Source organism: Sabethes cyaneus, chromosome 1 (assembly GCF_943734655.1).
Source record: "Sabethes cyaneus chromosome 1, idSabCyanKW18_F2, whole genome shotgun sequence".
Classification (NCBI taxonomy): domain Eukaryota; kingdom Metazoa; phylum Arthropoda; class Insecta; order Diptera; family Culicidae; genus Sabethes; species Sabethes cyaneus.
This window is the reverse complement of record NC_071353.1, coordinates 130,073,815-130,308,232: the sequence shown is the minus strand read 5'-3', so window position 1 is coordinate 130,308,232 and position 234,418 is coordinate 130,073,815. Positions and strand designations below refer to the sequence as shown.

General features: G+C 39.2%; 4 protein-coding genes across 4 annotated transcripts; 3 read left to right on the top strand and 1 right to left on the bottom strand.

The window, feature by feature from the left end:
• Positions 1 to 20,888: 20,888 nt before the first annotated feature.
• LOC128746227 (cuticle protein 21.3) lies at positions 20,889 to 32,766 on the top strand. The gene is made up of 3 exons (XM_053843274.1): positions 20,889 to 20,900; positions 20,976 to 21,246; positions 32,540 to 32,766. The coding sequence occupies exons 1-3, from the start codon at positions 20,889 to 20,891 to the stop codon at positions 32,764 to 32,766; spliced, it is 510 nt and encodes a 169-aa protein (XP_053699249.1).
• A 33,054-nt stretch (positions 32,767 to 65,820) lies between these two features.
• Positions 65,821 to 76,211, top strand: LOC128746226 (UPF0746 protein DDB_G0281095). The gene is made up of 3 exons (XM_053843273.1): positions 65,821 to 66,072; positions 75,173 to 75,502; positions 75,924 to 76,211. The coding sequence occupies exons 1-3, from the start codon at positions 65,821 to 65,823 to the stop codon at positions 76,209 to 76,211; spliced, it is 870 nt and encodes a 289-aa protein (XP_053699248.1).
• Positions 76,212 to 86,368: 10,157 nt separating this feature from the next.
• Positions 86,369 to 227,932, bottom strand: LOC128744928 (G-protein coupled receptor moody). Its single transcript, XM_053842030.1, has 7 exons — positions 227,546 to 227,932; positions 198,509 to 198,688; positions 166,599 to 166,690; positions 135,103 to 135,228; positions 121,215 to 121,415; positions 95,669 to 95,803; positions 86,369 to 87,785 (listed from the first exon to the last, which is right to left on the bottom strand). The coding sequence occupies exons 1-7, from the start codon at positions 227,930 to 227,932 to the stop codon at positions 86,369 to 86,371; spliced, it is 2,538 nt and encodes an 845-aa protein (XP_053698005.1).
• Positions 199,510 to 203,103, top strand: LOC128744944 (cartilage oligomeric matrix protein-like). Its single transcript, XM_053842031.1, has 3 exons — positions 199,510 to 199,710; positions 199,783 to 199,909; positions 202,538 to 203,103. Exons 1-3 carry the CDS (start codon positions 199,521 to 199,523, stop codon positions 202,677 to 202,679), a joined length of 459 nt encoding a protein of 152 aa, XP_053698006.1. The 5' UTR covers positions 199,510 to 199,520; the 3' UTR covers positions 202,680 to 203,103.
• Positions 227,933 to 234,418: the final 6,486 nt, after the last annotated feature.

Below are 234,418 nucleotides of genomic sequence, written 5' to 3'. Positions count from 1 at the left end.
AAATGATGGGTTGTTTTCTCTTTGTACTGAACTGAGTAGTAGCAGTATGACGATGACGGCGGCGGCGTCGCTTCGCTGCTGCTGTCAAAAACGCAAAACGATACGATATCGCGGCAGCGTCGGAGAGCACTAGATTGCGAGAGTTAGCGCCGTTCTCTGCAGTTCGCAGCGATGGACTTTTCTCCCAGAATGGTCCGATGAGGGTAGGGTGAAGTCGCTAAAAGTGTCAACATTGTACGCTGCAATCCATTGCAGTCTGCAATTTGAATATTAAAATAATTGTTAAAACTAATTCGTTTTTTATTAAAATTTACCATTTCCGGCATTTAAATAATTACATATAAAAGACACCAAAATAACATTTTTATTTACTTGAAATATTTTTCTACTGATATGTTCAATATTTCCGTACATCAACAAAGCTGACTGTCTGGTGACGAATATGCAGAGTGAAAAATGTAAACACAGGGAGAGAGAGATAACGTACTAATAACTCTCACACTCTATCGACGCCGTCGGAGCGCCGGCTACTACTACACCCACCGGGTGGAACATATTGGCGATTGGGATGATTAACGTCGTGGTGTGGTGATATTAGTAGTACTTATACAGTCTGAGTCAGTCATGCAAGAGGTGTAAGTTTGGAATAAGAGAGTAAATTTGTGCAATCAAAACACACCAGGGGTCCACGGATGGTTTTTTTTGTAAGAGCAATACAATGATTTAAAATTGAAAAAAGAATTTCAAAAATTGAAGTACACCATTGAAAAATTGCTCAATATCATGACATGTCCTGTTTTTATCATTTTCAGTACATTTAATAAGGAAATTAGGTGTTCTACTAGCACAGACGTTAATTTGAACAATGCCTGTAAAGCTGCAGACAAATGTGCGTTTGATGAAGCGTACGATAGTATTTTTTCGCTTTTGAAAATTTAGTTGAAATTTTATGTTTAGTCATATTTTCCATGATTTTCCAATTTTCCTGCCACGGCTGACAAAACTTAGACGGTCTGGCTGCTTCATTATTGCCACTATTTTGTTTTCAAGATTAGAATTTTCTAGAAACTTGATAGTAGAATTCGTTTATGAAATGGAACGGAGCAAAAAGAGTGGAACTGAATTTAGCATTCCGAGATTTTGTCTCTAGTAAAGTATTCACTGAAAGTAGTACAGTGTGGCAGGTTGCGGTGGGCTGGGCACGTGGCCAGAATGCCCGGCGAAAGAGTAGCCGTTTCCAGAAGAGGCTGTAGACTTCGGGCGTCGGGGCAGCTCACGCATCTGATGGAGTATGATGCACGTTCTGCTGGTATTCGAGGGAATTAAAGAACAAAAATATGGTAAAATGTATTCTACAAATAAGAAAACTCATGATTTTACGATAAGCATGAACAATTGATAATAGTTTTAATTTCTTATCTGAGACTTTTTAGCAATAGGCTGCGTAAAGTAGTTCTACATCAACCATGCGGTCTTGTCTATAACACAACCCTGTGAATTTTATTTGTTTCGCATAGTTTATTGTGAAATTTTATTAATTTATTAAAACAGTAGATTTTTAGGCATGGTTTTATAGTTTGCAGTCTGTAGTAAGCAGTTAAAACGATGTTGACATATTCCAGCGTTACGGGACACAATTAGCACCCATTGTTATCGTGTGAATCGTCTCCTGTTTCACCAAGTTTTTGACAAATAGTTTGTAAAATAGTTGTTTAAAGAGTACTTCACTTTTCAGTAGAATGCCAGGCATTTGATTAAACAGGAATCGATCTGCATAGTTGGGATAACGTCCCGTAACACTGCACCGCGCTGGAATGTGTCTGTTTTGCTTCTATATCCCACGTTTCTGTGGTTAATTTCATCTTTTTCTAGGACAAAACCACTGAAACGTCGGATATAGAAGCAAAACATCATTTTAGTTAACTACAGACTGCATAGGCAAAAAAGCCTGTAAATTACGTATTATAGTCGAGAAACCTAAAGTCAAGTAAAATAATAGAAAAAGTATTTAATTCTAGTATTCCACTAAGACGTTAACAAATAACTATAGTTAAATTTTATAGAGAAGGCGGGACACGTCCCCAGCCTGGGCATCCCAGTGGGCTTAAAACTAGATTGGAAATTAAACCTAAAATTCGACTTGACATTAATTTAATCTAATATAACCTCATACTAACGCAGCCAATTCTTGAACGCATCCTGGAAAATGACGATTGCATGAATCCATCATTATTGTTGTTAACGGACGCAAAGAGCATTCCAAGGAATCAAGGGAAGCCAGAAATTATACCAAATTCCATTCAATTCCTCGAAATCAAGGGGAAAGAAGAAATAAAAAATATTTAAAATTAATTAAATTTAAATAAACTTTATTAAATTTTATATTTTACATTTATTTATTTTTGCTAATAAAGGTCCAAATTTTTGGAGATGGAAAGTTGGCATTTAGACCAGAAGCCAGGTTGTAATAGGCCAAGGATACAGCGCCTTATTTTTTATTTCACCAGCTAGGTATGGCCATGTGCAGGCGCTAGGTAGGAGCCAGAGCTAAGTTGGCCGCTTTTTCCAAGTTGCCTTCCTCATTTCATGCCCAGACTTAAAATTCGACTTGACATTAGATTAAAATTTGGATTTAAATTATAATTTGAGTTCGGACGTGAGCTATAGGGGAGAGTAGTCAACAGTGAGACAGCAGGAACAGTGAGACAACGAGAATAACTTCGCCATAAAGCATTCAAGATCTATGATATTTTCCTGGAAAGTGAAATTTGTAAGCCTATCTTACATAATGAAGTTTGAGAAATTTTTTTTAAATTTTCACTATATTTTACCAAAAAAGTCATTTTGGGGGGGGGGGGGCGGGTCAAAGTAAATTTTAATTCAATCATTTTCAGGTAATTTTCAACAGCAAACCACATATTAAATCCAAATTGAATTTACTACAAGGCATCACACAGTAATGAGAAATAAAAATACAAAAAAATATGACAATCGAATTGTTTGCTAACACCACTATTTCACTATTTTCATAAAACATTCACATTGCAAACAGTGAGACACACAGACAATGCTCACACCATGCGAATTTTTTTTTCAATTTTTTCTCTTAAACTGTTAATCAATACATATGAATTGACTTTAAAATAATTTGAAGCGTAAGTTATAAGTCAGATTAAGTAGGATTAGTCCTTTATATGAATATATATGTAGATGTGAAAATAGTCGGAATTTTCAATCATACCCAACAATAATGTATCCTTTATACACAGAATAAATAGAAAGGTCTTTAAACTATTCTTTATATCCAAAAAATATGGTTTGAACTAAATTCAAATATGTATTCAGCATTCAACACTCGTTGTCTCACTCTTCCCACCTATCACCACACAGTGAGACAAAAAGACACCTTCACATTTGTGGATGTAACTAATTTAACTTATAACCAAAATGACTGAAACTTGTTTTCAAACCACTAGAAGGATATACCTTTTAAATGGATAAAAAAGCTCGTTAGTAGCTATCACCAAAAACTTTCTAAAATTTTTGGAAAAACAGTGTCTCACTGTAGACGTCCCTCCCCTAATATAGATTTCAAATTAGACATGAAATTGGAATCGAAATTATACTTGACATTAGATTTGAAATTGGAATTCAAATTTAACTTGCGACTGGATCTATTTTAAATCCAATTCAAATCCAATCCAAATCCAATCCAAATCCAATCCAAATCCAAATCCAATCCAAATCCAATCCAAATCCAATCCAAATCCAATCCAAATCCAATCCAAATCCAATCCAAATCCAATCCAAATCCAATCCAAATCCAATCCAAATCCAATCCAAATCCAATCCAAATCCAATCCAAATCCAATCCAAATCCAATCCAAATCCAATCCAAATCCAATCCAAATCCAATCCAAATCCAATCCAAATCCAATCCAAATCCAATCCAAATCCAATCCAAATCCAATCCAAATCCAATCCAAATCTAATCCAAATCCAATCCCAATTCAATCCAAATCCAATCCAAATCCAATCCAAATCCAATCCAAATCCAATCCAAATCCAATCCAAATCCAATCCAATCCAAATCCAATCCAAATCCAATCCAAATCCAATTCAAATCCAATCCAAATCCAATCCAAATCCAATCCAAATCCAATCCAAATCCAATCCAAATCCAATCCCAATTCAATCCAAATCCAATCCAAATCCAATCCAAATCCAATCCAAATCCAATCCAAATCCAATCCAAATCCAATCCAAATCCAATCCAAATCCAATCCAAATCCAATCCAAATCCAATCCAAATCCAATCCAAATCCAATCCAAATCCAATCCAAATCCAATCCAAATCCAATCCAAATCCAATCCAAATCCAATCCAAATCCAATCCAAATCCAATCCAAATCCAATCCAAATCCAATCCAAATCCAATCCAAATCCAATCCAAATCCAATCCAAATCCAATCAAAATCCAATCCAAATTCAATACAAATCCAATCCAAATCCAATCCAAATCCAATCCAAATCCAATCCAAATCCAATCCAAATCCAATCCAAATCCAATCCAAATCCAATCCAAATCCAATCCAAATCCAATCCAAATCCAATCCAAATCCAATCCAAATCCAATCCAAATCCAATCCAAATCCAATCCAAATCCAATCCAAATCCAATCCAAATCCAATCCAAATCCAATCCAAATCCAATCCAAATCCAATCCAAATCCAATCCAAATCCAATCCAAATCCAATCCAAATCCAATCCAAATCCAATCCAAATCCAATCCAAATCCAATCCAAATCCAATCCAAATCCAATCCAAATCCAATCCAAATCCAATCCAAATCCAATCCAAATCCAATCCAAATCCAATCCAAATCCAATCCAAATCCAATCAAAATCCAATCCAAATTCAATACAAATCCAATCCAAATCCAATCCAAATCCAATCCAAATCCAATCCAAATCCAATCCAAATCCAATCCAAATCCAATCCAAATCCAATCCAAATCCAATCCAAATCCAATCCAAATCCAATCCAAATCCAATCCAAATCCAATCCAAATCCAATCCAAATCCAATCCAAATCCAATCCAAATCCAATCCAAATCCAATCCAAATCCAATCCAAATCCAATCCAAATCCAATCCAAATCCAATCCAAATCCAATCCAAATCCAATCCAGATCCAATCCAAATCCAAATCTAAATCCAAATCCAATCCAAATCCAATCCAAATCCAATCCAAATTCAATCCAAATCCAATCCAAATCCAATCCAAATCCAATCCAAATTCAATCCAAATTCAATCCAAATCCAATCCAAATCCAATCCAAATCCAATCCAAATCCAATCCAAATCCAATCCAAATCCAATCCAAATCCAATCCAAATCCAATCCAAATCCAATCCAAATCCAATCCAAATCCAATCCAAATCCAATCCAAATCCAATCCAAATCCAATCCAAATCCAATCCAAATCCAATCCAAATTTAATCCAAATCCAATCCAAATCCAATCCAAATCCAATCCAAATCCAATCCAAATCCAATCTAAATCCAATCCAAATCCAATCCAAATTCCAATTCAATCCAATTTAATGATTTTGGTACCAAATAAAAGGTATTCTAATAAGATTTTCAGGAAAAAAGTTAGCATAAAGCTTATTTTATCCAAGTTTTTAAGAGTATCAAATCTATTCGCGTTTACTATTTTTATAGTTTAAAGATCCTAGATACCCCCATTGTTCATATGTTTTCTAGAAAGCTGAAAATTTTTCACATATAACATTTTGAAAATGCACAAATACTTAACACCTACTAAAATTGGAACGACAGTTTTAATAACCATGTTTGATGGACTAATAATTCAAAGGTATTAGAGAAGGCAGGTATATGACTTCTCATACACTTTATAGAAATCCTCAAAAGCACAGCAAGTCATTGGTCGTAAATCTTACCTTTGCACTTCTTATTGTGAAACCAAGCGAAACGGATTAAATATTGATGTGATAAAATCCTACTCAAAAATGATTTGCTTCAAGCGTAACCCGCTTTAATGCTTATTCGCAAAGTAAATAAAACAAAGTGTCTCTCGATCAGGTCGTGGAGGTCTTTCGGTATGCACAAGTGTCTATAAAATTTTTCCAGATGAAACGAGATAATGTCAAACAAAGAACGATACGTACACATCACATCCCACTACCACGAGACTCCGCCTGAAAATGCTCCGGTGCGGTGTGTGGGAGGCTGGTTGGTAGATTATGTTTCGGTAGAGGTTTCTTTTTCCGTAAAAAATATGAGCATGTTTTAAAACTTTCGGTTGGTTCGGCGCGCCAGTTATGCAGCAGTGAGTGAAGGATTGAGCTGCAGGCCGGGGTAAATCGCGATAACTGAAGCGTTTGTTGGAGTGAAGTGTAGGTACCTACCGTCATAAAATCTCAGTAATATGATGGAGCGAAATCACGCAATTTGGTTGATGAACTTTATTTTTTTATTGGAAAAGTTTTCAAACCATGCTAAAGTATAGTGTAAGTACAACATGATGATTGCGGGAACAAGTTAGTATAAACTTAGGGCTTCTAACAAATTGTTTCGTGTAGAATAGAAAGGTGAAACTTTTTTAATGTTTTTCATGATCTTAACTTGCGCGCTCGCGCGCTAGCAGATGTATCCTATTTAAAATGCTCCGATGCAATTATTGCGTCCTTACCTTTCAAGTTTTTCCAATCCACAGGGGCTTGGCCCGGGGGAGGGCGTGGAAAACAAAGAAGCAGTAGGCTCAAAACAGCTCCCTTGGTTCTCACTGCTTCACTGCTAGTTTGTGGCTGCTGATGGCAGTGCTCAAACAGGTGATTATTGATAAATTGATGCATAAATGTGAGCGCGAAATGTTCGGCTCATTAAGGGCGAGGCGATAGAGTGTTCACATAGCGCACCGGTAGAATGGTTCATGATTGACATTTAGTTAATATGTTCCTTTTTGCTCTATTTGACATAAGAGAGTCGAAGGAATTAAAGCTTACACGATTACTTATTTTTATGTTTTGGTTCGTACTCATGCACCAGCCTAAAGATTGGACCTACCCTTGCTTGCACTGGTGAACGAAAAAAAGGTGGTCGCAAAAATGGTTTCGCTATCGGCATTTATGGAATCATAATTTTAGACCACCTACTAGTGCCGCCTGGTGATCTACAAGGTGTATTAAAATCTAATTGTAATTAGTTGACTGCCTGTCGCAGTGTCACTCTGTCTAGGTTGGTTGGGTAAGTGTCGAATGATAATTGCATGTTTTGTAATGTACATGTAGAACATGCAAATTGCGGGCTTTGCGTTCTTCCTTATGGTTCTGAACGGTCTGTGAAACCTCAATACAAATAATTATAATTTTATTATTTTGTTAAATTTTCACAATTTCACGGTAAATTTAAACCGATTGAGATAGCATCTCAACAGAACTCGTTCAAAAAGCGTTTTCCCGGTCGCCGTATTTAAGTGATTCCATTTATAACGGTCAGTGTTTGTTTGAGGTTGAGGGCATAAAACTCACCGCATCGTAGCGTACCTAAACCGTACTAAAACGAAGCTGTACCAAAGCTAACGAACATTGTTGATGACTGTAGTTTTCAAGCATCAATGGCAGTACATAATAACTTTGTTGGCCCGCCAATATTTGGTCGCCAGCGCCATGTATTATAAATTGTAGCTGTAACCGAAACCCACAAACTATGATAACGGCGTTGAAAAAGAGACAAAATATGCAGGCTATGGGAGTCTGTTGAAGTGTGTTGCATAACAGCAGACAAAACGATAGCGTGCAGAATACTTTTGGGGGAAACCCGTTTTTGTGGTAGGATGATATGTGAAAATCATATTGTACTACACAGTGATAAACCATAACGGAACGTGGTTTAAAAATAATGTTAATTGTCAGTTTGACGACGGGGTTGTCCTTTTTATTATTATTGTGGAGCTTCAGAATTCAGAATACATATTTTTGATCCACCGAAATTCGATATTTTCTCTTTCATTTACATGTCATGTCCTACAAAAAATTAATTTAATAAACGTGAATCCCAAGCTCTAGTCTAAGTCCAAGTCTAAGTCCAAGTCCAAGTCCAAGTCCAAGTCCAAGTCCAAGTCCAAGTCCAAGTCCAAGTCCAAGTCCAAGTCCAAGTCCAAGTCCAAGTCCAAGTCCAAGTCCAAGTCCAAGTCCAAGTCCAAGTCCAAGTCCAAGTCCAAGTCCAAGTCCAAGTCCAAGTCCAAGTCCAAGTCCAAGTCCAAGTCCAAGTCCAAGTCCAAGTCCAAGTCCAAGTCCAAGTCCAAGTCCAAGTCCAAGTCCAAGTCCAAGTCCAAGTCCAAGTCCAAGTCCAAGTCCAAGTCCAAGTCCAAGTCCAAGTCCAAGTCCAAGTCCAAGTCCAAGTCCAAGTCCAAGTCCAAGTCCAAGTCCAAGTCCAAGTCCAAGTCCAAGTCCAAGTCCAAGTCCAAGTCCAAGTCCAAGTCCAAGTCCAAGTCCAAGTCCAAGTCCAAGTCCAAGTCCAAGTCCAAGTCCAAGTCCAAGTCCAAGTCCAAGTCCAAGTCCAAGTCCAAGTCCAAGTCCAAGTCCAAGTCCAAGTCCAAGTCCAAGTCCAAGTCCAAGTCCAAGTCCAAGTCCAAGTCCAAGTCCAAGTCCAAGTCCAAGTCCAAGTCCAAGTCCAAGTCCAAGTCCAAGTCCAAGTCCAAGTCCAAGTCCAAGTCCAAGTCCAAGTCCAAGTCCAAGTCCAAGTCCAAGTCCAAGTCCAAGTCCAAACCGGATTTGCCGGTTATAATCTCTGATTACAGCTTGGTTCGACCCATGCACCTTCCAGCATTGGACAAAAGATAGGAGTCACAACGACAACTTGTTAAGCATAGCTACCTATTACCCCCCCCCTTCCTTTCCGCCCTTCCCCTTCATTCCCGAAAAAATCCTTCTTCATTACTTTCCCTTACCGTCCCTTCATCAATTGTAGAATCATCGTTTCAAAAAAATATTAATATATGCCTGACCGCATTTCAAGGTCATGACTAAAGTCACGAGTTTGGTCAACCATTCTTAGTGAAAGTGGGAAAATTTCACGTGTCTCACGATGCGAGGTGTTTATCTCGTGGTTACTTTCAGCTTGTAGACGGTATTTCCTGCGTACGACGATTTATCGGACGTCGAGGTTGGCCGAGTGAAATATTTAGTGACAATGGCACCAACTTTCAAGGGGCAGAACGCATTTTACGAGGCATATTGGCAAAGGACACTCCGAAACGTGGACAAGCAGTTTACAAAGCGGAATTTCATTCCGTCTGGACTGCACATAGGGAGGGTGCTTGGGAAAAGTTGGTACGGTCTGTCAAGTCGGCTATGAAGGACGCTTATAACGCGGGAAAATTTAGCGATGAAGAACTGTTGACGCTGGTTGTAAAGGCTGAGAACATTATCAACTCGAGGCCTTGGACATATTTACCATTGGACTCCGAAGACTGTGCTACTCTGACTTCTAACCACTTTATTTTGGGACATTTTAGGGGAGCTAAGCAAGAGAGTGTTGATAGCGATGAATTTCAGACGAACCTGCGGGATACCTGGGGAAGTATTCGACGTCAACTGGACAAATTTTGGCAACGTGTTTGTTGGAGTATCTCCCAGTCATTAAGAAGCAACCGAAATGGTTGAGTGAAACCAAACCATTAGAGGTCGGTGACCTGGTTCTGGTGACGGACGGTGAATCTAGATTTTTCCGGGCGTTGTTGGAACGGTTCGACAAGCTTCCGTGCAGACACGACAGGGCATCTTTATGAGACCGACAACTAGACTTCTAGTGGTCGACTCGACTCGGTGCTTTGGGAAGCACCGAGGGGAGGGTTTTCAATTCGGTCCCTCCGAGATGGTCACCCTAGTACAACCGGTTCAATCACTTGATTGAAAAGTGCTACCAGAATGGAAAAACTATCTCGAGTGGACTGATGAAGAAGCTATATCGACCCAACGCGTCTTACATGTTAGAAGAGTTGTGAAACAAAACCAATAGAACATTTATTAAAGCAGCACATTTATTGAAACTAATTATAGTTAAAATCTAGTGATTTGATTAGAAGATGGTTATTAGATTACAAACAGGTAAAAATTAAATTACTTACTAGCAACTAAAACTAGAAGCTATACATAGAACTAATGCTGTTCTACTATTCTACGAACTACAACTTAGGGACTAACGCTAACCTAAAAGTTATTATTGCTAAAAAGGATTACTGACATGTGAATGTTTAATCCTAAACTAAAATTAAAACTGCAGTTTGAAACTGTCGAATAAAATTTTGCTGCCAAAAACAATTTCGTTTGCTGTTGCAACACCCCTATTTGCACATTTTTCACCAACCACTTTACTCGACAATCCGGCTTGTTCTGCATTCACGACTGCAGACGACACTCGCAGTTTGTTTGCTTCATCTCGGATGGAGAGGATGCATGGTCCCCCTGGAAAGCGCTGGCTACTCTTTTTGTTGGCGCTGCGACTCTCCGATCCAGGCTTCCTGTCTGTTGACAAACATTCCCCGAACATTTTTATCACAGTTGATGACAGTTGATTCGGCCACTTTTAATGATTTCGCCAATATGTTGATGCTTGGAGGACGTATTTTAATTACTGAAGGGCTATTGTCAAAATCAAAATAAAGTCGTCATTCCGCAATGCAGTCCTTACCTTAAGGATACAATAGAATCATGTATGGACCTTACCTCAACTATTCTCAAAATTTCAATTTATTTACAGAGTCATTAGTAATAACTGTTAGTGTTTATTATTACACATTATTATTACATATTACACCGATAATGTTTTGAAGAGCCATTTGATTCCCCAAAAAACACTAGAAAAATGAATTATACTGCTTCCAACATGATTCTGCACCGTCTCACCAGGCGAAAGCTGCACAGGCTTGGTGTGAAGACAGTTTTCCGGATTTTATTTCTTCGAAAGTGCGACCTGCCTCTTTGCCTGATTTGAATTCTCTCGACTTCTATGCAGGGTGCTACATGCTACGCAAGCTTGGAAGCACCAAAAGGATTGATTGGTGATACTCTCAAGCAACGTTTGGGTGAAATGCCTCGTGCCAACTGTAACGCTTTTCACTAACGATTTTGATTGCTAATTAGAGCAAAAAGAAAAGATTTGGATTGAACTAATAGAAGACAAATGTTATGGATATACTTCACACGAAATATGCTCAAAATTAAAATTTATGCAAGAGTCTTATTTTTGTGACCATTTACTTTGCTGACAGTTAATACTACTCACCCTGTATATCAGAGGAATCGACCTGCATTTAACGATAATGTTTATACAAGTATGAAGAGGTATCATGAGGACGACGACGAAGAGGTATTATCAGAACTCAGTTCCATTAACCTAATATTACCATTCAATAGAGTGAAAGAAGTTGTAACATCCAGTATCATTTACTCCTTAGTTATTGTTATCACTATCTCAGGTAGAGTGCTACTACGGGCGCTCGGGGATAGAAGAAAAATGTTTTCTTTTCTGCTCGTAGTAAAAACCTGAGGTTTAATGTTTTTCTTCGCTGCACATAGTCTTCTCAGCTCAATCATTCAGTAATAAAATTTGAATAGATGTACCTATCACGGTATGGTCGTTTACATATCCTATGATTTAATTTAGTTGAGGTATTGAACAAGGACTTGAGGCAGCCAGAGCTGTGTTTTCAACCGAAACCGAACTACCGGCTAGGTAAGATGACTGAATCATTATCCTCCTGAATAGTAGTACCTGGAAATAACCCAATACCTTAATCAAATAAAGAAGAAAGTAATTAGCCTTTCAAATTTCTATAGTACATAGATATCAGATGTTTTGAGAAGGAAATGGAAAGTATCCACTGTTTAAGGATAGGAACTTGCACGACGTTAAGAAAAAACATGTGCAAATCTGCAGGAAATATATAGCTATTTTAGTAAGATGACCGGTAACATCATTGAAAATCGCCATACGTAGTATTCGAATAGATTTAACATCTGTCATACTGAGTTTTATGAATTTTTCCACTGTGTAAGTGTACAGTTAGTACAGTGCTTAAAACTCAGGCGATCGTCACGTTCATCGACAGTTTGAGTTTGCATCAATCTCCTAACTCTCACATGGAGAATTTGCCGCTGCCGTTCGAACCACAATATTGGCATTTAGTGTTCGGATTCGATGGTGTTATTTGGTCATATTCCGATTCTAGATGTTTGCGTCATGGAACGTTATTGCACATGGCCGACGTTATATGGCATATTGTACATGAGAGAGGTTTCCTCCCATGGCCTTTTTTATGGCAGATGATGGCAGTGGTGCAGTTGAATTTATTCGTTTTGTTTTTTTTATGATGTTGGTCAAAATATGGTTTTGGGAATATGCACAACAGGTTTGCTTTTACTGGTTCGTCCTATCTCGTGTCCGTATTTGTAAGCCTCATTATGGTTTGAGGCAAAGATTCCATTTTTTAGTTGACCGGCCTTTTGTAAAATAGAGTACTGATATTACATACAAACGGCGTATTATTGGGTAGTGGCTTATGGAGAGCATGTATTGAATGTCCACAGCTAGGAACATTTTAATTTAGCTATTTGGCTTTACCGGATCTGGGGTGCCGGATGCAATACGTAAGTTTTTAAATGAAACTTATACTTACCCGCAATTTCAATTTGAGCCAACAATTCAAACTGGTTGTTTATTATTTCGTTTTATATTTTCAGATAAAGGTTACAGCATCACACCAACCTTTACGCTCCTTGCAATGCTGAAATAGTCTTTCCGAAACCGTTTATCACGATCAAGTTCGACTAGCTAGCCAGCTGTTCGAAACGATCAGTAACATTAAGCAAAAAGAATAAAACTATTGAACTTCGGCCGCACAGCTTCAATAGCCTGCACAGGATTCAATCCGCACTGCGACATGCTGGCTGACCATCGAAAGGGAAAGGCAAACTTGCGTTTCGAACTAGGTACCTGCATAGCTTATGCTGCATAGCAGTGCAATTGCAGCTGACCTATGGTTGGTTGCTGATAAATACTTGTAATTCGACACTGCCACTTCTAGTAGTACGCTGTTCACTAATCAACTTATTGCCGCCGACGCTTGGTGTGGTTGCATTTTATTTTTTTGGGCTTGCACTTGACGTTTTCCCTCTTTCATTAGGGCGTATGCGACATGCGTAAGTCTGTGATCAATATTCCTACAGTAAAGTTGCATATGTTGCTCTCTTGTTTAGGCCGTTCTACAGCAGCTTGGTTTTGGAGTATTTTTTTTATCTTATTCGGGTGCAGCATACGATCAGTACACTGTTCTCAAGTTGCAGTTTTCATGCAAGAAAAATTTTAAGTATTACCAAAACCAGTATTTGTGCCTTAAAAAGCATGCTGTTCCAATTGAAATATGCGGGTAAACTCGACCCAGCCCATTGGAATAATGTAACACAAGTACACGATAATAATTGATGCAGGCGAATAGAGAGCGGTGTCAATGACTACTCGTGTTGTTTCCTATCATGGTAAGCGTAATTAAGTTATTTCTGAATACTTTCATTTAAGTAAATGGAAATCAGGCAAACATGGACTTCAATGAAAGTATTATTTTTAAAATTCGAGGTATTCTTTTTTCCTCGAAAAAATTTCAAAGCATTTTGATTTAGTTATTTATTTATGATTTATTTACTATACTTCTATCTTCTATCTTCTATCTTCTATCTTCTATCTTCTATCTTCTATCTTCTATCTTCTATCTTCTATCTTCTATCTTCTATCTTCTATCTTCTATCTTCTATCTTCTATCTTCTATCTTCTATCTTCTATCTTCTATCTTCTATCTTCTATCTTCTATCTTCTATCTTCTATCTTCTATCTTCTATCTTCTATCTTCTATCTTCTATCTTCTATCTTCTATCTTCTATCTTCTATCTTCTATCTTCTATCTTCTATTTGTTCTCCACCAATCTTGGCATACGTATTGTTTGGCATGAAGAGATGGCCTTAAGCAGGTTGATAGAGGAACGGCCCCTGTCAAGAGAGAGAGAAAGAGATATGGTTGCTCTTGCATTCGAGCCGATAATAGCCGTGCAAGTGCCTGGGAGAGTGACAAGAGGTGGCCAAAAGAAACTAAATAAGATTTGTTTCACATTCGTAATAGGGATTTCCGATCAGACAACACATTTGAGTAATTTTCGTTGAAATGGGACCAGTACTGACACGAGGTCTTCAGATATTTGAACTTCTGTACTTGATTGGTTGAAAATGGTTAAAAATGAGAATTACACTTTTAATACCTCGAAAAAGTGGATCTCTGGTTCGCCAAGGGTCTCGACAGTTTGAAAAATGTGGATTTTTGAGCAAACCGTGAGATCTATATTACGTGATCTATATATATAAAAGTGAGCGTGAGTATGTTTGTATGTATGTATGTTCCACCATAACTCCAGAACGCCTTGACCGGTCTCCAAAAAAGTTGGCACACATATTCCTTGATATAAGAGAATCAGCACTGGGGGGTTGATAAGAGGGGAAAGGTCGTAACAAGGGGAGGAGGGCATAACTCCGAAATGCCTAGACGGTTTTTCACCAAACTTGGCATACATGTTCCTTGACATAAGGGAATCAGCACTGAAGGGTTGACAAGAAGAGAAAGGGGAGGGGATTCATAACAGGGAGAGGCCATAACTGCGAAATACCTGGACGGTTCTTCATTAAACTTGGCATAAGGGAATCAGAACTTAGGGTGTTGACAAAAGAGGGGAAGGGCATTACAGGGCAGAGGCCATAACTCCGAAATGCTTGGACAATTCTTCCTCAAACTTGGCAAAAATGTTCCTTGACAGAGCAATTCCAGCTCAACTAGCAAAACGATTTGACTCGACTATTTTAGATTGGAATGAAATTTTACTAACGTGTTGGATACCAAGCAAGAACTGAGTTTAGTGGAAAATGAGTTCTTGCGTGGTACCCAACACATCAGGAAAATTTCATTCCAATCAAAAATAGTCGAGTCAAAAATGGCCTGTTTTCAGCGTTTTGCGCTGGAATTACTCATTAGGGAATCAGCAGTGGGAAGTTGACAAAAGGGAGGGATTCCTAATAAGGGGGGAGAGATTTAAATAAGTAAAAGGGGCGTTGTGCAACTGACTTTAAGAAAAGAGGGGAGTTCCACCGAGGTGGAATATATAGTAAATAAACCTCTGTTTCGTTTCCATTATAGCGATTTTCATTGAGCAACCCGATGCATAATTAACTACGTGACAGAAGGGGGAGCTGACTGGAAAGGAACCGACATGTAGGGGGACGAGGAACGTGAGTATGAATGCATATTCCGTAATAACTCTGGAACTTCTGGACTGTTCGTCATCAAACGGAGTTTGTCAAACACATTTTTTGGCATGATTCTTTAATGCCGGGGGGTTCGGTCTCTTACAAGGGGAGAGAAAGGTTCAAATGGGTAAAGGTGTGCGTTTCTCTTGCATTTGGAGCGATAGCAGTTGTACAAGTTGTTTTATTTCTGGAAGGGGGAAACAGTGGCCATTACAAAGGGGGAGATTCGAAAACGTAAAAAAGGCTTTGAGTCGATTTATTGGATTACCGAGAACACAGATTTACAAGTGGTTGGGGGACAACATGAGAGGAACTGACAAAGGGAGTAGACATATTCAAACGAAAAAAAATGTGCACCGTTTCCCCTACCAACCCTTCATCAATTGTAGACCCATCGTTTCAAAAAAAAATATTAATATTAATGCCTGACCGCATTTCAAGGTCAAAGACTAAAAACACGAGTTTGGTCAATTCCATAGGAACGGAGCCTTTCTCCGAAAAACGGCGCTGAGATTCACGGCCTAACACGCTTACAGACGAACAACGTCACACGCAGTACCTTGCAAGTCGTAAGGGCCTGCATAGTGTCGTCGTCCTGAACGGACGGAGGAAGAAGCACAATTTGTGTCTAAAAATAGCCCAACCCAGATACGTCGCTACATTAATAAAGGGGGTTGCGTAGTCTCCTATTGTCCTTTTGAAATCGAATTTGTGAAAATTACCCATAGGGTTTTTTGCTCTTGAAAATTTGAGTAGAAGTAGTTGAAAGTGTATTGTTTACACTCTATTTTTGTCGCGGTCAGTTTTTCGAAAATTGGAAAAAATGGCGTCATCCGAAAAGCAACGTCGCGAATTTATGTTGCACAAGCACCTTGAAAATCCTCAACTCTCTCATTACGAATGATGAGACTTACGCCCAGGCGGACTTCCGGCAGCTTCCGGGGCTACTGTACTTCACCGCCCAGCACAAGTTTGATGTTTCGGAGGAAGTAAGGATGCAGAAACTTTCATAGTTTGCCAAAAAATACATGATTTGGCCAATAAATACATCATGTGGCAAACGGAGTGCGCCATTCGTGACTACTGGGACTGTAAATGGGCAGAACTACCTCAAGGAGTGTCCACAGAAGCATTTGCTTCCTCTGTCGAAGCAACACGAGGGCCCTATGATCTTCTGGCCGGATCTACCTTCGTGCCAATATTCAAAGGATGTATTGGAGTGGTACGAAACCAACGGAGTTACTTTCGTATTCAAGGACATGAACGCCTCCAACGCACCGGAACTACGGCCCATTGTAAATACTAGGCTATTATGAAGCAGGCACTACGGAAGCATCCCAAGGAGGTCAAGTATGAGGAAGACATGAAAAAGTGGGTTTCCGTCCAGATGAAGCTGCAGCCAGGTTGTACAAAACTTTTTGAGTGCAGTTAGGCATAAGATGCGAGCATACGGTTTTGGAATTGAACTAGAATGAAACAAATATGCCAAAAGCTTACTAATGGGTTATATTTTGTTGTCTGAAAGTTTGAAAAGGATCGGTCAATGGAAAATAAAAAATAGAAAGAAAAAATACTATAAGAAACATCCATAAAATTAGGTGTGCATTGACATTAACTAAATAAAATAACCAGTTACCTGTAACAACGTTCGCTGTTTTCATATAATCATTGTAATATTTCCAAAATTTGCTATGAAATAATCTAGAAACGACATAATTTTGTAAAGAAGAAGGACAGGACTTTCCAATGAAGTTGTTTCATTGCAAATTTAGAAAATACCACATGATATACAGATGTAGATCTGAAGGTTTGCTAAGAATTTCACATTTTCGACGTGCAAAAGCCGCTTATCCGTACCATTTTGGAGGTACTGAGGAATAATTTTGAGCGATGCACTTATATAAGTATTAACTGTAACCCGCGTGCGTCGCCTCGCGCCTAATTGAGAGCAAATCGGAGGTACGCTACGTAATGCTAACGCTATGTAACTCAATGAGGTGCAACCACGATGCTTTTGCTCGTCTTGAATGCAATCTGATGGTATGATTGGTTTGAGTCTTTGCTTAATGTGGGCGATTGTTACCACGAAAATATATTGCGCCCCTCGTTTTGGCTACAGACAAGGCCCTTATATATATATATATAGATTTCAATACGATAAGATCCGATTAAGCGCGACTAGCTACAAACCAAATGTTTTATGAAGGGGCAGTAGAGGTAGAGCTTTACCTAAAGGTGGACAAAATGACTCATTTGTATGAGCGGCTCTGAACCGTTCATTTGCTGTTGCGATCCGATTCAAATGAGCGGCTCATGGTTCACGATTCATTTGTTCGGCGGGTTGACAGTTCGGTAAATTATGATTCACGAACCAAACTTCGTGTCATCTTCGGGTACGTTTGAAGAACCGTGGTTCTTTTTCAAGAGCCGTTCGTTTGCACGCTCTTTTTGTGAACCGGTTTATTTGAACGGCTCGTGAGTTGTTCGCCCATTCCTGCCTTAGGCAAGGAGCGAACGAAGCTACACGTAGATGCAAGACATGCTGGAGATGGTGACTTTCTTGTTGGCGACACGGTATTAATGCAAAGCTTAGAGCTGAGATCAACACAACCAAGCTTTCAAGCGGAAAAGTTGGAAGTTGCCAGTGTGCAGGAAATGGAGATTGCTGCCAACTCAATAAAAACTAGGAGGGAGTATGCATGGAACGGAACACACACCAAGAGGTTTGTGCCGAACATGCTACATGGTACTGATGTTCGACTCTAAGGCAGCTGACAAATTACAGTTGACCTTCCAGCGCCAACAGCCGCGGATCGAAAGGGGACAGATTTGGAGCCAGAGTACGCTCAGGTTCAAGGAGTTTCTGCAGGAAACGAGAATCACCCGAAGACGGCGGAACACTCCGGTAAAATGTAAAAACTTTGAACTGTATCTGTGTAACTGTGGTATAACAATACTATAGGGAATGGTCTTTAAGTATATAGTATCGAATAACATGTTATCGAAGACCGAGCACAGTTCTTGATTTGGGGAGGGATGTACTGGAGTTACCTGAAAGAGCGCCGTCTGATAGAATAACTACATTGGATTAGGAGCGATGTATCTGGGGTATCTCTTATGTGGTGGTTATCGAGAGATAGAGAGAGAGGGCAATATCTGGCGGGCTTTATAGAGGCCCGTGCTACTATGGATCAAATTTTTACTCTTCGACAAATCCTCCAGAAATGTCGAGAGTCAACGTGCCCACGCATCATATTTTCGTAGATTTCAGAGCAGCAGACGATACACTTGAACGCGAACAGCTATGGCAGATAATGCACGAATACGGTGTTTCGTACAAACTGACGCGGCTGATCAAAGCTACCCTGGAGCGAGTGATGTGCTGCGTGCACGTTTCGGAGATACTCTCAAGTCCTTTCCAATCGCGCAGGGGGTTGCGGCAAGAGGATGGACTATCCTGTATGAAGGTGTGATCCGGCGAGCGAGCATCGAAACGAGAGGTACGATCTTCAGCAAGAGTAGCCAACCCCTAGCCTTCGCAGACGACCTCGACATCATTACTAGAAACCGTGGGACGGCGGAGGTAGTCTACGCTAGACTGAAAACGAAGCCTAGGAGGATAGGGTTACAAATCAATGCGTCGAAAACCAAAAATAGAGTAGGAAGAGGTTCCAGAGAATGCAATGTTTGCCTTCCACGGACAGTGACTATTGATGGCGATGAACTGGAAGTGGTTGATGTATTCGTATATTTGGGGTCTCTGGTCACCGCCGACAATAATACGAATGAGGAGATTCAACGACGAGAAGATTCAATCAGACCGGTAGTCCTCTACGGACTTGAGACAATAACTTTGCTTACGGATGACATACGTGCACTTGTCGTGTTTGAATGAAAGGTGTTATTTTTGGTGGAGTACAAACAGAAAGTGGAGAGTGGCAAAGGCATATGAACCACGAGTTGCAGGCACTACTTGCATAGATTCCCATCGCACTCGTGGCGAAAGTTGGGAGACTATGGTGGGCCGGCCTCGTCGCAAGGATGCCGGATGACTGTGCAGTGAAATCCGTTCTCTTCAAGAACCCCACCGGCACCAGGAATAGAGGGGCGCAACGAGCTAGATGTCTCGACTAGGTTGAAGCCGACTAGCGTGTGTCGAGACGCGCAACGAATTGACGGCGAATAACCCAGGACCCAGTTCAATGGAGAGGAATTCTTGATACGGCAAAGCGATGCTGGTAAACCGCGCGAATTATTTGTTTGTTATCTGCCGACCTTTGAGATTAGTTTCTTTTTGAACTTAAACCGTGCGCTCGTTCCTTGGCCTTTTGCATGAACTGTTTGGATCAATCCATATTCCATATTCGGAATCGCATAGCGTTTTATATAACAACTTTATTTGCTTCACCCTGGACTTTCTAAACCCCTTCATTTTACTAGGGAGAAATCCTTACAAATCTTCAAAAATCCTTGATTTACCTCTTTTTTACGTGTACATGCCCTCTTAATCTCTGATTACGGTCTAATTTTTCTATTCAGAATAATAGTTTGAAGTTTTACAATTATTTGAAATCTTCACGCAAAATTTGATAAATTTATACAGATGGAGATAAATTTTGTGCACTAGACGGTTAAACATCATTGCAAAAAAAATGATTAGGTTTTCCCTCTGACGAAACGTTCTGTTGGAAACAGGATTAGTACTTTATTTTACGTGTTGCTGCAGTACAACCGAACTCGCTACATATTTTGCTTTCAACATCGGAATAATTGCATTTACGCGACACGTCAAAATCGGCTGCAAGTATTGTTTGCCATTTCCGCTCGTAAAACGTTAAAGTCTATTGAATAATCGTAGCATGCTATCGCTAAATTAATTCTTAAAACTCAATAGATCGTTTGTTCGAATTTACGGGGAAATTCAGGCTCGCTGAGCGATCGACAAATAAAGTTGATAAAAGTGCACTTCGAGGTCGCACACCCCGACGCTGTTATGTAACACCCAGCACCATTGAAAGCTCTACCAGTTTATGAATAATAATAAATTCATTCGTTCTAAATATATTTATATACCGATCTAAAGCAACGACACCCGTTCATCAACGAAAGAACGTTTGTCGCGTGGCCTACGGTGCGATGGGTGTAACGCATAAAACTGTTGTAGGCCTACAACAACAAATCACACTCACCGGTTCTCGGGCAGGCAGAACCTTGCGGCTCAGGTATAGGTATATCGCAGGGGCCGCATTATACTTTTTTTTGGAAATCAGCAGGCGTAAGCGAGACAACGCAGTCAGTCTCCCTGCTAGAGAATGCCTTGGACCGACAACACCGTGCCGCGCCGCCGTGGACGGGCGCGCGCGGCCAATCACTCGGAGTGCTTCAGGCTTTCTGGGACTGCTGCAGCAGCACACCCTTTACGTATAAAAGCTTGTTGCGTTGGTTAATTTAGGAACAGTTCTAAGCGGTGAGTTTCTCGGTGAAAACGTGATTCTAATTCTACGAAATCTATTCAAATAATGGCATTCAAGGTAGTTCTGCTGTGGGCAGTGTAACCAATGTGATAAGATTTTTCATGTGAAAAATGTGTGTTTTATCTACTGCAGTACATCATCCCGGCCGTGGCATTGCTGGTCAGTTGCGTGAGCGCCGGAGGCCCGGCTGCCTACTCGATTGCGGCGCCCAGTCTGGATTACCATTCGGTCGGTTCCAGCCATGAGCACACCGTCAAGGGACTGTACGGACAGAATGTCCTGTCGCAGTATGCTAAAGCCGTCGATTCGGCACACTCGTCGGTTCGCGTGCAAAGCTCTCGGCTTAGCAATGACGGAATTGCCTATGCACCGCATTATGCTGCTGCCGCTTATCCAGCCGCCGGTGAGTGCATCATCCCCATCCCTTTATGTTGGGGATTTCCGTAGATGTATTAAGGGAAAATGGATGTGAAATATGATTACGCCTGGAAAACAAGCGGTTCGGTATGATTGGTTTTAGCCACTTGATGCGTAACAACGAAATGTGAATTTTCCGCGAGCAGTGTTGATACAATGATGGGGGAAAAAATGATCAATAGTGATGAATGTTTGCCTCGGTTTGGTATTTACGGGCGTTTTGGGAACTCAAATGGAATGGATTGAACAGTTGCTACAATCCAACTATCAGATTGTACTTAGTAGTACAATCCGGAAATCATTATTGAGTGCTATTGCTAAAATATTTTCTCAGAAATTCAAGCACGAATGTAACCCGGAAAGGTTTCACGCATAAGAGTAGAAGCGGTCAAAACATTGCAGTTTATTTTTTTCTGTATAATATTTTGTTGTATAATGACCAGCACCACTTTTGTGGATAAACTTATCTGCATTTATTCGTTGACTGTTACTGTAACAATATGCATTTTGCTGTTGTTGTTTGCCGTAGATGAAAACTGTTCTGTTCTTGGAATATTATATTATTATTTACTGTTCGGTTATTTTTTGCCGAAAACGTTGTTTCTATGCGAAGCTACTTTTGATTGAAGTGGAAAAATATTCATTAAATTCTGTGACCCATCGGCATATTTGGTGTAATAATGTAAAGCATTAACATGAGACAAACAAGAGGATAAAAGAGGAAGTTTTTGTCCTATCAAGCGCAAATTCGGTTGAGTTTTTAAAATTTTATTTTTTTTCATCGTACTCTAGAGGAGCATCAAAATATTTATTATTTTATTTTCTTTTCGCTTCCAAGTACAATCGTGTAATCAAATTTTTTAAACCACCGTAGAATCCTGTTTAAAACGTTACGTAAATGTGGTTAAAAGTTGAAATTGATAATGCTTGTAAAATTGACTCACTTATAAGCAGAGCGAAGTCATCATTCATTGCACAGCAGCTTGAAAGTCGTTCATAGAATGGAGTAGACAGTGGATTAGATTTGCCCTTCTTTCTTTCATTGCATTTGAATTATTTCCCACCATGGCACAGTGGACCAGTAAAGATAAATCAATTGGTTAATATTGAGGAATTATTTATATCTTTGGGTACCTTAGTGGCAAAAGTTATAGAAAAGAAATTAAAATAAAATAAAATTTTGTCTTGGCCTTTTTACGAGGTAAGGCATATAATTAATTTTTTATAAGGGTAATTTTTACAATCAAGAGAGGGGACGATAGAAGAAAGTTTTTTTTGGATTATTTTAATGTGGTTTTAACCATTTGATGGAAGAAAGTAATGAAACTAAGATATTGATAGGATCCAAACAAAGAGGACAAGCAGTGAAGGGGAAAGAGTGCAAAATGCGGTAAGGGAGAGTCATTGAAGCAATGCTTAAAATATTGTGTATCGTTCCTTTTTATTCAAGATGGGGGATCCACGGATCGTACCACGCTACAATCGGAGCCAATTATAACTGGATTCGAACCCACTTCTCCTCCCAGGTCCTGTGGATCGCAGGCAGTGATGTACCATTGAACCACAGTGGACTGGACAAAAGGAAGATTCCACCACTTTCTTAACCTCCAAGCTCCAACCCGAGGAATGGAGCTTCTCCTCAATGAGAATCGCGGCTAACATACTAACGAACGAACAACGTCATGTGCAGTAAAGCTGGGCGAGATTTCACGAAATTTCGTGTTTTCCAAAATTTAACAAAATCGTGCGAAATATACCTTAGATCTTATGGTAGATCACCATTAAATTACAGTTGAATTTATGGTAAATTTCGATTGCTTTCGTCCGATTTCGGTAAAGAAGAAATTTCGCGAGATCTCGCACAGCCTTAACGTGTAGCGCCTTGTAGTAGCAAGTGCCAGTACAGTTTCGCCGTATAAACCATACAGACCGTACAGACTGCCGTCGCATAGTTTCTAGTAATTATGTATGGTCGTCTGCGAAGAGTATTGGTTGACTACTTTTGTTGACGATCGCTCTTCTCGTTTTGATGACCGCTCGCTGGATTACACCTTCAATAGCGATAACAAACAGAACAGTCCATCCCTTGTTTCCTAGGACCCTAGGTTTCCTGGTCCTTATAAGAAACATTTAAGTACTTGGGCTTGTACGAACAGTTAAAGAATTTGGGTCTAACCTACTCATTTCTTTGCTGTTCTATGGGTATTAATGGAGCCGTGTATTGTATCTAGCTGAACCGACCTCAGTTCAGTGCAGGGATAGTCATTATAGATCCCAACTCTGATGTAATCTACGGCCGCCCTGTAGGAGACACCAGTAGTGGAGTCCATTGGAAGCTTGGAGGCTTCATCCGTATCCTTCACTCTAGTCCCTCCTCCACGAACTTTCGCATGCCCTGTCCCACTTGCTCTCGGGGCCATTCACTCTTACTTACTTATTTCTACAGGCCGAGAGTCGGGGTGGCGCTTGCCGTATCAAGAATTCCTCTCCACTGTAGTCGGTCCTGGGCTACACGTCGCCAATTTGTTGAGCGTCTCGGCACACGCAAGTCGGCTTCAACTTGGTCGAGCCATCTAGCACGTTGGGCCCCTCTATTCCGGGTGCCGGTGGGCTTCTTGACATGAACGTATTTCACTGCACAGTCGTCCGTCATCTTTGCGACATGACCGGCCCACCGTAGTATCCCAACGCTCGCCAGGTGTACGATGGGAATCGCTCCAAATAATGCCTGCAACCCTCCACTATCCGTTTGTACTCCGCCAAAAATAGTCCGCAACACGTTTCTTTCAAATACGGCAAGTGCACGTATGTTTTCCGTAAGTAAAGTTACTGTGCCAAGTCCGTAGAAGACTACCGGTATGATTAGCGTTTTGTGTATCGTCAGTTTTGTACGGCGATGTATACTCCTTGACAGAAGCTTCTGGCGGAGGGAAAGGTAGGCTCGACTTCCAGCTTGGATGCGTCGTTGAATAGTCGTTGAAACTAGAGATCCTAAGTATACAAACTCCACTTCAACCACGCCAGTTCATAGCCGTCAATAATCATTGTCCGTGGGAGCCAAACGTTGTTTTCTGTGGAGCGCCTTCCTACCATATAGTTAGTTTTCTACGCATTGATTTGTAACCTAATCCTCATTGAATCCGTTTTTAGTCTGGCGTTGATTGCCTCCACCAACTCAAGGTTTCTAGTAATGATGTTGAGCTCGTTTGTGAAGGCTACAGCTATTACAACCATCCTCCTTATAGTGCCCATCATATGGATCTCAAGGCATCATACGATACAGTTGAAGGCGAACTGCTATGGCAGATAATGCACGAGTACGGTTTTCGGACAAACTAAAGCTACCCAGTGCGCGTTTCTTAGGACCTTTTGCTCTGATTCTCGGTAGTATCAGGTTTTTTTTCCATGTGTGGGATCATCACGGCGACCAGTATAGTTGATCTATTGTGTTATCGCCCGGGTGTTTGCTAAATGACCTGCACTGCATTTCTTTTTGCTATAATCGCTATTGAGTGAGCGATATGCTTATTTTAATTTTTATGCGTGCTTGTGTGTTTTTGGGGTTCACCCTTCCTTCAAAGCTTGATCTACTTTACCCACTTATTCCACGCTGCTAGTACTATCCCATATTATAGCCGTCCCTGGCGAGGACTCATTCGTTCCTCTCACCAGTAAAGTTAACTATAGGAGGGACTTTTTGCACTGTCAAGAGGCTTTAGTGGGTAAATATAGAATTCAGCATGAAGGAAGGGTAAATGAGGGGCCTGGGAATAAACCCATGCTAAAGTCACTTGACTTCGAATGGCTTGATTCTACTAAAATTTCTACACTCGCTTGTCAGAGCAGACTCGGTAACCTTGCGGCTACGGAGCCCCCTAGTATCAGGTTCATTCGTATATCTACTACGGAGGTCTGTCATTTGCAGGGGAAGTGTTAATCCTTAGCATTCGCATGAATGCCTCCTCTTTTGTCCGCATACAACCTTCGTCTCAAATGGTTACCCGATTTCCACTAAGGTACGTACCCGGCTGGTACCATGAGGAGGTAGCGATCGGAGATGTTGGATAAGAGGCTGTGGACCTAGAGGTATAAAATAGACCGCGAGGTTCTGACGATATCCAGTCATTTACCAGCCAATGATATTAAGCATTTACGAAAGGTTACCGAACCGTTTTTAAGCAGTTCATCGCAAGTGGATTTCGACTGGAACTTATTTCACTCCTTCGCACGAATTTGTAATGACATCATCATAACCTTAAATACTTTTCAAAGACATTTTTTATAGATACTTTGACTAATTTGGCATTTGGTTCTGTTTCAAGGACATTAAGAATAATTGTACCGCCCAAACGAAAAGTGATTGGTCGATTACAGCCGATAGCATAAAAAAATGTCATTACGATTTTAAGAAACAGATGAGCAACGAGAAGCAAGGCAGGAAACCGAAAGCAATAGTAAAGTTCTTTAAGGTTAGGCAGGATAGGTTAGGTACCCGTAACTCCCGTGATCCGATGGTCGTAAAAACTTGTATTTTACTTTTAAAGTTTTCTTACTGAAAATTGGTCTTAAACTCTTACTTCATGAGATTTATTAACTTTTTAGAACCAAAAAGCTTTGAAATAAGTAATTCTCAAGGCGTTTATCTATTTTCTCCTAAAAAGATGTGATCAGTTTTGCTTTTGTTCACCAATTTGAAGCTCTGGTACCGTCCTCTAATTCGTTTTTTACGTAAAACACCTATCTTCTTTAGTTTCGTTGAAATTTAGTTTTAAACGTATCGTATTTGGTGTTGAAATAGTATCTGAAAACTGCTAGAATTCATGCATCGCGCATAGCATACTAGATTACCGCGTGCGACGAACAAAACAATAACAGCAATAACAATGTTTTTCATAAATTGACAGTTCGCCTCTACTTTTGCTTTCATAGTCTTGTAAAACTCAAGCCGCTTAGGTTATTTGCCTTGTCTTGAGATCATTGCCCCTGATCTGCAAAATTTTAGCCGATGATGCTCCCCTCGAATCCTCGTTGAAAGCAACGTTCCTTCTCGGAAGTGGCGGTGCATTGTCGTAGACGTCCCTGAATTAAAATCATTGTGTAACAAAACGAACACTTCTGGATTTGTGTTCACTTAGGGTAAAGTGGTGCAGAATGCACCGCTTAAGCAAAACATCATTTTGCAGAGCAACGGCGTGTTTGTTCCACGTTTTTCAACTTCTAGAAGACTTTGGGATCTTTTTTACACTTACTCCTGGTGAAATTTCCTAACAAACAAAAACCAGTATTTTTTGTTATTTTTGACGATTTTTGCCAAGAGTCAAAGTCATTATGTGGGGCAAAACGCCAAAGCCCGTGGACAAAACGCACCAAGTTTGCCCAGCTAGGCGTTAAACGCAACCAGCAAATTTACATATTATCACGTGTTGTATAAACTCGTAAAACTAGGCTGCCGAAATGGCGGAAGCGTTCGTTATAGCGTTTGTTACATACGTTTTTTTGCTGGGATATAATGGGTTCATATCTCAACATAATTGGCAATAAAATTTATTTATCTACTTTTCTCCAACTGATGTGTGATGAAATATTGTAAGTTAAACAATGTACAATTAGGTTTAAGGCAAATTCTAAGCCCTATACAATACATAATATTGCTACATTTTTAATAAATAATCCGAAACGAAAGATGCCTGCAAATTTAATATTTGGGACTGTTCGATCCCGCTGTGATGCATTCTACCCCTGTTTTGTATTTTGAAGTTTTTTGCAATATATGTGGAAAACATGCCTTGTTAATGTCGTTTTTGTGATGAATCATCGAGTATGACAGTATATCAATTAGATAGACTGTATTTATTATGAAATTTGCATACCGACTAGTGGTAAAAGCTTAAGAGAAAACCGTGATTTCTTACATGTGGAATGAGATCGCGGATAATCGCTTGATTTTATTGGATGTGGCTGTGTTTGATGCTTTTACATTCTACACAATTATGAATTAGCTTGTTTTACACCAAAATAAAATGCGCATTCATAATTTTACCAAATAGTTTCCGCGTTTTTAAACAATTAATAGCATGGGCCATTCTACCCCACGGTGCGTTCTGGACAGTCTTGCCCTACTTGCATTAGGTAGCCGACGATCAGAAAATCTATAACCATACCCTTGCTGGGCTGCTTTGCTATATAATTAGCTAAGCCATAACAAAGGTGAATGTCCGCGAGTTCTTTCGAAAAATACATTTTAATACTGCAATTGTTTTCAGAAACGTCTGTTTCTGAAACGAGAAATCTGTTTCTTCATTGTTTTCCATATGCATCAGACCGTGTTCGTCGCACGCGGTGATCTAGTATGATATGCGTGATGTATGCCTTATTTCAAAGATTTGTGTTTCTTAAAAGGTACTAAATTTCATAAAGTTGGGGGCTTAAGAGCAATTTTCAATACAACATTTTCTCAGCTGTCGAATGAAATTAACAGAATTGAGCTATCTACATGGTGGCATGTGTAGCGACCCTGCCCGCTACTCTCCCGTATACTAATCCTGCCTGGATCCGAAGGACGAAATCCTGGATCAAATCATATTATTATTAACTTTAACATTTTATTCGATTACCCGCGCCGGTCAGTGACTCGATCGAGCGACGGCGCCGGTAGGGCAAAATACTTCGATGAAAAACAACGCGTTCGGCACCATTCTAGGTTAATGAACGCGCAAGTTTCTTAACCTGCCGTCACGAACAGTTCCCAAAACAAATGCGGGGTTGCGCGAAGTTGCAGTTTTGCCGACTAAGGTAAACAACGAAGCGCGGAACTGTTCGAGTTGACAAAAAACAAAGTTCCCGCGCGAGGGCTAAAATGTATGCGCGAGAGGGAAGCTCAACGGACAGCGTGAGGTCTGCCGCTAGGGAGAATAGGACGGAACTACCTCGCGAAGGAGGAGTTTCCTTAGGGTAAACAGTTTTTAGCAAGTAAGAATTAACTTTGTGTAAAAAGTTTAGGAAAATAAATGAGAGTCCAATTTGGCACGCCGACCCGTCCGGTCGGTAGTGCGATTAAAAACGGTTTTTTTATTTCTTTTTTTGATTTGGTCCTTCCGCGCGTGGTTTTAGGATCGAGGGGGCCCTTAAGGCCCCTTTACATGGTTTATTTTTCCTGAATGGACTCATCAATTACTGCGACCAGTATCGTTGATCTACTGTGATATCGCTCGGGTGTTTTCTGTATGACCCGCACTGCATTTTTGTTGTTGTAATCGCTATTGAATGATCGATATACTTATTAAATTTAATGCGTACTTATGTGTAATTAGGTTTTGCCCTTCCTTCAATGTTTTTCTAATTTACCCACCTCGTTCCACATGACAGCATCGTCCCCAATTATAGTCACCCTTGCGCAGCTAACCAGTGCATTTAATTATAAGAGTCCTTTTTGCATTGTCTATAGGCCTTAACGGGATAATATAGAATCCATCATGAAGGAAGGGCGATGGGGGGCCTGAGAATAAACCCACGCTAAAGTCACTCTGACATCGAATGGCCTGATTCTACTAAGATTCGAACCCACGACCATTTGCTTGTCAAAGCAGACTCGGTAACCTTGCGGTTACAGGGCCCCCCTAGTTTTTGTACTAGAGCAACTTAAAGCAAATAGAACTGAAAACTAAAACTGTTTAATAACTCTGTAATGATTGAGATTTGGCCATAAGGTTAGAAAGATTTTTTTTCGTCAGATGTGGTCCTGTATCACCCCCAGAACTATTTACTTATACTAAGCTACCTAACACCCTGTATATAACTTGTAAGCTGCTTCTTTTTCTTCTTCAGCATAGAACCGGGGTGGCTCGCACTGTTTCAAGTACTCATCTCAATTCAACTCGGTCTTGGGCCACTCGTCACCAATTTCCTAGTCGTCTCAAAAGTCACAAATCGCTTTCGACCTAGTCGAGCCATCGTGCACGTTGGGCCCCTCTGTTCCTGGTGCCGGTGGGGTTGTTGAAGAGGACTATTTTCGTCGCACTGTCGTCCGGCATCCTTACGACGTGTCCGGCCCACCGTAGCCTGCTAACTTTCGCTAGATGTACGATGAGAGTCTCCCCAAGCAGTGCCTGTAGCTCGTGATTTATACGTCTCCGCCACTCTCCGCTTTCAGTTTGTACTCCGCCAAATATCGTCCGCAGCACTTTCCGCTCGAACACGGCTAGGGTGCGTATATCCTCCGTGAGCAGCATCACGGTTTCAAGTCCATAAAGAACTACCGTTTTTGTATATTGTTAGCTTCTTGCAGCGGCGTATGCTTCCTGATCGTAGCGTTTTACGAAGGGCAAAGTAGGCCCGATTTCCCGCTTGGATGCGCCGCTAGATCTCCTTACTAGTGTTGTTGTCCGCGGTCACCAGCGATCCCAAATACACGAGCTCCTCTACCACTTCATCGCCGTCAACGCTTACCGTCCGTGAGAGACGCGCGTTTGTTTCCTTTGAGCCTCTTCCTTTCATGTATTTGGTCTTCGACGCATTTATTTTTAGCCCAATTCTTCTAGACTCCGCTTTCAGTCTGGCGTAGATTGCCTCCGCCGTCGCAAAGTTCCTCGAGAGTGTCCCAGAGATGCGTATGAAACACATCACTCGATCCAATGTAGCTGTGATCAGTCGCGTCAGTTTGTCTAGAAAACCGTGTTCGTGCATTATCTGCCATAGCTTGTCTCGATCGACTGTATCGTATGCTGCATTGAAATCAATAAAGATGTAATGCGTGGGCACGTTGTACTCCCGACATTTCTGCAAGATCTGTTGGATAGTAAAAATTTGGTCCGAAGTTTCGCGAGCCCTCTTGAAACCCGCCTGATAATTCCCTGCGAAACCTTGTGTTATCGGTGACAACCGGCGTAACAGGATCTGGAAGAGTACCTTGTAGGCGGCGTTTACCAGCGTAATACCGCGATAGTTGCAGCAGTCTAGCCGATCACCCTTTTTGTAGATGGGGCAAACCACTCCTTCCATCCATTCCTCCGGTAGCTTTTCCTCCTCCCAATTCCTCGAAAGAACCCAGTGTAGAGCCTTTGCTAGCGTTTCTCCGCCACGTTTATAAAGCTCTGCCGGTAGGCGGTCCTTCCCAGCGGCTTTATTGGTCTTCAGCAGCCCGATCTCTCGTTTGACTTCTTGGAGATCAGGTGCTAAGACATTACTATCTTCCATGAGCGCTCCTAGGTTGAATTCCGTTCCGCCTCCTTCTGCGACTTCGCCATTGAGGTGTTCAACGAAGAACTGCTTCCGTCTGTCGACCACCTTTTTTTTTGTATGGGCTTATCACTTTGACCACAACATTATTGATCTATTGTAATGTTGCCCGGGTGTATGCTGTATTCTGCACTGCATTTCTGTGCTTTATCGTTATTGAGTAAACGATAAGCTTATATTTTTTTATGCGTGCTTATGTGTTGAGGGTTTTACCCATGCTTCGATGCATGTCCTACTATACCAAACCTGTTTCATCTCGTTATAGTTAGCACTGGTGAGTCCTCCTGAGGTTCAAAACCATTACCTCATTAGGTCCTCATACCAGTATACTAACCATAAGAAGCGTCTTCGGGATAATGTAGAACTCAGCATGAAGGAAGTGTGATGAGGGGCCAGAGAATAAACCCATGCTAAAAGTCACTTTGACATCAAAAGGCCTGATTCTACTAAGATTCGAACCCACGACCATTCGCTTGTCATAGCAGACTCGGTAACCTTGCGGCTACAGAGCCCCCCCTGTAGCCGACCACCTTGCGCTCGTTTGTGATTGGATTCCCTCCCTCGTCCCAACACATGTCAATAGTCTGTAAGCCTTCTTTCTATTTTCCCAAAAATCCTGCGAGTTGTTTGAGTTTTACAAAAAAAAAGAAATAAAATTTGGATATTTTTGAAAAATTTGTCGAACTTCAAAATTAAAAAAAAATCGAAAGAGGATCCTTCGATAGCTCTTCACGAGATTTTGGACCATAATTTAAGCTATCTTTAAAAAAATAGTTGAATCGGAGGGGAGGGTTATGAATTGACATTTGAAAATTGAAAATTGACATTTTATGATTTTTATTATGGTTTTGAAAAATTTTTTTTTAGTGTAATTTTTTCCTGAAAATACACTTAATTTCTTACAACTTTTCTTTTGACGTCATTTTGATTAAATGAGTAGTTTTCAAAATATGATTTTTGGAATAAAAGTTTGGAATAATCTCATTTCTAAAAACGCCCTTTTGATAAGTTACTCTTGACGAAGAAAATCAAGTTTAGTGGAAAATAGATTCATGCATGGTATCCAACACATCCGGGAAATTTCATTCCGATCAAAAAAAAAATCGAGTCAAAAATAGCCTTTTTTCAGTGTTTTGAGCTGGAATTGCTCAAACGCATGTTTGTATGATTCACATAAATTTATTAAAAGCAATATCGGCATACCTAGAGATGTCAATGATTCTGTCGACATGATCAATCCAACTTAGTAAGTTTAGCAACAAGGAACTACACTCCGATTTTGGGCAGCATTTGTTGCATGTGTTCCACCGTTCCCCGTAAGCCGTTCCACTACAATTAAATCACCCGCAAAGCAGTTGGCTGCCATCACGCGGTAACCCAGTTCCATCATTTTACGCAGCAACGGAACTAGGGTAAATGTATCTAGTTTACACCACCCCGCCAGCCCCAGTGCTGGTATGTAGTGGTTGTTTTCGAAAGCAGGATGTACTATTGTATCTTCCAGAAAAGCTTTATTTCTCGGAAGCTGAATCTATACAGGCGGTGGAGAAAAAAGCACTTATCACGTTTTTGCCATTAATATCTTGTGCAGCGCTTCGCTAGCTCCAAGCAGTCACGAGTCAGGACAGGACAGCTAGGACTTTAATTTTCTCTTTCGGGTGAAATGTATCCGGCGGGGTTCCGGGAAAAGTTGAAAGCAGGACTCATCTTTGAAGGGCTTTGTGCGGACACCCGTTACAGATTGGGTGTAAGAGAAATTGCGTTTTTCTCTTTTTTCCCAATTCAGTGCTTATCACACAATGCATCCCGCTCTGGGTGTTCTAGTTTTACATTCTAAGCCTTTCTGTAGAGGTAACTTTTCACTTTTTTATCTCTATTTCTAGCTCACTATGCAGCTCCCGCCGTAGGTACGTAACGATTCCAGTCAACAATTTATGTTTAACTGCAGGTTAAATAAGGATTTGTGAGTCCTAAAAAAACCGAGTCCTTTCTTCCCACGTATAAGTTACTTTTGAGTGATACGGAATGTTTGTTTATTTGCACAGCCGCTGCTTATCCTGCCTACGGACACGCGCTGGCCGCACCGGTCGTTAAAGCTGCCTACCCGGCCTATGGCCACGCTTTGGCCCCAGCTTATGGACACGGTTTGGCTCCAGCTTATGGACACGCTTTGGCTCCCGCCTATGGACACGCTCTGGCCGCTCCGCTAGCGTACAAGTATGAAATCGACCGTCACCGGCTGGAGGCGGTGGCACCAACAGACAATGTATAAATTAAAACTTCGTCCGATCCTCTTTCAGAGCTCCAATCGCTGCCGCCCCGTTGGCCCATCCCGGCGCTGTGGTATCGTTTGCCGGCCTTGGTGCCCATTATGCCTGGTAATCAAGTGCCATCGGCTATTGGACTTGGTCAGTTCGTACCAAAAATCGATATTTACGATGAACCGCCCGCTTCACCGGCCTAGCTCAACCGAATATACGAATCTACACCGAAATCGATTTACTAGAAGTTAAGGTCATGGCAGTCAAGGAAATATGTATCCGTTTGTGTCTTAGTGTATAGCAAGCGTAGCTTTAACATTGCAGCTCACTGGAATAACTGCAAGAACTGAGATTTTATCGTTATAAATATGTAGCTTTCCTCTACTTTAATAAGCCTCCGGAATGATTTGCTTCCACCAGTATCGACGGCAAGACAAAGTCGAGTGGGTTTTTACTTATACACTTCAACTCTTCTATCTCTCTCTTTCTGTAAAAAGTCCACCCTTCCGAGAAGAGAATCAAATGAAAGGGTCCTTCGGAAAGAACAAGCCAATAAAAATGTGAAAAAGAAAATCCACTAGAAAGGAGCTAATAAATTTTGTTCCATTCCTATCGGACGCGTTGTACTGTTTATGTTTCAACATCCTTAAGCGTTGGGCGTTCGGCAACGGAAGTCGATGTGGAGGACTCTCTGACTATGAAGTGCGTCTTGGAACGTAATTCTATCATCACTGGCGTGCTCGGGCTGGGGCACACAGAGACACGAGCCCTACCTTCTTTGCAAAATGTAATGTACAATAAAATATTTTCTGTAGTCAGTGTGTGTAGTGAGTGCAGAAGTTTGCAGTTTTTAATTTAATCGGCCACTATTTTTGCGATAAGTTAATTTATCGCACAAAAATAGTTATTGTTTCAAGGGCAATTACAACGCCAGTTAAAAAATTAATTTTAAGTTTAGATTAATGCCTAATCAAAGCTCAATTTCAAGTTCAAATTTAATTCTAATTTCATGGCGAATTTCAAGACTTATTTCAAATCCAATTTTAATTCTAGTTTCAAGTCCATTTCCAAACACAACTCCAGGTATTTCAAATCCAATTTTAATTCCTACTCTAAGTTCATTTTCAAGTTAGATTTCCAACGTCTAATGTCCATCGTTGTCTAATTTCAACTTCGACGAGAAGCGTGCAGAAGAAAGGAAAAACTAAAGGGAAAAGAAGGGAAAACGAGAGAAGCAAACGAATACGTAACCGAAAATAAGAGGAAAATAAAGGTAAAAGTAGACGAAACGAAAGAGGAAAAAGAAAACAGTCAGAGGAAACGAGAAAAACGGGAAATAGAACTGAAACTGTATACAGGAGAAGAATGAAACAAAAAAGGATACAAAATGAGATAGAAAAGAAGAAAAAGAAAAGGTAAGAAATACATGAGCAGGGAATTGGATAAACGAGCACAGAAAAAGAAGAAAAATCGGATAAAAAATGAAACCTGAAAACAGAAAACGGAAAAGAAAAACAGAACATGAAAGAAAAGGAGGGGAGCAGAACATAAAAAGAGAAAGCACGGAACAGACGAATGTCGAATGGACGAAAAAGGGTGAGTAAAAAGTAAAAAATACGAAAATGGGGACTGAAATAAATTTAAACTAAACGGAACAAGAAATGACAAAAAAAAACGGGACCGGAAAAATGGAAAAAGAAAAACAAAAAACGGAACAGAGGATGCTCAGAATTTGGGGTTCAGGTAAAAGGCGAAAAACCTGACAGGAAGACAAGAGAAAAGGAATAAAGAAAGTGGTGCGGACAGAAAAAGAAGAAACGGAAGAAAAAAGGAGTAAAAGGAGATAAAAAAAGGGAATTTGGTCAAGAAAACAAGGGAAACCAAAAGGGAAAAGAATAATAACGAAAGAATGAAAAAGAAAGTCGTTAGAGGAAACGACAAAAACGGGAAAAAGAGGTAAAACGGGAGATTAACGAGGAATATAGAACAAAAAACGGGAAAATGGGTTACAAAAAAGAAAAAGAAAAACGGACTAAAGAATAACGAAAGCAGTAGGGAAAGGACGAAACCACGGGAGATAGATCAGGAAAACCGGGGAGAAAGGGAGAAAAAGAGCCAAAAACGGAATAAAGAGCGACTGTAAAATGGGGCATCAAAACGGAACAGGTGAAGACGAGAGAAACGAGAAAGCAAGGAGATAAATAGAGTAAGAAAAATTCGAAAGACGGAAAGACGACAGGAATGCACTAACAAATGTAAAGTGTCGTTAATATAATAACAACAACTGAAAATGCGAAAGAAAATACGGGAAAGAGAACTAGAAATAAGAATGGAACAGGAAACGAACAAAAATGGAACAATGAAACAGAAAACAAAACTGAAAAGAAAGCGAGAGCAAAAAGCAAGAAAACGGTGCAGAAAACTAAAGAAATAAATTGGGAAAAGTAGAATAACGTAAGACAAAATAGAAAACGAGAAAACAGGGAAAAGAATCGAAACGAGATATAGAAGGATGGGAAATATGGGACAAAATAGGGGGAAAACGGGAGCCGAGAATGGAGAAACGAGAACAGAAAAAGAAGAAAAACGAGAAAGGGACGATTCAATTATGACGTCCACCAAATTTCTGTTTTTTAGACCGACCCCTCCTCCCTCTGTCCGATTGTTTCGCAAAACCCAACCCCCCCCCCCCCCAAATGAAACAAGTCGCTTTTTGAGTGAAGCAAAGCTAGGAGAGAATCAGTTTCATTTTCAAATTTTGATGAAAATAAAATTTTCTTCGACGGTAGTCACATTTGCCTAGACCCCTCCCCCCCTTTGTCACTACCTGTCACAAAATTGCGGAGGAAAGAAGAAATAAAAAGGAAAAGAAACAACAGAACGAGTCAGAAAAGGAGGAAAGCAGGGCATAAAACGAGAAAGAACGGAACAGACGACGAATAGACGAAAGGGGGTTAAAAAGTGAAAAAAAAACTAAAACCGGGACTAAAAAGAAATAAAAAACATCTAAACCGGACAAAAAATAACCAAAACCGAGACAAGAAAAGAGGAGAAACGGGTAAAACGTAGAAAAACAAAAGAAGAACGACGAAAAACGGAATATTCAGGACTCAGGCCTGAACCATAGGCAAAAAACGAGACCGGAAAGAAGAGAAAAGGAACAGAGAAAGAGGTCCGCACAGAAAAAGGAAACAAGGAAGAGAAACGAGATAAGAAAGGGAATATGAACATGAAAATAAAGAACAAGGGAAAATGAAAATAAATAATGAAAGAAAGAAAAACGAAAAAGATAGAGCAAAGGATGGCGAAGTGGTGATGAGGTAAAACGGAATATAAAAGGAGAAATAGGAGGCAAAAAACGGGAAAACAGGTAAAAAACTGAACAACGGACTAAAGAAAAACGAAAACAGAAAAGAAAAGAACGAAAAAACGGGAGATAAAAAAGGAAAATCGGACAGGAAATCAAAACAGAATAAAAAGAGAGAAAAGACAGAAAAACGGGGCATGAAAAGAAGGAAACGGAACAAGCGAAGACGAAAAACGGGAAAGCAACGAAAAAATACAGTTAGAAAAAAAAAATGCAAGCTGCAAACGAAAAAAAACAGAAGAGAAAACATTGAAAGAAAGTAACAAAAATCTAATGAAAAATATAAGGAAAAAGATAACTAGAAATAAGAAAAATGGAACAGAAAACGGCGAAAAATGGAATAATGAGACAGGAAACACGGCACAGAAAAAGAAGGAAAGTTCCGAACACAAAATAAGAGTAAAAAGCAACAAATCGGTGTAGAAAACAAGAGCAATCAATAGGAAAATAATATATTATATGAAAGAAAATTGAGAGAGGTAATAAGAAAAACGGGGAAAAGAGATGAAACGGGATATAGAACAGATAAAATACAGACGAAAACCGTGACCGGGAAAAAGTTGAAACGGAACAGGAAATGACAAAAAACAAGCTTGAAAATGGAAGATAAAAGACAAAAAACGGAATAGAGGAAAATCGGGACTCAGAAAAAGGGTAAAAATTGGGACAAGAATAGAAATAGAGAAAGAAGAAACAGCGAAATAAAAAAAGGAAAAACGAGACAGAGAATGGAAAACACGAGATCCAAATGAGAGAAAAAGAATAGTACGAGAATAAGGATAAATAAGGAAAGACACAAAGAAAAACGGAATAATGGAAACACGTGACAGAACAAAGTAAACGAGAAGAATGTGAGAGCAAAAACCAACAAAATGGCATAGAAAAAGAGAAAACGAAAAAAAAAAGAAAAACGGGACTGAATACTTCAAGCTCAAATTAGTCCAAATTCAGGTAAGGGCGAAAAACGGGACAGAAGAAGAAGAAGAGAAAAAGAACAGACAAACAAGAACCAGCGGACAGAAAAAGAAAAAAACAAAAAACAAAAAGCAGTTAAACGAGCTAAGAACGGGAATATGAGCCAAGAAAGGGAAAAGAAAACAAAGAAACCAAATGGGAAAAGAATAATGAGAGAGAGAGAGAAAAAAGAAAACTGATAGAGGAAACGATCAAAACTGAAAACGATTTTATTTTCAACTAAAACATCGTGTCCAATTTCGTGTTCGGGTAAAAGTAAAATTTCAAGCTCAAACTTAGGTCTAATTAAATGTTCAATTTCTTGATTGATTTTAAATCAAATTTAAACTCTGACGTTAAAAAAACTGTGACGTAAAAAGCAAATTTTGCATGTGCTTATGAAACTTCCACCGAGGCTGAACGTTTAATTGGTTTTCACAGAGATAATCATTTAATTTTTGTGCCACCCCGACTCCAGCTCCGGTCATGTATTTCGGTTTTCTCATTATAAATAGTTCTTAACAGCAGAAGGTATCTTTGCTTCTCGGCATAGATCAGCGTTTTTCCCGGCACTGGAAATCATAAATCTTTTACGACGACGACAACGCAACAATCTCACGGAACCGGAAGCAAACACTCACTGTCTGGGGATAGGGAGGGCGGCTAGCTAATCGACCGTGGGACATCGTCTGGCTCGTGCCATGCCAGCGCAGCGGGATTCAAGCAACAGGAAGATGGTCGATAAATTTTCACCCGATAGCGATAGCGACTGGCGACTGGACCCTTTGGCTGTATTTCGTGCGAAAGTTAATGTCGCGGTAGGGTTAATGGCTTGGAAGATGATGTTTCTCGACAGTTTTAATCAAATTAGAGACGCGAATGATTTAAGTTAGAAAGGTTCAATTCTGAGTCACGTACTTTTGAGATGAATTGCGAGAATTTTGTTAAATGCGTTTAATTTGCTCGAAACGTACGAATTGCGAGGTTCTGGCGTTACCATCATGTATAAAAACCACGTTCAAATGTGATGTGTTGGATACCTACCACAAATCATCTCAATCATAACACTTCTACTGATTTATTCGGATCAAAAGTGGGTTGCCAGACAGGTTTCGTTTCAGTCAGTAATGTGTGTTCCATTTGTTTGTTCGGTGTACTTTGCGGGGCGCCATAAAAGACTATCTGGAAGGATAATTCGGCATAATATTGCCAACTTTTTGCAGGTATTTTTTTCTCACAGCTTTTACAGCTCATAAATCAAGGTGTGCTAAAAATGTGTGTAGGCTGACTGACAGCCCACATACATCATATTGGCTCATGTAGAGTGTGGCAAAAGGCAGATGTAAATAAATGAAGCAATTTTTGTTCATTCAGGCTACCCCTGGAACATATTTTTCCTGGATCTAAATATGAAAATACTTTGACGCCCTGCCGCCCTGTGCAGGCTCCGCACGTGGTATTTTTAATTACGTGTGCTTCGCATACGCATAGAACATGAAACCGTTCATGTGAACAACTAAAGTGGAGCAAAAGTTCATGTGAGAATGATTTATTCGTATTTGTTTCAATTAATGCGCTGGTAATGGCTTCTGGAATTAGTTTTAAAAATTCATATCTGACTGATGATATCTAATTATTATGTTACGTACAAGTTATTTTGCTGTGATTGATTATGAAAAATTGACGAAAGACATCCATAACAGCAGAGTTTTCTAATCCTCATCAGTTTCCCACGTCGCAAAATGACAGGCGTCTAATGAGACAAAAGAATGATTAACCTGCGAGCCCAACTTAAGGTGGAATATGATTCATACAGAGATGTTACTCGATATTGTTGTGTATTCGAAGTTATTAATTACTAACAATCATTTGAGTAAAATCATGCCATAACAATATTTGAGTAAAAATTGGAGCTCAAATCTATGAAAAAGGTATAGCAAGAACCAAAACAAAAACGATTTATCATTACATCCAGAATTAATTACCATGCGGTATCGAATTCCGTACAGCTTCGAAATCCGTACACCTAATAGAATTTGCTTGATTATATGTATTAAAACAGTCTAAATGCAAAATATTAATAACAGGTACAGACCCATTTTTTATTAGCATTATATCGATGTCAAAATTTAGACAAAAGGTTATGAAATACAATTAATATAAATCAAACTGCAAATGTCTGTCAGATTTCCTTGCCCATTTGCAGTGTCGTTAGCAATTTGCTAAGAAAATCACTTTCAATAAAATCAAGTGTAAAGCGTACTTGAAGTGATTTTCCTGTTTCAAATCCCGAAAATAGATTTGAAAGATAGATTATTATCGTTGTACAGTTATATTTTATTCATTATAGCATTGAAATAATATTTATTCATCTTATTTAAGTTTAAGTGTAAGTTTTTAGTTTTCCGTATAATTTGCAATAAAAATTAAGAAAAAATGCTATATACTGTTAATATATGTCAAGTTAATTTACTCTTATAATGTAAAAAAAAGTTTGTTTTAAAGCCCAATATTTCCTGAGGTATAAGCAAAAGAATGTAAGAGGATTTGGCACAAACGAGGTTTACAAAATAGAGGTGAGGTCTAATCGACACCAAACTTGATATTTTAACTTTTCGACCACAAATGAACAATTTGGTTTAAATAAGAAAATATTGATTACACAGTGGAGACTGTGCCTGTAAATGACTCTTAGATGAGTACCCAGGTAACCGCTAAGCACTGAATTAAACTTGAAAGCTGCTCTATATTTGCAACTTACATGCTGCCAGATATAATTCAGCATTGTCAATGCATAGCAGCTTTAAAATGGCATTCTCAATGTTGAATTAAAATTTACTTGAAGCACTATGAAAAGCTGATTAGATGCTCTAAGCAAGCTTTATTGCCGTTACCGGCATCAAAAGAGATTTTGAACACTGCTTACACTTGCAGAAATTCTGCTTGCGAACGTACGTGATGCTTCCCTCTTTTTTTTATTTTATATTAGAGAGGTTTTCAGCCTGCGGCTGGTTCGCCTCTTCTTCCCTCTCTTTTTATCTTACGCACAATCCTGCACTGCCGATAGAATAAACATCATCACGAATCTATATGGCATATGCAGACGGATTTTACAAGAAATATTTCTATGCATGTATGCCATCACATAAAAAGAAAATAAAAGGTAGGTAATTCTCCTAAAGCGCAACTTATGGAAGAAATGTAAAAAATAAAATCTTTCCCTCCATTCCACCTCGATAAGCAAATCAAACATCCGAGTTAAGAATTCCGGTAATTTAAGTAGAGCTATTGGCAGCTGACTCGCAACTACCGTTTACAGATCAACTGGTAAAGGCGTTGCCCTATACTCCTCCACTCCAAGCCACGTAATCGACAGATTGGCTGGCTGGCGGTTCAATTCTAACCGAAAAAGAAAATAACAAAAAAGCAATCTTGAAACGCCAACAAAGTACGCCATATAAGCATAACAGAGAGGGAAGATAAAAAAAGGATGTACAATATATTTTTCGCATTTTTTTATGTTTGGCGTTTTACCGTTACGCAACAGGCGTTACGTTTTATGACATTTGTAAATCTCCAAGCACTAATGTAGCCGGATATTTCGTCAAAACCGGCTTTCTAGTAGCTTTTTATAGGCATATTGAACTATGCTGCACGATATGGTGTGCACCATAGGCTAATAAAAAGCTAGATTTCCTCTTCTTTAAGTGCTCACTGGTTACTTGGGTAGCACTGAAACACAATGCATCGATTATGAAGAAAAGCATGTTTTATCAAGCAGTCAGTCAAATAAACAAAAACAACATAGCAATTAACTTTTAACTTATTAAGATCAAGCATGCACGGTTTTAGATTCATGAGTATTAGAAGCGTTAGTTAATTTTAAACGTGGTGTACGGAATTTGAATCAAATGTGATTTTGAATCAGATATGAAAATGTGTACGGATTTCGAATCAAAAGTTGTACATTTTGTCCTCGATTTTTTATAACTAGGAGTAATTTTAGCTTCCTGTGATTCCAAATAATGTTAAAATAAGTAACATACTGTCAAAAGAAAATGTGATGAATTGCATATTAAAATTCCATAATTTTATATTGACCATTCTAAATTGTCTAGTTCTTAGGTGTACGGATTTCGATACGACACGGTAGATAATTATCATCCGTAAGAAGAGTTACGGTCTTTCGTTGAGGATTAATGCCTATAGCTACAGAACCGAAGGAGATAGCGATTTAATTCCTTCAAACAAAATGTGCGTTTTCATTGGATGCGAAAGTGCTCAGAAGGCAAGATTTGTGAGTAATAAACACGAAAGGAGATATTAAGAAATACGGATTTTTTAGGTCCTCCCCGTCCAAAAAACTTTAGATTGCTCCATCCTATCAACCATAAGAGATAGGACTTTGATTTCTTTAGCAAAGTAATTCAAAATTTAATGTTCTTTAATTTCGATGAACACTTTATTCAGCTAACTTAAACCATAAAAAAGTTTATGTTTTGCAGTCGTTACTATGATGGCCACCCTAATGTCATATACACCAAAAAATGCGGAAGATGACACCTTTATACCTAGAACTAACGTTTTAAACGTAATTACTTTCGTCCACCTACATTTGGGTTTCATCCCACAGTGCGGCGTATGCTTCTTGATCGAAGCATCTTGCGTAAAGTAGGCTCGACTTCCAGCTTGAATGCGTCCTTGAATCTGCTTACTCGTATTATTGTCGATGGTCACCAGAGATACCAAATGTGCGAACTTATCAACCACTACCAGTTAATCGCCGTCAATATTCAGTGTTAGCGTCAGGCGACCGTTGTTTTCTCTGGAGCCCTTTCTTACAGTTTATTGGATTTTCGACGCATTGATTTGTAAGTCAATCTTTTTAGCCTTCGTTTTTAGTTAGGCGTAGATTGAATTCACCGTCCCGAGGTTTCTAGTCGTCTGCGAATGCTAGAAGTTGGTTATTTTTGCTGAAGATCGTTTGTCTCATTTAGCTGCTCGCTCACCGGATCATACCTTTAAAAGCGATGTTGAATAACATACAGGACAGTCCATCCCGTATCCGTAAGCCTCTGCGTGATTCGAAGTGACTTGAGATCGTCTCCAAAACACGTACGTAGTACATCACTCGCTTCAGGGTGGCTTTGATCAGTCGCGTCAGTTCATCCGGAAACCCGCTTGCGTGCATTATCTGCCATAGTTGGTAACGCTCGACTGTATCGCATGCTGCCTTAAAATCCTTGAAAATATAATGGGTGGGCACGTTGCACTCCCGTCATTTCTGGAGTATTGGTCGAAGAGTAATCCACAGCAGCACGGGCCTGATAGTGTCCTACTTATTCTCTTATACCCAATATATACCCAACAGCTGTGCGGGTTCATGGTTCATCCTCTGCCTCCATTCTCCGTTCTCCTGTTCGCCGACGAAGATCATTCTTAGCACTCGTCTTTCGAAAACTTTTGCGCTTAATTGGTCGAAAATGGTTAAAAAATAAGAATTACACTTTTGATACCTCGAAATAGTGGACCCCTTGTTCGCCAAGGGGCCTAACAGTTTCAAAAAAAGTTGAATTTTGAGCAAACCTTGAGATTTATATCATGTCATATTTCATAAATTTGCCATGAAACAACTAACAAATGGCCCGGTTCTATTAAGAAGAAGAACAGGGCTTTCGAATGGAGTAAAAAATTTTTTGGTGGCCATCTTGGATTTGGTCGCCATATTGGATTTTATAAAAAAAACGACCGTTTTCACCATGAGACCCCCAGCCGTCTTTCATTTTAAGGACAGCTGAGAAAAAATGCTATTAGAAACATTCATAAAATTGGGTGTGCAATGGCATTAACTGAATAAAACAACCAGTTATTTGTAGCAAGGTTCACAATTTTTCTATAATTATTCTGATATTTTCAAAATTTGCTATGAAATAAACTACAAACGACACGGTTTTGTAAAGAGGAGAGATAGGGTTTATAAACGAAATGAAAAAAAATCGGCGGCCATCTTGGATACAAAAGACGGCAAAAATATGACGAAAAAACACCGAAAAAAACCGCCAAAACGGTGACCGACACAAAAAAAGATTAATCCCCAGTATGAAAGAAATTTTCAATAAACTTGTTTTTTTTTCTAAAATATAACTTAAATTTAAGAAACATAAAAGTTGACCTCCAAACTTCATTTTGCTATACAATCATCAATGGTATTTATTTAAAAAACATTTGGATAAAATTTTCTCTTATTGATTAATTTTTTTAGGTATGATAGAAAAGAGATACACTTCATGTTTTTAAACATAACAATAATTAAAACAAATCAAAACAAATTATTAGTAGTCAGTATGAGCTCCTTTGGTCTTAATCACCAACTGAAGATGCTTTGGCATATTATCGACAAGGTTTCAGAGGTGTTATTGGTCTAAATCGTCCCAAGCCTGTTGCAGGGCTGTAAAATACGTTTGTTTGTTTGTCACATCTATTTTTGACCGGACCGGGAATTGACCGGAAGAATGTTCGTGTTTTTTGTATTATTCCACGGCTCACTCCATACTTTTCCGCTATTTTTCGTTGAGATTTGTTACGATTAGCACCACGCACAATAAGGTTTCGGACCTGCATTGAAGCTTTGCTTACGGTCATTTTCCCACCGCTTCTACAGCTCTAAAACCAATCCCTTTTATCACTTGAAGTTGTCTTACGAGTTTACAATAAATGTTTTAGACAAACAAAAACAATGAAGTGTCAAAATCGGGGGGTTCACCAACGTGAACTACACGGTAAAAAATTACGGTGGTGGATCGTTTTTTCTGTCATAGGGTAATTTGCCAATGATCGCACAGCTAAGCCCCTGTGTTTTTAGTTTTACTGATATTTTTTAAGCAAATAATTACATATAGACAGAAACATGAAAATCTGAATAAGATACAAAATATGTTCCCATTACATGGCCATTTTCACGAAATAAATAAGATTTTCGTGGAAAAATATGTGATTTTTTGACAACGCTTGAATGCCCAATCGTTGAACACTTCTGAAACCGTATTGTCCTATGGTTGGACACTTATTGTCCAATGGTTGGACATGCAAGATATTGCACCGACCTTAAAGTTAATTTGAAACTATTACTATTACTATTAAGAATGAATACATTTTAAAATATATCAGCACCAACTACTCAAAAGGGCCAGTCTGCAAAATGTAAACAAACCGAGTGAGGGTTTCTTTCCCTATCCTAGTCCAGCAGAAAATAACCCTCACTCGGTTTGTTTACATTTTGCAGTTTGGCCCTTTTGAAAATTTGGTGCCGATAATCACTAAAAATAATCAGCAATTAGTTAACATGTTACTAATTACAATATATTTCTTAAGGGATATTAATTTTCGCTTCTAATCTACGATGCTCTTATCTTTCATTTCTGTTGCTTTCCCGCAAATTTTTCTCTCTTTACGGTTCCCTCGAAGCATACTTATATTTCCTGCAGCCTAATGGCAAGATCTGATTTTTACAAGGGAAACTATGTTAGTTTCTCTCCTAGTTACTCGAAATAAATTTGTTAGCAATATACTGCCGTGAATCGCATATCAGTCCCATATGTATTTTTTGTGATTTTGAGTTTAATCGCTAAACAGTATTAGTTATCATTGTTCTTTAGGTTGTAACAAAAAAATAGCTAGTTTCATTTCAAAAAATATAAAAAAAATATCAGGTCAGTTTGTCCATCTTAAAAATAATCGCATATCAGTCCCACAGCGGTGGGCGCAGGAAGAAGATATAATATATCCCATACTTTAAAGCTCAAATGAATGATAACACAATTTTATCAACTCTTACGTACTTTATTTACTCATATTTACTCTTATTATAGATAAAATGTTAGCAAACATTACAGATCGTTCGTCAAATATGCGTTCACTGGTTTTGTTCTGGTAATTCAATCCAAAATTGTTTTTTAGTTTCGTCTACTAATGGAACGATGGCTTTAATCAATGATTTTTTCCTTCCATCATCAATCATCCATCAAAATTTTGGTTGATTGTCTTTTTAAATGATTTTCAATATCAAATTCATTAGACATGACTTGTTTTTCTTGCTTCGTTGTAAAAATCTTGCAATGGTTTTGGTTTAGCCCATTCACAGAGTTGCTGTAATGGAATTCGTATGATCTTTTTTTTTACAACTACGTATCTGATGTTGTCGATATAGGGTCGAGGCTTCAACTTATTTAAAACATATTGAGATACGCTAAAAACATTTATAAAAAAAACTGTCGGGAAGCATATCCATAATTTCAACGTTGTTTTTGGCGTTTCGTACCGAAAACTTAACGAGGACATTTTTCAGGAGTTATTAAAACTTTTAAATAAACAACACTTTAAGCGAAACAATCAACTTTGACAGTTACACCGTAAATAGAAACCGGTCATAGCGGGACTGATATGCAATTATTTTGCAGTATGTCATGCAAAATAATGGCATATCAGTCCCATTGTTGTTTTTTTATACAAAAATATTATAATTTTATTGTATAGTACTACCAAAGTATTAAAACATTGTAATACATATTCTTGAGTCAAGTTAATAACGATATGTCATGCGATATTTTTCTTATCTTGATAAACATGATCACAGCTTTCATCACTGTTTTCTCCGATTGATGAATTTCCATATGGGACTGATATGCGATTCACGGCAGTATAATAATCTGAAAAACTGCGAATATCCGTTTCCTTGTAGTTGAAAAAATGCACCATTCTTCGTCTCATCATAGAAATTTCATTTATAAAAGAAATCAAATTATAATATTTAGAATTTTTCACAAGTAATGATAAAAAATTATTTAGCTCTCAAAAAATGTGAAAAACTAGCTCGTTGGCGAGAATTTAGAAAACAAAATATTTTCAACGTTATATAAAAAAATTGTTTGAACCTAATATTATTCTACAATATTCGTAGAAGTATCTAACGTTTGCTGTCAGTACCACTAACACCGGAACGATTCGGTGATTCAAACTATTTAATTTTTTCCTTAGTCTTTAGACTAAAATGATGATTTTTGTGATTACCCTGATTCAGGAGCAGGCCAAATCAAATACACTATAAAAAAATTTTCAGATAAGGTGGAAATACACACAAGGTACCTAGTTTAAACAAATCTGGAGTAGCTTTAATTCGCAATTCGTGGAATTGTATTAAAATAAAAAAAAACCAAAAGCATGTATATAAAATAAAAAATTAATACTATTACATAAATTTTCAACGGAAGATTTTTGCGTACAAATGAAAACCATTTGTAAACAGTGCCATAAACATAAAAACTGTCAAATACACATGCATAATGAGAAGTAATGCGGTTTTCTCATGCTATGTCAGTTCTTGTACAAGCTTAGGACCATCGTTGCTTTATTGTCCAATGATTAAACAGTCAAATTTTAATACTTTAAAAACTATAAATAATTTTTTATTTTGCTTGAAAATGTTGACAAATAGTGCATAGATGAATAACATTAGCTATGAACAGCATGATATAGTAATATAATTATTTTAAACGTTAATTAGTGAGACATGTTTCTTATCTGAAATGCTAACAAAATTCAGGGTTATAGCCCATATTGCATATGACAATGTTCAACTTGAATTTTGGTTATTAAATCTTGCCTTATGTCAGGATATTGTTACAAGAAATTATCCACAACTGACCAAAGTGAGTAATTCGTGCACTTTGATAGGATTTGAGCGTATATGTGTTCTAGAATTAGCGTTTTATTGGACGCTGTCCAATCATTGGAATCGTTCAATGATAGGTAAAATACCCTACTTAAAAAGCTAATCAATAAGGGAAAATTTTATTCAAATGTTTTTTAAATAAAAATCATTGATGTTTCTATAGCAAAATGAAGTTTGGAGGTTAGCTTTTATGTTCCTTAAATTGAAAGCAACAGGTCATACCCAGGCTTGGCATATACTTTTCGCTTCGATTTTGCTCTTTTGATTACTGCATCTCAGCCAAGCAAAATTTGGAAAAGTGATGTATGGGGCGTTTGTAGAATTTATTATTATCTACAATATTGCTGAAGTAAGCATTACTGTGCATTTTGTATTTATGGCGCTATAAGCCTGCTACCCTCTTGGTAGCAAAAAGAGCGCTCTTTTTGCTACCAACGGCATTACTACCCTACAACACCGTAAATACTAAAGATAAAACTTCACTTTCTTCAGCAATATTATAGTTTATTACTTGTTCTACAAATGCTCCATACACCACTTTTTCAAATTCTGCTTGGCTGAGGAGCAGTAATCAAAAGAGCAAAATCAAAGCGAAAAGTGTATGCCAAGCCTGGTCATACCGTTTAGAATAAAACACAAGTTTGTTGAAAATTTCTTTCATCGTGGGGGTGGATCTTTTTTTGTGCCGGCACTGTAGATGTAGAAAAGACGATAAGGCGAAAAATGACGGTAAAACAGGCAACGCCGCAGCGCGCAGTTGGCCAGACTGGCCCCCGCCAACGGCGCTAGCACTAGGGGGCGCTGAAAACGGCCTGAATCTTAGTAAGGCCCTCTCGGGTGTAGCGAAAGTACAGGATACTGGGAGGTGTACGGAATATGTATAACAATCAAATTCTAAAAAATAATAAACTTCAAAGGAACACTGATGACTGGCAAATCGGGTCTTCGCCAAAGCCACCACAATGTCACGCTACGATGCACTGATACCAGACTAATCTGAAACCTGATAAAAAACCCGATTTAATCCACCTAGTGGTGAAAGGAACCTTTGTTATACGGTCTTACTTGCTTAGAACTTGAGATAGAAATCGACACGTCTTCGAAACATAATTCATCTATTGGTTAACGTTGCGTGTTGCGTTGGTTTTCATTAAATTTTTGGAAATTTAATATGTTTACAAAATTTGAACAAAATAGCAGCACCTATAAATTTTGATAGATCCTTTTTTTCATGAAATTACTGAGTAAGGGTAAGCTGGTTGTTTCTAATTTGAGTAAGTGCAAGTAAAAGCAAGTTATAAGAGGAAATATTATTCTTTAACATATACATTGCGTAGTAAAAGTCTAGTTCATAGGTTTTTGAACTACGCATAAATTTCTGTAACGCCATTATTTTTGATTGACATCAATAAAGTTTTCTTGAATAAATTTCATCAATTTCTATTAACCTTCGATTACTCACGCTGTTGCATTTTGTACAACACGTGTAGGTTTTTGAATGCCATATTGTTATAAAGTTACAAATCTCTGCTTAACTAACGTATGTTCTTCAATTACCTTGTTATGAGCAAAATGTCATAATTATGCATTAATACTTTAAATTGTTGGGCAAATAGATCAGCATAAACTGACATCACAGAAACGAAGCAATCAGCATGTGAGTTGTACCGCGATTGGCCCTGGAAGTTTCTCTCGTTTCTTCATATGTAAAAATGGTGTCTGTATGCAGCAACATAATTAGCAAATATAAAATGTTTAAAATGTATCTGTTGGTAGTCGAGTCATTCGGGGTCAAAATTAAGGCTTTTTTTAATCAAAGTTCTACAGCACCTAAACAAACAAACATAGAGGTATACTATATTAATCAAAGTTGTGTATTTTTACTATTTATACAATTTTGTAGTACATAAAAAGGAATGCAACAATTACAAAAAGAGCTAAAATAGAAAAAACTGATCTTACAAATTCATATACAATGAATAAGATTTTTCTCTCTTCGCTTAATAGATAGAAGGTTACTGTATTCAACAAAATTTCTTGTAATAATATGTTCTAAAACTTTGCAGAACACATCAATGTGTTATATTGAAACTGAAGAAAAATAATTTTTTTATTTCACTTTTAGGGGGATTAATCAAAATTTAAATTGCACCAGACGATAGAACTTTCAATTTCAAGAAATTCTTCCGAAGGTTCCATAAACCTAAAACCAAGTTTTCCCAGTCAAAATTTTAATGCGCATGTCTTTTTGGCTTTGGACCATTGTGCGCACGAGTAACCGAATTACAAAAGTCGGGGCGAGTATTGGAGGGTTAATATCTTTTGATCGGCAAAACCGATTCTTCTGAAATTTTGCAGATATATTTGTAGCATTAAAATCTCTAATTTGATGCCAAAATAATTCAAACTAGATAAATCATCTTAGATGAAATCGTTATAAATTATTGTAAATTTTAATGTGTTGTATTCAATTGATCATAACTCTCAAATTAAACGTCCAATCAAAAAACAAATCAATAGTGATCTATTAGGTTATGTTACCTGTCAAATGAGACTAATAGCGTATAAATCGCTTTAGTCATTTCTAAGAAACAGGCGATAATTATTACCTTGTCAAAACAGGTTTTTTAAGCATAACTTTTAAACTGATTGTTTGTTTTCAATAAAATTTATCCGAAAAATTTAGTGTTAACAAGAGCTTTCATTCGATACCAAGATCGTTGAAATCGGTCATTTGGGTTCGGAGAAAATCGTGTCACGTAATTTTTACTTTTTTACTTATAACTTTTAAACGAAATGTCGGACCTCGAAACAATTCAATAGTGATATACTAGGCAATAATACCTTTCAAACAAAAGTAATAGCGAACAAATCGGTTCAGCCATCTCCGAGAAACAGGCGATAGAAAAGTTGCGCTCCGCACATACATACACACATACACACACACACACACACACAGACATTGCTCAGTTCGTCGAACCCTGTCGATTGGTATATGTGGCTCGGCCCTCCGGGCCTCGGATCAATTTCGTGTTTTTCGACCAATTCCTAAACCTTTGTTATAGTATAACAAAGGTAAAAAGTAAACCAAAACATGGTCCACATTCTAGTCCAAATCTGTTCCAATGTTTCTGAAACAAAATTTGATAAAACATGTGGTCCACGATATATGGTCCGGGTCCAGAATCTAGTTCAAAATATGATCCGAAACCTGGTTTAAAATCTGATCAAAAATGTAGACCAAAATCTAATCAAACATGTAGTCCAAAATCTGGTTTTAAGCAGGTCCAGTTTGAGAATCTAGTCCAAAATTTGATACAAAATCTGGACCAAAATCTGATTAAAAATGTGCTGCAGAATCTGATCCAGGACCAAAATCTGGTCTTGGTCTAGTATGTGGTTCAAATTCCCACATCTGATCCAAAATCTGATTAACAATGTGGTCCTAAACATTATCCAAGACCTGGTCCAAATTTGATAAAAATCTAGTACAAAATCTAATTAAAAATCTTGACCAAACTCGTGACTTTAGTCATGACCTTGAAATGCGGTCAGGCATATATTAATATTTTTTTGAAACGATGATTCTACAATTGATGAAGGGACTGTAAGGGAAAGTAATGAAGAAGGATTTTTTTTTTCGGGAATGAAGGGGAAGGGTGGAAAGGAAGGGGGGGGTAATAGGTAGCTATGGTTAACAAGTTGTCGTTGTGACTCCTGTCTTTTGTCCAATGCTGGAAGGTGCATGGGTCGAACCAAGCTGTAATCAGAGATTATAACTGGATTTGAACCCACAACACCAGGGCGACACGCCCTGACAGGTGTTGTGGGTTCAAATCCAGTTATAATCTCTGATTACAGCTTGGTTCGACCCATGCACCTTCCAGCATTGGACAAAAGACAGGAGTCACAACGACAACTTGTTAACCATAGCTACCTATTACCCCCCCCCCCCTTCCTTTCCACCCTTCCCCTTCATTCCCGAAAAAAAAAATCCTTCTTCATTACTTTCCCTTACCGTCCCTTCATCAATTGTAGAATCATCGTTTCAAAAAAATATTAAAAATCTTGTCCAGAAGCTAGTTCAAATCTGTTCCGAAATTGTTAGTCCAGAATCCTGATCCAAAATCTGGTTGGTGGTTTAAAATCTGATCAAAAATGTGGTTAAAAATCTGATCAAACATATAGTTTTTAATCTGGCTTAGTATGAGAATCTGATCCAAAATTTGAATGAAAATCTGAACCAAAATCTGATAAAAACGTGCTATAGAATCTGGTCTTGGTCTAGTATGTGGTTCAAAATCTGGTCCCACAGCTGATCCTAAATCAAAAATGTGGTCCAAAATACGAAGCAAATTTCAAGAGAGGCTGCATCGACTTTTAGAATCCAGTAGACTAATTTGATTTTGAATTCGAGGGAATAATCCTGATAATGTAGTTAAAGTAGTATGATAGTTAATTAATTAAGTTGTAAAATTGTATGATAACTGTTGGTAACCGGAGGTAGCAAATAATTAAAAGATTTATGTCTTAATCTACTGGACAATGAATAAATGAATGAATGAATATTATCCCAAACCTGGTCCAAATTTGATAAAAATGTAGTCAAAAATCTGGCCCAGAATCTGATGGAGGTCCAGCATCTGGTTCAAGTCCAGAGTCTGATACAAAATATGGCCAAAATCTAATTGATTTAGTCTAAAATCTGGTTCAGAATCTAATTCAAATCAGTTCCAAAATTTATTACAAAATCTGAAACAAAGTTTAATAGAGTGGTCTGCAATTTAGTCCAGGTACAAAATACGGTCCAGGTTCAGAACTTGCACCAAAATTTGGGTGGTGGATTAAAATCTGATGATCAACAATGATAGTTCAAAACCTGATTTATAATTCCGTCCAGTTTCAGAGTCTGGACCCGGATTTGATTGAAGTTTCTCGAGCGACTTAGTAGAATACGAAACCTGGAAATTAAATAATTTAATTTCCGAATTTGATGCAAAATCTGGTCCAGAATCTGACGCGGGTCCAGAATATGGTTCAGAAAAGGTCTAGAATCTGGGTCGAAAATTTAATCCAAACCTGGTCAAACATCTGATAAAAAATTTGGTTTAGAATCTAGTCCAAATCTGTTTTACAATCTTAACCAAAAGTTGATCAAAAATGCGGTTCGTAATCTAGTCCTGGTCCGGAATCTGGTTCAAAACTTGATCCAAAATCTGGTTGCTGGTGTCGAAACTGATTATAAAACTGTGGTCTAAAATCTGCTTCAGGTCCACAATCTGATTCAAAATCTGATCAAAAATGTGGTCCAGAATCTAGTCCATATCTGTTTTAAAATTTGTTACAAAATTTGAAACATTATCTGATAAAAATGTGGTCCAGGATTTCGTGTAGGTTCAGAATCTGGTTGGTGGTTCAAAACCTTGTCGGAAAGAACACGGATTTAGGAAACGAAGGAGCGCTAAATCTAGTCTCCGCCAAGGGCTCCACAATGCCACGCTTTAGCTCTGAAAATAGATACAAAAAAAAAACAACACGCCACAAAATAAACTTAAAAAAAGCGACAAAACATGCAAAAAAGTTAATAAAAAGATGGCGAGTATTCGACAGAACGAAGAAAATAAGACAGTAAAACGATAGCTTTCTGTTGTCTTGACATCAAACAAGACGATGAGAAAATTGCAAAACGCCTGTCTAACAAAATTGTGATATTATACTACAAGTATAAGACGGCCTAGTGGTGTAATTGGTTGAACAACACGCTCAAGTAGAGATTGAGAGCTGTGAGTTCGACTCTCGACTTCGCAAAGTCTATATTTTTGGCCCAATATCAAGATTCTTTTTTAGTTCACATAAATCTACATTTCTCGCATTAAACATTTATTCTTCTTCAAGAGAAAAATAGTTTTCTTTATACGAGTAGATGTGTAGAAAATTCCGATCAATTGGTTCGAAAATATTGGAAATCGATCAGGAAATCGTTCCGTAATGAGCGCTTAAAACTTAACAACTTTTCGTGACACTTCTATTGCTATCTTGTTTGTGTATGAACAAGCAACCTAAACATTGTATGCATCGCTTTTTGGGACTTAATTTCCTCACACTATTCATTCGACATTGACACAAATGAGACAGGCCACGTAGAAGGGGCAGGTTTGGAGCATACACTCGTACCTGTCATTATTGAAAGGCTTTTCTGGTTCGAAGAAATGATCACATCACTCGGTTTACCTTTGGCTGCACCATGAGTTAGATAACACCAGATACAATACAATAATGTAATATCAGATGAACTGTCGAACTTCAAAATATTAATATTAGCTTAATAACATTGTTGTCATGTCAACGCTTACGAATGATTGATAAACCCGGCGCTATTACTATTTTAGACCTGAAAATATTTTTGGATTCGTAAACAAGGTACCGGTTATGCGTCCAGCAGTGCATTTAATCCATCCTCCATGCACACGTCGTCTGTATGCATCCAACTGCGCGCCTTACGGATACACGTTTTCCCATTTTTTTTCGACTAATTGATAGCGACATATTAATTCGAATGTAACAGTCACAAATGCATTTTGAAACTGGGCCGACTGAAGTTTCATATAGGTATGTATGGTCAAGTTTAACTTTTAATTCCAATCACGTTTCTACTTTACGCTGCTGGCGCTGGTTGACACACCAGATCCATCAGTAACGGCTGTGCCGCTACCTAGGCATACAATGGCAACAAGCTCGATGACGCCTTTTAACAAATGCAATGCTTTTAGCTTATTTTGTTGCCTCCTGATTACCTTTCTACGAGTATTACCGCTTTCGAGGATGTAAACAAAATCATTACTCAGTATATTTTTTGATCGAATTAGCTTTTGGGTAGATTGTTGCTTACAAATTCATTTTATTTCTACACATTGTTGTGTGAATTTGCGATGGAGCTTCGTGGTAGCACAACTGATATTCCCAGAAATGCATTTCCAACTAACTCAATTATTAGTATAGGACTCGCACTGCATGGTAAATTCCAAATGGAAATACAGCCAGACTTAGGCAGAATGGTTGCTCAGTACAGTATTGACAATTACAATAAATAAATTAGGGTGACTACAGACAGCATAACACCCAAATGCGTTACGAAATGATTAGAGCTAGCACGTGCGGTCCTACCCAGGTAGGTATTGGTTTCGCGGCCGGGCAACTGCGCTTATGAATGCATTTCGTTTTCGGGTGATGTAAATTGCCCCGGCAAGTTTGTGTGCACGGGATTGCGGTCAAAGCTGGTGAAGGCCACGTTACGCCTTCACTAAGCCATGCCGGGCCAGGCCAGACCGACCGCCAGGCTACGCGCCGGCGACTGATAGAGCTGGGAATCGGAACGGTAGCAGCTCACAAATATGATCAGCATTTTAATGAATCCGTGGTTTGTTCAGGCCAAGTGAAAGGATGGATTACGCGATAGATTGCAACCGATAAGCACCAATAATTTGTATGATGCGTTTGCTGGTGAAGGACAAGCGTTTAATAGCCGTGATTGATAGTTTGCTTTGAAGATTGCATTGCGTTGTGAAACTTGGTTCACTAGCACTTTGTGAATATTCTTTGACCTAAAAACACGTGGAATTAATTCTGCCGCACCCTTATAAACTGTGGGTTATTTTCCATTATCGCAACTCACTAATTGAATGAACTAAATCGGTCGTTTGATATCCAAAAAAAAGTTGCTAATTCCATCTGCTGTTAAATTTTTAAACCAAAAAAATACCCAGAATGCAGACCGCCGGTTTTTTCATCCTCAGGACGGGCGGTACAAAGGATTCATATTTGCCGCAATCTGGATTTTATGGTAATTACAACCGTAGCCAAACGCCACTAAGTCAACGGTGCTCTCTGTCGCCGCGGCGGAGACCTTCGAGGGGGCAAAGTCGGACGAACAAAAATAATAATTTCTACATTACTCGCTAGAAGTCATTCCGAGAAGCACCAGGTGCCGGTACCGTTGGAGAATTTGGCACCAGAAACGTGCTGGTCCTAGCCGTAGATGTGCCTGATTGAGTGTGGAATGCCCAAAATAGATTAGAAATATTATATACGTCGGTTGGTTGGTTCAATTAGCTCCACTTCAAAAGAAAGTAACATTTTCAAACTGGTAAATGACAACCAAATCTACGGATTTGTTTTATAAACAATTCCAACCACCGAAAACACGAAGTTCAAAGCGATGACTGCGAATGAAGGCATAATTAAATTCCGAAAGAGTAATGAAATTAAACGCGCAATCATTGTGTGGACTTTCTTTCAGCACTTAAAGCAATGCAGTGGGTGGATGGGCGGACGGCGCAGGGGCGGTAGGTGGTGGAGGCCAATGCTGTTGCTAACCGCATCGACGACATTCGTGCGAAATGTCACTTACCTGCAATTTAATGTCGCATAAATTTCCGTAGCCCAACCACTCACTCGGCACCTAGCGCCCGCTAGTCAGTCCTTAAATGCCATTCATCAGGTGCTTCACAGTTTATATTTCATGTTTCGACCATTTCACTTCTCCCACGCGGTGTAGTAGAGTGTAGTAAATATTCACACAAACACGCACACACACAGTTTCTCTTCCTCGGTTGACAATTTTATGGGGCACAAACGAACGATGTTAATTTTTGCCGAAATTAAATTGTCATTTCGAATTTTGCCATTTCTTATCAGTTTAGGGACTTCGCGAGAGTGCTAGTCGCAGGTGGGCGCGGGGCCGGTGGGGTACCATAATTTCCCTCTACGCTTGCGACCAATAAATTTGGCATTAAATTCGGATGGTTAGGGCACGTGCGTGAATTGGCCCGTTCCTACACCTCGGAATGGCCGCGATGAATGGTTTTTACGCCTAAGGAATGTTTTATTTATTGCTTTCTTTTCTAAAAATTTTGCGTGACGTGAGGCAGTAATAAGTGAAATGGTACTTGTTTCGAGCGAATTGCGTAATTTCACGCGCGTACAATAATTTTAGAAACGACTCCAGTGCGTTGAGTTGAGAGTATACATTCGGCAGTTATCGCGATTGCAATTAGCCATGGGCAAGCAAAGGATGGAGCAGCACGAGCCTCATCTCCGGTATAAGGTTTGGTCTATGAAATCCGGACGAAATTGATTGTACTTGGTAAACCATTTTTCCTTCTTTTAAGAACTGAACATTGCTTTTATAAAGAACTTAGGATTAGGAAATAATAGGAAATAATAAATAATACTAATAACTTTTGCCCTCAGATTCTATACATTCAGCTTGTCCACTTTATTCGCGACAGAATGCCAGTTTACCTTAAATTGCTTCTCGCTTCTAACAGTTTTTTGGATCTTCTTGAAATTACCCAATATTTATCGTTTAGACGGAGCTTGGCCAAAATGGCAAAGGATACCAAATCCGGAAACATCACGGAACAATCGTGTTGTTCAGGAAAGGCAGTAGACGTATTTCCAGACTCTCGTTCAAATAAATTTCATGGTTGACGTCTCCGGTTGCAATAAATATGTAGGTTTCGTCGTTGTCCATCACCAGTCGAACTTCGTCTATTTGTTTATTCGTCAAATTCGGAGGCGTATTATCAGCGGAAGTCGCGCTTACTGTAGGCTGCACAAGCAATTGCGGTCGAGCAAACTAAGCCCCCGTACAAAGTGGACCCTGCACAAGACATTGTCCAAGTAACAATGTAATTTTATTGCACTCTTGTTGCAGTTTTCGTGACCAACTTTGGTCATAAAGACCACTATAAACGTGTAATAAAACCAAAATTGCTACTTGGATTATTAGACAGGTTGTTCTCTACGGGCATAAAACAAGTACAATGCTCGAGGAGGAGCTGCGAGTGCTCGGAGTTTTCGAAAGACGAGTGCTAAATGAAAACGATCTTCGGCAGCCTACAGGAGAAGGGAGTATGGAGGGGGAGGATGAACTATGAACTCGTTCCATGGCGAACTTAGTATCCAAAAGGTGGCTAAAGCTGGACGGGTACGATGACAGGGCATGTTGCATAAATGCCGGACAACTACACTTAAAAAATGTTGTTTTCCTCAAATCCGGTAGGAACAAGACGACCAGGAGCGCAGCGAGCCATATGGTTAGATCAGGTGGAGCGAGATCTGGCGAAGACTACTCGGTGTCCGAGGAATTGAAGAGCGGTAGTGGTGTCGTTGCAGGCCGGTGATTGTGCTACAGGTACTGTAGTTGGTTCGCCGATGCGATGCAGAAATGGACCATTGCCTAGATTACGACTTTGAGCGCATATGTCGAACTTTGCGAGCATACATGGGTCTTCTACTCTCGAGGTCAGTATATAGATGACAGCTATTGCGCGACGAGTATTCAAGGGGTCAAGACCAATGAGCCTGCAGTGTTGTTCATAGCGGGATAGCTGGAAGGGGTCGTTCTAGGGCAATCTCCGAAGAGCGAAATGGATAAATCTGCGCTGCACTGACATGATTCCGTCAACTCTATTTTGGTAGTAAGGACCCCACACTTGAGCGCAATACTCAAGATTGGACCGGAAAAGAGCGCAGTAGAGAGCTTTGAGACAATAGATGTCGTAGAAGTTCTTAGCGATCCGTATGATAAATCCCAGGTTCCTGCAGGCCTTGTCGACAATAAATGCGATGTGCTGTTTGAAATCAAACTTAGAGTCAATCAGTATTCCCAAGTCCTTGACACAAATTTCGTGGCGTAAAGGCACGTCTGATAGCATGTAGTCGAATGCCGGTGCATACACGACGAACTCAAACAGCTGCAAACAAGAACATCCTCCTAGCGGAAAACAGACTTGTGAAAGCACGCTCCGCTCCGGTAACCATGCTAAAACATTCCCCTCCTTTCATAGCTCACACGCTCCCGGTTTCAATGTATTTCGCCTGCTCTCGTTCGAACAAATATGATACCGCACCTCAGTACCGATTTTTTTCTTTTCGGTACAGTATTATGCGTGTTCGGTGCGCTCCGGGCGGCTTCGGGCCAAAAATTCTATAATTTTTACTGAGCTGTAGCCAGACTTGTTATAAACACCGCCCGGTGCGACACGGTTGCCACCCGTCCACATACGCACGGCAATGGGTGCTTTCGATAATAGAACGCACTGGCGTTGCTACATACTGGCACGCTCGCTGACAACGCGAAAACCCGATCGAAGTGCCTTGCCTTCGGTTCGGGCACCGTTCTCTTGCCGTGCTTTTGCCGTGTTTTTGCGGTGCTCTAGCAAGTGCCGGCTGGTGTACTGGCACGCCGTTTCGCTCGCGAACTAAATAACCTATATAACTGCTTGGAGCGATACGGTAAAAACTTATGAACGTAACGTAACGATGTAACGCTTATTATGATACCTATAGGAAAACATTTAGAAACAAGTTAATTTTTCGATTCAAGGACAGTTTTTCTAACTAATTGTTAATTCGTTTATACAAAGCATCAGATTGTGTTTTGTTCCGGAATATTTAATGTGCGAACCTGCATGTCCCATGCGGGTTAAAAGCTATCGCATAATTACGCATTTCAATGGAAAACGGGGTTTCAATTGAGAGATGTGAATATAATATTCAAATAAAGTATGGTTTAAAAACTCATTAATTTAATCTTTAATCGTTTTAACTTTCATGTCCATATTATTCGTTAAACGAAATGTACCTACAGAATGTTTTCGGATAGGTAGATAAGTGCGCAGCGCAGCACGAAAGAAAGAAAAAAAAGCAGAATATGAGTGGGGTGCTCGGCTGTCGGTGTTTCGCCCGGTGCCGCTCGGTGCCCACTCAACACATATAAAACCGAACCTAACAAAAAAAATCGGCACCGATGTGCGGAGTCATATTTGTTCGTACGAGAGTCGGCGAAGTGCACTGAAACCGGGTGCGTGTGATGTATGAACGAAGGAGAATGTTTTAGCACGGCGTGCGGAGCGGCGCGTGCTTTCACATGTCTGGCTGTAGCAGCTGATATGGCAAAAACACGACATTGTGGAAGGCACCCGCTACCGTTCATAAGTTTTTACCGTATCGCATCAAGCAGTTATATAGGTTCTTTTAGTTTGCTAGCGATGCCGTGCCAGCTTTCACCAGCCGGTAACTACTAGGGCACGGCTAAAGCACGGCTAGACCACCGAGCCCGAACGTTCTGACAACTCAATAACGTACACCGAAGATGAACGAATAAGAAAGAAAGCAAAGAACGAAATCATGCAAGCCGTCGTTGGTACGGCGCTCACCGGTATTTAGCCGAAGACAAAGCACTTCGAACGGGTTTTTGCGTTTTCGGGGAGCGTGCCAACACGTAGCAACGCCAGTGCGTTCTGTTATCAAAAGTACCCGTTGCGGTGTGTATCTGGACGGGTAGCAGCCGTGCCGCACCGAACGGTTATAACTAGTCTATCGGAAAGCTTCACGGTCACCCAGATTTGTTCAACGGGCAACCAATCGACCCCTTTTGATGACGGAAGCCTGCAACTGGTGATGAACCGGAATTAAAACTCCGTCTCCTATAGCTTTGCGGTTGTTGGGCGCACTTTGGTCACAGCGAAAAACCTTGTAGTTAGGCCCAAAAATCTACCGAGAGCACGTACAGTTGTCAAGCCAGATTTCAGTCAGCACAACTATCTCGTACGGACCGTCGGCGCGTGCTAGCAGCTAGTCAGGAACACACACGTTCATACCATCAACGTTTTGTTAGTACCCAAGTAACATTTTGGGTTTTATTACACTCTTATGAAAGCATTTAAGACAAAATTAGTCATGAAGGCCGCCATAAGAGTACAATAAAACTTACATTGTTACTTGAGTAGGCATGGATGGGATGGATTTCTAGGAGGTTCGATGGCGATAAGTTGGAAGTGGAAGCGGAACGGATCAGCAATGGGACTGGGATCAGCGATATCAAACTTACCTGACAAGTGATTTTGGAAATCCCCTTCGCTGTAGACGTACGCAGGATTGGGACGGCTGCTGGTCGCTGGCTGGAGTAGCTCGACTGCAGCGGAGAAGTCGGGGGCGTCCATAATTCCATCCACTGCGCGTCCCAGTATCACATTGGGCGATGGCACATGCGGTTCCCTACTAGCACAGTTGTTAGAAAATAGTTGTAACAACCGAAATACGACTAATTTCAGTGATAAACAAGTTGCTGCAACTAAAAGTGTGCTACTTGGATTGTCTCAAGTCACGGTAGTTCTGATGGAATATCCGAAGTCGGACACTGATGGAAGCCGACATCTGTTCGACTGTCGTTAGCAAAGTTTCGTTTAGTAAGGACGGGTGACGGATCATGAAAGTACGTAGTACTAGGAACACGGTTTGTGTCAGTGGACGTATAGGTACTAACAAATGTGTACTTGCCATGAAGAGTGTTTTGGACGCCCCTTTCGCCGCACTCACTCGTACGGCCGGAACAACTGATGAACGCTAGCGGCAATGGCACGACTGCGGGGGGGGTAGAGGGCATCAATCTCTACTAGTACGGTTGTTACAAAGTAGTTGTGATAACCGAATTATGACTAATATCAACAGTCGTAATTCGGTTGCTTCATCAAAATGGACCTGAAGTGTGCTACTTGGGATGATACCAATATGGTCGATGGAAGTTTTAAAGGGACTGAAGAAGCTAACGCCTTTGGAGTGACAGATGATGAGTCAGCGCCGGAGTTACCGTGGGGTCCAACTGACGGAGTAGTGGCAGGCGCGTGGGCAATATACAGCCATACCGCTGAATTCGCTAGATCATCATAGAATTTCCTGAAAAGCTTGTGGTTAACTATCAGGATTTAACGAAGGAAACGAAGTTCAGCGATTGATGGTTGGCTCCCTTTTTCACCAGTGAAACAACACGAATGGCATCCTGGGTTTGTAGACCATCTCGAATAAGTTTCTCGACGACCTCGGAGGTCACAGAGGATGTAATCGCGATAGATACACCTAGAATAACTTAGGCGAGGAGCCGGTCAGAAGCTTTACAGGGCTCTCAACGAGTCTAATGCCTGTAGTCGGTTTATTTGAAGTTTCCAAGTCACCAGATGACGTTTAGCGGGACGATTGCGAGCTGGTATTCGTATCGTGGTTGCAGCATTGATTCTTTATCGACAGACTTAACAGCCGGCTGTTAGAGTACAGGACAGTTACGGTGCTAGTGCAAAAATCCTACTGACTCTAGCTAGCAGCACCGCCTAGCCCAGATTCGAACATACGAATACTGGTTTGTTAGACCAGCATCGTACCTCGAAGCTAACTGGGCGGTCACCGATGTAGCAGTTCCGTTCAATACACTGTTGCCAAAAAAGCAAGTGTATATAGAAATAATTTGACAGCGTTATCAGTTGATTTGCAGCAGCCGTGGCGAAACCAGTCAAGCAACTACGCTCGATGCTTTGTTCACCCTGTCTGTTCAGCCCCGGAGCGAAGAATTTGGACATCGTAAGGCACTTCGTGTTTGCCTGATATAAGCCGATCCAGCAATTACAACATTCTTCTGGAGGAAGAACAAGAGGATCGAAAGGAAGACCCACGATACTGCCTGTCCGTAAAGTGGCCAGTAGGAGCTGAAGAGGAACAGTGAAAGCAAGTTGCTCTCACCGTTCCCTTGGGCCGGAAGGACCGAGAAACCGACCAAACGGTGAAGAAGTACCTGGCCAAACCTGGACATTTTTCTGCGGAAGCGTCAGCACAAGGAAGAAGCGGCTGAATGTATTGATGAAAAACATCTTTCCGGCGAAGCGCAACGTCGACAGTCAAAATGAATAACGTGATATCCCAAGCAGCACACTTTTCGCACTTATGGTAGCAGAAACTTGTTTATGACTCAAATTAATCATAAATCGGTTGTCACAACTGGTTTATAACAACACTGTCCTAGTGGGGCTACTTGACGCGCGATGGGAACGGCTGACAGGAGTAGTGTTGCGAAGCCAACACTAGTGTGGTCCAATTTTCTCACACACGCGTACTCATCCTAACGAATGCGCCGGCGTAAGCGTCCCTTTTGGACTCTCGCTCATTGTTGTTGTTGTTTTTTATTTACTACATTTTACACTCGTTAGTGCATTCGTGTCGGGACTCTCGCTCGTACTTATTCATGCATTGCGACGATTTTTTGCGAATGTGCGTTTAGCTAATAGCTACGGTCGTCGCTCTCGTTCTCCGTTGCTGCCCGAGCTACTGATGCCGATTACTCGCGGGTGCTCGTACTCTCGCTTGTGAGTAAATTGGAGGCGAAGATGAGGAAGAAAAGAAAAAGTAATTAAAAACCGGCATCCCAGTGCGCCTCTATGTCTCACGGGCAGCTGGTTGCTCAGGAGTTATTTGAATCAGGAATAAGTTATGCAGGAAGACGATGTGAGGATGTCACGCACATCGCGAGTGTGTAGGTAGCAGAATGTCTGCACACAGCAACGGTGACTGTTTGTTTCATGCTTGCGTGTGCGGTGTAAGCGTTGAATGCGGTGTATCACATACTCACTCGAGTGTGAGCAGACAACGTTAACTTCTCGCTCGATTGGCAACATTGGGCAGGGGACCGAGTACTTCACGTCCCTTAGCAAGGAGGTAAGCAAGGGCGTCAAATATATCTTTCGTGCACTGTTCCCGCAGGTCGTACTAATATACGACCCAACGTACCTATTTTTTTGGGCAAACAGAGGATTTACTCCAATAATTTTGTTGCCAAAACGAAGAAGCAGCTTATCTGCAAAGCTAAAGAACATGCCGACATCCAGTTTTTCAGAGACCATGGATAAGGTAAGGCTGCCCGGCAGGGCGTCGAAGCGTTTTTGTAGGAGACTTACTAAACGTAGGATTAAGAATTAGGTAGTTTAAGGTGATCGCGTAATATAGCAGTGAACTTCATACAAGGATAATCAGTAGTAGAGTTCAATACCCTAGGGCACGCAGCCTACCTACCTTCTTTTGCTCAGCTAACTATCAAAAGAATCAATACGAAATGAAGGCTGGAGTTTACAGGTATTCAAAAACGAACGACACGACGATTCGCGGTGATCTCCAGATGCACAAGAGGCAGGGCAATGGGTGCTGGCTAAGGGGTTTTAAGTAAATTTTCTGATAAAAAGCCTATTAAGACAGAATACGTTTAAATAATTGCAAAATAAACTTGATAAGAAAAACAGAAGCAAAGCCGTGGGTTTAAACGCCTTCAAGACTTAACGCTTCTTCATCAACAGACTTCGCAGCCGGTTACCAGAGTACAGGACAATTAAAGGGATTGTGCAAGCAACCTACTTACCCCAAGGAGCACAGTCCAATCGAGATTTTAACATAGAACGCCTGGTTTGTTTAACCGGCATCGTTCCTCCAAGTTAACTGGAAAGGGCGAACCTAATGCGATAAAGTGCAGTTGAAAGCTAAACTTGAGAATAAGAACTGTAAACCTTCCCGTTGTCTTTTCTATTTGCGTATTCGATTTCCATTTGCGCCAGCAATTTCGCCAATCATCTAATACAGGAATAATTTCATTCGATAGCTTGTAGCACTACGTACTTTCGGAATTTGCAGAGATTTTCCGACATCGCCGCTACAGCCAATTGAAGGGCATCGCCAATGTTGCTTTATTCGTCGTGACTTCACGACGATCATTACGAACCGCATCAGTGTGCGTGGAAGAACGCTAGTTACCGCCGATTCAGTAGAGGTCACTAACAAAGTGACTTTGGAGAGAGTGTGAGAGAGCGGCAGTGAGAGAGAGGGAGAGTGGAGAAACGGAGAGTGAGAGTAAAAGGGAGAGTGTGTGTTGTGTGAGAGAGAAGGAGAGAGAGAGAGAGTGTGAGTGAGTGAGGGAAGGAGAGTGAGTAAGTGAGTGATAGAGTAAGTGAATAAGTGAGTGAGTGGATGAGTGATTAAGTGAGTGAGTGAGTGAGCGAGTCTTTCCAATAAACTTCCCAGAGGGCCTCGAGGATCGTTGCTAGTCTAACAAGCCAGTTTTGGCATGTTCAAATCTCGGCTGGAAAAAGCTGTTAGAATCAGTAGGATAGTAGCACTCGTCCTGTACTCTAACAACTGGCTTCGAAGAGAGTTGAACAAAAACAGAATATTAAGTTTCGTAAACGGAATGTAGCTTGGCTTTGGTTTGTTTTGCATATCGAACAACAGTGGGCGTTTGTTGTCAGGGTGACTTGATTTACTAGCAATATGGGTTTACCAGAACAAGCGCCTCTTGATGAGGATCCCAAACTGCTAACTTGTGAGTTGACTGTTAATTTAGAACTCGAGAGTTTCGGCGAAGCATGCACGTGACTAACACATTTCTCACCTCTCATAAATTTATCCGGAAAGATGTCCTGGTTCTCGTGCATATTTGTTATAGATGTTCTCGGTTGACTGCATCGTACGCTGTCTTGAAATTGATAAGAATGTGATGTGTTAACAGGTTGAACTCACAATATGTCTGCGAAATTTATCGTATTAGCAAGAATCGTACAGCTTCTGTCTATCCTCGTTATTCTATTCATATTTTTGAACGCGACGTTGAAGAGCAGATGCGAAGCCCCATTGGCATGCGTAACCTTTTTCAAAACTCTAAAAGACTAGTCGCCTTGATTAATTACGTCAGTTTGTACGGCAATCCGCATGGATGCTCCATTGCTACTCCCAATATACGATAAGAGAAATAAATAAGAAAGATATAAGAAACAAAACAAGTTTAGAGGTGTTAAAGCTACGACTGCAAAAATAATGTTTGATTCTGCACTGTCATTATCCAGTTACTAATGATTACTGCTAAGAAACCTGCAACCCTTAAAAAAAGTAAATAGCGTTAGAAGTACAGATTGAAAAGATTAATACGCCATATTATAAAAACAATGTAAAGGATTTATGAATAAATCAACAAGAACTGAAGCAGTTAATGTTACGAACATTATTATTAAACCCTATATTATTTACTGAAAAACAAGCCATCATGCACAAATTTCAATAGAATCATTGACAATTATTCATGCTTTTGCAGCATGTTTTCGAATTCATACTTCCACCGCATAACCGCATTCAAACGAAACGCTTATCAATAATAAATTGATATCACCAACATGAACCACCTCAAAAGTGGGCTTGTGATCAACTCATGTAATCACTTGATTCCGTATCGAACGAAACGACTCCATTACGGCTGAATACTGAACATCAAATATTCAACAACATTGGTCTCATTGATATTTTTGACATATCGCGCTATTGTCTAGGGAAAAAGAGCGGACAATAAATGCCACCGACGAAAACCGATCATCAGTATTATTCACCATTTCTCGTGCCACTCCAGCAAGTAACTAGTGCGTGCGAGTAGCCAACATAAGCTTTTGCGTTTTCAGCAGAAGGCAATGTTAACAACTTATTAGAGAACAAGATTATTACTGTTTTCTATTGAACTAATGTCACTCGAAGAAAACCCATCTATAATTCTATAGCTAAGCCGATTTGATCAAAAACCAAAAACCTAAAACAAAAGAAAGGGTAACTTGAAACAGGATTTTAACCGTGCTGTAGCCACATTCGGCAAAGGAATCAACAAATAGCCTACCCTACCCTACCCCACACAACAAAAAGTTTACTTGACTCCCCACCCAACAAGAGTGGGTCGAAATCTACGGTGCCACTTGAACTTATTTAATCATTTCAACCGACTTTGGTCCGGCTTAGTCCTGGTTTAGTGTGCGGTTCGATTCGGTTAATTGACATTGTTTTACCGCTAGTCAAACGGAGCGGAGTTCAACAAGTCGGATTAGCATATTTGTGCATTTGCTTCTCGGAGAAAGTGTGTAAGTGAAAAGCCGAAAAATAGAAAATATTTGTGTATGATTCTAGAGAGAGAGAAAAATCAGCTGTTTGGTGTGGATTGTAAAGTGCAAATTTCCACTGCTTCTGAACTGTAATCAAGCTTCCGAACAAACTAACAAACTCACCGAAAGTAAAATCCACCGTGAAACCAAAAACCGGTAACAGTTTCTCCACTTTGCAGAGTCTTTCGACCGCCACAGAACAGAAACTTTTCCCGGCCAAAAAGCAAACGGAAAAATGGCACAGCAAAAACTTTTCCCGTCCGCTAGCAACAGAGTGCTGCCAATGCTGCTCATATCAGCAGCGCTGCTGCTGGGAACGGTCGTCGACGGTCAGCTTTCGTTCCAAACTGATGCCTCGCAGAATAGTTTCCAAATCCGGACGCCGGGCTTCCAGCAGTCTTTCACCCGCTACTTTAATGGACAGCAGGGAAGTTTGCTGGCTGCCCAGCAGCAGCAGCAACCGCAACAACAGAGCCAACAATACGCAGTAAGTTGAGAATTAAATATTACACGCCAGGTTCTGACTTTGAAAAACAAAACAAAACTACAACTCAGTTTCAACGGGCTTTCCACCAACCATCTCAAAGTTTATTGACTGTACGTCTATTTTGATACTTATTTTTAGACTTTGGTCATATAAAAAGCAAACAATGGCGTTTTACAGTTTATTTGCGGTTTGTGAAATAAGAGCTTAAGTGTGTCACAACTTGCAGTAAGTGTAACGTCTTATCAGTTTTAAAACAATATATCTTTTATACAACCACTTTGCATTGCACTTGGAATTGCACTTGAACTTGAACTTGAACTTGAATATGCCTGGAGACTCATTTGGGTGGAAGGATTTCAAATTTCCACAAAATTTTGTTCGTAAGAAAAGTCTCCTGTTTTCCCAGAAAACTCCAAGAGAAATTTGCCATTTTTCTCGGACATCGTTTATTTCAAGTATCATATCTCTTAAGCCATCATAGGACAAACATTTTTTTTACGAGAATGCAAGCAAATTTGCTGAGCAATCCAGAGAAAATCTTATGAAAATTTCTTTGAGGTTTAACAAAGCTTCCTTTTCCAAATGATATGTTTTCCTAGATTTCTGAGAAAATTTACTAACATTTTCATTAATCAATTTTTGCTCTGCAACGCTTGGTGCCTGAGATATGAATTTTTAAAATAGGTTGAGAAAAATTCAGTGTATTAGCCATAACTCAAAAGCAACAAGACTCGCTATCGTATTAATTTTTATTAGAAAAAGACTATAAATTGCTAAACAGGAAAACATTTATTTTAAATATTTACCTAGAGGATTTTTTTTAACTGAAATGGCCACATCTCGGTTGTTTTTCGTCATATTTCCATCCTCTTTTCACCAATCGACTGGAAATAAAGTCTAGTTTTGGGATAAAATATTAAATTTCTTTGACAGAAAAAGATACAAGCGATAAAAAAATTAGTTTTTGACATACTCACGGACAACCCGGAATATCTTCGGTGTCCAACGTCTACTGTGAATCTTGAAGTATTTTTCTATCACTAGAAAAATTTTCGCGTTGAATGCATTATCTAAAAATTTCTTACTTTGTAGGAGTTATGGCTGTTTGAATTTCGTCAAAATTTTGCCTGGCCCGATCATTTTGTCTAACCCCTGTATATATAAAAGTGAATGTATGTTTGTATGTTCTGCAAAAACTTCAGAACGCCTTAGCGCTTTGTGTCGATTTATAGGGATTACCGAGAATACAGGTTTACAAGTGGCAGGGGGACAACAGAAGGAGAACTGACAAAGGTAGTAGACACATTCAAATTAAGATAAAGTACTGTTCTGATTCAAACTTAGAACAGTCTCAAACTTCGAACACTTCAGAATAAAATGCTACTATTATCGCTAATATGATAAAATATTATGCTTGTTGCATACCATTGGACAGAGGACAACGAACGAACACGGTGGTATATAATAAGCATAATATTTTATAATATAGGCGATGCTAAGAGCATTTTATTCTGAAGTGTTCGAAGTTTGAGACTGTTCTAAGTTTGAATGAGAACGGTATTTTACTTCTTGCATTATGGAAATTTTCGTTGTAATAACAGATGTAGGGGAACTGTGGGTAAGACGAACAGGTTAAGAAGAACATCTAATATAATACAGAGAACTTATGATTTACAAAACCTAAATACAGTTTACTTCAGTTCAATATATTGTTTTCAAAAGTAGTTAGTGAAATATTTAACAAAAAATGTTTTTCAATGTGTATTTTGAGTTTTAAAAATGGTCCGAAAAAGTGAACCTGCGGGTGAAACGGACAATGCGTGGGGGTATGGACAGGTATTGTAAATCGCCCCAACAGTGAGCATATTATTATTTTTGACCCTTAACAAATTGAATACGTAAGATATGGTGGTGTAGCGTGCAAAAAGTGAAGGGGGCAGTCCACCCCTTCCCACCAGTGTCAGCCAATCGAAAATTGTTTGGCAGCGGCAATATGAACAAGCATTCCAAAGTCTATTTCGTGCCTGGCTGCTGCTAATTTGTTTGAAGTCCATATTTGCCGGTTAAATTTTCATTTTTATGCATGAGATAATACTAAGAAGCAAAATCAACAATTTTATTATAATATGTTCACTGACCATCTTACCCACACTGGCAGCTGTCCATTTCACCCCATCATTATACATATTTTTAAAGCGTTCACAATTTTTCATATGTAAATAAAATTACCTATTTTTTCAATGCAGACGTTACTTGAAAAGGTATTAAATCGAAATACTTCATGTTATGGGTTACATTTTAGAAAAATGTCATTCAAAAAGCTTATTTTCGATGGCAAAAAAGTTACATCCAAATGCAGAATCACTTCCAATTTTCAGTTTTTCTGTACTTTATCAAAATTTGAAAGTTCTCAATGATGATGGAAACGTTCAGAAATCATGAGATAGTAAGATTTTACAAAACATTTACGAATTTCAATGCTTAACTGGTAGTATCAACCACCTGTCCGTCTTACCCACCCTGTTCGTCTTACCCACAGTTCCCCTGCAAGTGACTGACGGACAAAGGGAACACAAGTAAGATCTATTGCCCGATAGATTAGAAATGACCGTATGTTTGTATGTTCCGTCATAAATCCAGAACGCCTTAACCGTTCTCCACCAAACTTGCCACACATGTCCCTTGACATAAGGAAACAACACTGGGGGGCTGCTCCCTATGGAGGGGGAGTTCCAAATGCATAATTGGCTACGTGACAGAAGAGGGAGCTGACTGGGAGGGACTTAACAGGGGGACAAGAACGTGAGTATGAATGTGTGTTCCGCCATAACTCCGGAACGCCTGGACGGTCCTTCATGAAACTTGGCATACATGTTTTTGAAATAAAAAAATCAGCGCAGGGGGATCAATAAAAGGGGGCGGAACCTTACAAGGGGAAAAAGGTTCAAATTGATAAAGGAGTGCGTTTCTCTTGCATTTGGAACTATTGTAGTTGTACTGGCCAACAGAAGGAGATTTCTGAAAGATCAGCAGGGTGGTCTTTGACAAGGTGAGGTTCAAAAACGTAGAAAAAGCTTTCTATCGATTTATAAGGGTTACCGAAAAGAACACAGATTTACGAATAGCTGGGGGACAACAGGAGGAGGAAGCTGACAAAGGGTAGACTAAACACATTCGAATGACGTAAAAGGGTTTTGTTGCTAGCATTATGAGAATTTTCGTTGCAATAACAGTTGTACAAGTGTATGTACAACTGATAGACAAACAGCCCCGAGTAAGATCGAGCAATCAACTAGTATACAATCAAAACACAATAGTGAAATATTTAATTTTAATAAAAAATTAAAAAAACAACAACAGAAATAACACAAAAAAGTACACAATGCAAAAATTAAACGAAAATATACAAAATGACACAAAAGCTGCATGAAAGTTATATGAAATCATAAATATAAGAGGCTTATGTCCAAAACGAGGGGCGCGATATGTATTTTCGTGGTAATAATCGCCCAAAGGTTAAAATTTACCAAAGACTCCAACCAATCATACAGGTTACATTCAAGACGAGCAAAAGTAACGTAGTTGCACTTCATAGAGTTAGGTACATAGCGTACCGCCAATTTGCTCTCAATTAGACGCGAGGCGACGCGCGGGGGTTACAGCTAATTGTTATATAAAACACAAAATGATAACAAATAATAAAAAATGCAAACAAAAGCAATGAAATTATTAAAAGATAAAAAAGAATATAAGCTCTAAAATTGCACAGATACCATAAAAATTACTGCAAAATGAAATGAAAATAGCACAAAATGAAGCAAAAACTGATATTAAAATAACACTAATAGGCCAAAAGCATAAAACGACCAAAAGATATAAAAATAATACCAAGAAGTGGAACAGAAGCGACATAAAAATGAATCTAAAATAAAACTGATACGAAAAAAGCAACAAAAACATTCAGAAATCATTCAGAAATAATATCACGGAATAATATTTAAAAAAATACACTGTAATGAAACAAAAATACATTCAAAAATCCATAAACCACAGACACGATGAAAAAAAAACAATACAAAAATAAGCTAAAGATCCAAAAATTAAACGAAGATGAGCAAAATGACATAGAAATATCTCAAAGCCCACATAAAAATGATACAAAAATGGCAAACAAAGGCAATAAATTAATTTAAAATAAACAAAAAGGTGCAAAAATAACACAAAAATAGGCACAGAAATGCTATAACAACAAAGGTAGCAACATGAAACAAAAATGGCACAAAAATAACACAATAAAGTACAAAACTCAACTAAAAAAACGCAAAATCATAAAAATTTAAACAGAAATGGATCAAAATGATAAAACTGACAATGATATAAAACAATAATTATACAAAATGACAAATGACATATAATATAAAAGTAGCACACAAAAAATGCAAAAACCAATGTAAAAATAACCCAAAAGAGACAGAAATCTTTCGTAAATTTTCAAAAGGACCTAAGTAACACTAAGAGGCTCTCTCTGGTGTCCCTCTCTTTCGATTATTACGGCGGTATAAATGCATTTCAACGAAAATTTTGCTCAACGTTTCGCTAAAATGGCACTATAATAACTTACAAATAGTACAAATAATAATATAATTTGTCGAAAATTATACGAAAATAGGAGAAATGATGCACAAACTGATGTAAAAATAATACAAATTATTCGAAAAAGTAAAAATTTATTTAAAAAATTACACTATAATGAAACAGAAATAGAAACAAAAAATCCAAAAACCACATAAAGCACGAGAAAATGATACAAAAATGACACAAAAAAAGCCATTGATACAAAAATGAAACGAAAATGTGCAAAATAACACAGAAATAACTGAAAACCACACAGCAGTGATACAAAAATGTTATAAAAACACTAAATGATACCAAAATGGGCAAAAAAAATCAATAAATTAATTTAAAATTTAGACAAATAACACAAAAATGATACAAGATGCCACAAAAATATTATAAAAACTTGGTAATGGCACAACAATTATACAAAAATGATACAACCAAGAGGTACAAAAATAATACAAAACTCAATGATCTCAAACTCAAATGATAGAAAATAGACACACACACACACACACACACACACACACACACACACACACACACACACACACACACACACACACACACACACACACACGCTATGTAAAAATGATAGAAGAATTTTAAAAAAATAACACAAACGTAGCTACAAAGATAAAATAATACGGTAAAATAAGGACAAAAAATGAAATAACAAAAAACAGGAAAGTGATAACTTACATCTCGTTTTACGTCCACTCTTGGAGGGACGTAAAAAAAGAGGACGTTAATTCAAATTTTGGACGTAAAACGAGAGGACTTTATTTCAAATTGTGGACGTAAAACGAGAGGACGTTAATTCAAATTTTGGCCGTAAAACGAGAGGACGTTGATGCAATTTTCGGACGTGAAACGAGAGGACGTTAATTCAAATTTCGGACGTTAAACGAGAGGACGTTAATTCAAATTTTGGACGTAAAACGAGAGGACGTTGATGCAATTTTCGGACGTAAAACGAGAGGACGTTAATTCAAATTTTGGACGTAAAACGAGAGGACGTTACTTCAAATTTTAGACGTAAAACGAGAGGTCTGTAACTTAAATTTTGGACGTAAAACGAGAGGATGTTAATTCAAATTTCGGACGTTAGTTCAAATTTTAAACGTAAAACGAGAGGACTGTAATTTAAATTTTGGACGTGAAACGAGAGGACGTTAATTCAAATTCCGGACGTAAAAAAGTGGATGTAAAACGAAATCGCGTAAACTGAATTGACTTAAAAACAGTTTCTAGTGTACATAAAAATGATATACAAAATAATATAAAAACAAATAGCATAAATATGATATTGAATACAATAACAGACAAATAAAATTAAAACCAAACACAAAAGCAGCTTAAAATTTACTAATTCAGAAATACAAAATTAACAATAAAACTACACAGCAAAACTAAGCTAATGATAATAAAGCGATATAAAAGTGGCACAAAAATGTTCGAAATAACACAGGTAGGATAAAGACAATGCAAAATCACAGACTTACACTCAAGTCTTTTTTACACGGGGGATACGTGGTGCGTAAAAATAAACCGTTTAAAAGAACGCGTAAATTCGAAAAATGTTGTAAAGAACCGCGTTAAATCGAAAAATGTTGTAAAAAACTGCGTTAATTCAAAAAATTATGTAAAAAACCGTATTAATTCAAAAATCGTCATAAAAAACCGCGTAATTCAAAAATCATAAAAAAAACATGTAAAAAGGGACTTAAGTGTATTGAACACATACAAAAATGTAAGAAAAAAGATTTCAAAATAACAAAACAGTATAAAAATTACCCAAAATAGATTCAAAATAATACAAAAATGACATAAAAATGTATTACCGGTGTTTCACAGTTCTCTTTCTGCTCTTAGTTTGTTGTAGGGTTTTGTAATAATTTTACGCAGCGGCCTTTTAACCGTATGCTCTTCTGGCATACGACAAAACTCAGTTAATCTGTTGATATTTTTTGTCAATTTAAAAGTGAAATAACTTGGAATCGTTTTATTCTCTCAACAGCCCTATATTTGAGCATAGGTTTAGCTTAATTTTGTTCCAACTGTGCCCACCCAACTTCACGTCAGGTTTTTGGAAAATTTCATTTGGTGTTTTGTTAAACTTTTAGCCTTCTCAGAAGTAAATTTTACATGCAAGTTGTAAAGCCGAGAGATTTAAAAAAAAATAAAACATAAATCGGGGGTTTGGAATACACTCAAGTATATTTTTTACACGGTTTGTTTATTCGATTACTCGAAAACGATGCAGCTAAGGAACTATTTACAATCTACGTGAGGAATGTCGAGCCACTCCCAAATGTATTGAAAAATAAATGAATGGTCTCTAAGTTACCCCGTTCTTAATACCCAAAAAACTAAACCGTGTAAAAAAAGTACTTAAGTGTAAAACAAAACATATAAAAGAAACTAAAAATACCGAAAATTTGAAATAAACTTGACGCAAATAAACCTAACTTTTAGTTTTAAAACTAAATTAAATCACTAATACTCGAACAAGGTTAAGTAAAACAATACAAGCCTTGAAAGTTGTCCATTTCTGCAATTCGAAATGAAGTTGAGGGAACATTAGTTTTATATTCAATTAAACTTATTGTAACAAAGATTGAAAAGAATACCTAAAATAAAAAATTAAATCCAAAAAAAAGTTACATTGAAAAAATGTTACAAAAGTTTGGTTCCCTACCGTTCACCTCAGTTTGGGTGGGCACGCCAGTGAATACAACCAACTAAAACACATTTAATTTAATTTCTTCGTGAAAAAAAACAACAAGCGTAATGTACTGAAGGACAGTACCGAAATATATGGTCAAATCTAACTTGACTGAAAAAGTTTTCCTTTTAGCAAGCTAAATTTTCAACTTCCTCGAAGTAAGTAGAATTTACGAGTTTGTTTTTTACGCAAGTGCAGAAGCTGTGCTGACAATACCGCGTTAGGAAGCTACTTTTGCACCGCTGGCGCTGCTGGCTGCTTATACTTTTCCATGCCATCACCGGGACGGGACAAAATAGTTTTAGGAGCTTTGGAGAAAAATCAACGAAGGAATAAGACTGTAAGCGGTATGCAGCAATTTCGCCATAATTTCCTTTTCGAAAGAAGTTTAATTCGACGCGTCGAAAGCAGACCGGGTCGCCCGTTTGGGTGCCGTACGAAAAGACAACCGAAAGAATGTTTACACTTCTTCGGGTGAACTTTCCGACAAAGTGTGGAGTGGGCAAATAACTGGAAAATACTTTTCCAAAGTAAACAAGCTTGAGGCGAATATTGCGAGATAGATGGAAGATGGAAAGCATTCATCTATGCAATAGCTGGAAATGATTCGTGTGCATCATTGTAATATTTTACTCATTTCTTTCTGTTTGTGGCGAGAAAAAAAACAGACGGCGAAGTAAATCATAATTATTATTACTAACTTATTTAGTTGTTTTGTCATTGCTCACTAGCATAAAATGATTTAGCTAAAATTCAAGCTCTCGTGTTAGAAAGTTTGTTATAGCAAAATCTACTTTAACTTTTAATTAACAAACAAGTTTTATGTTTCGTTTTAACCTCACTTTAGACCAGGCAATCAAATATCACGAACGCACAACAGACAATGGTATTGTCCCTACTTCAAAATGTTGGGACAAAATGTGATAAAAAATTGTCACAATTGCATGAAAGTAAAGGTGTGTTTAGATTGGCAACATTTGGCATGCAACTTTTTCCTATGACAATAGCAACTACGGCAAAGTATCACAAATGTTCAGGTGGCGACAGAAGCAATATTGAGCAATAACTAGCAACATGTTGCATACCACATGTAGCATTCCTCATGGTGTCGAAAAAATTATCCAATTCAAAACGCACCTTAAGGACAACAACAAGATATCGTAGCTGTTTATCATGGATACAGATGTTTCATGACAACCAAGCTGTTGCTTGCGGAAAAGACACATCGTTGTATGAAATACGTATTGTATGCAACAAAAGCAAACCTAATCATGTCACACTGTATCGGCAGCGGCAGCGCTTGGTAGTTACCAAGGTAACGTTCTGGTAACTTACCAGTGGTAAGCATTGTACGCTAGACTTCGGGTCAAAGTAAGCTAGTCATTTTCTTAAGTTTTTTACTGTTTGTCCCTTTTGTTCAAGTTACTGATAAAGTATTGTCTTTAACCAGCCGACTTACGATAAACACATTTCTTATTGTATACCTGTAACACCAAAACAAGAAAGTTATCCTGCTCATACCCGCGAGCTGACAATCGTTGATTACTTTATTTTAGCGTCGTGATACATTCTGGTTGCTACGTATGTTTGTTTTATAGGCAGAGATCAACCAGTTTATCGCTCTTCGTTTTTGTCGTTTAATTCGGGGTATGAATAATGATATTTTGATTCCCTGCTTTGGACCATGTAATTTAAAAAAAAATCAAAGAAGATTGAGTAAACGATTTTGTTTTTTTTCGTTCGTACTCTTTTCAGCCTTTACCTCAAACTTACGCCCAGAATGATCCCGCCTACTACCAGCAGTACTACCAACAGCCCCAAGTTGCTCAACAATATCAACAGCAACAGCAGCTTCAACAACCCTACAATCGATTCGTGTCTCAATTTGCTGGCGAATCATCGGCAACAGGACAACCTCAGTACACAACCGTTCAAGAGGATTACATAAATCCCAATATTCGATTGGCAGCGCAACAGCGACGATTATTACAGCAGCAACAATTACAGCAGTCACAGCAGCAGCAGCAACAGCAACAGCAATACTACACCTCGCAGGATGTCCAGTCCTATTTGCAAAGCCAGCAGGTATGGTTAAGATCAATTTCCACTGCTTGATATCCCAAGTTATTACCTTCAATAAATATTACAAGAGAGGGTGAACAGTTGATTTTATTCTGTTCACCGCGGAAATAATTAAAGAATAAATATTCATCTTTTCCACCGAGTTAATCATCATCTACCTGCGTAACCTTCCAACGGACATCATATCCTACAGCACTTACAAACCGACCCATAGCTCGAATCATTAATAAATTCCATCCGGCGGGTTATTATCCCTCGTTTTCCGTAGATAACAACCAATGCCACGAGAGCCGGCCAGCGCGAACCACAGCCGGCCGGCCATTCCTGAACCACAAACTGAAAACTGTCCAACAAGCTATTAATTAACCTCACCTTTCTTCTTTCGTTCGGCTTTTCCACTGTTCGGAAACTGTACTCCATCCAGGCCGCCCAGTTTTACTCCGGTCAGCAACAACAACAGCAGCAGCAGCAGCAGCAGCCGCAATCTCAGTTTGAGTACGTCCAACGGCAGCAACAGCAGCGATTACAGCAACAGCAACAATTGGATGCCCAACAACAACAGCAGCAACAAGAGCAGCAACAGCAAAATCAGGACTCGACATCCGCACAAGCAGGTGCCACACCGAACAAATTGATTGGAGTAGCATTTTCGCCATCGAATGAAGTGTCGCAGGTGAAGTTTAGCAGCAACGGGCTCAAATATAACTTCTAAAGCCAACCGCCTGGCCGGCTGGCTGGCTGGCTGGCGCTCCTGTTGGCACGCTAGTCGCCAGGTTAGAGGTTAGGTGATAATAGTTTGCTTTGATGGCTGTTTGTAAACTTTTGTACGAGTAAATTACAGGTCTGTTTGTTTCGAATTTTTATGTATACCTACGAGTTGCGGACGAACCGTTTTGCCATTTAAGTTAATTTTATAGGATTGTTTTTCTGTTAACTAGACTGAGAAGTGTTATGTTTGACAATTTATCTATAATAAAGGTACGATTACTGCTCTAGGTTTTTTCGGTTTTCTTTCTTCGATTTTCTCGTCTGCTGGAGGATGCAATTTCACTTCGAGAATGAACTTTCCAAATGGGCAGGCAGCAGGCTTTGTTATATAAACTGAGACGCTCCTTGTACAGAAAGAACTTGATAAAAACTGCATTTAAATTTTGGTTACAGTCAAATTAACATAACTGAGCGCAGCAACTCTGATGATTCGGATGCAATACCATTTCTCTTTGATAAGTATACAGCAGGTACGAGAATTATCCGTACAAACTTTAACAACATGCCTCTACACAGCTCAACCCATTTAGCTGGGCATATACCTCAAGGCTACATGTTTTTTTATTTAATCGAATATGACTCTATGGTCATGATATAAACTATTTTGGAAAGAGAGGAAGTGCCTGATGATTACGTGATGATTAATTAATGATTAATAATTAGTTGGGTGAACCGGAAAATTTATGTATAGACTACAAATAAATTGGGTTGTGCAATGGCAGATGGGGCTCGCATCCACGCTCCTTCGTACCCGAATGTTTTATTCACTAAACTACTGTCGCCCGTTTAGGGAAACTCAATCAAAGTATGGCCAGTAACTCAATAACTCGCATCAATAAACCAACGACACTCATGATGGATGATGGAAATTCCAGCCAAACTGTCATTAAAGAGTGTCGCTGGTTTAATAATGACAAGTACTGGCGAGCTATTGCGTTACGTTTTACGTTGGCCATTCTCTAATTAAGTTTCTCTACGCCCATTATATAACGGGTGGAAACTAAAATTTTGGAATTTTTTCGTGGCCCCATGCACAACAACAAACGAGCTCGGAGAGAAATGAGAGTATGTATGTGTTAGTTCTCTCTCTCCCCTTTCTGCCAGTATTTTTTGGTTTTGTTTATACTTACCCAGTTTTACTCAAAATGGCATCAAACAAGAAGCATTTAGCGAGCGCGTTGTACACTTCTACGTATTGCACAAAGATCTCGGCAAAAAGCATATGGTACAATATTTTAAAAGCGATAATGTTGCGGTTTCGACTATTTAACATAGTTTCTGTGGCGCTGTGGTTTTCACTACAGACCGAATTGGGCTATTATTTTATCAGTTGTATGGAACACGCTTGTATTACCCAAGTCCAAATAATTTCCTCTCTTAGCCGTAGGATTGCAATTGCGTGGGTTAAATCTTTCAAGAGATGATAATTGGCCGTCAATCTTGGGCATTTTCAATAAAAAGTAATAACTTTCAGGATGCTTATAACACATTTATAGTTTATTTCCCGTTTTAAATTTACAATTGCATTTCTTTTGCTTCTTTCGATTTGCTAAATTCTCTTTTTCGCCTGTGGCCGGTACGTACAAAAATTTATTTTCATTGGTATTTTTTTTTTCATTTTGATTTTTCCTTTTGTTTTTGTTACTTAGTTTAACGCGTGAAAAACGCAAACGGTTGCGCGACTCTACAAAATTGCCTATGCAAAAATTTTGTTATGAAAAGACGTCATCAAATTGTGTGTTATTTTTTGTTTTTTTCTTCGTTCGTTTATTAGCGACCATTGGTCGACCAAAAGTCATTCTTCTAGTGCCTCTAGTTTCAGCACCCGGTTAGTGTATTTGTACAAGTAAACTGCTTGGAGCATCGGAACATCATAATTGTTGAACACTGATTTATAAACATGTTTCCTGTTTAACAAGGAACCTTCCATTTTTTTTCAAATATTTACATGGATTAATTAAGTTTTGCTAAACATACTTTTTTTAATGGTAACAATTAAATAGATATGTCGACAATATGCAACGATGTTCTCTGGGACTGATAATAGGATTATGATGTGTTTTAGGCTAGTGGTTCACTATGAAAACTGTTTTTTTAGTCAACAATTAATTAAAAGTTCTTTTAAGTTTCTAAAATTAAATTTTCAGTAATGAATTTTTAACCATCGTTTTGCGCTTGAGGAATTTGTGGGACAGGACAGGGTTCAAGTGATACGTACGTTCGAGTTTTGTGGTAAAACGACACACACGTTCGTTTAGTGCCTTTTTGGTAGAAACTACTTGTAGGTATTTCAATTTTTAGGTTTTCATTCTTGCTTCCACAAAAAGGATATGACGGTTCGTCTACTATAAACATGCATATAACTTGACGCTCGATAGGATTCTAACATTCAAATGGTTTATTGGAGCAACATTTAGCATAGTTAGAAAATTGAAATGGGGTCTTCAGTTCTTCGATATGAACAAAAGGGAATCTTTTCAGTATGTTTTAACTCATTTCTGGCCGGGACTAGATATTGGTTATGGTATAATTTAATTCTGTAACGGGTAGGACCGTCTGTAGACGGCTTTCGCTTTTGGAGCCACAGAGCCACATGCGGAATTTGTTTTGAATATGATAATTGTGTTCGGAACAGATTTCTTGAAGGAACAGATTCGATCCTTCCTCTTTACAAAACCGTGTCGTTTGTGGTTTGTTTTATAGCAAATTTTGTAAATATCACAATAATTATATGGAAATTGTCAACCTTGCTACAGATAACTGATTGTTTCATTCAGTTAATGGCAATGCACGTTTAATTTTATAATTGTGGGCCCTATTCTCACAGTCATTTCACCTCACCTCTCTTCTTTCACTTTCCTGTCACCTCACCTAAAGTCACCTCACCTTTTGATTTGCACAGTCACCCAGGTGACTGTAAGAATCGCAAATTGTCCCCTCATCTAAAAAATTTAGGTGAGGTGACTGTGAGAATAGGGTCCTGTTTCCTGTAACGTTTATTCGGATAGGGGTTCATGGCGAAAACGGCGATTTTTTGATAAAAGCCAATAAGGCGATGGCCACCAACAATTTTTTTTACTTCATTTGAAAGCCCTGTACTTCTTCCTTACAAAACCGTGCCATTTGTTAGTTGTTTCATTGCAAATTTAAGAAATATCACATGATTTAGATCCCAAGACATGCTAAAAATTCAACCTTTTTTAAGCTGTTGGGCCCCTTGGCAATTGAGGGGTCCACTATTTGGAGATATTAAAAGTGTAATTCTCATTATTTACCCATTTTCAACCAACATGTACTTGACACAAGTTTCAATATTTGAAGACTTCGTGTCAGTATTTGCCCGGTTTCAACGAAAATTACTCATTTATTGTTATTTCTGAATTAGGGCCGAAAAACTCGAGTTAGAGAAGAAAAGAAAAACCCAGACGAAACGAAAGGACACTCGGGATATGGGAACAACGAGGCATAAAAGAGGAGACTGGCCTGGAAAAGAGGGAGAACAGAAGAGAAAAGAAGCAAAAACAACAAAAAAATGAGGAAAACGAAAATGAAACTGAGGATAAACTGAACAGAAAACGAGACAAACTGAAAAGAAAAGAGAAAAAGACAAGATAGAAAACGTGAAAAATAAAAGGCAGGCGAGAGCAGAAAAATTGAGAAACGAGAACAAAAAAAGAGAAAAATTGGTAGAAAAAATGAAAACGGAAGACGAACGGGATAAAACTATAAATACAACGACAGAAACGGAGGTAAAGTAGGACATAATAAGAGAAAAAAAGGAACAAAAAAAGCAAAAAAACTAGAAAAGGAGTTACGTATCAAGGACAAACAGGTCTTAAATTGAAGAAAAAGAGAAGAAAAGACGAAAAACGAACCAAAAAAGATGAAAATCAGAACTAAAAAGGGAAAAAATAGACAGGAAAAGAATGGAAACAGAAAAACAAGAGAGAAAATGAGAGAAAACGGGGCAAATAGAGGGAAGGCGGAACAGAAAAGGAAAAAACGTCTCAGAAAAGGTGGCAAAGCTGGAAAGAAAATGTGAAAAGCAAGAAAGGGAAAACGGAACAGAAAACAAGAGAAACCAACAAGGGAAAAGAATAACGAGAGAGAGAGGAAACGAAAAAAGGGAAAATGAAACGGGAAATAAAATGAGAAAGACGAGATAAAATGGAAATGGGCATATGCTGGGAAAATAAAGCTAGTAAAATAAGAAACGAAATGCAGAAAAAATGAACCAAAAAAGGTAAAACATGAGAGAAAAAGACTAAAACCGGGAGATAATAAACCTGAAAACCCAGAAGTGAAAGGGAAAGAAGCGACCCTAAAGCAAAATCAACGAATTAAAAATGGGGTATTTAAAAGAGGAAAATCGGAACAGACGAAGACGAAAAACAAGAACGAAGGAAGATATAAGGAGATAGAGAAAGACGGATACTGGAAACGAAAAAAGCAAAAAGAGAAGAGGAAAGGCGGGAAATGGGAACGAAATTTACAAAAAAATGAGTTAAAAATAAGTGCTAGAACAGGATTGAAAGTAAGAAAAACGAAGGGACAGGAAACGATGAAAAACGGAACAAGGAAACAGAAAACACGGGACAGTAAAAACGAAAAAAGAGAAAAAAAGGAAAACAGAAAACGGAAGGAAAAAGGAGAAAAGTAAATGCGATCCTGGAAACATGAAAAAAAGGTACAAAAAGTAGAAAAACGATACTGGAAAAGAGAAAAAACGGAACAGAAAAGAGGTAAATCTTGTGAGGGGCTGGTACCGATTGGTCGAAACACTAATGGCCGAAAAACAAATAGCCGAAACTCATCAACGCATGGCCGAATCACGCATGGTCGAATCCCTATTTCGCTGGGTCTCGAAAGGCTTAAAATGAGTAAATTAGTCTACTCATTAGGCTTGGAATGTCTAAAAAATCATGATTTGGAAAGCAGTGTTAACTGCTGTTAAATAACTGGGTGTAAAATTGGGTTTTATGCCCAATTTTAAATCCAATTTCAAGTCTAATTCAATTCCCATTTCTAGCCCAATTTCAAATAAAAACTTCAAATTTTTTATACGTACGATTTTTTGTCTAATTCTTGCCGCTTGCAGTTCAATTTACTCCAAATTTAAGTCCCATTTTCAATTCAATTTGGAATAGAGGTTTAAGCCCAAATTTAAGTCACATTTAATGCCCTATGTCAAGTCCGATTTCTAGTCCGGCGATTGGCCGGTATTTTCTATCCATCCTGCGATTACTTGATTTCCAGGACAAAACGTTCTTTTGAAAAGTCGGGTGCTCCACCTTTTGTTTGAGTCTAGGCACGCACGCTAGTGAAAGCTAAGGAAATGGAACTTAGTTGACTTTTTACTATTTAAGAACCTAATATTGGTACTAGTTTAATCCACTATGTGCAAACAACTAAAAAGCAGATTTTCCATAGCGCATATGCGTGATATGATTTTATGAATGCGCCTCTAAAATATGTTATGTAAAATATGCAAAATTGTTGCGGCCAGAAATGAGTTCCTAGGTGATTGCTGACTGTTGCAATTATTTTCGGAAAAGTTTATCTGTACATACCTGAAAAATACTATCAACTGCTAGTTCTTCAAACCAAAAAATCCGGCGGATGGATACAACTAATTATCCTTCTAAATTATTTTGAACTTCCACAGCAATCATTGCAATTCTAGCATTTTCTTGTAGTAATTTTTCTAAGCTGAAGTTGAACATTTTTTTCTACAAATCTAATATGTAATTGTATTGTTATTTTAATTTTTCATTTGTGCAGGGGACTTCTTTACTATGTACACATAAACTGTGATTCAGACCGTATGTTTTTGTACAAGTATAAAACAGGCAATGCCAGTCAACCTATACGCGATTTTTACTTCGATCGAATTTGTTTTTCATAAATTTTATACTTTTCATATGTTTGTGTGGCGAACGGAATTGCAAAAAATATCCTTACGTACCTATTAGCACTGTGAAGCTAACGAATACCTACACATCTCGTTTTAAATTATAAAATCGGATATCGATTTCTCGTTATACTAAACTGCAGCGCACTATCATACCACCGGAATGACAATTTATTGTTCGTTAATATTCGCTAGCAGGATCTATGACAATCTTCCTTTTTTCATAGCCGGCTTCGCCGTAAACCGCATGGAACCTTTTCCACCATAACCAATTTCAAAATGACATTCATCTGCGGTGTGACATCCTACACTTTCAAATCGTTTTAGTTAGCTTATTTCGTTTTACTTTCTTTTTTCGCGTAAATTTTAGCTACGATATTTTTTTCGTACGAATCGCAGCGTATAATAGTTTTTGGCAGGCACCCCTTAATATGCGTTTACACATTTTTCTTTTTGAAACCTTCTTTTTGTTTTGACTTTTGTACTTGACTCATTGCCTTGTAGCAAAAAAATATTGTCACGACAACGCACAGTGAGGTGTCTTTCGCTAAAACAAAAAATAAGTAAGACAATTTTCGACTGTTGAAACACTATTTTTGCCTTTTTGCAGTGTCAAATAAACAAACCCAGCTAATCTAAATCGGGTGAAATTTCTAAATCACCGCCAAAGTTATGAAATACTTAATAAACACAACAGATAACAAATAAAAATAAAGAATAAAATCTAACTCGACTAGTTTACTCAGCACCAGGAAATTGGATAATGTTCGTGTGTAAATTTTCGAGATGGTCACTCCACTCTAGATTAAACCACAATTCCCAGGTTTGGTGGAACAACTTGTTTGTGCCTTTTTCTACTTTATTTATTCCGTTGCATTGCAACAATATTTTATTGTAAGACTTCCGCGTGTTGATGGCCAAGTTAGCTAGGCGCATAGACATGGAGCAGCTTCTTACGAGGACAGGGAGGAAATTGTTTGCATATACATTTCTTTTAGCGACATTGCGATATGCTAACAACGAAGGTACTAACAGAGTTGGGTGGAAACCCCACTGCAACCGAACGGTTGTGGGCTGCCCGTGTCGGCTTCCATGTTTCCTTTCCGGTGCTTTTGTATCAAAGGTGGACAGTAACTTCCTGTTCGGTATTCGGTGTCTAACAAAGCTGGGTTAGATTTTCACACAGCTTCGTTCGTTCGGAATTCGTATCTCGATTTGTAATCAGACACCGTCGGAAATTACTTTACAGTCTAATGGAACTTTAGTTAGGTAGAGATATGTTCAGTTTTAGAATGGATTGATTTCGAAAGTCACGCTCTGAACTTAGAAATCTGTTTTTTGGTTATCTTCGAATCAGTGATAATGCTGTCTACTGCTTCATTTCATTACTTTCTCATAGAACTCAACTCGAGCCTAGTGTTTCAGGAACATCAGCGCCGGAAATTATTTTAACCACTGCTTGGTTTTGCATTGTACTTACATTTGTACAGAGCATGGTGCGAGACTGAAGGGAAATTTAACAGGAATCTGATGTTTTCTCCATGATATTTACGTGTTGCTATCGCAAGATCGGTAGAAGTGCTGTGCTGCAACAAATGTTTTAAAAATTGCACTGGATAAAATCGTTTCAGAGGCACTGATTGCCTAATGTATAAACAAAAACTGCTAATCTATACACTGACAATCCATTTTCTGTTAGTAGAGCAAAACAAATTTTTTACATATGAAAATGTTATACGAATGTGTTCCTCCTGAAAAAGACGGTTTTTGCTAATTGGAATTTTGCATAACGCGGAATATAGAGTTTCGCAGAATACCATTTCGCGAAAAACCTTATAAAAGACCTTTATGAAAGAGTATAAAATTTCTCGAGTTCGATTAGTTTTTGAGCTACGCAAAAATTTCTGTTTTTTTGTATGAGAGTCCTTATCCCCCTACCACAGGGGTGAGGGGTCTCCAACCATCATAAAAAAATTCTTGTCTCCAAAACCTCCCACTTGCCATATTTGGTTCCATTTGCTTCATTAGTTCTAAAATTATGAGGATATTTGTATTTCATTTGTATGGAAGCCCCCCCCCCCTCTTAAAGGGGAGAGGGGTCATAATACCCCTCCTAAAGAGGGAAGGGTTCTAAATTCACCATAGAAAACAAATTTGCCTACAGAAACACCTACATGCTAAATTTGGTTACATTTGCTTGATTACTTCCGGAGTTATGAGGAAATTTGTATTTCGTTTGTATGGAAGCCCCCCTTCTAAAAAGGTAAGGGGTCCATTTTTTCATCATAGAAAAAATTCTTGCCTCCAAAAACACCCACATGCCAAATATGGTTCCAGTTGATTGATTAGTTCTCGAGTTGTGAGGAAATTTGTATTTCATTTGTATGGGAGCCCCCCTTCATAAAAAGGTAAGGGGTCCTAGTTCATCACAGAAAAAATTCTTGCCTGAAAAACACCAACATGCCAAATATGGTTCCATTTGATCGATTAGTTCTCGAGTTATGTGGAAATTTGTATTTTATTTGTATGGAAGCCCCCCCTCTTAAAGAGATAATTCCCCTTCTAAAGAGGGAAGGGGTCTCAATTCACCATAGAAAAAATTGTTATCTCCAGAAACACCCACAAGCCAAATTTTGTACCATTTGCTTGATTAGTTCTCGAGTTAAGCAGAAATTTGTGTTTCATTTGTATGGGAGCCCCCCCTCTTAGTGGGGAGAGCGGTCTCTAACCATCATAAGAATATAAGCTTTTCGCATTCCCATCGTACACCTGGCAAAAGTTGGGAAACTACGGTGGGCCGGCCACACCGCAAGGACCCCGGATGATTGTGCAATGCCGATTTGCATGTGTCGAGACGCTTAACGAATTGGCGACGAGTGGCCCACAACCGAGTACAGCGGAGAGTAATTTTTGATACTGCGAGAGCTCCGACCGACTCTATCGGTTACCGAATCTAGTATTACAAGCGAGTGGTCTTGGGTTCAAATCTTAGTAGACACATGCCATTCGATGTCACAGTGACTTTAGCATGGGCTTATTTTCAGGCCCCTCATTAAGCTTCCTTCATACTGAATTCTATATTATCCCGATTTAGCCTCTTTGACAGTGCGAAAGTCACTCTTGTAATTAGTGTACTGCTCAGAGCAACCTAATGAGCACTCGCAAGGGACGGTTATAATTGGAGATAGCACTGGCGTATGAGAAACCAGATGGCAAAGTAGAGCAAGCATTGAAGGAAATATGATGCCCATTACACACAAGCACGCATAAAATTAATAATAAGCATACTGCTCTCTCTCTCTAGCGGTTATATAGCAAAAAGAAATACAGTGTAGGATGCAGCAAACATCCAAGTGATATCTAGCGATTATGCTGTTGGAAGTTAATCTTCTCGCCATGTCAGGTTTCCGATTCGAATGTTCTGTTATGTCGAAGTCCAAATCGGTAATAACAATAAAAACCCCATCGGAGTCCGCTCACGTTCTGATAACAAACCAGCATCAGTGTGGATAAAAAACAACAAGTACACGAGCACTTGGCCGAAACGATAACAACGGGAAGCTATAAATTTGCAGAATAAAACAATAAATTTCGACTGAAACTGTTTTTAAACTTGCCTTTCGAATAAGTATTATATGACGAAAGCAAAAATAGGTTTCATCAGTTTTCCCAAAACCAATATTTCGAGCTTACAACAAAGAACTTGTTACAAAAATTGAGCCAATTTTGTTCATAACCATAACAGACGACTGTAAATATGATATTTTTGGTACGAGAAGAAACAAAACTTACCAGTCTAGTGGAACAATGATGCAGCCAAATTTTGGCTGGAGCTTTTAGATCCTAAGCCCGTCACTCTGCGTCGCTAAATCTTTTCTTGCTTAAATCTACACAAAAATTAACAGCCTCATAAAATCTTTCAGTGTAAAAACTCGATCTCTCCTAATCGTTTCACAGTTTTAACTTTCTTTTGTATTTTTTTTTACAAATCTTTAAGTTTTCTTTACAAAAATACCGCACATTATGCAATGTCGTACAAGACTTCCCCTATCGCTCCTACGTACGTTCCTACGTTCGAGAACGTTCTTATAGTACGTTCTCATGCAACCGCAACCGCAACCGCAACCGTATAAAGTCTTCCGTGGAGCTAATTTGGCACATAGATATGTACTGCCCTTACCTTAATCCCATTAGATATCGTCATGAAAGCTAACCCTATCGCGCGATTTGGTCGAACTTCGGCTTGAGTGTGAGCTGTGTGTTCGCATGAACCGTTGCCGTTCCAATTCCAGCGAGCGCCTTGGAACGCGATTGTTGTGATGATAGCCGGAGTCGTTGGCCGACGGCATCGGTTGCTGCTGCAGCTGCGGAGTTGGCGGTTGCGCTGGCAGGACAGCCGGTGAAGGTGGCGTTCCTGCTACCGACTGTTCGTAGCCGCTATCGCGTTTAGCGGAGGAATAGCTAAGACTGCTGCTGCGTCGATTTGAACCGTTGCGAACGATGTGCGGTGAGACGGAACGGTGTTTGGGCTGCGGTACCGCGATCGGTTGGCTAGGAGGTTCCTCCTCGAAGTAGTCGTCAAAGTTGGTGGAGAATTTCAGTTTGGAGTTCTGTCGAGCCAGATAGTGCTCGTAGTTTTTCTCCCGTTGAATCATCTCCTGAATGTCCATGCTACGTTCCCGTTCCAGCCGGTCGATTATCTCCATATCGCGGGAAAGGGTACTGAGTGAACCTTTTCGAGAGGAGTATTCACTTTCGGTAACCGAAACTATCGAGGGAGCTGGCTGCAGGACACCGGAGTCCTGCTTGGAGAGTGAACCATAACGAACCGGTTTTCGCTGGTAGAGGTCCGAATCGGAGTCGACGTCATTGATTTCGCCGTCGATTGTGGATTGGTAGTATGGCGAAGGTGGCTTGTGTTGGGAGGTTTTCCGTGGAACGCTTCGTTGTATGGGTTCGTATATCTCGGGAGCGACTACTTCACGTTCGTTGATGTTGCAGTAGGTGCTAGAGGTCACGTTGGAGCCATGACCTGCCAGAGATGAGCAACAGTCGTCTTCTTCTTCGGCAGCATTTACTAAAGGTTTCCTATTGGAAATAGAAACGATTTCGTTGTTCGAATTTGCTCTACTGTGGGTTGATCGAAGTGAGGATCGTTGAATCGTACTGCCCGACGAGCTACGGCTTCTGGTTGACGGAGTCTTGCTAAAGTTGCTGTGCTCAATTCGCAATGGTGGAGGCAGCTGTCGCTTGGGACGCCCAGTCGGAAGCGTGCTCGGCACGGTACTGCTGCTTTCCAAAGTAGATTGCTGCGTTCTGGTGCTGCTTTCTGCTGGGGATTTGGATCGATCGATCGATGGTAAAGCTTTGACACGGGCGTGTTGCACCACGGCTTGAGGCTTTCCGTCGTTAGCTACGGTAGAGATGGGCACGGAAGATGTCACCGCCGATGCCGGGTGGCTGCTGCTAATTGTTGACATTTGCGTCGATAGCGGTGTTTTGATGCCCGGCGGGGAACTGCCGTCGTCTACGGATGGCTCGGATTTTGTGGCCGTGTTTCTCCGAGAGGATAGTCGTAAGTACCCTCTGAGACGTTCTTTCGCGGGTCTGAAATTAAAAAAACATTAAATGTGGTTAAAATAAATGGTATTTGGTCAATATTTGGAAGTAAACTGGGTCAGTTGGTTGGTTGGTTTTGCAATAACCAATAAAACAAATAAAACAATCATCGTTTATTAGGTTTTTAATATTGTCGACAAAGGCACCTCAAAGGATTGTAAAACATTGATTCGTTCGAAGAAATAAATCGAAGTGTAACATCTGCGTTAGTCTCTGCCCCGAAACGAGCACCACCTGTTGGGACAGACTGGCAGTGTTTCACGCTCATTGTGCTCAATGAAATAGCGCCAAAGGATTGTTTTTCGGCATAAGTCATAAATCAAACAGCAGCGGAGCGGGGCTGTCGTGTGTATTCGACAACCAACACGACACAACCAAGCAGGGATAGGCAGCTCTCGCAGCTATTAAATGACACTGTAAGATTAATTGCTTCTGTTTCAGAGTTCGATTGTGTACCAAATACTACCCAAGCGTGGTGGTTATGTTTTATGTTTACCTATTTTTATGTCCCGTCTGGTAACGGTTACGGCCGCGGTTGTCGGCTTTGGTCTGAAATAAATTTCGTCTTCATAATTGGCCTGTCAGGTTTGCTGTTGGTTGTTGGTGTGACGGGATAACAACCCGTGTGTGGACAATAAATGAATGAACTTTTGTTGAATCTTGATTAATAAAACAAATTAAACGGTTAAATTGCCTCCTTACGAATGAATGAAAGTTATTTAATCTTGCAGAGCTATACCGAGAGCATGAACAACAAGAAAACAGTTCACATTCGCGTTCAAAAAGTTGCTGAAAGCTGTCTCAAAACGGAGTGAGTTTTTTCAAGTTTTTTTCTGACAAAATTTGACGCATTTGAAGATTTCGATATATCTTTTTTTTATGGAATTGCTGTTATTTCATGTCAAAACAGTTTTCTTAAAAAATAATTTCAATAACTTTGACATATCGAGAAGGGAACGTGATTAGCGTTCCATTTAGACCTGCATAAAATGTCAAAATTGGATAAATTCCTTCTGCATAAAATGGTAAAAAAGACAGACATTGGCACTCATTGAAAGATCATTAAGACAGATTATTAAGCTATTTAGCAGGTATATTCGAAGCGGTAAAGCGGTAAGACTTCTCGTTTGATACTAAAATTATAAAAAAAGGCATAAATAGGTCGGCTTGAATCAAATAATTGTAATTTTTAATGTGTTTTTATAAGATTTCTCATAACCAGTGCTCGAAAAAATTGACTGCGTTGCCTAAAGGCAGCTGAAGAGCTAACTTGAGTGAAGAGTTGCGAATATATGATTTCTCGTTTACGCTAACGCTAACATGTTGGCACCGAAAACATGGCTGCTTACCAGCTACTTGTATAAAATGCATTCAGGGCACACAGTTTTACCCCTGGTAGTATTCTTTCATCTGTCATCCCATGGACATGACTACTAAGCTACTGACCGAGATTACCGAGAATGAAGGAATGTAGAGAACAACATAAACGCAAGCGATTCGCTCGAATCGTTGTTTTCAGGTTGGCATTGCTGAATTCATTTCATCTGTATGAGCAGCAGAGATGCCAGAAGTGAAGACATGTCTTCATTTTGAAGACATTTTGGTTACAAAAAAGTGAAATGTCTTCGCTTGAAGACATGTGAAGACATGTCTTCACCATGCAATTTAAATGAGCGGAAACCGAAAGAAGACAAATGAAGACATTTTTCCTTGATTCGTGAAGACTTTTCAAAAAATCACCTGGCATCCCTGATGAGCAGTATGTGGAGAATGAGCAGTAGGGTACGGGAGGGTATTCTCATCACGCTACTAATTTCGGCATACATTACCTTTTTTGGCTACACTTTCCCAAATAAAAACTTTGCCGCTATATAACAATACTGAAACGAATATAGCACTCATAGGCTTTATAGTGTTATAACTATTTTCATAAAAATGTAAGTAATTTGCTAAATTTTATTCAATAAACATCAAAACCACTGTTTTTCCACTGGCACGTAACCAGGCTGAAAAAACCAGCAGTAATCGCTTACGCGTAGATGATGGTTTGGAAAACACACAATTATGATCACGTTTACTTATTCTAGAAACTAAACAGCTGTGAATATGCTATCACAGAACAATTCTACTTCTTTTTATCACGGAAGAAGACAAAAATTCCGCTCTGATATGAAAATACAAATCAATTTTCATTCACTAGCCATCAGCAGCATTTTGTTTTTAAATTCCAGTATATGGTGCGTTATTTACACTACTACCAATATGTGAGGCCTGAAACACCTGAAATGCTTCTATCGCGTTGACATAGCTAGTATTTGAGTGACAACCGGCGCTAACATATATGAACGATTCAATGATACACTAGCGCCAACCGCAAGCTGTTGTCACTGCAAAACTGGGTTGGAGTCCCAGTGCCACGACTAAACCCAATATATTTTTAGCCGCAGATCGAAACTTGTCCAGTATTCAGTCTAACATTTTTCACACCAAACGCTCCTCTGCTTTAATCAAAAAAGACTGCAAAACTAATTATCTTCAATGAATCCGGAATGTAGGCAATAGCGACAAATTATCCATCGGTCACGCTTTTGATCTGTTTTTGAAAAGCATTTAATTCCTGTGCTGGTTATTTCGGCCGGTCGGATTTAAAAAACACAGGCACCAAACACAGAAAATGGGCTCAATTTAGCCGTAGCGACTTCATCATTTCTCGCGACTATAACTCAAATTCAGTAGCGTTTTATTAAGACCAAAATATACGCCGATATTCAGTAAATACGTCCAAGTGCGGTGATGTAGGCTCAGATGATATATTCCTGACTAACGCTGATCCGATACTGACATCCCTATCCCCATGAAGGATAGGGGGAGTGTCCCTAGCCATGGCCTCCCTGCTTGCATAGATCACCAAGGGATCGTAAAGGCGACTACACAAATTCGAGCGGAAATAGCGGCCTAGAGTTGGGACCCAACAGAAATGATTAATTCAACCAACCAACACAATGAAGAAGGAGATAGCAGCACGAAGCGACCCAAGAGTATGGGTACACTCCAAAACAAAAACAAAAACAGCAACGGCTGTACGCCACAGGTGGAGACGCGAGAAGTAGAAGGCTGCAACGATCATCAGTGCCGAACAAGGATACACTGACGAGTAGAAGTAGTAGCGCCTCCAGCAGAGAAGAAAGGAGGGCACATGACCTTGATTCAGATGCTCACGCCAAAGCCTGGAGGTTTCGCCCTCCGAGATGGGATGATGGAGATCACAATGAAAATCGATGAGCTCTAAGAGTTCGTTAAGGACAGACATGATGTCCACTCGCAGATCAAGCAGTTGGTGGTGAGCATTAAATCGGCTATGACTACAATTGAGTGCGAGCATATGAAACTCGAGCCTAGAGCTTTGGCTGCTGAAAACGCGCTTAGCCAAGCCATGAAGAGAACCGCTGAAATATCAGAGACGCTGAAAAGACCTCCAGTGGTGATTTCTCGCACGGACAAAAGGAAGAGGGAAACGCCTGGTGAGAAAGAGGAGCAAAAGAAAGCTAAGAACAAAGAAGAAGACAATCCGTACCAAGGCGAATATAGTGGATGGCGTACCGTCGCAAGCCAGAAGGAGAAGACGAAGCAGAAACCAAATGTAGTGGAGAATTGCGAGCAGCAGAAGCCCAGGCCTCGGCGGGAGAGGATTAAGGGTGATGCGCTGGTTGTCGAGGCGAACGCCAACGTTTCGTACGCAGCGATCCTCCGAAAAATCAGAGAGGTCCCGGAGTTGAAGGAACTCGGAGAGAAAGTGGTAAGAACCAGGCGAACTCAAAAGGGAGAGATGTTCCAGGCGATCCGCTACAATGCAGCGTAAAAAGATGCTAGTGCAGTGCAATGGATAAAATGAGTTGGGCGCAAATAGGAGACGAAAACCTTTGATCTGACCATTGAGGCACTTAGAACAGGCGTTGAGCTTTCGGGTCAAAGCGCGGAAGGGCTCACGAACACCTAAGTGAGGTCATGCGATGCGACCATGCCAAGAAAATTAGAACCGAGAGCGGCACCGACATCGCACCGTGATGACGATAGACGTCAAAAATACCTTCATCAGCGCCAGCGATAACCTTCCATCGTATCGCGGCGTCATTATGAGGAGAGTTACTCTTAGAACTGCTGGTCTACGAGACTACCTGGGGGCAGAGACCGGCGGAAATCACGGCAGAAGTTCCCCGAGAGTCCATCCTTGATCCAGCGCTCTGAAATGGGACGTACGATGAGGTGCTTAGCGGTGTCCATGCAGGCTTCATTTTCCGTTTTTTGCTCAGTAGATGCTCATTCGATTACAGCGCTTCAACGAAACAGTATTCGAACAAGTAGTATAAAGGATAATTGTAGAGTCAATTATTATCTACAATATTGTTGAAGAAAGTATAGTTTTATAAAAGTGAGCGTGAGTATGTATGTTTGTATGCTCCACCATAACTCCAGAACGCCTTGACCGATCTTCACCAAACTTGGCACACATGTTCCTTGATATAAAAGAATCAGCACTGGAGGGTTGACAAAAGAAGGGGGGGGGGGGTTCGTAACATGGGGGGTGGAGCCTTAACTCCGAAATACCTTGACTGTTTTTCATCAAACTTGGTACACATGTTCCTTGATCTAGGAGAACCAGCACTGGGGGGGTCAAAACAAAAGAGGGGGAGGTTCCCTATTAGGTGGGGGAGAGTTCCTAATAGGGGGAGCCCTTAACTCCGAAACGCCTTGACCGTTTTTCATCAAACTTGGCACACATGTTCCATGACATAAGAGAATCAGCACTGGGGGGTCGACAAAAAGGGGAGGAGGTTCCCAAATAGGTGGGGTAGGGTCCCTAACAGGGGAGAAGGCCATAACTCCGAAACGGCTTGGCCGTTCTTCATCAAATTTGGTACACATGTTCCTTGACATAAGAGAATCAGCACTGGGGGGTCAACCAAAAGGAGGGGGGTTCCTAATTGGTGGGGGAGGGTCGCTAATAGGGGGTAAGCCATAACTCCGAAACGGCTTGACCGTTCTTCATCAAAGTTGGTACACATGTTCCTTGACACATTGACATAAGGGAATCAGAACTGGGGGGTTAACCAAAAGGGGGAGGGGAGGTTCCCTAATAGGTGGGGGAGGATCCCTAATTATGCACCGAATCAAAGTGACCTGTATAAAAAGTGTTCGATCATTAGTGCTAATTGTTGTAGGCCGACTCTGTTTGAGTTACAGGGGTAATCATTCAAACAGCGTGGAGTTCATCTGAGAACATAATGTTTTTCCCATGGTAAACTTCACGTGGCATGCTCCAGAGTGGGCTCAGCCAATAATTTGTGCATACTTGCTCCTGGTGGTGACACTAAAAACATTGTTTACCAACAAGTTTTATCTTGAAGTGAGATGAAAGGAATAACAGGTTTGTGGTATCCATGGAAGAAACACTGTTGCACCTTCTACTTTTTTATTAGGATAGCATGTAATACTAAACAAATAAATAAATAAAAAGCTGTGTTTAGAAAAGTACAATAACAAAACTATTCATTTCCTATGAGTGGGGTGGCCATTGTTAAAAGCGGAAGGTGCAAGTAGGAAAAATAACTTTGTTTTTCTTTTTTTATAGGGTTTTATAGGGATATCCGTAAAGAAAACAGATGTGCAGGTGGCCGGGTAGACAAAAGAGGGGGAGCTGACAAATGGAGAGGAACGTCCGAAAGAGGAACAAGCGTTGTATTTTTGCATTATAAGCATTTCAGTTACAATAACCGATGTACAAGTGGCTGTGAGATAAAGGCTCCCCGAGTAAGATCGGGCACTCAGCTAATCTTTTATATTTTTGGCGTTATAGGGCTGCTTTTTTGCTACCAACGGGGTAGCAGCCCCATAGCGCCGTAAATAGAAAATTTTCTTAGCATTACCTATAAATATACATGCTAAAATATAGTTTTTTTTTGTATGCCAGAAGGGCATTGGATTAAAAGGCCACTGCGACAAAATATCGTATTTTATGCGCAAAATTGGTATATCCGCACGATTTTGGAGGCGATATTGGTGATTAGAAATAATTATAAGCGTCACGACTATATATGTATTTATATACGATAATATCCGATTATGCGCGACTCGCTTCGTAATGCTATACGATTTTGTGCTAAAAATCGTATGTATGTCAATTATTATCATTATATACGATAGAAAATCAACTCGGGCCGACTTTATCAAGCTTCAATTGCGATTTCGAATTTGTTAGGAGATATTTACGATAATTTTCATACATTGATATACGAGTTGGTGGGTGGACGCACAGGCTCGTACCGGTCCTGTCGACCTGGGTGAATTGGAAACATGGGAAAATCAACTTTTACTTGACTTGAGGTATCTATCAGGGAACAACTAATTCTGGTTTTAGAAAAAAGAATAACAGAGCTTTCAAATGGACTAAAAAATTCTTTCTCAGCTTCCCAATGCAATGGTAGCTTTAAAATGAAAATCGGTTGGGAGGCTCATGGCAAAAAGGCGATTTTATGTTAAAATCCAACATGGCAGCCAAATGCAAGATGGCCGCCAAAAATTGTTTTACTCCATTTGAAAGCCCTGTTCATTTTCTTTACAGAGCTATGCCATTTGTTAGTTGTTTCATTGCAAATTTAGAAAATATCGCATGATAGGTATAAAATTAGATCTCAAGGTTTGCTAGAAATTATACGAGGAGTCCACTGTTTCGAGGTATTAAAAGTATAATTTTCATTTTTTAACCATTTTCAGCCAAAAGTTCCAATATTTGAAGACCTGATGTCAGTAGTGGTCCGGTTTCAACGAGAATTACTCAATAATAATGATTCAGAATCTACCTTTCATGATAATAAATGTCATTTCATGTAGATCACACATTCCATTGCGTACTGTCAAAATTCGAAAAGCTCTAAAACGCAGTAGAATAGGAAAAAGGATTAAAATTACCTAAAAGCTCTCTATATGTTCGGTACCAGACAAATGGGTTAAACTTGGGTTCAGTTCGAAGAAAGGTTGCGTAAATGTTCTTATAGTGTGAATTCTTCCAATTCAATTAGGACACGACTGGTGTTTTAGAAACCAATTGTGTTTAAGTGAAAACTGCCAACACACTCGCTCTTGTGGAAATTGAATGTCATTAAAAACTTTGTCTACCTATATGCCTACGACCCAACGAGCAAACATCACCAAATGTGCCAGTAAACTAAAGTTGTCACGCAGCTATTATTATTAGGCCGAAGCCCCGACAACTCCTGCTCCCGACTATTAAATATGGTTCTATGCTCCTTAGAATGACACAGCAGGGTGACGAAGATGATGATATGGTGCCGCCCGGTGATGATAGGCCACGATAACAAACCACCGAGACGCATTTGGAACTACTAGCAAAACAAAACTTAGGAAATGGAAATGCTGTGGCTGCCACTCTATATTTCCATCCCATCCATGCCATGGTAGGTACCGACATCGCACTAGTGATGGTGATGATGGTCGAAAGCAAATAACGAGCCTCATCATCAGTGATAATACGCTTAATGTCATAGTGTAGTGTTGCGGTGGGGAATGCCGAGAAAAGGAGCCGTATATTTATGACATTTCGGCAGCTTTGGCACCAGCACCAAGCTCGTTAATCGTGGTATTTTCGGGCGTTGTGAAGTGGTACCGCCGCCGTAGCAGCCGTTAGATGCGCCCCCGAGTTCGCCCGGGGAGAAGAAGTGTTTGCTGTATTTGAAAGCAGTCAGGCGTCTCCACTCGATGGGGACGCCTGGCCGTAGTTACCACCAGCCAGTGCAACCGAGAGGAGGATACTTGATATTTGAAAGGAAGGAAGAAAGATTCACATGGAAACTCACCTCGACAGCACCCAGCTGGCATAAATCCAGGGAACAATGACCGTCGGCAGGAATGCGATCCACACGAACATTAGATAGGTGATATCGAAGTGGGCCTGGTTCTCGTACGTCTCCACCAGAGTCATCCGAGCCAACCTGGAATGAATGAAATTTTTTTTTAAAAAAGCGTAAAGAAAAATAACAACGAAGTTGCTATGCAACCTCAGGCAGTTGGTCACTGAACTGAACAACAACGCATCAGTAACAGGAACTGATGTGCTTTCATTGAAAAAAAAACTGCGTCTTTCGTTGTAAGAAGTGGGAGATTTTTTTTTTCGTGGCTGACAATTTGATGTGGGTTCGCTCTTGCTGTAGACCAGCCCCAGTAGAGGGGGGCTCAACATGAGCAAAGCCAAAATACCATTATCGTACACAGCAAGATAACAATACGTCTTTAATATTTATGTTCGTTTTAGTCGTTTGAGTCATGTTGTCGTAAATTTGTTAGAAAGTCTGAACCAATATCTAGCACATGAACCATATATTTTTGCCAATCCTTCGCTGTTTTTTTTCTTGATTGAAAAACATTGCAGTCTTTTTTAATGAAGAAATACCACAATTTGCTGTTCATATCTGCTAGAATTCCGATCAATTAGGGTTCTCATTTCAAATAACCTTTCATTCATTAGAGTTCAAATGACTGTCGACTGGGCAATAAGAAAAGTTTTGCCATCTTCCAACGATGAAATACGGAGATGAGTTGCGTATTTTGATTGGACATTGAAAATTTCCCGAAGAGAGGAAACAACTTATTTCGCTTCCGCACCGTCGATTACTTTTGCCGCGATACCGGTTTGAGGCCTTCAGGCTAATCGTTGTGAACGCCATTTCGGGTGAACCATGCTGGAAAAGCAAACAGAAAATATTTCGGTTTGTGTAGATCTCAACCCTGAGTGAGATTGCAGAAGTCTAAGACATGTTATTAAACGTGTAAGCAAAATTACTGTGTGGTTGGTTTGCCTTGGGGAAGCTCACTGAGCTAGAATAAGAAGTTAGTGAAACTAAAACACTAGCACTGTGCATATACACTTTAGTCAGTTGACGACTTTGACGAAGAGTGTTACTTTTACCTTTGTTTTTTGCTTTTAGAAATTGACATTTCTAAGGAAAAAAACACCATGCGTCTCCATTGCATTATCGGCACTGAATATCTTTAAAAAATATCATGTAATAGTAGAATCAAATAAAAAATGAATGAAAAAAATATATATATATGGAACATTTGTAGAACTGGTTATTATCCACAATTATGCTGAATAAAGTTTTGCTGTATCTTTTGTATTTACGGAGCTACAATATCAGTACCTCATTAGTAACTAAATGAACATTCACTTAGTTACTAATAAGGTACTAGCATTGTAGCAACGTTTTTAGTCTTTCTTCAAATATAAAACATTCAAATATAAATTGCTTCATGATAGATTGAACATGTTTTTCCTAAAAAGCTCATTAAAATACCATGCAAAAGAAAAATAGAAAGAAAGCAGGGAATACTAAAACAGGTAAAATCGAGAATATAGAGGCAACAAGAAAGAGCGGTGAAAACAGAATAAACTATAAACATTTCAGAGTGAGAAGACAGCAAAAGAAGAAAACATTGACAAGAAAAAAGAGCAAGCAAAGAAATATGCAAGAAAAACTAGAAAACAAATCAAATCAATCAATCAATGAATATTAGCAAAGAGTGAAAGATACAAAAAATGGAAACAAAAAAACAATCGTAAACGAATATATCGAAAATTGAATAACAATTTTTTTGGGAAAAGAATGAAATGTCTGATGCGAAGAATGATTTGATTGGATGAACTCAAAAATTTCGATATAGACCAAAAATATATTGGGTTGTGGAAGGGCAGGTGAGGCCCACACCGACGCTCTTTCGGTTGATACGCAAATGTTTTACTGACTGAACTGCTGCAGCCCGTTATATTAGGTAGTCTAATACCTAGTTTAATTCTCAAATGCTACCATTTTCCATTCACACCATGCACACCTCGTGCGAAAATAATTACTATGTATGACTGTTCTTTATTTCTACCGTCGAGAAGATAGACTGTTATTTACTCTATCAGTGTGATAGAAACATGCAGTGCGTTGCCGATAGTCCCTCCGGCAAGTCTTTGTACGGTAGAAAGAAAACAGTATTCCTCTCTCTCTCTTTCTCCGATTTCAAATGATATCTCTTAGAGCGGTTCTCTGGTTTTTGGTTTTCTTGTTTTCTTAGTTTTGGTTGTTTGCTTGAGTTCTGTGCTATTTTGTTCGTTTGTTTTACTTTGTTTTAAGCTTTGTGCTAAGTTTTAACATTGTTATTTCTTTTTGTTTAGATTGTTTTTTTTTCTGTTTTTCTTGTTTGCCCTCTTTTCGCTGTTTTATAATTCAACTATTTTCACTATTTCGGAGTTCTTTGTTTACCGTTTTCTCAGTCCTGTTCATCGGTTTTCCTTTGTGATCTGTCTCATTTTTCCAACGTTTTCTACATTTTCTGTTTTCAATTTTTTGTATTCTCAATTCTTATTGTTTCTTATTGTTGTTCTTCTCTTTTTTCTGCTTTCTTTGTTCTCTCTGTTTTTACTAGTTTCTTTCATTTCTATGGTTTCTCTATGCTTCAATCCATCTTGGCAGTTTCCTTTTTAGACTAATCTCAAGTTTCCTTTTATCTTTCTTTTTTCTCATTCTAACGTTTTCTACTTTTCTTCTGCTGTTCGAAAACAGTGATAACTAAGAAAACAGTAAACAGTGAAAAAACAAAAAAATAAGTGGAAACAAATACGAGAAAAACAAAAAGAGAATAGAAGCAAGAACAGCAAGCACAAGGAAAATAGAAAAGAAAGCAAAACAAAAACTGAGGAAAGCAAAGAAAGCAGAAAACCGAAGGAGAAAAAACTGCTATAAATAAGTGAATAGCAAGCGGATTAAAGGGACAACAGAGAGAAAATCAAACGTACAGAAAAGAGAAAACAGAGATACCAGTGCCAATACAGACAGAGATAACGGATATATCGATGAAAATAGAAAACAGAGAAATATGAAAGTATATTACGAAAGTTGCGGAGAAAGCCACGGCGTGAACAGTTAGTGTATTAAGGTTTAAACTGGTTTACACAATGATAGCAGCATCGTTTTTTTTGGAAAGACAACAGATATGCATAGAAATGCTAGTGAAGACATTTACATCCTTAAAATTAAAGATTAATTACGGAAAGAAACATTTCTATACTTGATAAAGGCTAAAACAAACAGACGAAACGTCGGAGTGCATGAAAAACAGCCATACTGATTTCAGTATTTTTAGACTAGAAATTCTAGGAAAAGCACAGGTCAAATAACGAAGCTAACAGTCGAGCTACGTAATGGTGAAAAAAAAGGAGAAAGCCAGAAGATAGAGCAAACAAACAGAGTAACCATAGGATGCAACAAAGATAGAAACAAACAGAAACAGAATAAGCGAAGAACCCGTACACCGGTAAAAATGTAGAGAGAAAAAAAACAGACGGACCAAAAAATGAAGGAACCAAAAAAAAACAACACACGAAACAGTGAAAATTAAAAAAACAGCGAAATCAAAAGTGTAGAAAAGCGAGAAAAGGGGAAGTTTTAAAAAGGTAAAATTGAAAAAACAGAATGGCAGAAGGCAGAATGAGAGAATCAGACAAAATAACGGTAAAAGCGGGAATAAATGCACACAAAATTGAAAAAAGCGAAAACTAAGCTAGTGTACAGGGCAGTGGTAGAGAGTTTCGTACCTATGAACTCTTACAGTCTCTCATAGTCCCAGTTAGAACATGCGACAGTTGGCTTGTTAGACCAGCGTCCTACCTCGAAGCCAACATGCAAAGTTAGAATAAACGAAAAAACGAAAAAAAAAGACACAGAAATTGAAGGAATAAGGAAAGGTTGAAAACAAATAAAATTAGTTAAAAGGTGACAACTGATGAAACATAGCAAGCATGGAAACATAGAGAGCAATGAAACAGAAACAACAGAGAGAGCAGATGACAGTGAAAAGATAGAAAACACACAGCACGATTGATTGCGACAACAATGTTAATGGATAAAATATAGGCTACAGATAAATCAAAGGAAATATAAGAACTTGAATAAGAAAACGGAAACAAGAAACTATTAAGAGCAAAGAAAACAAAGAAAGCGGGCAATAAAAAAACGCGAAAATAAAATAATATAATTTTAAAATAGAGAAAACCCAAAACCGAACCAAAAATGTAATCATAACAGATAGAAAAGATGAAAACGGAAGAAACCAAGAGTGTAAAAATAAAGAAATAGGGTAAATAAGAAAACACAGGGGGCATAGAACATGAAAAAACCCGAGAAAACAGAAAAAAATTAAGCAGAAAAAATAGAAAACGGTGGAATGCGAGAAAATAAAGCAAAAAAAATAGATAAACAGACTGCAACAAGGAGAAAATACCAAAGGTAGAAAACTAGACAACAGTAACAGAATACCAAAACCAGAACCAGAACCAGAACCAGAACCAGAACCAGAACCAGAACCAGAACCAGAACCAGAACCAGAACCAGAACCAGAACCAGAACCAGAACCAGAACCAGAACCAGAACCAGAACCAGAACCAGAACCAGAACCAGAACCAGAACCAGAACCAGAACCAGAACCAGAACCAGAACCAGAACCAGAACCAGAACCAGAACCAGAACCAGAACCAGAACCAGAACCAGAACCAGAACCAGAACCAGAACCAGAACCAGAACCAGAACCAGAACCAGAACCAGAACCAGAACCAGAACCAGAACCAGAACCAGAACCAGAACCAGAACCAGAACCAGAACCAGAACCAGAACCAGAACCAGAACCAGAACCAGAACCAGAACCAGAACCAGAACCAGAACCAGAACCAGAACCAGAACCAGAACCAGAACCAGAACCAGAACCAGAACCAGAACCAGAACCAGAACCAGAACCAGAACCAGAACCAGAACCAGAACCAGAACCAGAACCAGAACCAGAACCAGAACCAGAACCAGAACCAGAACCAGAACCAGAACCAGAACCAGAACCAGAACCAGAACCAGAACCAGAACCAGAACCAGAACCAGAACCAGAACCAGAACCAGAACCAGAACCAGAACCAGAACCAGAACCAGAACCAGAACCAGAACCAGAACCAGAACCAGAACCAGAACCAGAACCAGAACCAGAACCAGAACCAGAACCAGAACCAGAACCAGAACCAGAACCAGAACCAGAACCAGAACCAGAACCAGAACCAGAACCAGAACCAGAACCAGAACCAGAACCAGAACCAGAACCAGAACCAGAACCAGAACCAGAACCAGAACCAGAACCAGAACCAGAACCAGAACCAGAACCAGAACCAGAACCAGAACCAGAACCAGAACCAGAACCAGAACCAGAACCAGAACCAGAACCAGAACCAGAACCAGAACCAGAACCAGAACCAGAACCAGAACCAGAACCAGAACCAGAACCAGAACCAGAACCAGAACCAGAACCAGAACCAGAACCAGAACCAGAACCAGAACCAGAACCAGAACCAGAACCAGAACCAGAACCAGAACCAGAACCAGAACCAGAACCAGAACCAGAACCAGAACCAGAACCAGAACCAGAACCAGAACCAGAACCAGAACCAGAACCAGAACCAGAACCAGAACCAGAACCAGAACCAGAACCAGAACCAGAACCAGAACCAGAACCAGAACCAGAACCAGAACCAGAACCAGAACCAGAACCAGAACCAGAACCAGAACCAGAACCAGAACCAGAACCAGAACCAGAACCAGAACCAGAACCAGAACCAGAACCAGAACCAGAACCAGAACCAGAACCAGAACCAGAACCAGAACCAGAACCAGAACCAGAACCAGAACCAGAACCAGAACCAGAACCAGAACCAGAACCAGAACCAGAACCAGAACCAGAACCAGAACCAGAACCAGAACCAGAACCAGAACCAGAACCAGAACCAGAACCAGAACCAGAACCAGAACCAGAACCAGAACCAGAACCAGAACCAGAACCAGAACCAGAACCAGAACCAGAACCAGAACCAGAACCAGAACCAGAACCAGAACCAGAACCAGAACCAGAACCAGAACCAGAACCAGAACCAGAACCAGAACCAGAACCAGAACCAGAACCAGAACCAGAACCAGAACCAGAACCAGAACCAGAACCAGAACCAGAACCAGAACCAGAACCAGAACCAGAACCAGAACCAGAACCAGAACCAGAACCAGAACCAGAACCAGAACCAGAACCACCAAAACAAAATACAAAATCACTAAAACACAAGAGCAGCAACACAGAAACAGGAACAGGAGAACCACCAAAACAAAAACACTAAAACAGAAGCACAAAAACAGAGGCACAAAAACAGAAGCACAAAAACAGAAACATGAGAGCAGAAACACAGAAACAGGAACACAAAAATGATTTGTGAATTTATTCGGTAGTCAACCACGTAGGCATAAGTGGGGGCCCGGGGGCCCAATTTTGATTTTAACTGTTTTATATGCATATTTTTTCGTTTAGAACTACAATACATTAAATGTAATGTACTGTATTATATTTATAAGCAGTATAAGATATGCACATAATGTATTAGGAGCCAAGATAGGGCTCCTGGCCCCCACCTCTGGCTACGTGGCTGTCGGTAGTAACAAGGACTAGTTTTCCTACAATGTTAACCGAATGTTTTAGCAGCGCAGTATACTCATAAGCATTAGTGTCTTCGTCGTAATTACATTCTTGCTTTGTATGTCCTGTAATCTACGAAATAGAAATCAGTGAGAATATACTGCGATTTCTGCGAGATATACATAGCCGTATAGACGTAGGTCAATCACCTACGAGAATTAGTGGAAACCTTCACTCATAGCAAGGGTCTGCTTTAATGTTTAATCTTCTACCTGTAGAGTTGAAGTAAATAACTACAGTGTGAAATGAATATGGCCGATAAAGGTAGTACAATACCAATCCACCTAGTTCATTTAATTGGCTCATCTCAAACATTTGTATGAAGTTATTGAGTAAAGGCTCAGTTAAGCTTTTAATTATCCTTTCAAACAAAGCAAATTCTAAAACAATTGGAAGCGATCTTTTGTGTTCCGTTTCGTTTATGGAAGGAAGTAGTGTGCTACCCTTCCTGCTACATTTAACCCGCTCGAGATAGATGTGGGTAGTATGTTTTATACTTATTCAAAACACAAGCTATATATTTACTGAAGTTCCTTTGTAGAGTGTCCTAATAGAATCCAAAAATAAAGAAAGGAAAAACTTGATTTCGGTTAAAGCAACGTTCGAACAGACACTGATGAAGCCTGCAACTCATAGGCACAATGCGAATCTGTCAGAATAATAAAATAACTAGTAGAAATTAATCGGAAATTTTTCTTTATTAACTGAATTAGCCATGTAAATTTTCTACGTGAAGCTTCTAGGTTTAGCGAAGGAATCTAAAGCCTCAGATCAATTTTAAATAACAATAAATATTTACCTGCCTTGAAGTTATTTCAAAAAAATTCTTTATTTTTATACTTGCTGGTACTTAGTATTACACATTCTGGGAAAATGTTGGGAGGTAAGCTAAAGTTTAGCTTTCATTCCGCTTTATCTTCCGGCACCAAAAGTTTGCAAAGAATTAATTTTCAAACCTTTAAACACCGGTAACGTACCTCAACCGGAAAAGTGAAAGAAATCTTCATATTTCATTGCTGTTCAAAGAAAAATAATTGTGAAGCAAATAAATTTTCGGATCGGATCACTTCAATTGCTCCGTAAATTCATGTCAGTTCAGACACAGCAGGAGAACGGAGTGAGCATCCTCCTACGCGTCAAGCAAAAGTCATGGAAAGCTCCACTTAATACCGTCCGATTCGCACAGAAAACGAAGCCCGCTATTAATATCCTGCTATTAGTCTCGCCTTAATCGTACAGAGCGGGGCTCCAACGGAAGATATTTTGATTGATCTTTTCACGGAATTTCGCCGCTACTGTTCGCTATTCGCCAAAGTTAATTCAACTTTTCGATGTGATTACTCACAGGTAGTTCAAGAGGTACCTGCAGAGCTTCTGCACAGCTGGAGTTGAGTAAATATCAATTTTCCGCTTCGCTAGTTTGTACGAAATTGTTACTTTTATTTGTGCCAAAAAACGTGGGAGATGAAACGGAATTAGAACAAGAGCCTTGCCTATCTTACCTATGTGAAGTTCGTCATTCAATCATATTCGGGCAGTAAAGACAGTCAAGGTGGAGGTACAAACGAAGTCTATTGTTAACTTTACCTTCAAAGCAGGTGTAAATATTCTTTAATTTAAGACTATTTTGAATGCAAATTAAAATGTTAGTTCCTGTGGGAAAAGTATTTTTAAACCTTACAACATCGGAAAGTAGGATTTTAACTTGGCAGCCTTAGAAATGAAATTGAATTATCCTGTTTCGGTATGCGGCCCTTCAATCGTATTCCTGCCTCAAAGGAATGGTGCTGATCTGCTACGGCTACGGGATTAACATTTTCCTGCTCTAGTATTTGTACCCAAATTGAAAGTATTTCATCAAATAGAGTACCTAATTAAAAACCAGCCTTCTAAATCTCCTTTCACGCTCCTCTACCAAGCTTCCATCGAAAGCCAATTATTATCCGTGCACTGACTGTTTGTTTAGTCCATTCAATCTGTTTCGAGCACCTCTCAAACTTTACCTTGCACGGCAATTTGAAGCGTTACTGCCGGCCCGGTCACCAGGTGGAAGTTATGGAATAATTATTATATCTGGCAGGGGTTTATTTATGCAATGAAGCCAAATCACTGGCGCACCAGACTAGGGCACGTGCCACAGCTTCTCTTTAAGATTTAATATAATATAAAACATTTTCTGTGGCACAGAAGTTTGCAGTTTTTAATTACTGGCAGACTGCTGCCACTAGTTTTGCGATTAGTAAATTAATTGCGTAAAAATAGGTCCAATTTCAAGTTGAATTTCGTAACCAGTGATTATTTAAATTTCAAGTTTAATTTCAAGCCTAATTTGTATTTAATTTCATGACCAAATTCAATTGCTATTTTGAGTTTAATTTCAAGTCTAACTTCAAGTTCAATTTAATTTTGATTTGAGTCCAACTTCAGGTGCAATTCTAGGTCCGATTTCATGTCCAATTTTATGACTTTCAAAAGTTCAACTTCAAGTCCGGTTTCAAATTTCGTTTCAAATTTAGTTTGAAATCAATTTATGTGTGTTTTTATTTCCGACTTCCAGTCTTACTCTAAGCTAAATGATAGTGGAAAACTCCAAAGAAAAGGTCGGAAAATTATGTTCACAGATGGATAATCGATTGATCTAGAGGTTCGACTCCTGCTGCACCTGGCAAAAAAAAACGGAAATAGCCTGATGAAAAACGCGACAACAAACGTGGTCGAAAAACACTAGAGAGAATACGAAGGGAAACTGACATGAAAAAAAAGAAAAACGAAAGAAAAAAAAACAGCGGTAAAGAAAAACAGAGGGAGAAAAAAGGGGAATCGAGCCAAAAAGGCTTCGTGCACAAATTACGTAACGGTCAGAGGGGAGGGGGAGAGGTCGAGCTTCCGTTACTTTTTGTTACGTAGGGGGGAGGGGGAGTCATAAGAAGAGTTACGTAACAAATTTATCAAATTAAACAAAAAAACGGAATTATTGTTCGCTAAATAAATCTGAGCAGCTGTGCCCAACATGCAACAAGGGGTGATGCCTTGTCGTTTAAGCTGTGAAACTCTCTCGGTTTTGATAGGAATGCAGAATCGGTTCGTTTCTTGAGTTTGTAAAAATAAAAAAATTAAACGAATTGTGCATTTTTTTTCAAACGCAGGGGGGGTGGTAGGGAGGTTACGTTACGTAATTTGTGTACCACGCCAAAAATGGAAGAGAAAAAAAAGAAAAAAGTGGAAAACGAGAAATAAAGTGAGAATAAATTGAACAGAAAGGATAACAAAACGAAAAGAGCAAAAAGTAGAGTGTCTTAGTTGCTTAAGAGATAGGACGGTACAACAAAGAAGAAAAAACGGGAGAGAAAAGGCGGAAAAGAAAATGAGTGAAAATACGGGAGCAATAAAATTGAGAAACAAGAACAAAAATAGGGGAAACTGAGAGAAAAAATGAAAAAAGAAAAGTCACACAGAATTTAACAAAAAAGGAGGAACAGCAGGACATAATGACAGACGCGAATGCACCGAAATGATGTAAAGTGTCTTTAATGAAATAAACAAACAAACAAACAGGGTATAATGATAGGAAGAACGAAACAGATGGAAAGGAAAAAAAAAGAAAAGGGCTTAACAGAACAGCAAACAAAAAACTAAAAAGAGGAAAAACGGGCCTGTAACGGGTGAGGAAAAACGGAAGAAAATAGACGAAAAATGGAACAGAAAAGAGGAAACAAGAGAAAATCAACGGGACAAGGAAAGAAGAGACAGTAGAAATAATGGGAGGAAAAAAGGTAAAACTAAGGAAAAAAAATAAAAACGATAGAAGGACAAAAATTGAAAAAAATCGTTACAGAAAAGTTGAAAATACGGGAAAGGACAAGAGGGAAAACCAGACAAGAAAAGGAAAACGGAGCAGGAAACAAGCGAAACTGAAAGGGATAAGAAGAATAGCGAGAGAAGATCGAATCAATAGAGGAGAAAAATGGGAAATAGGGGTCAAACGACATATAAAAGGATAGAGATGAGACAAAATGAAAATGGAAATGGAGAATGTAAATTGTATAGGAAAATGGAACTGAAAAAGAAGAAAACAACAGAAAAAACTAACCAATGAAAAAGATAAAACTGGAGAGAAAAAGATGTAAAAACGGGTGACGACTACAGAAAACCTGAGAGTAAAAAAATAGAAAATCTGGAAAAGGGGGAGCCAAAAACCGAATAAACGTGACAGAAAAGAAGGAAAAACGGAAATAGAAAGGCAAAAAAGACAGAAAACGAGAAGGAAAGGTGAAAAAAATGGGTTAGAAAAAGATTAAAACTGGTAAAAACACGAAAGGAAAAATAAGTAGAAAACCAAGACTGAAAAAGAAGGACAGAAAAAAACGAAAAACGTAACGATAAAATAGAAAGCACGGCACACAAAAAAAAGAAAAACCGGAAAAAATGTAAAAATGGGACTGTACAAAAGAAACAAAATTAGAAAAGAGATAAAACGTTTGAGAGAGTAAGATGAAATATGTCGATTTCATGTAAAACGTTATGCCAAATTTCAAGCCCAAGTCTAATTCAATGTCAACCATAAGTTCAGTTTTTTTCTAGTACAATTTGAACAAGTGTCATTCCAAGTCTAATTTCTAGTTCAATTTGAATCCCATTTCCGTCCGATTTCAATTCCAATTTAAATTTCAAATTCAATCTTGTCCAATTTCACTTCTATTTTAAATCACATATCTATTCCAATCCTAAGCCTAATTTATTTCCAATATCAAGTAAAATTTCAAGTCCAATTTCAAATAACAACTCCAAATTTCATATCTAATTCCAAGTAAAACTTCTAATCCAAATTAATTCCTATTTCAATTCCCAACTAGCCCAACTATTTCAATTTCCAAAGCTTAATCAAGTCCGCTCAAGTTGATTTTCAGTCGTATATAATGATAATAGCTGACATACATACAATATTCAGCATTGAATCGTATAGCAGCACGGAGCGGGTCGGGCTTAATCGGATATTATCGTATATAACTTATATCGATGAAACGCGTATGTTTCATCACGTACATCGCTTCCTAGATACCACGGATATGCCAATTTTGCGCATAAAATAGGATTTATTAGCATGTTTATATGTACGTAAGGATGAATTTTAACTTTTATCTTTACCTATAAAAATGGATTACTGTCTGTCTGTCTGTCTGTCTCTCCGTATGTTCCTTATAGAATCGAAAATTACTGAACCGATCGGCGTGAAAATTTGCATGTAGGGGTTTTTGGGGCCAGGGAAGGTTCTTATGTTGGCTAGAGACCCCTCTCACCAATAAGAAGGGGGGCTCCCATACCAATCTATACCTATAAAAAAGGATTTCTGTCTGTCTGTCTGTCTGTCTGTCCCTATGTTCCTTTTAGAATCGAAAACTACTGAACCGATCAGCGTGAAAATTTGCATGTAGGGGTTTTTGGGGTTACGGAAGGTTCTCTCGAAGGCAAAAGTCCCCTCCCCCACTAAGAGGGGGGACTTCCATACAAATCTATGCCCAAAAAAATAGATTGCTTTCTGCTTTATGTTCCTTATAGAATCGAAAACTATTGAACCGATTGGCGTGAAAATTTGCATGTAGGGGTTCTTGGTGCCAGGGAAGGTTCTTATGATGGTTAGAGATCTCTTCCACCACCAAGAGGGGGACTCCCATACAAATCTATACATATAAAAATGGATTTCTGTCTGTCTACCCGCATGTTCCTTATAGAATCGAAAACTACTGAGCCGATCTGCGTGAAAATTTGCATATAAGGGTTTTTGGGGCCAGGGAAGGTTTTTATGATGGTTTGAGACCCCTCCTCCCACTAAGAGGGGGCTCCCATACAAATGAAACACAAATTTCTGCATAACTCGAGAATTAATCGAGCAAATGGAAAAAAATTTTACATGTGGGTGTTTTTGGAGACAAGATTTTTTTCTATGATGAATTGAGACCCCTTACCTTTTTAGAAGAGGGGGCTCCCATACAAATGAAATACAAATTTCCTTATAACTCGAGAACTAATCAAGCAAATGGAATCAAATTTAGCATGTGGGTGTTTTTGGAGGCATGAATTTTTTCTATGATGAATTAGGACCCCTTACCTTTTTAGGAGGGGGGGCTCCCATACAAATGAAGTACAAATTTCCTCATAACTCGAGAACTAATCAAGCAAATGGAACAAAATTTGACATGTGGGTGTTTTTGGAGACAAGAATTTTTTCTATGGTGAATGGAAACCTCTCCCTACTTTAGGAGGGGGGGCTCCCATACAAATGAAATACAAATTTTCTCATAACTCGAAAAGTAATCAAGCAAATGGAACCAAATTTGGCAAGTGGGGGGTTTTGTTGGCAGGATTTTTTTTTAATGATGTGGTAGGGGGATAAGGACTATCATACAAATAAAACAGACATTTTTGCGTAACTCAAAAATTAATCGAGCTCTAGAAATTTTAGACTTTTTTATAAAACATTAATCAATAACAAGACCACCAAAAATTATCAATAGTAACATTAGATAATTCAGCGCGAGACGGCAACAGGCCGCGAGTTTTGCCGGCGACCTGCCGTCGGATTCGCCGGCCACTACGGGGAGACAGCCCCCCGTAGAGATCACCTCTATCTAGGTTTATATATTTTCCTAGATCTACTGAAATCTATTACTTTCCTTGAGTTACCCCGCAATGGTACTTTCTACGAAAAGATTTTCCGTGAAATGGTACATCCCGCGTAAGGTTTTTCGCGAAATGGTATTCTGCGAAACTCTATGTTCCGCGTTATGGTCAACCGAGAATTGGTATTCCGCAAAACCAGTTCAGTAGTTTTCGATTCTATAAGGAACAGACGGGCAGGCAGACAGAAATTTGTGTGGGAGCCCCGCCTCTTAGTGGGGGAGGGGTCTCTAACCATCAAAAAAACCTTCCTCGGCCCCAAAAACCCCTACATGCAAATTGAGAGTTTTCAGGAGGCAAGAATTTTTTTTTATGATGAATTCGGACCCCTCTTTTTTTAGGAAGGGAGGCTCTCATGCAAATAATCAAGCAAATGGAACCAAAGCTGGCATGTGAGGGCTTCTGGAGTCAAGAATTTTTTCTATGATGAATTCGGACCCCTTCTTTTTTTAGGAGGGGGGGGAGGGCTGCCATACAAATGAAATACAAATTTCTTCATAACTCTAGAAATAATCAAGCAAATGGAACCAAATTTGGCACGTGGGGGTTTTTGGAGCCAAATTTTTTTCCTATGGTGTACTGAGACCTCTCCCTCCTCTAAGAGGGGGGCTCCCTTATAAATGAAACACAAATTTCTGCATAACTCGAGAACTAATCAAGCAAATGGAATCGTATTTGGCATGTGGGGAGTTTTAAAGGCATGAATTTACTTTATGAAGGTTTGAGACCCCCCACTCCTGTGGTAGTGGAGGCGGGCTTCATACAAATGAAACAGAAATTTTTGCGTAACTTAAAACTAATCGAATTCGAGAAATTTTACACTTTTCCATAAAACATTAATCAATAACAAGACCACCAGAAACTACCTACAGTAACACTAGATGATTCAGGGCGAGACGGCCGCAGGCCACGAGTGTTGTCAGCGACCTGCCGTCGGAAGAGCTGGCCACTGCAGGGAGTAGCACCCAGGATTTATGTACAGTACAGTTTCATTTTTGGCAATACGAAGTTTGTTGGGTCAGCTAGTATATATATATAAATGCTAGCTGGGTTATAATTTCCAACCCAATCTCAATTGCATTCGAAAGTCCCGAATTGTCTTATCGGTCGGTATTTTTGTGATAAGCAATAATAATTTCGCCATCCTACGATTACTGGAATTTTCAGGTCATAACATTCTTCTGAGAGGTGCCCCAGGTTTCGTTTATGTCCGGGCACGCTAGTTTGCCAAATATTATGATGGTGGATGAATCTAAGAGTACATTATTTTTAAAGTCTCTGATGCCCAATATAAAATAACAATAATTCAAGTTTACCATACAAAAATGACGGTCTCTGGTTTTGTGAGAAATGCTGATCGTGGAGAACACTTAAAATTATTGCGTTATTAACGATATCGGGAAATCCCTTTTTCATCAGCTAAAGCGGTTATATTTTTTTATGGAAAATGTGATTCAATTTTTCCGCATCAGGCGAATAGATTCCATCATAATATGCACTTCTGCTTTTACTTCCTCGCCGTTCCAACAGAATTCATCCTGTTCAGTCTAGCAGACAGCGATCAACATCGCTGTGAAAGGAAAATCCTCCTCAGTTACTGAATGCATAGTACGATACTAACTAGGGGTCAAACTTTTTTTTTCAGTAACATGTTCAATTCAAATGAAACCCTCAGTCTCGCGTTTTTTTCTCGACTTAAATTGACCATTGTCATAGCCATTTTGTGCTGTGGAAAATTTTGGCCAATCCCAACAATCCCGTACCGTTGTGTGCTCAGTGTGCGCTCAAGTGACCTGTTTCGAATTGATAAGCAGACAGGATCGCGTCGCGACTCGACGCGACTACCCTGGAAGCGGATAAACATCGTTGAAATGCTGCTGTTGCCATCACTCAAATGGTACAAAGGAGGCCGTGATGCACCCAAAAAATTGTTATTTCAATTTTGCTCAAAATTGATATGGAACTTTTAAAGCTTTTTTTTAAACATTTTTGATATTTTTGATATATTTGAAAACTGATAGCCGACAAAACTTATGAATAGAGAACGTAGCTCCTGCATCAAAACCGCAAAGAAAAATTATTTCCCAGCACATGCATAACATTTTCTGAAGTGTGAAAAGTGTGTGTTGAGTCCAGATGAAGCTGTTGGCGCTTTTTTCTGCACTACCCCGGGGGGGTGACGGTAGCACAAAGTCGCGAACAGATATCTAGTGCTGCTACTTCATGCATGCAGCTGGCCATTTGCAATACTGGCTGGCTGACTGGATGAAAGCTTCCAACGTCGTCGGCGTCCACGTCGCCGTCGCCGCCACCATCGTCGGTGTTCGATGCAACTGACAACTGACAACTGATGGGTATTAATAATATTGTGGGTGCGCTCGCGAGCGCGTTTATTCAATTTAAAATGCCACCTCAATCGCCGCGGTCGACCATTTTTGCCCCTGCTGATGGCTACTTTGCCAGTCAGCAGTGTGTTTTCCCGCTATCGTTTTAATGTGGTGACAGGAATCGGAGAAAGGCTCCCCTGCCCCGGTAGAGCAAGCAAGACAGAAATTGCGGATAAAGATATGCATGGTGCTTTCATTTTATGATGAAACAGATTCTGAATACACAATTAGTGTGCTTATTTGTGACGAAGCTTTTGAATGTTTTTTCTTTCTTTCATGGATATTGCTCGTTCGTTTTCATGCTGTCCGCCAATTTCACAGGCTTAAGTTGTGCAGTGCTTTTTTGTACTCATTCTGCTGGAATACTTGGGAAATTTATATAATTCAACGATAGAAAAACTGAGCCATTTTAATTAGAGATTTGTATTATATTCGGACAAAATAGTACGTGAGAAAAATTCATCATTAATTTATTAATAGAATTTTTCAGCGCGATATCATTAAATTCATTTACTTATTTCTATGCATCAGGCAGTTTAGGCACAGCTATCTACTATATTTAGATTTCTTTTTAAATAGAGAAATGCCTCATAGCTTGTCAGCTTGCTGAACACCCTAACTGGATATATTCAAAATTGCTTTATATTAAGATCTGAAATGTAACTTTACCGTACAGTAGACCATACTATAATCAAATTTATTAATTATTACATCAAAAGACATAAAAATAGATTTTCAAATATATCTAGTCTTGTACAGTTCTAGGTGTGGATAAATATTATACCACTCACAATTATCTCGAAAAGTTGTAAAACAGCAGGGAGAGTAGTAATTTCGCAAAGCTTCTTTGAATAAACATCTCCAATGCCTAATGCAATGCCTCCAATTGAAGAATGCCTCCAATTCTGCTAGAATTTAATTTATTTAAAAGCATAATTCAATACCAGCGTAGTAGCTTTATACAAATTTTGAAATTAAGCCAATTAAATGGATGATGCGATAGTTTGGTATTGTACTATATCGACTATATTCGTTTCACACTGACGTTATTCACCTCAACTCTGCAGGTGAACGATGAAAGCCGATCCTTTCAGCTCTGAGTGAAGGCTTCTGCTAATCCTTGAACGCTGATGTCGGACTATGATTGACTTGCGTGCATGTAAACCTGGCAAAAACCACAGCATTCTCACTGATTTGTAATTGGCAGATAGAAATCGAGCAAAAACGTTCGTATTGATGATTTTACTGTGCTGGAAACACAACCGGCTGGCGTTGTTGTAGGAAAAATAATCCTTGTTAATATTGGATAATTCATTATTGCTCCACGAAGGTAAACAATGGAGAATGACTACTGAATCAGCAGTGCTGAATGCTGTGAGGAAACCTTAGAGTGAAAACGTCTTACTTGATCAGAAACTATTTTTTTCACTATATCGTATAGTTTGCGAGATATAATTGGATTTCTGTTGTGACCCTTTAAAATCAGTTTATTAACCTGTTTGCGCACAACACCTTATCTGGCTGGTTTGACACATTCTACAAACTTGTTGATATAATCGAAATACAGAACTTTTTAGAAGATATAAATATCGTAGGTTACTTTATAAACTGATTTCAGGCAAAAAATTTATCATTTTTACAAGTAACTTTTTTCGTTTATTGGTACTCACTGGTAGCTATAGTTAACACCGCTTGAACAGCTATAAAATATAGCAGAAGTATGCCAAAAAATCTCGGCCGGGTCTGCTCGGCCAAATTAGATTTTTCACTAATTATTTTGGTTATTTGAGTTATGAATTACATATTTATTTGCAGGTTGTAGTATATTATTAGCGTTTTATTATTTGAATATGTTTGAAGTTCCTACATCTAGTTCCTACAAAAAGCTAATTTTTTCAAGTGTGATATCCCCTTAATATCGAATTATAAGAAAAATGAAAAGTTTTACATCTTTAGTATTTTGAGTAACTTCTCCGAAGACACCTAAGCTCAAAAACGTCTGGAAAGGTTAGAAAATACTTTTGACCATCTTTTTTCGGGATGGTCCCACTGTGCATCGGTCTTTTGCATCCTTCGCAGGTATAAAATAAATCCCACTGATAGGATTGTATAACATTTCGCCGAATACTATTTCCCGGAAAACTAATTCACGGATGACCATAACGCGGAATATACTGTTTTCCGGAAAACCATTTCGCGGAAAACATTTTCGCGGAAAGTATCATTTCGTGGAAAACATTTTTGAGGAAAGTATCATTTCGCGGAAAACATTTTTGCAGTCCTATTTTGTGGAAAAAATTTTTGCCGAAAGTACTATTTGGCGGAGAACCGCCGCTTATTCAGTTAGAAAGCAGCAAAAAGCGGCTTCGCCGCTTTGTATCTAACAAAAGTAAAATCGATGCGAGGACTAGGGAAAACTAACTAGAGGTCAGTAGACTTAGGTAAACAAATAGACTGGGAATAGATAGGGAGGGGGGGGGGTCTGCCCCGTTTACACTGGCTGGTGCAACAAGGTGCGCTTCCAGTGTGAACTAGGAGTGCGCCGTAAATGCTAAAGATAGAGCAATACTTAGTTCAGCAATATTATGGATAATAATTTACTCTATAAATGTCCCATATACGATATTTTCGAATTTACAGGCTAGGCTGAGGTGTTACAGTTATAAAAGCAAAACAAGTTCACTGAGCGCAGGACAAGCCTGTCGACAGGGAAGGAGGCACTCTCGGGAACGCTGAGTGTACCAACGAGGAATAGCTTAGCCAACCTTGAGCGTCTGTTTCCATCTCAGGGGCGGCTCTTGATGACTTGACGATTTCTCAACCAAGTGAGCGGTCGTACTCTATGTAACGAGCGGCTTCCAACAGCGTCTGATCCGCAGCGGGCGGCTGAATTAAGATTAGAGCAGAGATGGCAGCCCTATCACGGACTCGGAAGCGTGGTCGAAGTAAGACAACCTATCTAAATCAAACTAAAACGGATCTGAGTTTTCGGCATAGAACTAGGGAAATTCGGTACTCGAAACTGTAGATCGTTGAATTTCGCCAGAACACTCTCGAGTCCCTTGGACACGCGGTGAAGATTGGGAGAAGATGGCAGCTTATCCTGCATGCTCTTGAGGAGGTGACCCGACGAGCGGGCAGCGAACGAGAGGCTCGATTTGCGTCAAAGGTAGCCAACTCCTAAGCTTTGCAGATGACTTTGCTATCATAGTCAGGAGCTGGCGCCTTACCTTATCACAAACAATTCTTTCCTGTGACGTTTGTGGATGATGCAAAGGATTCATCGGTCTCTAGTAGCAGAGGGATAGAAAAGATGTCTAACTTAGGCGACATCCGTTTGGTACGTCACGCAAATTTTGACCAAAATCAAGGCCCTTCCCACCCTTGTCACATTTTGTCACACTTTCATGACCCCCCTCTGAAAAGGTACGTCACGTTACGGAGACCCCCCCCCTCTTCACAAAAAAAAAATTATTATATATTCCAACATTTTATTTCAAGTTATCAATTCAATTCAATCACTTTATCAAATGACCAAAATCAGCTTCAACAATTAAAATAATGAAAATTTTCGAGCTAATACGTCATCGATCCACGGATTGTGAAGATGATCTCCGATTACGATACGCTTCAGTAGTTGATGTGTCGTCGATTAATATCCACGTCATTTTCATCCATCCACTCAACTACGTTTAATCCAGTTACAAGAATGAGGACTTCCTGCTGACGTCTTGTAGCAACATGTCCTGGAAGAACTTTTCTGGCGGATTTTGTCATTTTGTGTATTTTCTGCGATCATTCAACATTACCTGAGATGCGAAATATAAACCGCAAGTAGCACAAACTCTGTCGTTCAAGGAGCTTTTGAGCTATCGACTAGAAGAATAAATGATTCAACTATTTGTGTTACAATGCATCAGTACGTTTATTTTACAGAAGCCTTTAAAAGTTGTATTTTAAAATGAAACCTAAATTGTAATTTGTATCTTAAAATGAAAGCTAATTATTAATTTTTCCATGTGACGTCACACAACTTCATACGCCCCCTTCCCCGTACGTTACAAATCGTCACGATTTGGTCAACCCTTCCTCCCCTCTATAAGCGTGACGTACTTTATGGATAGCCTGGATAGTATTGACGGATTTGCCTTTTATTATATTTATTTGGGGATAAAAGCCGACTTTGTGATACATTCAATTGATATCTCCCAATCGAACCCAATTGAATGCTGAAGATGGCTCTTCCTGACCAAGCTGAAACAGCTGAAACTCTCGGTTTTGCTGTCAAATTTGGAATCCACATTACCAAATTGGAATTGATTCGATACGATACGATTCGGCTGTACAGCGCAGGTTTGTGCCCTTTGCTTTTCGACGCCTTCCATGGAGTGCACCATTCCGGTTACTCTCCAATGAAAGTCGTCGTCAACTAATCATTTTGGATACAATAGTTGTCCGACGCAATGTTGCCCGTGCTTTTCTCGCGTTTGATGTACTAAGAGCTAGAACAGAGTGCCCAGCATTAGGGGAAGGGCAGTAAAGACGGACACCTTAAGGTAAACACTCAATATGTACTCAAATATAACTGTATTGATCGCAATTTTCGCACAAACTGAACCTTTAAGTCTCTGTCTAATAAAGTTACAACGTGCGCTGGAAAATTTCTTCCAAAATTTATGTTTTTTTTAATATTATAAACATCTTGTATAAATCAGAGTTTCTGCGCAAGGGCGGGAAAGACGGACACTTGATATGGGAAAGACGGACACTCGCAAAAAGGTGTCATGCGTCGTCGAATTATCAGTATTAAGAAAGATTAACATATTTCATCATGTATTTAGGAAAGAATTGGTTTGGGAAAACCCCCTTCCCGATCCCCCCTTTGAGCGAGAAAATAAAATGGTTCGCTTCAATATTTTAATTGGTGACGAATTAATCGTTTCTAAAAGTTGGCCTATTCCAACTGCTATATGACTTCTGATTACTTTTACATTCAAAATATTTAAGTATTTGCAATGTTAAATAGTAGTTGGGCAAAATGGGTTAAAAATCTGTGTGTCCGCCTTTCCCTACCTTTGGGTGTCCGTCTTTCCCGACTTGGATACCATTTTTTCAAACTTCAATAACTTTTTACTGAATATTCAAAAATTTACCAGGTTTCCAATGAATATTCAGTGAAGGATCAAACTAACGGAATGTCGTCTGTTTAGCACGATTATGTTATTTTTTAATGATATACTAGCTATTTTCTTCACACACAAAATTACATCGGTTAGCGTATATACGTATTTTTTCTTTGTTTTGCTTATAAATTTAACAGCTGCGCTGCTAAAAATCAGCAGTTTAATTCAAAAGTGTTAATTCAGTCTATAGAAACATTTCCCATCATTGATTTGCTTCAAAAAATTATTGTTTATGAAATATGACAAGTGTCCGTCTTTCCCGCAGTGTCCGTCTTTACCGCCCTTCCCCTACTGAACAATATTCGGCTACTGGTATAACCAAGAACTCTGAGATGGCAAGGATTGCTACAACTTTCCGCACGGTGGACGAATCACGGCATGTACGATGGTATCGTTGGTTGGGCTTCTACGGTTATTTAATAGGGTGCAGGAGGTTTTGACTTCAATTTCTCCAGAGAAGTGATCAAGCGTAATTTTTAGACAATTCTAATTAATTGAAATAATAATGTAAATAATGATAATATAATGTCCATACCGATCCATACTTTTTCATTTAACTATGGTCGCATCGAACAGTACACTTCATTCAATAATAATCGCACCGAATCAATTCACTTACCAACGGTCATACCGAACCGTTTCAATAATCTACGGTCATACCGAAAGGTACACTTCATTTAACAATAATTGTATCGAATCATATAATTTATCTATGGTCGTACCGAAGCATATAGTTCATTTAACAATAAACGTACCGAATTATTTCAGCTAGAAATGGCTCTGCCGAACCACGTACTTTATTAAATAATTATGGCACTGAATCATTTTACTTATAAATGGTCATACCGAACTATAGATTTCATTTAATAATAAACGTACCGAACCATTTTAGTTATAAACGATCATACCGAACCGTTTGAATAATCTATGGTTGTGCCGAACCCTACATTTTATTCATTAATGATCATATTGAATCATTCAATTTATCGGTTATTGTACCGAACCATATACTTTACTCAACAATGATCGTACCGAATCATATAATTTATCTATGGTCGTACCGAACCATATATTTAATTACACAATAAACGTACCGAAATATTTCACTCATATTCGGTCGAGGTTTTATTTATCACAAGACCAGCTCAATGTATTGATATTTGGATAAAATAGCTGGTTAAAGTTTACTCATTCAAGTTCAAGTTCTTATCTTTTCTGGCATAATAAATCATAAAATGCTCCAAATACTCAACGAATGAGGGCAAAAGCACCCAAATTATAATGTGAATATATTATGCGCTATTATCCTCTATACCTGCAATATTTATAATATCTTACACAAAATCTCATTTGTTACATCTGCAGTCCACCTGATGAGGTCCGAAACAAGGTAAACACTCACTGGCGACAAAACAACAAAATAATTTTTTTTCTTTTGTTGTTCAGTTTTATCACCAAACTACCGTCAAGAAAAAAAAAAATTTCACTCACGTTTCCAAACTGCAGGATTTCTTGGGCGGTTCTATAATGCAGACAATAAAACGCTAGACGAACAAAGCATGAATTATATCCACAAAAAAACGGCCAAGTCTTGTTTGTTAACCAACTGCAGACGACCGTCTGTGATCAGCATTCACGTCGTTCAACGCGGTCGGAATCTAGACGATGCACGATACCGATGATTGCCGACACGATGATGTAACGAACGGTTCATACCGTTTGTCGCGACGGTAGCACAATGTAACTCTGCCGAGATGGTGTATCGCGCGAGACATGTTCTGATATTGGGATAAGCGATATTCTGTATCAGAGATATTTAGCCTCACAGTTAACGCAGAGATAGGACCTTGGAGCTGGCAAGATGTTAGAAGATGACTTATCGTTGAAGCTTGTAGAAGTTCTTCGAAGTGTTCAAACCAGTTTAAAGACTGATCAGTAGGATGGGTAACTGTTCATCCACGTCTTTTGTAAACATTCTAGGCTCAGGTATAATGAGATGAAGCAAAGGAGTCAAGCTACCCTTCACCGGTTAACTTGTCTCGTTTATAAGAGTATTTAACTCCTCTTACAGTGACGCATTCCGCTGACGGACTTCGCTCTTGGATCCTTTGATTTTCCCCTATTCTTTCGCGACTTCTGCTTCTCTACGATCCTCAAACTTTCGTCAGGTTCCTTCTATGATCCACTCCTTCCCATAAGTGTGCAGCTGACCCAGATTGTTTGCACTAGTTTTTTAAAGGTGTTTTTCGTCTTCTACCTTACTATCCTCTGGACAGCTTCTTGTTCGGATCTTGAGCTCTTTAATGAACGATCTATGAATTTGGCAATAAAGCAGCTTTAAATGTTTCAAAATACATAAGCTATGTACTCTACAACGGTACCAAGAGAAATATTGATTTTCATTCATTGAGGTTGTTTTGATCATTAAAGTTGATTAATCTTACTGAGTTGAACAACACATTGCTGATAAACTGCGCCCTGCCGCCATCCCCGGAAATGGGTGACACATTTAAAATTTACACAGGACAGAGGTTACCAGCTTTATAATTAATTAATCTGCCCAACTTTTCCCAGGAGGCGGCGTGTTTCGGTGCGATAAATCGCTCGACAGCCGACCGGCCTGTCGGTCGTTTGATTGTTTACACACTCGCTGGAAAGTTGATTGGAAGTTTGACTTTTGAACGGGCCGGACGCGGGGGTGAAAGCTGCTTAACTGGCTTAACTCTTTTAAGTTCCGAAAAGTTTTTGAATGATTGATGATCGAACTAATTACGGTGTGCCATTTAATAAAATACCGCCGGCTCTTTCGGTCGGCTCTCTCAATCGGTCGTTAGTGATAAAATGGATTTAAATCGCCCCACAAAGGGGATGATCCAATGTCCGCTGTTTACGTTGGCGATTATTACGTGAATCTCCTGCGCCGTAATATTACCTGTGATGTTACCGCGAACGGTGAGTGGAATTTATTCGACTATTTAACCGTGTCAATTGGAAAATTGAACTGAATTATTCCCTGAATATTGTTGGAAGCTGAAACAGCACGTTGAACAAAAATAACATGTCAAAAATATGTCCTGCTGATTTATTGAAATAAATTTTGTTCGAATTCCAGTTAATACGTTAAAATGGGAACGATTGCTTGACGGATCAGATTTGAAGCTATTAAATTTCGACATTCGTCAATCATTGTAGGTGCTCAGCATGATGTTCAATCTTTCTACACATTGAAGTCAGGCATCGATTCAAAATTTAGTTCCATTTGACTGACATTCGCCGCATTTTATACAAATAACCATGCGTCCCCTTTTTTGCGAATATGTGGAAACGATGAATCTTTCTTTGCCCTTGAGTTAAACCATTATTGACAAATAATATTGAATATCCAAATGAGTGGGCTCTTGAAGTTCCATTAGTTTAGCATAAGAAAAGCGATCTAAGACCTTTCTGTTCGATTCATTTTATTTTATAGACAATAAAAATATCTCTCAACCGCAATCTGCCTAGAATAATGTTGCATAAGAATGAGGGTTTCAACTGTTTAGGGTTATTCTATTTGTCAGAGCGCGTGTAGGTGAAAAAGGAAACGAACCGCACGTTTCGTGCCAGCCGAACCGATCGGAACCGTTAGCAGCAGCTCGTTTTCCGCCGAAATATGGCGTCATGTGTCGGAAACTGTTAGCAAAACGGGGGTCTATTCTATATACCTATCTAAAATGAAATCCAATTTCCAGAGGAAACAATTTCGCCATATACCTATAAACTGTCAGATCAAATTCATCAATGCTGTTTAATGGCCCGACGGCAAAAAGGGGTTCAAATTGAATGTTTCAATTTCCCTTTCATCTTTTTTCGTGCTGTGCTGTGCTGTGCGTCGACGACGGTTTGATTAGAAACCTCTACATTATCCTTACTAATTTCGTTGTCGTTCATTTTGATAGATCAGCCATTTAATGCTGAACGAGGAAAGCCTACGGCTTCAGTCAGTTGTAATTTTCAATCGTGAAGCAATTTATATTTACACGTCACCAGCTTAGCCTTTATTTAATTTACTTGAGAAATTCGACAGCAATTCATTGCTCCACTGAAAGCATTCCTCGATTGGTGTTCGTTTAAATAAATTCCCACCGCGACACGGTGAATCTCTTCGATACAAATATAATTTCGGTCCAGCTATACATCCGTGCCGGTCTAACGAAAGCCAGGTTTGGTTTCGGATGGTTTCCTCATAGCACGTGTTAGGTTAGGTGAATATCCGTGGAATGTTTCATTTATTTTCGTTTTGGTCTGCTGCGGGTGCTTTGGTTTGTTCGAATGGAATTCGTGTAAGATCGTTTTTCAGTTCCTGTCCAATATTTTACCAGAGTATTGTTTCAGTTTTATTCTTCGTTTTCCATCGTAACCATTTATGCTATGTATATCCATTCGTTTTATTCAGAATCTCAACCAAGGCACTTCGCTAAACTGTCCGGTTTTTTTCCCTCGTTAAATCAATTAAGAGCTTACCCTTAAGCCTGCATATTTAATTGCTAAAATGACGATCCCTTTTCCCGCCGATAAACACTTACCTCAGAATCATCAAAGGGCAAACGCACAGCACTTGGGCGGAGGCCATCGCTCCCAGGTGGCGCTGCGTTCGCTTTTCCCGGTTCACATCCAGCTCCGCATCGTACAGGTCGTAGGTTCGCGAGTTGCTGCTAAGATTAGCACCCGAACCGGCCCCGGCACCAGCGCCAGCGGCGCCACTCGAACTACCCCGACTGGCCCGGCTAGACGAGGGATGAGAGAAAACACACAATAAGCAAGTCTGTTAGTCGGCGTTAGCGCTGATTGAGGAATTTAAATTACTTTGGGAGCAAACAATATTTCCCATTAATTTTGCCTAGGATTTAAAATGCTATGTCACTATAGAATTTGTAATTTTGGCAATTTTCCTTGTAAATAATCTAACAGCGGAGCAGCAGCTAGGGTATCGCATTGTTACTTATAGTTGTTTATGAGTTTTGAAAAGTAATTCGAAGTCAACTGTAAGCCAGGGTGGCACGATTCCAACTGACGCCGTTTGTTGCTGCAATTGTGCCATTTAAAACACCAGGCACGTTTTTCATCTTTCAGATTTTGTTTAAATAAATGCCGGTGGTCGACCGGGTAGCATCAGGTTTTTATTTGCCAGACGAACTAACGAAATGCGGTAAAGGAACCAACTTTCGCTGCTTGAAATTTACTGCAGTTGACTTACAGTTTTGTGTACATCATCAAGTGCTTTGATGTGGCTTCTTGCCAAAGAGATTGATGCTAGAGTTTCTTAAAATATAACCAACAATGATAGATTGAATTACTGTTTCAAATATGTCAGTCGAGATTTATAGATACATAATATCTGGGACCTACGATACTTTGTAGGTGTAGTAGTTAGGAATTCACTTGCAGAACAATTCAGTCTTTAAGCGGGGATTAAATAAAAACTGGGTGCTTTTGTTTTGTTATTAGCTTCTCTTGGATTCTTTTCGCGAAAATCCAAAAAAAGAGTTCTTCTACCAAATGCTTCTTTAATGAAATAATATTGCTTTAAATATATTTTAGAAAATGTTCTTGAAATCGCAATGAAAATTTGCACCCTCGTAATGATGGTGGTAAAACCAATTCCGTTGAAATTTTTTTTTTCGTTACATTGCAGTTTTTACCGGACGCACCAAACACTCCCAACATCCACCGAAATGTTGCGCTCGAAAGGGAATAAACTTCCATTCAACATCTCTTATGGTCAACAAATTTTCAATTTCCGTTTGTTCTAATTAATTTTTCATTTTCTTTTAATTCACGTTGCAGTCTATAATACTGCAAGTAGGCCAACCTAAATTGCAGCAAGGTAAGTTAATCTAATAAATTAAATCAACCATAACTTATTCATAAATTTATAACATGTATTTTTGGTAAGTGAGCTATTTGCCATGTCAGAAATGAATATTTCTACCAGTGTGTAAATAAAAATCTCTTTCATGATTCAATTAAAAATTTTAGGTGGAAATTTTTTCAAAGTCAATTTCCAAAAAAATTTGTTATTGGCAATTTTAATAAACTAGTTGTGCCCGAATCTTACGATCCGGAAATATATGTCTGTTCAGAATTCCGAAGACTGCGGATACGTTCCATTGGCCAGTGTTTGTGAAGATGTTTAATCTTTGTATTAGTTCTTTGAGTTCTTTGAGTTATAGCTCTAAGAAGTTGTACCTAAAAGAGTCATAGCCGGAAACTGAAACAAATAGTTTTTATGGTCGTATTGGATTTTATTTAACTGAATAAAAACTTCTAGCTGTTTGCAACATTTATGTAGTCTGATTAGAGTAACATGCTGCTTAGAAAATTCTTGATCGTTTGCTATCATTAAAACTCATTTTTTTAAATTTTGCGACTTGGTTCGGTCTGATTTAACACCGACCATATGATATCGCGACAAGCAATCGAGTTGAGCAGGCGAGTCAAGCAATTGAGTCAAGCAGTTCGACCGAGCAGTCGAGTCGAACAGTCAAGTCGAGCAGTCAAATCGAGCAGTCTAGTCGAGCAGTTAAATCAAGGTATTCAGTCAAGCAGTCCGGACGAGCAGTTGAATCGAGTGGTCGAGTCGAGCAGTCAAGTCGAGCAGTTAAATCGAGCAGTTCAGTCGAGCAGTTCAATCGAGCAATTAAGTCGAGTAGTCCAGTCAAGCAGTTCAATCGAAAAGTCTAGTCGAGCACTTGAGTCGAGCAGTCGAATCGAATGATTTAGTCAAGCGGTTAAGTTGAACAGTTGAGTCGAGCGGTTCATTCGAGCAGTCGAGTCGAGTAGTCCAGTCGAACGGTTTATTCGAGCAGTTGAGTTGAGTAGTCCAGTCGAACGGTTTATTCGAGCAGTTGAGTCGAACAGTCGAGTCGTGTAGTCCAGTCGAGCAGTTAAGTCGAGTAGCCCAGTGGAGCAGTTGAGTCGAGCATTTGAATCGAGCAGTTAAGTCGAGCTGTCGAATCAAACAGAAGTCAAGCAGTTGAGTCGAGCAGTTAAATCAAGCAGTAGAGTAGAGCAGTTAAATCTAGCTGTTCAGTCAAGCAGTTCAGCCGAGCAGTTGAGTTGAGCAGTCGAGATGGCCAGTTGAATCGAGCAGTTTAATCAAGCAGTCCAGTGAAGCAGTTTAATCGAGCAGTCAAGTCGAGTATTCCCGTCGAGCAGTTGAATCGAGTAGTTCCGTCGAGCAGTTGAATCGAGTAGTCTAGTCGAGCAGTTGAGTTGAGCAGTTAAGTTGAGCAGTCTAGTCGAGCAGTTGAGTCTAGACGTTCAATCGAGCAGTTAAGTCAAACAGTTGAGTCGAGCAGTTCAGTTAAGTAGTCCAGTCATGCAGTTGAATCGAGCAGTTAAGTCGAGCTGTCGAATCAAACAGTTAAGTCAAGTAGTTGAGTCAAGCAGTGGGGTTGAGTGGCTAAGTCGAGCAGTCTAGTCGAACTGTAGAATCAAGCTGTCAGTTGAGTCGAGTAATCAAACCGAGCAATCAGGTTGAGCAGTTGAGTCGAGCAGCCGATTCGAATAGTCCAATCGAGTAGTTGAGTTGGGCAGTTCATTCGAGCAGTTGAGTCGAGTAGTCCAGTCGAGCAGTTGAATCAAACAGTTGAATCGAGCAGTCTAGTCGAGCAGATAAATCATGCTGTCCAGTCAAGCAGTCCAGTCGAGCAGCCGAATCGAACAGTCCAGTCGAGCAGTTCCATCGTGCAGTTAAGTAGAGCAGTCAACTCGAGTAGTAAGTCAAGCATATGTGACAAGCAGTCGAATCGAGTAGTCCACTCGAGCAGTTAAATCGAGCTGTTCAGTCAAGCAGTCTAGTCGATCTGTCCAATCAAGCAGTTGAGTCGAGAAGTCGAATCGAACAGTTCAGTCGAGCAGTTCAGTTGAGCAGTCCAGTCGAGCAATCAAATCGAGCAGTCTAATCGACCAGTCTAGTCGAGCGGTCTAGCCAACCAGTTGAGCATTCGAGCAGTCCAGCGGTCGACTGAGAATACAACCCATTGCTACGAAAGCATGACGTCCTGTCAGGGACCTGGTTTTAGTTACCGATAACCCTTTTATGACGTCCCGTCAGAGACCTGGTTTTCGGTACAGACATAAGCCTCTTATATAAATAGATTATATAAATAGATAGCTGTAATCCGCGCGCGTCACCTCGCGTCTAATGGATCATTGTAGGTAGCTTTTGCTCATGCTTACCGCTAGATGGACACTAAAGCCCCACGTGCCATATTTAGTAAACTTCAAGGCTGATACAGATTACACGTCATAATTTCTTGCCGTTCCGTTGCTGTTGACGGTTTATAACAGTTAATCTGAGCTGGTCTTTTAGGTAGACCAATCAGATTGCAAGGCAGTTTGACAGTCGGTCATAGACGTTCGTCGAGAGTGTTTGGCAGAACATGTCTGTGCTGGAGCCATCTGTGAAATTTTATAGCTTTTTCAATGATCCATTGAGAGTAAATAGGAGGTACGCTATGTAACGCTAATGCTATGTAACTCTATGAGGTGCAACTACATTACTTTTGCTCGTCTTGTATATAATCTGGTATGATTGGTTTGTGTCTTTGCTTGATGGGGGTGATTATTGCCACGAAAATACATGTCGCGCCCCTCGTTCTAGCGACAGACATAAGCCTCTTATATAAATAGATGTTGGTTGATCTAGCATTACTAAAATTCAATGCATTCCACAAAGATGCACTTTATTTCTATTCCGTGCCGTCTGAAGATTTTCTCTTTTGTTTGTTCCTCAGTTTTTCTGAGCCGAGGCTGTACCGGTCATGGCACGATTGCACGAAATTTGACTCAAATTTGCCAGCACGTGATAGCGTATTTCGCCTGTTTGCAATGTATTATAGGGGGAAGTCATCTATGGCCGGACAGCCTCTATGGCTGGAAACTAAGATTTCTCAAAAACAAAGATTGTTCAAAATATTCGGAAAGCATGGAACAAATGCATAGAGGACAGCTTTCGATTTGAGCTAATGTGTACTCAAAATACCATCTCCTTTCAAAATCAACCTTGCAGCGCAAATTTTGTTGCTTTGTATTTTTTTGCTTATAATATTGTTTCTCTCTACATTAAAGTGTAAATAGAAGCAATAAAGCCGGTACTTTTTGTGTTTTATTTTATAAACCTTAAGTGTCCGAGCATAGACGACTTCCCCCTAGTGAGTAAAAGCTCGATCGAGAGTGAAGCTTGTTCAATAAATTTCCAAATGACGATAGTTAAGTAGGATTACCACTGGTAGGATCCAAACTTAGATGGAAGAGGAAAGTTGAATTGAACAGCTCAGAAGTGAAGCAGCGAATGGCCGGCGATAATGATTTTGCTTTTATTTTTATGTCATTTATATGAGAATCAAAAATCACGAATGCGCAAGAGACAAAGATATTTACTTCATAATGTTGCGACAATGCACAGTGGGCAGAAACGACCGAAAAAACGGAATTTTTTGTTCCCGCTTTTTTATGGGGTAAAAAGTGAATTTTCTTATGTAAAAAATCACGAGAAATCGATTGGTGATGGTCTCAATGCGCGGAAATTACGCTAAGTAGCCCATTTTGCCCCATTTACCCCTATTTTCAAATAGTTTTGAAAGAATTGACATGTCACACTGTGTCGGCAGCGTCAGTGTTTGGTAGTTACCAAGGTAACGTTGGTAACTTTTGTACGCCAGACTTTAGGTCAAAGCAAGCTAGTCTTTTTCTTAAGGTTTTTGCTGTTGTCCCTTTTGTTCAAGTTACTGATAAAGAGTTGTCTTTAACCAGCCGACTTGTGACAAAGACATATTTTATTGTATACCTTTAGCACTAACAACGCGCGATTATGAGAGCGAGTGTGTAAGTGATGGGCAAAACGGATCACTAGACTGAACGGATCAGAGCCGGTTCATTTAGTCAAGGATCCGGACCTTCGGAACGGTTCATCGGATCTTTAGTTACACTGAATATATATTTGGGTTTTTCCCTATTTTTTAGGCAAAATTTGAGTAAAGAGTCAATGTTACTTCATGGAGAGAAAGAAAAACTAGTACAAACTACAAACGTACAAACTTGTACTTTAAAACGGGTTTTACCTCATTTTGTTAAAATGCGTTATGGCTACGGAGACATTTCCATTTCCAATCCAAATTTGAAATTATTGTTAAGGCGTACGAAGAATAAAGCCATTAGGCCGTATGAATTAAACAGTTTGCTTTACTTCTTTACTACTTTTGTATAAATCTTATGGGAGAGTTTGCTGTAACTCTTTTAATCATACGGCCTATTGTCTATGATCTCATTTTATCGTTTATCGTCATTAGTCTACCTTCATGACAAAAACCTGAAATAGAGCGAAGAGAACGAAGAGCTAGGTACTAGGTAAGACATCAAATGAAATTATAGATAGAACTGTCAGTGGCGAAATAAAACCTAATGAAATTCGCAGCAGACTAAAAGCCACACGGGGAAAGATCCGTGTCTTAAAAGAAAAGATCCACGGATCAGTCATTCTTTTTATGGATCCGGATCTTTTCAATGGATCAGGAGCGGATTGCCCATCTCTGGACTGTGTATCAAAATATACTCTCACCGAAAGTTGTCCTTCTCACTGGTGTGAAGGGACATTCATTTGTCCTATTACTTTGTTATCGTGTTGCATTCTGGTCGTTACGTATGTTTGTTGTATAGGCAGAGAATAACTGGTTTAATGCTCTTCGTTTTTGTCGGTTATTTCTGTGTATGAACAATGATATTTTTTGAATTTTTGAGTCACCGGTAAATTATGTGTGCAATTTAAAATTGATATTTTTCGGTGAATACGATGAAAAACTTTCCCTTTTCTTTACGTTTCGGCTTACTGATACTAGAGGCTTCGTTTTCCCAATACAACAATATGTTTTTATGCTAATTTATGGGTTAACAATATGCTCCCCCCTCTCCCCGTTTGTAGCTAACATCGTGATGGAGAAATAAACACACTAGCTGCACTAAAACAACAAGGCATCGAAATCGGGATGTACAAGCGTTATGTGCTTTGACGCTTACAGACCCGGAAAATCGAAAACAGCAACAAAGCATTCTTATTGCGGTAAATACATTGCGTAAGAACAACTACCCAGAACATCTAATCAAACACATACTAAAAAATAGACTAGTAATTTGGACGAAGAAAAAACAACAAAATACATTTCGCTCCCATATATTCCATGCTTGAGCGAAAAAGTTGCTAAACCGTTGCGCAAACGTGATGTTACAGTAGCACACAAACCAAACGACAAAATAAAGGATGTACTATTTGCCAAACTAAAAGATAAAAGTCGGAAAGCCGATAATCGTAAAAATGAAACAATTAGTTTGATGAAAGTTTATAAATTCCAAAAGATTGTAATTGTGTTAATCGTGAAAACTAGAGTAAAATATAGTTTTTCTTTTGTAATAAAGATTCTGAAGATGGCTGAATAGGAAATCAGTAAGCCGAAACGTAAAGAAAAGGGAAAGTTTTTTCATCGTATTCACCGAAAAAAAAACAATTTTAAATTGCACACAATGATATTTTGATTCCCTTGTCTCATTTCAGTAGTCTATACAAGTCCAGAAGGCAGCTGAGCAAGCACCGTAAATTTCTTCCTTGAATCTGCAGCAGCAGCCACACACCAGGTGTGTGTGACGGTTGTCCGTGTTGGGAAACAGGGCTATAACACGGAAATTCAATTCTTCATCATCAGTTTTTTCATTTGAATTTTTTCATGAAAACTGCAGAGCGTGTAGGGCGCTATATCTCTAAATATTTGCGTTGGTTAGAGGAAATGCTTATCAATTTAGGGGCCAATCGCTTCAAGAAATGGTTTATTGGTTTCACTGTTTCTGGTTTTTGCTGTCAAGTATTGGGAGCCAGTTAGCAATGTCTGTGACTGTTGATCTTCTCCATCCTCCACTGGATTTTATTCTTGCCTACACTGGCATGCCCCGTTGAAGTTCCAGCTGTCAGTTCACTGATTAGTGACGCGCTAATTGAATAAACTACGCAAATACCAAAAAACGGCACCATACATTTTTTTTTATATTGAAGGCGCTTTTGGCAACAAACCATTGACTTTAGTCAATACGGCTCGCCTTAAAAGAAAGGAATCGGCGGTGTTATAACGAGCTGGATTCAAATGATGCTGTCGAATAGAAAAATCACACGACGGTTCCGGGCGATACATTGGACACGCCCTCGGTGTTGAAAGGATGTTCACAACGACGAATTTTTTCCTCCTTGCATTGGTGGTCGGAGTACTTCTTCACAGGCTACTTTTAGTTGCCACCCGTAGACAGGGAATACGAGTGTAAGCATGAGGAGGTACCTCGCAAGCCATGAGCGTCTGTCCTCATATCGGAGCAGCTCATGACGGGTCCTCAATCATCAACCTTGTGAGCACCTGCACTTCAGGTCAGTCAGGAGTGTCTCACGGCGGCTGAATCATGGAACGTGAAGTTTGGGCACTAAAGCTAAGATGGTAGTCCCATCTCGAAACTTGGCAACGTAGCGGTAGCGTAGTAAGGCAAACTACACAATGATTGCTACGAACATTCAGACAATTAAGGATCGAAAAATTCGGTATCGACCTACGCGACGAAGTAAACACGGTACTTGGACGATCAGATCGCTGAATTTTATAGGTAGCAACCGAATGGCACTCGATCAGCTTGAATTCCGCAAGCTCGGCATCGTAGTGCTGCAGAAAATCTGTCGCAAAGATAAGGAGGTTTAGAAGATCCGCGGCAGATAGGGTCCAGTTTTACCAAAGCGGTGGCACTACCCAGGTAACCAATAACCATTAGTATAAGCAGTAAATCAATCATTTATTAGCATCCCTGGCGTTTTATACTGCAAGTTGCTGTTTATCAGCCTTTTGACTGCATAACTGTTGTAAATTGGCATCCACAATTCTATTTAAATTCTTCTTGTCGGTAACTAGCTGCAACTAAGCATTGTCAGCACTATAAGAGGGCTAGCAGTAAAGTAGCCGCATATTTTGCCACAATAGCATTTAAGTAGCATTTAAGGCAAGTTAAATGCTTAATGGCTTGCATTTAAATTGCATTGGAAATGCTTATTGGTTGCCTGGGTACCAACGAACTGGGAACGGGCGTTGTAGTGTTGGGTATAATGCTGGATCGCGTGATAGATTGGAAGGTGATCAACGAGTGGATATGTCTATTGAAGATAAAGGGTCTTCTTCTTTTTATTTTTCTATTATAGCATCCAGGGCTTCGACCGATCCTTTTTTTCTACCGCAGTCACACTAACGCACATTCAAGTTCACACCGTCCGTTTAGTGGTGGAATACGAACGCTATGTATAACACAACTGGCAGTTTGCTCAGTCAAATGCCGATTGCACGCAGTAGAACGAACGCGTTCTGAAGCTTTTTAACATTTTCGTTTCGATCAAGTTGCCTTTACCGTTTGGAGCAGCGAATGACTGCAAAACAGTCAAATGACTGGCAGTCACAACGGTAACAAAAAGCAACCGCACAATCGTATGATTCAATACTACAAAAAAACAACCACTACATGTGCATGGAAGAAGTCGGTCGGGCTCCGTCCAATACAAATGAATATTTTGCTTGCGTCGGACCGACGTCTGGGTGACAAACTATAACTGTGAGCAGCCGATTTAGAGACAAAAAGAGAAACGAAAAAATACGTCACCGTATGCTTCCAGTCAGTTTGCAGTTTATATTCTCAAAGCGCAAAGCAAAACGGGAGATCGACTGTTTGCTTTTGCTGAGATGCCGCATGAATTGTAAGACGGCAGCAGCGCAAGCGGCAGATTGACTGGTTTCAAAAAACAGTCAAATGATCGTTCAAAAAGCGGAGTTTGAATGCGGAAAGTTCGCATTCACGGCAGTCACATTCAACTTGCGATCCCTTTTCAAGCCCTGATAGCATCATCTCGACGATGAGAAAGAAGCCCTCTACGCGCGACTGGAGACAACGTACGATAATTGTGCACCACGGGTCATAAAGATCGTCATCGAGAATATGAATGCTTAAGTCGGTAAGGAAAAAATACTTAGGTGGGTCATATAGCCCCGTAGTCTGCACATCGACACAAACGATAACGGCCAATGATGTATAAACATCGCAACTTCCCGAAGCCTGGTGATCCGGAACACCTTTATCCCACGCAGAGTTCATCTGACCGACGTATAGTATACCGGATAGATCTCGTTCTCAATGATGACCGATTCCTCGCTAACATCACGAACATATGTTCCCTACGGGATATTGAACAAGCAACTTATTAGCAGTATATGTGCGCTCAAAAATGTCATCCATGTACCAGACACGGCTGAACATTACGCAGCTAAATATCTTGCAATCTACCGAGAACACTCGCTGTAATTTTCTAAAGCGTTTTTTCCGTGATGAAATTTAATGTGGGACGCCCTTGTAAGGTAATCATGCAGTAAATATATGGAAAAAAATTACCATGAACTTTCATTAATTATGACAATCAGGCTATTGAAAAAAAGTCTCACTGACTGCCAATTTGCCAATTGACTGACAATTATTACATCTTTTAAGAAACGATGAATATATAAACCATCAAAAGTTATACAGAGTTGGTAGGATTATTACAAAAAAACATTAGAATCCATCGTTATTTCGTGACGCACGCTAGCCTGAATCTAAATTTTGGATGACACCCAGCGATAAGACTTGGTTCTGCGTCAAAAGCGGGTCACACCAAAGATGGATTTAAATCACTAAACTTCATATTTTTGCATTTTAAGCGGAACTATTGAACAAAAGCCAATTTCATGTGGCGCTATAATTCGAAATAAAAAAGTACCGATTTTTCGATATTCGTTAAATTTGGTATCGATGGACTTACGCTTCGCTATTAAGACAGCAAACTTCAAATATGCTACCCTTACTTACTTACATGTTTGACGGAAGCGAACACAATCAATTGGGGCTCTTCATTGTCAAGTCCATTACAAGAAAAAATGCTCATCCTATCGCAAAAAGGAGAAACCTGCTTGCTTCATTTAACTCTCGTTCAATAAATTGACTGTGAAAAGGACTCGCCGGATCCTACGCCCAAGTAGCAGTAGCGAGATACCGCTTCAGTAACCATGGCTGCAAAGCCCGTAACCGGACACCAACCGAGCAACCGGGCTCTGTTCCTTTGCCGATAGAAAAGGTAGCTTACCCCAAAATACTATTTTCCTATCCGTATTTTTTCCCTCGTTTCTGACTGTGGTTACCGTCCATATTATCGATTATAGTCATCACCTTTCGGCTTACATTCTTTTCTCGCGTAAAAAGAAAGAAAGTTGACATAAAAATTGCTTCAGTTTAGCCCTTGGTGTTTGATAACATATTTTATTGAGCTCCGTAACTGGAATTCTTTTATCAGAAAAATAGACTCTTTTGCATAATCACAGGCTCACTTGCACGTTGTGAAACTATGTTCAAATTTCCTGCTGCGAAAAATTGCCATCAAAAGCTAAACCCCCCACCAGCTAGTAAGGAAACCTCCACCAGTAGATAGGCGCACGAACATTGTCGATCGATTAGTCTAGGCCGGGGTTGGTTAGATATGCAAAACAATACTGTGACTGTGAGAAAGTGACCACCTGCTAGCGACAACCGATAACGACGAAGGTAAAACATCGAAGATATGCCATGCCTTTGACATCGTTGTCTATCCAAATGTTTACCTTCCCGTAGTTCCCGAGCAAAAAAAACTTCCGCAATTTTGTTCGGAACTATACTAATACTTAAAATAGTACATTCAATATTGATCTAAAAAATAAACAAAAACATATATCTGAATTTAAATTTTATTTCGCCAAACGTAAACGGTTAATGTTATTTGACCATCCCACGGAGTCGAGTCGAGCAACTTTTTACACGGGTCAGAAAACAATAACCTAGCTAGATGGATAGATATCGCTTCAAAGGTGGTCATATCGATTCCAAACCACTCGCTGCGTCCCGAATATTGGATAATAATTCCGTTATCTTTATGTACTCCCACCATGTTCACGCTCAGGCGAGCAGAGCGCCCACCCATCGCACCGGCTGGCTGATAAGGGCAGCGTGCGGTGCGTTCACGTTCACAGGGTTCACGGAGCCTGCAATCGAAGCACCTGTCACGTATGTCACCTATACGAATGTTTATGTCGCTACACAGGTGGATCGCCAGAACGAGCAAGGCCTATGACGGCCGACGGAAGGGTATCTTTATTTATACTGAATGAAAAACCATCCCAAAATTTATATCTGTAATAAATTCGCGAATTGCATTCCACCTCACGCGTTGGTTCCTGAGCGAAATGCAAGGCTCACTTTGATAATAAATATACCTTTACAGACCATTTTGATAGATGAAGTTATTTTATTGGACTGGTGGAATGTTACACTTTGTGGGCACTCATCCTGCTGGATCGAACTTGGTATCCCTGAGAACTTCGTCATTTAGCCGACTACGATCGTCAAGTGCCTTCATCATCTTTTCTACTGCTCAGACAACCTTCTCCCAAATGCTTCCCATGTGTGGAGGAGGATTAAAATTCCACTTCATTATGATGCTAACGATCGATTCTGCACATTCGCTGTTGATCCGCTTTACCCATGCAATAAACTCCTTGCTAGCTCCCTTAAAATTTGATTCATCATCAGAAAATATTTCATCTGGAACTCCTCGCTTACAAATGAATCTCCGAATGGCCATTAGACAAGCTTGCGTCGTCAAGGGATGTACCACCTCCAGGTGCGCAGTGCGTATAGCAAGGCATCGCTTCTCTTTGCTACGATTAACGACTACTTCTTCGGCCCAAGATAATCTACGTCAACTGCAGCGCAGCTTCAAGGCATTGCGTGTACTTAGTAACGACTTCAGGTAACTTGTGTTGTTTAAGATTGTACCGTGGCGGGCGACGGTACCGAATGCAGTTAACAGGGGCTTGCGATGGTTACCATGCTTTTGTCGCCAACATCTCAGCACATGCGGAAAAGAAACAGCAAATCACTGCATACGTTTCACTCAACAATGTTGGCAGCAAATGTATCTGTCAGCGGCCGCTTTTTCTGCAATAGCGCCCTTCGTTAAGTCGACAGGCAAACACCGTTCGTTAAGATAGGGATAGCACCCCGCTGGTTGTTAACAACGGAAAGCCTTTGGTGTACTTTAATTATCAAAAGTAGTGGTTTGCGCCAAGGTAGGTTCTAAGGTCGATGATACCCGAGAAGTGCCTTCCATCAATCAAAACGTGGTAAATTTGTAAGGTTTTGACATCATGTCTTGGCAATTTGTAGTATTCGCGTACTGGTATTTTTAAGGATGGCTTGTAAAGGGCCAAACAGAATGCTGCGTCAGCATCAATTTGACAGTAAAACCACAGACTAACAGACGTAACACTGGAGCATAGTTCCATCGCCAACAAAAACGACCATTTCAAATTTCCACTCTAGCCAAGACTCAAAAAACAGCCGCTGCGTGAGAATGTCGTTCGTCTGCGATGGTGCTGCTATCAGATAAAATACGAGTAAATTTATAGCATAGCTAAAATTATAGCGAGCCGTTTTGCGTAGAGCGACGACTGCATCAGGTGGTGCTAGTACTTTTTGCGAGATTTAGAACAACGTTTTGCTAGAAAATTTGTTCTAAGTGTTACGTCTGTTAGTCTGTGGTAAAACTATGGGAAAACCGTCAAAATAACGCTGATGGACGCGGTGACGGAGCCTGAGGACTATCGTGACAGTACTATTTGGCGTCCCACACTGACACGAGGATTTCCTTTCCTGTGAGCATACGACCTTAGCTTCCACCGGGATTGGTTACCCGACCCCCACTAAGGTTGCTCGTATTCCGGCTGGTTCCACGAGGAGGTAGTGATAGGAGTTGCTGGGTAAGAGAACCACTGAGCTGAGAACCACTATGGGGTACTATGGTATGGGCACAGACAAACAGACATAACTCTTGGAAGAAAAATCAACAAAAATTATCGTGCCTCACATTTAGCCTGAACACTAGCACCATCTATGATCGACATTCCCAAATATCAAATAGCAACAGGAGTATCCCTCGAAGTAGCAAGTATTTTTTATGGGGAATTCCAACCGTATCGCATATCATTAGCGCGGAATAGTTGTTCCAATTCATCACTCAGGATCGTGGTCAACTGAAAAGACTTCACTTTGGCATTTCTCGAATAAATTTTCAAAAACTAACAAAACCGAAGAAAAACGTGACAAATCACTCCCGGCGATTATAGCAAAATAACACCTTATGTATTGAAAACACGGGTTTTTGACAGATGCTACAAGCGCACGATCACAGCAACCCATTAAGAACGTATTTTGCACCAATATTAACAGAGGCGCACTGGTTATGTACGTGTAATGATTTCGCTGTAAACTGCGTTGTGCAATACTCACATCTGCTTCGTTCTTGCTTCGGCTCTGGCCTCGAACATCATGATGGACAGCGGCCCATCGGGAGGCCGCAGTTCGCGGGACGTCCGAATGTACAGATAGCCAAGCAGCGTCATTGGCCCGCAGTACCTGGAAATGACATAAAGAAGAAACTACGTGTCATACACTGAAAAAATTAACTGGTTTTTTGCATAAACATGGTGAGATTTTTTTCAGTAAAATAAAAACTGCAATCATTTAATTAATCAATTAGATTACTTAGCAATTCAAATCAGAAAATAAATTTTTATGAAGCTGAATTTCAGATTGATTCAACATTACTTCGCGTGCAGTAATAAAGTAGGACTGTCGAAACCCGCACGTGTAACCTCAATGTGCAAATAAATAGAATTCCCTTCGGATGGCTGGAAGGGAGAAATTTTTCCTACTCCAGTCTCTTTGTTTATGATCTAATTACCTAGCTAGATGCTTGCCAATAAGAGCAGCACGGCAGCCCTCCTCGTTTGGGCCGGAATGATAGCAGTAATTCTGGCTGGCATAAGTGGATGTTTGTGTGACCTCATAAACTGATTTATTTCGGGACGGTAACATTAGGAACAGTAGCACACAGTATGTCCATCTTGCTTGCTAGGAGCGATTGGTCTCGTGTATGACGGTAATATGACACATAATTGTCTAATTGGGTCAAAGGAATTCATCGCAAGTATTAATTAAAAGGTCATACACACGTTCAGTATGAATGACATCTTACACAAAACTAATAAATTTTATTAATTTTTTTCAGAACGTAGCTGAGGTTTAATGGAATGCACTTTTTCGGATTAACTAATCCAGTGGATATCAAGGAAACTTTACGATGGTGCTGAACAGAAACTATAAGTAGATGCGACAAGCTGTCACCACGGGATACCATAGAACGTAGTGGCTTCCGGACGTGAGCAAAATTAATTGTGCTGCTTTTCAGTTTTTATTCCAGGCTGTTTCTCTCTAGGAGTTTACCTGTGATGCATCACATGATGCGCTCAACGGTAACGGCAACGAAAGTTGCGTCGGAATCAGGTGGGTATAACTGCGCACTTCTCTAAAGGATTGCCTACAGCTTTGTCTAACGAGTGCATTTTTATTAACGTTTTCCTGTCAGACTAGCCTGCAGAACAGATGCTGCGTATAATGGTACGACGATGCTGGAAAAAATAGAAGACAAACTTATGGAATGTTCGGTCGGGTTGGTTTCCAGGGGTACACCATACTGTGAAGCGTCCTAAATAGGACAAACACGTAGGATACAAGCTTTGGTATCATTGTTTTCTTTTTAACAAAGTTCAAGCCGAATAATAAGTTTAAAAGTTTATCAGTAGTGCTGCACACATTGCTGCAGTAAGAAGAGACTACGTGTCAACAGTGAAGCCACGTGCACTTGGCTGCAACTATCCCAAATTAAGACAGATTATAGTTTGCTTGTGCAACTTGACGCCACCGACCGACCAGGACCACACCGGGGGAAAATGGTTCGTTCATCGAATCACGCTGCCGGAAGGGAACATCATTTACCACTACCGTCGATTAAGATCAACGCTGCTGTCAATTGAGGTGGCTCCTAGTGAAGTTTCAACTGGATTTACACTTCGAATGTGACTGATAATAGTGCACTACCGCAGAAAGGGAGCTGGAACTTTCAGCGCATTTAATAGACTGACGAAGACAGAGTGCTCTTGAACTTGAAATAATCTTTTCAGATTAGCCGCAATACATTATTTTAACACTAGAAACTCGAAGCATGCAACTCAGCTCTCGGAAGAAACACGACCAGAGTAGGAATTTACCTGTTGATTCCAGGAAAAGCTAGTGGCAATCTAGCTAGCTACTTTGGTTTAATCCTGTTTCTGTAACGAGTAGTGTAACGCTTCGCTGTGCGTTGTTGAGATTATGGTGAACCATCTGAATTTCCAGAAAGCGTGTTCATTGCATCCGCAGAACATGTTGTATGAGCTGTTTTTGTATAAACTAACGGATGCTGTTTTCATTTGATAGAGGCAGTGCATAATTAGGTAATTTGAAATAAATGAAATGCAGACAAAATTTAAATTTGGAGTGTAGAGTGCATCTAAGAAATTGACAAAGACCTAAAACAGAACCAAAATTCATTTTAAAAGATATTTTTACAAAAATTCGCTCTGGATAGGGGCCATCCAGACCACGTGGACAGAAAAATACCAATTTTGAACCCCCCCTCCCTCCGTGGACAAGCGTGGACATTGACTCAACCCCCACCCCCCTCCCCTGTTTGTCCACGTGGACATTTTTTTATTTATTTTATTTATTATCTTACTTCATCGGAACTAATGTCTAAATGAAGATTTAAACTGTGGATGGGAAAAGCCTATTTGAGTTGAGATTTAATACCACTCTGAAATTGGCATAAAAACCCATTATCCCATCCCATTTTCTTATGTAAAATTTAACAAAACAGAAAAGCATGGTGCTAAATTTTGTTTTCAACTTGATTTATGCCCTATTTATTAAAAAAGTTTACGTGAATGGAAGCTCCAGTCTAAAGGCCCCAACACAATGCATACGAATCTTGAGTCGTTGCAGAAATTTGGGGTTTTCCATGGACTTTCTTTCAAACTTCCGCAGCGTATTAATATCCGTATGCAAGGTTTTAGGATCTTAATTATTGTGATCATGTCTACTGTAAATCATTATCGACTGGAATAAAGTCCGTTTTAGCTTGACTTTCGCTTGACGATTCTTCTTTGTCCAGAGTATCCCTGTCTAACCAGAGCACTTCAGCTTGGCCGTCAACTTCAACACTACACGACGCGATGTGGATCATATAATTTTTTGAACGCGAATCCTTTTGGAAATACGCTGCCCCTTGATGCCCTTTTTGTGGAGTTCTGCATTTGATTTTGAGGCAAAATACAATCCACATTTGGTGCAAGCGCGATCTAAATGATAAATGAGTCCCGTGATTCGTGCGTTTAATTCTGTGACACTTCCGGAGTGATTCGCGATAAGGGCGCAGCTAGTAAAGTGTAAACAGTTTCGCTCTTTACTATCGCCTGTTTACAAAACGATTTGCAAATAAGCCTGTTACTTCATAACAATGAAAGGGCTAAACTGCAAATTGTCTTTTGTTTTGATTAAACACTTCTATCGCCCATCACTAAAAACTTGTTTTAAATAATTCTAACGTTTAAAACAAAAGAAAGGATTCTTGCCATGGATATTATCAGACTTTTTAAGGCTGATGGTGTAATAAAACGATTTGTTTACAATTTGCTAGTTGAGCCCCAATTGCGAATCACTCCGGATATATAATTAATTCCATATTTTTTCTAACTTCTTTTTTTTATGAAAAAAAATTTATCCACGTGGACATTTTCAATACCCCCTCCCCCCCTTCCGTGGACAAGCGTGGACATTTTCATACCCCCCCACCCCCTTCTAAGCTGTTCACGTGGTATATGGACGGCCCCATAGTATAAAAGCAAATTTTTAAATTATTGTCAAATCACACGAATTTCAGAGACAGTTTAAAATAATGTTAAAAATGAAATAACTCCATAGCTCTAAAATAAAAAAGGACTTTCAACAACTGACACTGTTTATTTTAGAGTAAAAAAATACAAACATTATCGTACTTAAATAAAAAAGGATCACAGTTGACAGTCACAGTTGAAATTTTTATAGAACTTACTACAGTTCCTGTAAAGAGATAAATTGTAACGTGTAAAGACCCGCAATTTTGTTTGCAGAGATGCTGTGAAAGCCACGAGTAACTCAAAACCTAAAGACAATCTGGCAGTTAAAGTAGCATTCATTTTCGCCAAAACCGTTCATCACAATAAGCTGACAGTTCCGGTTAAATTGAACTTCTTCGCATTCCATTAATTGACTGCGTGATCACGTGAGTGAGCACTGCTCATGGTGTTTCCGAAGTCATAGTCGTAATTTACTCACGGTAACTCACGGGAGCAAGGCGCACTTGTTCTTGTGCTCTGTCAGTAAAATAATACTTTTGCACGCAATTTATGACCGTCGCCAGGGATGATTCCTCCTCAGAATAAAAAAAGAGAAAAGAAAAATTAAGACTTTACTTAGTCGCGGGGTGTCCGTCAGCAAAAATCTATGACAAACAGTCTTTCTAGAGTCAAAGATAAATAGATAAATCGGATCCAAGACGACAACAATGGCGCTCTTGGATATCGAAAAAGCATTTGACAATGTATGGTGTTCAACCTGCATTGACACAATTTTCTGATGTATCTTATCAAGATCATCAGGAGCGATAATTCGACAGAATAATACGAGTATCTCTGAATAGTGTCTGCTCGCAAACATTTAACATCCCTGCAGGTGTGCCTCAAGGATGTATCTGGGGCCCATTTTATATAACATAAGTACATCTGACATACCTCCCCTCTCAAAGGGTGGTGTATTGTCTCAGTTTGCAGACGACACAGCAATCATGTACGAAGGTCGTGTCATACGTGCCCTCACATGCAAGCTTCAGAGAGGTCAATACTCTGACAGAATATTTCACGAGCTGGAGACGCGTGATTAATGCGGCTAATACTCAGGCCTCGAAGTCTCCGAAGCTGATTTCGGTTGCGCAGGTAAGGATCCGGTCCGGCGGCTCCCTCATACAGTGGTCCGATGAGGGCGATTAATTGGGACTGGCGCTAGACAGGCAGTTGATCTTCAGGTCAGTGAAATTATCACCAAATGTAGTATACTCATCCGGTTTTTGTACCCGATGATGAGCAGAACATTCAAGCTGAAGATGACCATTCGGCTGACTGTTTACAAACAAATCATCTACCCAGCGATAGAGTACCCGAGCAAAGTTTTAGAGCAAATTGAAAACAAAATTTGATACCTTGATGTAACTGATTTTGATTACTCGGTCTGATTTCATTTTGGTCGACTTAGTGGTTAAAATATCAAAATTGATAGCAAAAATTCCACACCGTGAAATGAAATCGAATACTACTTTTGCTATCAAAAATATCAAACGGAATACTAATTTTGCTGTAATACAATAGTAATGGGAAAGCTGAATTAGTTGTCATTTTGCTATCATATCATCAGGATATTGCTATCAGAAGATACTTCGAACTGACCATTTTACTAGAAAAAAATTTATGTGAAAATAGATTAATTTAAATATTGTAGGTTTATTTACATCATAAATAGAATATGTGCACATTTTTTTTCATTAGGAATGAAAACAAAATGAAAGCAAAATCTGATACATCATAAGTGCCACTTGGACTCGGTATCAAAACATGATTGCTAGTTGATATCAACAGCATAATATGTAATAATTTTGATATACTTTTGTTGTCAAACCTTGCTCGGGTACGTAGTCTCGGTCTGGTTGGGCTGTGCTAGAACACACAAGTTGAGGCTTCAGCACGTACAAAATAAATGCCTAAAGATGATCATGAACGTGCCAGCCCTGGATGAGAACAACCGAAATGCATGAGCTCGCTACCCTGGATACCCTGCAAACTAAGTTTGATGGATACAAGCTAAAATATGAAGAGAGGTGTTCCCACTCAGTACATGAAATAAGTCAAGTACTGAATTTATTAGGTTAAGACTTTAGTTTTAAGCTCCATAAGTAGATAGGGATCGAAGGTCATACCTGGAAATGCTTCATGTAAATACTGGAGCAGCTAAGCTAGGATGTGCGAACTTGAACGCCTGTTCCCCCAGTGAGGGGCAGCTCAAACAGCGTCGGTCTCGAAGTAAGCCGCTGAACATGAAATACTGTATCCCGCAAGCTATACTTAGCTTAAAATACTCAAGATGGCAGATTCATCAGCGGAATGTAAGAAACGCGACCCCGGTAAGAGCTCTTTTACCACGAATAACGAAAACTCAGTCACTCAGTCACTTGTACATCTGATTTTGTAAAGAAAACTCTCATAATGCAAGAAACAAGCCCTTTTTTTATTTGAATATGTCTACTCCCTTTGTTAGTTCCTCTTATGTTGTCCCTCAGCCACTTGTAAATCTGTCTTCTTCTCGGTAATCCCTATAAATCGATACGAAGCCTTTTTTACGTTATTGAACCTCCACCATTTTAATGGCCACCCTATTCAAATGCAAGAGAAACGCACCACTTTACCCGTTTGAACCTTTCTCTCCCCTTGAAAGAGACCGTCTCCCTCTTTTATCAACCCCCGGTGCTGATTTTTTATGTCAAAAAACATGTGTTCAACAAACGACGTTTGATGAAGAACAGTTCAGAAGCTCCGGAGCTATGGCGGAACATACATTCATACTCACGTTCCTCGTACCCCTACATGTCGGTTCCTTCTCAGTTAGATCCCCCTTCTGTCACGTAGCTAATTATGCAGTGGTATGCTTAATGAAAATCACTATAATGGAAACGAATCAAAGGTTTATTTACCATAGATTTCTCCTCGGTGGAATCCTCCTCTTTTCGCAATATCAGTTGCACAACTGCAATCGATTTAAATGCAAGAGAAATGCACCCCCTTTTACTTATTTGGATCTCTCCCTCCATGTTAGACATTCCCCCCTTTTGTCAACTTCCCAGTGCTGGTTCCCTAATGTCAAAGAACATTTATGCCAAGTTTGATAAAGAATTGTCCAGGCATTTCGGAGTTATGGCCTTCCCCCTGTTATGACCACCTTCCTGTTTTTAGCCCCCTCTTCAGTTAACCCCCTGAGTTCTGATTTCCTTATGCCAAGGAACATGTGTGCCGAATTTGATGAATAACCGTCCTGGCGTTTCGCAGTTATGGCCTCCCCCTGTTATGACCCCCTCCTCCTCTTCTTGTCAATCCTTCAGTGCTGATTCCCTTATATCAAGAAACATGTATGCCAAGTTTGGAGAAGAACCGTATAGGCATTTCGGAGTTATGGACCTCCCTCCCCTGTTACGTCCTCCCTCATATCAACCTCTCAGTGCTGATTCTCTTATATCAAGGAACATGTGTGCCAAGTTTGGTGGAGATCGGTCACGGCATTCTGGAGTTATGGTGGAACATACAAACATACAAACATACTGACACTCACTTTTATATATATAGATAGATAGATGAAAATGCTAGTTGGGGACTGGATCACATTCATTGATTACACAGTATCGTTGCACCATACACCGTTTGGTCGAATTTAAATAGTGGCAGCTTACCAAGCCGTTCCAAAAATGACTTCAGAACAAGCCGCAATCTCCTCTGAAGGCACTTCTTGTGTTTAATTTCTTGGTTCACAGCTTTGTGTAACGTGTACTATAACCTGTGGTGCGGTGATACCATAATAGATCTAAATGCTGGTCGCAGTGGTCTAGTCTCCTATAAACAAACCTGAGGTGCTCTATCAATCGAATAAGACGTTGTCTGAAAATAGTTTTGCAGTACGTTTCATTATCCATAAAGACTCAATCGTATTTTGTCAACAATATCTCTCAAAGCAGCTTTGCGGGTTTTACTTTTAGCCTCTAAATTAGGATGCGATACTCCTGGCGTTTCTTACAGCAGACAGCTTCGAGTTTTGTTTGAAAAGAGCCACTACCTACCTTCGAATGAGCATCAGCTGCTTTCGCGTTTCTGTCGTTATTGCATTTCTTGTCGATGGTTAGATGTACATCAAAACCTGGAATTGGGAGTTTTAGCGATTTTCAATGCGAGCTGGCACGATCAATTCGTGGCGTGTTTGATCCGATGACGCAATAATGTATTTAAACAAATCCGGAATCCAAATGTTGTCCTATTGTGATTCTACACACTGTTAACGTAGTTTTGAGCTAAATTATGAAAATGTTTACTCATAAAATAAATAAATGGTAACCTCTTCCGTGTGCCTGGATTTGATCGCGTTCAACATTTAGTTGCTTTCAAAAGAGAATTACAAAATTGAGTTCGTTGTAGTGGAAGTTATGTTATGGGTGCTTAAATCCAAACGTTTATAGACCAAAGCAAGTTTTTATCCTTAATGATGCATGTGATTGTATAACAATGGTTCTCTTCGTCATTAGGTGGATTAAAGCGTGTTAGTTTATGGCTCTTTTCCTGCTGGAGCACCATGGCAGAGCGTTTGCTTTAAGGTCACTTAGCCAGTTGTTTCAGACGGTAGAACGCTCGCATGCTTTTGTGCTCTTTGGAGCAAAAAGAGCATTGCAGTGCAGTTTGTTCTACAGCTTGTGGAGAGAAGATTATTTGCTCGGCTTTTGTTTGCTTCATTATTCACACAACATGGATGTTTGCAAGAGAAAGCAGTGTTATCCAGGGACCGTGCAAACAGCCGAAAAAAAACTGAAATCTTTTAATCGCAGCGAGAACCAGATTTCTCTATCTCTTTTTTGCACAATTGGTATCATTAGAATGACAAAAAACAGTAAAAAACTTCTGTAGTTTTATTATGATAGTACCAACAATAAAGTTCATTTTCCAGCTCACTAAATCGTGCTCAGTAGTATCGAATAATTTTAAAATTTTCCAAGCTGTTAAATATAAGTGGAGAAAAAATATTCCATTCAGGTCTCCTGGCAGAAATCTAATAGAATTAAACATATAGCGCCCTAAGTAGTTTTCCTGCAGAAGTAATATGAGGTGCGGTGTCAAACTCGGCGCCATCCTGGTTTCCATGCTATGCACTGGTTATACAAAAAGTCAGCAATTAATGTGTGCAGGACGAGGATGAACTCACATTCTGAATTATAATCCGTGTGGAAATCCACACCCTAACCAGCGCCAGCGCCGTCGTAACACACCGGTCTGGATATGAAAGAATAGAATTCTTTAGTAGAACGCGCTAGGCGCTGAATTTACACCCACAGCTCGCAAGCATAAAGGTTTTTTTTCATGTGTAAATTACAGCGACTACATAAAAGCAAATAATACAAAAAAAAAAACAGGCCCGATGATTTTCTGTCTGGTTTACCTGCAATTCCAAATTCCAAAGAATTCTCGGAATAACAAACCGGCTGCGAGCCGTCCTCCCAAGAATGGTTTATATTAAGAAATTTGGAAACGAGTAAACTCTTTGGAACGCTTTTTAGTACGCAAAAAATATAATTTCAATTAAAAGGGCAAACCAACAGCCGCTGCCAGTTACAGAAAAGCGACACCGCTACATTGCACAGAACCCAGATAACACAAAATCGTAATAGAAAGTTCACATTTAATCGTTTTCATATCAATATCACATTAGAATTGTATAATGATTAGAGTATGTCAAATCGAAGTGAACAATAAGTTGTTTTGCAGTCGTGCGTGTCTTCATATACAATTCATGACTGTGAATTATAAAGCAGTATAGACGATTGCAATATTTGATTATATCTTAATCATATATTCAGGAGTATTTAGTTGCGTGTTATAAAAACTACGCAAAACAGAATTACACATAATTGTCAAAATTTTCGCACGTATATCGCCTCCACTTTGGTACATATATGTTCTTATATGGCGTGAAATATAACTTTTTCGTTCAGATATGATTTCGTATATCTCAGTTGCAATCGAGATATACAAATCAAATGGTTTACTGGGAAGTTTAGATTGTACAAAATGTTTATATTTAGATCGTTTGAAGTTTTTCTTCGCTTGTTACTTGATTTTGATAATACATACTTGTTGCTGAAATGAAATTTAGGTACAAATTATACTAGTCTTTTAACTTTAAAATTACGATTAACAAACAACGTTTTGAATTTGGTCTTTTTTATTAGGTATACCAGTAATATAGAGTAAGGAGGGGTAAAAGTGCGATGCGGGTAAAAGTGCGATTCAATGATTTATCGGTGCAGATTCCGTGTAAATTGACTACATTGGTATGGATGGGTGACTACTTTGACAGCTTGAATCTAATGTAAAGTTTGGTTGCTTACGAAGCATAGTTCCTGAGTTATGTACAAATGTTATGTTGGGGCGTTGATGTAATTTTACGTTATACGGCAAATGCGTTATCAACAGGAAGATATTACTTGTTGAAAATTTGTAGCAACGTTTTACATCACTAACATATCTGTTTTGAAAATACAGTGAAAAGAATTTACAAAATATATTTCGCTTTTCCGTAATTTAATCTAACCCCGCCAAGCGCTTAGCGGGGTAAAAGTGCGATTCACGGACGGGGCAAAAGTGCGATTCAGGGACGAGGCAAAAATGTATAGCTAATTATATACAGCTTTAGGCACTATATTACAGATACTAGAAATGGAAGATCTGCAGAAAACTCTGTGCTCTACAGATGTTGGTCGAAGGAAAATAATGTTTTTCCGCTGATGAAACAAAAAACAAACGTTTGGAAAAGTTTCGCTCTAACGGAGGCTGCAATACACCAGCGCAAAATAGGAAAGGTGCAAATTGAGAATATTCCTTACCGGAACATAACGCAGATTGAAGATAATATGGCATTAGCTACTATTGTGCTAATTTCATGGATTCGAGCTTTGCACTTTTGCCCCGCGGTATTCGTACTTTTGCCCCGTTAGTGGGGTAAAAGTGCGAATCGGCACTGGATCAGAAGAAAGAAGAATTTATTTTGCGAAACACTATTACCGCAGATGATTTATAGTTGAATGTGAAGACATTGAGTTACTGCATCACTATAAAATATATTATGTTGTTGTCCTTCTTTACATCTCACGAAAATTGATGACAACTTCAAACATCGCACTTATGCCCCGCTCTACTCTACCTGCTGTGAGAAAAAGAGTGAGAGTAGGATGATGAAAATTGGATGAGAATATAGTTTCTAGCATGTGTTTAAGATTAAGGATTATTAAAAAAAAGTGGAAAGATCGTAGTCGTATTAATGAACTGAAAATGGTTTTCCAAATGCCTTCTTCCGGAAGGTGTCTCTTTATGTTTACGGGTGTTAATTATAATTCAGAATACCACCAGTTTCACGCGCTGATTTTTTTCAACTCATAAAAATGCACACGAATCTCGACATCCGTACACATTGTCTCTGAACAAACAATAAAAAGTGACAATAATCAATTAGTTTACCGTGAGAATCAAATTACGCTGTTAAACAACCAACAGTAATCATTGGGAAAGCTATGGAAAACCGTGTGGAGGAGGGTGGTGGTTTCTATGTTTTCCCAACGCGAATAAAACCACGATGATGGTGTCGATTGTTGTGGTGGTACGTACCTACGCAAGGTGTGCTCATTTTACCACTTATTTTTCGTTGGTAAATTACGCGATGCAATCCGGTCCAGCAACGACAACAACCGGAAGCCGGTGTCGACGAAACACGGTGAATACGGAGAGCGAAAATATTTTCCATTCACTACCATTTGACACCGGTAGAATATTAAATGCCAGGCGTATCGTAGCCGCAGCAGCGCCAGCGGTAAGGACGAGTGCGGATGCCGGACGATAAACGTCGGAGAGCCGCGTGAATAAGCTGTGAATTTTCAACGAGACCATCTTGCTTGAATGTTTAATTTTTATAAGGAATTCGATATTATAATGTGAAAAAGAAATCTGTAAAGGGCCCGAAAAAAAAATTACTCAATCGAATGAAAATGTTGAAGGAGATGAAAGTTAACAGGAAAGAGTGAGACAATTTCCATGAAAATTATTATTGCAACCTTAATTTGCATAAATTTTCGAGCTCGCTACGTAGCCGTGCATATATTTTGCTGGCTCCAAGCATACATGAACAGCAAAGCTCTGAAAACGAAATAAGTACAAAATCCCTTCGTATGTTAACATTACGCAGTTGATCAATGAGGTTACAAACTTTCGAGGTGTGTATGAACGCGTAACTAAGATAATATATTCGCGTTCGCACCATAATGGTCCTAGGAGAGGACCTTTCAAGTTTTATCGCAAACGAGCAGAATTTCTCTAATGTTTAGCAAAAGCCCTGACAAGCGAGGCTATCGTCCTAAAATGCGTTATTAATTTCGGTATCATGTTGTAAGTCTAGGTGAAATATTTCGGACCCGTGTTGATTAAGCTCTGTACACAATCTCCATGAAGGACTGTCTAAACTCTAGTTTAGGCGCTTCGCTTGTAAAAAAAAATCATTTTGAGATCTGAATAGAAATATTACGATATTTGCTGTGTACATTGAAACCCTTTACAGTAGTGACGACGCACAGTGGGACGGATTCAAAAAAAGGCGGACATCAGCTTTTGCGTAGAAACTACTAAGTTTCTGTATTTGTGTCTACACAAAATTTTCTTGGTTTTTGAATTACTTTTTTATTATACCAAAAAATTGCATTAAGGGTGGGTCAATGAATAATCAATTTAACTTTTTTATTTAAAGCCAAAAATAGACAAGGCCTAAGAAAAAGTCGTACAAAATGTTATTTAAGGAGTTTCTGTCGGGGGAAGAAAACTTCTATCTCTTAAGGGAAAGAAGTTATAGTGCTACAAACTGATGCATCCGCTTAATACCAGTTTTTCTAATTTTTTGGTTATTTTCATTTCTTCGCAGTTTGGATGTTCCCAAAGTTTAACATACTATGAAAATACATCTTTTTGCTAAAGGATGTGTAGCTGTACCCTTTTGGGTTTTCGACCTATTCCAGCTTTTGTCTAATTTTCAATCAATTTTTAAGGGATTTATTTAGAAACATACATCCATCGGGTGCGGGGCCCGCCCCGAACTCTACGACATCTTCCTGGTTCTCTGTTGAAAATTGTTTGGGCTACTCTTTCGTCGGGCATTTCGGTCATGTGCCCAGCTCACCGTAGCCTGCACAGTGTTTACGAAGTCTAGAACATTTAAAATTAAAAATACTCTAATTCTGATGGCGAATTACTTGATTATCGGCAGACGGCGGTAAATTAAACGAAGTGGTCTAGTAACTAAATGACGAAAGCTACAAAATCCAGAAGTTCATTAGTTCATTAGTATCTGGATTTTGCGCAAGCACCTGGAAAATCGTCAACTTTCTCATCAAGACATCGGAAAATAGCTCGGAATCGTGCAGTCAACGGTGAGTCGAGTGATTAAATATTACTACGATACTCTGACCATCGAACGGAAGGAAAAATGCGGTCAGAATGGATGTTCTATCAGTGGTTAGGATCACAAGCGTGTCGTGAAAGTGTTTAAGCGGAATCCTAATGCTTCAGTCAGGGACGCGGCCAAAAAGTTGAATCTATCCAAGTCTTTCGTCCGGAGAGCTAAGGACCGGGAGGGACTGCACGCGTACAAAATTGCAGAAGGCTCCACATCATGACGAACGTCAAAATACGGTGCGAAAGTCAGGGGCCCGGATACTGTACATCCAGATGCTGACGAAGGCTCATTGTCTCATCATGGGTGATGAGACTTACGTCAAAGCAGACTTCCGGAAGTTTCCGGGGCTACTGTTCTTCACCGCCCAGCGCAAGTTTGATGTTCCGGAGAAAGTAGGGAAGCAGAAACATTCAAAGTTTGCCAAGAAACACATGATTTGGCATACGATCTTCCCATGTGACAAACGGAGTGCGCCGTTAGTGACTACCGGGACTGTAAACGAGCAGATCTACCTCAAGGCGTGTCTACAGAAGCGTCTGCTTCCTCGATGGCCCCTTCGATCTTCTGGCCGGATCTAGCTTCGTGGCACTATTCAAAGGATGTCCTGGAGTGGTACGAAGCCAACGGAGTCACTTTCATATCTAAGGATATTGTTGGCCGACCCTATTCGACAGACGCGCGCGGGGTCAGTCCCGGCGTAGTGGTTAGCATTCACGCCTCGCACGCCGAGGACCCGGGTTCAAATCCCAACCCCGCAGAAGTCACGAATGACCCAAAGCTGGTTAAAGTAACTATAATCTAAACAAACAAACAACAACAAACAACAGCCGACGCGCGTCCGACAACCGATCAACCGATCAGTCGATCTGCCAAACCGATCGACGAATGATCGATGGAACGGTGACAAGAAAAACTGTCATCGAGCCGGTGAGTGAAACCAGAAAAACAAACTTTGTGCAAAGGCAGCAGTTGTAAAATATTTAGTCTCTTAAAATATTTGCCTATTCTACTTAAAACTAAAGCTTATCTTAATTTTATAGTTAGTTAAAGCTATCTTAAACTGTAGTTAAAGTTGTTTGATTTGCAAGGTAATATAAAATTGGATTTGTTTGGCCTTTGGCTTATAATTATCTTAATCTAGCATACATATACGATTGGTGGAACAAGAACTAATCTAGCCTAACGCTAACCTATGTTCAAACGGTAAGAGTTAATTATTACTATGCTACTTAAAATTAAATACTAAAACTACTTTACAGCTAGAGCAAACTTAAAACTACAACACCGGAAAATCAAACGTTACTAGGGGAAAATAAAGGTGAGTCGAAAACACTACATTAATGTAAAATAGCATGCACACGATTACGACACGATTACGTTCACATCACATTTACACTACATATAAAATTATTCTATATATACATTAAAACTATACACATTAGCGCTATACAGTCATAGGAACATGTAAACTATGTAATCAACATAAATTAAATTATGTTTCCTGCTTCACAGGAAAATTATAACCTTCAAAATATACAGTATAACCTATTTACGATTTGGAGATTATAAGTTCGGAAGAATTCCCCCTTTCGGTTTGTCGCATCCGCAACAGATATGGACCCTCAAAACACACTCAACCTCAAAACTGATGAAGTAAATTTTCAAATCATCCGCACCAGAAACCGCTCGACCTCCAAACTAACAATTTACTGACAACGTGGGATTATCTGCGCCGCATAGTGTGGTACTAAGGGAGTCCCTGACCAAATCGACCAACTCGTACTAGCTAATAGTTCATATCTACATATTCGTCATGCTTCCGATAGTTCCTGCCAACAAAATCGTACTGGCCGTTCGGTCGTGGTTGGTGACGGGATCTCCAGAAAACCACTCTCAGGCAAGTATGCCGCTGTTTTGAACTTAACTTCTCCTCATCCATCGATCGCTTTCAGTTCATGTCAACTGGTTTGTCCTCGTCGATTCTCACCTGAAGGTCCCCCGGAACGCATTGAAGTTGGTATTATGAATGCCACCGATCCCTCCGCCACAGTCGTGCAATTCCTGCCAGCAGCGGCCTGCAGTCGCGCCAGTTATGCATAAGTGCAATTGTAATTCAAACATTTCTTCCGCTGTTGTATTCGCTGCTTCCAACTTGGGATATCCAGGGAGCAGGGAGTTCTGTTTTGGAGCACTCTGCACACGTCAATGTCGTGGATGGTATTTATGCATACTATCAGAATATGTGTGGTTTAAGGGCAAAAGTAGACGACCTATTCCTTGATTCCTTGATTCTAATGACTGCAGCTATGATGTAATCATACTAACTGAAACCGGCTTAGATGTTTGGATCCGCCTTCAACGTGTATCGTTGTGATCGTAGCTCTAAGAATAGTGACAAAAGTAATTTTGGTGGTGTATTGATTTCGGTGCTCAACACTTTCCTAGTTCGCTGCTCAACTTAAGACATGGAAATTGTTTCGAACAAGTCTGCGTTTTTTGCTATCATCAAAGGAATGAAATTTTTCCTTGCTGCAGTTTACATCCCATGGTGGGAATTTCCCACCTGACAGAAGTAAGGTTGTTAAGTTTATCGACGAACATATCCTCTCAATCCGTGAATTACGTGACAAAGGGTCTTCAGGTGAAAAATTCTTATTTGCGGTGATTATTACCAATCGACAATTTTTAGGTTTATTGAAGAGGATGGATTTGAACTCCTGAACTTGACACAAGTTAAGGGGGCATAGTACTTTTTCAATTTAAAAAAATCGAAATTTTTTTATTGATTATTTCGAAAGATTGACATTTTGACCATATGTGTTTCAAGTCATTTCGATGAATTCCAAAAATTGAGAAAGTTACAGCTATTTGTACCGCGCATGTCTGGAGCGATTACACAGCGAATAAAAACTTCAACGTCGTTTTTCTCGAAACCAGGTTTTGAAAGTCGGTACCATAAATATCTCAAGAACGGCTGAAGCAATTCTCATGATTCTGTTTTTGTTTCAACGCTAACATAATTATCTAGTGTTTGATCCATCTTTTTTTCAATATTACAATTTTTGTATTTTTTAGAAATGTTTAAAGTCAATTTTTTCGGCTAAAAACCTTACTTTTATGTTTGAATGTCCGCCATTTTGTTATGCGTTCGAATTAAAAAAAAAGGATGGGCCAAACACGAGATAATTTAATTTTCTTTCATGTCGTTTTGGAATTTTTCAATTCGGATAAGCCCCTCAGCGCCAATCCAAGGTACCGTAAATCATGTTTTTTTCGAATGACCATGTTCAAGGAGCCGTAGGGGAGAGAGGAAGAAGTTCACATATGCAAACAAAACTGCAAATATTAGTATAAAGTGCAATGTTTAGCAAGCAATAAACCCGAATCGATTCGCTTTTCGCGTTATCGAGAAAAAAATATTTGAAATAAGGCAAAAAATATGGTGTAAAAAGTACTATGCTCCCTTAATCTACTGCGTAATAACCTCGGACGAACACTGGATCTCGTTTACTGCCTTCCTCAACTAAAGATCTCTGTGCATGGTGCATACCAAAAACTATATATCAGTAGATCAGCATGGTTGCATGCCAGGTCGTTCTGTGACGACGAACTTGGGCTTAAATTAACGCTGTGTCAGATCATCGAATACCCCAAGTAACATTTTTGTTGTATAATAGCTTATTAAACTATTGTACAACCAATTCCCGTGGAACAAGTGCTTGATAAGCTATTATACAACAAAAATGTTACTTGGGACTCTTGCACAAGCTCTCTAAACTCGTTGTATCTGATAGACTGACTTCATGGTTGAGCTCGTATCGTACAGACCGTACTTTACGTGTTAAGCTGGATTCCACAGTTTCACGTACATTCAATAATTCTTCTTCTTCTTCAGCAGCATAGAGCCGGGGTGGCTCGTGCTGTTTCAAGCACTCGTCTCCATTCAACTCGGTCTTGGGCCACTCGTCGCCAATTTCCTAGTCGTCTCAGAAGTCGCAAATCACTTTCGACCTGGTCGAGCCATCGTGCACCCCCTGTTCCTGGTGCCGGTGGGGTTGTTGAAGAGGACTATTTTCGTCGCACTGTCGTCCGGCATCCTTACGACGTGTCCGGCCCACCGTAGCCTGCTAACTTTCGCTAGATGTACGATGGGAGTCTCCCCAAGCAGTGCCTGTAGTTCATGATTCATACCCCTCCGCCACTCTCCGCTTTCAGTTTGTACTCCGCTAAATATCGTCCACAGCACTTTCCGCTCAAACACGGCAAAGGCGCGTATGTCCTCCGTAAGCAGCGTCACGGCTTCAAGTCCACAAAGAACTACCGGTCTAATAATGGTTTTGTACATTGTTAGCTTCGTGCGGCGGCCTATGCTTCCTGATCGTAGCGTTTTACGAAGGGCAGAGTAGGCCCGATTTCCCGCTTGGATGCGCCGCGGGATCTCCTTACTAGTGTTGTTGTCCGCGGTCACCTGCGATCCCAAATACACGAACTCCTCTACCACTTCTAGTTCGTCGCCGTCAACGGTTATCGTCCGTGGGAGGCGCGCGTTTGTTTCCTTTCAGCCTCTTCCTTTCATGTATTTGGTCTTCGACGCATTTCTTTTTAGCCCAATTCTCCTAGACTCAACTTTCAGTCTGGCGTAGATTGCCTCCGCCATCGCAAAGTTCCTGGCAATGATATCGAAGTCATCTGAAAAGCCTAGAAGTTGGCTACTCTTGGTAAAAGTCGTGCCTCTCGTTTCGATGCCCGTCGGATCGCCCCCTAAAGAGCGATGTTGAACAGCATGCAGGATAGACCGTCCCCTTGTCTCAACCCTCGTCGCGTCTCGAAGGGACTCGAGAGTGTCCCAAAGATGCGTACGAAACACATCACTCGATCCAATGTAGCTCTGATCAGTCGTGTCAGTTTGTCCGGAAAACCGTATTCGTGCATTATCTGCCATAGCTTGTACCATCCCTTCATCAATTGTAGAACCACCGTTTCAAAAAAAAAAAAAATATATATATATATATATATATATATATATATATATATATATATATATATATATATATATATATATATATATATATATATATATATATATATTAATATATATGTATGACCGCATTTCAAGGTCAAGACTAAAAACATAAGATTAGGTGGTGGTGTTCCACAAGGCTGTAACCTGTGGTTTTTGCTATTGGCCATGTACTTCAACGACATTGCTATTCTGCTTGGTTCCGGATGCAAACTGCTATACCTGCTATGACCGACGATCTGAAGATTTTACTCGTTGTAAAATCTATCATATCGCTGATTGCTACCGATTGTAACCGCTGTTGGATGCCTTTGCTGATTGGTGTAATAGGAACAAGGTCACAATAAGCATTGCCCAAAGAGTGGTTATAACATTTCACCGGTGTAATGTGCCCATTTCATTCGGACGCGTCGATCAGATCACCGATCTTGGAGTTCTGTTGGATAACAAGCTTATGTTCAACCAACATTTGTTTATTTTGTAGCAAATTCCGAGGCTTTACAGGTCTCCATTGCTTAATCATAACCTGTGTTGGATAGCCAGAATAGAACGTGTTCAATGAAGATTAGTTCGAATCGCCCTGAGACATTTGCACAGGCATTTACCTAACAATCTTCCCCTCTCCGTAGACCGATGCCAACTTTTCGATTTGGAAACATTAGAGTGTCATCGAAGGATTCTACAAACAACTTTTGTGACCAAGTTCCTTAACAATGAAATTTATGTCCCGGCCCTGCTGTCCGGTAGTGATTTTCGAGCTTCACGTAGACAGCTTCATTCGTCGAATTTACTGACCACCGGATTCCATCGGACCATGTACGGGTTTTATCAAACACTGACGTCATGCATCCGCAGCTTCACGCTGGCTGGTCGAAGAATTATTTGACTTTGGACACGGTTCTTCACGCGCCTTTAGTAGCAGACTGACAAAGTCTACGATGCTGCAATAGTTTTGTTCTAGATTTAAGTTTCATATTCATGTAGATAATATCAAAGTTATCAGTCAGTAGATCAACCAAAAATACAAGTACAAATAGATCAGAACACATCCGTTTGGTGGAATCAAGGGAACATCTTCGAAAAAGCGAATGAACAGAAGTGGTCCTAAATTACATTCTTGAGGAACCCCGCACTGTGGACTGAATGTTGGCATTTCATTCGATCTTATCCTTAAGTATAGCTATCGGTTTGTCAAAATCGATGTGAACTTCTGAATCGATTGTTCGAAAACTTGTGGAGTATCAGTTGATGCACGCGGGAGAAAGTAATGACTGCAATTAGGTTTGATTAGGATTAGGTAGATGAATTATTGAGTTCCTTTGTCATTTCTTTTATTCTAGTTTCTTTAGGAAAACTCTAAGACTAAACTGTAATAATGTATAACAGTTCGTCGTTGTTTTGATTTGAAAGTTAGAGTTTACACTAATCATATTCTGCAATTCCCGTCTGGACAGAAAATCAAGCTGCGACACTGACGTATTGACTTGCTAAGCTAAACAATGTTGCTGTAGAAATGTTTACAGATTATACTCAACACTGAAGCTATCCTTTGTATAGCTTCCTATCTACCACGTTACAGCTCGTTAGAAACTGGAAGCCATAAATCGTATCAATCATTCAAAGACGACAGTTATCCCGCTCGTTCGTGGAATTCAGTGATATCGATCAGCGGAATTCCCAGCGAATCCGGTGAGATGTAAGATACGGCTCCCTAATCATGAGTTTCTATGCGCTGTAGAGCTAGCGTAAAGCTGGGCCACAATGCAATGTGTGGTCATTCAATTAGCTCGACCTCGCACCAGGTTCATGGCTTCGCTTTGCCGGCACTCTTCAAAGCAGGCAGCAACTTTCCAAGGACATCGTCCACAAGTGGCTATACCATAACTCCTGGCCGCCACGTACTGGGATACATTCTATGGTGGTGAATTTTACGTTAGAATGCGCTTCGTTGGTACGCAAACTACTAATTAAGCAAACAGGGATAATTTCCCGGAGCGATACGAGAAAATTATGTTGAATGTTGATTGGAAAATTTAACGGGAATTTATTTCTTCGGTAATGAAAATCATTTGTGATAAATAAATTCATCCTTTTTCCAAGGGTCATGCTTCCGTTGGAATATTTTGAACTAACCTAAAGGAAAATATTTGAATAGAGTCATCTAAGGCAAACTTGTCACTAATACATAATAGGTCAAACGTGGGAGATATTAATGTCAGCTTGCAGAAGCTGACGCTGACACTAAATAGGCTATAAATATTTAAATAGTGTTTCTGGACCAACGAATTGGTGCCTGGTCTTGGATGGACCGGTCACTGTTGTTGAGAAGCACTTCATACTCAATGCAAATTACGGACATATGTTAAAATTTTGAATGAAATATGGTGGAAAACTTATATTTGAGGTTTTATCTACTACGTGAAATTGATATACTATTGTGTGATAAGTTCTTTAACAGGATGCATTCTGCGAAAAATGTGTCACCTATATATTATGTTACTTTTTTTTTCTATTGACGTTCTGAAAAAAGCAAAAAAAAAACATACAACTCGCCTTCAACGCACATATTTAAACAGACACAAAACCTCTCTTGGAAAATTCAACCTGGCACTGGATGGTTCCCGAGAAAGCATAATATTTACGTTGGATTCACGACCAACCAACCCAAAATAAATTGCTTAGGATCACAGCAAAAGAGACAGTTTCTTGCGTTTCATTCACTTTTCCATTTCATTCGACATGTAGAAGAGTGTAGACACAGGACAGGACTAGGACAGTACAGTAAATTCAGACGCAACCAGACGAAGACTGTTTAAGGCTCAGCATTTCTCATTCACAAAACGTTTTCCATCGAATAAAACGGAAAATTTAGTCGCGGACGGGTTTGTTTTCAACAACGAACGAACAACCAATGAAAGTGGGATTCAGTGTATCGATATGTCCATTTCCGTCGCTCCTCCGCTTGCTTCGGGGTTTGGGTTACACTGAAACCCGAACGGGTTTTGTGATTTTCCACCCTTTCCCAACTGTATCGGTATGACTTGTTTATGCTAATAGAGGGAAAACTGCCGACACCATTATTTTTCTTTTCTGCATCTCATTTCAAAATTTCACACACAGATTGTTTTACGGTGGAATTCGATAGAAAAGCGTATTTTTTGATATGGAAATTTTCGCACGGTCCTACTACTTGAATTATTTTACCACTTGAATTAGATTGAATAGATCGAATTTCGTGTTCGAAACCAAAAAACGTTCCATGGAGCATTTCAACACCAACCAATAAACTTCCTCATCTTCAACCGGTATGAAACGTATGAAATATGACCGTGGACATTTATTGCAATTATTCGCACCACCTCCTCCGCAGTCGTGTGTGCGTGTTGGGGCGTTCTTGGTTAGGTATCATTGTTATCATTTTTCAACCTAAATTCGTTTGCTGCGTAAAAAACTTCCATCATACAGCTCATCCCACCGCACGCGCACCGGTTTGCCGGTCCGGACGACAATATCCTGCGGGCTTTGGCCATTCTCCGAACGAACCCACCTCAGGACATCATGAATCGTAGATGAGGATTTGTAGCTACTGAATAGAAACGATTTTTTCGCTAAATATTTCATGTGGTATTGCCGAAGCTTTGAAGAAACTGATGCAATGGGGTAAAACGACTCTCAGGAAGCGTCATTATCCACAAACCACCGCTGAATTATAGATTAAATAACTTTGTTCATAGCCTCATCAAGCCGCGATTGTATAAAAGCATGCCGGGTAGGGGAACGGAACCCAGACATCCGCACTCAAACACATACGCCACCACGAAAACGTAGGAAAAGCGCTGGATGAATGGATGTCTGGATTAGATGTAGTAAACGACTGCCAGCCGGCAAAAGCACGATTTATGATCGCCATTCAGTAAATAAGAACCGACTGCCACGCCGGGCAGTGATGCCAATGTCTGCTATCGGGGGTTATCAAGCATCGAACTTAGGTTGGATGACGAGGGCTAAGATTTTTTCCCGTTACTAACCTCGCTTCCTCTCAGATCACGGACCAACAAGCAGGCAAAGCAAAGCAGCTTTGGGGGTGGTGCTTTGATGCTTCAAAGTTTCCATAACAACGCCTGCTATCAGCGAGCGATGAAATATTATGGCCTACCACGCCATATTTTTCCATATGACACAGAGGCAAATCTCGATACCGCGAACAACATTGTCGATTCAACTAGGCCTAAGTGTATGTGCATCAAATGTTCCGACCGAGTGAACCAGCAAAGTTTTCGTTTTCTGTGAGCGGAAAACTGATTATCCTTTTTACTTTAGTATGAGATACGAACGGTAGTAAAAGTTATCCTCGTCGCATATTTTTGTATGAAGGGCACTGATCCGATAAACGGAATTACGTTCCGTCAACACTTTTGCGAAGTGCAGAAGCTGATTGAATTATTAAAAAAAAATGCTAATTTGTTTGTGCGCTGCTATAATAATAAACAAAAATCGAAATTTATCCGAAAAAATGCAGTGGTTGTTAACAGTTATACGCAAGTAGGTATGATTTTCTATCCATTTTGATTAAAGCACGTCAGTTGCTTATTTTGTTCAAAAAATTTTACCAAAAATATCAATACAGAACCGTTCCATACGAAAGTTGAAAGCATGTGTCCCATATTGATACTATTATTCCAATATACACATGGCGAGTTGTGATAACTATGATAAAAATAATTTTCTTTCAACTTCTGCCTTTGGCGATAACAAGTTATAACAAAAACAAATGAAATATGGTTCCTAGGGCAGAAGACCTATTTTCAGCCGGCAACGCGAACAATATTCTTGTAACACTATCTATTCGAGACAAGTTTAAGATAACATTTACCTAATAAATATCTGAGTGCATTTTGGTATTAATAAAATTCTTTTTGCGGCAGCTATTAAACGCCTGCGGTTCTATTTTCAGCCAATTTTACCAGATTTATCAGATCAATTTTACTTCTTTTCGTCAAGGAGGTACACAAAAATTCCACAATTAAATAAATCAATTTTCATTCACTGCCTGGAAATTCATCTCGATTTTAATTTTAGCCTAAACTGTGATATAATATTAACAGTTGTTTAATTTCTAGAATAAGCGAACGTGAATAAAATTGTGTGTTTTTCAAACCATCGTCAAGAGTGGCCATACGTAAGTCATTGCTTGTATTTGTTCGACCTAATTAAGTGAAGAAACAGTGGTTTTGATGTTCATTAAAAAAAAACAGCCAATTACTGAGCACCAGCAAAATGCAGCGAAAGAAAAGAACTGTAGTCTGAAATTAGAAGCAGGCTGAAAATACCCTCCCGTACCCTGGTAACATTCGTTTCGAAGTTTGTTTCACCAGTGTTCGTTTAAACCTTTCAATGAAGGCACGTTTTTCTTCGGCGATTACTGAAACAAAAGCATTGAGTAGAGCAGCTTTCCTCTCCGATACAATTCCTCGAGGTTCTTTACGTACGTACGGGATACTGTCTCGGGCTATATATCACAAAAGAAGAGCCTTTTGCGATGAGGTTTCACCTGCATTGTTTGTACTTTTCGGTAGTACCGGTATATAGGCATTAGCATGAAATGCCAATTTGCGAATCACGTGATCTCTACTACCGATGAGAATCATACAAAGCACAGTTGCTGGCAGTAGCTTACAGTGAACTAATTGTATAACCGCAGGAATTTCAACTTTCCGTCTTCACAACGGGAAATAAAACGGTATTCGGAAACCATCGATCGCTTAAAAAAAGTAAACGATGCACTAGGAAGCATTTCTAGTTTAGACTTTCAGGACCTCTGACTGCTTCCATCGTGAACTCAACCGCAAACAGTTTTTCACAACGGTGAAAAGCTGTGTAAAAAAGTTGGAAAAGTTGAAAAAATCATGTCGACAAAATCATGCATTACATACTTTTTATATAGGGTAAAGTGTTCCAGAACGCACCACTTAAGCAAAACATCATATTGCAGAGCAACGGCGTATTTGTTCCACGTTTTTCAACTTCTAGAAGACTTTGGGATCTTTTTTACACTTACTCCTAAAATCTAAAGGTGAAATTTCCTAACAAAAACCAGTATTTTTTGTTATTTTTGACGATTTTTGGCAAGAGTCAAAAACATTATGTGAGGCAAAATGCCAAAGCCCATGGACAAAATGCACCAAGTTTACCACGCTAGGCGTTAAACGCAACCAGTAAATTTACATATAATCACGTGTTGTATAAACTCCTAAAACTAGGCTGCCGAAATGGTGGAAGCGTTCGTTATAGCGTTTGTTACAAACGCTTGTTTGCTGGGATATAATGGGTTCATATCGCAACATAATTGGCAATAAAATTTAATCATCTACTTTTCTCCAACTCATGTGTGATGAAATATTGTAAGTTAAACAATGTACAATTAAGTTTATGACAAATTCTAAGTCCTATACAATACATAATATTGCTACATTTTTAATAAATAATCCGAAACAAAAGATGTACTGCATATTAAAAATATTTTATAACTGTTCGATCCCGCTGTGATGCATTCTACCCCTGTTTTGTATTTTGAAGTTTTTTGCAATTAATGTGAAAAATATGCCAAGTTAATGCCGTTTTTGTGATGAATCATCGTGTATGATAGTATATCAATTAGATAGGTCGTATTTATTATGAAATTTACATACCGACTAGTGGTAAAAGCTTAAGAGAAAACCGTGATTTCTTACATGTGGAATGAGATCGCGGATAATCGCTTGATTTTATTGGATGTGGCTATGTTTGATGCTTTTACATGCTACATAATTATGAATTAGCTTGTTTTACACCAAAATAAAATTCATAATTTTACCAAATAGTTTCCGCGTTTTTAAACAATTAATAGCATGGGCCATTCTATCCCCCCGGAGCGTTCTGGACAGTCTTCTTCTATACTCATGGCAAAGCAAAGCGTAGGTGCTACATAGCGTTATCGAAACTTGACCTTCTGTTTTTATACGACAGACTTCGCAGCCAGCTGTTAGAGTGCAGGATAATTGCAGGGCCAGTTGCTACGATCCTGTTGACTCTAACAGCCTCTCCCAGTCAGGATTCGAACATACGACGACTGCTCATATACAGGAATCCCCCGAATAACGTGATGGGTGCTACTGTACGCCCATCGCTATATCTTAGTTGTCCATTAGCCAATAAAGTTGATTATTGGTGGTTGACTAGGTTATACTACATACTAACTATGTACCAAAAATCAACTTTATTGATTAACGGACAACTGAGAAATTGCCGGGGGCGTACACCACCGCTCACCGCGTTATTCGGGGGACTGCTGTATTGCTATTTAAGTGCCATTCTTAATGCTGGGCAGTTGCTTGGGTTGTGATCGCCCGGAATTTACTGCAATGATTTTTTTTGTGTGTGTTTGTGTGATTTGAAATGGCCCTTCACCGTCTATCAGTGATTGGAGAATTCGACATTCGCTATTCGGTTGCTTCACTGGTAATGCATCCATCGACTTTTAATATCAGCATAAACATAGCCTCCTTGTGAATACCGGAATTCGTTCAAAAATTGAACAATGATTCCTGAATCCACGTTTCCTGACGTTCCAAAGTGTGCAAAATAGTATCATCATGCAAAGTAAAGAATAATTCTTACTGAAATGGGGCCACAACTGACACGAGGTTTCCAAGTATTCGTACTTTTGCACCCGATTAGTTTAAAATGGTTAAAAAAACAAGAAACGCACTTTTAATACCTCGAAACAGTGGACCCCTCGTTCGCCAAGGGGCCTGACAGTTTAAAAAAAAGTTGAATTTTTAGCAATCCTTGAGATTTATAGAGTAACCTACTTTGGACCCCACCAACAGCTGTATATAATTTGGACACTTGCATTTGATTTTGCTGTAAGTGTCCAAATTATGTACAGCTACCGATGGGGTTCAAAATACGTTGGTTACCCTGTGGTGTGATATTCCCTAAATTTGCAATAAAACAGCTAATAAATGGCATGATTCCGTAAAGAAGAACAACAGGACATTCAAATGGAGTATAAATGTTTTGGGCGGCCATCTTGGATTTGGACGCCATATCGGACTTTGTTATAAAATCGCTGTTTTCGCCATAAGCGCTCCAACCGATTTTCATTTTAAGACCACCACAGGAAAGTTGAGAAAAGCTACTGGAAACATTTATAAAATTAAGTGTGCATTGGCACTAACTAACTAAATGAAACAACCAGTTATCTGTAGCAAGATTCACAATTTTCATATAATTATAAACAACAAGCGACACCGTTTTGTAAAGAGTAAGGATAGGGCTTTTAAATGAGATGAAAAAAAATAGCGGAAATATTGGATTAGGGGGAATCAGGGCGAAAACGACGATTTTTTGATAAAATCCAACAAGGCGGCCAAATCCAAGAAACTTATTTAAAAATTTATATTCTATTTGAATGCATTGTTCTTCTGCTTTACAGAACCATGCCATTTGTTAGTGGTTTCATTGCAAATTTAGGGAATATCACATCGTATAGATCTCAAGGTTTGCTAAAAATTCCACATTTTTTTAACCTTCCGATACTCGCGCTATTGTATTTTGTACAACACATGTAGATTTTTAGATGCCATTTTGCTTTAACCTTTACGTCCCCTGCATCGATCGAAAATGATGGTACTTGCAGTTACACTTTTGGCTCTTTCTCCACTTATTTTCAGTCGATTAGTATCCAATTAGTCTTGAAAGAACTAGGATAATGACACCAAAAATCGCCACTTTTTCAGACAGCAAACAAGGAAATCGAGATTCTTTGCCATATAGTTTCATATCGATGAGAATTGTTTAGCCTACATTAAAAAGAAACATTTTTGCTACGTTTTCAGCATAAAACTTAAGCCCAAATATTTAAAAAATCGTTGTAAATGTAAAATTTGTGATGCATGTGAGGCATCAGTTTTCAACCCCCAAGACCCAGTTTTCGCCATTTCTGTGCTCCAGTTATCGCCACCACCAGAAGCATCGTTTGTATCCGGTTCTAGACAGAAAATTCATTAATGATTATATTTTTTCCGAAAAATAGAATTGATTTTCAGTTAAATAATGAAAACAGAAGGCATTTCCGTTTAAAAACAATCGCATAACTGGTTCCCGCGATGTGCTTAGGAACAGTCCATTGAAATTCGCCAATAGCGAAAAGTGCGTCATGTTTAAATCATTTCAATATGACGACGCCACCTAAAAATAATGCCGATTTGAGTTATATAACCATTAAGGGTTTTGAGTCATATTATATTGGTTCAGTACATAACTATGTTTAAATTATTCAACAGGTTATGCTAATTATGGCATTGCAAATATCTATAAAACACTTTTGAATCCCTGGGGTGGCGAAAACTGGTGCCCTGGCGAAAACTGGTGCCGTTACCCTACATTAGATTGGCCTTTAATAAAAAAAAATAAGTTTGTAAATTATGGTGAATTCCAGATCGCAGTGGGATTTTTTTGACGTCATAAGTAGCATGTGAAATAAAACTAAAAATCTGCTTAACAGCGTGCGCAAAAGTGTGGTTTCATTTGTGGTCAATAAGAATGAATCTTACACTATCCTGTAGAACGCATGTTTATGTCCCAAACTCCGGAACATCCGGTATCGGTTCTACCGGAACTCAAAATTGGCCATTTTGAATTCTCTTCAGTAATATGGCAAATGGGGTATCCAATCAAAGGATTTTTCAACGCGAGTTCTTGGGTGGACTTTTAGATGTATTTTGACCCGATCTGGACATTCTGGAATATCCGTTGTCGGTTCTACGAGAACTCAAAATTGGCCATTTTGTATATTCGCCAGAAATGTGGCAAATGGGGTATCAAATCACAGGATTTAGCTACGCGGGTTCTTGCGTGGACTTTTGGATGTATTTTGAGCGGATCTGGATATTCCGGAATATCCGTTGTCGGTTCTACGGGAACTCAAAATTTCCCTACTAGCACAGTTGTTACAATCCAGTTGTGGCAACCGATATGCTACTATTTTCAGTCATTAATAAGTTGCTACAACTAGAAATGTCATAAGTGTGCTGCTTGGGTTGCCATTTTGAAGTTTCTTTGGAAATATGGCGAATGGGGTATCAAATCACAGGGGATTTAAATGCGAGTTCTTAGGCAGACTTTTGGGTGTGTTTTGAGCCGATCTGGACGTTCCGGAATATCCGTTGTCGGTTCTACAGGAACTGAAAATTGGCCAGTTTGAATTTTCTTTGGAAATATATCTAATCGTGGGATTTATAACATGAGTTCTTCGGTGGTTTCATAGTACCAGTAATAAATCTGTTTGGTCAGGGTGTAATCATTTTAATAGCAATTTAAAACTAACAGATTTATTGCGGTTTGACAAGCGACCGTAATGAGATTAATTTTGATTCGTGCACCATATTGTATTGCTAAGCCACATGTATGGTAAGTTTATAATAAGGGACGTGGCGAAGCTAACTAGTTTTATCGTGGTAATATAAGCAGCCACAATAAATTTGCTTCATTAACAGTTTTATCATGGTTATATAACTAGCTATAAGTGTGTTTTGTCTGTTATCCTTTTGGTATTTTTTTTTTTTTTTTTTTTTTTTTTTTGAGTGGTTTTAACCCAAAGGCTTTTGGTATTTGGTAATACCGTAATAAAACCAGAGGTAATGATTAATACCGTAATAAAACTTTTATAAAATTCATGTAAACCAAGTGGCTTTAGAATTGTTGCTTGGGAAAGGTTACCGAGCAAGTAGAGAACCCAACCGTGGTCTAAAATTACAAACAGCGACCAAAATCCGGTCTCCTAAGCCATGCGACCGTGACGATTTCTCTAACGTTGAAGAGCAGTAGTTTAAATATGTTATGCTATTTCTTGATGAATATTTTCTATTTTCAAATGCCAATAGAGGAGGGGAACAGCTCATGTTACTAACACCGTTCTCCGGCGAAATTGTTTTGAGCAATAACTAAGAAGCGGGAGTAGTTTTCAACTGGAAGAAGTTTGTTTTCCTAGAACGCCGAGTCGAGTTTGTGGATTTCAGAGTCTACGCGTGCAACCCGCAACGGAACGGAAACAATAAAAGGAAAGTGAAGAAATTTCCTCAACCAACAACCGTTAAACTGTTGCAACACTTCTAGGGATTGGAAAACTACCTTAGGAAGTTTATCCCTTCTTTAGCAGATATCGCTTGACTGCTTTCAATTCTTTTAAAGCAGCAAAGTCTTTTTGTTTTTAATGAAAAAGCCTTTGCTTCGTTCGTTTGTATTATAAGTATCTTAGAAAGTTTTCCAGTCTTGCGAATTTGTCAGATGAAAGCAAATTCAAACGGATGCCAATAGGATGACTGTAGCTGGAATTGTAATGCAACACGTAGGTGATGATGATAAGTTTCATCGTTTCTACTCCGCTGAACAAAACTATCATTCCCAAGTTTTGTAGACATTAGTGGTCAACGGTTGAATTAATATGAAAGTATCGCTGCAATGTATGTGAATTCCTCCACTACTTCATATTCTTCCCCATCGAGTTCCACCTCGACATTAACACCACGTTATATCACGTTCCCTGCCCGCAACTATGCACTTCGTTTTGGCGGTTTTAATGGCAAGTCCCTATCTCGCTAGTTCCCTTTTAAAATGCCTGAAATGCCTGCCGTTGATATCGACGTCATCCACAAAACCAAAAAGCATGTGAGATTTCATGATGTTGGTCCTGTTTCTTCCCACGTTCTCCCCACCCATTGCACCTTGCAAGGCAATGTTGAGTAGTAGGTTAGAGAGTGCATCCCCTAGTCTCAGTCCATTCAACGTCACGTTTCACGACTCACTCACGAAAGCGGTTGAAGTCTCGCCTGCTATTCTGATGCATGATTTCCACTCACTCAGCGTCACGCGAATCATCTTAACTTACCTAGTTTCATTGGAAAACGCTTTCTAGCATTATCTGCCATAGCTTATTGCGTTTGGCTGAATTATACGCCGCCTTGAAGTCTACAAACAGATGACGAGTTTGTAAGTTATACTCCTGAAACTTGTCGCAGGGTAAATATCTAATCTGTCATGGAACTCCCTCGCGAGAACCATTTTGGTATTCACCGACGAAGGATTCCGCTAACGGTTTCAGTCTATCAGAACAGGATACGGGAGAGCACCTCGTAGGCAGAATGATATTTATGTAATATGGTAATACCTTGATAGTTTTATCATACGAGTCGTTTTCATTTTTTAAAAATAGGGCTACTGAGGCCATCGAACCACTCCATCGGTATTTGTTCTTTCTCTCAGATTCTGATCAGAATGATCCTGAAAACTGTTTCGCATAGATGCTCGCTCCACTTCTAGTCGAAGTAGCTCATGATCATGAAGGGTTCAGACATTCCAGGCCCCAGGTAAGGGCTTGGAGGGCCTGAGCTATATTCACTGGGGTGTCCACGCACTTTGGGCTGGATCACACTGAGGCACGTAGGCCACACTAATAATAAGATTTATGCACGAATAAGCTTTTTCCTCAAGGTGTAACCACGAAGTAGGGCGATTTTAATTTAATAACCCATTATTTTTGGGAAAAATAAACTAATATAAAAATAGATTCAGTTTTAAATAAAATTTTAAGTCCAAATCCAAGAGCAACTTCAAATAAAATTTCAAATTTAATTTCATTGCTAGGGATTTTCCACCGCAGGTTATAACGAGCACTTGTGTACTATAAGTAGGCTCAAAAAATCGTTTTCCTGTACGCGGAACTTGAAACAGCTCTTAAATTTTTTCACCAACGCTAACCATAAGTTACTGTAAAGACAAACAGCACATCCAACTCAGGACGAAACGAGACGAATATGTATGTGACAAGCTACCGTATCTATTACAAACTCCAGCCCAGCGGCAGACCAAAAGACACGGTTTCGCTTTGATTTGTATTTGCTTTTGCTCTAAGGACATTTTCCGGTGAACACACGAGTCAATCCGGAACGACCTTCCCCGATTCGGCAGAAAATTTGCATATTTATTTACTAGAGGATGCTGGCGGTTTGGTGACTTCGAAAGAAAGTAGAACACCAAGTTTCTAGTGAGCTCAACTTTCACGACCGGTGGCAGAATTAAATGGAAATTGCTTTGCTTGCTTCATTTATTTCAGACTCTCCTATGGCACTTGAAAGTAATTTGCAAGTTTTGTTTAATTTTATCTCAGTTTTTCATTGATTATTTGTTGACCCAGTTACACTTTTAAATAAGTAGTTTTGAAGCTAATTTCACGAGACTAATTTGAAATATTTTTTTCTGATTATGATAACAGCTCATGCTGCTCAACATATCATTGAAAAACTCTGAGTTAATTTATGCATCCTTTCAGGATGCTTGATTCTTAGGTGATCAAATTACCTCACTCCAGTCGTTTTCAACAATATGTAATTAGCTTTACAATACAGTTATATACACTGCTTAAAATTAAATTTGCCAACAGGCGTGGGTAGGCGATACTCACATAATTACGAATAATCCTCTCATGTACTCTTGCATGTCGTCGACCAGATTGACGGCACAGATTCCTACGCCTTCGAATTTGGGAACGTATTTCTGAAACGGAAAAGGAAAAACGCGAAAGTATCGTCTTTAGAATCTTGGCTCTTTACCGTGTGATGTAAAAGCTGCAAACAAAATGGGATTACTGTATAGGAGAATTATTCCGGATTTACGCTTAAAATTAGCCGTCTCAGCAGAGTAAGCAGCAACAGCATCCTTTGAGCTAGGACGGGAAGGAGTAAAGATGCTTCTGCCGCCGTCATCTAGGTGGCGGATTATTATCTCATTGCTCCCACACTCGCAGACACACACACACTTGATGCATGTCGCCTACGGCTACGGAACCAAAATCCTTAAAAGTTAAATTTAATCTACCCTACCGTTCGCTCGCTCATAGGAGCAACCGCACCGGGCGGTATGCTGATTTTCTCATCCCCAATCTGTACGTACGTAGGTAGGTAGACGGCACAATTCGACCCCGAAAAAAAGGGGAGACGTCGAAATCAGGGCACCACTCAATATTGGGTGTTGGTGGTTTAACTAATAGAATTATCTTTAGATTAGGTAAAAAGTTGTTTAATTAAAAATTGAATATCCCAACCATGGAGTGTATTTATATAACGGGGTTAAGGTCTGCTTCGCTTTATGATACCTACTGAATAAAGTAAAAGTATATCATAGTAAATGTCTGAAATTATGTAAAACCAAGTGCCGTAGAACGAGAATAAGCCATTCCGAAAAGCGAAATGCCAAAAAACGGAAGCAATTTCCATAACTTTGTATTTCGCTTTTTGCTCTCTACTGAGGAAGCTGGGAAGCACTTTCACCATCATGGCTAGACGACTGAGGGAGGCAATATGTTTTTGTCAGCCTGAGCTGTAAAAGATGATGAGCGCACCAAACCAGAGCTGAATTGTGTGCTAATAATTCAAATATTACAAGGGTTGGGTTGCTGCAGCTGCTTTGTTCAAATATTATTCCTGTTTTTCATCATACTTGGTAGCAATTTTGCTCTATCCATCCGGAACCAACCGCTCAGTCCGCAAACCGTAAATCGCTGAACATCACGATCGACTTTTTTGTAAATTAATCTTACCTCTTGTGTGGTATATATTTCAAGGCGAAAATATTTTTTCTTTCTTGTCGAACTTTCTCCTCTTGCGTGTCTAGCGTGAGAAGCTGGTGAAAAACGCTTCTGTCGAAGTTTATTCAATTACGGATACGACCGCAATCAATCCACCCTTCTACTTTTTCTTTCTTCTATATTCTCCGGGAGGAAGTAAGTACTTTTCCAAACATCCGAATATACGAAGAAAAACAAAACAAACAAAAAACTACCAAAAACAGGTGAAAGAAGCTATTTTTGTGCCAGTGTTTGTATGCATTGACGAGAGTGAGTAAACATCGAAGAAAAAATGTTTTCCTTGGAAGATGCTGCCATCCACCTGTTGTTCTTGTTGTTGCTGTTGGCTTGGCTGTGCTGGAAAAACTTGTGTGTGTGTGCCAAGCAGCAGGGTTTCTTTGTCTTTCCTGGCAATCAATTTCCTGCGGCGTTTCAGATCCAAACACGTTGAAGTGTTACTATGCGGTAAACGATGACGGCTCCCGGGCTCAATAAATCATGAAATCATTGAATCATTGAACCAACAAATCAACCAAATATTTAGGTTAATTCAATTTATTAATTCGACCTTGTTTATTACGCTCTTAAATCTACAGCATAGACTACCGAGAAAAACATGCTTAAAGTACTTAAAAGTACGGGAAAGTATGTCTTTGAGATACGATACAAACTCTTTCCTTTGTAATACATTTCTGACAAGGAAATGAAAGTTTTTGGTTTTTTCATTGCCAAAAACATCCATTTCCTTGAAAGTTAAGAAAAACACCATGCGTCTCCATTAAAAAGTCAGGTGGGCACAATTTAAATTCATTTACAGGAATCCCCCGAATAATGCGATGGGTGGTCCATTAACCAATAATTTTGATTTTTGGTAGTTGAGTAGTTTGTACCACATACTAATAATTTGCCAAAAATCAACTTTATTGGTTGATGGACAACTGAGAAACCGCCATGGGCATACACCACCACTCACCGCGTTATTCGGGGGACTGCTATATTTTCATTTTTCCAAAGCAAAATATTCTTTTGTCACGTGGAAGTTTTTTGAAATACTTTTTTTCTTGTTTGTCAATGCCTAATCTTTTAATAATAATTTTTTTTTGTTGAGCTGAGCTATAGATGGAAAATTCGGTGTTCTGGAATATTAACTTATACCATTACAAATATTTTATAAAGTTTTTGTCCTTCCAGTGTTGGGCAACTGAAGGGGGGGGGGGGGGGGGGGGGGTATCGAAAACACAAAGGGATTTTGAATCGACCATAAAATATGCGAGTTTATTATGAAAATGTTAGCAAATTTTCCTAGCATATTCACATTGCCGATGGAACTAGAGGTAGTCCATTTCTTACCGTCTTACTCAAAAAGAAGCAAACAAGGGGGGAAAGAGGAGAAGTGTATGAAAAAAGAAAAATGAAGAAAAAACGTGACAAAATGGGAGGGAAACTAGACATAAAAAGAGAAGAAAGGTGGAAAAGAAAAAAATCCCAGGAAACAAGAGACAAAAAAAGGTTAAACTCGAGAAGACTGAACAGAAAGAGATGAAGAATGAAAGAGAAAAGAAGAAAACTGTGGCAAAAGAAGGAAAAACTCGAAATGAAACTAGGAAAACGAGAAAGATACAAACACTCAGGTACACAAAAATCGGCACGTCAAATTTACGTGAAAACATAGGTAAATCTCATCTATCACACTTTTCATGTAACATTCACGTGAGTTATTGGTAACTCGCACTCATACTAACCCGTTTACGTGCGATCTATGTAAATTTTAGCAACTTTCCCATTAACTAGCACCTGAATGTAAGTTGCTGTACAGAAGTGTACATGATTTTTCACGTGGATGAGACGTGCCGATTTTTTAGAGTGTAGGCATGTGCCGTGTGATAGATAAAAGAATACTGAGTAATTCTCGCTGAAACGGGGCCACTACTGACACGAGGTCTTCAAATATTGGTCGAAAATGGTTAAAAAATAAAATTACACTTTTGAAACCTCGAAATAGTGGACCCCTCGTTCGCCAAGGGGCCTAGCAGTTTCAAAAATAGTTGAATTTTGAGCAAACCTTGAGATCTATATCATGTGAAATTTTATAAATTTGCCATGAAACAACTAACAAATGACCTGGTTCTGTAAAGAAGAAGAACAAGACTTTCAAATGGAGTACAAAATTTTTTGGCGGCCATCTTGGATTTGGTCGCCATGTTGGATCAAAACATCGCCGTTTTCACCATGAGCCCCCCAACCACCATTAGAAAGCTGAAAAAATATGCTACAAGAAACATTCATAAAACTTGGTGTGCAATGCACAGTGGTCCAGGAGACAATTTTAGGCGGAAATTAAGGTTTCTAGCCTAAAATTGACTTTCCAGACAAAACTTGTGTTTGACAAAGTTATTGCATGTAGAAAGGCGCTCATTTGTATGCTATAAAATTTTAGGGTGGTTCCTATTTTCAAACAAATCGAAAATCTAACTTTTTTATTTTGAAAAATAGAAGTATACATTGTTCATCAAAGTTGTAGAGCTGTTAATTTTATGCAATTTAAAATAAATTTTTTTTGTTGTATCTCTTCAATTGACAGATTTGGAGCCATTTTTCTGAATCGATTTAGGGTGACTCTTAAAAAAACGGTTTTTTTATTGTAACTTTTTAATAGCGAAATTCTCGCAAATGTTGTCTACAGATGACTTTTAGAACTCTTTAAGACAAAAGTTTTGTAGTATAGAGCGTGCTTATACATTGAGCCAATCATGAGTAATCAGCCTTTTTCTTTATAAAATACGCCCTTTTCAAATGTTGATATCTTTAGTGGGGGCAAACGAAAAAAATATCTTTTGCCGGCATTTTGAAGGGTATACTTTGCTCTTTACTATATACACCCAATTCTTTTTTTACACGGGGGATGCGTCCCGTGTAAAAAAATACCGTGCAAAAATAAACCGTGTTATTTCGAGAAACCGTGTAAAAAAAATCCGTGTTATTTCGAGAAACCGTGTAAAAAAATTCGTGCAAAAAAAATTCGTGCAAAAAAAATTCCGCGTACTAGAATCCGTGTAAAAAAAGAATTGGGTGTACAACTGTTGTTGGTGAAATTTTAGAAAAACCGTGTTATTTCGAGAAACCGTGCAAAAAAAGTCGTGTAAAAAAAATACGTGTAAAAAAAATCCGTGCAAAAAAAGAATTGGGTGTATACGACTTAAAGATATGTTATTTTTTATCTCGAATAAATTAAATTTGAAAACATCAAGTTTTACATATAATTCAACGCTTTTGAATCTAAATTTGAATGCAAGCATGAACTAGCAAGTAATAAATCGCATAAAGATGGGTTTTTTGGTTCAAACATTATTCCAGTGTGACAAAAAATTACCTTTCTTCAATATTTCTTTTATTGAAAACGTCTGCAATGCTTCGTTTTTTGGCAACTAGTCAAAGCGTCTATGCAGTGTTGAAAAATTCATAGCAGCAAAAAACTTAATGAGATTTCAAGCACCATGAAATTTCAACCTTGATCAGAAGCGCCGAACTCACATATGAATTTCTCTCGCTATTATACGCGATGTCTCTGTTGCTATGCAATGTGAACCAAATTCAGCTGTGAGCATTTTGCTTAATTCTTCCACAGCTGGCATTTCATACAACGAACCAGAGAACGAAAGAGAATTAACTGCCAGAGAAAACATCAGCATCAGTCCGTGCAATGGCATTAACTGAATAAAACAACCAGTTATTTGTAGCAAGGTTCACAATTGTCATATAATTATTGTGATATTTCCAAAATTTGCCATGAAAAAAATCTCGCATCTAATGTCGTGTGCATGTCCGGTTTGAAAAAAAATTTAACAATTCTGAAGATTTGCAGGCTTGTGGAACATATAACGCAAATATAGAAGCAAAATTTAAATATTTAACGCATGCCAGTTCAGTATTTCCCCGCTACACGAGGTAAGTTGAAGTACCGCACATAGGCATGAAAAATTTTATAAAAACGGTTTATTTACAAAAACTTTTATTATTTGTTATTTCTTTTATCGATAGTCATTGGACTAAATTAGGAAATGGCAGGAATCAGCAGAATTGAAAATAATTATTTTACAGTTTTATTAAACAACTTTGAAAAAATCGTTTCAAATAGTCCAAATTCAAGTCTAATTCAAGGTTCTATCCGCAAGTCCGATTTCAATACTAATTTCTATTTTAATTTCTAGTCAAGTTCCAAGTGTAGGTTGAGTGGCTCACCTTTTATTTATGTCTAAGCACGCTAGTGCCTTTCTCTGATGAACATGTTCTTCTTCTCAATTGGATTTTATTCTGTTAGATCATTCAATATCGATAATTCCCCATATAACAGGTCTTTTATGAATCATTTGAAATAATTGGGAAACTTTATTCAATGTAAATACCACTTCTTCAGGAGGTGGAGCTACAGGGGGAATAACAAACCTAATAAACTTACTTAATAATATTTACAAACAAATAAAAATCGACGAGTTCACACCAATCGTCTCCACACGATGTAGAACCATATTCTCAATTTTAAATAGTATAATATAATAATTCTACAAAGATTAACCTAAATATTTTAAGCGTATTTTCATCCAGTTACTCTAAAATTATCTCTAGATCTAATTAAAAATAAATTTCAAGTAACTGATTTTCTTGAAATTTGCTTCTAATTAAACATCTCCTAAACATCTTCAACGGCTCCGTATCTTTCATAAACGTTTTCTTACATGCAGCAGCTCAGAATCGTTTCACTATGCTTGCTTTCGAATGCTAATCTTCCAAATCCTAAACAAATAGCATCCCTTTTCATTGTTTTGTTTATCCGTATCCTATCGATACACGCGGCAATTGGTTCGACAATAAATTCCTTTCCATTAAGTTTCTATTATTAGAACTGACAACCCTTATCTGAAATATTGCACTCAACCCTTTCGGCTATCAATAGTTATCTTCTTTTTCACACTCGAACTCGTAGTGTTTTTTTTCTCCGTTTTGCCGGTTTCCATCATGCGTTGTCATAACTGGAGGATCTTTCGTGCTCCTCCGTGAATATATGTAGCAATATTTTAGAGTTCATTTTACTCCTTTTTATTTTCAGATTTACAAATCCTTCATAGCCACATAATGTGGCCGTCAATAATCACTATTCACTATAAATTTATCTTCTATTCATATTGTAATAAAACTGGGACTGTTCAGGCACGATGTTCACTTTGTTCGCCGCAGAACTTGCCTCAGCTTGCGTTAAACAGCTTCTCCCTTCTAACAGTTTTCTCAGCTTTCAATGTTTCTCAATTAGGCGAAGCCTCGGCGTGCTGGGAGAGCTCTTTTCTTTGGGCACGTTGGTGGCGACCATGCTTTTCGGTCCGTAATGGTAAAACTCCGAATTTGGCCAAAACAGCGCGGAAGAACTTCGACAGTTTCATATGCTTGAAAATATCTGTCCCATTTCCTTTTCCCGTTACAGTGCACCTAATTCCTGCCTAGGAAGCAATGATGTCATTGTTCGTCGCCACTCAATCGAATTTCGTCAGCCAGGTTTTGGCTGTGTTGTGTTTGTTGTGTTGTAGATAATATTCCCAGCTACTGATTGAAAGTACTGGACACTTCTTTTGTCGTCGTTGCGGCTTCTGGCTGTCGATTTACCTGCGATCCAGGTTCCTTGGCTGTCGACAAACGTTCCCCGAACATTACTATCTCATGGTGAAAGTTGATTTGGCAACTTTTGATTTTGCCAGAAAACCAGTAAACCAGAAAACCAGAAAACAAGAAAACAAGAAAACCAGAAAAACCAGAGAACCAGAGATAACTTGAGACAAGAAAACTAGAAAATCATAAAATTAGAAAACCAGAAAATTTGAAAACCAGAAAACTTGAGACGAGAAAACTAGAAAATTAGTAAATTGGGAAACTAGAAAATTTGAGACGAGTAAACCAGAAAATCTGAAAACAAGAAAATCAGAAAGCCAGAAAGGAAAATTAGAAAATCAGAAAACAAGAAAATTAGAAAATCAGAAGACCAGAAAACTGAAAAATTAAAAAACCGAAAAACTTGAGACGAGACAATCTGAAAATCAGAAAACTTGGGAGGAGAAAACCAGAAAACCAAAAGAATAAAAAACCAGAAAATTATAAAGCTTGATAAAGAGAATGCCAGGAAACTAGAAAACTAGAAATTTAGAAAACTTAATATGGCCATTACAAATATTTTAAAAAGTTTTTGTCCCTCCGGTGTTGGGCCGCTGACGGGGGGAGGGGGCGAAAACAGAACAAAGAGAATTTTTTAATCGAGCAAAAAAAATTTGGATTTTCGGCATTTTTATTTTAAGTTCAAACGTGAAAACCAAATCTATTCTTGCTTTTAATATATACGTTATTAATTTCCATGCAAAAATCTACGAAAAAAAGACAAAAACGAAAGATTATTTTTTTGGCCGATTGTCGGAAATTCCGCTGTTTGAATTTCCATTTCTGTATCATGCTAGAAGCGTTAACTCAACTCGTATGCTCATTTTTCAAGTTTTTCAGGCTGTAGAGCCCACAGACAATTAATTTTATAAAAAAAAATTTAACTCATATCCTACAAATTATTTTTTTGCCCCCCGATTTTTCAAGCCAATTTCCAAAGGGGGGTGACAAAAACTTTTAAAATGATTTGCAATGGCCTAACTAGAAAACTAGAAAACTTGACACGAGAAAACCAGGAAATCAGAAAACTAGAGAACTAGAAAATCAAAAAATTTGAGACGAAAAACCGAGAAATGAGAAATCAGGAAATAGCTATCGAAAAGCTGCAAAATTGGGCACAGGCATGTGAAAACTAAGTCATTTTATATCTAATACCTCTTTAACCCTTCTAACGTTTACATAATTTTTAGCATCGAAAAATCGTAACATTTTTGTCTCTCAAAATTTTTTCACAAAACTTGCGAATTTTCCGGAAAATCTTCTATTTCATTATTTCTACATATCGTGGCCATATGGCGACCGTGTCATGTCTCTCAGAGTCTTCCGAAATCCGTTCTCTGCTTGGATCGGCAAATAAGCTTGTTCTGGGCCTGGGGTACTGTCAACGATATTTTAGATGATAATTTAGATTTTCTAGATTATGTAGGGAAACGCTACAAATAGAACGGCAGTGAGATTTCGAATTTGCTATTCTATTTCTCTAGAAAAAATATTTGTTTGCGGCCATATAAAGTAGCTCGCCTAATGAGTATAGGGTAAACGTGTACGTGTTCTAAAGGACACGAATGATAAAAATTTTGATTGTTTAAGAAAAATATAATATAATTTTCACGCTGTTTGTTTATTTTTTTTTTTCAGGGTTTATAGCAAAAACTAGCGGTCGAGTTCAAACCTTCTATATTTTTGCCAATTTTAGTGTTTGTAATTTTTTTCAAACCGTCGTAAGTGTTCGAGGAAAATACATCAATTTGAATTTTTTCTGTCTTTAATGGTTTTGTTTAAAAAATGTGATACCTATCTTGAATGCACCACGAAACGAAAAATCTTTCTACTCTTCTGCCACTTCACAACTGTGAAAAAATATACTCAAAAAGAAAATATTTTCTTCTTTTAAGTGGGTATACAATTATTGACGGAGATCACGCTGTGGCACGTTTTTTGTTCCAATGGAAAAAAGAAGAAAGTATCAAAGAACCATGATACCCAGGCGAAAGTTTTCTTCGTTCAAATGGTGTGCCAAAGGAAAGAACTAATATAAGAATTAATTCAATTCCTGCGGGTCGATACTTTTGATAACTCTTATAGCTTACTTAAAGAAGTGTGGATCATAGTCGGTTGTTGACTCGAATTATTAAGAGCACAGAAAGAGAAACTAGAAAGTACCTTGACTTGTCAGTTCTCTTCACATTACATATTTATTGGCAGTAACTTATTAATCATGTATGCTGGAATACCTGACAGTTTTTGCTTTGCTTTCTGTTTGACTCCAGTTATAACCAGAAAGTGTGAATGGTTCAATTGCTACGAAAATTGGAATTCTTATTAAAGTGGAGTAATTTTACTAGAGTTCAAGAATCGAACTGATAAAATTAATTTACCTGTTCATCAAAATATCAAAATTTCATGCTTGTATATCGAACATTTTGTTGCATACAATTTTTCCTTATCATTTCTCCTCTTTATTTTGACTTTAATTAAAATACGTCTTTCTCGCAAGTTCTAAAACGAACGTTTTAGCAAACGTTGATATCATCGTCTTCACCAAAATTTTGTTAGGATTAATCATTTATGTATTCATGATTTAATTTTAAACTCTTTCTTGAATCAGCTTTAGTGAAAGTGAACCCAGGCAAAAGGTATCGGAGGAATGCTATGCTGCTTAGCAGCATAACTGACAAAGGAATTAATTTAATCCTTACGGAACGACGCTTTTATTACCTCGTCACTGCATTGTTTGCTACTGTTTGTTGCCCTGGAAGCAAACACTTGCCAACAGGTAGATAGAATTACCATCTCCAGTATAGTAGAGTAAAGTAGAGTACAGTAGAGTGATAGCAATGGTAGCAATGCAATTTACATCTCATCCGAACATAACAAAGAAAACATAGCTGGTTAAGCTGGTATGTATTGCGTGAATGTTCAGTATTTAGCTTCAACTAAGGTGATCTGGTCTGGCCTTAAAAAAATCAATTTAAAATCTGATAAACTCTATTTGGTTATTATTGTTTCCCTAAAAAAAAGGCGTCACTGTGCAAGATCCTGTACTTGGCAAACCTCCCACAAGCACAATCACAAGCAGAAATCCAATCACCAAAAGAAGGGACCATTATCAGCCGTTTCACTTTCGAACCAGTGCGGTTCCAAATCGAAATCGGCATCTGTCCACGGTGCCGGGTTTCCCACAAATTTCGACGGTCAACAGACTGGAGTTGATTGGGCGGCTGCTGACCGGTCGTCGGTGGTGCTGACAAATTACTGCCTAATGCGATGACCCGTCCTTCGGGCCGGGCGAAGCGGCGGCCGGGAGGACCCGCATTCGTCACTTCGCTTCCGATGGCCGGACGTGACCGGCAGATATAGTGATTGCGGGAAAGGCCGCATAACGATGCGATGGAAGGAAAAGGTACCTAGCAATCTGACAGTTATTGGAGCTTCTAGCATCCCATCACAAGGCTCGCTCTCGGTGCGGTGGGATGTTGCATCCCCGGCCGAACGACCGGCCGATGGAGGTGTGTTATAACTCGCTTTTACTACTTTCCATCAAACCATCAAGTGGACAGTGTTGAGTTGAATCCGATAGAAGGAGATCAGGATAACGGCCGGGTCTGCCCGGATGGGTGCTCGTTTTTTGTGAGGGCTGCACGGATCTGCTGCATACGGTACGATGATGGTTGGTGGCGGTTAGGATCTGCTCGGTAGAAAATGAAACGATGGGGATAGCGTGATAAATTGACCTGAACTGTGAGGACAGCGTGATTCTGATTTCGCCTTGACTGACCGCAAAGAAGACAAGTTATCGGAACGTAACGTTTGCCCTTATTTATTTTTTTTTTTGGTTTCGATGAGCTGATTGCTACCCTGGCCGTGAAATCTAGTTCAGTGTATGGTGAAGGAAGCAAAAAGATGGAAAAATCAATCAAGCGTGAAGGAATAGTATGGGTAGTAGATTCAACTAGCTAACATAATAGTGGATGTTATTAACTTGGTACCGAAAGTTTGAAATGCCAAGCTTGCAAACGCGTTCTGTTATACGAGGATGCTACTTTTGGGGAAAAATATACAATATATCCTTTTATAAGTTATCAGAAAAGGAATGAGTCGTATAAAATAAGTAAAAGCATCATGAATTTTATTACTATTTTTTCTCTGAGCTGACTATAGTAACCTGACAGAATACAGTGTATTGTATGTAGTACAATTTGATGAGACATGGGACAATTTTGCGTCATAGTTCAGATCCTACACGTTTATTCCACTGTTTTTGATTAAATTTGTAAATGTGATGAATAAATGGTATGAGGTTGTATCTTGTATTTTGTATGTACAACGGGTGTTAATTTATATGGAAAAAAATCAAGCCTAGTGAATGTTTCAGTGTTCGAGTTGGGCCTCGGAAAAAGCGCTTACAGGTAATACGAACTTGTTTTTCTTTATACTACTGATACACGGATTAAATCCAATTAAGATTCCAAGAAAAATAATGATGCAATCCTAAAGTTTGAAATTATGACTAATCATAAATGAACGGACGTAGCAGGCAACACAAGAGCATGATCTTTATCATGAAAATATGTAGAGAATATCTTTTAAAATTTATCACTTTCGGCTGTTTATTTGTATTTGGATCTAATTCTAAACTCTTTCCAAGAATTATAGTCTAAATAGAGGGAAAAGGTATTTTAATAATGCTTTTGGCGTCAAAAATATTCAAACTGAAAACCACAATTTTTAAGATTTTTTTCAGTTTTCAAGTCACTGTGCAGTAACGCTCTTACGATTTTTGATTTTTTAAATTTCTGAGTACATCACTAGCTCGATCTCCTTAATGAATACGAATGAGACCTAACCAATTTTACAAAAACGCTGTACATTCGCAATTGACGAAGACATATGGCAATAACAATAGAGTCACAAAAAGTTTAATCAGAGTCAATTTTGTAAAAACCCAAGATAGAATAGATAGATTGTTTTGACCAATGGTAACATCCTGTGAAGAGAAATCTGAGGTGCAAGAAAGTTAAATAATAAGTGCCTTCGGACATAGCGTGCGGTAGTAGTTTGGATCTTACGAACCAATAACGGCCTGCATTCGAACTTTCTCCGCCGCACAGTGGTCCAATCAGCGAAATACGTGATCGTGTGATATTGCGCCAAAACGTGAAGTTTTTCGTACATAGTGTCTTTAGGAACATTTCTTGGTATAACAAGCCCCTTCTTGTGAGAGAAATCTTTGGGTGATTAATTCCCTTAAAAGTGAGATAAAAAAATTATTTTCTCGTACATTCGAGATACAGGTTTGGTACTTTCAGCAAAGTTGTAGTAAATATTAAAGCAAACAACTTTGTCAAAGACACCAAACTTGTATCTCTTCATGGAAATTATCTATGAAGCGTTATTCGTGGACAAACCCTTCAAAACAGTTTTTAAACCCTGGCTTATTCTGATTAACCTTTACGTGTTCATAGTGTTCTAGAAAGTTGTTTATCTTGCTAAAATCAACATTTTTGTAGAACATTATTATACGTGATTTTCTGAAGTTTCGGAGATTTTGAGCATTTTTGATGAAAAATAGTACTACTTTGAGCTTAAATATTCCCCAAGGTGGCAAATGGTGGCAGACCAAACAACTCGTACTTAAAAGTACAACAAAAAACCTTTAAAATCAAGTGTCAATTGACTGTATCTGTTTGTATCCTCAAAAGTTATAATAGTTTTAAAAATCCTTCACAGCCATGTTTATCGAACAATTAAAATGTACTTCGGATGCAATAAACGCCATTTTGTTTATTTTGACAATCTCTTTCTAACAAGTTGAGTTACCAGCAATTTTTTCGCCTATTTTCGAGTCGAAAATGAATGTAGACTCAAAATTATTTCACGCAATTTATAAGAAAATAGCTTCCAAATAACTAACTTAAGTCTATTTTGTTCAATGCTTTCTATTGATGTCTTTTCAAAAGATCCCACTCATAATGGGCTGGTACCAAATGGCCGAAACACAAATGGTCGAATCACGAATGACCGAAATCCAAATGACCGAATTTCAACAACAGTCACAGAAGACCGAATTTTCTCGGAATGAGTTTTTAGTCTATTTAATTAGAAAACACGAATTGACAAGCAGTTAACAATTAACTTGACTCAAACAAAAAATAAAATAAGCAACACATCTTTTTGTTGTACTTTCAAGTACGAGTTGTTTGATCTGCCACCATTTGCCACCTTGGGAAATATTTAAGCTCAAAGTAGTACTATTTTTCATCAAAAATGCTCAATATCTCCGAAACTTCAGAAAATCACGTATATTAATGTTCTATAAAAACTATTATTTTAGCCAGATAAACAACTTTCTAGAACACTATGAACACGTAAAAGTTGAACAGAATGACTCAGGGTTTAAAAACTGTTTTGAAGGGTTTGTCCATGAATAACGCTTCATAGACAATTTCCATGAAGAAATACAAGTATGGTGTCTTTGACAAAGTTGTTTGTATTGATATTTACTACAACTTTACCGAAAGTACTAAACCTGTATCTCGAATATACGAGAAAATAAATTTCGTATCTCACTTTTAAGGGAATTAATCACCCAAAGATTTCTCTCACAAGAAGGGGATTGTTATACCAAGAAATGTTCCTAAAGACACTATATGCGAAAAACTTCACGTTTCGGCGCTATATCAAACGATCACGTATTTCGCTGATTGGACCACTGTGCGCCGTTGAAAACCTTTTTGAGTTCAACGAACCGTTGTTTAAGTTTGTACAAAAATTAAACAGTATAAGATTTTTATGAACATGACTTAGAATATTCAATAAGACATTTTTATTAGTTGAATTTTAATTAAACAAATAAACAAATAAACAAATTGAACAATTTGGTATGAATTAACATGTTTTAAATAAACTTAATATGTTAATTGTGTGTGAGCTTAAGGAGAAAAACGTATGCTCTTTTGGCACAATCTCGTCCGGGATGACGGTAATATTATACCATATAATAATATTTTGTTTCCAATTTTGTATCATATTGTATACTAGCTGAGTGCCCGATCTTACTCGGGGAGCCTTTGTCTCACAGCCATTTGTACATCGGTTATTGTAACCGAAATGCTTGTAATGCAAAAATACAACGCTTGTTCCTCTTTCGGTCGTTCCGTTGTAAATAATTTATTTTGCAGAAACTTTGCTGAAGAAACAAAAATTGTATCTCATCTCTGTATCGCTATACAACGAATTTTCTAGATTAAGTCAGGGTAAATCTTGAAAAAGCAGTTTTTTTGCTCTAACTTTTTTATTTAAAACCCAATTTAAAAACTATATTCCGAAGACTTTTAGAGCGTATAATGATGCATTTTTTAAAACTTTTAGATAGTTGCTATCTGTTGTCTGAAGCAAGATATAGAGGTTTTCGATTCATAATATTATAGTTTTCCACGGCGTCTCACACCTCCATTGGCACATATTTTCGAAAACGAAATGAATGGTTTAAAAGTACGTATCTGGATCTACAAAATGCATGTATTGACATTTTTCCACACTTCTCCTGTTCTGTAGAAAACGCATTTGAAAAGTGAGTATTTTTCCATATTCAGCCCGCAGTGGTCCAAAGGTCCACCAATATCTACGATCCGCAGGGCCTGGGGAAAAGTTGGGTTCAAATTCTGTTATAATTGGCTTCCATTCTAGCTTGTTTTGTTCCATGGACCCGTAAGCGTTACTTCAAGGGCCATCCCTTACCTGCTTTTTTGCTCTGGAGACACTATAAACACGTTTGTTTCATTACTTTCTTCTACCGTCCCCTCCATCTATTGTAAAAAAAACTAACGTTATAAATATCGCAGGTGAGTTAGAAAACGATGCTTTCAAATCTTTTGATTAAAAAATAATATTAGAGGGTACTTTTAGATTTTACCAAAAGATAGGTCATTTTTTCTAAACAAAATCTTCTGAATACATGAAATATGTAGAGCCAATGGTTTTCGAGATATTGATTTTTGTCTGGAATTTTTGCTTTTTCGACCATAGTGCGTTCCTCCCCATTTGTCAGCTCCCCTTTTTTTGTCTACCCGGCAACCTGCACATCTTTTTTCTTTACAGAAGTCTCTATAAAACCCTATAAAGAAAGAAAAAATAAGCCATTTTTCCTATTTGCACCTTTCGCTTTTAACAATGGCCACCCCACCCATAGGAAATGAATAATTTTGTTATCGTACTTTTCTAAACACAACATTTTATTTATTTATTAGTTCAGTATTACATGCTATCCTGATAAAAAAGTAGAAGGTGTAAAAGTGTTTCTTCCATGGATACAACAAACCTGTCATTTCTTTCATGATTCATCTAATCTTTTAGTGTCACCACCAGGAGCAAGTGTGCACAAATTATTGGTTAAAGGACCATGGGAAAAAACATGGTGTTCTCAGATGAACTCCACGCTGTTTGAATGATTGCCCCTGTGACTCAAACAGAGTCGGCCAACAACAATTAGCACTAATGATCGAACACATTTTATACAGGGCACTTTAATTTGGTGCATAATTACACTTGACAAATCTACAGCTGCGAGCATTGCAGTTTAGTGTTTCGTATTCTGATTTTTTCTATTGTACGGATAAATTGTTATAGTCATATGGGCGTTACTCCTCCCTTCTCGTCAGCAACCTCCGGTCATCAGCTCCTCCTTTTGTCCTACCGTCACTTATGGGAGAATCGTCCAAACATTTCGGTCCCCCTTTTAAGTCAAGATTCTCTTAAGTCAAGGAACATGTGTGCCAAGTTTAATGAAAAACGATCAAGGCGTTCCGGAGCTATGACCTTCCCCTATTAGGAACCTTCCCCCATTTAATAGGGAACCTCCCCCTCCTATTAGGGATACTCCCCCCCCATTTTTGTTGACCCCTCAATGCTGTTCTCTTATGTCAATACTATTATTGTATCATATTGTATTGTATAATTGTATAATTTGTGTGTCAATTCTATGTAATTATGGCATTACGTTTGTACTTTTTTGGGTCATTGATGTTTCGCCCGCCACTGTAAAATAGTTGAAATCGTACCTTATTGGTCGCACACTATCTGTTAAAACAGACACCTATGAATCACACCACAAGGGAGTAGCCTGGGGCCATTACTATTTTCACTATTTTTAACGGGTATGTACAGGGCGAGCAGTAATAGCTGACAGTAAAGTAAATGGTCACAAAAGTAGGACGTTTGTATTAATTTTTATTTTCAGTGCATTTCATATAAAGTAGGGTAAGGAACGAGTGAAGCAGTGTCACCTATTTTAATCAATTGAAAATAAATGAGCCGAAAATGCACTTTTTTATTCATATTTTCAAAATCTTTTGATAGGATCATCTTCACAAATCACTTAACCATACATTTGATTCACACAAACACAATTTACTGGGTTTCCGACAAGAAATATGATGAATTAAAAATTGTTGTCCAAAAACGTATATTTTTCAGTTGCTGAAGGCAATCGCCACCTCGCTACTAACGAATCCATCACATTTTTCAGCACTGATTACAACCACTCTAAAAGTCAAGCACTCAATTGTCACATACCATATTATTCACTCTCTTTTTTTCTATTATCTAAGGCTTTGTCATAGCCGAAAGTTTTATTATTTTATAACAAAACTGAAAGCAAATTCTGAATTGACGGAACCTGTTCACCAGTAGCCGCAGCTGCAGCATAACTGATGGACTATCGTGTTGCCAAGACACTGTTTCGGTTTTGGAAATAAGAATTATAGGTTTGAAATTAACTGAAACCTCCAATAGTGAAAACGTGGTTCAATGCTTTCAAGAGAAATGTATGTTCATAATTAATTTTTCTTTATTAAAAACAACAGAAAAGACAGCTTTTTCAATACTTTTCGAAGATTTTCTCAGTGATTTAATGAAGCAACGATGTGTTTCAATGTTATTTGCTTTGACAACACTGTTCTGAGTCGGACCGTGCGTACTGCTATGTTTACCTCTTTTGTTCTCTCACCATCCTTATGAACAGCGAGTGAGACGTCAAACTCGCAGTTTCCCATAAGAACACTAGAGAATAAAAGAGACGACGAATACCGTTTGCGAACGGTGCGGTGAGTGTATGCCCCGATAAACAATTTAGACAGATGGCATTTCACGCATCTATCTATCTACCGATACGCTATGCCGATTACGCATCAGATGCCGATTAGTAGGTCGCGGATAGGAACGCAAACTTACTGAATAGGGGGAAAAGTTCGAGGTATTTTTTACGGGGACATAAAAAAAATTCAGATTTCAGGATTGCTAAAAAATGCACCTTGAGGGTGAAAATATGTTCGGTCTGATCAAAATTAGTTCCACCGCTCCAACTTTTAAAGCGGAAAATCAAAAGTTTAGCACAACAATAGTGTCTTCCAATGGTAACAGCTTGAAGAACTAAAGATAGCAAGAAGATTGGTATGCTGATATCCCCCACTTAGTCAACCCATCGCTTGTAATAAGGTAAAACAATCAGTGACCCGTTTAGACGGCTTAAAACCGGTTCTTTACCCTATATCTGTTGTGCCCGGGGCCGATAGGATAGCGTTTGGGATCAATTTATGAAAGCGCGTGTAGCTAAGAAGTACATTTATTAAAACTAACTTACAAAATGGGGCTTATATCTAGGTATCTATTGCATGGCACGAGTAGCTCAGTGCCGTGTTGCCAGATAGGGATCCAACAATATCCATAACACTTATCTCAAATCAGTCCAATTCCAATCATTCACCCTTTGTTTTAATTACCATCCGCAATCGTTGTTGCATTACAGCTGGCACGCATTGTGGCATTTCATCCCGAATCTTCTCCAAACGTTGCTTGAAGGTTGAAGTTGAAAGTATCCATAGTCTATCCTTTGGTGCTCCCTAGTGTGCCTAGCATGTAACCCAGAATGCATACAAGTCGAAAGGATTCAAATCAGGCGAAGAGGCAGGTCTCTCTTTCGAAGAAATAAAATCCGAAAAATTGTCCTCACATCGAGCCTTTTAGCTTTCGCCCGGTGAGATGGTGCAGAAACTTATTGGAAGCAGTATGATGCGTGCTTGGAGTGTGTTTTGACGATAGTTAGTAAATGGCTCTTCAAAACATCGATTTAATATTTAGTAATGAACCTTCAAGTTTTTGGAGAAGCGTTCCCATACAATCACCCTGGGAATATTCAGAAACCTTGGAACAGTCAGTTTGTCCCGACTTCCGAGGAATATCAGAACGATTTTGTTGGTTGTGGTGATCCGGTAGCAGGAACATTTTTTCGTCCGAAAACAGACATTCACAATCACCGTGCCGCTTGAGCAGCTACCTACATTTTTCGACCCAAGCGACCAACATTTCAGTCAAACCGTGCACCTGTTGTTTTTGTAGGGAATTCACGGTGTTCAAAATACTGTTATTAAAAAATAAAATAGGCCATTTAAATGCCAGTTGGTTTGCAACGCCATCCTACACCTCTGAGCCAATTTTTGAAAAAATCGATCGATGAATTTTGATTTTTTGAGTTACGTCCTTTTGAAGTTTTAAAGGGCAGATTGCTCATATAAAGTTAATAAAATTCTTTAATTACTCTTCCAAAATAAACGTCAATCACAGATGGTATTGATTTTTTATGCAACATATGCCCATTGGCGATCATTTCAGGAGTTTTACGCTGTATTGGGACTAACCGAAAATGTTCCGGATTAAACTATCACTGAGGGAAATTTCCAGTATTAAACATGAACAAAAAGTTATCATACGATACCTCAAATTATGCCAGAATTCAAAAACTAGGTCAATCGAAGTCACTATAGGTACATTTAGTTGAAGCAACTGGATTTCGACTGAAATTAGTCATATTTCGGTTACCACTACAAATTTGTAACAACCGTGCTAGTAGGGCAGATCAACTACCTAGCACCACGTTGGTTATATTTGGACATGTTCCGGGGACTTCCAGGGACTTTCGGGCACACCCAGACAAGTGACCAGTTTCGTCCATGAACTCAACGTTATCGTGCGACACCTTAAATCACACCAGAATTCAATAACTTGATCAATGGACGCCAAATCTGCTATCTTGGGTCAGCGAAGTTGATCTGCTCAGTACCTCTACACGTACTGGGACCTGCGAGTAAACAGACAACAAAGCATTTACTACCAAAACATCAGAGGCTCACGTACAAAGGCTGCTGATGCTGAGCTTATGGTTTTGCTTGACGATGGTCCTATATTTTTCGATTGAGTGGGTCTCTATCGTATTGAGAGTGTTCTGGTTCTTGAACCCCACTGCACGTTGTTGACGACATACCACACCATGACATTTTTCCCGCAATGGCAGCATGCAAAATCCGACTAGAATAACTCGCAACAATCGTATTGCTTCAGAAAAACCAGCAGATGTGGTTGACGGTCCTTGTGCCTTGTGACTGGTAATGCAAGTCCCCTACTAGCACGGTTGTTACAAACCAGTTATGGTAACCGATTTACGACTAATTTCAGTCATAAATAAGTTTCTGCAACCATAAATGCGAAACGTGTGCTACTAGGGTCACAACTACAGGTGTATCCTGCCAAATATGAGATTTCTTAACTAACTTCGATAGTTTCATACTTACTGGAAAATGATTGTCCCTTTTTCCCTTCCAGTTGCCGTATAAAAGTCCTGCCTACAAAAAACTGTTTCAAGTCTGCCTTGATTTTGACAGTATCGTCATGTACAGCTTCCTGAATCGTTTTAAGACCATCTTGCTTTATTTATCGTCTCATTTTGCAGTCCCTGGGACGGGAACGTCAAGGTTCCTCTTCAGAGCTTCGGTTTTGGATTTCGTCCTGATCCAGCCTTCTCGACAAACTGTTATCGATAAACGTTCCTCCAACACTTTAATTACGTTGGATACAGTTGAATCACAGATAAGTAATATGGATTTTCGCGATGCTCGTGCAAAATTTTGATGCATTGGTCCTCTTGTTTGAAAGCCATTTTGATAACTGAAGAGCAACTTACAAGGTGATAGGTGCTCAGTTTTCTAAATGCATGATTGAAAGGAAGGTGTTAAGTTAAAGTCGACCAAAATTAGATCGTACCCGCCTTTAGTAAAATAAAATGGATTTTACCCTTAACATTTTCTTTGATTCAAACATTTGTATTCAATTTCAACATCAGATCAAAAATGTAATCTTAGGTATAAAAAGCTTTGCTTAATTCATTTTTAACACTAGAGGTAAGTAAATTTAATACGTAATGCTTTCGAATAGTTGTCCAATCAACCGTGAGAGTGACGTAAATCGGTTGGTTCATCTCTCTGAAGATTGATATGGTATATTTTCACTGAAGCCTTGAACCACAAATTTTACCTCGTAATGTTTTTTATCGAATTAATTAAGACTAGAAGTAAACAACGGTCTGACCTTAATAGCAAACCAAAAGCAAAGCCTGTACGCCAAAGGTGAAACTTTCCGTTACGCTAACGATCTAGGTTAGGTATATTGACGTTGTTAGCAGAAACTTGAAAACCCCAATATCTATTACACGCAGCGAGCGACAGCCGGGACCCGGGACCGGATGCGTGCAAGAAATAACTTCTTACCCCCATCCAGGGGTTCCTCCGAAAGAAGACAACATTCTACTAGGTACAAACCTACATACTGACTACTAACGGCACATTGATGTCTGTGTGTATGTACGTGTACGTGTGCATGTGTACGCACTCAATTAAACATTTCTTATTAATGAGCAAAATCGAACTTCGAAGCCGAACCGCTCATGTCGGTAGTAAATTACGGCCGCAACGGAAAGGCAAGCCCACAAAGGATGTACCGTAACGTGGGGTAGAATTGAATCAATTTTTGTAAAGTTTTTTAGTACAAACGATGGTTTCTGCAGCACGGAAGCCATCAAAAGACATTGTGAACAATAATAATTATTTCTCAAAATTCTTAAATCTTGGATGGCTCGCATGCATTAATCTGATTTTTTTCAAAATCTTTGTTTTGGAAGATATCAAGCCTTAGTGATGATCAATACTCTGTCAAGGAATTATATTGTGGCTCCAGCACAAAATTGGACTTCTGAAAAAACGGCAAACGATTTTTCTTCCGTACCGAACATTAAACCTAGTGTCGGAAGTAGCGCACTGTATGGCAAATGAGACACGCTGCACAGTGCACTACTTCCTACATTAGGTTTAATGTTCAGTACGGAAGAAAAATCGTTTGCCGTTTTGTCGGAAGTCGAATTTTGTGCTGGCGACACAAAACACACTTTAGTGGATGTAAGATCGTCAGTGTACATACAAATGGCTGTAATGGTCTAGTTAATCAGACGACATAACAGATGTGCGGCCAAAACAATTTCAATAACAAGTAATTTCTACGTGACAAAGAAATTTGATAAAGAACATTATTCAATTCCTGAAGAAGACTAAATATATAGAGTCGAAACGTTTTTCCATGTCAGAATCCAAAAATCTGTTATGTTCTGCTCTGTTAAAAGACTGACATCTAACTAAACAGGGAATCATAAATTTAAAACCGACAAAACAGATTCAAGGAATTGTACCAACAATACAAATGACGGGAATCACACTCGAGCAGCAACGGCGTGATCACAATTACTTTATTTTACGGTACAAACCTTATGCGTGTTCTCGGTTAATGTTCCGACGATGTTGCAAGAGCTCTTCATTATTCCGCCCATTTGGTTGCCAACTAGCAGAAGCTGTGAATGTTCGATGAGAAGAGAGGTGTCAGTTCCGTTTCGGAGAAACTTTAATTGCTTCACCGATCCGGAGCAATTCAGACGATGTGAAAGCACACTAATAGATAATGAAATTGACGCGTCTGTACACGAGTGTCATGAATGTGAATTATTAATTTACAAAATTTTTTTTTGAAAAAGTTCCATAATGGATTCCAAACGAGGAACATGTTGAATTGTAGAATTTGGTCATTGCATTGATTTTGACATGTTTGACATATGATGCAAATTAATGTACGAGTGACAGGAAACTGAGCCGTATTCCTAAGAGTAAAAGGTCATATTCGGATTCTTCCGATGCACAATCTCAAATTAAGCTATGGGCATGTATGTGCACAGTACGGTACATACTGATGGTCGTTCATGGCAAGACGATAGCATGCGTGCTAGCTAGCAAGGAGATTTAATTGAAAATAGTTTCCATGACTCTTGTAGATCCGACCGGTATATTGCATTGATTAAGAGGTTGCAGTATAACATTAAGTTAAATTTATAAATGGTTCAACTACTGCTAGTGTCAATTTCAATTCTGCATTACACACTATGCTGATAGTTGAGTCCATTTTCCATACGACTAGTTGAACGGCTTGAGCTGAACAAACCATTTGTATCTGAAATTACTCATGTTTAACACGTACGCACTTTATAGCTAATAATGGAATATCTAATTAACATTGATTCAGTCATCCGATGAACAGTGATTTGAAAATTAACATATCATTAGCAATTATCAAAATAAATGTTCATTGACGCAGTCAACTGCCTCCTTTTAATGATAATCGTTGCAGCTATTCTGCAAAAACTATTTTTGCTTGAAAACAATTGTCTTGGTAACCGAACGCTCATTAGTAGCAATCAATGGGCAGTGCCGGGAAGATGACATTTAAACTGTACAAAAATTCCTTTATTCCTGATCCCGATCCCGATCTCGATCCCGTCCCGCACGCGCTACATTATTTTCTAGCGGTTGGGATGCCAACACGTCCAGGAAAAAAGAGCGACGGAAGCGCTAATGGATATACAGTAATCCCCCCAATAAGGACGCTAATAGGGACCGCGTTAATGGAAACCGTGTTAATGGAGTCTACGTAGTATATGGGAATTGACTTAATTGGTTCCAACATGGAATAACTCTTGACCGTATAGAACGTTGGTGTCTTCGACAAAGTTGTTCAGCAGATCGAGGGCTTTTCATTGGATTGTAATATTTCGGAATTGCCTCACTGCGTGGCGCTAGCGTATATGTAATATTTTTGTATAGGCACTTGCGTTACTGACTATCTAGAAAGTTGTGGTCTTCGGGAAGGTTACTCAAATGACTGTCATCTTCAAGATCGCATGAAAAATAGTGCAGAACTGATCCACTACGAGGCGCTAGTGTGTATGTGATATGCATAGACAGGCTGTATCTTGCGCTGCTGACTCTCTAGAAAGTTGTGGTCTTCGGGAAGGTTACTCATATGACTGTCACCTTCAATATGGTATGGAAAATAATGCAGAATTGACTCAACGGACGGTGCTAGTGTATTTGTGATTTTTTTTGTGTTTGTCATAACTCATGATTTTGGTAATGTACAAGAAGTTGCTTTCTACGGAGTTCAAGTGACAGTAGTTATTTAACTAGTTGGAAAATATTCTAATATTTTGCTCGTTATTTTACGCAATGTTGGTCGCTTACAAAAAATCTCTGCAAAATGCAACGTTGGCAGTCGATGAAAATCCTTAGAATTTTTCACTTCTCGCATTTAACATGCAACGGACATGAAAAATATACTGCAACACGGGAAAGCTGAATTACTAACAGTAACATTACGTATGCCGTTGACTTCACATTATTAATGCTTATTAAGTCATTGCAAGTTTCGATTAAAAAAATAGTGATAAAAATGAAAATATAATTGTTCATGAATCATAAGAATGTTTAGAAAGTAGCTGGAAATGTGTTAACGTGACTGAAACTAATTGAATAAGTGAGTTGGTGGGATTTCTCTGGCCACTTAGGAAATAGCATTAATAGTTGGTAGATTAGCACGATAGATTTTTTTGCAGGCAGTAAATGTTGCTAGAGAATAAAATTGAGCGTCGAGCGTTCAGCATCGCAAGATACAGCCTGTATAAGAATACTACCTATACGTGGCGCGAGTAAGTTCTGCGTTATTTTTCATACCATCTTGAAGGTGTCAGTCATTTGAATAACCTTCCCGAAGACCGCAACCTTCTAGATAGTTAGTAGCGCAAGATACAGCCTGTCTAAGCTTAATACATGCCCGCTAGCGCCACGTAGTGAGTCAGTTCTGCGTTATTCTCCATGCCATCTTGAAGGTTTTAGTCATTTGAGTAACCTTCCCGAAGACCGCAACCTTCTAGATAGTCAGCAGCGCAAGATACAGCCTGTATAAACAAATCACATGGACACTAGCGCCACTAGTGAGTCAGTTCTGCGCTACTTTTCATGCCATCTTGTAGATAGCAGTCATTTGAGCAACCTTCCCGAAGACCGCAACTCTCTAGGTAGTCAGCAGCGCAAGATATAGCCTGTATAAGAGTGTTACATATATGCTAGCGCCACGTAGTGAGACAATTCCGCAATACTATAATCCAATGAAAACCCGTTGATGTACTGAACGACTCTGTCGAAGACACCAACCTTCTATACGGCCAGGATCATGAGTTATTCCATGTTGGAACCAATTAAGTCAATTCCCATATGCTACATAGACTCCAATAAGGACGTTCGACCGCGTTAATGGAATCACTCGAGACCGTCCTTATTGGAAACGTTCTTATTCGAAACCGCGTTATTCGGGGGACTGCTGTACATTTAATTTTAACATCCCAGTAAGAATTTTGTCCGGAAACAAGCAAATATTTTGCTTGTGTTATTGCAACGTCGGACGACAAATTCCTACCGGGATTGCTTCTCGGAACGAGTGCTTGATAAAAATGATATTACAAAGCCGAAAGCCGAAAATGATGCGAAGGAGAAGCAATAACCAAACTTCAGTTTCATTTATAAGTCCATAAACTATGTCGTTTGTAAAATTTCGTGCAATTCTGGACCCTTCGCTACAAACCTGTACGAAAATTTCGAAAACTTTTCATTTATTTTTACGACATAACTGGCTTTACTTTAGTTTTGGGGTGCGAAACTACCGCACTTCAGCTGTCACATGTCACGAGCGTACCAACACAGAACAGAAGTGGAAGTCCGAACGATTCGGCGATCAAAACTGGTAACAGAGTCTTTTTTGTTTTTATTTTTCTTTAGGAAGGTTTTCGCACAGAAGCGAATAACAGCAATATAAGCAGAACGCTCGCTGTCAATCGCATAGCAGCTTTCACATGCTTTCGTGTGCATTCGTATGCGTTCGTGTGTTTTCGTGGAAAAAAGTGACTCGCCACCGCCAGGTTCGCTAGTATCTGTAGAAAGTAGCGTGTACGTGTTTGGATTTCTACTTCCACTTCTGTTCTGTGGTACCAAGGTATGTGAAGTCCTCTACTGCGTCATATCGTTCTTCATCCATCCAAGTAAATGCCGTTTGGACTTCTTGTCAGTAAGCATGTACTTCGTTTTGGCGGTATTAATGGTAAGTCCGCATCTCGCTGCTTAAACGGGAAGCAAAGGCCTAAAGGTCTCTTCCACTGCTCTACGGCTGATTTTGCTAATATCGACGTCATCATCAAGAAGCATATGAGGTTTCGTGATGATAGTCCCATTCCTTTTCACGTTTGCTCTTCGTATTGCACCTTCCGAGGCAATGAATGTTGAATAGTAGATTAAAGAGTGCATCCTTTTGCTTCAGCCCATTTAACGTCACGAAAGCGACTGGGGTCTCACCCGATATTTTGACGCATGATTTTGACCAATCCAGCGTCACACGAATCAGCGTAACTTGTTTCGAAGGAAAACATTGTTCTACTGTTATCTGCCATAACTCATTTCGTTTGACTGAATCGTACGCCGCCTTAAAGTCCACAAACAGATGATGAGTCTGCAAGTTGTACTCCCGGAAATTAACATTTGATCCGTTTCGTGGAGCGACTCTCATGAAAAACGGTTTGGTACTCATCGACGAGAACTGTGCTAACGGTCTCAGTCTACAGAATAGAATACGGGAAACCTTATTGAGCAATGTAATGCCTCGATAGTTTTCATATGAAAGGCGATGTCCTTTTTTAAAAATGGGGTGATTGAGAGGCCATCCAACTACTTCTCCAGCATTTGTTCTTCCGCCCAATTCCTGATCGCTCACAATACTTATCCGGCAAATAAGTTCTTCTCATACTCGCATTTTTAGACGATGAGTTCTTTTTTCTGCAACACTAGCCTTTCTATACTTTTCTCTGTTATGACCTGTTGCCACAGTAGGCATGCGATTCCTCGCTTGGTATTTTCGCCTGGTTTCATGTCAGACATTCGGCATCAAACCAGCTGTTAGGTTGTGTCACAGTGGTTTCAATGACACCCTAGATGCCCTGCTGTACTGTGATTCGTTGACGAAGTTTTCCAGCGTATTCCGTTTCCACACCATCTGCCGTCAACCGCTGGATGTTGGAATGCAACGTCCTCTCAGTGCGAGCACTCGCCGCTTTCGATCATCTTGCGCGAATATTACATACGACGATATAGTGGTTAGAGTCGATATTTGGTCCTCGAACGGATCGTGAATATTTTTGATATCCGAAAAAGATCTTAACGGTGGATCTAAGGTAAGATATGATCGATCTGGGAGCTAATGTTTCCGATTATTTAGTCGTAGAAAGTGAGAACTACAGATGCTTCTTCCCCTGGTCGTGACAAAGTTTCTTTACTTTAGACCATTGGTTTAAAATATATTGAGACTGCAGCTCACACTCTCTCGGTTGGTACCCGAGTGTTTTGGCAATTTAACCACAGCCGTACCCTTCTATTAGATAGTTTCGTATCTAATTTTGTCCCTCCAGTGTAACTATTCCATACACCATATTGCAATTTCCCAGTTTCATCCAGTTTACCATTCTGCTAACCAAACGCTCCTCCACTTTACGAATTCCTATCTTCCGATCAGCGCATTTGCATCTTCGATGACGATTTTCATGCAGGGCACTCTCCATCTCCATCTCCAATCGCAATCGTTTACGTGTATCCGCTCTTGATGATGCTTTGGAAAACACTCAATTATGATCACGTTTACTTATTCTAGAAACTAAACAACAATGTATATAGTATCACAGATCACAATAACAATAGATCAAACAAATGGTCACAGTGATAAAAATACCCAACATGGAAAAAAATGGTATCACAGAACAATGTTACTTCTTTTTATCACAGAAGAACACGAAAATTCCCCTCTGATATGGAAATATAAATCAATTTTCATTCACAAGCAATTTGCAGCATTTTGCTTTTAATTTCAGCATATGGTGCTTTATTTACACTACTACCAATGTGTGAGGCAGTTGCGCCTGAAACTCTTCTATCGTGTTGACATAGCTAGTATTTGAGTGACAACCACTTGCTACTGGTGCTAGTGTATATGAACGATTCAATGATACTCTTTTGATCTGTTTTTGAAAAGCATCTAATCCCTGTGCAGGCTTTTTCGGCCTACCGGATTTAAACAACACAGACACCACTATACAAAATGGGCCCAATTTAGCCGCAGCGACTTTATCTTGTCATCTTGACAAATCTTGTCTCGAATGAATATAGTTTCAATATATTGTTTGAATATTGTTCAGGCTACCGCTTAATGGGCTGAAAATACCCTCTTGTACCCTACTTGAAACAATTACCTGCAACAGGGTCTACTGCGGAAATCCCTTTCTCTAGAATTTACGACATGTTCATGTGAATAACATGAAGCGTGAAGTTAGACGCGAGAAGCGAGAAGTGAGGAAACAGAAGTGAGAAGTGTGACGTGAGATGTGAGAAGTGAGAAGTGAGATATTAGAAATGAGAAATGAAAAATGAGAAATGGGAAGTGAGAAGTAAAATGTGAGAAGTGAGAGGTGAGAAGTAAGAAATAAGAATTGAGATATGTGAAGTTATAAATATGAAGTGAGAAGTATAAAGTGAGAAGTTAAAAGTAAGAAATGAGAACTAAGAAGTGACCAGTAAGAAGTAATACATGAGAAGCAAGAAGTGAGAAGTAAGACGGTAGATGTGAGTACTGAGAAGAAGGACACGAGATATGAAAAATAAGAAGTGAGAAATGAGAAATAAAAAGTAAGACGTGAGAAGTGAGAGGTGTTAGGTGAGAAGTAAGAAGTGAGTTATGAGAAGTGAGAAATGTGAAGCACAGTAGATTCTCGGAAAAGTTCACCGATTGGGGAATGGGGAATGGGGTATTTTCGGATTCAGGTGTACTATCCGTACTCTACCCTAGCCGATTCACATCATCATGTAAACAAATATTATGCAACAGGTCAAAACAAAACAGACAAAACTCCGACCGTATTGAGACACACGGCGGGCACCGAACGCAAGCACCAGCGTCATGCATACACTTCACCAGTGTACGCATTCTGCTGACCTGTTTCTCCGACCCGTCGGTGGTCGATGTGATTCGGTGTTCAGTAAAGATTCAAATTACAATTCCAGAACCAAATGTATCGAACAAAGAATCTTTCTGTCCCAGTAGTCTATCCCTTTTTAGCTTTAAGAATGCGTTTAGAATAGGGAAAATATCGATATGCATTACCGATATTTTCCACCAAAATTCAACTATAAAAGCAAACCCTTCGACTAATAAAGCAAGCCATTTCTTCAGACTTAGTGTATTCAATGCGACCCTAATCGGGCTATCGCCAACTGCAGAAATAAGTCTTTCGAGCAACCCCGAGATCCGTTGATCTACCACGGGCTATTGCTAACAACGAATAGTGAATAGTGATATACTATACAGGATACACATTTTTATGTATCTAGACGGTGTAATGTAAAGAAATATTTAGCAAGATCTTTATGAAATAATACGTAGTTCCTTTCAGTAAATTTAAATTAGTCAGTTATACTAGTTTACTTCTGTTTTTTTTTCGTAGTCTACGACAACGTTTTGATAATGTTCGCGCTTATTTTTTGTTCTCTGCTGTTCCTTCTTTTGCATTTAAAATTCAATCTTAGTTTGCGCTTTTCCAGTATGTTATCAAAATTCCTCAAGTAACTATGTGCCCGTATTGAACTATTACTATAACTGTCCGGTACAAGAGTTTAATTTAATTCCAGTTATGATGAGATTCTACGTGCAGCTGTATACCGACAAATGAGAAATAAAGATAGAAGTAAAACACACGTGTGTGAATGAACTCTTGGACAACCAATAAATTCAAACTCTCAGAAAATTTAAGGCAAAAGTTAACTTTTTAGAGTATTGCATGAGAGCTAATATTCGCTTAACTTTTCTGTATAATTTACTTTTCAGAGAGTTAACATTTCTGAGAGTTCACTGTATAAAGTGAGAAGTATGAAATGAGAAGTGTGAAATGAGATGTGAAAAGTGAGAAGTTTAAAGTGAGAAATGAGAAGTACGAAGTACGAAGTAAGACGTGAGAAGTGAGAAATGAGAAGTAAGACGTGAGGTGTGAGAAGTGAGAAGTAGGACGGGAGATATGAGAAGTATGAAATGAGAAATAAAAAGTGAGACGAGAGAAGCGATAAGTGCGAAGTGTAAAGTGAGAAGTGAGAAGTTTGAGGTGAGAAGTAAGAAGTGAGATGTGAGAAATAATAAATGAGAAGTAAAACGTGAGATGTGAGAGGCCAGAAGTGAGAAATGACCAGCGAGCATTTGAAGAAAAGAATTAAGAAATAGTCAATAGCACTAGGTTTGGTCTTACATTCAACCTTTTGACCGTTAGGCCTCACGTTCACTATATATTTCAACCATTATGGTTCACATCCACTATGCTTGATGTCTGTATGGCTACCGTAGTATGTCTTGTGTTTTTACGCCTAACATCCATGTGCGTCACGTCCCATTGTTCTTTCACCAATTGTCGTTAAGAAGTCGTTTAGAAAATTCACGCTTATGGTGGGTGCGAAATTCGAGCCTTTTTAACTAATGACCAAGACATACATACCTAAAATTAAGAAAAAAGCATTGAAAAATATATCCAAAAGTACAGCGAAGCAAAACGGTATTGAGGAAGTGTCTTGTGGACGTTATGGCGTTCGCTATTAGGTTAAGTCCGCTCAATGTTAAGTCCGATTTCGATATATCCCTGATGGTTTGCAACTTTAATATAATCTGATTAGAGTAAAATGTAGCTTAAAAAATAATTGATCGTTTACTATCATTAACTCAATTTTTTAAATTTTGTGACTTGGTCCGGTCTTACTTAACACTGACCATATGTGACTCGTAAAAGCTCATATAGATATATAGGTATATAGGTATCCAGGTATATAGGTTTCGATTACACTCCAATTCGTGCTTCGTTTCTCGAGAATGTGATCTTATGTGATTCGTTACAGTAGTTCTTATCAGACTCGAACAGGCTGCTCGCATTTGATGATGAGGATGATCTTATTGTCTTGCAAAGATAATGATCGGCCGCTTCGTTCACGCGTTCGGTTTCCGATAAAAAAATTTGTGATTTTGCTGCTCGCTGTCGAGTGCTAGGTAGTGCTAGTGCCAACAAAAGACGACAAAAATACAACGGAAATAACATGAAATACATTAAAAAAGCACCAAAAAGGCGGCAAAACATACAAAATAAATATTCGAAATATTCACCAGAAAGTCAACGAAAAAATGACGGGAAGAGAGTGAAAAGACAACATTTTTGCTGTTTGGACAACAAACTAAATGACAAACTGAAAAGTGACGAAAAAACAACAAAAAATATGGCGAAACAACGACTAAAGGTAATGCAAAGACGATATAGAACAAAACAAAGGACGACTTAAAGACGCGAAAATAGCAACAACAAAAAAAAAACATAAAACGGCATAAACCGCCGAAAAAAGTGACAAAAATGCGAAAAACAGGCGTCTAAAAACGATGAACAGGCGCCGAAAATACAATGAAAAAAAAAAATGGCAAAATGGCAGTGAAAAGGAGATGAAAAGATAATAGGAAAATGACGAAAAGATTTATCTAAAATTCTTTTTTAATTTTAGGTTTCGTATTCTACTAAGACGCTCCAAAAACTTCAGTCTTCAGACGAAAAGATTATAAAGGAACGATGAAAATCAAGTAAATCGATGACAAAAAGACGACGAAGGCGGTGAAAAACATCGAAACGACCAAGGAAAGATGACAGTAATGAGTCCACACATGGAAACAAAAAAAGGAAAGATGACAAAAAATGATTACAAGTCGGTTAAAAGACGAAAGACGTTAAAACTACGATGAAAGGACGCCGAAAAATTTCCATAGAAGCGACGAAAAATGGGCAAAAAAACGATATAGAATGACGAAAAGATTATAAATAGATGCTGAAAAGGCGATGAAAAGAAGATAAAAAGATGGCAACAAGAAATGTCACGCAAGTACAAAAGACAACCAAAAACGCCGCCGACGACGATAAAAAGTGACAACAAATCACAAAATGTGAGAATAAGCGTGGTTCATTTCCCTGGGATCGTTGGTCTAAGATATGTAGTCTGGAGTAACAAGAAATGTATGCTCTATTGCTCTGTGAAAGTTTCAGCTGTGACTCGGTCGGTTTACTGACAATGGCTTAAACTCTGATTTATTGGGAACATAATATTATGCAAAACAAAAAATAATATACACATGTTTCAGAGAATATGATCCTCATTTCGCTAAATTTAATATTATTTTTATTGGTTATATTTAATCTATCTGGATGAGAGTATTAAAACACCTGGCTAGTTTCGTTAGAACACATATTCTGAAAACAGAACAATCGAACTGATGAACAGCAGGTATCGGTCCAAACAAAAAAAAACCTTTTAAATGAAACAACAATGTTCAAGCACACACAAAAACAGTCAGCCGCATTTTACATCACAATTGAGGTTGTTGTTTATGTTTTCCAATAAATTTTATACACCATTTTAGATAAAATAAAAGCAAATAGAGTCCCACTTGTCAATGCTTCGAATTTAATTTTCCCAACAAAAATAAAAATCGATTGCTTCCCCATCGTTGTTTTTTTACCTTCATTCTCCGGTGCTCCGGTGAAAGCAAATTGACTTCCCCGTTCGTTTTGTCGTCAACGACAACGACAAATAAACCAACGAAAACACGGTCCCGTAAAACACTCGGCTGACTGGGGATCACCTTGTTGAACCTGGACTTTCCCCCCTGGAAAATGGACTTTTCACAATAATGGTACTCACCCCCAGATCCAGATAGGTCGTGTAGATCGGATAGGGAAGCGCAATGACCATCCCGGCCAGCCAGGAAGCGCAGCTGCACACGAACGCAGGCAGGCGGGCCTTCAGCGGGTCCGTTAGCCACCGTTTGCGATCCCAAGCTATCAGCAGATGGGAAATCATGGCCACGTGCAGGGGAATGTCCTGTGCCAAAGAAAGAAAGAAAGAAAGTTTGAAAATCGAATTAATTTAAGCCGGTGTTGCCTTTGTTAGTAGCCCGTTCCGTTCGTTTTGGTTCGTAAGGAGGAGTGACAGCAATGGATGTTGTTAGATGGATTAGGAAATTAAGGCGGCTGATTCTGCAGAAGTGAATCAAAAGCTCCCACAGAAGATGGGAATAGAGTGGGTAGTGGAAGGTTACGGCTCGTCGAATTGCCGTTAAGAAAATACGCCAAAGTTTGGTGACAGTTACACGCAGTGTAAGTCCCGAGATACATGCCTGAAGAAGCCAATTATCTTCGGATGCCAGATGGGAAACATCAATGTGGATTTAGAGGCAGAAATAATAAATCCTATTTACTTATCATTAGCTGAACGGGTAAGGCTAAACAGAGTTGAAATACATGGCAAATGGATTTTACGGAGTGGGCTAGTCAAGTTAAGTTTCACTAAAATTAATTTCTAGTAAGTTGGATGTATGTGATTTCTATATTAGTCACAACAAACTAATTTTGACGATAATTATACACTGTAAATGCGACATCTGCATATTTGTGACGCACATAGACAAGGGCATCGAAAGTCAAAAGCTCATATTTCACGGTCTGTTTTTGACTCGTTAGACGATAAAGTACCAATCGAGTAGAATAACGTAACCCGTTTATCACTGCCATTCCATTTAGTGCTCGGAATCGTGCAAGTCAAGCGATTTGAAAATTTCCTCTACATAACGAACAATCGAAGCGGCATCCTCGAAGAAGGTGCCCCGAACGCCCCTTTGCTCCGTAAATTGGTTGAAATTTATTCACCAAACCGAATGGCCAGCCATTATAGTTTTGCTTTCGTTTTGCTACTGTCCATGGTGGCAACGATTTGGACCAGAAGCAGCCCGCCGTCCACTGCCGTGGGCTGCTATGGTGATGCCCGAGATTATTACTTCCAACAGTCAATGTTGTTGGCTGATATGTTACCAAGAAATTCTCCATTTGCTCCGGATAAGTGTCGTCGTAAGTATCGCTCAAGTAAACAACAATAACCAACACTCCATTTAAGTTGTTAATAAACTTGATCTTCAACAGTGGCCTATGATATGTTAAAGCAGATCGAAAACTTACGTGTTGTAATGGACAAGTGCGACCGCTGTCAAGCTGAAATAGTTGAAATTCCATCCAGAGGAGGTATCTGCGGTGGCGGATTGTGTTTTGAGTGAGTATGCTTTTTGTTAATTATTAAATTTTAAGTTGTAATGATTGTATTTTGTTCATGATTGATCAAAATCAACTGTGGAAGTATATTGAACTATGAAAATAAATTCTTGCGGAAGCAGTACACTCAAGTCTTTTTTGACACGAGGGATCCCGTGCCGTGTACAAAAACGCGTTAATTCGAAAAATGTTTTAAAAAAACCGCGTTAATACAAAAATTGTTGTAAAACAACCGCGTTAATTCAAAAACTGTTGTAAAAAACCACGTTAATTCCGAAAAAGCCACTCAAATTTCAAAATCGCTGAAAAAAACCGCGTTAATTCGAAAAATGATGTAAAAAAGAGCGCGTTAATTCGAAAATCGTAAAGAGGCTTGAGTGTAAATGTCTTTTGCCAAGAGCGAAAATTTAATGAACTGGAAAAATAATTGGCTGACAGGTATGACATGAACCCACAATTAGGCAATGCTCAATGCTTACATTACGCATCCACAGTGTGCGACTTTAATCCTCCCTGAAAACTTCGCGGGCTCCTGGCCAAGATCGAAACGATCGATGAGAAACTGACGATGCTTACTCTCACGCGGGCGAGTATGAGAAGCGTAGCATTCAGCGTTCACGCCACTCACGCAAGCGTAAGACAAATAGCCACCCTTGCTGTATGCACTCATTCTGCTACCTACACACTCGCGAACGCACAGTTTCATGCCGTCTTTCGGCATAGCCCACTCGCGAGTCAAACAACTCGTAAGCAACCAGCTGCCCGTGAAGGCTAGTGGCGCACTGGGATACAGATTTTGCATTACTTTTTGTTTTCTTCTTCATCTTCGCCCTCAATGCTACTCACGGCAGGGAGTGCTAGCCCTCCCAAGTGATCGGCATTAGCAGCTTGGGCTGCAATGACGAGTGACACCGACGACCGTGGCTGTTAACTAAATACACACTCGCAAAAACTCGTCGTAGTGCATGAAAAAAGTGGACTTCGCAACACTGGACGGCAGGCTTGGCGTACACTTTTCGCTTCGAATTTGCTCTTTTGATTACTGCTCCTCAGCCAAGCATAATATGAAAAAGTGGTGTATGGGGCATTTGTAGAGCTAGTAATTATCTATAATATTGCCGAAGACAGTAAAATTTTATCTTTAGTATTTACGACGCTGTAGGACTGTAATACCGTTGGTAGCAAAAAGAGCGCTCTTTTTGCTACCAAGAGGGCAGCAATGCTGCTCCCAGCAACCAGTTTTCGACCTTTCAAACTGTCTCTGTCTCCAGCATTTCCACCTCTTCCAGAGACTCCCCGTTCACCGATAACACGACGACGTCTACAAAGCCGACGATCAGCGCATCTCAAGGCAGGTTCAAAGTTAGTATACCATTGTACATCACGTTCTAGAGTGTAGGTCCGTGGTTGGAGCCTTGCTGAGGTCCCGACGTAATTTTCATCGTTGTACTTCCCTTGGCAATCTCGTAGATAAGGCAGCCTTGTAGAACTCTTCAGAATTCTGCATAGATATTCTGGGATATGCATTCTATGCAGCGACTCGGCGATGGCCTTCAAACTGGCACTGTTAAAGACGTTTTTATGTCGATCATTACAACTCTTCTTCGCTGCTGTTTGAACGACTTCTCGGCTCGCTCGAGCATTGTCCGAATAGCATTCACCGTGAACTTCCCTTTCGGGAATCCAAATTGCATGTTTGACAGACCGTGTTCACATTCTGTATGCCTCGAAAGTCTGTTCAAGATTATCCTTTTCAGGCATTTTCCGCAAGTATCCAGCAGACATATCGGCTAGTAGACGCTGGATCCCCGCAGGATTTCTTGGCTTCGGCAACAGCACTAGCTTCTAAATCTGCCATCTGTCCGGAAAGCTACCATCTTCTAGGCATTTTTACAGCACGGTTTTGAAGAGCCAGGGACCTTCTAGATCTTTAGCCATCTAGCCACTGCCACTGTTGCATTGTTGGAGACTTGCAGAACGTCAGCGCTGGCTCTCTTCTAGACTGTACGGCGTTGTTGGCCGCATTGTAGGGGCGTGCATGTGTGTGTATGTGGGAAATTGAATGAAAAAATCTGTCTCACCTGTAGCGTTTCAACATTCACCTGGCTTAACAAAAGAAATAATAAATGTGGGACACTTTCCGGGACGCTTGGTCAGCCGGGACAAGCCATTTGAATTCGAGACTGTCCCGGAAAATCCGGGACGTCTGATCAGTCTGGTAGTGCTGACTTTTCGATGTCCCTCTATTTGACTGTCTGATGCTTTGTCTCTGCAATTATTATTATTTCGGGCCACAGAAAGTGTTAGGTCTACTGACTTTCCAACACCCAATGAAGAGTTGCTGTGTACTTGCAGTACATTCCGGAATCATTTTCCTATCAGAAAGTTTCCCCTGACAGTAATATTCGAGCCATACGGACTTTAGTATTACTTATGGAGTTTCGATTCGTTTGGTTGGATCTTACCAAAGAAGTCGACCCGTAACCCGTATATAACTAGATATGAGATTAAATTCGACTAAAATAAATCAGAAAGATCTTATCAAATTCCTGATTGCGAGACATAGAGACATATTTAATAACGTACTGTAACGTAGAGAAGAGATTAAGGGATTCTTTTCTACTTCCAGGGGCTCATCTTGCACCGACAATTACCGGCCTTCAACAGCGGTCTGTGGTCCCTGTCCGGTTGGATTTGACGGCAACGGAACACACTGCATCAGACGAAACTTGGCAAAATCATATTCAGCCACCCGTTGCCACAACGCCTAGGGATGACCTAGCACCAGGGCTGATCTGCTCTTTTTACTTCTTTTTTGCTCTTTTGACTACAGCGCCTCAGCCAAACAGAATACAAAAAGGGATTTATAGGACAAGTGTAGAGTTACTTATTATCTATTAGTTACATTATTATTAGTTACAATATTATTGAAGAAAGTATAGTTTAACCTTTTGTATTTATAGCGTTACAGAGCTGCAATGTCATTGGTAGCAAAAAGAGTGCTCTTTTGTATCTCTTATGTATCAGCCCCATAGCGCCATAAATATAAAAGACAAAACTATACTTTATCCAACAATATTGTAGATAATAATCAACTCTACAATTGGCCTATACATCACTGTTTGGAATTTTGTTTGGTTGAGGCGCTGTAGTCAAACAAGCAAAAATAAACTAAAAAGAGCAAATCAAGCCTGCCTAGCACAGATATAGCTTACCAGATGAGTTGTTATAAAGTTGTAATTCCGGTGTATCAACCAATAGCGAATTTTAACCAGTTACGGAAATACATATTGCCTTCAGAAGAAAAATTTACATTTAAATGACATATATCCTCGCATTCTTTTCAGTCGGTGAATGGCGCGCTGAATGACAGCCGCGAGACCGAGCTGGACAGCGAAAGCCCAGCCAGTAGGCAGAAGATTCTATAGCAACGAAAAGAAAGTATGGGAAACATTGTTCAGCCCACATCCATCGCCGCGGTGTTCATATTCAGTACTTTTACCGAAAGTCGCCCACGCTCACGGCGCGCAGCGTTTTGCTCCTGACGGATTTGTAATGATTCGTTGGAAATTATGAATGGTGGTGGGAAGATGTCATCTCCGGTTGACAAAATCTCACCGTTATGCGGAAGATAGGAACCGTCAGTTCGAAATGAATTGAAATCAGTCAACAACAAAAAAAATCGAAATTGTGTTTTAACAATGCAGTCAATTCAATAGAACAAAACGACAATTGCCCCAAAGGATGTTGGAAATCTATTGTAAGAAATGGAAGTCACCAAAAGTCACGGTATCTAAACAGGGCACTGCCCGATACAAGCGGTAGTAAATACATGGATAAGCAGACCGGCTCACAATATATACTAACTACGATCCCATTTTATGATGTCTGTGTGCAGGAAAAATATCAAATTTTGATCAAAATATGAAAGCGTAAATATCACGATTTGGTGTGCTCATGACAGGCCTAAAACAATAAATGATAATCCCAACCGTCTTCTGGCCATGCGATATTTTCGTTGGGGCTTAATCGTTTTTTTCGGGTGCCGAAAAAAAATCATTCCTAACGCAACAACCAACGCCGGATGGAAGCCCACCAGCTCGGATTTAGCAGACCATTGTCGTTTCTATGGTTTCTGTTGGTGCTGCTGTGAATACCTAGGGAAGCATTTAATTAATTACATCCCTTTGAAGAAAAAGAGCGATAATTGGAGTTTCTGTTGGTGAAACAATTCATTCGAACGAAAATGATTATCTTCCATTTTGCATAGAAAGCTTTGATTGGATTGGCCTCTCAATTTCTTACATAAACGAAGGCGTATAAAACCATTCAAGAAGAAGTTAAATGACAGCCATCAACAATACATCACTTTGAGGTGAATGTAAACTTTCTAAAGATTTCAAAAATGTTTCTTTGGTCAGGCAATATATTGAAGTGATTCTACAATTGATGGATCCGGTAAGTTTCCGCTTACCAGAGCAATAACCGTACGATGATTGGGAAAATTCCACCTGGCACAAGCTCGGTTCGGTGGTATAAAATGTGCATGTACCTTCCAACGATACGTCGCAGAGCAAAGTTGAAGAAAGTTATTTAATATCTTTTGTGTCGTATCAATCGCCTCGGATAAATTTTATTGTGCCAGACTGTGCCATCAATAATCAAGCAGGAGCGCTAGAGTCGATGGTACTTCCTTTGCGATCAAAGAAAAAGTCTTCGGTTTTTTTTTGTACCGACTCTACACTTGACTACACTTCAGTGACCTGCATTGATTAAATGTTTGTGCCTCTTTTTATCTTGGATAGTGAGCGGGTGGTTCCTTCGGACAAGAGAAGACAAACGTATAGTGTAATGTGATACACGTGCCGGAAAGGATACGTTTTTGATATTTAGCTTTGACCTAGCTGTCGAGTTAAGAAGCAAATGGCCGCACACGGCCAATTATCAAGGTTCATGCTGCTGTGCCTCAAGGAGTGTCAGTCAGCCATCACCCTGTTGATGTCGATAAACTGTTTTATGCGGAAATGTTTCGAAAGAAAGTATTATCTCCGAAGGGAAATTATGTTGGAAGTAAATTAGCAATAGCAAAACAATATCCAACCATTATAATGGGTCAAAAATCAACCTTGCTTAATTTTATCTCAATTTACCCTAATTTTTCTTTTCCTTTTGTTTTACCTTTTTTTACAATTGCATTTCAGTTATAGTTTATTTCACGTCAGTGTTGCGTAATCCAATCTAGTTTATATCCCGTTTTTAGGTCTGAATTTCAGGCTACCAATTTCGTATGGTGTTTCTCATTTCGCCGAAACATCCCAACAAACACCGAAACTGAATTAAAATGCTACTGATTTGGTTACAGCTGATTTAACTCTGAATAGAGGTGGTAGACGCTGAATAAATTTAAGCAAAGGCCTCTGTATTCTATAAGCGTTTAAGCAGCCAACGAATGCGCTGTAAATCAGGTGCTTCACATAATAGTGTCAGAAGCAAATTAGGCGCATCTTCAACCTCTCCTCAACCCACCAGTATTCTCAATAATTGTGCTATACAAGCTGAATAAACGCCCTCCCAAGAAACATTTATGCGCAGATTAAACATTTTAGCAGCCATTACTATTCAGCCATAGCTGAATATGCATTGAATAAAATTTATGTAAACAATTCTACAATACTTATTCAGCCGAATTTGGAGAACTTATACAACCTATTTCGTTTAAGGCAGAAAAAACACTGGTTAAGCAATTATATCGCCCTTTATATAACCTCTGTGCGCCTCGTTTCCAGCGTTGCGCAAATTGGTTATTTAAAAACGCGCAAAAGCCTCTATTAAGCTCCATTGCAGCTTCGAAAGCAGATATTAGTAAGCCCGAAGCTTCATAAAATCACCAAATTTACATGTTTAAGAGCTGAAAAAAGGTTTTTATTTCTAAAACTAAACCATAGTTCATCCACAGGTGGAATAAATTCAGCTAAGAAACGTTTGATCCGCCAGAAATTGTTACTTGGGTGGCTGTTTTCAAAGCTGCAATGGAGCTTAATAGAGGCTTTTGCGTGTTTTTAAATAACCAATTTGCGCAATGCTGTCAATTTTATTTTTAGAACTAAATAGTTTTGCAATGCTTTTTCAGTCGCTTAAACAACGTTTCATGAACCTATATGCAGCCAAAAAATAATCTATTTTTAAACTAAAAAAAACGGGTCATATTTATTTTGCTATGGCGTCGTAAGGTATATTTTAAATTTCATCTAACTTAAATTCGTATATGCAAGCTAATGCATGTCGTCATTTTTCGGGAATTGAACCGCCATCTTCTAAAATTAAAAATTTTCCAATTTAATTCTACTATTTATTTATTGGTGACAGATACGTATTTCGCCTACGACTTACAGGCTTCATGAGTGTCTTTTTTCGAAAAATCTTGCGCACTGGATCGCCTTAAACATCTTTTGCTCTTGCTGTTTACGGGTTGGTTTAAGGCGATCCAAGCTGCATAAAGTAAGCACTCAAATGGTGTCTTGGTCAACGATGTTTAAGCTACTTTGAGTTTTTCCAAACCGGCTTTTCTCCAAAGCTGATAAACAAGCTTAATAGCGGATTTTTCTGCTAAACAATCCGCTTCTAAACAGCCATAAACATCAAACCGTTTCACGGTTGCTTAAAGGTGTAAACTGACTTTATAAACCAGTAGAGGCTTTCATTAGGCTCTCAGCTTTCAAACTACTTTAAAGCTGCTCTAGGGTGTTAAAGTGTTCACATTCTGTTCACAGTACACATACTGTCAGATCATAGAATTTCGCAATTCGATTGGCAGCAAAAATATATGCCAGTTATCGACATTATCGACTGCCTCAAGTGTAAAGATATTTTGACTGTCTGTTCTGCAGATGCAGATGGGGCGGATCATACGGTGTGTCCTTATGGATCAGAACATGGCGGTTCAATTCCCGAAAGATGACGACATGCATTTTTAATTAGCTTGCATATACGAATTTAAGTTATTCGAAATTTAAAATATATTATAGCATACGACGCCATGGTAAAATGAATATGACGCGTTCTATTTTTTTTTTAATTTAAAAATAGATTATTTTTTGGCTGCATATAGGTTGACGAGACGTTGATTAAGCGTCTGAAAGAGCATTGCAAAACTATTTTTCATTCTAATAATAGAATTGACAGCATTGCGCAAATTGGTTTTTAAAAACACGCAAAAGCCTCTATTAAGCTCCATTGTAGCTTTGAAAGCAGCCACCCAAGTAACAATTTCTGGCGGATCAAACGTTTTTTAGCTGAATTTATTCAACCTGTGGCTGAACTATGGTTTATTTTTAGAAATAAAAACCTTTTTTCAGCTCTTAAACATCTAAATCAAGCTTCGGGCTTGCTGATAGCTCCTTTGAAGCTGTAATGTAGCTTAATAGAGGCTATTGCACGTTTTTAATAACCAGTTTGCGCAAAGCTGGAAACAAGGTGCAAACTCAGGTTATATAAAGGGCGATATAACTACTTAACAAATGTTTATTCTGCCTCAAATGAAATGGGTTGTATAAGTTCTCCAATTTCGACTGAATAAGTATTGTGGAATTACTTACATAAATTTTATTCGATGCATATTCAACTATGGCTGAATACTAATGGCTGCTAAAATGTTTAATCAGCTTTATGCGCTGTTTCTTGGAATTACTTTAATTTTGTTGTCTTGGTTATCTGCCGATCAAAATAGATGTTTATAGTACGGTACTTCAGGTTGTCCTAGTGTGTACCAATGTGTTTCAATGTGTCCCAGTGCCTATTGTGTTCCTGTGTGTCCCAATATCTCTTGAGCTTGTGTTTGTATTCCAGTATGTCACAGAGTATCCTCAATAATTCTCAGTGCATTCCAGTGTGTACCAGTGTGGCCCAGTTTCTTAATACCTCTGTCTAAATATATTCCAGTTTTTCCCAATGTGTCCCAGTGTTGAGCAGTATGCCCCCGCTGTATGCTGTATGCTCTCAAAATGTACCCAGGTAACCAATAAGCATTAGTATAAGCAGTAAATCAGTCGTTTATTAGCATCCCTGGCGTTTTATACTGCAGGTTGCTGTTTATCAGCCTTTTGACTGCATAACTGTTGTAAATTGGCATCCACAATTCTATTTAAATACTTCTTGTCGGTAATTAGCTGCAAATAAGCATTGTCAGCACTATACGAGGGCTAGCCGTACAGTAGCCGCATATTTTGCCAAAATATCATTTAAGTAGCATAAAAATAAAAAATAAGAAAACTTATCCAATTTAATTCTACTATGTGTATTTTATTCAATGACAGAAGCCTGCAAGTCGTAGGCGAAATACGTATCTGTCATTGAATAAAATACACATAGTAGAATTAAATTGGATAAGTTTTCTTATTTTTTATTTTTAGGTTTCGTATTCTACTAAGACGCTCCAAAAACTTCAGTCAATTTAAGTAGCATTTAAAACAACTTGAATGCTTATTGGTTTGCATTTAAATTGCATTGGAAATGCTTATTGCTTACCTGGGTATTGATGTGGCTGAATTTCTTTAGGACATATTCCAGCGATTTCCGATATGTTCCAGTGTCCCGTAGCGTGTCCTAGAGTGTGCCAGTGCATCGCAATCTGTGCCAAAGTATGCTATTGCCTGCATTCTTGTGTCCTAGTGTCTGGATTTTGTTGTTCAAATATATTCTCGTGTATCTCAGTTTGTCTTAGTGAGTCTCAGTATGTCCCAATGTATACTGGTGTACCCTAGCGCGTCTTTATGTGTCCCAGTATCCCTGTCGTATTTTTTAGATATTTTTTATAAGTAACCCTCCACACGCCCCCGTTACTAAAAAGCTCGCACAAAAAGCCCCCTTGTGTCGTACACTCAAAAAATTCGAAACGTTTTATTCATGCTACAACGTGTAATCTGTTTCATGTGAAAGATTTGGGATATTTTATATCGACAAATTACTTAATCCGTAATCCTCTACATATAAATTTAAAGCATCCTCCTTATACTTTTGAATTATGATTCCTATAATAAATCAATTATTATTATTTTTCTTGAAACCAATAATGCACGGAACATTCAAAGCATACCGCAAAAGCATTACGACTTATTGACATAAGTTTTTACATTTTATGTAAAAAATGAATATTAAACGTAAATAAAACAAACATGCTTCCTATAAGTACATCGCTATAAATTCCATTTATTTTCACCATAGAACACATGTCAATAGTTCATTTTATAGAATGTATTTGGTAAACAAATTACCATGATTTCTTTAGTTCAAATGATAATCATTTGCCATAAAACATATTTTTTATTTGTCTATGATATTAAACAACATTTTTCATAAAGGCATACAGTTTAATCAACGAGACTTATAACCGTTAAGAGCAAATCATTACAAATCTGTGCAATAGTTTAAAACAGATTGATCTTATGTGTGGCCTCTATGGAATGTATTATCGCCACTATCCCAATTCATTCGGTACACTTCTATTGAAATTTGTCGCCACTTTTTTTTTGAGTTACCGAAAACGTCACTGTCCAGTCAAATACTTCTCGTCCTTATCGAATACTCGAATCGGATTGTTAAGTCTGTAAAACATCTCTACTCTTTTAATCTGTTGGTAAGTTGATTTTATTAATTTTTTCAAATAATTTTTATTAAAATTCATTTTAAGTTCCTGGTGCTTCAGGTCTCTCCATTTTGTGAAGTATAGACGGGCCGAATCCGTGGCAGAAAAACATCCCGACAAGATGTGTGATCAGATCGGGAATTCTCGATGCACATTTGCAGCAGCGCAGGATCAAAATGCAAAAGTAGCCGGTAAACCTACTTCAAAAACTGGAATGATTTTGCTGTGCGGAGGGATTACTGCAAAGGCCGTTGTTGACTATCAGAAGCACATCGGTTACGATAACACCCCCAAAGGATTCGATTACAAACAGGGCGGCCGGAGTACACGTAACGGCCGCGGAGGTTACTGTCATGTAAAATAAGCCCTATATCCAAAGATTATCCCAAAGGTAACTCCGGCGGCCAGTGACGGGTCGGAAGCTAGTTAATCGACAGCCATGACGTGACAGCAATATAATGTTTGGTTAGCGGATAGGATCTTTTGCGGTACTCAAGAGAAACCACCCGCTACGCTACAGCAAGTTTTATGTTCGATTGAGTGCCACCCGGACCGGATTTCATTACAACATGCAAGTATTGAGGATTACCACTTGGGAGTGTTGTATTTGTTTATTAAATTTATCAATAAATCTTAATTATATTTTTAATAAAAACAATAAATTCTAAATTATATTTGTGGCACTTTTTCTATAAAGCAGTGATGTATCACAGAAATGATAAAACCATATAACTCATATACTTCAAACATATTTGTCACTTCCTGCAAACATTGGATTTAATGTTCTACAACATGTATTTTATTCAAAAAAAAAACTATCCACCTCATTTGCATTAATATATTATATAAAATTTGTTTCTTCATAAAAAGTAAAGCTTTTCGCAATATAAAATACGTTGATGAAACATAGCAATGAAACCAGCGACACATTAGAGTTATGTGTGGTACACATAAATGTTAAGAGATCATATCGCATAGAATAAATGTGTGAAGAATAATATTTCGTATTTACAGTGTTCAATAGATTATAAGGATCATTTTCTATTGCACCATTCTATAGTTGTTTCCTTATAGCTTCGACGTTTAATTTTTTTTGAGTGTACACTTACAGACCTCAGCTTTTAAAAGAATTGGACAGCGAACTAACAAACAAAAAAATACGGAAAATGTATTATAACTAATTCTAATAATCAATGAGCACCCGGTGGAATTTAAGTTTCTTTTAAAGGGCTTCTGTGATTCTAGTTTACCTCAGCATGGCCTTGTGTGTACCTTGTGTGAGTTTCAATGTGTCTCAGTGTTGACATTGTGTCCCAATGGCCCTGCACTCTTGTGTTCCAGTATTACCCAGAGTATCCTAGTGTACCGCAATGTGTCTCAGTGTTTTCTAGTGTATGGCAGTGTATACCAGTTTCTGAATTCCTGTGTCTCGATATATTCCAGTTTGTCCAGAGTGGTGCAGTGTCTCCCCAGTGTATCCTAGCGCATCTCAAATTGTAACAGTGTGTCTGAATTGCTGTGTTACAGTATATTCCAGTGCTTTTCGATATGCCTCAACGTCCCGTAGTGTATCCCAGAGTATCCCAGTGCATTTTAGCTTGGGCCAGAGCAAAGTTACGCATAATGCCTCAGTCTGACTCACCTAGTTTCGCTGTTTTTCTGTGATTCTAGTATACCTCAGGGTACACCAATGAGTTTCAATGTGTCCCAGTGTTCTTATTGGGTGTCAGTGTGTCCCAATGTCTCTGTGCCCTTATATTCCGGTATATCACAGAGTATCGTAGTGTATGTATGTATGGGGATAGCCACCATCACCTCAAGGGTTTCCCATTGTATGCAAGTAGAATTACTGCAGTATCGAATTTATCTACCCAGTAACTCGTGAAGGACCAAAAGGGGTTGGGTGGATCTATAAGCAATGTCGCTTATATGATTCCACAGGAATATAAGACACTCCTTCCAGCATAGACCTCCGGTTTCTAGATACATAACTTCGCCGTGCAAACTTATCTTGCGTGATGATTTGTGTGCTAGAAGGGCGCGTCAAAATCCTCTCCGACCTTATATGACTTGGGCTGGTTACCACATCCCTCATCCAGTCTTTGATTCATTCGATACCCTGATGCTCCCTTCCCTCCCTTTTAATGATGTATATGTAAATGTATTAAATAATGAGTAATATAAATATACTATATAAAGAATATCTATTATAGTGGCAATGACTTACACATGGGGAGCATGGTACCCGTACACTATGTACAGACTGTTTGCATGATGGTCTCTTATTCCCACCACTAGCAAGCAAAAACACGAAAAGACGAACGGCGGTGATACGGTTTATTCGTCAGCGGCTTCAACGGCGAGTAGCGCAGCAGCGAAATGCACACACAGAAAGCACGAAGCTATGTGCTGGCAAAAAAATTAACAAGCCCCAACTGCTTCACTAACACACATTCACTTTGCATTTGATACACATTATACGAACTGCCGAAACGGAATTTTTCTTGCGCTGAGCACACAGCTGAGCGGGCAATATCATTGCTCGAATACACAGACATGCATAACCGACAAAGGAAAAAGCTGAAATAGCTTGGTTCAGAATCGCACTTTTCATCACAATTAGCTCAAAATATCACTCATTCCGATCCGCGGGGTATAAACTCATCGTTAGTCACTCTTGCTTATAGGAATTTCAACTAGAGGCACTCGCGTATGTTAAATCAAAGCGAAAACTACTGATTTTTCGATCCAACGTATCGCGAAAACACACAAGCGTCCGATCTCTCTGCTTTCCCATACCGAACTGCCGGTATATCACAGAGTATCGTACTGCACCTTAATGTGTCTTAGTGCAACCCAGTGAGTGATAGTGTGTGCCAATGTATCCTAGCGCATCTCAGTATGTACCAAAAGCAAAGCCATGGGTTTATAACCGTCTTTAGACATTACCCTTCTTTATCGACAGACTTCGCAGCCGGCTGTTAGAGTACAGGAAAATTACGGGGCCAGTGCAACAATCCTACTGACTCTAACTAGCAAGCACCACCTAGCCGAGATTCAAACATACGACGACTGGCTTGTTAGAGCAGCGTCGTACCTCGAAGCTAACTGGGCGGCTCAGTATGTACCAGTGAGTCTCAATTCCTGTGTGTCAGTGTATTCCAGTGTTTTGAGATATGTTGCAGTGTCCCGTAGTGTGTTCCAGAGTGTCCCAGTGCAACTCAGTATGTACCAGAGTCTGAATTGGTGTGTCTCCCAATGTATCGTAGCGTATCTCACTGTGTCCCAATGTGTCCCAGTAGCTTCCAATGTGTCCTAGTGTACCAGTTTATCACAGTTTTTCTATGATCCTGTATGGCAGTTTATGCGGAAGAATCTTAGTGTATTTCAATGCGTTAAATTGTGCCCCAGTGTCTCTCTCCGCTTGTCTTCTGGTATATCTCAGTGTTTTATATTGTACCCCAACGTTATCTAGTGCATCCCAGTGTGTGCCAGTGTGTTCGAGTATTTGAGTTCCGGTGACCCAGTATAATCCTTTGTGTCCCAACTCCCAAAGTATTCTTGGTAGAATTTCTAGCAAAAGCTCAAAGGGTTATATAGCGATTTTCAGAAAGCAAACAGATGCATAATTTTCTACGTGACAGAAGTTGACTGGGTGGGAATCAACAGGGGGGTCGAGGAACGTGAGTATGAATATATGTTCCACCATAACTCCAATGCCTGGACGTTTCTTCATCACATTTAGCACATACGTTCTTTGACATAAAAAACTCAGCGACAGAAGAGAGAGATCTCTTCCAAGGGGGGGAAATTTCAAATGGGTAAAGGGGTGCGTTTTTCTTGCATCTAGACCGATATCAGACGTATAAGTTGCTGGATGACACGAAAAAGTTTCCAAAAGAGAGGGATAGAGTGGTAATTGACAAGGGGACGTACAAGTCTAAGTCTAAGTCTAAGTCCAAGTCCAAGTCCAAGTCCAAGTCCAAGTCCAAGTCCAAGTCCAAGTCCAAGTCCAAGTCCAAGTCCAAGTCCAAGTCCAAGTCCAAGTCCAAGTCCAAGTCCAAGTCCAAGTCCAAGTCCAAGTCCAAGTCCAAGTCCAAGTCCAAGTCCAAGTCCAAGTCCAAGTCCAAGTCCAAGTCCAAGTCCAAGTCCAAGTCCAAGTCCAAGTCCAAGTCCAAGTCCAAGTCCAAGTCCAAGTCCAAGTCCAAGTCCAAGTCCAAGTCCAAGTCCAAGTCCAAGTCCAAGTCCAAGTCCAAGTCCAAGTCCAAGTCCAAGTCCAAGTCCAAGTCCAAGTCCAAGTCCAACTCCAAGTCCAAGTCCAAGTCCAAGTCCAAGTCCAAGTCCAAGTCCAAGTCCAAGTCCAAGTCCAAGTCCAAGTCCAAGTCCAAGTCCAAGTCCAAGTCCAAGTCCAAGTCCAAGTCCAAGTCCAAGTCCAAGTCCAAGTCCAAGTCCAAGTCCAAGTCCAAGTCCAAGTCCAAGTCCAAGTCCAAGTCCAAGTCCAAGTCCAAGTCCAAGTCCAAGTCCAAGTCCAAGTCCAAGTCCAAGTCCAAGTCCAAGTCCAAGTCCAAGTCCAAGTCCAAGTCCAAGTCCAAGTCAAAGTCCAAGTCCAAGTCCAAGTCCAAGTCCAAGTCCAAGTCCAAGTCCAAGTCCAAGTCCAAGTCCAAGTCCAAGTCCAAGTCCAAGTCCAAGTCCAAGTCCAAGTCCAAGTCCAAGTCCAAGTCCAAGTCCAAGTCCAAGTCCAAGTCCAAGTCCAAGTCCAAGTCCAAGTCCAAGTCCAAGTCCAAGTCCAAGTTCAAGTCCAAGTCCAAGTCCAAGTCCAAGTCCAAGTCCAAGTCCAAATCCAAGTCGATGTCCAAGTAATCTTGTAAACGCAAAGTTTCGCCATTCGCGTTTATTCTCAATTTCGACAAAGAAAGTTTTTGGCAATAAGTAATTTCACCTTTTTTTAATTAACTTACTAAAGTTAGGCTATGTCAGATTTTTCTAGTAACCTCTTCCCCCATTAAGAATTATTTTCTGACTATGCCAGTACAGAACAGACTACTACTCAAAGCTCAAAGCGCAGCTACTCATGCAGTTAACCTTTTAGCGCGAAAATAGAACTTAATTACCCGTAGATAAACAATGTCCAACTAATGTACCACACAACACATGTCTTTGTGGAAGTATTACGCATTAACCTTTTCAGAGTGCCATTCAAAGTAAACCTTCCGGTTATCGGCAGTGCGTGCTTCTGCCCACATCATAACACGTGCCTGATTTGCTGACAACAATTAATAATCGATGGCCGAAAGTCAAGCAGCTTAGAGTCGACCGGACGACCGGAAAACAAAGCATGCAGCGCCAGCGGCGCCTGCAGCTCCTATGGGAAATGCGACCAAGACCCAGAACCGCAGACGGGACCATCCTCTTCCTCTCACACTGACAGTTAACAATTTTTGATCCATGCGGTGTGCAGCACTGTACTTTATCGCCAGTAGAATAATGATGATGATGATAACACACCGACATGGGGCGAGCCATGGTTGTCTGAGACAAAAACTATTGGTACGTACAAACTGCAGCAGTACACGGTTCAAGTAATTAAAATTAATGAACCCAACTCCACCGGGAGGAGGAGGGAGCCACTACTGCTGAGAAGCCTGCTGTCTGCTGTCCGTCACTCAAGCTTCAAAGGACAGGAATGTGACCACTTGTACGACCGACGCACGCTTGAACTATTAAAATGAACAGAATGATGGGACGACGGAAACAGGAAGGCTACTCCGCCTTAGCCGAGGGACATAATATCACTTCATCACTAGCTTTGCGGTTTCCAGACGGAACGAATACGGAACAACAGAACCGGGCGTTGTTGGTACACTGAGATCTCTTTGCGTGGTTTTTAGTACGGGTTTATTTTAATTAATGCGTTTTTTCATGTTTTACAATGAACGTAAACGGGATTTCACGGAATTTTGGTTGTAACCCTCCGCGCAAAAAGTCTTAGTGTAGAGTTGTGCTTTGTTCCCAACTACTGATGGTTACTCAACTGGTGTATTGTAGCAGTACTTTCGACTGGTGTGAGCACTAAGACTAAATAGTGTCTGCTCGTCCTGAAACAAGAGCACTCTTCTACGGTTAGTCACAGAAAATCTGCTTAAAATGTTTGCTATTTCATAATGGGCTTTGTGGCGTTACTGCAAGTGACGGTAATTTGCCTGCAGTAAATTGCATTCTGGAAATTTTTGGTTTCCTCTCGTTAGATCAGCATCCAGCCAGCCAGCGCGGAGGCATTTTACGATTACAGCTTGTAATAATTGTCTAGGAAAATGGGGAGCGCAACATGTTTCGGCAGTGTTTTTGTGAACATGCTGGCTTTATTCGGTAGCATGCACATATTGTTTCAATGTTTCCATTATTCTAGTGTTTCAATTTACTGCTAATGAGGTAGCCTCGTATATGAGAAACAGTTCAGTTAGTCTTACTAGTACAACGCAGTCAAATTTTCATTCCAAAAAATCCGTGGGGTTGTGTACCAGACGCGACCGCATTTTAACATAACTTAAAGCATTTATTTTATATTTAATTCTATTAATCTTTGCAGTTATATTTAGTCTTATTTGGTTCAATAACTTAAGCTTTGATCAAAGTTGTTGGTTTTGTCTCAGAGATCTCAGAGAAATTTAAAAAAGTTGAAGGTTACATCTGAGATATTACCGCCGTGTTACCGCCATGTTTGTACAAATCTGAAACTAATACGTGTGCCACCTAAGCTACAACAGCAGCGAGGTCCTCATGAACACAGTGTTAAAAGTTCGTGACACATGTCAGTACTCTGCTTACAACCCCAATGCCAATCAGTCTTTATTAAACAACGGAGTGTGAATTATTCGACGTTTAAACGCAAGCGCTCTCTGTTGACTATTATATATGTAAAGTTTATCTGCGAGACAGGCAAAACGGACGATAGGCATAATGGACGTTAGACATAATATACAAAATTTCGTTTTTCCACAGATACTCACTTGAGTCAATCATTGGAAACCGGGGCCCCCCATTTAACATAATGCTGCTTGGCCTAACGTCGTTTGCCATAAAAACATCGGCATAAACACAAGTAACAATTTGGCAGAAAAACATTTACAGTGTGACACATATATATTCGAACAAAAATCAAGTTATGCTTGCAGCGGCATATACAATTAATACAATCAAACTAAGACCATGTATGTGTGGAATCATGACTTAAGTCTTACTTGACGTAGTTTCATTTTCGTATTGTGTCTCGATCTGTATGCACGTACCAGAGTTTAAGTTACGGTCGTTGATAATAAATAAATTATATTCAAATTTTTTACATTTAGTTCATAGTTTAGCTTTTCTCATGCAAAACGACGACCATCTGAACCAAAGTTGTTAAATTTGAACTCATCTGCAAAAATAATATCTTACTGGGAAGAAATTTATCATCTTTAGCTCAGATGGTCGTCGTTTTGCATGAGAAAAGCTAAACTAGAACTAAATGTAAAAAATCTGAAAGCAACGGTAAAACGCGTCGGGAGTGGAGGTATGGTAAGGGGGTGGATTACGGCTAAAGGTGTTGGCAATTTAATTTTCATCGATGGCATAATAGATCAAAATGTCTATTTAGACATTTTATACCAAAATTTGAAGCAAAGTGCCAACAAAATGGGATTTAGTCAGAGGTTCAAGCATTACCGAGACAATGACCCAAAGCACAAAGCACTTAAGAAACCCATATGGTTGCTTTACAACTGCTCAAAACTTATTGATACTCTTCCACAATATCTCCAGACATCAATCCCATTGAAAACATTTTGGAATATTTCGACTAAAAAGTTGGAAACCATCAAATTTCTAACTAAAACGATCTTAGAAAGCACTTGATGGACGAATGGGGCCAAATTCCCACCGAATACACGAAAAAACTGGTAAACAGCATTCCAAACGACTAAAGGCAGTTGCAATGATGAAGGGAGACCATACTAAACACAAATCTTTGAAATTGGCTAATCTCAAGTTTCTAGTCTTGACCTTGAAATGCGGTCATACATATATATTAATATTGTTTGAAACGATGGTTCTACAATTGATGAAGGGACGGTAGGGGTAAGAAATGAAAATTTTTTGGTGAAGGAGGGGAAGAGCGGAAAGGAAGGGGGGGGTATAAGCATAGCTACCAATACCCCCCCCCCCTTCCTTTCCGCTCTTCCCCTCCTTCACCAAAAAATTTTCATTTCTTTCCCCTACCGTCCCTTCATCAATTGTAGAATCATCGTTTCAAAAAACTTTGAAATTGGGCCACATCTGCGACATCAAAACTGTTAATTCGAGGCCCGTACAAATATGAATTTGAGTGGATTTTTTCATGCGCTAACTTATAATTTTTTTCCAGATAAATAAAAACCATTTTTCCAAAACCAGATATTGTGCCTTAAAATTAACATCTTACACTATGATTTTACCTGAATAACATGTCCCTAAAAATTCTGTTAAACTTTCAAATGTAGAAAAACCAAATCTGCATGTTGCCGTACGAATACGGATTTGTATCACTGTAAGGTGGCAATTGAACCGATTTCCGGCACCGGCAATTGAACGGAATTTCGAAATTTCATCACGTGAATGCACCCGAGCGCGTTCCAGCTGTAGGGGAAGGGCGGTAAAGACGGACACTTGTCATATTTCATAAACAATAATTTTTTGAAGCAAATCAATGATGGGAAATGTTTCTATAGATTGAATTAACACTTTTGAACTAAACTGCCGATTTTTAGCAGCGTAGCTGACAAATTTATAAGCAAAGCAAAGAAAAAATGCGTATATACGCTAACCGATGTAATTTTGTGCGTGAAGAAAATAGCTGGTACATCGTTAAAAAACAACATATTCATGCTAAACCGACGACATTGCGTTAGTTTGATCTTTCACTGAATATCCATTGGAAACCTAGTGAATTTTTGAATATTCAGTAAAAAGTTATTGAAGTTTGAAAAAATGGTATCCAAGTCGGGAAAGACGGACACCCAACGGTAGGGAAAGACGGACACACTGATTTTGAACAAAATGGGTTCACAACAACGCCCAACAACGATTAAACATTGCAAATACTTCCATATTATATATGTAAAAGTAACAAGAAGTCATATAACAGTTGGAATGAGCCAACTTTTAGAAACGATTAATTCGTCACCAATTAAAATATTGAAGGGAACCATTCTATTTTCTCGCTCAAAGGGGGGATCGGGAAGGGGGTTTCCCAAACCAATTCTTTCCTAAATACATTATGAAATATGTTAATTTTTCTTAATACTGATAATTCAATGACGCGTGACACCTTTTTGCGAGTGTCCGTCTTTCCCATATCAAGTGTCCGTCTTTCCCACCCATGCGCAGAAACTCTGATTTATACATGATGTTTATAATATTAAAAAACGCATAAATTTTGGAAGAAATTTTCCAGCACACGTTATAACTTTATTAGACAGAGACTTAAAGGTTCAGTTTATACGAAAATTGGGATCAATACAGTTATATTTGAGTAGATATTGAGTCTTTACCTTAAGGTGTCCGTCTTTACCGCCCTTCCCCTACCACGTAAGAATCGACCACATAAGCACACAACCGTGCAGTGAATCAAGGCCAAGTCCGTAATTATCCAGCTGCTGATAACTACTGCGATTGACAGTCACGAATTGACAGGATTTTAGAGCTAGATCGTATTAGAACGGCGCTTCGTAAGGGTCAGCTCCGATTGGCTGTAGTCTAACACGTGGGGACATAACCATGTCGGGTCCACAGGGCCATTTTAATAGGGTTGACCGTTTATCCAGTTTTGGTTATCAAATTGCATGCATGAGTAGGAAGATTCATGTATGCAGAGGAAATGCGAATCGTCACGATCACAAAATAAAGCTTCCTCGTAGCCGGAGGCCTACTCAGCCGGTTGGCTGTAGAAGGTGAAAAGTACACGGACCTGTGAGTAGGAAGCATGCGGAGAAAATGTATTGTCCTAGAATTTAAGTCACAGAGGAAGAGGAGGAAACGCTGGAGAAAGTTCGTTAATATATGCATGTTGTTGCACTAAGGACCGTCCTTGTGGTTTTGTTGTTTGGACAGCCCTGTGTCTAGCGGTTTTGCTTTGCGATAAAAGTGAACCTATTACAAAAAATCTTACCTCTAGTTCTTTCCAGCAATCTAATGGTAAAATACTTTCTACAGCCTGCTGAACAGTGTCGTTGACAAAATCCCGAAAGGGGACATCCAAATCCACTTGGGCGACTGCAACGCGAAAATTGGCTCAAAAGAACGCGGACCTTGAACGCGTCATGGGACGTCATGGTCTAGAAGCGATGCACGAAAACGAGCAGCTGTTGGCAGAATTCTGTGGTAATAACAACATGGTCATTGGTGGATCGCTCCTTTTTCATAGAGCAGTACATAAAGTCACGTGGGTGTCTCGCGATGGCCGAACAGAAAATCAAATCGATCACATCTGCATCAGCCGAAAATGACGCCTTCTTGACGTACGCAGCAAACGCAGCGCTGATATTGCATCCAACCATCGTCCTATTATCACTGAGATACGTTTGCGCGTCGCACGTGTCCAACGACGGGAGGAGAAAGTTGAGTGTCGCTACGACGTCCGTTGATTGGAGAATCCTGAGCTGAAGAAGGCCTTTGTCGAACAACTTAAAGCCCGAGCCCCAGAGTTGCCACCTGGTGGAACCATCGGACCAGCATCAAGGACGCCTTCATCACGACCAGTGACAAAATCCTCGGCAAAGTGCGCTGCGGGCGGAGGCTATGGATTTCGGATGAAACTTGGAGATGAAACTCGACGAGCGGAGAGAGGCGAAAGCCGACATTGAACGAGTGCGAACCAGATCGGCTAAGACAGCTCTTCTGATTTTCAAATGTCAAAAACCAACAGAACCAGCAGCGTATGACGCCTACAGTTCGTTGAATTAATCGCGACAACTCAGGTGCGCCATCGCTGGATGAAATTGAAGCAGCCATCAAGAGTATGAAATCCAATGGAACGTCAGTGCTAGACTGTCTTTCGTCAGGCCAGATCCATAAGCTTTTCAGCAATATCTGGGAAACTACAACTTTTCTGGTGGATTGGATGCAGTATAAGTCCCTAAAAAGAAGACCTAACTGGAAGCGGTAACTGGCGTGGCATCACGTTGCTCTGTATTACTCTCAAAGTACTTTATAAGGTAATACTCACCCGGATCCAGGAGAAGATCGACGCTACTCTCCGGCGGCAGCAAGCTGAATTGTTGACTTCGAAATGGCTTCGAAAAGGCGTTAGACCGACTCAACCACGAAAACATCGGAGCGCACTTGGGCATAAGGGAGCTCCAGATAAGCTAGTCCATCTCATCGAGGCTCAGTATGAAGCGCTCTCGTGCAAGGTTTTGCACAACGGCTTTTTTCCGACCCTATAAGAATAACTGCTGAATAACGTGATACAGGATTGCATTTTATCACCGCTGCTGTTTCTCGTCGTTATGGAGCATCTAAATAACCTCGACCTAGCCGACGACATTATCTTGCTCACACAATGCCGAAACGATATGCAGAGCAAGTTAGATGACCTCTCCGAGAGCTCCAAGGCAGCAGGCAAGTCTCACAGTCAATATAGCAAAAACTAAGTCTATGGTAGTGAGCATTGACAATCTCACCAACTTCACAGTAGCGGGAGAACAAGTTGAGCAGCAGGACGCCTTCCAATATCCAAGATTGATTCAGCCACACGGATCAGGAATGCCAGGGGTGCATTTGCAGGTCTGCGAAACATTTGGTGCTCAAACCAGACCACTCTACCGAAAACCCCAATACGCAACTCAGGAAATTCCATCGTCGACGACCGATAGCAACACAGCAATTCGTAAACGGACGCACATTGAGGGAAGGAGTAAACGAGATGTGCAAAGAAACACTCGACTGGAATCCGCAAGGACAGCGTAGAAGAGGCAAACCCAGAGGCTCATGGCGCAGCAGCTTAGCCAACGACATCCAGGCTGTAGACGAGAACTTTTGCTGGCGCGACAGCTAAAAGCCATGGTGGGTAACCGTATCCCTTTGTTCCGACAGACCGGCGTACATAGGCACATAACTTTTTTTTTGTTTCATTTTAGTCACTTTAACAGCTTGGGTCATTCGTGACCTCTGCGGGAATGGGATTTGAACTCGGGTCCTCGGAGTGAGGCGTGAATACTAACCACTACACCGGGACTGACTCCGACACATCAATAATTAAGTAGAACAGATCTTGCAAAAATGTCGATATTAGAAACGTGCCCACACATCACAGCTTTACTGATTTCAAAGCAGCATATGATACAATTGATCGAGACCAGCTATGGCACTTAATGCACGAAACCGGTTTTCCTGATAAACTGTTGCGACTAATCAGAACTACGTTTCAACGAGTCTCGGAAACACACCCCAGTCCCTTCGAGACACGGCGAAGACTGAGACAAGGTGACGGTTTATCCAGCGTGCTGTTCAAGATCGCTCGTGAGGCGAAACGAAAGGTGAGGCATGATTTTCATCAAGGATGACAACTCTTAAGCTTTGCAGATGACTTTGATACCATAGCCAGATACCTTGCGATGGCGAAGGCAATCTACACCAGATTGGAAGCGAAGTCTAGGTGGATTGGGTTAAAAATAAATGCATCGAAGACCAAATACATGAAAGAAAGCGGCTCAAAGCGAAGACCCCATAACAAGAAGGCTAGCAGCTCTGGCAATATTCGGGAGACACTGATTGCAGCTCGCTCTGCTGGCCAAGGTGGCCCCTGGATGCATCTGTGAGAGTGAGTGCTAATATTCATACCGCCTTGCCAACATAATCGAACAAACACCAATACAGAGTTTCGGTGAGCTTACTAGCACTCATGCAAAATTTACCACCTTCGCAACTAGAAGCGTCGCTGATGCTGACGCATGACGTTTATATGGAAAAATAACAGAGAGGCCAGTCTTGTTAATAATGGGGTCTTCGATCAAAGGAAACAAACCGTAACTGTTGATGACGATAACCTAGAAATGATAGATGAATTCGAGTATGTGTGATCGCTGGTGAGCGCGGACTACAACACCAGTAAGTAAGTTGTTAGTCTGAAGATTTAGATTTAACTTCAATTGTAACAGGTACTTTAAAACATATTAGGAAAATTCACTCTTCAGATAACTCAATGGCCCTGAAAAGGGCCGTTTATTGAGATAATACTGATTAGAAGTTTTCATGGAAAATCTGGCGACGTATAATAATGCCACGTTCAACAGTGCATATCACCCAGATAGTTTTCTGCTTCCTGCTTTTGCGTTTGCTATTACCGCAGCGACCAACGCGATGAATAACTGGCCAGTAGATACACCGTCTTTCAGGTGGAGACTTCTCATTCACACACTCATGGGACTATCAGCTAGCCTATTTGCTTTTCTTGATCTCCTTTGCCTCGTCTAGACATGTTGAAATGTAATTTGTACTAATAAAGACAACCTCAAACTGATATAGAATTTCTACATACTGTAGTACCTTTTCTATGATTTTGCTGTTAAAATTGCTGTGCTTTTTATGATGGTCCGCCATCTATTTTTCCTTCGGTGTTCGAGCAAACAAAAATCACGTCCGTGTGCCGCAAACTCCGTCAAGAGAATAATCGTCGTTTTCAACTTGTCCATACCACTATGGGCCAGAAATTGAAATTTCGGGACAAATATATTTGCGGTTAAACGGTGTGTCTCAGCTCAATGCAGTCTTCGGCAACTTTTTGAATGAAAAAATGATGCATATTTTGAAGCGGTCGTCCAATATTTACGTGTTACTTTAACAACAATTTAAGTAATAACTTTTTGAGTAAATTTTTTTTCACCTGTTTGGTTTCAGAATATTAAAGATAAACTAATTTCAAGTATTTTTTCTGAAGATATCAAACTTCTACCTTTTACCCATTTTCAGCAATAGACCTTTGTTTATAAACGACCCCTCAAATCACATTTCTTCTTGTAACATGTTTATTTCAACAGACAGCTCAATGTAATGTTCTAGACAACATTTTGCACATAAAAGAGGAATATTTTTGCTGGAGACTGTTTTGCTTTTTCTGCATTAATTAATAAGATATAACTGTTTTTAGGCTAAAAACCGTTTAATGAAAAATTTGTGTTTTTTCAAGGGTGGTGTCATCGGAGAAGTAATATAATAAAATACAGCGCATCTTCCTGCACTATTAGGGTGACCATGAATCCACCTATTAGGGTGATACAAACTTTTGTTTTCTTAAATAATTTAAAAAAAAAGTTTTTTCTTTCAAAAGTTGCAGAAAATACTAAAATTAGCAAGTTTGCTGAATAAAGTAACTATCTATCTCTTACCGGTTACGAAATATAATGATGTGTTAAAAAAGAGCATTTAAAAATCAATTACACTCAATAACTTTGCACACGTTTATTTTATTGCTTACAAATGTTCTACAAAGTTATTTAGTATGTTGAAATACATATTTTCTGTGAAGACTGTTTGACGCTAGGACGCATATTCATTAAGTTATAAAATGTATGAAAAATAAATCCGCACTATTCCCAGGTATTCCCAGCCATGGTATTCCCAGGTATTCTATGAAATGCACATTTGGGCAGATAGCTTTAATAATTCCCTACAAATTGGTATGAAAGCTAATTGCAGATACTTGCAGATGGCTAAGATATTCAGATTTTTCATCAGACGGTTTTTAACCTAAAAACAGTTATATCTTATTAATCAATGCATATAAAGCAAAACAGTCTTCAGCAAAGATATTCCTCTTTTATGTGCAAAATATGTTCTAGAACATCACATTGAGCTGTCTCTTGAAATAAACATGTTACAAGAAGAAATGTGATTTGAGGGGTCGTTTATAAACAAAGGTCTCTTGCTGAAAATGGGTAAAAGGTAGAAGTTTGATATCTTCACAAAAATTACTTGAAATTGGTTAATATTTAATATTTTGAAACTAAAAAGGTAAAAAAAGTTTACTCAAAAAGTTATTACTTAAATTGTTGTTTAAGTAACGCTTAAATATTGGACGACCCCTTCAAAATATGCATCAACTTTTTATTCAAAAAGTTGCCGAAGACCACATTGAGCTAAGACATGCTGTTTAACCGCAAATATTTTTGTCCCGAAATTTTAATTTCTGGCCCATAGTGCATACTAAAACGTTCAACCTTACTAACGCAGATATATTTTTGGCGGTACTCACAGATATTATTTAATATTTCGCTCCGCACAACATACAACCCGTACGTGCGAGATAATACAAACATGCTTTCTCGCATTCCGTACAGCGAATTTACTAATACACATATTTTTATTGCTCTCTCTCTCTCTCTCTCTCTCTCTCTCTCTCTCTCTCTCTCTCTCTCATTTTCAAAAGCAGACAGGCCTCACTTCGCATGAAGCATTTGCAGCAACGGTTCCCGATTACCAATATCGTTCGATACTCATTTTTACACTCATATAACTACAGATCAAACCATGACAACCAGTTTGATTACATTTTTTGATAAGTGCAAATGCTAAGGATAGTGCACTTTTGATTTATTGAATAAGAAGGTAAGTATCAAATGAAGTATAAATTTGTTTTTATTTTTCTCGTTGCAGGACTATTTCCCTACACATACCTCCTGTTATATACCGATCATATACCGGTTATATGTAGGGGCACCTATAGAAGATTTCTATACGGCTTCGGCTACGGAAGTCATGGAATGGCAGAGTCTGAAAAATAGGACGGACTTCAAAGATATACTTTGCACGAATAAAACGCGGACTACCATTCGGCCGGGTTATCAGTTTCTGTAAGGTAAGCAGATGCATAGGTGTGCAATTTCTGATGATGTCATCACATATACAATCTTCAAGTAAATGTTGTAAACTAAAGTTAGGAACGCTGGCCTCTCGGTTTTCCTGGAGCTACTTAATAAAAAGAATGATGTTTTATTGTTTTGAAGACACGACGTAAATGCAAGTCGGAACATCCTGGACTCTGTTCACAGCGAAATATTATTTTCGCTAAGCCCAAAACCTGTTTTTACGAGGTTGATAAAATTCAGTTGCATCTCACTAGCAGCACATCTGTAAAATTACCACGTCTTGTTTCACGATTGCTGGTTCTGAGTTCTGACTACCGATTTGATGTCTCGTTGGGAAAAACTTTAGTGAATTATGATGCGTTAATGCTAATTTTAGAACCTTCTATTTCTTTTTAGGTTCTATTTTCTAATTTCAACGTGTTCTTGGTTAACAGTACATCTATACCTAATATTAGTTCTTCTATAAGTGCACAGAGTAAAAACTTGCAGTTTCAGCAACCATAGTTTAGCGGAAATATGCTGGAAGTTTCCGCTTCTGGTAACCGTTTGGTTTAGTTTGGTACGATACGTTCTTCGATGTTTTAGTTGGCATAATGTGGCCAGTTTCAAACATCGTTCCCATCCGTACTGCTCATCAAAATTTCATATTCAAATAATCATTTTGGAACTAGTTCTGACAGAAGAGGATGAACAGGGTGTACCAAAAAAAAAATGTCAATCTCAAATTTCAGTTCATTTTTTGTTTGTGTGTAGTGAAATATGTATGACCCTGATCCGTCTCGTAAAAATAAATATGTTTTTATCCTACCCTGTAAAAGTTCAACCCGTTGTCATCGCTCTGCGAAATACAGAGGGTGTTTTCGATAGCACTTTTCAAAACAGTGAAACCAGTCGAAGTCAACTTACCGTGCATTCTCACTTGCACCGGGAAAATGCGGTCGCTGTTGGTGCATTCATCTGTCTCGATGACATTAATGTCAACTGTAATCCTTTTCAACCTGCTGCTGTTTTTATTTCCAGAAGAACTGGAAGCAGTGGGTGACGACTAGATGAGTTGCAGCTGCACAATACTTTATTCATTTATTCATGATATTCGAATAGATGGGAAAATAATGGGATTAGAGCGACATTGGGATGTGGAAAAATCAACCGTAAATTTCGAATTTATATTAGAAAAATTTAAGCAAAATGGATGCACGAATATAGTACGCTCAAAACAATTCGATAAAATACCTTCCGAACGGAAATAGATTCATTCCTGCATGGAAATTCGACCAAAATTTATCTAAAGCCCGTTGGGAACATAAATTTTATTTCCGATATGCCTGATGAATTCCAGTGCCAATGAATCCCTGCCGTTCTAAATTAATGTCCGGTAAAGTGAACCCAATTACTCGGCTCGGGTGCGTTGTCTAGCCAACCATCGGAATGCATCGAACTCAATCGAAGGATCAAACATCCGGCCGTAGTGTCGGTTGTGTGTGCTCACACAAGCACAGACCGGACTCGATTCTGCCTCCCCATCCCGTCGTATTGAGTCGGGTCTGAGTTCGCCTAGCATCATGTAAGTAATGTGACATGACACGACCAACGGGCTTCAGTTCTGAAGAGAACGAATCCAATTTGGACAACAAGCTTTTCTCGTTCACTTGCTGCAACTGTCTCTTGCAGGATTGAATGAATCTGATACAAACGGGTGGCTGATGTGGTAAATACGAGCTTGAATTGTCCAACAATACGGATCGAATGTGGCAGACCGTCCTGCTGACCCTTATGGTCAGCAGTATGGCACCAGCGGATAATGAGCATCAGAATGCTACATTTGATGTACCAAAAGCATCGGTGGTGTTGAGGGATTTTCATTGGAATTAGTGAAATTATAACAATTTTTTTTTAATATTTTGGAATATGTACGAGTAAGTAACTTTAGAACTGTTAAATCACAGTTAAGTAAACTTTTCATGCTAGTTCGTTGTTGTGGTTTGACAATCTAATCAAGCACGACAGATGAGAGCCATCCGGAAATAGATGATCCGCAAAAGCCGATTTGTCGTAACCAAATTAGTATTCCTTCCGCATACTCTTTCAGTTGTCCCTAGTGTACGTTTGCATTCACACTCACCTGTAGCAGCGGCAGAAAGAAGCACAGAAACTGCCCGAAGATCCAGTTCTGGATTAGCATCACCATCAACGAAATCGGAAGCACAAATGCACACTGTACCGTATGGCAGACGGCCAGATTGACGATGAAAGCCTGGGTCGCATCCCGGTGTAGGCGGTACTTGCTGATGTAGGACACTATCAGCACGTTCGTTGCGATTCCCAGAGCAGCCGGAATCGCGTACATTACGATAAATATGGGATAAATCCGGGCGACAACCGGCTTCAGCACCGGGCTGCTGTAGTCGCCATGCACCGTTTCGTTGTGATCTCCGACAATCCCCAGCACAACCTGGGCGACCGTCGCTAGGAAGTTGTCCGGTACGTTTTTGAAGTCAACCGACCTCATTGTGACCGATTGCTATCACTGGAATGGAACCGCATACACATTTATTAGCACAGAAACCGATTAGCTCCTACTGATGGCCATTACGCCGAACGGATTTTCCATCTATTTTCATGGAAACGCTTTGATTTTCATCGTTTCATCACTACTGTAGGCTGTCCACGTTTGGAGAATTTGGTTACTGTATGCTTCAATTACACTACTATTGTTACACTATTATTGTAATGCACTAAATCACAAAAAGGGACATCATTGGGGCTTAGCTAATCATCTTTGATTCACAGCACCAATCGAACAATATCTAGCGGTTAACGGTTCCCTAATGACCTGTCAGAAAAGAATAATAAAAACGAGAGGTAGGATTAATTTATCGAAGAAATCAAATGGTTAGTAAAAAGAATAAAGAATTCGATTTCAATTTAGTGGAATAAATTACAGATTTCATTCATGTTATGTAGAGAACCTACCAGTATTAGTAGTGATTTTCCAATCAGAAATCTATATTTAGATATCGTTATCGAATAACACAGTACAGTGGTGGCAGTGATTTACGTGAGCTGGAAAATATGTACCTTCCTCTCATCCCCAGTTGTATGATTTTATCTCGTATTCCAATGTAGTTATCGATAAGTCGCAACGTATCAAAGCACGAGTTCAATGATAAACATGTGATTGCCTCAGAGCATGCACTTTTTGCACGCTCCCTGTTGCGAAAGGATATACGGTAAGCCAGGAAGTGATAACAAGATTGCGCGTGTTCCCTTTGATGTAAAAGTGGTGCTGATAAACGAGATGTATAAACTCGGCGTAGAATTGCATAAAATTTAAAAATTGAGCATTCATCGGAATTAAAAGTATATCGGTTCTTTTTATTAGTGGATGAAAATATTCCAATACAATAATGATCACTTTCAAGGAATACTTTAAAAATAAACTAACCAAATGCGATGATAAATGAATATTCATGCTAAGCAAAGTCTTGGGTATAAACTTCTTTAAAACCCATTATCGGGTAATTATCGACAGACTTCGCAATCGGTATTGTGCATTGTCCCCGACAGCGCACACGTTGGGCTTTCTGGCCATATGCCCAGCCTACCACACTGTATTACCTTCACAATATTAGCATATTTGTACACTTGATACCGTTCGTGGTTAACGCGTCTGCGCCATACTCCATTTTACAATTTGCCGCCAAATATTGACCGCAAAATTTCATGCTCAAAAGCGTCAAGCATTCGTCGATCATCTTCCTTTGGTGTCCATGATTCATGTCCGTACAGGGTCACCGAGAGGATTAGTGTTCTGTAGAGCGCCAGTTTTGTGCAAATTTGCAAACTACGGAACTTCAGCTGGCTACGTAATTCGTAGAAAACTCGATTCATAGCTGAAATCCCACCCGCTATTCTAACGCATGATTTTGACTCATCTAGTATCTCACGAATCAGCGGGATTTCGTCGGAAATCCATGCTCTAGCGTTATCTGGTACAGCTCACTTTGTTTGACTGAATCGAACGCCGCCTTAAAGTCCACAAACAGATGTCGAGTCTGCTAGTTTTACTTCCGCAATTTGCTTGGTAACTGACGTATGGTAAACATCGGATCCGTCGTGGAGTGACCCCCACAAAACCAGCTTGACAGACATAGACGAAAGACTCCGCTAATGTTCTCAGTCTATAGAACAGGATACGGGAAAGAGCCTCACAAGCAGAATTGAGCAATGTAGTGTCTCGAAATAGGGCAAATGAGGCCATCCAACCACTCCTTCGGCGTTTGTTCTTCCTCGCACATTCTGACGATGATTCGGTGGATTACTTGGTACGCTAATCGCTCTTCACTTTTAGGAGTTTGCCCGGTGTAACCGTCTTTCCCAGTAGCCTTACCGTTTTCAAGCTCACTGATTGCCTTCTTAACCTGCTCCTGTATTGGTGGCTCCATAGGTTGGCCATCCCTCACAATTCTTATCCTGTTGCTACTGAACTCCGTGTTTGTCATTTCTGGTGGAATGTGCTCCTTCCACCTGGCTGCTATCGCCGTATTGACAGGTTGCCAGCACATTCTCCCATCACAGGCATGGCAAAATTCTTGCACCTCGTCGTGTTGTAGAAACTCCGTGTGTCGTAGCGGCTGAATTTCTCCTCTGTTCCAGTGAGCACGTCCTTCTCGTACTCGCGTTTTTTCAGATGGTGGGTTCTTTTTCCACAGTTCTTGCCTCTCTAAACCTTTCTTCGTTCTGACGTGTAGCCGCAGTGAGCATGTTGCTCCTGGTATAGTTCTTCTCATCCAAGTTCTTTCACCACCTTAACACTATGGAAGGCACCTTCACTGATTTCAATCAATAGTCGATTTTTTTGAGCGTGAAAGATATAGCACATTTCTGTTACCTAAAGTTTCAGTTTTCGAAAACAGACACTGAGTAAGCCTGCAAGTCGTAGGCGAAATACGTATCTGTCGTGAATAAAATATACACAGTAGAATTAAATTGGATAAGTTTTCTTCTTTTTTAATTTTAGGTTTCGTATTCCAGACGCTCTAAAAACTTCAGTCTTCAGACATTTCTGTTAGCAAATTTGCAACTTCGATTGATTTCACGATAAAGATAGTAATACATAGTAAGTAAGTACATAGTAAGTACATCTCATTTATACGAATCTAAAAAATGCTTCGTGCATTATACGAATGTTAAAAACCTCATGTTGAAACTAGTATAACACCGACACCTATCAGAAAGTAGCGGAATCTCTGTTTTCTTCGAAAAAAGTTGACATGATGGGCATCGAAGTTAAGCTCGTCTGTTATCCCAAGTAACAATTCCAAGTTTCATAAAACCGCTAATAAAACTACAAGCTCCACCAGAACTTTCTGATGACCGCTATAAAACTGCCTTCTGACTAAGTGGCCCACTCTTCAGAAGGTTTCCATTACCGCTATAAGAATCAGGTCATAAGCTCAAGTAGTCGTATCACGCTCTACTGAAAGCAGCAATAAAACCGGTTAAGCTTTCGCTACTTGACAGCCATCGCCATAATTTAATAAAGCTTTTCGCTTTTCGCCTCCAGTGAAAGCTAAATAAGTTCGCCAGCATTATCAACTTGAAAATACATGCGTGAGCAGCAAAGTTATAGTTTTGCTGTCAGATTATTCTTAACGATTTGGTTTAGGTATAGCGACCATAATAAAATATCCCATGGAATATTTCATAAATTTTAAGCAATTTCGTTGGTTTGCAGCATATGCGCATTTAATTTCATCGTGCATATTGATATGATAGGTGGATAAAATATACGCGCCACTAAAATTTTGCAATTTTCGAAAACTGGTTGTTTTAACAGAATAAATATGTTCAGTTTGTCAATCTCAATTTCTAGCAAAATCATTTTAGTTGCTTCTTGTGGCTGGAAAACCGAATGATAATAACTTTCTTTCTGCAAAACCCTTTGCTTTGATAAATTTTTGTTTGCGAGCTAAAACAAAATACTAGAATATGGCAATATGGCTTCGCATAAAAAAATGATCTTGGTGTTGAACTGCGGTCTTCTTCATAATAGCAGCAAAAAAAAACTGTTTGGTCAGGATGCTACCGATTTAATAGCTCTATAAAACTAACAGATTTAATGCGGTTTGACAAGCAACCGCGATAAGATCAATTTTTATTGGTGCGTCATTTTGTATTGCTACGCCACACTTATGGTAAGTTTTTAAGAGACGTGGTGCCGCCAACAAGTTTTAACGTGGTATTATAAGCAACCACAATAAATTTGCTTTATTAACAGTTTTATTATGGTTTTCTAGCTAGCTATAAGTGTGTTTGGATTCGTATTCTTTCGGTATTTCGCAATGCTACAATAAAACCAGAGGTAATAATTAATTCCGCAATAAAACCTTTATAAAATTCAAGTAAAACCAAGTGGCTTTAGAGTTGTTACTTGGGATATTACTGTAAGAACAGCCGACGACGCCGCAAATCATAGCACCACGACAACCATGTTAAGCAAATCATAATTGCACAAGCATATTTTTTCTCTTACACACAATCTTCAAAGCCCGATGTTGTCGATAACGATGCCAGACAATAACCGTTCGTCAAATGCGTTCTAGTTCGAAAAGTACTACGAATATGTTCTCGTACCAAATATAAACCATTCGTAATAACAACTTTTGTTGTAGAAAAGAAGCCTCCGAATGTTTTTAAAAGGTATGATTTTCTTTCAGTGACAAATATAGCTTTACAAACATTTTTTCTAAAAAAACAATTTTATGTTCTCAGTGTAGAGCTTCAGAAGCGCATCTGTCTAGGTATGGTAGGTTTCCTATCCAAGGTTCTATCAGCAGAGAACCGAGGTGGCTTTTACCGTATCAAGCTTTTCTCTCCACTGTACTCGGTCCTAGACTACTAGTCGCCTATGCGTTGAGCACGCGCAAGTCGGCTTCAACCTGGTCGAGTCATCTAGCACGTTGCGCCCCTCTGTCCCTGGTGCCGGTGGGGTTCTTGAAGAGAATGGTTTGCACTGCTCCGTCGTTCAGCATCCTTGCGATGTAGTCGGCTCACCGTAGTCTCCCAACTTTCGCTAGCTGTATGATGGGAGTATCTCCAAGTAGTGCCTGCAACTCGTAGTTTATATACCTAAGCCACTCTCCGCTACCTTTCGTTCAAATACGGCAAGTTCACGTATGTCTTCCGTAAGCAAAGTTGCTGTCTCAAGCCCGTAGAGGACTACCGGTCTGATAAGCGTTTTGTACATCATCAGCTTTGCGCGGTGGCGTATGCTCTATGATCTAAGCGTCTTGCGAAGGGAAAAGTAAGCTCGATTTTCAGCTTGAACGCGTCGTTGAATCTCCTTACTCGTATTATTATCGGCAGTGATCAGAGATCCCTAATATACGAATTCATCAACCACTTCCAGTTATTCGCGGTCAATGGGCACTGTCCGTAGGACACAAGCGTTGCTTTTCCTGATTTGTAACAAAATGCTCTTAGCTTCCATCCTAGATTGCCTCCGTCGTCTGAAGGTTTCTAGTAAAGATGTCGAAATCATCTGCGAAGGCTAGAAGTTAGCTACTTGTGCTGAAGATCGTTCCTCTCGTTTCGATGCCCGCTCGCCGGATCACTTCTTCAATAGCAGTATTGAATAATCCATCCATCCCTTTGCCGCAACCCTCTGTACGATTTGAAAGGACTTGACAGTGGCCCCGAAATACGCACGTAACACATCACTCGCTCTAAGGTAGCTTTGATCAGGCGCATCAGTTTGTCCGGCAAACCGTTCTCGTGCATTATCTGCCATAGCTTTTCACGCTCGACTGTATCCTATGCTGCCCTGAAATCCACGAAAATATGAAGCGTGGCCACGTTGTCTTCCCGACATCGGAGAGTAAAAAATGTATTCCGTAGTATCACGGGCCCTCATAAGGCTCACCTGGTAGTATCCTACGAATTCTCTTGATTTTGGGGATTATAGACGACGTCACAAAATAGTGAAGAGCACCTTGTAATTACACCAATCCGATCACCCTTTTTGTAGATGGGAGAAACTGCACCTTCCATCAACTCCTCTGGTAGTTTCTCCTTCTCCCAAGTGCTTAAAATTATCCATTGAAGTGCTGTTGGTAGTAGTTCTTGGCCACTTTGGAAGATTTCTGTCAGGAGTCGGGCCTTTCCGGAGGCTCTATTATTCTTCAGCTGACGGATTTCTCGACGGATCTTTTCGATCGGGAGCCTGCACGCTGTTATCGTTTGTAGGCACTCCTAGGCTAACTTCCGTTGCGTCTCCTTCTGTTATATCACCATTGAGATGCTCATCAAAAACTGCTTTCACATGGCGACCACTTCGCGCTCGTTTGTGATTACACTGAAGTCGCTTTTTACGCGACTATTTTTACGCGAATTTCGGAATTTACGCGGTTTTTTTACGCGCATTTCGAAATTTACGCGGTTTTTTTTATGCGAATTTAGGAATTTACGCGGTTTTTTATGCGATTTTCGGAATTTAGGCGGATGTGCTCAAAACGGTTATTTTTTCGCGTTGTGTTGAAATCGACAAAGTTTTTTTACGCGAAATTTTGGTCTTTTTTACGCGATTTTCGGAATTTACGCGAATTTCGGAATTTACGCGGTTTTTTATGCGAATTTCGATTTACGCGGGACGTATCCTTCGCGTAAAAAGCGACTTGAGGGTTGAGTGTATATTCCCTCCCTCGTCCCATGTTTTGGTGTGTAGGGTGATTTATATATTTTGGACAGGCGTTAAGCGTACTCTATTTTGGACAAAATCAGATGGAAAATGTCCAAAATAGAGCAGGCGTAACGCTTGTCCAAAATAGATAAATCACCCTAACCCTTACGAGTTTGCTTCACCTTTTCATAAACTTGCGCGTGTACTAACAATCATTTGCCCGGAATATTTATTGTAGCTCTTCATGATCTTTGTCCTTCTTCTGGTGAATGGTCTATTAATTAATTAATTAGTTTTCCACAGTTCATGTCTTAT

Bases quoted from the DNA above. Each gene is read 5' to 3' on its own strand.
- LOC128746227 (XM_053843274.1), top strand. The intron at 21,247-32,539 runs GTGAGTGCATCA...TTATTTGCACAG, and splicing joins TGCCGCTTATCCAGCCGCCG to CCGCTGCTTATCCTGCCTAC.
- LOC128746226 (XM_053843273.1), top strand. From the start codon at position 65,821: ATGGCACAGCAAAAACTTTTCCCGTCCGCTAGCAACAGAGTGCTGCCA. The intron at 66,073-75,172 runs GTAAGTTGAGAA...TACTCTTTTCAG, and splicing joins AACAGAGCCAACAATACGCA to CCTTTACCTCAAACTTACGC. The intron at 75,503-75,923 runs GTATGGTTAAGA...TACTCCATCCAG, and splicing joins CCTATTTGCAAAGCCAGCAG to GCCGCCCAGTTTTACTCCGG.
- LOC128744944 (XM_053842031.1), top strand. From the start codon at position 199,521: ATGGCCAGCCATTATAGTTTTGCTTTCGTTTTGCTACTGTCCATGGTG. The intron at 199,711-199,782 runs GTAAGTATCGCT...GATCTTCAACAG, and splicing joins TGCTCCGGATAAGTGTCGTC to TGGCCTATGATATGTTAAAG. The intron at 199,910-202,537 runs GTGAGTATGCTT...TTCTACTTCCAG, and splicing joins GGTGGCGGATTGTGTTTTGA to GGGCTCATCTTGCACCGACA.
- LOC128744928 (XM_053842030.1), bottom strand. From the start codon at position 227,932: ATGAGGTCGGTTGACTTCAAAAACGTACCGGACAACTTCCTAGCGACG. The intron at 121,416-135,102 runs GTGAGTATTGCA...TCCCTCGTCTAG, and splicing joins GAAGCAAGAACGAAGCAGAT to CCGGGCCAGTCGGGGTAGTT. The intron at 87,786-95,668 runs GTGAGTTTCCAT...TTTTAATTTCAG, and splicing joins GCCAGCTGGGTGCTGTCGAG to ACCCGCGAAAGAACGTCTCA.